The 283,821-nt window shown below is 48.4% G+C and overlaps 7 protein-coding genes across 9 annotated transcripts; 4 read left to right on the forward strand and 3 right to left on the reverse strand.

Annotated features, from left to right (window-relative positions):
* Nucleotides 1–6,497: 6,497 nt before the first annotated feature.
* On the forward strand, nt 6,498–39,787 carry Csnk2a2 (casein kinase 2 alpha 2). The gene is made up of 12 exons (XM_042054238.1): nt 6,498–6,632; nt 7,274–7,385; nt 16,091–16,232; nt 21,825–21,937; nt 22,525–22,656; nt 28,470–28,529; nt 33,367–33,450; nt 34,149–34,259; nt 34,778–34,879; nt 35,373–35,473; nt 35,950–36,098; nt 38,134–39,787. The coding sequence occupies exons 1-12, from the start codon at nt 6,529–6,531 to the stop codon at nt 38,208–38,210; spliced, it is 1,287 nt and encodes a 428-aa protein (XP_041910172.1). The 5' UTR covers nt 6,498–6,528; the 3' UTR covers nt 38,211–39,787.
* Nucleotides 39,788–51,404: 11,617 nt separating this feature from the next.
* On the forward strand, nt 51,405–64,624 carry Cfap20 (cilia and flagella associated protein 20). The gene is made up of 6 exons (XM_038313288.1): nt 51,405–51,762; nt 60,711–60,790; nt 62,055–62,166; nt 62,700–62,888; nt 63,702–63,812; nt 64,196–64,624. The coding sequence occupies exons 1-6, from the start codon at nt 51,679–51,681 to the stop codon at nt 64,199–64,201; spliced, it is 582 nt and encodes a 193-aa protein (XP_038169216.1). The 5' UTR covers nt 51,405–51,678; the 3' UTR covers nt 64,202–64,624.
* Nucleotides 64,625–102,312: 37,688 nt separating this feature from the next.
* On the reverse strand, nt 102,313–124,865 carry Mmp15 (matrix metallopeptidase 15). Its single transcript, XM_038312716.2, has 10 exons — nt 124,109–124,865; nt 111,615–111,763; nt 110,720–110,845; nt 108,416–108,723; nt 107,950–108,111; nt 106,945–107,198; nt 106,430–106,568; nt 105,238–105,388; nt 104,968–105,083; nt 102,313–103,880 (listed from the first exon to the last, which is right to left on the reverse strand). Exons 1-10 carry the CDS (start codon nt 124,256–124,258, stop codon nt 103,465–103,467), a joined length of 1,971 nt encoding a protein of 656 aa, XP_038168644.1. The 5' UTR covers nt 124,259–124,865; the 3' UTR covers nt 102,313–103,464.
* A 4,793-nt stretch (nt 124,866–129,658) lies between these two features.
* On the reverse strand, nt 129,659–141,195 carry Usb1 (U6 snRNA biogenesis phosphodiesterase 1). The gene is made up of 7 exons (XM_038312729.1): nt 141,025–141,195; nt 139,981–140,147; nt 137,456–137,639; nt 134,714–134,767; nt 133,063–133,168; nt 131,719–131,802; nt 129,659–130,460 (listed from the first exon to the last, which is right to left on the reverse strand). Exons 1-7 carry the CDS (start codon nt 141,141–141,143, stop codon nt 130,356–130,358), a joined length of 819 nt encoding a protein of 272 aa, XP_038168657.1. The 5' UTR covers nt 141,144–141,195; the 3' UTR covers nt 129,659–130,355.
* A 67-nt stretch (nt 141,196–141,262) lies between these two features.
* On the forward strand, nt 141,263–146,193 carry Znf319 (zinc finger protein 319). Of its 2 annotated transcripts, none has more exons than XM_038313330.1 (2): nt 141,263–141,320; nt 143,629–146,193. In XM_038313330.1, the coding sequence occupies exon 2, from the start codon at nt 143,882–143,884 to the stop codon at nt 145,625–145,627; it is 1,746 nt and encodes a 581-aa protein (XP_038169258.1). In that variant the 5' UTR covers nt 141,263–141,320; nt 143,629–143,881; the 3' UTR covers nt 145,628–146,193. The 2 variants fall into 2 exon arrangements, with proteins under 2 accessions (XP_038169258.1, XP_038169257.1); XM_038313329.1 differs by lacking the exon at nt 141,263–141,320 and adding an exon at nt 141,725–141,993.
* Nucleotides 146,194–152,345: 6,152 nt separating this feature from the next.
* Nucleotides 152,346–160,722, reverse strand: LOC119802337 (testis, prostate and placenta expressed). 2 transcript variants are annotated; one of them, XM_038313337.1, is made up of 7 exons: nt 160,500–160,722; nt 154,316–154,377; nt 153,895–154,069; nt 153,554–153,615; nt 153,383–153,447; nt 153,181–153,213; nt 152,346–152,376 (listed from the first exon to the last, which is right to left on the reverse strand). In XM_038313337.1, the coding sequence occupies exons 1-7, from the start codon at nt 160,720–160,722 to the stop codon at nt 152,346–152,348; spliced, it is 651 nt and encodes a 216-aa protein (XP_038169265.1). The 2 variants fall into 2 exon arrangements, with proteins under 2 accessions (XP_038169265.1, XP_038169264.1); XM_038313336.1 differs by having other exon boundaries at nt 153,383–153,482; nt 153,520–153,615.
* Nucleotides 160,723–169,833: 9,111 nt separating this feature from the next.
* Cngb1 (cyclic nucleotide gated channel subunit beta 1) lies at nt 169,834–227,736 on the forward strand. The gene is made up of 34 exons (XM_042054239.1): nt 169,834–170,034; nt 174,119–174,176; nt 174,437–174,503; nt 175,172–175,289; nt 175,395–175,437; nt 176,080–176,125; nt 177,796–177,871; nt 178,583–178,628; nt 179,021–179,168; nt 180,145–180,220; nt 181,543–181,579; nt 187,836–187,943; nt 188,385–188,436; nt 190,217–190,294; nt 195,359–195,547; nt 196,021–196,135; nt 196,484–196,556; nt 202,764–202,929; nt 205,243–205,350; nt 205,808–205,965; nt 207,729–207,884; nt 208,937–209,145; nt 211,207–211,257; nt 211,690–211,776; nt 212,741–212,805; nt 213,580–213,702; nt 217,453–217,594; nt 218,250–218,409; nt 219,244–219,341; nt 219,432–219,515; nt 222,452–222,570; nt 222,988–223,134; nt 224,474–224,693; nt 227,428–227,736. The coding sequence occupies exons 1-34, from the start codon at nt 169,834–169,836 to the stop codon at nt 227,734–227,736; spliced, it is 3,933 nt and encodes a 1,310-aa protein (XP_041910173.1).
* Nucleotides 227,737–283,821: the final 56,085 nt, after the last annotated feature.

A 283,821-nucleotide genomic window follows, 5' to 3' on the forward strand; every position in this document is an offset into this window, starting at 1 on the left:
ACACTAACATGTACATGCTTCACACATACGATAGATAGATAGATAGATAGATAGATAGATAAATAATAGATAGATAGATAGATAGATAATAGATAGATGGATGGATGGATGGATAGATAGATAGGGAGGGAGGGATAGATAGATGATAGATGGATAGAGGGACGGATAGATAGATAGATAGATAGATACATAGATACATAGATAGATACATAGATAGTTACATAGATAGATACATAGACAGACAGATAGAATCCAGATGGTAGTGGCCCAATTATAATCCTAGTCCTGAAGAGGCTAGGAGGATCCCTGGGGTCTGCTGGCCAATAAGCCTATCCAAATTGGTGTGCTCCAGATTCAGCGAGAGACTCTCAAAAAGCAAGGTGAGGAGTAACTGAGGAGCAACACCTGAATGTCAACCTCTAGTGTTTACATACACACGTGTCCACACACATGTACACATACACACACAAACATACATACACAAATACATGCACACACATATACACACAAAGATACACACATACATACACAAACATACACACAAACATACACACATACATACACACAAACATACACACACAAGCATACACACAGATTTTGGATTTTTGAAGAATTTAGGGTTTCAGATTTTAGATTAATGAATGTTCAGCATTTTATTTACAATTTTGGTCCAAACGATTTTATCCATGTTTCCTCGAGAGTATTAGAAGAGTTCAATTAACTTTGAGAGCTCCTACGCCCATCCAGCCAGATGGGCTGAACGAAAGGGGCCCTCATCAAGAGACTAACAGAAACTTTCTGTGTCTGAGTCTCATGTGGCTGTGCTGTGCGGCTCCATATTCTGCCCCTCCCGCAGGGCACTCTCTGAATGGAGGACACCCCAGCACTCTCTAAGGGTGATTAGGGCAACAAGAATCAGAAGGGGATGTCCCTAAAGAACGTGTTTGTAAAGGACCCAGGGCAGCAGTTGGTCCCTATTTCACATGCTTATCTACCTGTCTGGAGCCTCAGGGACACCCTTAGGTGAGAGCCCAACATTACTAGCAGGCTCCTTATATCAAATTGAGTACCCACAACCCCGTTTTCTTACCCTGTTCCTACTCTCAACTGATGAAAAGTCCCCATAACCTTCAAGTTTTCTGAGTGAGGGTGGGGACAGGTCCATATAGACCTTGAGGACATTTTCCTGATTATAAGCATGAACATTATCCTAAGCCCGAAAGGCACTGGCTGTATTTCCTTCTAGTCCATTTTTATGTATCTCTTACCTACCTGCAATCTCACCTACTAAACATAGGTGTGTATTTGGGCATCTTGCTTTGAAGTGAAGCCAAACAAAATAGGAGAGCATGGGTTGAATCGTTTATTTTTACTGTGGGAGAAAGTCCTGGAAGGATACACACCAAACTGTGAGATTATAGAAGGCATCGGAGAACAGCTTTTGCTTTTTACCTTACTGACTCCTGAATCCTTTGAAAAATGTCCATTCCTGTTAAAGGAAACATTAATTGTTTTTGCATTAGCATTTTAAAGAACAACTTATTCGTGTCATTTGTGGAGGATGGAGAAGCAGACTTTACTCAGTGAACTTTTTTCAGTGTGATAGGCATAGGAACCGTCGCATATCAGACTGTGCCAACCAGTGAGGGCTCCAGCTCAACTCAAGCAAGGACAAGCAGAGATTTGAAACCAATGTGTCGGGGGCAAGTGGGTACATGGAAGGACGGATCAAGAATGAGGAGTTTCTAGCCAAACAGACGAAGGATATAAGGTGTCAAGAACAGAAAGACACCAACCACACTGGGAACCTATGCGAGCCTGACTTGGCAGGACTCTTGTTCTTCGACAATTTCTTACACCGATAAGAGGTGTTTACGTCATTGTCACCCTCCACCCTCTTACCAGCTTTCTTCTCCTTCCCTCCTTTTTTACCCCCTTTTCCCAACAGTTCCTCCTCTTATTTTCACACCCGTCTTTGCTTGTTTTGATCTTTGTGACCAACACTGAGTTTAGCTCCAGTTGTTTGTACGAGCACGGGTGTGGGTTTATTTACTGGCCGCAGGCAGCTCACCAGAGTTACACCACCGGAGAAAATGACTCCTCCTGCCCAAGGCACCATCAGCTCGGTTGGAATTTTAGTTCAGCAAGGACAGGGGAGGAGAGCTCCTCACCAGGCTGCTCAGAAACAGATTCAAGCTTTGGTCAGAGAGTTTTCTTCTACTGCTTTGACAAATGACCACAGACATCATAACACGGCTTAATTTGAAATGGTCTTCTTGGTAACCAAGGTACTCTCACAGGGCTGCAATTGTACTTTGAAGGCTGTAGGGGAGAATTTGTTTCCTTGGTTTTTCCAGCTTCAGGAGGCCATACACCATGGGGGTGCGTATCTTCCAAGCCAGAATCCCATCATTCTGATCATGGCTTCTTCATCAACACATCTGTTCTCTGACGGCCCCTCCCTCCTTGACTTCTTTTTTTTGTTTTTGTTTTTCTTTTTCAACAAAACCTATCCTGAACTAGATCTTGTAGACCAGACTGGCCTCAGTCTCATAGAGATCCACCTGCCTCTGCCTCCCAAGTGCTGTGATTAAAGGCATGTGCCACCACCACCTGGCTCCCTCCTTCATTTCTAAGGAGCCTTGTGATCACCCTGAGCCCACCTGGATGACCTAGGACAGTCTCTCAGTCCCAAAGTCTGTAATACGTCCTTCCCATGTAAGTTGACATATTTACAGAAGGCGGAAAGCAGGAAACGGGTATGTCAAACTCACAGAGATTCGCCTGCCTCTGCCTCCCGAGTGCTGGGATTAAAGGTGTATGCCACCATCAATGCCCAGCCAATCTTCACATCTTTTAGGCTGGGTTTCTGTTGTCTAGTCTTGTTTTTGAGATGAGGTCTTCTCTATTATGTGGGCTGGTCTTGAGCTACTTGGCTCAAGGGTCTTGCCTTGGCCTCAAGACTCTAGAGACTCACAGGGACACTCCCATCCAACTTGTAGGGTAGCTTTTTAAGAGAAAACGATGGAAGGGAAAAGACTACAGACTTCTCAAATATCTTATCAAGACAGCTGAGTGGGGGGGCTGGAGAGATGGCTCAGCAGTTAAGAGCATTGCCTGCTCTTCCAAAGGTCCTGAGTTCAATTCCCAGCAACCACATGGTGGCTCACAACCATCTGTAACGAGGTCTGGTGCCCTCTTCTGGCCTTCAGGCATACATGCAGAGAGAATATTGTATACATAATAAATAAATAAATATTTAAAAAAAAGACAGCTGAGTGCGGGTCTAGGTTTGACCCCCACCACCGGAAAGAAATAGACAGAAAATGCTCTAAGATCTTCAAAATGTGTTTGTTTTTGTTTGGCGAAGCATTTAGTATTTGGATAGGATTGGGGTCTAGAGGAGGAGTTGGTGGGAACCTGCTGGATGAGCCGATGAAGGTATTGTCTTGCGTTGCCTCTTATAAGACTCTGATCGCTGTCACATGTAAAGTGGCACCCACAGTAAACAAGAAAAGTCAATACTGGACTCTCCCTGCCCTTCCACCTACTTGTGCAAAAGTACCTGCTTGGTTCTTCACAAACCCAAATCAGATTCCTTCAGCTTAGGCTTCCAGGGTACCACCTCAGGTCAACTCTTGCCAAGCTAGTCATAAAAAGGGAAACAAAACAAAACAAAACAAAACCAAGTGGGTCTTTGCCAATTCTATGGGGCACCCATCCTATCTTGCAACAAGCCATAAAGACACCTTCCACTGGACTGTGGGAGGGCTGGCTGCAGGTTTCAGGGTTGAGCCAATGAATTATCAGCCAAATCTAGAGTGTATTGCGCCAGAGCTGTCTGTGGGAGCAGCCACAGGTGTGGGATCAGGTTCTGAGACAAGGGTGTGGGCTAGGTGGCGAAGGATGAGAGGCAGGAATGAGGAGTGTGGGTGGGGTCAGAGGTGGGCAGGCGTGGAGGAGGCGAAGAATGGGGCCCTGGCTGGGTTTGGACATAGTCCTCAGATCAATAGTAGTAGTTTGGAATCCTCTACAGGCCATCGCCTCCTGTGAGAGTCTGATGCAAGCCGAGGAAAGAAAGAACGCATGCTCAAAGCAGCTACAGTTTCTGCAGCATATTGAGGGCTTTCTAAAACTAAGAAAGCCCACCCAAGGGTTAGGATTATGACTTGCTGACGTGGACAAGTTCATAGGGAATTTGGGGGGGGGGGGTGGGGGAATGAACAAATAAAACAACCTTAGAGCAACACTGAGAATGTACTAAATCAGACTGACAGGTCTGAAATCAAAGGTCAAAGACCACTTATTCTCTAAGTGCTTTATTTTCTTTCAGATTTTGTTTCTGAAAATGTCTGGATTTGTGCAAAGTTCCAAATGTATGGGCTTTTTTTGTTTGTTTGTTTTGTTTTCTTCGAGACAGGGTTTCTCTGTAGCTTTGAAGCCTGTCCTGGAACTAGCTCTTGTATACCAGGCTGGCCTCGAACTCACAGAGATCCGCCTGCCTCTGCCTCCCGAGTGCTGGGATTAAAGGCGTGCGCCACCGCCGCCCGGCTGCACTTGTTTTGTGATATGATCTTGCTATGAAACCTAGGTGAGCCTCAAACTCTTGATTTTCCTACTCTCCCACCTCCAGAGGGCTAGAATTACAAAGTTGGATGGTGGTGGCACTTGGGAGGCAGAGGCAGGTGAATTTCTGTGAGTTCAAAGCCAGCCTGGTCTACATAACAACTGCCGGGGCTTCAAAGTTACACAAAGAAACCCTGTCTCAAAAAACAAAACAAATAAAAGTAACTGACAGTTTATTATGTAATCTTTGTTGCTGGGTGGTGGTGGCACACGCTTTTAATCTTAGCACTCAGAAGGCAGAGACAGGCAGAAGTCTATGAGTTCAAGGCCAGCCTTAACTAAAAAGTGAGTCCCAGGTCAGTCAGAGCTACACAGAGAATTGAAAGCTGGACAAGTGCTGGACTCAGCAAAGGAAAAGTGATAGCGTTTAGTAACAGCGTGATGGTGCACGCCTTTAATCCTGGCACTTTAATCCTGACATCAGCCTGGTTTACAGAGTGCGTTCCAGGGCAGTCAGGGCTACACAAAGAACCTGTCTCAAAAAACAAAAACACAAAAACAGAGCAAAACAAAAAATAGTATGGGCACGTAGTGTTTTAATAACTATCTGCACAACTCTGTGAAGTAGGTGCTGGGTGTATACTACAAAATCTGAAGCAAAGAGATGTTGAGTCATTGACTCGAATCCACATCCATTGTGAGCTACAGAGCTTACTAGGTCTTGAACCTGGGTAGTTAGGTATATGAAGAGGGCGCATAGTCTCATCTAGAAAACTGTGGGAGAAAAAAAGTTTAGACTCAGAGAAGCCTAAGCTGTGTGAGGATATTCCTGTCGATAAAGAATATGGACAGGAAAGCAAGACGACCAGGGACCCCAGAAGACCCAAGAGAAGAGTGTTGGAGGCTTGAATGCCCACCTAGCCATGCCCAATCCCTCGCCCCTAGCCCCCTTCACTTCCCAGCTTTTCCTCCTCCCGAACAAAAACCGGATATTTACAGTCTGAAAGTATCTCCCACTAATTACCAGTTCAATGACAGGAAGAAAAGAATAACTTTACAAGGAAACCACCTGGCCGACTCTAGTTTAACCAAGTGCCCAAGAGATGACTCAGTGGGCTCTCAGGGAGGAATTTGGGTTGAAATCTAGAACTAGACAGGTTCTGCATAGAAAGAATGGGAAGTTTTGGAGCTGATGGGGGTCTGTGGATGGCAGGAGGAGTGAGGGAGGGGGACAGTTCGAGGTAAGGGTTCTTATAAGCAAGTCACTGAGAAGTGGAGACAGCTGGTATCAGGAAGGTCAGACCAGGGCCAGTGCTGGAGGTCATGGTGGCTGGATTGTGCGGCTGTGCTGAAAGGGGCTCCAGTCGAGGACGAAGGCTCCTAGGCGGTGGCCAGCAAGTGGACCGGCGGATGACCACACTGCTTGGCGGGTGGCGCTGTCGCTGCGGGGGCGGGAGCCGGTGACGGTCCCCCAGCGCTGCAGGGGGCGCTGTGGGCCGGGGCGGGCCGGGGCTGGGCGGCGGCCGCTCCTGGCGAGCACGGCCCCTTTTCCGGGTTTCCTCCGCCTCCTCCTCCTCCCTCTTCGCCGCCGTCGCCGCCGCTACCCCTCTCCCGGCCGGTGGCTGCCGCTGCCGCTGCCGCTGCCGCTGCCGCTGCCGCTGCCGCTGCCTCTAGGGGCCGCGAGCCGAGCGGAGGCCGCCGCGGAGCACGAGCCCCGCCGTCCCGCCGGCCGCCGCAGGCCCCGGGCCGGCTCGGCCGGCGCCCCCCGCGCCCCCCGGCCTGAGCGTCCGTCCTCCCCGCCCCCGCGGGCCCGGCCTGGCGCGGACGCCCGCCGCCGCCGCCGCCGCGCTCCTCCTTCTGCTCGGGCGGCCGGCGGCCCGCAGCCTCCCGTGCCTGTCGCCCCGCGCCCCGTGCCGCGCCGCCGCCCTCGGCGCCCCGCGGCGCCCCCCGGTCCCGCCCGCCATGCCCGGCCCGGCCGCGGGCAGTCGGGCCCGGGTCTACGCCGAGGTGAACAGCCTGAGGAGCCGCGAGTACTGGGACTACGAAGCCCACGTCCCGAGCTGGGGGTAAAGCCGTCGTCGGCCGCCCCCTCGCGCGAACCGCACCCGACCGGCCGCTCGGCCTCGGGGCTGGCAGGGAGGCCCGGCTCCGGCCGCACGTGTCCCCGGCCTCCCCTGCCCGCCCGGCCCCCGGCTCAGCAGCCGGTGGGGAGAAACGTGGGGTCAGGGGTGGGGGCGGTCCTTGCCCCTCACACTTTGGGGTTCCTGTGGAATGGGAAGTTCATGGCTGTCCTCTTGAGCTGTTAAGATCTGGGTGGGAGGAACATTTTTTTAAAAGATGTGCAGATTCTCTAAAACAGGCAGTGGCTCCCTGGAGGGTGTGAATTGAGAGGCAGGTGCTGTGGAACCGCGGGCAGGGGAACACCCCAGTACCCCCAGGGTGGATGATTTGCTCGGTCACTTAACGTGGACCTTAAGGCCCAGTAGCTGCTCTTTCTCCCCAGGTTAGAACTAGTCAGTTGGGCTAGCTCTGCAGAGTGAAGGGAACCAAGCTTCTGGGTGGCTTTCACTTAGGGAATGGGTTGATGTGTAACGTAGGGACACCTCCAAATGCTTGATGAATGGAAGTAACTGGACAGATGTATAGTGCACATAGGCTTGCCTAATCCCCAATCCTGGCATTTATGTGTATCTCTTGCCTTTCACAGTAATCAAGATGATTACCAACTGGTTCGAAAACTTGGCCGGGGCAAGTATAGTGAAGTATTTGAGGCCATTAACATCACCAACAATGAGAGGGGTGGTTGTAAAATTCTCAAGGTGAGTGTCCTATGAATGGCATATAACATTTCCCCCCACAGGGCAAGAGGACTAGAATGAGTAATTCAGACTCTCCTGTGTCTCCTGGAGGATGACCCTGCAGCACCACTACCAGTTTCTGCTAAACTTTTGTGGAAATGTGCCGGCTTGTCTGAACTCTTGAGTTTGCTAGGCCAGGGACATTTAAAGTGTAAACTGTGGGCTTCTCAAACAACTCGTAAGGAGGGCTGTGTTTGATACAGAATTAATAGGTATTCACAAAAAGAAGAAAAAAGGTTTTGTGTGGCGATTCTGCTAGTCCAGGGCTCCTTCATCATTGAACTTGTTATTCTCTGCTCTGAATTACTCCAGAAAGTTGTCCGAAGACTGGAGTCCTCTCCGAGATAAGTGTAAAGCCTAGAGTGCAGAGCAGCTCCCCCAGTGGATACTCCCCTTTCATTCAGTAATAAAATTTCAGGTGGGCTGGATAGAGCAAGCCAGCCAGTTAGAGAGAGATTTGGGACAAAAGAGTACATTCTAGCCACTGAAATAATAACTGGGACAAAGCTGTCTGGATGGCAGGACTGGCCCTCTCGGGTGATAACAATGGGGCTGTTATCATTCAAATGAAGACATGATCTTAATGAGCAGGAGGAGTCAGACACGTTTCTGTACAGGTGATTGAAGATGAAAATGATGTTTTATAGGTTATACGGAAGGTAATCCTTAGGACCTGGTCGGTCTTTATGTTGTCAGATCATTTACTGCACGAGCATGTCACCCTTAAGGATCTTGGCAGTTCTTCATGTCAGATCAGTTTGTGTGTCACTAGTGAGAGACTGAGAGCACTGGAGAGCGGTGTACTTCATGTGAGCCTGGTTTTCACAGTGGCCTGAGTGGAGGTTCTGTGGGACAAAATGTGGGTGTTTGAAAGTTTGTGCCTTGCCGTGGTCCCCATCTACTTGTAGTCGATCTTAGCACTCTGGACATCACCTTTCAGCAAACAGCTGCTGCTCTCGCTCCTGATCAGCCTAGCCTAGTGAGTGGTAAAGCGGCAGTTTTACTGTAAAGACAGGTGATGGTGTCTCTGCTGCTGAAACACTGGCTGAGAATCAAGTGGCAGTGTTGAAGGTCAGGAGCGTGGGCCCCACTAAATGGTGATTGGTACACAGAAGGGCTATAGTTATGGAGGGGGGTGTTAGCAGAGAAGTGTTTCCTTCGAGGAACTTGCTGAAAACGATATAGTTCATTACATACAAAAACATAAATGTTTTTAATAAAAGTTACTTCATACTCTTTTAGTTTTCAGGGTTTCTCTGTAGCTTTGGAGCCTGTTCTGGCACCAGCTCTATAGACCAGGCTGGCTTTGAACTCACAGAGATCTGCCTGCCTCTACCTCCCAAGCGCTGGGATTAAAGGCTTATGCCATCACCACCTGCCAGACATTTTAATTTTAAGGACTAAGCAAAACAAATTGTAGTTAAGAATATCTAAATATACACACATTTAGATGGTTGAATTGTCAAATCTAAAACAATTTCAGGGAAATGTCTAAATGTCTGTGCAAAAACATTTTTAAAGTAAGTGCAGTTTTGTGTGGTGTGTTTTAAAGGGAGCAGCGCTCAGGTATGTGTCTGAGTTCCAGTGTGTTTTTTAGGGAAGCATTGTAGTATTGCCCTTCAGTTGTAATTGTGAAGAGTTTCAGAGATTAGTTGCTTGAGAGTTTTCCTCTGCACTAAAGAGGCTTCATGTATTTATTGTATGGAAACTGCTTCAAATTATTTTTTTACAAATGGTAGACCTAGGCACAAAGAAATGTACCTGTCATCACTGTTGAGATGACCCTTTACCAGAGTTCTTTCCTATTTCTTCATGCTCTGACTGTTAATTTCAACATTGGATTATAGGATCTTAGCATTGAACAGAGTAAATTCCAGGGTTCGAGCATGAGATTTTGATGCCTTAGTTCATGAGGTGTTTGTTTTTTCTCAGAGGGCAGCCTGAATCACCTTTTACTTCTTTGTCAAGGTCACGCCTGCTGTATTTAATCTGCAGGAAGGAACTCGTGTGCACGTGGTGACGGAGACCCGAGGTGCATGAGTTCAGTGACATTATTTCAGTCTTTGTTATTTAGTCACAGCAGTTGGATGCAGAGTGAGCATGGAAGACTTTTATTTCATTTAATTGTTAGAATCTCTAAATATTTTATTGACCAAGGTATATTGAGGCAGTTCAAGGCTTTACAATATTGAAAAGCTGCCAGTGAAAGTTTTATAAGGTAATACTCTTAGCAAAGATTTTTTTTTTAATTAATTGTAGGAAAGTGAACTTATGCAAGTCTAATGATAGAGAAGCCATGTCTTCCCCCCACCCTACCCCTGAAAGAAGGTGGTGTTTTGTAGCCTGAAAATTAGCTCTGTAGACCAGGTTGGCCTCGAACTCAGAGATCCATATGCTTCTGCATCCCAAGTGCTGAGATTAAAGGATTATGCCACTACCGCCCCTTGAGAAGTAATGTCTTCTATTTTTCTTTTTTTTTTCTCAGGGTGGGAGTGTCAGAAATTGTATTAAGGAGAAAGGGGGAAACTTTTTTAAAAAAAAAAAAGTTTATGCAACAAAGCAGAAAGCTGCTTCAGTGTCAAAAGTTTCATCTTGATCATAAGCAGGTCAACTCTTCAGTTCTTTTATGGCACTTAGGTGTACACAGAAGTGAAATAAAAACATTAGTGTGTATGGATCGCAGTGCTTCCTGGGGTCCTTGAGAGCTTTCAATTAAACTACTGTTTCCCGAGTAGATGTCAAGAGCAATACAATTTTTAAAAACATCCAAAGCACTTTGAACCAGTGCTGCAGTGGCTTAGAAATCCTCATATAAGGCTTCCTGGTCACAGCATTATTTTGTATTATAAATATCTTGGCTACCCATTACCCTCCTCCGTCAAAATTAATTCTGGATTAAGGCAATGGTGGTATAAAATTTGTCTTAAACATGTTTAATATGTAGTGACCCCTTTAATACAGTTCTTCCTGTTTGTAGGCCCCCTTTAATATAGTTCCTTATGCTGTGGTGACCCCCAACCATAAAATTGTTTTGTTGCTACTTCATAACTCTTTTTGCTACTGTTCAGAATTGCCGTGTAAATGAACTGTAAATGTCTGGTGTGCAACCCCAAAGTGGTTGTGACCCACAGGCTGAGAAACACGCTTTAGACCTTTGTGACCCATTCAGTTCCTTTAAGTCTCATAGCAATTACTTCCCAGATCCGGGGTGCGTAGTTTTAATTCCTTTCATACATTAGAGGTAATCAGAGTGTGCTCTGTATGGGAAAAGTCTGCAGTGATCGAGTGCCCCTCCTATATGGCTCAAGGCTCCATGTGACATTTACCTAGTTTCTGGATCTCACTTCATAATCTAAGTGGTAGACTTAGCTATGTGAAAAATAGGGCGGAAGAGTTCTAGACTGCTCATTTATAATCTTTGACTCTGTTAAAGCAGGAATTCCATGAATCAAGATAGAAGGGTGTGTAGGTAATAGTATTGTCACAGCCCATAGTGGCCCAGGAAGTAGAGTGCCTGACTTTAGATGTCAGGGTCCAATACTTAGTTCTATGATATTGGATGGTTTTGATAAACTACAAGAAGAGAATTAATTCATCTCAGAAGATTAAATGTACCTAATAAGCTTGGTGCTGAAGAGCGATTTGAAATAGTAATAGTGTTACAGTTGGACTAACTGAACAATTTTAGAAGCAGAGTCAATAATCAAAGGGGTTGTAACCATTAACTTGGTGAGATTAAAAGGTTCATGCTCTGTTTTGCCCCTCCCCCTTCTGTATGACGCTTATAGCACTTATCATCCTAGCCATTGTTAAGCTTGCTGTTCATGGCATTAGTGCATTTATAATGCTGTTAGGGCCATTACAACCATCTATCTGTGTGGCTCTTTTCATCTTGTAAAACTAAAACTATACCCTTTAAATGATGGGTCTCCAGTCCTCTGTCGTCTCAGCTCCTAGCAACCACTGTTCGTTGTTTGGACTACTCGGGTGTCTCATAAGTAAAATCATAAAGCTCTGTCTCGTGATCGGCTTATTTGACTTACCATGCTGCCTACAAATGCATTTATACATATAATACAGTTTACTTTTCACTAGGCATGTTGTTTCATGCCTGGAATCCCAGCACTTGGGAAGCTGAGGTAGGGGGGATGTAAAACCCTGCTTCAAAGAAAACTAAAAATAGAAAAAAAATAATTTCCTTATTTTTAGAAGGTAGACTTTGTCTATCCATTTCCTCCATGACTGACACTAAGCTGCTGTCCATGTGTTCACTGTTGTGACCAGAGCTACTTGTTTGCTTTTTTCGTTGTTGTTTTGTTTTGTTTTGTTTTTGAGACAGGGTCTCTGTAGCTTTGGAGCCTGTCCTGGAGCTAGCTCCTGTAGACCAGGCTGGTCTCATCCACCTGTCTCTGCCTCCCAGTGCTGGGATTAAAGGCGTGCGCTACCACACCGCTGGTTACTTTGAACATGGGTGTGCAAATGCCTTTTTGAGCCTATACCTTGCTGCTTTTGGGTTGTATACTCAGAAGTGCAATTGGTGTTTTATCTAAGTTTCCCAGGCTGACATCGAACCAGTGATTTTTCTGCCTTAGCCTCCTGGATGCTAGAATTATATGCCTATTGCCACCATGCCTGACTAGTTTTCTTCTTTTGAGGAACTTTCCACAGTAGCTGGTTCATTTTATGATGCCAGCAACAGTATGTGAGAGTTCTTTGTCTACATCCTGATCTACACGTTTTCTCTTTTGTTTTTCCTTTTTTGAGACAAGGTCTCACCAGCTAGCCCAGGCTGCCCTTGAGCTTGTGATTTCCCATGCAACAGCCTCCCAAGTGCCAAGATTACAGGTATGTACCTCACACTGGCTTTTTCTCTTTCTCTCTTTGTTTTGTTTTTTAATGATATCTCGTCATTGGGATTTATACTGTGCCTGTAAACCTTATTTTTTCTTCTTAGTTCTGAGACTAATTCCCCTTGAGATAGTGGGCTTGGAATGGCATACTTGAAAGACTAGAGGAAGAGTTGTGAATAACATTGTTTAGCTAATTTTTTGTTTCGGTCAAATGCAAATGGTTTGCAAAGATGTCTGAAATTAAGGGAAAATACATGTCAGCCTAGCAAGCCTTTTCCTCTCCTTCATCATTCTTCATTCCTGGCACGCATTGTTGATTGTAATTCTTCATTGCAAGTGATGGATTAATATCTTAGTTTGGCTGTCGTTAGTTTGATAATGGGATGAAAGTTGGGTGCTATATTACTGTCTTAAAATGTGTCAATCTAGTTGAAACTTAGAAAGAAATTTAAAAGGGGCCTTTGCCTGTGATACTTGCTGAAATGGACTGAGGTCTTGATTCTCACACCTTGGTAAGCAAAGCTGACGAGCTGAATTGCAGTTAATAAATACTATTGCAGATGATACTGTCATTGTCCTCAGCGCTGGTTTCTGAAGGAGTGAAGATCTGGGTGAATAGGAAGGTCATAGGTTTCGTCAATTTCTCCTTTTCTGCAGTGTGTCACAAACTTCTATTTTATTATAGACTTTTTAAGATTTGGGTTAGTAGACAAGACATCCTTTACTCTAGGGCCACTTTGAACAAGGGTCTTCCAGATGGCCAGCACTGCCCTTCATGTGGGAAAACCTTCTGAACGGATATTTTAAATGTTAAATAAGTTTTTGTAGTTAAAACTTTGTAGTGTTATTCTTTCCTGTGAATCTTTTCTCAGCGTATAGTGGTAGTATATACCTGTGGTCCCAGTTCTCCAGGGTTTGCGACAGGAGGGTGGCAAGGGTATCTTTTTTGCTACTTTATCTACTTTGAGTAAGAAAAATATTCAGTTTGGAAAACAGCTAAACCAATGCCATTTGAATCTTTGAAACAGATCCTATCTGAATTGGATGAATGAGTGTAAGCCTTAGTAGCATGCCTGAGGCAATCTCTGCGTGCTGTGTAGTTGGTGGCCAGTGGGAACATACTCTGTACAAGTTTCAGACGCATCTGTTTTTCTAGAAAACTTTGCAAGCTTTGAAAGGTGTCAGTGGTTGTCCCTGAAAAAATGTTCTTTTCTTCATTTGTAGAATTAGAAAGTCTCCTTTGCTCTCCAAGCTCTTAATAGTTAGCTTCTGGAATCTTCTTTCCTCAGGCTCAGAGCAGTGCAGAGGCTGATGAACTGCTTGCTGCCTGTGCTTAGTGCTTTGGGAGGGGTGTGTCCCGGATTGTGGGTCACTTTCTTTTTGAGTCTTGTTGGTGTCCTGGCAGCATCTGAGGACTCCAGCTGCCATGGGCTCCACTGGGACTATTTCAGCGTTGTGCAGCTGTTCTCAGTCTCTGGTCTTTAAGTTCCCTTTAGACTGATGAAGAGGCAGCTAAGTGTTTTCTGGGGTTCCCAGAGCTGCGCTCTGGTGTGTTCTGGGGAGCTGAGGAGCAGTGATGTTGGAGAAAGTGGCAGTGGCATAAGAATAGCATGTGTACTGGCCGTCCCTGTGAGTGGGTGCTGTCAGGAGCAGAGGAAGCTGTACAGTATTCTGGTTGCAGGTTTTTAAACAGGAGTGGTATTACCTGAGTTTGGATAAATAGAAGATAGCTAGTCTTTAACATTATTTCAGAATTACAAAAGAGTTTTAAGAGTTATCATATAGCCTTAATTGCAGCACTGAGGAGCAGAGGCAGGTAGGGCTCTGTGGCTTAGAAGTGTGCCTGGTGTACATAGTGAATTCCAGGACAGCCAGGACTACAAAGAGACCTGTCTCCAAATTTATATATATTAAAACATAACAAAAACTCCAAACTACTTTCACACCCGATTCCTCAAATGCTGATGTTGGCTTTATACTTCACTCTTAACGCTGAATGACTGGTTGCTCACACCTCTCATGATGTTGGCATTTTTTAAGAACCCGGAGGCTACTTGTCATGTGTGTCTTCCCTGGCTGTTTTTAATTGTGTTGTATGGTGCTTGATTTCCCCCAAAACATTGAGGTCTGATACAGAGACCAAGGAAGTAAGTAAGGTTCCTAGAGGAGATGGGGAAGAGGCCCCCAACCATCTCTGACTGCAACATTCTGAACGAGGGAGAAGTGTGGTGGCAGCTGGCTTGCAAGCACACAGTTACATACTCTCCTCCAGCCTTTCTCCGCCTGCTGTGTATGCGGTGTGATTGTATCCTGGTGGACACAAGATGTAACAATGATTGTGTGTCCTATCGCTCTCCACCGTACTTTCTTAATGACAGGCTCTCTTTGAACCTAGAACTCACTGTTTATTCTGCCGGACTGACCACCCAACAAGCTACAGTCAAACCTGACTTTTACATAGGTATTGGGGATCCAAACCTAGGTCCTCATGCTTGTACAACTCTTGTCTGCTGAGCCATTTCTCTCGCCAGTCCATCTCCAGTAAACAAGGGGTTATTATCTCTGAGCTTTAAAAATTTACATATATATACTACGTGTGGATTCTCACATACACCATGTGATGGTCAGAGGACAGATAGTGAGAGTGGGTCTTGCCGACCTTGTGGGTTTCAGGGATTGAATTCAGGTCATCGGGTTGACAGCAAGCACTCTTACTCACTGAACCATCTCCAGAGCCTCTCCCAGGCCAAGGACTTTTTAGATCTTGTTTATCATTCATGAAAGGTCCATGGGCCCTCCTCTCTTTACTTGTACTATGTACAGTGTTTTAAACAATAAAGTAGTCTTTTTTCTTCGTACCATCTCTCCCTTGTAAAGCCCAGAGGTGAAGAGGGTGCTTGCCAGGCAGTCCAAATTGCCAGACTGGACTCTGTTTTTATGCTTCTGTTAGCTGTGACCTGCTGTGAATAACTCCCTGCTGCCACTAACCTTCCGCTTAGACCTTCGTGAGGGTGAATGGACTTGGGTCAGAGAGTTAACGTGTGTCTGCCGCTGTCCTGAGTGACTGCAAATGATTATGACACACTTGCCTTTTCAGAACTGCTTTTATTTATTGACTTCAGATCCTATTTCAGTCAGGAAATGATACATACAATGGGAGTATTTCTAAGAAGACCTTTAATTTCCCATCTTGTAGGTTGGTGGCTTTACAGTTAGTCACTGCTGATGAGATCAGCTTTCTCCTTTGCTGATCCAACAACTTTTTCTCTCTAGGAATGGGATCTGTTGGGAGAGGTACTGACTGAGCTGATTTGATTCTAAATATTAAGGAAGTGGGAGTGGCAACAGGAAATGGGAGCCAACAGCTTGGGAACAAGTTTGTAACTTGAAGTCAGGGAACCGGCTCTTGCGCTGAAGACACAGCTACCTGTGACTCACGGGAGAGCCGGCATCGGCGTTGTGTTTCGGTTTCCGTTGTCCGTGGGCTACGGCTGCTCAGAGCTAAACATTTGGCAGTAATCCAGTAAGCATGCGTTTATTTTTACAATACTACATAGATGTTCAAATGTGCTAGATACCCTACATGTAACTACTAAAGATCCTGCCACATAAGCTATGAACTATAAATTGTTTAACCTAAAAGATTACAGTAGGTAAGCCTTCTTTTTCTCTTCTAATTTAAGCATATTCTTTAACACAACATAAGCATGGTACACAGCAAATAATCCTTCCTGTTGCCTTAACGTTGTTTAAAGTTGTTTTTATCATGTTAACTTAAAAAGAAGTCTCACTTCTGATTACTCTTGTGTATTTAAGCCAGTGAAGAAAAAGAAGATAAAACGAGAGGTTAAGATTCTGGAGAACCTTCGTGGTGGAACAAATATCATTAAGCTGATTGACACTGTAAAGGACCCTGTGGTAGGTGCCTGGTGGCTGGGGAGTGTTTTAGTGGATTGGGGTGGGGTGTTGTTTAACACCCAGGGTCTTGTGTGGTACTGCACAAGGGACTGATAAATGGACCGATGACACTGGTATTTATTGGTAAATGGGCTTAAAAACCATACAACTGTCATGGCCCAGTGATGAGCTAGCTACCACCACTAAATGCAGCCTATGTACAGAGAAAAAACCTTGCACCCTATTTGTTACCTGTTATTTCCCGTTTCTTTGATTTAGCCCCCTGAAGCATCTACACTGCCGTTTGCATTATCTTTACCTCACTCTAGTAAGCCTGGTATTGGGGGATGTCTTTGTTGATTCTAGTGTAGGGAAACTAAACAGGTCCTAGACCACCAGTCCTTTGAGAGAGAAGCCTTGCTGTTTTCATATCTTGTCTTTAGTTCTGCATCCAACACAAGGACCTCACGGTGTATATGTACAACTAGGGAATGTGCATACTTTTACAACCTAAATGCTTTATTTGGGACAGGATGGCTCTAGTAGATACAGGCACTGCTTCACAGGCCTGGTGACTAGCGTTTGATCCCTAGAAACCACATTAGGGGTAGATAGACCACCTACTCCACAGAGTTGACCTCTGACTTCCATGTGGTGCCGTGGCACATGTACTGACATACACACATGCACATAACATATTCACAATAATAAAAAATTAAGAAACATATAGAATAACTTGCTTAATTTTGACCTATTCTCAGGGTGCTATTTTAACCTTTGTTTCTTTACCCTGGGGAAAAGTGACAGTATTTTTGATTGACTAAACTTCCATCCTTGCAGAACCCACTTTGGTGCCACTTGTGTTGTGTTTCTGTTGTCTACCTGCTTATGTGAAAGTATTTCCCTGCTCTCTGTGGCAGTTTTACATAAGCTTATTAAGAAGCAGGGCTTTGCTTCTGTATGCTGAGGACATCTCGTCATTTAATTGCTAGACTGAGTGACAGCTGTAGGCTAGACACTGTATCACACCTTTCAATCCCCACAGTGATTCAGGGGGACATTATACTGTAAGAAAACAAAAGTCTACAAAGGCTAAGTAATTTGCACTGCTGCACAGTAATATAGGATGAGAAAAGATTTTCCTTTTGGGCCCTGATCAAGACTGAGAAGGGGTGATTATACACTCACTAATTTACAATTGATTTCATAAATAATATATCCCATTCTGTTTAATTCAGATTAGCCCTGAAGTCATAATGTTGGAGGTTAGAATGAATATTGTCCACTTAAGAAAATACACAGACACACACACACACACTGTATAGTCTTAGTATTTGAGGTAAAAATGGGTATTGTCCATTTAAAGAACAGAGAGACTGTTAATTGGGGGTATAGCTGAGTTGTTATGTGCCTGTTAGCCTGAATGAGCCCTGGTTTGTTTCCCATAGAAATGCATAAATCAGGCAAGGTAATGTTGCCTATATCCAGCACACAGAAATAGAATCAGGTTGATCCGAAGTTCAGGTCATTCTCAACTACATAGGGATTTAAGGCCAACCTGAGCTAGAGACCCCTGGTGGTGCAACAAGAATTCAGAAGCTGTGCTAGGGACTAAACCTAAGGGACTTGCACATGGTAGACAAATTGTAATATATGTCCCCTCTTTTGCTCCCCCACCCCGCCGCTTCATCTTGCCTTCTCTGTTAGCCTGAAACTTACTGATACCTGAACTTAATGTTTGTAGTTTGTTAACATGTTGTATAATACATGAGTTAAGCAAAAAAAAAAAAAAAAAAAAAAAAAAAATGAAGCAGGGCTTGAGAGCTGTCTCAGTGGTTAAGAGTACATGTTATTTTTCCAGACAACCCGAGTTTTTATTCCCATCACCCATGTCAAGTGACTAAGAACAACCCTGTAACTCCAGTTCCAGAGGGATCAGACACTTAGCCTCTGAATGACTGCACTCACATGCACAGAGAGACAACATACTTTGCCTAATACGTCTGATTTTGAGTAGTGTAGGTGGAAGTAGAAAGGGAACCTTAGCCCCTGAATTTGAGAGGTCCGACTTACTTAAATCTGTGAAAGGTCAAATTCGTTGAGGACAGTGTTAGACACATTTGTTCTTGGTGCTACTTGACCCATTGCCCAGGTAAAGACGAGTGTGTGTGTGCGTGTGTGCGTGCGTGCACACACATACGTGCACGAGTTCTCGCACACATTCTCCACTCTGTCCCACTTCGTAAGAACCTATGATTTGTCCTTGAGCTAAAGTTCTAGCAGTAAAGATTTTTGAGATGAATTATTTCTATAAACCCTTAAAAAACCCATGCTTTCTCCCAATTCTGAACATCATTTCTGCGTATTAGCATGATTTTTTTTTTTCCTGATTAACCTGCCATTATGAAGCTTTAGATTATAAGGAAGTTACTGAACTAACATTTACTAACTGGAGTGCATGATATTTGGAGGCCAGGAGTCTCTCAGTTTGGCTGCTCATCAAGCTTCTGGAATCTTCTTGTCTCCATCTCCTGGGGATTATGTATCCAGCTTTGACATGGATGCTGAGGATTTGGACTCAGGGCCTCTTTGCCTTCGCAGCAAGTGCTCTTATCCACTGAGAAGTCTCTCCAACTATAGTGCTTTTAAAAGTTGGATTATTAAGAAAGAAAGAAGAAAAGAAAAAGTTGGATTATAGACATTTACCTCTGAACCCAGCCAGGTGATCTTTTAGAGAGCCTACAAAGGACTTAATAGAGTATGAAAACTGTGTCAGATGCAACTTGTTTGCTGAACCAAGATGAAAGTGTGCCAGCACCTGATACAGATGGCAGCTTAGGATATTTTTGACTGTAAGTCTTAATAAAATCACTAATGGGTTTCTCAGGGCTCTGCTGGGTCATTCTGGGAATATCTTGCTCTTTAAAACTTTACATAGAGCACAGATGTAAACAGTACATACTGAGCTTCCTGTGCACGACTAACCTTCGTGTTCATGCCAGCCTATAACACTCCTACCTCCCATTTTCCCTTTACGTTGCAGCAACCCAGACAATCATAATACTTCAAAATCAAACAACAATAACAACAAACAGGTTTTTGGGGAAAAATTGCTCAGCACTGAGGAGGGTGCCTGCTGCTCAGGCCGGAGGGCCTGAGTTCAGATTCCAGCACTCACTTCAGATCCTCACGACTTCCTAGTACTCCAGCTCCAAGGTGTTTAGGTACCACCCTCTTCTGGTCTTTTAGAGATGGCGCACGCAAGCACAAAAATAAATAACAAATCTAAAAACAAAAAAACACAGGCATGTTCCTAATGAGAGAATTCTTTTGTCTGTGAGGTTTTGAGGGTGGCCAATACAAACTGCATTTATTACTGTCTGAGTATCTAAAAAAAAATCACTGTTCTCTCTTTCAGTCAAGACACCAGCTTTGGTATTTGAAATATATCAATAATACAGATTTGTAAGGTGTGTATGCTTCTTTTTGGCATGGGGGTTCACAGGGGGTTGGAGGGGGTAGGGTGGGTACTGCTTGAACTTCAAAGCAGTCAGGGATGATGTTGGTGAATCAGATGGCAGCTTGGATCCCAAATATTGCAGATCTTTGGGGTTCTTGAATTTGGAGGAGGTTACTCATTCATTGCCTTTTGACGTGCGTCTCAAGAGTTAGCTGGCACTATGGGATCCCTCATCTGTAATAAAGATGTAATGCCTCATCTATTACACAATCTGTTTTATACAACACAGTTTTAGTGTACATTAATTTGATTTTCCTGAGATCTACCCTTGCTGATAGGGAAAAGATAATGGATACAGAGCTTCTGTGGAAGGAATCCTTAGATTGAAGCTGCTAAACTTGTGTTCATACACACTGTGTCCAAAGCAGTTGATAAAAACCTACTTCAGTCGCTGTTGTCAAGAACCCTGTTCTGGGGTATTTACACTTGGTATGTTTTTAGTGACAGGTTTTCTTTGTGTAGCCTGGCTGTCCTAGAACTCACTCTGTAAACCAGGCTGGCCTCAAACTCAGGCTGTCTCTGCCTCCCAAGTGCTGGGATTAAATGCATGCACCACCACTGCCTAGCTATATACTGAACTTTTTAAAGATAGGGTTTGATTTAACTCAGGGTTAGCCTCAGACTTTATCCTTCTACCTCAGGCTCTTGAGTACTGAGATTACAACTGCCTTTCATTTCCCAGCTGATAAATATTCTTTTTTAAAAAAAGGTTTTAAACACTGAGTTTGAACCATCCTATCCCAGGTTTTGCCTGGAATTTTATTATAGCCTTTCTGCCTTAATCTGCTGAGTGCTGGAATTAATAAGCAGCCATGTGCAGCTTGGTTCATGGATTTGTTTAATTGTAATAAAAAAATGAACCTACTAATGAGGTTTCTGGTATTAAGATATGCAAAGAGAAAACCTTGTTTTAGAACACAGTTTGATATAAGAAACAAAAAGCCGGGCGGTGGTGGCGCACGCCTTTAATCCCAGCACTCTGGAGGCAGATGCAGGCGGATCTCTGAGTTCGAGGCCAGCCTGGTCTACAAGAGCTAGTTCCAGGACAGGCTCTAGAAACTACCGGGAAACCCTGTCTCGAAAACCAAAAAAGAAACAAAATAGCGATGTTGGTTTCCTAGGGGTGTGAGAGGAACTTGAGGGTTGATTACAGCTCTCTGGCAAGGAGTCAGACACTTGTTGAATTTGTTGAGCTAGAAGCTAGAAATAAAACCCACCTGGTCAGGTTGAAGTTGCAGGTTTCCGGTTATCCCTGCTGCAGGCGAAATGAAGTAACCTTATTTGCACGTGTAATTTTCTTAGGTACTATCTCTAGGGTATCTAATGAAAAGTAAGGGGAGAAGAGTGCATTTACTTAAAATGAGTAGTAAGTTTTAAATATACCTACTGCAGCCTTTCTGTACGTAACAAATACTTTGTTTTTATAACTCCCTTGCAGGTAAAATCAGTGTGGCTTTAGCGTTTTGTGTTTCTCAGAGGTGGTATCTACCAGGTGTTGTATCAGTGTTCTTTGGGAGTTGACAGGAAATCTAACATCATAGGAAACCTGTTTCTCTGAGATCTGAATCCTTTAAAGGAGGTGTTCTGAAGACATGATGCTCTAATGGATGCTTTTAAAGAAATTGTGTAACTCGGTGGTTTTGAGACTTAGATATTTGAGAACACCTTTTATCCCCACTTATGTCTTCACTGGGGTATAATTCTACATTGAGATTCATGATTTCCTCAGTTTTGAAACGTTTGTTCCAGTGGTAGCACTAGAGCCCCTCCTGTTTGATCTTACAGATTTTTTTTTTTTTTTCCTGGAAGTGTTGAGGAATTTCTCTCCATTCTCAGTCTTCTGAATGTTCAGACATGTGCCTTCCTGTGGGCTTCTCTCATCCTTTGTTCTGCATCTTGCTGGGCCTTTTCCACCTGAAAGCCTTCCACAGTGTCAGTGTTCTTTGATTTCTCACCCTCTCTTGTTCTCGCTGTCTGGAATATAATTCAGATGTTAGGCTTTGTATTTTAGAAGTCCGTTTCAGTCTCTGAATTTTTAAAAATAGTGTCCTGTTCTCTGATGCTTTATGTAATGTCTGTTTTCTCATAGAGATGATTGCATTTCTCCCATGCCTTTCATCTTTTTCTTCACAGTTTTGTTGTTTGGCTCTGTTAAGTTGCCGCTCCTGTTTTGGAGTGATGCTCTGAAGGGCATCACTGTCTTGAGGACACACTTGGCAATTGGGGTCTTCAGTAGAGTGTTGTTGGTACGTTACCTCACAACTGCCCTGTTTCCAGCCTGCTGTTTGCTCTCTTTCAGAGATAGTGGCTCTGTTCATTTCTGGGCCTTTCTGTTCTTCTTAGTTTGAAGCTCGTGTGCTTATGGGTGCCTCACTGTTGCCAAATTTTCCAGCTTTTTAGTCTAAGTCCAAGAACACTGTTTCCTGGCTTCAAAATCGTTGTCCTTCTCAACGGCAGTTGGAGTTCATCCCTCCAGGGCCTGTGACTGCTTTACCTTAATAGGACCTTCAGGTGAAGCAGAGGGGTGAGAGTCCCTTTGAATACTGAGCCATGCTATTTTGTCATCCTGAAAACAACACTAAATATCAGGTAGCTGTGTGTTTTGGTAGAATGAATGATGCGCTTAGATAATTAGTTCTACTTCTAGATAGGGTTGACAGGTCCCAGATGGGCAAATCTGTTAGTGTTTATGTCCTTAAGGATTTTTATATTCTGTGCCTAAATGGGAAGGTTCGGTTTTCTTTTTCATCTTTTTCTCTTTTTGTTGTGAAGTGTATTAATAGCTGACTTTAAAGTACTATCCAAAGAGTGTTTGTTCCTCATTAAATGTCAGGGTGACGTGGCTTATGTTGTGGCTTGTGATGGGTGTTCACCTAGCATTGATGTCCCTCGCGTGCACAGGGCCTTAGATTCCATCACCATTGCTATCAACAAAACCAAAGCAGCAATGCAGTGGACACACTTGGTTGGTTTGGGGCCTTTTTGGGGATGGGGGGGATCAGTTTGCAATCAGTTTTAATCTGTAGATTTCCTTTCATTATGCAGACATCTTATTTTGGTATCTAGGTATATTACGTTTTGTAAATGAGTTTAGGAGCCAGGCAGTAGTGGCACATTGCCTTTAATCCCAGCACTTGAGAGGCAGAGGCAGGAGGATCTCTGTGAGTTTGAGGCCAGCCTGGTCTACAAGAGCTAGTTCCAGGGTTCCAGAACAGGCTCCAAAGCCACAGAGAAACCCTGTCTCGAAAAAAAACCAACAAACAACAACAAAAAAGAATTAGGCAGCTTTTCTTTCATTGTAGTCTCTGAAAGTGTAATACAGTGTATAAATCTAGGCAGCTGTCTTCCTGCCTAACTTCTTATTTGTTAATGTTAGGTGATAGGTTTTGAGTTAGAAATGCTGATTTTAAAATAGCGGTTAAGGGTTTCCTCCCAGACTTTCTGCACAGTGGCACCTATCAGCCTGTTGATTGGCCACTCAGTGTTTTTGATGCCCTGCTGTTGCTAAGATCTGCTTTCCCTCTCATGTTGCTAGGTTCTTTTGTTTCCTCTCTAAGTCATCTTTAGAGTTAGTTGGACATTACCATACCTGGTTCTTGAGTGTGCTGTTAATAGAACCTGAGTGTTCCTGTGTCCTCACAGTAGCCAAGAAGTTTAGGTAGTTATACTGTGATCCATCTACTGTCGCGGCCTTTTCTATTAGGACTTTCTCAGTTACTGTTGTCCCCATAATGTCTTTAGAGCTATATGCTTGTGAGTATATGGTTCAAGATCAACTGGGCTTTTCAAAAATTCTTATATTGACTTTTAATTTGATTGTATTTGTGTCCAGAAAACATGTTCTATCCAGGTTTTGCATCCCTAGTCTACAAGTCTTATCACCCCACAAAGTAGAGAAGGGGAAGCTTTGTTTCATGACCAGAACTATTTAAAATATTGAATGAACTGGATGTGGTGGTACATGCCTTTAATGTCAGCATTTGGGAGGTAGAGACAAGTGGAAGCTCTGAGTTTGAGGTCCATCCAGGGCTACATAATAAAACACTGTCTCCAAAAAGAAAAAAAAAAAAGGTTTGAACTTAACTTTGTTCTGTGTATATGAATATATGAAACACAGATAGGATTTTGGATTTTGTTCAGATGTGACTGGGGCATCTAATCCTATCTTTCTCAGAAGCCAGAAACCAAAAGGATTGGGAATTTGAGGTCGACTTGGGCTACATGATACCCTATTTCAAAAATAAAATACCCCCAAAACAAACCATAGATGTAATTTTATATTGGTCTCGTCACCAAAATAATTATTTTTATGCAAATATTCTAAGAAGTATAAAAATAGAAACAGGGTGGGTAGTTGTGCATGCTCTAATATCCCAGCACTCAGGAGACAGACGCAGGGAGATCTCTGAGTTCAAGGCATGCTTGATCTACAGAGCAAGTTCCACAACAGACAGGGATACATAAAGAAAATCCTGTCTTGAAACAAAGAACTTTGGTCACAAGCACCACAGATACCCAGCCTGTATAGTGCTGACTATTTGGAGCCTGTTGATGTTTGCTTTGTGATTCTAATGTGGGTCATGTTTTAAACCATGAAGGTTCCTTACTCATTTCCCCTAGTGTTTCATTTCATGATAGAGGTACTAGTTTGGTGTTCCCCCTTTTTAATTTTTTTTTTAGATTTATTATTAATTATGTATATAGCATTTTCCCTACATATATGCTACAGACAGAAGTGGGCACCAGATCTCATTACAGATGGTTGTGAGCCACCATGTGGTTACTGGGAATTGAACTCAGAACCTCTGGAAGAGCAGTCAGTGCTCTTAACCTCTGAGCCATCTCTCCAGCCCCCTGTTGTTCCCCTTTAAAAAAAACACCAGTTTTCTGTATGTCAAAGTTAAACAGTAAAAGAAACATAGTGTCCCTTCAAAAGACAAACTTTAAAAAGGGGGGGGATGAGGGGGGGAGGTTGTCTCTAAGAGTTAGAGTAACTACTTAACAGCACACTCCTCAACTTGAAAGTGTCAAGTAAGAGTTGGGTGTGGTGGCACACACTTGTATGCAATCCCAGTGCTTGGGAGACTGAAATAGGAGAATTCTAAATTCAAGGCCAACCTGAACTACTAGTGAGTTCCAGGTCAGCTTGAGCTGCATAAGAAGTCCATGTCTTAGAATAAGTCTAAAGGAAAAGGTATCAGTTGAGATGCCCAGTTATCTGTGGCATTAAGAATGTTATAAATTAAAATTTGTTCTAGTTCCGTAAATTTCCAAACAACACTGTTTTGTTTTTTCGGTCTTGAAGGTTACATGTTAGCAGTATCCTAAATTGGTGGCTACAACTTGAAATAATTGCTTGTCCTTTGGCTTTATATATCCCCTCCTTTTGATCTTCCTCCATTTGAAACCCTGAGATTTCTTGGTGTGTACTGAGCTGTGTATGCTCGCTCTGCGTCTCATACTTCTTATACCTGTTGCTCTTGTGTAGTGGGTCAGAGTCCATAGAAAATGAAGTCCTCTTGAATTGTAGCCATTAGGCAAGAACACAGTATAAACTGACTGTGCGGTTTCCCCGGTGTCTTTGAAGTTACGCATTCATGCATGCAGTAGGAGTAAGTGAGGCCCACTGTGGTGATTCCTTGGAAGTTTGTACTTGTGCATAGGAGACATCAAGCCTGATTATCAAGTTGCATTGTCTGCCATTCTCCTCTTCGCATGTTTGCAGGGTTTATTTTAGAAAAGTCAAAGACATATTCAACCAGGCCTCCTTAGATTACTCCTGTAGTAGAAACTGATTTTTAGGGAATCACCAGTGGTGTTTGAGGCTTTGCAGCTGACCTGAATAGGTAAGTGGTTTCTTCCTTACTACCTTTATAAACTTTGTGAGTGAGTGGAGTGAGGGGAGCGAGCCGAGTGTAAATCAGACTTGTGGGAATCAGTTCTTTTTTGTACCTTGTGGGTCCTAGGGATGTAACTCAGGTTGTTGGGTGTGATAGCAAGTGCCTTTACTTGTGAGCCCATAATCTTCCTGGGAAGGGAAATAACTTGGTTTGTTTTTGGTTAAGTCTCTTATGCAAATGTGAGCAAAAGCGTTTTTCCTGCCAACAGTCTGCAGTTGCTTGGTTAATAATATTTCTCTACATACCTGGAGGGAAGTGTGCTTCTTAGGAAGTTTCCCTTTGTAATTTCACATGAAACTCTGCTAGTTCTTGAAAGCTAGGTCTGTTTTAGTCACTAAACTGGTGAGCATTATAAGAGCGAGTGGAGGAGCTAGACATGCTGTCCTGCTGTGAGGGCTTGGCTTGAGAGTTTGGTGGAGTCAGTGGGATACAGTAGGATACAGCTTTGCAGTGTGCGTTCATAACACCTTGGGGGAAAGGTGGGGGAGACTTCAGAGATCCTGAATCACCACAGTAGTGACACATTCAGCTGGCAGCAGCTGCTTTCCTTATATGTACAATAGCTAGTTATTCGGGCAACATTAGCGTAGGCTCTAGGCAGGTAGCAGTTTGTGTTTACTACAGTGAGGATTTACCTTCAGAACTCAGCTCCCTGCCGGTATACCTCTGGTGCTAATTCTAGAGACCCTGAGAGTCTCACTTGCTGTGAAAACACCTTAGAAGCAGTGGTTCTCAACCTCTGTGGGGTCCCATATGGTTATTTACATTACCAATCATGATAACAGTAAGCAGAATTACTTATGAAGTAGTAAAGAAATAATTTTTATGATTGGGAGTCACCGCAACAGAATAAATGTATATATTAGCATAGGATGGTTGAGAGTCACTGCCCTAGAGGGAAAGCATGACCTAGGGTTTAAAGAAGGATGAGAACTGTTTCTGTGTAGAAAGCTGAGGTGGTGGTTTGGAGAGGATCTCTGAAAGGGGGCAGTGGAGGAGCAGATACCTGTGGTATCTTCAGAGAAGTGTGATTCCTGAAGTCTGCCAATGGAGATTGGCAGCAACAATTAGAGGAAACCAGGTTGGCCCTTGGAAAGGACTTAATCATAAGCACAGGTGGTTAACTGGTCCAGATGTAGTTTAATCTTAATCCCACCAGGAACCGTGAAGAAAGGTTAGACTGATGGCCAGCCATTAGGGCTTTGTAAGGAATAGGTTCCAAGCACTGTTGTGTGGGTAATGTCTTTTCATATTAGTAAAATTGGTACTGGCTGGGATAGTCAGAAATACTTGCTGACACCCTAAGGACATTTGGTTTTATACCTTAGGTCCTTTACATGATGATTTATATAGTATAGTGTGATCCAAGAGGAAAAGCTTTTAGAGATAAAGGTTCAAATAAGATATCCCATATTGGTTGTTTAGAAATATAAACATTAGTACTCGGGTTGAGAATTTGATCTTTTCTCTCCTCCTGGGCTGTTTCTGACCCTGTGTTTCAGTTCAGCACAGCCTCTGAGACGACTCTCACAACCCGGGTTGACCGTATCTTAGACCTTTTATATTCTGGTTGCCAGTTGTGACCAAGTACTAGCTAAGAAACCTGCCTTGAAGCACCGGGTTGATAAAACAGAGACCTGGGGTTTGGTCCTTAGGAGGCTGAAACAAGTTGGTGAGTAAGTACGCTTGATACAGCTCAGCCCACAGGTGAGCCCCAACCAGCACAGCATCTTATGGGCCCAAGCCAGCAGTTATCTGGGGCTGAGAGAGCTACATATTCTTACTAAGCTGGAAAGGCAAGTTACTCTTCCCTAAGGGAGAGGAGAGATGTGGCTTCTTCTCTACAACTGTGCTTTTTATTAGTTTCTTTGTCATATTTGCAGATACAGTTTCATTTTCCTGTGTAACCATTCTGTGCTCCTTGGAGATCCCTGTGATGTGGTGATTCTTTTCTCTAATAGAGGAAAAGTTTTAAGTGTTTCAATTAACTTTATTTATAGGAAACACTGCCTACATGATAGGGAAGAGATTTGCTTGGAATTGATGATTACCAAAGGCAATGCGTAGTGTCTGACTGACACTATGGTACTTTAATGATCCTGGGTACTCTGCTCCAAGAAATTCAAATTTATTTCAAACTCCATGAGGCAGATCTCTGGATTATCAGTAATGAAAGTTTTTTATTTTTAACACCTTATTACATTATTCCTTTTTTTTTTTTTTTTTTTTTTGGTTTTTTCGAGACAGGGTTTCTCTGCCGCTTTTGAGCCTGCTCCTGGAGCTAGCTCTTGTTAGACCAGGCTGGTCTCGAACTTCAGAGATCAGCCCTGTCCTCTGCCCTCCCGAGTGCCTGTAAATTATTCCTTTTTAAAAAATATATCAGTTACTGCCTGTGAAATCTTTTTTAGCCTGGAATTGTTTGGTGGGGATCAGAGGGCATAGATTTTTGAGAAGACTCATGGCATCTTTCAGATGTCTACCACTTTCCCTGTTTCTTTTACAAGTCATTTCATTCCCCTAACACTAGTCGGCAGCAACTGGGGAAGGTCTCCATGTGTGCTATGCGCTGGGTGGGCTCAGCTTGATGTGGACAGCTAGACAACTTGACTTCACAACAGTGTGGCTGTAGTTATTAGAATTCTAGAAGGTTAAGTAGCAAAGATCAAATTGGCTATAGTGTTTCCCTCTCCCAGAACTCCTTCCTTTTCCCCTTCTCTGCTGAAGGTGGAATGTTGAGCTCCCTCATCTATGCCATTCCAGGTCAGGCAGTGAAGTTGTGGGTGGCCATTGTAACTAAATTTGCGGAGGAAGGCCAGCATTTAGAATAACAAATACGATCAGACTAAATTAACTTTATGTTTTCTGAAATCTGTTTCAGCAACTCTACCAGATCCTGACTGACTTTGATATCCGGTTTTATATGTATGAACTACTTAAAGTAAGTAGCATTTGTAGACAGTACTTTAAAAAAAAAAAAATCAGGCATATTCCTTTAAGAAGTGTTTTGAAAAGAAAAATTCAAGCAGAATATTTTCTGCTACCCAGAGAATCTAGAGAGGCCTAAATTCTGATGAGAATTCTGTTGTGAGGACCTCTTAGATTTTCTTTTCTTTTTTTTCTTCTTCTTTTTTTTTAATTTAACTTTAGTTTATGTGCATCGGTGTGAAGGTGTCAGATCCTCTGGAATGGTAGGTTACAGACAGTAGTCAACTGTCATGCGATGAGCTGGGAATTGAACCTGGGGCGCCGCTAAAAGGAACAGTCATGTGGCTTTAACCCACTGAGTCACCTATCCAGCCCTCCTCACGGGTGGTGTTTCAGTAAAACTTAGAAGACTGGTCAAAACGGACAGGGCTGTTATACAGAGCTCACAACCCCCCTGCACCTCTTGTTGGCTGTTGAAGTTTTCTTTGCCAGTAATTAATCCTAGTCTTCTATGTAGAAAAGTCACTCAGATATAAAGTCTTTAAAGATGGCTTTTTATTGCTCGTAATCCTCAGAGTTGGCCTGGTTTAAGTCTTTTTTAGATTCAAGTCTGCCTGACTGAGACGAAGGTGGTCTGGGTTGGCCCCCCATCATGTATCTTGTGATACAGGCTGGCGTTGCTGGAATAGTTTGATCCGTCTTTGAAATAGCAGTAAGAATGGAGACCCTCAATGTGTAAACACTTCAAACCTGGCACGTGCTGGTTTGCCAGCACCTTGTAACCAAAGTCAACCCTGTGGCCAAGCCCTTGATTTCAAAGGGTTGCAAAATGGTTATTATTCTCTTGGTGGGAAAGTCATAAAGAGGGATGGGTACAGAATTGGCAGCCGGTTTTTGTTTGTTTGTTTATCAAACTGTCTTTTAGCATCCTTTCTTTATATGAGAAGATCTACCCCTCACCCCCCAAGTGCTAATGCTCAATCTAGGGAGAAGTGATGGGTGGCCTCCTTCTGAGTGACTTAAAAATACCAAGTACTATAAAAAAAGAAAGCATTATCAATTGGCAAAAGAATATTTTCATTTGTCTAGGTGAATACTTGAGTAAAGCATTCTGAAAATGCTACATGTACCTTTTAAGGTAATGAATCACTAATAACTTCACTAAGAACTATGAGCTCACAGAAGTGCTTATAAATAACAGAATGGCCAGGCATGGTGGTGTATGACTAACTCCTGCACTGAGGGAGATAGAGGCCAGTAGGTCTCTTAAGTTCACTATAAGCCTAGTCCTACATAGTGTATTCAGGCCAGCTACAAAATGAGAACTCTCTCAAAATAATAATATAAATTATAGAGCATTACAAAAAACGGGGGGGAGGGGAATAGTGGTTGTAGATCTCAATTAAGAAAATTCCCAAGATGGGGTTATGTGGGGAACTGTGGAATATTGCTTGAAACCAGGTTAGAGAGCAAGGCTGGACTTAGGGAGTGGGGAAGTTTAAAGACCTGACCTCCATGAAATGAATGCTGGAATGATCTGCCTGTTTATCCGGAGCACAAGTAGTGTGGGGCTTGGGGAAGTCACTCCCATATCTATTGAGCTCCCTTTTTGTTGGGAAGGGTAAACTAGAGCTTGACCTGGTCTTGCCGTTTCTGTGTCTTCTCCAGAGTAGAAGTCTAAGTAGTAGGAAGAGGTTTGCAGTCCTCCCAGGAAAGAAACCCCACACATGCACCCTGGAGGAACCACGTGCCCCATTCTCTCCAAGTGTTCATTTAAGTCAGTATTTAGGTTTTTTTTAAATATTATTTATTTATTATGTATACAATATCTTTCTGACAAGACCTCATAACAGATGGTTGTGAGCCACCATGTGGTTTGCTGGAATTGAACTCAGGACCTTTGGAAGAGCAGGCAATGCCCTTAACCACTAAGCCATCTCTCCAGCCCCCAGTATTTAGGTTTTGTAGATTTTAGCGAGCACCAGCTGGACAAAGAAACTAGCACAGCTGTCCTCAGTGCTGGGGCCCTGCTACTGTCTAGTGGTAGCAGTATTCTATCTGTTCCTGCTGATGAATGATCAGAAGAAATTTAAAGGCATTTTAGGATCCCCACAGGGTGTTTGGCCAGTGAGTACTGCCAAGAACTAATCACTGCTGCTTTTTCCCTCAGCCTTTGCTTCCATGTGTCTTTCCCATCTCAGGTATTGTCTGGATTCTGTCTTGACAAGGCTGAGTAAAATGGCGGGAAACTGAGCTGGAGGCTGTGTGTGACTGCTCAGTGACTGACCCCACCTCCAGTTTTCCTGTGATCTGGTTCAGATCCAGGGGCATGTGCCCACATGGAGCCTAGTTTTATAGGAAAACTGCCAAGATGGGACTTGAGTGAGAACTATGAAATGCTGACTAAGCAAAATGTCAGTTTCAAGAAGGCACAGCAGCACATTAGAATCTTGCTACAGCTGTTGTAAAGTAAATCTTGAGTTTCTGTGATAGTAGACTTGGTATGTATAAACCTTCAGCCAAGTGTCCTTAGATCTATGGTAGCCGCTTAAGCAAAACCTAAGAGCTCTGTTCTCTGCTCATGTGATACTGATCACTTGCCAAGTGCTTAGTGGTCTTGCATAGCTGGTGGCTACTCTACTACACAAAAAACTATGGACAAGGCTGGCAGAAAAATTACGGACATCCAGAAAGTGCTCTTAGGCTCCTTCTGTCTTTGGAGATTATATGTCACCTCTATCCCCAAGTTTTTATATTGTCCACTCTCCAAATTCAAATTAAAAGTGTCAAAGCTTGTCTGTTACTGTTGCTGTTTTTTGGCATGCTGCTTGCTTGTCCTCTGTTTAAAAACCCTCCAGCATGAAGATGCCTGGTGTGGTATATCCTTAGTCTACCACTGCAGGAGGTACTTGGTATCTAGAGTTACTTTTGTTGTCACAGCCTGAGTGACACAACTGGCACCTAGACCGTAAGTAGATGCCGTGTATCGTGCTGAATAGTCTTTAATACAGGATAGACCCACACGAAGAGTTTTCTGGCCTCCTGAAATTTTCCTGTGCTTCTTAAGCCAAATGGTCTAACTTTGGTGTTCACAAAGATGACCCATGGTGTGTGTGTGTGGGAAAGAAGACTTAAAGAGCTGTGAGTGGGTAGGTGGGAGATATATTAGGGGCAAAAAAAAAAAAAAGCTGGATGTGGTAATCCCAACACTCAGGAGTCTGAGGCAGGAGAATATCGACTCTGAAGTCAGTCTGGGTGCAGAGAGTAGAGGGCAGCCTGATTGAACTGTGTAACAATACAAAGGAAAAAGGCTTGTTAATCCAAGCTTAAAATTTTAAATCAGTGTTTCTTTAAAGACACTATAAATATATTTTGATATAATATAAATATAGATTATTTATAGTCTACATTTAAATATATATATAGAGAGAGAGTGATCAGTGAACACGTGGCAGATAATGTTTCATCACTAGTAAGAAAACACAAATCAGAAATACATTGAGCTACCTGAATAGCTGTAATTTAAGAAGGAACAGGCGGTGGTGTCACACGCCTTTAATCCCAGCACTTGGGAGGGAGAGGCCTGCAAAAACAACAAAAAACAGTGACAGCTGTCGGTGAGAATGTGGAAAGACTGGAGCCATCTTGTGCTGGACTTGAGAAAACAGGCAGTTTCTTAAAAATTGTAGTTACCTTGCAACAAGGCGCTTCTGCCCCTAAAAAATTTACCCAAGATAAATGGATACATAACCTCCAGAATAGCTTAAATATGATTGTTCGTTGCAGCATTTGCTCTCAACAGCCAAAAGTAGAAACAACCCTAGTAAATTCATAAATGATTCAGTGTCAGAAATAAATAAGCTCAGTGAGAACATTAGACAAAGTACTGTACTATTAGTAGTAATATCCAGCAGTAAGAATTCTCTAGATAACAGATCCATGGTAGCCAGGAGTAGCTTGGCATGGGCATTAACTGAAAACGAGCTCCAGGGAACTATGGGGGTGCTGAAAAGCTCTACAGCGACATGGTGACATTGCTTACACAGCTGTCGGTTTACTAAGGATCATTGGCTTTCAATACTTTAAAAGCCTTTTATACTGATTATATTACAGGAAGTGATTTTCTCTCTTAGAATAGTAATAATTCTTAAATACTGGCTCAGGTTTTATGTTTAAGAAAAATGTAAATGTAAACTCACATAGTTCACATAACTTAAGTCTGCCTGGTTAAAAGATATCTATCTTCAGGCCAGGCGGTGGTGGCGCACGCCTCCAGTCCCAGCACTCGGGAGGCAGAGGCAGGCGGATCTCTGTGAGTTCGAGGCCAGCCTGGTCTACAAGAGCCAGTTCCAGGACAGGCACCAAAGCTACAGAGAAATCTTGTCTCGTGGGGGAAAAAATAAATATCTTCAAATGTCATTCATTTTTCATGTCCATGTAGATTCTGAGGTCCCACACTCTGGCCTCATTCTCTCTTTTTTTTTGGTTTTTCGAGACAGAGTTTCTCTGTGGCTTTGGAGCCTGTCCTGGAACTAGCTCTTGTAGACCAGGATGGCCTCGAACTCACAGAGATCCGTCTGCCTCTGCCTCCTGAGTGCTGGGATTAAAGGCGTGCGCCACCACCGCCCGGCCTCATTCTCTCTTTTTAAAGCAACCTTCATCATGATCATCAACAGCCCCCTTTCTACTGGCTACCAGCTGTAGTGTCCCTGGAGAGCATCTTAGTTTCTTAAAGACAGTAAGCTGTCCTTTTTGAGATAATTCAAGGTAAAGTATCACAAATAATAAATGGGTTTGCCTTGGGGATGGTAGAGAGTTTGCTTACTTTTCTCTGCTTTCTTACCTTCTAGGCTCTGGATTACTGCCACAGCAAGGGAATCATGCACAGGGATGTGAAACCTCACAATGTCATGATAGATCACCAACAAAAAAAGGTACCAGTCCAGCCAGGTAGCACCATATCTTTGCTGAAGGCTTGGGGAAACCTCAGCATTGTCCAGTAGCACTGTGGTGTCTGTAGAGCGTAGATTTCTTCAGTAGACTGAAGTTGCTGTGACTTCTCTAGTCTCCACGAAGTTACATGTGACCTTGGCTGTGGTCACTGGTTTTATTTTGGTTTTTGTGTTCGGAGGACCTTAGGAAGAAGCTATAGTAGTAGTTTCTGCTTTGCTTTTTAGTGACCATTAGACCAATCCTACTATCCCTAAAAAGTACACTTGGGTCTCTCCAACTCTGGTTGTTTTAGCCAGTGTTAGCTTAATGACCAAATAGAGCAGTTCCGGAGTGGGGTATGCACTTGAGTCCTTCAGTAGTGCCTGAGGCTTTAGAGCTGTGAATGATGGAATGTGTGTTCCACAGGAAAGGAGCATGGAGACAGAAAAAAGGCTGTGTGCTTTTGATTTGTAGAGTAAAAAACCAGGATAACTTTAAAAGGGGAAAAACTCAGTACTTAGAATAGTCTAAGTACTCTGCTCCAGAAATGACCTCATCTACAGTTTCTGAAGTAGACTTTTCATGGGTACACTACGTGTGGCCGAATACCTGTAGGAGAGATGTGGTGTGGCATCCTCAGAGGTATGGGTGAGTAAGTATCTCGAAGTGCACCTCTTGCATTGTTTGGTCTTTATCATAGCTCCGACTGATTGACTGGGGTCTGGCGGAATTCTATCATCCTGCTCAGGAGTACAATGTTCGTGTCGCCTCAAGGTACTTCAAGGGACCAGAGCTCCTTGTGGACTATCAGGTGAATGTGTCAGTGAAGCTGCTCTGAACTATTTTTATATTCTCTTAAGGATTTTCCTGATTTCTGTGTAGTCAGTTTATTCTTATTATTATTATTTTACTCTAAAGGTTTTTCTCAGCTACATTAACAAAGAATTCATTTTTTTTTAATGTGTGTATGTGTATGTATGAGCATACTTGTGCTATAGCCTTCGTGGGAGAGTCAGAAGACAACTTGCAGGAGTTTGTGATCTTCACCATGTTGGTTCTTAGAACCAAACTTAGGTTAGAGGCTTAACAGCCTTTTACTACCTAAGTCTCTTGCTGGCTTTTTTCTTCTTAATCTTAAGGGAAAGGAGTGACTTTTAGTTCTAAAGTAACTGCAGAAAGGCTGAGGATGGAGCTTAGTAGTAAATACTTACCTTGTATGAATAAGGCTGGAGTGCCTCAAAAGCAAGGGCTGATCTTTAGAAGTCAGATGAGTATGAGAAACGCAGGTTGATACATTGTTGACTTAATGACCATTCCTCCTGCCTTCAGATGTATGATTACAGCTTGGACATGTGGAGCTTGGGCTGTATGTTAGCAAGCATGATATTCCGAAAGGAGCCATTCTTCCATGGGCAGGACAACTACGACCAGGTGAGCAGCTTCAGCCTTTGCCGGCTTGTCACAAATGCTAGGGAAATAGCCTCTGGGGCAGGAATAAGGTGTGGAGTGTTGCTCAGTGCACATGGGCTCTGTAAGCTAACAAATTGTTCAGAATTGTGTGTGGGCATGAGGGCCCCAACCATGCAAAGACAGCCAATGCTGTCTCTTGGAAGTTCAAGATGACTCTAAGAAGTAACGCAGCTCTTTGTCTGACAAAATCAGATTCTATAGTCATTTGATCAGTGTCCCCAAAGATATTAGCATCTAAATTATGTTAACCCTTTAAAAGTAGTTTAGAAACTTGCATTCATGTGAGCTTTGTGTCCTTAAGTCTCTTTGTTTATTCTAGGCTGGGGTCTCTGTTAGGTCCAAAGAGATTTGGGTGGTGTGGAATTTCCTGATTCCCAGACCCGGCACAGTGTCCTGGCAAGCTCATGGGAAGCTTTGTGCTTGGTGGTTTGGTTCAGTGTGTTCTGTGTTTCAGCTTGTTCGAATTGCCAAAGTTCTGGGGACAGATGAACTGTATGGATATCTGAAGAAGTACCACATAGACCTAGATCCACACTTCAATGATATCTTGGGACAGTAAGTTAAAAGGGGGAGAGAGAGGGTAAGGGAGGAGCAAGCATTTTGCCCTATTTCTGAAGTGGGAATATTACACAAAATCCAATTTCTCATTTGTCCAATTTATTTATTGAGGTTGAGTCTCACTTCTGTGTAGACCCAAACTAATGTTGAACTCACAGGAATCTACCGACCATTGCTTCACTTTGTCACCACCAGGCCTTACCCACGGTTGATGGAAAAAAAAGGCAGAAGAATAATGCTTACTCAGATGCAGATGTTTTAAATAGACTGAGCAGTTTCATGTCAGCATGCCGTGGTTCTAGCAGGGGCACTGGGCTGAACAGGCAGGGGCCTGTTCTGAAGTAGGTCCTGAGAAGAATGGGCTTCAGCTGCTTCACACAGTGCATCATTCTAAGGGTTGGTTTGTGTTGGGTCTATTAGAGGAGCTTTTTCTTGTATTTAGTCTCAGAATACTAATGATGTACTTTTTGTAGGCATTCACGGAAGCGTTGGGAAAACTTTATCCATAGTGAGAACAGACACCTTGTCAGCCCCGAGGCCCTAGATCTTCTTGACAAGCTCCTGCGGTACGACCATCAACAGAGACTGACTGCCAAAGAGGCCATGGAGCACCCATACTTCTGTGAGTGTCTCCCTTTATCTTTGGTGTCAGTCAGAAAAGTAGGGATTTGGATTAGATCAACCTAGGAATTTGGCTTCAAATCATTATTCTAGATCACTGAGACCATTTACAGGTGATTTTATTAGTTCCTGGAGGTGTTTGCTTAATTCACTGCTAGTAATACCTCGGAGGCAGTGCTGTCTACCCATTCCCGTCATTCTGGACTTATATACTTAGGGTATCTAAGATTCTTGTTTGGTTTTTCGAGACAGGGCTTCTCTCTGTAACTTTGGGACCTGTCCTGGAGTTCACTTTGTAGACCATGCTGTCCTCGAACTCAGTGAGATCTGTTTCTACCTTCTGAGTGCTGGGATTAAAGGTGTGTGCCAGCAGTGCCTGGCAAGATTTTTTTTTTCCAAGTGTGAAATTATAATCAAAGATTATTTTTTTCCCTTTAAGGAAGTAAGTTAAAAGTAGGAAGATCAGCTGGGTGGTGGTGATGCACACCTTTAATCCCAGCACTCAGGCAGAGGCGGGTCAGTCTCTGAGTTGGAGATCAGCCTGGTTTACAGAGCAAGTTCCAAGACATCCAAGGCTACACAGTGAAACCCTGTCTCAAACCAAGCAGACAGACAGAAAGGTCGTGAGACGGCTCTAATGGCTCTAATGGCTCTAAAGGAAGCAGTGTGTGAGTCAGAGCAGCCTGAGGTGAGCCGGCAGTTCCCACAGCATGTCTGTGTGCCTCTTGTACTTGCTTGTGGTTTGAGTACATCTTTCCATTGAACCCGTGTGGAGGCAGAGGTGGCACAGTCTAGTCATGGAAGGGGCTGGGAAAGGAAGAAGCTGAGGAGTGACTTGACTCTGATTTCACTCTGTTCTTTGACCCCTTTGTGCACTTTTCCTTTCCTTTTTTCCTTTGGAGTTTTGCTAATTCCTAGTAATTGTAATGAATATGAAGGACTTACTATGGTCTTAAACCTAGGACAGAAATTTAAAGCAACAAGAAGTTGAAAGGTCTTCTCTTTCAGCCTCCTGAGCTCTGGACTGCTGACATTCCATTGTCTACTTTCTCATTTCAGTCACAAAGCTGTTTTTACTCTTAAGTTAGGCCACTTTCAGGATACTAGTGTTGCCCAGCGTAGTGGCACACACCTTTAAACCAAGCACTCAGAGGCAGTCAGTGGGATACATAATAAAACTCTGTCTTAAAACAACAACAAATAGCCAGGTGTGGTAATACACACCTAAGGATTGGGAAGGCAGAGGCAGGTGGATCCCTGAGTTCGAGTCCAGCCTGGACTACAAAGTTAGTTCCATGAGAGAGCTTGGGCTACCCTGTCTGAAAAAACAAGCAAGCAAGCAAAGCAAACAAACACAATAAAATAAAAAGCAGTACTGGTATAAACTCATGAGACAAATGCATACGAATTGCAAATTTGAGGCAATCTAGGATATATAGTTAGACCCTGTCTCAGAAATAATAACAAAAACAACCTGATATTTCAGATAATTGTTTGATTGTTTTTCTAAATAAATTGCGTATTTCACTCTGCTTAAAATTTATAGACTGCCACTGGCTCTCTTACTCACCCTTTTTATAATGTGCTCATTGTACATGCTTTAAAGAATTTAAAGGCTAGGTATTATGTTGGTATGTAAAGAAATCACAAGAAATTGGTGGTTAAGTTGGGGTTGCTGTGCCTTTCAGCAGCCAGTTCTGTATTCTAAGGAAGTAGAACTACCTCCAAATAATTCTCCACTGGGCATGACCACTACCCTGACTGAGCTGCAGCCTAAGGCTGAGTTCAGTGTTAGTTTGAGCAACAAATAAAATTTTCAGAAGTAGTTGAGGCTATGACTTAGTAGAAGATTGATTGCCTAGCATGCATGAGACTGGGTGCTATTCCTTGCCTTGAGGACAAAAAGAAAAGGAGTCCATTCCTGATCCTGGTGCCTGGTTCTTGTGTGACCTGAGTTTCTCATAAATGTCTGTCTTGGTGCATATAGAAGAGGAAAAGTGGGTGCTGACGTGTGGACCCGTGCTCCTCTCTTGCAGACCCTGTGGTGAAGGAGCAGTCCCAGCCTTGCCCAGAGAATGCCGTGCTTCCCAGTGGCCTCACCGCAGCACGATGAAGCCTGGAGAACCGACGGTAATGCGGCACTGATGCTTGCCAGTAAAACCAACCACCAAACAAAACCTGAAGGAAACTACAGTGTGATAAAAAGAAATTCTAATCATTCCTTCTAAAGGCAAAGAAGAGTAAAGACCTAAAGCCTGTCAAAAGCAAGAAACTCCCCAGTTCTAGTCTGCAGGGAGCTGCGTTGTGCAGTGTGGCAGCGCATAGTGCAGGATCTGAGGGACTCTCCCTTTGGAATGCATGGGAGATGAGACGCTCGGAGTTGTTGTGCACGTACCTGCGTTTAACAGGATACCACTGTTGAATTAACCCGTTCGGTCAACAAGCTCTGAATATCTGACTTCCTATCTATTCCATTGTGGTCTGGTTTTCTTTTGTGAGAATTCAGGCTCAGTTTTAGCAAAAGTCAGCAGTCTGTTCTGACACACCAGCCTCATTTACAAAAGAAAAAAAAAGAAAGAAAAGAAAAAGAAAAAAAGATTAAAACAGTGACAGTATTTTTTTTAAGCTCTTTTACAAATTCATGTGTTATGTATTTTTTTATGACATGAGCTCTCCAGGAAATGTACCTCATTCCTGCAGTTTTCTTCTAAGTATATCCATTTGGAGGCAAACTGCGGTCACTCTCACCATGTCCTCTATAGTGTCAGAAGATGGCACTATAGATCTTGAGATGCCATGAACAGGTCCCAGGTGCATTAGAAGTTCCATGCTGTGTGCATAACTTGGGGCTCACCTTTATTGATTTGCCTAACTGTTGAATCTTGTTTCTTTTTTGAGTCCCGTCCCGTCCCCCCTCCCCCCCCCCCCCCCCCCCCCCCAGCCGCCTTGTAAGGAAACCCTCACCATTTCTCAGCACAGCTTTGTATGGGCACCTCCTTTAATGTACCACTCTAAAACAAAGACTACTTTTGTTCACAACCGTAGCTGCAGCTGCAAAGTTAGTCTTCAGGCAGTTCAAAGAGGGAGGGAAATTTTCTATTAGGATTCATTCAGGAAAGATGTCACGTGTACAAAAGGCATACCCGCCACCTTCCCTCTTTTTAATCCTGTGACAAACAGGTCTGGTTGCAATCAGGGTGATGGCATTTACAGCTCTGATAGGTCATACATGAATGTGATGGCAAAGAAGTCTGGCATGCAGGCGCTTGCTTGTGGGCAAGGTTGTCCCATGACTCCTGCAGCTGGCTGGAGCAGGATGACCAGGGCTGGGGGAGGAAGTGGGGCTCCTGGAGCAAGTGTCAAAGCTTTATAGATCCACTGTGCTAACTTCGTGTTAGCTGAAAGAGATAGATTTTGTTTGTTTGTTTTTTGTTTTGTTTTGTTTTTTATAGGGCTAATTTCATTTGGGGGACTGGTCATTGACGTGGTTTGTCACCTAGTCCCCTTTCCTTGGCTGCAGAGCCATGCCTCAGCTCTGGAGACCTAACATGTTTGGGGTATAAACCACATCACACTTAGGGTTTCTTCATTAACTATTTAATAATGCCATACATTTTTATAAGGTTAGATTGTTTGTTTGAAACATCTGTTTACATTCCAAATTCCAATAAACTTGTATTGGTATTGGTAGCAGGTCCATCTCTAAATGCAGATTCTATTTTGTCGTTTGGTCTGTGGGAACTTAAAAGGCAAATTAACACTTTCCTTGGTAGTATGGAGTTGAGTTTACAGGTTAAAAAGTAAGATTCTGGGCCAGTGACATGGCAGGTAAAGGCATCTGCTGCAAAGACTGGTGCCCGAGTTCAGTCCCCAAAGTGCATGGTGAGGGGAGCCTCCTCCCACCTCCTCCCACAAGCTGTCTTCTTCCCACACCTGCGCTGTGGCATGTAAACACACAATAAATAAAGTTTTAAAATCTTCTTTAAGATCCTTTATGAAGCCAAAGCATTGCCGTGCAGTTAAGGCTTTCATGCAGATCTGCCTCCTTGCCTCAGCTTCTGTGTACCAATGTGCTATACATTTGTTCTTCCTGACTCAGAAACATGACATGGATGCCACTGAGCCTGGGTTGACATGTCAAGTAGCAAACCTCAAGTGTTGGGGATACTATGGGCTTTCTCATGTGCCCTTTGGCTGTCCAGGGAATGTGTTGCCGTATGTTTTTTCCTGTTTTCTAACTTCATCGCCTTGATTACCCATGCTTCTCTTCTCTCTTTAAGTTGTTCAAGAGCCTGTTGGGGGGGTCTCAATTGAGCAGTAACCCCACCTCTTTTCCTGGGTCTTCCAGAGACAGTGAAAACTTCTGTGAGAAGAGTTGGCCATGTTCCCCTGACCCTCCTCTTTGGCATGCTCTAGGAGAGGGGTCCTTGAGTGACAGCTCAGCGGGGCGTGTCCTTTGTATGCAGCAGTGCCTGTACTTTACCTCTCTTCCCCCTTACTGTGGAACATCCTTGGGCTTAATGCTTGCTCCCTCTGGGTCTGCACTCTGCCTAGGCTAATCTTTCCCAAGTTGCAGTGAATCTGGTAGCCCTCTCACCTGTCTTCAAACCTATCTTGATCCAGGTGTACCTGGGTCCAGCCCCTAGAGTTTGGAGAGTTTTAAAGCGTGTGTGTGCGCGCGCGGGCAGGAGAAAGAGAGAGAGAGAGAGAGAGAGAGAGAGAGAGAGAGAGAGAGAAATACTAAACTGGTAAATTTACCCACTCAGTATCTCTCACATGAATACATCTTAAACTCATCTCAGTGATTTTCTTTTGTTTGTTTCATTACTTTTAACAAGTTAAAAGTGCCTATGACAAGGACTTAATTATTTCCTAATGAAAAGCAAAAACACAACAAACCGTGGGGAACAGGGTAGTGTTGCACTGTCATCTCAGGTACTGCCTGTGTTCAAGACTGGCACCTGGTGCGCTGAGAAGAGGCTCCGGCCCCAGGGCTGACTCCAGCTCACTGTCTCCTTGGTATCCACAAGGAGCGTGACCTCAAGGTTGCCTGGGCTGAGAAAGCCATGCTGAGAATGCTACTAAGAAGTGTGTTGGTAGCAGTTTGTTCTTTTCGGCCGCCACTCAGTTGAACCTGGCTCCTGTCCCTGTTGTGGGTGGCTGGGTAGAAGCCATTGCCTGTGTAAAGAGAGCATGTTTTGCTGAGGCCTCGTATGGAGCAGAGTGCCCTGCCAGGCCTCCTCGTGAACCTTCCCTTAATGTCCATGCCCACCTGGCTTAGGGCACATGGGTCCTCTCGCGGAAAGGAAAGCAATCTCAGGCTGACTGCTGAGAGAAAGGAGCTGGGGGTCCCGGAGGCTTAGGGAGGTGGCTGGGTGGTGGGGTGCAGGTGAAAGAAAAGGATCCAGTAAGAAAAATATAAAGGTAGGCTTTGAACAGCTCATACTTCCTGAGAATGAAACTAGGGGGTCACTAAGCTCCTGTCACAAATGTGCTGGGAGAGGATGCTGCCCCTGGCTTGGGTCCAGTGGCCCTTGAGAGGTAGTTGCCAAGGGCCTTGGTCTGTACCTACTCAGGGAAACAACCTAGGTTCTCCAGGATCATGGCTGCCATGTCAGCACAGCTTCGGGACAGGAACAATGGGAAGGATTTATATGTGTGTTGGGGTCAGTGTAGGAGCCAGTTAAGTGTTTGCTTTAATGTCAGTTCAGATTCCCAGACACTCAAAAGGAAGGGCAGTCTCCCTCGTGTGCATGAGTGAGTGGCTAAGAGCTGTGGGGAGAGAGGTCTTGCAGAGTGCCATCCCTTCTGAAAGCAAAAGCAAGCAGATCTTGTGAGTTTGCCGGGGAGTTTAAAAAATTAAAACTGCTGTGTCCTGCCTTCAAAACAAATTCCAGTGTATGGATGATGAGAAGGGAGGTGGCTAGGAGCGCTTGCTTTTGCCCTGGAGGGTGGCGATCTTTGTCATAGAAGCTGGCAAGATTGGATTATGCAACTGATGCATACTTTTGTGTCAATACTCAACAATGTGCTACAAATGTGACACTTAACCCTGAACTGCATGTATTGGGGATTTTAAAAAGAAAAACAAAAAAACTTTGAATCAATAAATTTAAGTTTTTCACTTGCTGGCTCTTCTTGCTGTAAATGGTGACTAAGAGTGGGGCAGAAATCTTGCTATCCAGAGGCAAGCTTGGATGATCTTGAAGAACCAAGGAGCCTTCTGTTTGCAGGAAGACAGCGCTGCCTGTGTTGTTGGTGACACTTCCACATGAACACTGCAGCCCCAGTTCCACGGTGTAGCCCTAGATGACTGACATGGGCTGCCATGTCAACAATGCCTGATCTTCCCAACTAGGAGACAAACAGTTGCTGGGACCTTAGCTTGCCTTCCCTGTCTTGGGGGAGGGGGAAGCACCAGCATACACTTGGAGCTTCGAAGACATACGTGGTGGCTGAGGCCATCAGTTGGCTGTGAACACTTTAGGAATGGGACTGGAGTGTTGTGGTAGGTTTGTCCTCTAGTTTCTCAGTGCCATCACTCGAGGCCCCTGCTTCTCAGGAATGACTGGTTTTGTTACATGACTTTAACCTTGGGACCCAAGTTTGGGTATTTGTGAAAATCTCTCCCTACCACTCCTTGCAACATACACGTGATTGTGGGCCTGTACCATCATTTGGCTGGTGGCAGAGGTCTTCCATGGTCGTGCTTTTATCCCTGACTGATCGCTCTGGATTGGAACCTTGGACAAAAGCTCAAGAGCTTGGGTGGAATGTAATTTCTTAACATGCATGGGCAGCTTTTCTCACCTATTGAGCAGGAGAAAGAAACTTTCCCCCAAGGGAAATTTCCACAGAGTGACAGAGCTTACTGGATGCTTCATTGTGGTCTCTAGAATCTAGTCACTGGCTTTACCATGATGGGTATGAAAGGCCATCCCAGACAGCTAGCTGCTTGCAGAGGCAGGTTGACAATCATTTGAGTCCGCCTGCTGCCCTTCAATGAGTGGATTCAGCCCTTTCCCGGAATAAATACCAAGTCTTCGGCTTCCTAGACTTGGTACCCTCAGTAAGTGTGTCAGGTCTGAGACCCTGGAGCTGGACCTCCTGTCTGGCTTGTGGGACAGTCACTAGGCATTTGCATCAGCACCTGAACTTGAAGGATAGGGCAAGAGAAATGACTGTGACATAATGTGGCCAGAGTTCCTCTCCAGAAGGCAGGTCAGTGACTGCCTCTAGAGTGTCACAGAGCAGGAAGAGGACACTCCAAGGCCTGTGCTCATGGAGCTGGTGTCCCATCGAGTGGAGAACACAAGCTTGTGCCCTGTCCCAGGTGGCCTGCCTCTCACTCTGGCTCTGATTGATTAATGCCCTCTTTCCCCTCCTCCCATCTCTCCCCAGGTCTGTTGCGGTTCCTCATACTTTTCCATAAGCAGAACGAGCAAAATCAAACGTCTTAACGCGTGTAGCGAGATCACGTCCCGAGAGCAGACACACAATGGTGGCAGGCTTGGCGAGCACGAACTAAGACCACCTGAAGGGCAGCCCACCACCGTAAATCAGACCTCACTTCCGAATGTAAAAGGTTCACATGCCTTTGGCTTCCTGTTGACTTCCTCCCGACCCAGAAAGCATGGGAAATGTGAAGGGTATGCAAAAATGGTTGTTGGTTACTGTTGCTCCCCATGCCCTTGGCCCGTCCCATGGCTGCCTGTTGCTCCAGCAGATCCCAAGGACTAGCTGACCACAGACTCCACAGACGGGATGGGGGCAGTGTATGGCATGATGGGCAGTTACATATTATTATTTTAAAAGTATATATTATTGAATAAAATGTTTTAAAAGAAGTGGATGTAGAGTTTTCAGTATGGAAGGGGCCATTGACCAAGACCAGAGAGGACAATGACCAGGCTCTAACTAGAGGGAAGCAGGGCGGGTAGGGCCTGTGTCAGGCAGAGTGGTGTGAGCAACCTGGGTTGCTGCAGAGTCGGGGAGAGCTGGGCCTTGCCTTGATGCATTCCCCACCGTTCACCCTCACCTCTTCCACAGGAGTGGCTCTGCATGGCCCCCATGGTGACTTCAGGAAGAGACTGTAAGTCATCCTTTGCTGTTTCTTTAGAGCTCATGCCTAAACAGTTTTTTTCCTGAGACAGGGTTCCTCTGTGTAACAGCCCTGGCTGTCCTGGAACCAGCTCTTGTAGACCAGGCTGGCCTCGAACTCACAGAGATCCCCCTGCCTCTGCCTCCCGAGTGCTGGGATTAAAGGCGTGCACCACCACCACCACCGCCTGCTATGCCTCAACATTTTATTCTGTCACTCAGTCACACCCACTTCAAGTCTTAGAGGCAGTTGAATCTGCTATCCAATGGGAGGGAGGGGATCAAGGCCAAAGATGCTTTTCATCCTGTCCTGGGACATCCCCCCCCCCCCCCAGGAAAGGTAGGGAAATGTGTGCACACGCACACACAGAGGCTTCACACACACACACATGAGGCTTCAGTGGAAGCAGCCATTATTAACAGGAAACACAGTCAGTTTAGAGTGCTCTTTCCACTGATCCTAGAACAGCTGTGCAGGGGAAGTAAGCACAAGTGAAGGCAGCTGGGGCTTGTGACCAACCTCTGGCCACTAATTCTCACACTGCCTGTAGAGCTCGGAGACATGGGCAGTTTGAAGCAGGCATTAGGTTGGGATGCAGGCTTGCTCTTCACAAGGGCCACTTTATCTGCACCCTTCTGCCGCTTGTTTTGAGTGGCTGTGTGAATCCAAGTGTGAACACTCACAGTATTCAAGTGGTTATGTGGGAAGAATATGCCAGCTCCTACAGGGCCATGGTGCACCCACTTATGTCAGATCCGGTCAGTTCTCCAGGTGTGAGAGCTTGACACTCCCCATCCCACCCCACCCCACCACTGGACACCACTGACCAGTGGCACTGACCAGTGGACTCAAGCACCTTGCCTTGGTTTCTCCTCCCACCACTGTCTCCTAAAGTGCTTTTCAAGCAAGGCTCCAGAAGTTCCACTGGTATCCCAGCATCAGTGACACACTCAGGAATCCCACTGGTATCCCAGCATCAGTGACACACTCAGGAATCCCACTGGTATCCCAGCATCAGTGACACACTCAGGAATCCCACTGGTATCCCAGCATCAGTGACACACACAGGAATCCCACTGGTATCCCAGCATCAGTGACACACTCAGGAATCCCACTGGTATCCCAGCCTCAATAACTCGTTCACTTGCCTTTTTTTTAAAATTTTTTTAAATGATTTATTTAACTTTATGTACATTGGTGTGAAGGTGTCAGATCCCGTGGAACTGCATTTTCAGACAGTTGTGAGCTGCCATGTGGGTGCTGGGAATTGAACCCGGGTCCTCTGGAAGAGCATTCAGTGCTCTTAACCGCTGAGCCATCTCTCCAGCCCTCGTTCACTTGCTTTTGTGATGCTCACAGTGGGTATGTGCTGTCCCCACAGGCCTGTCTACAGTTAAGGCTCTGTGCAGATGTGGAGGGTTTCTGCTGGACAGATTCACAGGTAGGGACGTGGAGATCTCTTAATGCTCATGAAGAGCTGGGAAGGCTAGCTTGGTTTCTCCTCTTTTTTAGCCCCAGCTCTCCTTCCCTTCCCAGCATAGAAGTCTTGCTTTTCAGAAACGCCTGACCTATCAGATACTCTTGGGTTTGGGGGGTGACTGGAGAGAAAAGGGAAGGAGGAGTCTTCACTTTGGTTTTGCCTTTGAGAAAAGGACGTGGCGCCTGCTAACCTGAGAACCCGTGGAGCCCCTCCACCGCACGCACGGGCCGTCAGAGGGCCTTACATCATCAGTAGTCCTGTGTGTCTTTCCTGACAGGTTAGCATGCTTGTAGTAAACAAATGTCATCCAAGTTAATACTTAAAGCCCCTTTAAACCATATTAACCATTATTCAGTTTGATCTGTTCTTTTTTTTATGTTCCTATACACCCTTACTATCTTCTAAAACTTACAGCGATTTTCAATCATGCAAATGTAAGAAAATGTTATATTCTTTTTCTAAAACATTTCCAGTTGAGAGCGAGACTCTGAGTCAGCATTATACATCTGCCTCACCTCTCTTCAGGGCTTCAGGATGTTCCACTGTGTGATATGCCACAGTTAAAACAGTTCCTTCAGGAACTAGGGACTGTTTCTAGTTTTTCAGAATTGCTGAGTAGGCAAATCTGCTACACATTTGTAGATGGGCCATACGTAGGATAAAAATTACTTTTTAAAGGGGTATAGTTCAACTTTCCATTTCAAAAATTTTATTATGTGTGTCTGTGTGTGCATGGTGGGATGGGGGTGGGGCTTGGCAGAGCAGGGGGGCAGTGGCCAGAGGGCCAGGAGGTGAAGAAGATGGACTATCCTTCCCAGAATGAAATTTGTTTTTTCGGGCTCTTAACACAGGGTTCCTCTCGGATGCACTGTGCTGAGAAGCCAGACTCAAAAGGCTGCATTCCAAATGATACCATTTAAGGAGGGATGGAGAGGAGATCACAGTTGTCAGAGTGAAGTATGGCCTCTGGGGGTTAGCATCATTTCCTTTTGGGGTGCTGTAGCATAGATGTGATGTTACACAAGCCACCTTTGTCAAAAGTTACCCACCGTAAAGGGTTCATCCTTCTGCTGATAAACTTGGAAGTATTTTTAAAAATCATCACACACAGGGACCCAACAGAGCCCCACGAGGTCTTCCGGCTCAGGTTGGCAGGAACTTCTGCAGTAGCCCAGGTCCCTGTCCTTCATCTGCCCCCTTAGGCTCTCAGAGTTCAGGGCGCTCCCCTGCTTCCGCTCTGACTAAAGTGCACGTAGCTGCTCATCTCACTACTGAGCCAGATCATCACCCCAGCGGGGCAGAAAGAGGTGGAGAGGAAGCTTCCGCATGCCACTGTAGTGCCTCCCCACGTGTCCCAGGGACAGGTGCCCTGGGAGAATTTCTAGACGAGGCTGACCTGGATACCTGCTGCTGCCTGAGTGTGAGCTGCTGACCCGAACCTTGTGCACGGAAAGGGATGTATACAGCCCCTGGTGCTTGAAATGATACCTTGGTTATTAAGTCTGTACATTTAAAATCCAGTTTGTGTCGTGTGTGTATAGGTATGCACACACAAGTAGGGGTGTGTGTGTGTGTGTGTGTGTGTGTGTGTGTGTGGTGTGTGTGCATATTTGGAGGTCAAGATACAGTGTCTTCCTCGGGCACTCTCCATCTTAATTTTTGGCACAGATCCTCTCATGGAAGCTAGAGCTCTCTTATTTGGTTAGACTGGCTCACCAGCAAGCTCCGGGGACTCGCTCTCCTATCTCCACCACCCTGCTGGAATTACATGTGTGATTTAAACGTGGGTTCTGGAGGATCAGACTCGGCCCTAATGCGTACGTGGAAAGCACTGTACCAACTGAGTTACCTCCCCGGCCCTCTGAATTGTGTACTTACGACCGCTTGTCATTCTTGTTTCATAGCTTGTTTCTTGACAAACAAGCTGAAACTGACACCTTGTTTAAACTTCCATGGGTCGATACATTAAAAACTTAATGGGTGTTAGATATGGTGGTGCACGTCTTTAATCCCAGCACTTGGGCCAGAGGCAGGTGGATCTCAGTGAGTTTGAGGCCAGCCTGGTCTACATAGCGAGCTCCAGGGTAAGTTTCAGGCAGCCAGGGCTATGTAGAGAGACCCTGTCTTTTATTATCATCATCATTATTATCATTATTATTATTATTATTGGTTTTTCAAGACAGGGTTTCTCTGTGTAACAGCCCTGGCTGTCCTGAAACTCACTCTGTACACCAGTCTGTCCTGGAACTCACAGAGATCTGCCTGCCTCTGCCTCCTGAGTGCTGGGATGAAAGGTGTGTGACCCCATGACCAACCTGAGAGACACTGTCTTTAAAAAAGCCTTCAAGAGCTAGTTCCAGGACAGTCAGGATTATTACTTACTGCAATTCAACACAGCACTGCAGGTGGTGGAGAACAGCCCCAAGATCTCAGGGTAGTGGACTTTTAAAGGGAAAAACTGCAAGCAGGTAGCACAAGCCTTAGCGTGTTGGGATTGGGTAAAAGTATACAACTTTGAATTCGTTGTTTGGGGTCACTTTGACCAAGACGGCACAGTTTTGGGGAAGGTTTATGACTTTGCTGGGCTGTATTCACACCCCCCCCCAGTTAGGTCCTGTCTAAAATGGAATTCTTTTTCAAAATGGAGTTTGTTCTGCTCCTTCAGTTTGTTTGCAGGTTTTTTGTTTGTTTGTTTGTTTTCTGTGCTTTAAAGCTCACCCTGAGAAAGAAAGACTCGGAGTTACACTGTGATTCTGAACACCCAGTGTATTCACCAGCTGCCTAATAAAGACTCTTTGTATTGGCTTGAACCCTCGCCTGAGCAGTCTTCTCTGGTGAATACCCGGCAACAGTGTGGTCATGTTGGAGGATGCATATCACTGGGGGTGAGCTTGAGGTTTCAAAAGCCTGTGTCAGGCTCTGTCTCATTCTCTCTCTGCCTGCTGCCTTGTGGATGAGGATGTAAGTTTAAGTTCTTTTTCTTCATTTTCTTTTCTTTTTTTTTATTTTGGTTTTTTTGAGACAAGTTTTCTCTGTGTAATAGCTCTAACTGTCCTAGAAATCATTTTGTAGACCAAGCTGGCCTCGAACTCACAGAGAGAGAGATCCACCTGCCTCTGCCTTCCGAATGCTGGGATTAAAGGTGTGCGCCACCACCACCTGGCTAGGATGTAAGTTCTTAGCTGCTTCTCCAGTGCCATGTCTGCTGTCACACTCACCAATAGGATGGATGTGGACTAACCCTTAGAAACTGTAAGCAAGTCCCCCAATTAAATGCTTTCTTTTCTAAGTTACCTCAGTCATGGTGGTCTCCTCACAGCAATAGAACAGTGACCAAGACAGGATCTCAAAATGATATACTAGATTCAAGGTGGGCCTTGACTCTGATGACAGGTGTCCTTATTAGAGGGGCCGAGGACACAAAGGCAGAGAAGGCAGCCATATGAAAATAGATATAGAGTTTATACTCCTGCTGCCACCAGCCAAGAAAATCCTCAGGCCAGGAAGGAATTTTCTTTTTTCTAACACCTTCAAAGGGAGGTAGCTGTGAAAAACTCCGATTTTGGACATCTCACCTCCAGAACCGTGAAAGAAGAGAGTTCTATTGTTTTGAGGCACCAAGGTTTTGAGCCTCTTAAAGGTGTGGTGTGTTCATAGGAAGCACTTGCAGGAGCATTGAGAGTGAATTTTTTTCCTTCTTCCAAGATAACCCTGGCTGTCCTGGAACTTGTTCTGTAGACCAGACTGGCCTCCAGCTCAGCAAACTACCCGCCACTGCCTCCGAGTGCTGGGATTAAAAAGGTGGGCTTCACCACCACCCTGCTGAAAGTGACATTCTAAGTGGAGGAAGGACCAGTCAGCCAGCCCAGCTGGAGTAGCTAGACTACGTGGACTCAAAGGGATGCAAGATGACCAAGGTGCTAGGGGACACCAGCAGAGGGTTCATGAGGAATGACTGACAGGCTGGACCAGGATGGTACGCATAGCTCAGAGTTTCAATTAAACCGGGGATATATTCGGCAAGAAGACCTGCAGTGAGAGAGAGGGAATTGAGACTGACCTCACTGGGGTTCTCTGCACAAGGAATCAAGTTGGTAACTCCTAAAACAGACAAGCCTACAGGGAGCAGATGTCCGCAGAAAAAAAAGATGCAGTTTTATGCATATGGTGCGATTATCTATATAGAAATCTCAACATAAGCAATAATTTTTCAAAATTCAACATTATAGCTCAAAAGACTTCATACATTGTTTTTTTGGCTTTTTTGTTTTATTTTGTTTTTGTTTGTCTGTGCAACAGCCTTGGCTGTCCTGGAACTCACTATGTAGACAAGGCTGACCTTGAACTCACAGAGATCCACCTGCCCCTGCCTCTTGAGTGCTGGGATTAAGGGTGTGCACCTGGCATTTTGTATAAGAACTTTAAACAGACCAGGCAGATATCCAGATATCATGTGAAAATAAATGACATATAACAAGTTTTATTTTTATACAGTAATTTATATACTGTATTTTTTCTTTATTTTTAATTAACCATTTATCTTTATTTTATGTATATTGGTGTTTTGCCTGCATGTGTGTCTGTATGAGGGCACTGGAGACCCTGGAACAAGGGTTTCAGACAGTTATAAGCTGTCATGTGGGTGCTGGGAATTGAACCCAAGTTCTCTGGAAGAGCAGCTGGTCCTCTTAACCACTGAGCCATCTCTTCAGCTCCCACTTACTGTATTTTATACAATAAAATTTATATATATATATATATACATATATATGTATATATATATGTATATATATATATTTACTGTTAGAAATTCTGCCTGGAGCGCTCAAAGCTTTGATGTGAGGACTGAGAAAGTTAATACAGGGTAAGTCATTTCGTACACCTGTCACACAGTGGTTTGTAACTATAGTGATCAAAATTGTTAAAATGTTTGCATTTGCACAAACTCTGTTGTGTGCCAGAACACACAACAGAAGCCTTGAATGCACAACGTACCACCGAGGAAGACGCTCAGAGGCAGGGGAAGTCTCCCACATTTGAGAGTTCCTTCTACTTGAAATACCACAGTTTATGTTTTTCCTAAAATGTCCCAGGACTTGACGCATTTTTTTTTAAAAAATCAGCTGTTGGTTCAACTCAACCAATCTAATTTTGTTTTTTATTAATTTCTGCTCTTATCTCAATGTTTAGACTTTCTTGCTTTCTATCCAATGCATTTAAGGCGATACGTTTCGCCCAGAATATTGCTTTGCCAGAATCTTTTTCACCGTGACCTGATAATTAAAGGTGATGATGTAAATAAGGCGTTCAGTACTCTCTGTGAGTCCTGGATGTCCTGGAGCTCGTTATGTAGACCAGGCTGGCCTCGAATTCAGAGCTCCTTCTGCCTTGCTGGGATTAAATAATGGCGCCATCACGCCAAGAAACATACGTCTGTCATTCACAGAAAGCCGCTTTCCTAACTCGGCCCGCCCTTCAGGGGCGGGACCTGTCGTGACCCCGCCCCCGACACGCCAGCCCGGTTCCCATGACGCTACGCTTCACTGTCAACACGTGCGGAGAACTCGTTGTCTCCTTCCGCTGTGAGGAACCAAGTCTGGACAGCGGCGGGGAGAGGAGGGAATAGTCCCTTGGCAACCAAGTTCCGCTCCCGCGGAGGCAGGAAGAGGCGGGCTTAAGGGCCGAAGAAACCGGAAGCCGCTCTTCCTGCGGCGGGACTGGGCGATGCGCCTCAGGGAGGCGGGCTCAGGAGTGCGGAGGGATCCGCGGCGGGCCACGGCAGGCTTGCGGCGCGGGCGGCAGTTGCTGTGGTTTCGGTGCTGAGGTGGCTCTGTGCGCGCTCAGGCTTGCGGATCCGCGTCGCGCCGCCGCTGCTTCCCGCCGTCAGTGGCTGCAGCTCAGCGTCCTTCTTTCGGACCGGCGGCCCCCCTCTCTCCTTCGCCGCTCGGTGCCGACTTCCAGTCCCGGGCCTAGGGCGGCTGCGGGGCCGCGGCTGGCGAGATGTTCAAGAACACGTTCCAGAGCGGCTTCCTCTCCATCCTCTACAGCATCGGCAGCAAGCCCCTGCAGATCTGGGACAAAAAGGTGAGCGGCCGGGCGGGGCGGAGCGTGGGCGGGACCGGCCCCGCAGCCCTCGCCGCCCCCGCGAGGGTGTGGCTGCCGAGCCTCGGCTTCCCGGTCGGTAGAATGGGTGCAGAGTGCCCACCGCCTAGCTGGAAAGGTGATGAAAAGGCATGCACGTGTTCGCCGGTGCCAGGCACCGTTTTGCTCTGTAGACGGAGGGCCCTTGTCCCAGACGTCCTGAGCAGAGGCGCAGCCACAACCGCCCGGGCCAAGCCAGACGTGTTCAGGTCTCATCCATTAGCTCCCTCCGTTTCGCTGAATGCTGACAGGCTAACCTTTGGAACCTGCCGCAAGCCCTCTGTGACTTGGAGTCTGTACTGTTCCTCCCCTACCGGCTTTCTCCATTGAGAAAACTGCACAATGATGATTGTCAGAGGCTTCTCAGGAGCCGTAAATTCGGACCCAGTGTCAAGCCTCCGTATTTTTTCCCAGGCCGCCTATAGAATGGATGGTATTTTCGCGTACCACATGAGTTGGTGGTCCTTCCTGGCCACTTTTGGAGATGTTAAGATCTAGCTGGATGTGAGTTGGTCTGCCTTATTATCTTGGCGTTTCATTTCTCGTGAAGATTCCCGGGGCAGTCAACTGTTTTGTTTTGTTTTGTTAATATATAAAGTGGGCACTCCGATGCAGAAGCAGGCGATTTAGGGAATATCTTTAGTTCTGCCCTCTTGGGGAGGGGGATGGAAGGAGGCGATGTACCTGGTAGATGTTCATAGAGATGGTATGTAGAATGGGCGAAGTAAGCCAAGTCTGTTGGTAGTGGAACTAGAACAATACAGTGCCTTTCCTTATTTGCAAAGGAGGACTTTGGGCCACACACACAGCGGTTGAGAGAGCACCTGCCTTGCCTTCCGCTTGTCACTGCCAGGCAGTTGTGTTCTGAGGACAGCTTTGAGGGAAGCATGTTTGGATTATCATGTCATTTGGTTAAGACAGTTGAGAGCTCCACAAGATCCTACCTGTGATCAGTGAACAGTGTAACCAAGTTTTCTCTTTCAGTTGATTCTGCCCATAGCTAGAGGTACATCAGGAGAACTGCATAGGAAGCAGACCCTTAACCCCCACCCCCATGCTCTTGAGCGTTGTTCACTTTGAAATTAAGCATCAGGAGTTCTTAAGTTAGACCTCTGCAAAGAAGCCAGAGTGGGTCCCCCTGGGAGGAGGGTGGATCACCAGCCTTGGTATCTTGACAGTTATGGCCAGAGGGTATGGAGAGAGCCGGCATGTGTGCTGCTTGAACTTGGGAACAGAGCTGTGTGAACTGTTGGTGTAAAGCAGTCAGAGCAGGTCCAGAGAATGGTGGGAGGGGAGTGGCAAAGCTTTTACCAGCTTTCATCCATTTAACACCCCCCTGACTTTGATCTGCGATGTGTTTTTTTTTTCCCCAACCATGGCTTTTTGACTAGTCAACATGTTTACACATGGCGTATGAAAGCAGAGTAACCATGGTGCGCTGTGTCCCTTAACAATGCCACTAGAGGTCCGATGGTACCCTGATGACATAAACACATATGAAGCATCGTTACAGCAGGATTGCACGGAGCAAATTAAACAGACGTCTGGGCGAAGAAAACTTCAGAGCATTCATTTTGAGCCAAATCGTTATAATATAAAATAAATGAATTACATGTTTTCAGCGCTTTATTTGGACTAAACACAAATATATACTATTTTGACTTTGGAGTCTCTGCACAGGGAGAATGCCTACTGGGTTTCTATCAAGAACAATCCTGAAAGATTAGGTGTAGCCTCTGCTTAGGCTTCTGAAATTAAAATAATGCAGTCATGGTCCTTTGCCTTTTCCACTCCCAAACTCTAGTGTGTCTCTGAGGAACCGAGGCCCAGGAGGCCGTCTGCCACCTGCTTACCTAGTTCTCCAGGCTTTCTCACCAGGCTCCCCTCTCCTCCTCAGTGGGGCTCCTGCTGCACCAAGTCCACTCTCTGCAACTAAAATTCTCTGCACTTGTTGCTGTCTGACCTTCACCCCAGGTCCACCCACATCGCCCCCAGTCTCTGGGTCACAGGTCAGAAAAGGTGGTGCCTCTGATGCTTGCCTTGACCCTGCAGCCTGAGTTAGTTTATTATCAATACAGAACCTCGGCTTCTTTCCTCTCACACTTGAATTTGGTTAAGATTTGGCTATACTAAGTTTCCTGAAAGAGATGCTTGTAGTACAGTTTTTAGACCAAGAGCATAGAAAAAAAATCAGCAGGTTGTTTAATGTTAAGTTCTGGAACCAACAAATCTTACATTAATTATCAAGGTTAAAGCTTGCTGGGCACAACTTTAATCAGGAGGCAGAAGCAGATGAATCTCTGTAAGTTCCCAGCCAGCCAGGGTGACACAATGAGATCTTGTCTCAAAAAACAAAAATATGTTAAAGAAGAAGAAGTGTTCCTCATCATACACATTGCCGCGTGCCTTTCCGTCCTCTTGGCTGCAGCACCGGAATCCCATGGGATGGTTTCTGGGTCCTGCTCTCGTCCTTCCTCCCTCTCACCTGCTCCTCTCAGCTGCTGCTCTTTCTGTTTCCATAGGCACTGTGACTTAGCAGAGTCTGTTGATGTTGAATAGTCATGATGACTGGGTCCCCTTCCTCTTCTTAAGGGTGAAGAAAAATCCCTCTCCAGAATTTAAATAAATTATTATGTGTGTTTGTGCGCGTGCACACGTGTGTGTGATCATGTCTGTGCCCATGGAGGTCAAAGGACAACTTTTAGGGGTCAGTTTTTTTTTCTTTCACCACAGGGGTCCAAGAACTGAACTCAGGACATCAGGCACGGCTGCAAGGGTGTTCTGCTGCCACTGTGCTGGCCCTAGACCCTAACTTTTAATTTGGCAAACCTTGCTGGTGAATGTTAAATCATCCCATGAATGGAACTGAGTGCCTTTAAATAGAGTAGAATAATCTTCCCTTTCCCAAGGTCAGTCTTTATTTTAACGATTGCTGGCTTTCACTGTAACTGGCTGAAAACACAGTGAGTTCTGGTTAGTTTCAAGAAGCGGCGCCCTTTCAAGAAACACTCTAAGCTAGGAGGTGGTTGTGTACACCTTCAATCCCAGACTCAGAAGGCAGAGGCCAGCCTGCTCTACAGAGTGAGTTCCGACTGCCTGCCTGCTGTGTAAGTAATCCTAAAAAGATCTGCAGGTGGAGAATAGCCCAAGAGCCTGAGCTATGACCACAGTTTCCCACAGAGGGCTCCCTCCGCCTGTTTTTTGACTTGGAGTCAGACCCTGGCCTTAGGCAGACACTTTCCTGCTGCAGTGGCCTGCTCTCTGGGCTTAATGTAAATTGGGACATGTGTCATGAAGAGGACATGCCAGATGGCTGAGGGTTCAGCTGCCTGCCGGGAGGAGTGAGTGGAGCCAGAAAATGAAAGTGGGGGGAGGGAGTGGGAATGGTACAGCTAATATGTTATTTTTGAATCATGCAGCAGAGTTGTGGACATTGGCCAGCTTCCTCCTATCCCTTTAGTATTATTTTTCCCTCATCTTGACCCTCCTCCCTGGGGCTTACACTGAGAAGGGGAGAGAAAAATCAGTGTTCTTTATTTGTTGCCCAGCAACCATGAAAAGCCTGGGAGAAGAACTGGGAGATGAGCTTAAAGTTTGTTCCCTTGGTGTCTGTAGTACTGAAGATCATTCTCTTTTATAATTGCCAGTAACTTGGATTCAAAAGCCCCACATACTCCATGTGTAGGATGACAGGGCTGAGGTGGGGTCAGGGTTCACAGGAATGATTAAGAATAAAATGAAATCATGTTTACATATATCATTATGAAATCCATTTTTTTTTCCTTTTTGAGTGTTTATGGGTACTATATGTACATGCATGTGTTCTGGAGTTTATGTGCTGATGTGTTTGCTTGTGGAGGCTAGAGGTGGACATTGGATGTCTGCTAAGCTGGCTAACCAGGAAACCCAGGGATCTGCCTGTCTGCCCACCCCAACCCCCTCCACTGGGATTATAAGCAGTGCATTGCCACGGCCAGCTTGTTTTTTTTTCCCTGTTTTTTTTTTTTTTTTCAAGACAGAGTTTTTCTCTGTAGCCTTAGCGTCCTGGAGCTTGCTCTGTAGACCAGGCTGGTCTCAAACTCATAGAGATCCACTCCTCTGCCTCCCAAGTGCTGAGATTAAAGGTATTCATCACCAAGACGGGCCACGCCCCGCTTTTATGTGGGTACTGGGAATCCAAACTCAGGTCTTCATACAAGGTAAGGTTTTCACAGTGTAGCCCAGGCTACCCTAGAATTACAAAGCCTGAGGTAGCCACAAATGTGTAATAATCTCCCTGCCTCAGTCTGCTGAGTGCTAAGATTACAGGCATTAGCCACTGTGCCTGGTTAAACCTGTTGCTTTGCATGCTGATGTTAGTTTTTTTATTGCTATGACAACTAAAGGTAAGAAATTTATCTATCTATCTATTTATTTATTTATTTTGGCTCTTTATTTATTTATTTATTTATTTATTTATTATGTATACAATATTCTCTCTGTGTGTATGCCTGCAGGCCAGAAGAGGGCACCAGACCCCATTACAGATGGTTGTGAGCCACCATGTGGTTGCTGGGAATTGAACTCAGTAGGCAATGCTCTTAACCTCTGAGCCATCTCTCCAGCCCCCTTGGCTCTTTATTTAAGAAGGAGTTAGTTCATAGTGAGGAGAGAGGAGGCATGGTCAAGTTCATGGTAGCAGGAACATGCAACTAGGACTTCTCCACATTTGTGACGAGCAGGAATCAGAGCTTAGGGAATTTTGACACTAATCTTAAATTCATTTTTTCCCTTTTTATTCAATGATGGAGTCAGAGTAGAAGATGGATTGGTGCCACCCACTTTCAGAGTGGGTCTTCACTCCTCATTTAAACTTCTCTGGAAGCTCCGGGGTGGGCATCCAGAGGTGCATCTCCATCAGTGTCTTTAAAGATTGAAGGGTGTGGGCTGGAGAGATGGCTCAGTGGTTAAGAGCACCGCCTGCTCTTCCAAAGGTCCTGAGTTCAATTCCCAGCAACCACATGGTGGCTCACAACCATCTGTAATGAGATCTGGCGGGCGGGCATACATGGAGGCAGAACGTTGTATACATAATAAATAAATAAATCTTTAAAAAAAAAAAAAAAAAAAGATTGAAGGGTGTGTGTGTGTCCATGTGCACTTGCCAGATTGTGTTTATGTTTACCAAGTGAGTGCAGGTACCTTGAGAGGCTGGAAGAGCAGATCTGATCCCCTAGAACTAAGTAACCCATGAGTGACGTATGAATGCTGGGCACAAAACCTGGGTACTCTGCTAGAGCAGCTGGTGGTCTTAACCGCTAAGTCATCTCTTTGGCTCATATTTTTAAGTCTTAGTAAAAGATAATAAAGCGAAAAAATACTCATAGGCCACAGGGATTGTGAGAGCATATCATGGATGACAGGATTGACGAAGCAGTCGCACTAATTAGAGGAAGAATGAAGTGACATCTGCTTCCACGTGTCAGCAAATGCATTTATGTTCATCCGAAGGCCAGGCCTGCCCAGTGAACCCTGAGCTAAGGAAAGGAAGTTGACACTTGGTGGGGGGAGCGACAAGCATCCTACCTCTTGTGTTTATGAGAAGCTGCTCAGAGGGTGGGCTTACTTCCTGGAAGGCCTGGACAATCAAAGGCGGTGACAGCTTGTCTTTGTTTTGCTTTGTTTTTGTTGGAGACAGGGTCTTACTGTATATAGCCCTGGCTAGCCTGAAATTTGCTGTGTACACCAGGCTAGCTTCAAAACTTAACTGAGCTCCTCCTAGTTTCCAAGTGCCAGGTTTACAGGCATGCACTACCACACCCCAGCTTAGTCTGTATAATTTAATGTAGTCATTTCCAGAGGGGAGAGGTTGGAAACCTTGCCCCAAGAACCACTCCCTTGTTTCAGAGCCTTAGAGAAGAGACTTGGGGAGTCTCCTGTCCTTGAGTGCTCATATCCCCGAATCATCATCTGCACATCACTCCTTTTTCCCAGGGAGTTTGGATTTGCAGACCTTTGAAAGGGACCTTAAAAGGGGGAGATTGTAACTCACTAACAAATCGGGTTGGCTTGCCTCTAGCTGAAGAGGGCCTAGGGATACAGTCTAGCTCCCTCTGTCCCTCTGCATGCTTTGGGAGGCATTGTTCCCTTTGTAAGGACTTGAGTGGGTCAGATTTGCAAGCTGTAAACTTAGAGAAGGGCATAAGGCCAATTTCCTTCTAGTTCTTCCCTATGAGATCTGGCTCATTTTCTGAGCAGGGGAGACCTCTTGTTGACTCTGGACAGAAAGCTTTTTGGAAATGTTAAGATTGACTCCATGATTTGAAACAGTGTTAGATAAATAGCAACATGTTGCCTTTTAGCAATAGTAGACTTGAGGCCCTAATTACTTATTAGTTCCTTGGATTCCTCTGCCCTTAAGAAGAAATGTTTATGTTGTTCCTTGAATTCCCGTCCCCTTAAGAAGAAATGTTTATGTTGTTGAGAATAACTAGTGATATGTTGTAAAATTAATATTCCATCTTGTTGGAGTGCTACCAGCTCTTATCACCGCATTATTTGGAAATAATTTCCTGATAGATTCCTCCTTCAAGAAGTTGCCTGGTTTTCCACAGAAAATAAAGGAGAAAAATTGCTGCTTTGGTAGGGAGCGCTGGAGAAGGAGGTGGGCAGTGCTGGCATGTTCTGCACAGACTTGAGCCTTTGTGCTCTTAATCTCTGTTGGAAAGTGTCCCAGAATTCAAAGCAGGAGGGCATTGACTGTGGCCAGCTTTGTTTGAGAAGCTTTTCAATGTGACATTTGTGTCTTGACAACCCAAGAACTGCTCCGTTGGCAGAGATGAGAGGCCCAGCTAGCCCAACGTTCTGTGCCTGGAAATGGCACCAAAGGGTGTCTTATTAGAAACGTTTTCACGCCACTAGCTTCACGTCCTTTGTGACGCTCCCGTGATCCTCCAGCTTCCTATAATAGTCCATGGTCGATATGTTATCCAGGAATGTTCAGAGCCCTCCTTGAACCTATTCAGATGCCAGCTCTTAGGGTGACAGATTCCAGAGTCAGCACATATTTGAACGCTTAGCTTATGCCTCCCAGACCTGAGCACCGAAGAAGATCTGAAGGCTGTGTGGGATTTGATCCTGCTCTTGGCTGCTTCACAGACAAGACCACGACAGTTGTAGAACAAGGTGGGCAGTGGTTCCAGGTGTTGCCTGGGGAACACCACACACAGTCAGGGCTGTTCGGACTCAGTGACAACACACAGAAGCTGATGGGAAAGCACAGAGCTGTGTTGAAAAGTATGGTGGATTAAGCCTTGTCATTGGCTGCCAGCTCACAAAGACTTAATTATGAAAGCTCAGCCTTAGCTTGGGCTTGCCCCACTAGCTCTCTAACTTAAATTAACTGATTTATATTAATCTACATTTGGCTTTGTGGCTTTTTACCTTTCTTTCATTCTGTATGTCCCCATCCCCTCCTTGGCACCTCCTTTGTGCCTCCCTTATCTTCTACTTCCTTTCTCTGCCTGAAAGTCCCACTATACCTCCTGCCTAATTGTTGGCTGTTCAGCTCTTTATTAAGCCCGTCACAGCAGTAGATCGCCACACATGTACAAATATCCCACAGCAGTATTGTCAGACCCATGATGCTCTCTCCCTATATGTAAATGTAGTGAAAAATAAAATTGTAATCAGCAGGCTGATTAATGAACAAGGAGCTTTAGTCAGTGAGGTTTAGTCATTCATTATGAAGCCAGCACTCACTTTTGTCATACCCAGAAGACACGTTTTTCTTTTTCCTGTAGCCTCTTCCACACCTGTTGATCGTTTCCACGTTAGAACATCCAGCTCTGTGTCTCCTGTGCATATTAGCTGCTTCCAGGTTTAGTGCTCAGAGATGCTTGTTCCTAATTATTTTGAGAAAGGGAATTAATATTTAATGTGGGTTTCTCACATCTGTGTTATATGTAGTCTGTATGTCTGTATATATATGAAGTGCTAAATTATGCCATTTAGACAACATGAGCCAGGAAAGTGAAGCAGAAAAGAAAGAGATCGCTTGACTGAAAATGGAGATGCCTGTCCGTGGTATGGAAAGGACCTGACCTCATACTTGAGAAAAGCGTAAAAGTATATAAAAGAAGATAAAGGATAAATAGGAGTAAACTCAAGGGACACACACATATACACACATTTCCTTTGAGACAAGGTCTCGATGTAGCCCAGGCTGGCCTGTAATTCAGAGCAATCTCCTGCCTTAGCTTTCTAGTAGTTAGATTTAAGGTGTGTGCCCACAGGCAAGGCTGGGGTATTGCTTTCCTCTTCACCTGCTACCTTCCTTCTTAGAGACCTTTTGTTGTTTTTTAGTTTCGAGGCAGAGTTTCTTTACATAGCCCTGGCTGTCTTGGAATTCACTATATAGACCAGGCTGGCCTCAGACTCACAGAGATCCACCTGCCTCTGCCTCTGAAGCACTGGGATTAAAGGTGTGCGTCCCCATGCCCAGCTGACAGTAATTTATCAGTCTTTGTGGACAGAGAAGCTGTGGTTGGTGGAAGGTCTAGGCAGCCCAGGCTCCTACTTAGGACCTCCCAGCCACACAGTCCTTGGTGCCACATTCATAGCTGAGAATGGCACTCTTACTACTTTGCCTGAGTTTACATTGCTTCTGGGGGAGCTGGATAAGAATAGATGGACTTTGTTGTTATAGAGAGTGTTAGCCGAGTCTGAATCAGGAAGGAATTTATTCCAAATGGCAAGTAGAGGGATCCATACTCCCTTATGCATAGGCTTTGACATGCTGTTGCCAACTGTGCCTTGGGCCACTCTTCCTCTAATGGGCTCATTCAACCCTCAGAGTTTGTATAAGGCTGTTGTCAAATACTGTTAACACTTGACTATTTTCTTCCTTATAGGTACGGAATGGCCACATCAAAAGAATCACGGACAATGACATCCAGTCCCTGGTGCTAGAGATTGAAGGAACAAATGTCAGGTAGATCACCAGCTCTGTTCTGTAGACTGCTGCAACGGGAGGGCAGTGTGCTGCAGTGTTAGCAGAATCAGGCTGTCTGTGGATCCCCTCACCACTGACAGCTGATCTCAGGCAGCTTACCTGATCTCCGGCTTTAGCTTCCTTATCCTGCAAAATGTGGTTGTTTTCCTGTAGGTTCGTGTGAAGAGTAAATATGGCACTTAGACCCGTGTCCCGCATAGAGAGCAGCTAGCTGTGTCACTCCTGTTCACCCAGAGTATAGGAGCGTGCTCTGATCACCCAGTTGTGGCCGTTACGGTTTTTAAAACCCCAGAGTTTTTCTGTTCTTTCTATCATCATATTTACCTTAAAATTAAAGTCTTCTTTTACCGGTAGAACTTCCCAGACCTCTGTGTTTTTCAAGACAAGGTTTCTCTGTGTAACAGTTCTAGATGACCTAGAACTAGCTCTTATAGACCAGGCGGGCCTAACTCACAGACATCGGCCGCCTCTGCCTCCCAAGTGCTGGGATTAAAGGTGTGTGCCTCCACCACCCAGCCATAATAATTTTTTTTTTTTTTTTTGGTTTTTCGAGACAGGGTTTCTCTGTAGCTTTGGAGTGTCAGTCCAAGGCTTTGGTTTTTAGATACTTTATTGTTAGTCTCAACTTTTGTTTGGGTGGGTTTGCGTTTTTTGTTTGTTTGCTTTGTTTTGATCTTTTGGTGGAGGGGGTTCAAGACAGGTTCTCATTATGTAGCCCTGGCTATCCTAGAACTCATTATGTAGACCAGGCTGGCCTCAAACTCACAAAGCTCTGCCTCCCACAAGCTGGGATTTAAAAGTGTGCACCCACCACCGCCTGGCTGGATTTGTTTTTTTTAAAGACATGATCTTTTTATGTTACCCAAGCTGGCCTTGCTCTCCTGGCCGCTTAACAGTCTGGCGGATTTACTACAATTGACATAACTTTTATTTTGTTTATTTTGTATGTGTATATGGGGAAGGAGGGATCATGCTCATGCCATGGTGTGCATTTGGAGGTCATGTGGGTCCCAGGGAGCAAACTGGTCCTAAGGTTTGACATCAAGTACCTTTACTCACTGATGCGTCTTGCCAGCCCTGGCATTTTTTAAAGCGTTCACTAACTGAACTTTTGAGGGGGTCACTAGATGACAGAGCTGAGACCTTTAGGTTGCTTTTGAGTTTTTACTCTTGGATCATGTGTTATTGTACACACTGCAAAGGAAGAAAGACAAGTGACCATCCCTGGTGTTTCTGCTGACAGCACCACATACATCACATGCCCTGCAGACCCCAAGAAGACACTGGGGATTAAACTGCCTTTCCTCGTCATGATCATCAAAAACCTGAAGAAGTATTTTACGTTTGAAGTCCAGGTGAGTGTGTTGGAGAACCAGGCGGTAAGAATGCACGTTAACCTTTGGTGTGTGCTCTTTCCTGCCTCTGCTAAAGCCAGTGCAGCTCTCTCTCATGAGGGTATAAATTTGGTGTTCAAAACCAAAGATTTAATGTGAGAATTCTAAAGAAACAGCACCCAGAAAATCTAATCAATGGCTACAAGAGTTCAAAGCTTAAAGATTCACATGTACATTCGGGGAATAACTATTTAATATTGAGTTATTGCTTCTGTTTTAGTATTTTTGAGCTTTTAGAGGGAAGAAATATGAAGTCATTCTATGGTCTGAAAGCCTGCTGGCTGTGTCATATGTCATTGCAGCTGCTGTTGTCTTGACAACAGATAAGATAAACTTCCGGGCCATCTGTGAACAGCTATGACCTGTCTCTGGCCTGTTTATTGTCCCTGGGGTTTGGCCTTGGGAACAGGCTGTGGAGGCTCAGATTCTTGTCTTAAGGACTTTTCTGAGCCTGAGAACATGGAGACAGTGTGGCCCTCCTCTGCGTGCTGCAGGTATTAGATGATAAAAACGTCCGCCGGCGGTTTCGAGCGAGCAACTACCAGAGCACCACCCGCGTCAAGCCTTTCATCTGTACCATGCCCATGCGGCTGGATGACGGCTGGAACCAGATTCAGTTCAACTTGTCGGATTTCACCCGGCGGGCGTACGGCACGAACTACATCGAGACCCTGAGAGTGCAGGTACTTCGCCTTGCACACATGGAGTTCCACCAGGGGCTTTAGGACACACTCTGGCTGGCTGGCTGATGGCACATGTGGCAGGGTCATGTGGGGCTTCTAGCCAAAGTTCCTGTTGAGGGTTTTGGCCTTCAGAAGGGCCAGAAAACATTTTTGAGGTCTACTCAAACAAGGTAAATTCAGCAATCAATCATCTTTTTTTTTCCCCTAAATTTTTTTTTTTTTTTTAGATTTATTTTATGTGTGTGCGTGTTTTGCCTGTAAGTTACGTCTGTGTACCATGTTCATGCTTTGTGCCCTAGAAGGCCAGAAAAGGCTCTTGGATTCCAGAAATTGGAGTTAGGGATGGTTGTGAGCTACCTATTGTATGGGGGTACTAGGAACTGAACCTGGGCTCTTTGCAAGAGCAACAAGTGTTCTTACCACTGAGCCAACTCTCCAGCCCCCTTGAATATTTTTAGATTATTTTGTGTATATGAATATTTGTCCTGCATGTATATATGTGCACCACATGTATACCTGGTATCTGATGAGGTCATCAGATCCCCTAGAACTGGAGTTAACAGATGGATGTGAGCCGTGGTGTGGGTGCTGGGAACTGAACCCAGGTCTTCTCTTTTCAGGAACAGTAAGTCATCTTAACCAGTGATCATCTCTCAGCCCCTCAGTCCCTCGCTTATTAGCATCTACCCCGAAGCAAAGCCAATTTCCTAACGAAGATGTAGTTTTGGGAGTGCCATGAGAGGGTTTTTGGGAGAATCAGGCAAAGAGGAAACAGTTGTATTTAGCCTGTCAAAATGAGTCTTGCCTCCACAGATCCATGCAAACTGTCGTATCCGAAGGGTTTACTTCTCAGACAGACTCTACTCAGAAGACGAGCTGCCAGCAGAGTTCAAACTGTATCTCCCAGTTCAGAACAAGGCCAAAGTAAGACATCCTTCCTTAAGGAAGCCAAGGGTGGGGAGCCATGACCTGGGAGATCCCCTTGGCTGAGCTCTCCCTCCAGCATAGCAGCACCAAGCTAGGATGAACTGAGGCCTGTTCTGTGGCTGCTGCTTCCCCATTGCAGTGTCCGCCCCCCTCAGGCCTTCCTGTTTCCTGCTCACGGGTCTTCTTGGAAGAATGCCCTCCATCTGATTCTTTGTCAGCCTCAAAGGCTAACAAGCAGGCAGTGTACAATTGTGGACACTTCCCATGCATGCCTGTTCAGCCACGCTTGCATCCACTCGGGCATCAGAGACAGGGCCTGGTGGTATTGCGCTTCAGTTTCCTAGTAACTGACACTGCTCTTTTCTGCTTTTCTCCTTCAGCAATAACTGAACGGCAGCTAAGGGGGACAGACTCTGGACGTGACTCTTAGTTAAGAAAAAAACTACATGGAGACAGTGTAGAAACATTTCAATAATCCACTGTGCTGTGGCTCATTTACGACTTCACGTCTTTGTCATGGACACCAGTGACCATGCCACAGTTCTGTTACTTGCATTCTAAGTTCAGTGGGGGAAGGCAGAGCTTTGAGTGACACACCACTGCTGGGGTTTCCTGTGCTGCCTGCCCTGGCCTGGGAGAGACACACTCACAACAGAAGCACGGAGTTAAAGACGTCCTACAAGGCAGACTCAGACCAATATTTCTTCCTACAGTTTATTCTTTCTTTTATATATTATCTAAATATATGTATATGTTGTGTAATGTGCATAATCTGGAAACGAATAAAATGCTATATTCTTGGTTTGTAAGTTTGTTTCTACTTTACTTTTTGGTGGTTATGTTTTCTTTTTTGCTAATGACAGAAGAGCCATTTGCATGCAGTATAAGACAGGCCTGTATATGTACTGACTGAAGCAATAACTCTAGATGAGCTAATAACAAAGACTACAGCCAGGATGTCGCCAACAGAGTCCTCTTAGTAGGGGAGGCGGGGTGGATTGTAAATTGAGTTTAATACAAAATGGCATCTAATGTAAGTTGCTCTTACACACCCTTGAAGGCTTCCTTAGAACCAGCCCTTCATGATTCTCAGTTGGGTCCTCCTGCACTGGAGCAGATAAGGACTTGCCAGATCCCTTTAGCATTTCTATAACCAGTGGAGGTGGCCCTGAGGTCACATCTTTGTTTGTTTGTTTGCAAAAGATTTTTTTTTTTTTTTTTTTTTTTAAGAAAAGATCTCCCTGCATAGCCCTGCTTGCCGAGAAACTCAGAGATTCTCCTGAATCTGCCTTCCCAGTGCTGGGGTTAGAGGGAGTGGTGACTCCCTGAAAAATAACTTTTAAAAATTACATTTATTATTTATGAGAGGGGTGGAGTGTGGAGGCCAGAGGACAGCTTTCAGGTGTCAGTTCTCTCCTTCCTCCGTGAGGGTCTTGGGGATTTAATTCAAGTAGTCAGACCTAGCAGCAAGTGTCTAGTGTTAAACCATCTCCCAAAACCTGAACTTAAAAAAAATTAATATTGCATGTGCTATGTGTGCGGCATAGCATGCGTGCGGACCTCAGAGACCCCTGGATGGTTTTGCTCCCACCGTGAGCTCTGGGACTGGAACTCAGGTGGTCAGGCTTGTGTTAAGCTGTCAGCTGCTGAGCCATCTCACTGGCTCCTGACTCGCTCCACTCTGTGACGTGTGCGACATGAGCATGTGCGGACGTGTCGTGTCGGTGACCTCCTGGAGGGTGAGGCAGAGTCACCTGCCTCTCAGAAGAACAGAAAGCCACCCCAGACACTGCTCTTGAGCCCTGTGGACTTGGTTTCATCCCGAGTCGTTCTGATTTTGATTGAAGAGGAACACAGATTCAGAGATAATCTCATTACAGTTTCTACTTTCTGAGAACTTAAAGGGCAGGAAGCGCACTTCTCCAACATCCTTGACCTCCAACATGCTCTGAGCGAGCACTGCCACGTCTCTGCTGCCTCGCATGATCGTCACGTTCCCATTCTCCTCGCAGCTGTCAGGCACTACAGGTACACTCACCTGATTTCCGACAACCCTCTGGGTCACCAAGCCAACCAGTGCCACCTTCCACAGCTGTCACCCTGTCCTGAGAATCCCTGGCAGTTAAGCATCTTGAGCAACCCTCAGCCCAGGTGACAGCTGAGTTAGCTGGCGTTCACGTTTTTTTGGATTTTTTTTTTTCTTTGGGTAGCTATGTGCCTGCCCCTCCACAAAAGGAATCCCTGAAATAAGATGGGAGTGGAGTGGTCAGTGACCTCAACAGGGCTTCCTGCTGCCCTGTGCTGAGGTCTTCGCTGCGGTCTGTGTCTGCTGTGGAGAATGACGCCTTTGTGGAGGCAAGGACGTCCGGGGTAGCTTTTCTTCTGCTCTCGGTGCCAGGATACCAGCGAAGCGCTCCTGGAGACTGAGAGACACAGTAAGACTCTCTCCTCCACACAGAGCCCTTTCACCCTGAGGCTCTCGTCAGCCAGCCTCTGGGATTACCTCACCAGCCTCTAAAGGGTGGCTGGCGGCAGCTGCTGACTTCTCTGATGCTGTCCATATCCATCTGAGAGGAAGTGAGGGGGTGCCGAGGAAGACAGATATTATCTAGGCTGGAGCCAGGCCAGTGAAACAGTGGCATCAGCCACAAAGTGGCTCTTGGCTTTGGTTTTCAAACGCAGAAGGAAGATGACAGGCAATTACTAGTGGAGAGGCTGGGGGAAGGGCAGACCTTGGGGGTAGAGGCCTGGTCTGGGGTCACGGAGCAGGCAGGGTTGCATCGTGCAGTTTCCTAGGAAGTCATGTTTTAATAGAAGCTGCCTTCTAAATAGCAGTTGGTTTATTGGCATGCAGCTGTCCCAGTGCCCATTCTGGGCACTGGAGATCAATCATGGCCCACATTAGCCACTAGCTCAATGACTGCTTCATTTGTAGCCACCCAACGAGCTGGCGGGCACCAGCCCAGACTTCCTGAAGCACTTCAGGGATTCCAGCAAGATCCCTCGGTATTAGTGGCTTTAGCCAGAAACTCTCGGCATCACAGAAAAAAGCTCTACACCCGTTTTACTGATGAAAATACTGGAGCCACGCTGATAGGGACAGTGAGGTGTGGGGACCCAGTTCACCTCATAGAAGTCCTATGCCACGCTCGGTCTTGTCTTGCCATCCCCCTAGTCTTGGCTTGGCCTTGGCAGTGAAGGCTGTTGGTCAGTTACCCTATGGCCACATTGTTACCTGAACTCACTAAGACTGAAGGCGGACAGCTGAGGCATAGAGGTCTGTGCTCCACAGATGGTTCATAAAGGGAGTGTCTGCCATGAAAACTCAAACAAGAAGTATGAGGCACACTTGGTCCCGATTCTTGTATCCAGACACATGAGGTAAACTCCCACTCGACACCTGGCCTGACAGCGGCCCGGGCCTGCTCAGATTCCCATTGCCTTTCCTTCTCCCTGGAGCTGGGGCATTTCTAAGAACAGGGGCTGGGAATATATAGTTCAATTGGTAGAGTCTGGCTAGCTCGCATGAAGCCTTGAGTGTGACCCACAGCACCACATAAAACCCAGCCACATAATGCCTAATAAACCCAGCCCTCTAGAGGTGGAGGCCCCAGGATGAGACACCCCAGGTCACACTCAGCTGTTAGGATAAACCCCCACCCCAAAGTAGCACATATAGCACAGTACATTGGGCACAGCCTTCTACCCCAACATACTTTTTAAAAAAAGAAAAAAAGTTATGTAGCTATCTCTCTACCCTGTAACATGTTTTCATAGCTCTTTGTGAGGCACCTTCAGGAGACAAAGGTTGGGGCTACCCCAGTCCACAGACCTATATAGAAGTCAAAAGGCTCACTAAGGCTGTGTGGCTCTCCTGGCCAGGGCAGGAGGGATGTGGGATTCCCCTCTGGGTGCTATGAATATATATGTTTTATTACCATTGGTTAATAACAAAGCTGCTTCAGCATATAACAGGGCAGAATATAGCCAGGCTGGAAGAGATATATATAGAGAGAGAGTAGGCGGAATCAGGGAGAGGCCATGTAGCTGCCGAAGGAGACAGATGCCAGAACCTTGCTGGAAACTTACTGGTAGGCCACAGCCTCATGGCGATACATAGATTAATAGAAAATGAGTTAATTTGAGATGTAAGAGTTAGTTAATAAGAAGCGTGAGCTAATGGGCTGAACAGTGTTATAGTTAATACAGTTTCTGTGTGATGATTTGGGTCTGAGTGGTCAGGAAATTAAATGCAGCATTTGTCTACACAGGAGTAAAGCCTTAGGCTTCCCACTTTAGGCGTCTGTTCACAGAGCATCTGGAATAGACACGGGACCACAGAGGACACTGCCTGTTTCTTTCCTCGAGGAACAAGAATGGACTATAGGTCCTCGTCACATTCCATGCCTGACCACTTAGTAGCGTGTATTGCTGTGTGGCATAAGCCACTGACAACAGCCTGAAGAAATGATTATTCCCCGAAGTCTGGCTTGGCAAGCCACTGGGTTCCTTAGAGGGGTGAGGGTGTGCAGGAGCAGAGATGGCTCAGAGGCAGCCTGTAGCACTGCGAGGCTCAGCCGGCATGACGACACCCCGCAGACACTGCATTGGAGTTGGCTTCGCTCCACAAAGGCCCCTCTCCATTGGTGTCTGTTTGCTATTTATATAATCTTGGAAAAGGGTCTTTTGAACCTTTTGACTTGGGTGGGCTTCCTGTACCTGCTGTTTTGTTAACTTCCTGAGTCTTACAAGCCTCCCTCAGAGTGTGTTTCTGTACTACAGAGGTAGCCATACAACACTTGCCCCCCATCTCTGGCTCCTCTGTTCTTTACATCCCATCTTCCAGTGTTCCCTGGCCTTGGAGGGGATGATGCTGATGGTTTTTTTTTTTTTCCTATTTATGACTCAACATTGGTTCACTATCCCATAGCAAGAATAATTTTTGTAGGCTGGCCAGAGAGACCTAGGGATGTGCCTGTCTCCACCCACCTCTCCTGGTGCTGGGATTACAATTGCATGCCACCACACCCAGCCTTTTATATCTGAATTCTGGGGCTCAAACTCAGGCCCCCGTGTTTGCAAGGCAGACATTTCACCGAACCGTCTTCCTAGTCCCAGTATATATCCTTCCCCCCAACTATTTTTCTTTTTATCTTTTTTTGAGACAAGGTTCTCTGTGTAACAGAGCCTTGGCTGTCCTAGAATTAGAACTCACTTTGTAGACCAGGCTGGCCTCAAACTCAGAAATCCACCTGCCTCTGCGTCCTGAATGCTGGGATTAAATGAGTGTACCACTACATCCAGCCTCCAGTATACAATCTTTTAAATATTTTCACCATTTTTCTGTTCTTTCTGGTTTTTCTTTCAATCTGTGAGACATCCAAGGTTTACTGTTATACTATCCATATAATGGAATCTTTCAGTGGAAAGTGAGCAGGACCTCTGAAGGCCCCACCGACCAATGCAAGCCCGTTGTTCTTTGGGTTCAGCAGAGAAGAAGATAAACAAAACCTCAGCAGGGGCAAGTCTGGTGGCTCACACCTTTAAATCCTAGCACTTGGGAAGTAGAGGCAGGTGGATCTCTTCACGTTCAAGATTACTCTGGTCTTCATAGTGGATTCCAGGCCAGCCAGGGCTACATAGTGAGATTCTGTCTCAAAAATAAACAAATAATAGATAAAGATACCAACAGGGTCCAATTTGGCAGGGAGAGATTCCATTGCTGTAACAATTGTTTGTCAGAACAGTGTTAGATATGGCAGCATTGCTGGGAGCACTGGCCCACGGGGATCCACAGCTATTCCCCATAACCCATCCAGCTTCCTCATCCTGGGCCACTGTCACTCTCTCTTGTTCCCAGTGAGCTCTCTGGGGTCAGTTGGCACTGCCCAGCCTAGCCTTGAACCAAGGGAGACTCCCATCTCAGGTCCCCAGGTCTGACAGGCTCTGAGCTGGCATTGTGGTCTCTCCACTGGGCACATCTGGCTGTTGAAAGGGCACTAGCCTGGGTGAACAATCTCCATTCCTGTATGGGAGGAGCCTTGTGAACTGTCTGAACTTCCTAGGTCTTGTAAGCCGTTCCTTGCCTTTCCAAGTCTTTGTTGGTAGCCACATTGTCAAGCTCAGAAAGGAACAGGAATCTGGTGAGTCCAGCCATTTTGGGATATCTCAGGCTATAGGACCTAAAGCCCGCCCAATCAGATTTCCACACAACCTGCTTTCTCCCTGGGATCCTGGACACCCATAGCCTAGAGTTGCTATAAAGCACAGAAGCACCCCACGAGTAAGCCAAGGGGAGCTGTTAGGGGCTTTGGTGGCAGAGCTGTTCTGCACATCCACCAGGGAATTTCTACTGTGGTCTCAGCTTTGCTCCCAGTGTAGTCTGGCGCCTGTCAGTTTCCGAGGAAGCACTCCAACTCTCCCATGCTCAGAGGCTCAGGGGGGCTTCTAACTGTAAGAAGAAATGGCCCTGGCTCAAAGGATGCTTTGGGGTTCAAGTGAACATAGGTCAGCCTTAGAGGACAAGAGGAGGCTGTGGAGCAAGCCTTGAGACCTGAAAGCTATTGTGTTTATAGTCTGTCTTCAGTCTCTTGAGACCAGGTCTTGCTGTGTAGCCCAGGCTGGTCCTATAGCCCAACTCACAATCCTCCTTTACAGCTTCTTGAACACTGGGCTCACACCCTCTTGGGGTGATTCTACAGCTTCTCTTTGTGGAAGCAAGAGTGGGGAGTCCATGAAGGCATTTGCTAACATACATAGTCTCATGCAGTGAAACACCATGACATAAGGGATTGATTGGTGTCTGTTCCATATCCTACGCCTTGCACTGTTTTGCTTAGCTTCAGACACCATGGATACCAACAGGCATGGATTTTCCAAGGCTCATACTCCATCCAGATGTCAGCGCCTCATGCACTTATAATTCTGAGCCTCCATCACAGCTCAGAGGCACAAGCTGGCTGCTTCCCAATGCCCTGTGCCTCCAGGTCATAGAAGAGGCTTGGGAAGTAAGCTAGATGTGAAGGAAACCTACTGGGTAGGTCCCCCGGAGCAGGCGCTTTGTGCTCCTCTGCTTTCTGAGTGGCCTCAGCTTCTTCTCTACATCCCCAAGAACCATATCAACCGGCTCCTTCCAGACAGGATCAGTCATAGGACAGAACCCCAGATACCAGGAATGTGGCAGAGAAGGGAGTGGAGGAGAGAGGGACAAAGAGTGGAGGGACTGGGAGGGAGGGAGGGAAGGAGGGAGGGAGGGAGGGAGGGAGGGAGAGAAGGAGGGAGGGAGAGAGAAAGAAAAAGATAATTTAAATATGCCTCTCTCTCTCTCTCTCTCTCTCTCCCTCTTTTGGTTTTTCTCAAGACAGGGTTTCTCTGTAACTTTGGAGCCTGTCCTGGAACTAGCTTTTGTAGACCAGGTTGGCCTCAAACTCACAAAGATCCACCTGTCTCTGTCTCCCAAGTTCTGGGATTAAAGGCATGTGCCACCACCTCCCGGCTAAATATGCATCTCTTAAGATAGGCCGGTTAATCTTCATTTGAACAAGCTGTGCCACAGAAATGTATATTTTAATAAGCCAGGGCCAATGGGGCTGGAGAGATGGCTCAGTGGTTAAGAGCACTGGCTGCTCTTTCAGAGGTCCTGAGTTCAATTCCCAGCAATCACATGGTGGCTCACAACCATCTGTAATGAGATCTGGCACCCTCTTCTGGCGTGTGGGCATACATGGAGGCAGAATGTTGTATACATAATAAATAGATAAATCTTTTTAAAAAATGCAGGGCCGAGAAATTTGATATATTTGTGTGTGTGCATGCGCGTGCTCGTGTGCATGTGGGCACGTGTGTGTGCAGGTGTCTGGAAACACATAGGTCAGAGGATGTTAAGCATATTGCTCTATTATTCTCAGTCTTACTCCTTTGAGATAGGGTCTATCACTGAACCTGGAGTCAGGCTGGTGGCCAGAAGCCCCAGGAACCCACTCTCTCTACAACGACTGGCTTATAGGCTTATAGGATTATAGTGCATGACCAGGCCCAATTGTTAAGCTTGGAGACTGGGGATTCGAACTCATGTCTCATGCTTGTGCAGCAAGCACTCTTTAATTGATTGATTAATTGATTTTTCAAAACAGCATTTCTCTGTGTAACAGTGCTCTGGCTGTCCTGGAACTTACTTCATAGACCAGGCTGTCTCAGACTCACAGAGATCCACCTGCCTCTGCCTCTGCCTCTGCCTCCCCAGTCGCTGGGCTTAAAGGTGTGCACGATAGAAGTGTCTTCAAAGAGAAGAGGAGGGCGGGGAAAGGCTAAAGAAAGGCGGGAAGGCCAGGTCTCCCCGCCACCCCAGCTGTGTGGTTCTGTGTAGACATGCTGCTTGCCTCAAATCAGCTTGAGTTCTTGCGGTGTGGAAGGAGAAGGCAGGGATGGAGCCGAGAGACAGCGGTGTCATTTGATCCCTCACAAACTATGGCTAGAGATGGCGTGTGTTGGGTCAAAGGTGACAGGAAGGAGGAAGGCTTTGTGAAGGAGGCCTTTGAGGACCTCGGCGATGCAAACCCAGGCTGTGGAGAATGGTGGACGGGGCAGCAAGAACAGAGAGGCCAAGAGTGCAGAGACATCTTTGTTTGGCAAAACAGACTGTCCCTTGACATTGCATTTCCGGGCTGCAGCCCCAGGCAGGAAGCAGCCACAGGTGGACAGGCTTGGGTGCTGGGTGGGAGGCCAGCCTTCATAGTCTCCTTCCGTCTTCTCTACCCCAATGGGAGAAGGCCTTGTTTGAGGAACAACGTTGTTCTGGATGGGCTCAGAGCTAGGGCAGCCTCCTTACCACAGGCCCCTGCCACCTGCTGCAGCTCTGTGGGGGTGGGGCTGTGGGTGGGGGTTTTCTTGTTCTGGTCCCTACTCTAATTCCTTGCAGCTGTTCTGGGCTCCAGGGAAAGGGACTGGCTATTTTGAGTGGGCCACTGGCTTTCAACCAGGAAATATGACTGGCTGAGTCAAGGACTGGCAATGGGGTAGGCAAACAGGACCAGAGCCAGGTCCAGCAGAAGGTGGCCCAGGCTGTGGAGGAAAGAGTTGGGCCGTGGAGGAAGCAGGCCAGAAGAGAGGCTGGAGCCCTGAGTGCAGTCTGAAATGACTGCAGGGTTGGTGGGAGGAACAGGACAAGACATGGCTTGGTTAAGATGGACCATCTTGGTCCCTGTGACCCTGGCAAAAGTAGAAAAGGAAAGGACGTTCCAGTGGCCAAGACTAGTGCTTCTGGGGAAGGGATGGGGCCTCTCCTGTAGGGGACTGGGCTGTCTGGACCACAGGAGAAGCAATCCCTTACTTCTAGGCAAGCCCTCCCGATGCTGCCTATCAGGTCCTCTGTGGAGACCTCACACCTTCATGGCTGTCTGACATCCCTGCTTGTTGGACGATGGACATGAACCTCAGGGCCTGGAAAAGTAAGGCCATCACTTAGGATAAGTTAGCCTGGGCTTGAATCCCAACTCCTCATGCTCACAGCTGCGTTCCCTCAAGACCCACGGGCTTCCTCACTGAGCCTTCCCTTGCGGGAACAGGGGTCCTAAGAGAGCAAGATGCACCTCGTGGGAGTGGGTGGACTTAGATCTGTTCATGATGTGTTGTCATGGTAACCACAGCTGTCAAGGGACACTGTAGTGGTTGGTGTAGCTCGTGGGCCTTGCCTGTTCTCATAGAGCTACCTGGAGGGGTTTGTGGTAAGGGGAATGATGATATTCTTGCAAGGTAGGAGTCTGGGGACCCAAGAAAGGCATTAGGGACCAAGAGGAACACATTGGACCATGGATCCTGAGGAGGCAGGGCCAGCTCCTGAACTGCCTGGCTCAGAGTGAATTTGATGAACTAGCCGGATGAGCGAATGAATGAATGAATGAATGAGTGGATAAACAGATGATGGCTCCTCAGAACGTGGACTTGCCATAGGCCCAGGTGAAGTCCCAGACTAGGCAGTGAGCAGGATGCAGCCACCTGGCACCTCTCTGGAGTTTGAAAAAGGAAGTAGAGGGAAACTGGGGAGCAGGACCTCTCGAAACACAGACCCAGAGAGTTGAGGCTCATCAGCCCTTCCAAAAGAGAAGCCTCCACTGGCCCATTCTCTGGCTGCCTTCCATCCTCCCAGCTGCCTAGAGTGGCCAGAGGCGGGAAGTGGGAGAAGAAGGAAGGCGTGTTCTCCCATGCGTCTGTGAGGAACTCATCCTGTCCAAGGGCCTCTACCTCAGCAGCCAGAGAGCCTCGGTTGGACCAGCCATGGCTCTCCAGAGTAGCCTCCATAACAGGAAGAATCCAGAGAGGCGGGCAGTGGGTGGGCAGGAAGAGGAAGTGCTCTTTGGGAGTGGCCTCTGTGCTGTCTGCATTGAGAACTGAGGGGCAATGAAAGTTGACCTGGGAAAGGAGGGGAGAGGGGAGGGGAGGGGAGGGGAGGGAAGGAGAGGAAAGGAATTCTAGGCAAGAGGAACTGTATTCACAAGGCCTGGAGGCTAGCAAGGGCACCTAGAGAGTGGGGATGGTGGGAGAACGGGCCTGAGGCTCCAGCCAGCACGGCAGACTGCAGCTGCACCCGAAGGTCCATCTTCAGATCAGGTACAGGCCCTGGGCACCGTGTTTCCTCCCCGGCTCTGCCTCTGCCAATGAGTGGCCCTGGTGCTCCATGGTCCCACCTGCACGGTGACGGGCCAGCTTGCTGTAATAAACGACCCTGTCCAGTCACCAGGAAGGGTGGCAGAATGGATGGGGCAAGGCAAGGAAGTGTCAGGACTAAGGGAGATGGCATTTGTTTTTTTATAGGAACACCTCTTTTCTACTCTCTAGCACCATGGAAGCTGCTGTCAGACAAATCCTTTTAGCCTCAGAAAAGATGGATTCTACTTGGTTCCTGGTTGGATGATGGCTTCCTCTGAAGAGACCCTTCTCCCAGGAAGGAGGACGCCCCAGGGAAGATGGTCCCCTCTGGCAACACCTTCTCTCAGTCTCTTTCCTCCAGCTGGGGAGAAGAAAGTGGAAGTGGGAGGACTAAGTCAGACTCTGTGGTCCTGTCCTCTTTCAGAGGGCTAAGGGTCTTGATGCCTGTGGTTTTGTGGGTCAGGTCCCAGGATCCCTTTCCTGTGCACGACCTCACATGCACCTGCTGGGTGGTAGTGACTGCCCTGCATTACTAATCGGGTGCTGAGGTTGGGGTATTAAGAAAACTTGCCTGACAAGGCTCAGTGGTGTCAGTCTTGTAGGAGAGGTTGAGGGGGTGACAGGGCACAAGGACTCAGCATGGGGGTTCATCCAGGGTGCAAGGGATGGATCCGTCAAGCTGAACTTAAGATCCAGCCATGTGAGACATCTTCAAACACATGTCCAAAGGGCCAGCCAGGTGCACGCTGGAGAAGGCTATGGGTCTGAATACACAGCCCTAACCTCTCCTTTCCACATAGCTAGGGAAACATCTCCCCACCCCCACCAGGCTCCCAGAGCCTTCATCTGTAAATGGGCTCACTCTGCCCACCTCTCAGGATGGGAGAAAGACTAAACAACAACCATCTGTTTGTTCACACAAATAGTCACCGTGAAGCTGCTGGGTGTTAGGAACAGGCCACGGAGTAAGTGAACGTTAATTCCCTTGCAGAATTCCTATCCCAGCTGGGAAGACCAATAAACAAACACATAGAGACAGAGATATCGTGGTGTGAGGTCCCTGTAGACCCCTCCTCCACAGCAGTGACATGTAGCTTAGGTGTCTCAGGAACCAGCATCCTGAGCGGAGGGAACAGCTCTTGCGTATCCTTGAGGTGGTATGTGCTGGGCAGGGGAGGGGAATGAAGAGAAGGCAGGGCAGTAGTGCCATCTCTCTGGGAGTGGGCTTGGCCTCCTCAGGGATAGTTCTGTTAGGAAGGGTCTCCAGCAAGTGTGGGAACACAGGCTGTGTGGACACGGAACATAGGACCCCATCCCAATCCCTACGGCTGCCTTTTGTGTCTTTACATATTTCCAGACTCTTCCTAGAGTTCTTAGGTCCAAGGCTTTCTTCCCTGACTGTGACCTGTGACCATCTCCAGACCCCAGGGCAGGGCCCCTCATCTGATGACCGCGGGTCTCCTAAATGGGGAGGGTGCTAAGTCTGTCCTGGCCAATCACAAAAGGCCCTTTCACCAGAGCGCATTGTGTGGGAACTGACAGGGGACAAAGTGCCCTCTTGCCTGTGGGCATAAAGACCTTCTTTCTCTTCCACCACGCCAGCTTCTAGGCTGGCGGGGGCAGCAGCTGGGGGTAGCAAGAGTCTGTCCTTCCTTTTCAAAGTGTGGGCAGATGGGGCCAAGCCAGACAGCAGTGATTTATGGCCTGTAGTTCGGGGTGGTTGCGCACTGGCAGCGGCAGCAGCCAGGGAACCCCACAGGCAAAGATCCTTGCACCAATCCGGGTGTGGGGTGCCTATCTAGTGCGCACCCCTAAGTGGGAACTGGAATCCTCCATATTGGGGGAAAGGGGTCAGGTCCGTAGCGTCAGAGGCCTCCTCAGTGTTGTCCTATGGCCACGTGGGCTGTGGGCTGGCCTCTTACAGAGCGTTAGCTGTTCTGTCTAAATAGCTGGCCGGGACGTCTCACCTCAGCCAAGGCCAAATCCCTCATGGTAGCTGCTCCCTTCTAGGCTGGGCAGACCTGCTTTTAGAGGAGGTGGGCAGGAGGCAGGGAGCCTAGAGGGGTCCTCCCAGTGGCTGGTGGGGGGATCCGGTCATAAAGGGATGTTTTCACATCCCTTTTTGGGAAGGCCCAGTGGGCAAGGTAGCGTGATGACTGAATGTGAGACTCTCTTCCTGCTAACCGGCCCTGGAAACATTTCATCATAGGTGAGGGAGGGGCTCATGAGACCCCCACCCCTTCCTGAGGAACTATTGGCAGTTAGTGGTGACTGGGGGAGGGGTGTCATTTTTCTTTAGTGATGTAGCCACTGATAAGTAGCCTATTCTCCCTTAAATACCCCCATGGGTGTTCATACAGGCAACTCCAGTTAAATCCAGTGGCTGTCGACACACACAAATAGCCATCAGAGTAGGAGGGGACTGGGAAGAAGGGTTCAGTAGGAGAGGGAGAAAGGTGAGCCAGGGTAATGGGTAAAAATGGCCAAAATTCATTGCATACATATATGGAGATTGTCAAATAATAATAATAGTAATGATAAAGAGAAAGAAGGGCTGTGAGGCTGTAACCTTCAGGGAGCGTGAGTGGGGCCGGCTGATAGTCTCCTAGGTAGGGGGAGCGGCACCAGCAAAGGCTGGGGTTGGGGTGGAGTGGAGGGAGGAACCTGCAGCTGAGCCTTTAAAAGGCAAGAGGGGGTAGGTTGAGAGGGTATCCCAGAGCAGGGCCTACATCTGGAGCCATTAGCGCTCCCCAAGTGGAGGGACAGTAACTGGGAGCCAGGAGGGGCTGAAGGAGCAGGGTGGTGGGAGCAAGGGGGACCACCTCAGGACACAGCCCCTGGTGGGAGCTGTGGAGCCATCGCTGGGGGAGAAGGGTGGCTGAGCCGATGGCTTGGGAGCTCGGGAGGGAGGAGGAGGAGAGAGGCTGAAAGCAATGGGAACAGGAAAGGAAAGAGAAAGCCCAGGAGGTCTGGTTGGGGACAGAGGGAGGGTGAGGGGATGGGAATGGGATGGAGAAATGGAGAGGGAGGGGAGAGGGAGGAAATGAGAGACAAGGTGGGGTGGGGGCAGGAAGTCCGAGCAGGAGCCGCAGAGGGAAATGGGCCCTGTGCAGGGGTCACTTCTTCCCAGCCCTCCTGCTGTGACCCAGCTCTGTTGGCCAGAGCAGACACAAAGTAAGGCTTTGGAGGACAAGGGTAGGAACCACACAAGGGAGGTAGGTCAGTTAGACACTGGAAGGCCTGCAGGGAAGGTCCCCTCCTCCCAGGGGAACAGCCTATCCCTCTTCCAGGCAGGAGACTAGCCACCGTGGCCCTCTGAAGGGCGCTTCTGTGGGTTGGCAGCATACAGCTCAGCAAACTCTCGCTTCAGGTCAGAGCTGTGCAGGGGTGCAGAGTGAGCGTGGCAGGCAGGGTAGGGGCTCTTTGGCCCAAGCTGAATGGTGAGGCCAGTGTGTGCCCAGGTGGACCCTTTACCAATCCTTTGTTCCAGGAACATCAGGAAAAGGCCACTGGAGAAGAGGGGTGGAGGGTAGGAGTTGCCTGGGTGTTTCCAGGGAAAATCTGATCCTTTCATGGAACAGGCAGCTAGCTGCTGACCCTCCCCACCCCTCCCCACCCCTCCCTGCCCCTCCCTGCCCCTCCCCCTCCTCACCACCTCATCTCCACCTCTTCCTTTTCTTCTTCCCTTTCTTCTTCCCTCCCCTGCCAGCATCAGGACGAACCCAGGTCTCTTTGTAGCAACTACCCCAGCGCTGGGCCCTGGATGCCAGCAGGTGGGGCAGGCATGCCAGTGTATCCAGGAGTGTGCAGAAGTATCGCGCGTATTCAAACATAAAACTGTGTATACATTTGCATGTATATGAGCGTGTCACACACAAATGTGATAGAGACGTGAGTGTGCAAGCATAGGTATGTGTGTATACAAGTGAATGCTGGCGTGAGTGTGCTTGTGAACTCACAGACTCATGTACACACACACATACACACACACACACACACACACACACACACACACACAGACAGAGTGCCGTAGCTGTGAGAAATGGAGACAACCTGGCCATGGTCATCAATGCCATGGTTGAGACAGAAACAGGTTTTTGGGGGGTAGGGGTGGGGACAGGACTAAATTGACTACTTGAGGCTCTGGGTTTGTTATTTGGGGCCAGGAATGTTTTTGTTTTCCAAGACAGGGTTTCTCTGTAGCTTTGGAACCTATCCTGGAATTCGCTCTGTAGACCAAGCTGGCCTCGAACTCACAAAGATCCTCCTGCCTCTTCCTCCCAAGTGCTGGGATTAAAGGTGTGCGCCACCACCTGCTTTAGGCATTTTTTTTTTTAGAGTTATTGGGATTTTGAGAGAGGGTCACGTTACATTGTTCGGGCTGCTTTTCAGCCCGAAGCTTCAGCCACCTTCCTTCCTCGAGCTCCCGAGTGGCTGGGACAGTAACTCTGCACTGCCCAAGCTTAGAGCCGGGTTTTCATCTGAACTAAGGAGGACAGCACTTGCCTGCTTCCTGAAGACTAAAGTCAATGTCACAGAGAAGAAAGGTCTGGCACATGTCTCTGGGTCCCTGGAGACCTGCTGCAATCTTTTGCCCCAGGAGGAGACAGAGGCTCCAGAATGCCAGCTGCTCCACATCTGGCCAGTGGCTAACCTGAGGTTAGGCCCCAGGTCTAATTGATTTATGACAGAGCCTCAGGCATATTCTCTAATTCAAAGTCACACAGGGTAACAGGGAGACAGAGCCTTAGATCCTGCTCCTTCCAGGGCTCTGAGCTCAGCTCCTGGCCCTTGGGGAGTTGGCCCCTGAACCTATGAGAGCTATGCTCCTTTCTTAATTGGCCATGTTCTGCAGTTTGTGCCAATCCAAAGCATCCCCCATAGACCTCTGGCCAGACCTTTGTCATTTGTTTGGAGAAGCCCTTAAGCACATGGCTTAAGGTTGCAAGATATATATCCTTAAGATTGGGTTTCTGTCTTCTGCCTGTGGGTCCAGATGGTAGGTGTCGTTAGCCAGACACCCTCCCTTCCTCTCTCTTTTCCACCACAGCTCAGCTGCATGGGGACACCGTGACTTCTGGACATTTCTCCTCTCCCTACCCCATCTCTAGGCATAATCAGCTCCATCTTAAGTTTCGTCAAAGGGATGTGGCCCTTTTCTGATGGAGGAGTGTCTATGTGTTACTTTCATTATTAATAAAGATACTGCCTTGGCCCTTTAAGAGAACAGAAAATTAGGTAGGCAGAGTAGACAGAACAGAATTCTGGGAAAGAGGGGGAGACGCTTCAGGCAGTCGCCATGATTCTCCTCTCCGAGATGGACGCAGGTTAAGATCTCTCCTGGTAAGCCACAACTCGTGGTGCTACACGGATTACTAAATATGGGTTAAAGGAAGATGTGAGAATTAGCCAATAAGAGGCTGAAACTATGGGCCAGGCAGTGATTTAAAAGAATACAGTTTCCGTGTAATTATTTCGGGTGTAAAGCTAGCCGGCGGCCGGGTGGCGGGACGCAGCCCCGCCGCTTCCTTCTACACTTTTCCAGCCAGTCTCTACTCTGCCTGCTTCCTCCCCTGTATGAACACTTGCCTGCCTGGTGTCTGGATGGTCTAGGCCTTTGTTGGTCAAGCTGAAGACTACCCTAGGGCCACCAGCAGGGACTATGAAGCAGCAAGAGCAGGCCCCCTTTTCCAAGGTCAGCTTTTCTCTGAGTTCATTCCACTCCACACTCCATATCCAGAGGATTTCCCCTACCCTCTCCTTATGGGAATCTACCTACCCACCTACCTATCATCCATCCACCCATTCAGGATTTCTCTTGAGGGATATTCATAGAAACAAGGTAGGGCCTGACTCTATTGATTCTTGATTATTCATTTTTCAACTCTGTGGTAAAAATTGTTCTGTCATTTTTTTTAACTTCAAGCACAACTTCCCTGTGACCTCTGCCTCTTGGATCTCCAGTTTTTTAAAGTATAAAACATGCACCATCTCTTCCTAGCACCCACATGGCAGCTCACAACTGTCTGTAACTCCAGTGCCAGGGGATCCGACATTCTCACACAAACATACATACCATACATGCAGGCAAAACACCAATGCCCCCAAAATAAAAATAAATAAAGAAAGAAATAAATAAAGAAATAAAGAAATAAAAATTTAAAATGCACTTAAAGCCTGGCATGGTGGCGCACACCTTTAATCCAAGCACTTGTGTTGTCTGAGGTTTCTGTCCTGGCAGGCTCCCACAGTCATTATGTCCCAAAGAATCACACAGAGGTCTACAATGGTTATAAACTGATTGGCCCTTTAAGTTATACATGTATTAAATATTATAGGTTAATAGTTGTTCATGTTTGTTATACATATAGTCAAATTGATTAGGTTCTTTAGATACATTTAGAGATTGTATTCTGCCTAGATAGGTCATCTTTAACCACTTCAAGGATCTGTAGAACATGACATTTAAATAACTTAGGGTTCTCTTGACATGAGACATGATTGCTCCTGACAACACCAACCTACTCCCAAGAGAATGTTGAGCACAAAAGACATTCCACTCGGAGTTTGTTTTCTTCTTGCCATAATTGGCCTTCAGGCAAGGAACTACTCGAGCCTCAACCATTGATAAGGTACATGTATCTGGAAATGGTTAAGCAAGACACAAGGAAAAAAACTGTCAAATCTTGCCAAGACAGGGTAAGATGGTTCTGAAAAATTTCCTGCCTCTGAAAATGGTCTGTCAGTTATGCTAGGCCTTAGCCAACGTTGGTTGCTTCAGTGTTGCAAATGAGACTTTGAGTAATTGCTCAGGTAGCTAATTGTCTCTGTCATATATTGCTCACTTTGGAAGCCGCTCGATTGCACTTCCTGCCTGCTAAAGTAATGTTACCTCCCTCTCAGGCCTTTAATGGGGTTGAAGATTAGATAATCGTAGCTACATTCCTCTTATGATTTAGCCAAGCTTGTTTCCGATACAAGATTTATACTCATTGGAATAGAATGTTTATTAACACATTTGTCATGTGTTCCTTGCTTAATATTGTTCATGTTGTTTGCAATTTTATACTGGATTATCTGTTCCTGTTGTATATAGTTTTGTATTGGGTTTGGATTGTATAGTTTTGTATTAGATTTGGTGGCTTCTCCCACAGTTGAGCAGAGACCTGGATTTTTCCATTCCTTTGGTGTGAGTTTTCCCCTTATAATAAATAAAAATATAATTGTTTATCTTTAAGCTAGCTTGGTTATTTCACGAATCAAGCTAACAGCTACACGCTTGGGAGGCAGTGGCAGGTGGATCTCTGTGAGTTCAAGGTCAGCCTGGTCTACAGAGTAAATTCTAGGACAGCCAAGGTTACACAGAAAAACCTTGTCTCAAAAAAATAATAAAACAAAACAATAAAACATGTACTTTTATGCATTTCCTTACATCCATTCATTCATTCATCCATGTAGCTACTTACTAGCCCTTCAGCCTTCCTGTTTACCCATCCTTCAATTCATCTATCTACCCTTGATCCAGTCCCTACTGTATCCACCTACCCACTGATCTACCCATCATCATCCGTCCATCCACCTGTCATTTATCCAGCCCCCACCCATCTATCTATCCATGATTTGATATGTCCGTCGACCTATTTGCCGCTTATCCACCACCTACTTATCCCCTATTCATCTACCCATTCGCCTACCCACCATCCATCCACTGATTTGTACTAAGCGCCAAGCCCTGGAAAAGATGCTCAGGCCTCTTCATAGTTCACAAAGAGCAGATCTGTTATTTTGTCCCTCTTTGTGGCTATTCACATTTCTGAACCTTAGAGCCCTTGACTTCAAGTGAGCGGAGGAAGCAATGCTTTGGCCAATAGTTTGCCTAATTGCGTGCAGCTTCTCACCAGTCATTACCCCTCCAACTCCTAGCAAGCAACCCACACTATGCAGAGTGTACCAGGGGACTGAGGGACCTTCCTGCTGCTACCTGATGATGTAATCCATAATGAGCTAGCGTGGCTACCACAACCTGGTGCCTGGGTGGCTGTTCCTGTCCCAAGTATTTTGGCAGGATTTGGACTCCTCGTGGAAAATTCTGTTCCTGTCTCCCCAAGTTCCCAAGATGGCTAGCAGCCCTCCCTCAGCTGCTACTGTTGTTTACAGAGGATACCCTGGCCCAGTAAAGCCACGTTCCCTGATAACGTCTGGGAGATCCTGGGGGAAGCTGAAGGATTGGACAGCTTCCCTGCTCCCTGGTCTCCGCATACTGCAACTTTACTGGTGCCACCTGTGCTCTGGAGCCCAAGACCAGGTCCGAGAAGATTTCCGTAGAAGCTGTGGGTTTGCTTAGCCCTTTTCTGGCCCCATCAGACTCCTTTGCTTTCTTCCCGGCATCCCGAGACTCTCACCTAATCCAGGAGTTCCCATTCCAGGCTCTGCTTCTAAGGAACTTAACCTAAAATACCCACATCATTGGCTTGATATTCCCTCGATGGTATCAGAACTGGGTTGGGTGTGGACCAGGATCCAGACACAGGAAGGCTCCCAGGAGAAATGACATAAGAATTGTTCCACTATGACTGTGTCTCGGCATTGAATAAGTCTTGCTAGATTTAATTACTGAGGGTAGCAGAAGGACACGTTCTTAGAATGTCACAAGCTTACGTCCTGGGGCAGGAAAAGACAGGCCTATCCCAAGAAGTGAATGGGTCTTCAGCTGGGGATCAGGGGTGGGTAAGGGAGGTAGGAAATGAGAAGAGAAAAGAGGTTGATGTCAAAGCAGAGGGCCTGTCGTGATGCCTTGAGCCAAGGGCCGGGCATCCGTGAGTCTGTCTTGCACACATTGTGATGGACTGCTGTATTCGGACAGAATATCAGAGTCGGCAACCCTATACCCTGGCTGGCTCTATAATATAGCATGTAAAATGATACCCACTTATTGTCCCTTCCCTTGGCCAAGCCCAGGCTGGACCTGTCCAGAGACTCCATCAATTGGGCCCAGTACAGTAGAGTTCCCTCGGGAAGGAACTATTGTGGCCCATAAATAGGTTAGGCGGTCAGGAAACAGGAAATCCTGAAACACAATGAAGCCCAGTGCACAGAGGCTTCCTCTAGCCACAGGATTGGTCTAAGGATGTAACTGGGGCCAAGAGCCTCTCTCCCTGAACTAAGACTCCCTGATTGCTGCTCACATATACATGCTCTTACTACAGCCTTCAGGGACACTCGAGTCTCGACCTCACCCTGAGGGCAGCTCAGGACAGGCCTTGAGAAGCTAGGGCAGGCAGTGGAACAGCAAGGGGACAGTGGGCACCTCCCAGCTGAGCCCTGGCACCAGGCCAGTAGGGGCTAACGGGGCAGCCAGGCAGGGCTATGGCCCTCTGTATGTTCCCTGGGTAATTCTGCCAGACCCTCAAGCCACACTAACCTGTACACCTTCAACGTTATCATCCTAGGTTTCCCAAAGGATGCAGGAAGACCAGGCTGTCCCTGGCCCACAACAGTAGACACAGGATGTGTCCCCTTATTAGAGAATCAGGCAATCTGGAAATGGATGTCTCGGAAAAATCATAAAGCAGACAGAAAACTCAGTGTCCTATAGGACCTCAGTTTCACACACAGGGCAGGTGAGATGGCTCAGCTGATAAAAATGTCTATGGTGAAGCCCAATGGACTGAGTTTGAGCTCTAGGAACCACAGAGAAAAAAGAGAGAACCAACTCTCACAAACTGTCCACTGACCTCCCTATGCATGCTGTGGTATTGTGTGTGTGTGTATGTGTGTGTGTGCATGCACGCATGCGCACAGAAAGTCAGATGGGGCCACAAAACATCAGGATGTCAGGGCTGCTGGGGACTTTTCTTTGTACTTCTCTGTGCTTTTTATATTTTTTTCTACAGTAAATTTGCAGTCATTAAAAAACAAACACCTGAATCCCCACGTTCTATAATATCTCCAGCATGGGCTTTTAAATGAACGGGGAGATGTGGATGGAAGGCTGTTGGAAAAACAGGATACAAGGCCGTATACATCGCATGTGAAGGATGAGATTGTGAGACAGGGATCGGAAGGAAATGCTGATGTCATAAAGGCCCTGTCACCTACAGGATAGTCCACCTTCCGGGTAAACCAGGCAGCCCCAGCAGTCCTGGCAATTCCGTGCACACCAGAGAGAATTTTATTGTCATTGCCACACCCTTGACTGAGCCTTCTTACAGCACCCAGTCATGTAGAAAGGATGGGTGCAAACACCGTCTGATGGATGTGAACGCCATCCGGCTTACGGGTTTCCCGAGAGTTCCTTTAGTGTGAGCATCTGTTACTGCTCGGAACGCATTCCTTTCAAAGCGAGTTACAGCCACCAGCAAACTTTACCTTTAAACCTAGCACAGCATTAACCTGAGTCCAATCCTGCTTTTTAAAGTAAAGTTTACCTATGGCAATGTTGTGGTCTTAAGTGTATCACTTGATAGATTATAACAAATGTCGCTATGACACAGAGTGGGGGACTTCAGAAAGTTACCACCTGCCCCAGAGGCAATCACCCTCCCATCTGCACCATGAATTCACTTTGACTTTGTGGGGACATCTTACAAGGGAGACTCTATAGTGTGCATGTGTCTGTGCTTGGCTCATCCATTCGCCACATGTCCGTGCCACTATTTACCTACGTGGTTGCCTAGTCTCTGATTTTCTTTCTTTCTTTTCTTTTATTTGGTTTTTCCAGACAGGGTTCCTCCGTGTAGCCCAAGCTGTCCTGGTACTCATTTTGTAGACCAGGCTGGCCTTGAACTCAGAGATCCTCCTGTCTCTGCCTCCTAAATGCTGGGGTTAAAGGCGTGCACCACCACCGCCTGGCTACTCTGCGGTTTTCATTGTTGACTATTTGCCTAGTATCCTGATGCACAGGCTGTTCATCTGCCCCCTTGTTGATGAGCACCCAGGCTGCCTACCGCTTTGTTAAGCATGAAGCTTCAGGGCAGGTCTCCCTGAGAATGGAGCCAGGCTCTCTTCATATCTGCTAAACACTTGTGTTTCTCTTGGCTCACCTAATTTGTTTTTTGTTTTCCTGTTAATTTTGTAGAAGCTCTTTGATTAATAAAGTTGGATGCTTATCACACACACATACACACACAGAGACAGACAGACACAGACAGACACACACACACATTGGTGCTGGTTTAGGACACACAGACACAGACAGACACACACACACATTGGTGCTGGTTTAGGACACACAGACACAGACAGACACGCACAGAGACAGACAGACAGACACACACACACACACACACACACACACATTGGTGCTGGTTTAGGACACATAGACACAGACAGACACACACAAATATAGAGAGACAGACAGACAGACACACACACACATTGGTGCTGGTTTAAGACACACAGACACACAGAGAGAGACAGACAGACAGACACACACACACACGTTGGTGCTGGTTTAGGAGGGAGGTAGAAGATTGACAGGATGGTGGCTTCAGGCTTTGCTTACTGAGGCCGGGCGTCTGATCTGTACACCTTTCCCCTCCAGCCCCCTCCAGCCCCCTCCAGCCCCCTCCAGCCCCCTTCAGTCCTGTTTCAGGCTCTGCCTCTCTCATTCAGGGCTTCTCCCCCGTCTACCATTTTCCCGCTGCTCTGGCCCCTGCTACCGTACACTCTGAGTCTTTGTCTTTTAGAGTTGTCTTTTCTGGAGCATTATCCAGAGTTCACCCAATTTTTCTTCTTACGTTGGTTTCCTAGGCTATTATAACAAATGATACCAGACACTCAGAGTCTTAAACATAGGACATCTGTTCTCTTGTGGTTCTAGGACCAGAAGTCCCAAGTCCAGCATGTAGGGGGCCACCATCCAACGGCTCTGAGAGAAACTCCAGTGTTTTCCAGTCTGGTGGCTCCAGGTGTTATTTCTTTTCTCATGGCTGCCTCTGTCCTCACATAACTTTCTCCCCATTTTGTACTTGCCTCCATCCCTCTCTTTCCTTGAATGTGCGAGGCACATGCTTTACCTGCCCCTGGGTCACATCCCCTGCTCTCCTTTGTATTCTTATAAAGACATTTGCTGTATCTGGGACCCACCTGGATAATCAAAGATGACCCCATCTCAGATATTTAATGACATCTTTAAGAACCTTTTCCCCATCTAAGACTGCATACACAGGCTCTAGGGGCAGATGTGAGAGGGAGAGTGGCAGGTGGATCCCTGAGTTCAAGGCCAGCCTGGTCTATAGAGTGAATTCCAGGACAGCCAGAGCTACACAGAGAAACCCTGTCTCACAAACAAACAAACAAACAATCCACCAGAATGAAATACACGCATCCCATGCACTTTTCCTCCCAAATCTTAATCCATTACAGCATCAAACCAAACTCAGATTTTCATTTAAAGATATTCTCAAAACTAGGCATGATGATGCATGCCTGTAAACCCAGTACTCAGGAGACTGAGGCAGGAGGACCATCACTGGTCCAAGGCCACCCTAGGCTACACAGTGAGCTCCAAGACAGCCTGAGCTACCAGATGAGACTTCACTCCAAAAATCAAAACCACAAAAACAAAACCAACCAACCACAGAAGAAATTGTTCTCTCAGAAAAGGTTCAAATGTCATTATCCACCCAAGACATAGACGAGACTCTTGGTATAGTCCATCTTGAGGCAAATTCCTCTCTACACAAGTACCCAGAAACCTAGAAGATGTGTTTCCTTCTTCTAAAATACCATGCTGGGAAGTCACATGACAGATGCTTCCATTCCAAAGGAAAAACAGAAGAAACGAGGAGACACTAGCTGTAAAGATTTGAATATGGACTTTCCCCCAGCAGCATATGTTTTGAGCACTTAGTCCCCAACTTATGGTATTCTTTTGGGATATTTTAATTTTATTTATGGTGTGTGTGTGTCTACATGTGTATATGTGCTGTGGAATAATCCTGTAACTATGTGGAACACATTGTAGATATGTATTATTCTCATTGGTTAGTAAAGAAGCTGATAGGCAGGACAAGGAAACTAAGGATACTGGTATAAAAAAGGATGGAGTCAGGGAGGTGCCAGTCAGCTACCAAGGAAGCAGGACATGTAGAAAAATGAGGTAACAAGCCATGAGCCACATGCAAGGCCTAGATAAGAAGCATGGTTAATTTAAATGTAAGAGTTAGGTAGTAATAAGCCTGAGCTATTGGATAAGCATTTGTAAGTAATATTAAGCCTCTGTGTTGGTTACTTGGGGACATGCAGTTAGCACAGAAAAACTCTGTCTACATATAGCATCCAATGTGGTGCCAGAATTTCTGTGGAAAATCTGACAAAAGTTTAAAAAGAGATTCTAGACACACAAGAATTGAGTCAAGCATGACTTCTTGGTAGCTGCATTTTCTCTGGTGGGCTCTGTTTGCTGGCGGTGAGCAGGGCACCACTCCTTTAAGAGAGAGCTTCCTGTCTTGATGTTAGTGGCAAAAATGGGTGGTTCTTTTAAGAGGCCCTACTACCAAACACTTACATGGTGTTTGTGAGCAGCAGGCAGTACTACTTGGTGGTGGCATGGACCCAGAAACTTTCTAGAACTGGGGCAGTAAACATGGCTTTCAGAGCTAGCAGTAAACGTGCTTGCTGCTCCAGGTGGTGGTGTTTCTGGTGATACAACAACCTCAAGACCTTGTGGGTCTCCCTATGTGGTAGGGATCGGTGCCATTAAGCAAAGGCTTCGCCCCAGGTGGCTCCTGCCCAAGTCTATCTCTCTTTCTCTCTTTCATCTTTGGCATGGTTGAGTAGACTTGAGTCCTATCCTAATCTCTTCAGCACTGGGGTTCCCAACAGGCAATTTCTTCCTCTACAAGACAGACATGCCGCGACTTTCCCCTGGTCCCCACTCACTTCTCAGGCCCTTCCTCAGTTTACATTTTACTCTATGCAGTGAGGGGAGTCGGGCCAGGCAGATCACACTGTGCTGGGAACACCCTGTGAGGCAGGCAAGCATACGGAACAGTTTGGTAACCTAAGATCTGGTTGCTTTGGGCTGGACACACCCCTTTTCTAATACTAGTGACTGGAAGCCTTGCCTGTTCATACTGTACACAGACCCTTCCCGGAACAAAGCACCTGGCAACCTGAGAGCAACCCAGGACCCACACCTGCATTGAGCAGTACACACCCCTCTCTCTCTTTGAACAACGGAGGAAGTTTCGTTTCCCCTTAACGACCATCAAACATAGATTATCTGTTCATTCACAGCCTCTTTCTGTACGCTAGGAGACCAGAAAGGCCAATAAAGACCCAGCATCTCATCACTCTGGGTGTTTCTCATGAAAACACTTGTCATCAGATCTGGGGCAACTTGCACGAGCCAGGACATTTTCCCTCTGAGATGCTATGCCTGCCAAGCCCTTTTCCAAATAATGTTTGGGGCATCAGGAATTGAATACATATTTCTGGGGACATCATCCAATCCTCCATATTCCCTAATGTCCTTCAGACCTTCCCTCAAATGTTCCCTGGTCTCATCTTGTAAAGTGCACACATGCACACAACCACCCGAACTCTCAGGTGCACATCTGTGGTTGGCTGATTTATGGATATTTATTGGTCTTTCTATCAGAACATAAGCTTCATGAAGACAACATTTTATTTTAATTTTTTACATTTTATTTTATTTTAGGTTTTTCCATGTAGTCCCAGCTGTCCTGAAACTTGTTCTGTAGACCAGGCTGGCCTTGAACTCAGGGATCTACCCATTTCTGCCCCACTGAACGCTGGGATTAAAGGCTTGTACCATCATCCCTGGCATGAAGACAGATTTTTTTTAAACCATGTTGGAGTCCCCATGCACAAAACAGTGCTAGATACATGGGAGACCTGAGGAGATATTCTACAGCAGAGAAAGATGAGGGAGCATGTGGTCCTGCATGCCACACTCAGCACTCTGCGGGAGGCTGTGTATGTAGGCAGTATAGGAGCCCAGAGGAAGGGGATGAGATGCTCTGTTCAGGACCTTGTCCCTGGGAACCCCCACAAAGCGGCTATTTGAGCTGGGCCAGGTGTGGAGGAGAAGTGTGGGATTCCCAGAGCAGGACCAGAAAGGGAGGGGTGGCTGTTGGGAAGGACAGAGACTGGAAGGTGGGGAGAAGGGAGAGTATGAAGCAGAGGAACAAGCGCTTCCTTAACTTGTGGGCGGGCCATTGTCCAGCTTGTGCGGGGCCACTCCTGCTCTCACCATACTATGGAGGAAAACATCCTGTCTGAGCTTCTCCTACTAGGATCCAGTTTGATGACGCCCTCCAAAAACTGTGAGGCGAGGGGGTCCCCTACTCACTCTCAGTGGCTATGTCTGCCAACGGGCCTTAGTGGACTGGTCCTGGATCTATTGGTTGCAAGCACCAAAGGTTCAGCCCAAACTAGCTTAAACTAGAAGGGCACGTTGCTGTCCTGGGCTGTCAGATCCCACCTCATGGAGCGTGCATCCAGGACTTCGAGACATCAGTAATTGGGTTATGCCTCTGCTGATCTTTCCCCGCAGTGACTCTTGTGGGGTCCCCACACAAAGACAACTCCCAGAATGACGACATGGCAACCAGCAGTTAGCTCAAGACTCGCAAGCCCACCAGAAAGGGAGCCATGCTCACCCAGTAGCAGCAGCTGTGTTCTGAGATTCAAGCTTGGATCAAGCGCTGATCTGTGAACCAATCACACTGGTCCTGTCCCCCAGCCCTGATCCTGAGCCATCCACACATCAGTGGAGATACTGAGAGTCCAGCAGCGCCTGTGGTATCAGGGCCAGGAGAGAAAAGACAGAACCAGGCGAGAGGACGCAGCGAGAGTCCACCACTCAAGTCACCTGTCCTGAGGCTAACGTGAGGTGAGCTGATGGGACCGGTCTCCTCAGCAATTTTATTCATTCTGGAAGACAGGGTCACTGGGTGTTGCAGAGATGGCCAGGCTTCTCACCTGCCTGTCAAACATTCTGTCCAGCTTCCTATAGCCTCAAGAGAGATTCTGTTCATGTCATAGCTAGGAGAAGCAGACATAATCCCCAGAACAGCTTTCAGTCAGAGACTACCAAGTTTGGTAATAGGTAGGATGACTGGAAGTGGTGGTCCCCGTCAGGTCATCTCCCAGGGTGCATCAGTGGCATGAATCTCCCTTTACTGCCAGTAGTAAATAGCCAGGTAATAGGCCATTCATCATCTGCCCACTCTTCTCTTCCCACTCCCAACTCCTGTCTCGGATTATCAGCAATGACCTATGGCAGCTTCGTTGGAATTCTCACCTCAGGCTTCCCTCTGGGGATGGCCAAACTGCACTGTGGGAGGGACCTGCAGCTGCTTTATGGATTCCTCAAAGGTGACTCACTGCGTGACCCATGTTGAGATACAGAGCAGCTGTATGAGCCAGAAACATTCCAAACCTGAGGACAGCTGTGGAGGAAAAGTTGAGGAAGCTTTTGCAGATCTGCATGGGGGTTGGTAGGATGGAGATGTGTCGCAAGGAGGATCTCAGGGGCATCTTTATCAGGGTTTTGCTGAGGGGTGGCGTGGCTCAGAACTAAGCAGAGGTTGCCTTTCCTTCCCGACTCACGGAGAACAGGAGGGTTGGTTAGCCTATGACAGCATTTGATCGCACATAGAAACAGGATCTGTGCCCCATAGTAGGTGGCAGTGAGAAGTAGCCTCCTGTGCTGGGGATAGCTGGTCACGTTGGAGCGCACACACTCTGTATGTATTCATCCCATAGAGTTGTCCATGGAGGCCAGGAAGTACCATATTTTCAGAATATACGACATCCTCCTAGTCTCAGAGATCTCAAGCATCCTGTCCAGTGGGATGTCCACTATCCAGATGAAAAGAAAATACCAGTCGCCGGAGAGGAGGCAGAAAACTAGAACCCTGTTGGTACGGATGCAAACAATACAGCCAGGATGGCGAGAAGACGGTGTTTTCTCAGAAATTTAACACAGAATCCCAAATGATCCAGCAATTTCATTTCTGGATATATCCCACAAGAATGGAAAGCTGGGGTTCAAGGGCTCTGGTACACCAATGCTAAGAAGCAGTGCTGCTTGCAACAGCCAAAGGGTGGGAGCAAATACGTCCATTGATGAATGGACAAACAAAATGTGGTATATCCACACGATGGAGTATTATTCAGCATGGGAAGGAGGGAAACCCTCACATACGCGAGAGCATTCTGTTAAGTGAAATAATCCAGCCACAAAAGAAAAAGATTGTATGATTCTGCTCATATGATATGCCCAGAATAGTCATATTCATGGAGAATGGTGGTGGGATGACTGGAAGCTGCCGGGGGTTGGATGACGGGGAGTGGGAGGCGCAAGGGTCGAACTTCCATTTGCAGATGATGAGGATAGTGAGCACAGATGGACTCACGTTGTATTCTCGCGATGCTAAGTGAGTGCTCTACCACTGCGAGCTGTGTTCCTAGCCTCACACTGGATTCTCAAGAGTTGAGATCAGCCGTTCTCAACCTATGGGTTTTATGGCCCTTTCATGGGGGTCACCTTAGACCACAGATGATAACATAACAATTCATAACAGCAGCAAAATGACAACAAAAAGGAGCAACAAAATAATCTTATGGTTGTGGGTCACCACAACATGAGGAACTGTATTAAAGGGTCGCAGTGTTAGGGAGGTTGAGAGCCAGTGCATGGCGGTTGGGAGTTTGCAGCTCAGTGGTAGAGTGTTCCTTAGCATGCACATGGCCCTGAATGCAATCTCCACAGTCAGAATGAGACACGTATTAGGTCTGTATGCATGTTTAAAATATCACACACGCGCTGGATACAGTAGCACACACCTTTGATCCCAGCACTCAGGAGGCAGAGGCAGGAGGATTTCTGAGTTCAAGGTCAGCCTGGTCTACAGACTGAGTTCCAGGACAGTTAGGGCTACATCCAGAGATCCTATCTCAAAACAAAACAAACAAAACACCACACATTAGGTAAAACATGACTTTAGAGATGTACTTTTGGGGGCTGGAGGGATGCTAAGCAGTTAACATTGCTGCTCTTACAAAGGACCATAATTGGGTTCCCAGTATCCATATCAAGTGGCTCATAGCCACTTGTACCCTCTTCTGGCCTCCATGGACACCTGTGCACATGTTCACATATACACATACACATAAATAAAAATAAAATAGATTCCTAATTTTTTTTGAGATAAAGTCTCATTATTATTTCAGTCTGGCCTTGAACTTGCAATCCTCCTGCCTCAGATTCCCCCACACTGGGCTTATAAATGTGTGTCACCATATCCTGCTCTTATTAACTTTCTTTTTGTTGTTGTTGCTTTGTTTTGAGACAAAGTTTCTCTGTGTAGCCCAGGCTGTCCTGGAACTTGCTCTAGAGACCAGGCTGGCCTCAAACTCACAGAGATCCACCTGCCTCTGTCTCCTGAATGCTGAGATTAAAGGTGTGTGCCACCACTGCCCAGTTTCATATTAACTTTAAATCCACTCTTTTTTTTTTTAGGTTTTTTGAGACAGGGTTTCTCTGCAGCTTTAGAGCCTGTCCTGGAGCTAGCTCTTGTAGACCAGGCTGGTCTCAAACTCACAGAGATCCGCCTGCCTCTGCCTCCCGAGTGCTGGGATTAAAGGTGTGCGCCACCACCGCCCGGCTTTAAATCCACTCTTTGAATTTGCTTATTCTAAAGAATTCATGCAATTCTGCCCTTCCACATGTGACTCACTGCTATGAAATAATCCTTATGTTCACTGTGTAAATTATAAATAAAGAAGCTGGTTGACCAATAGCTGGACAGGATAAGGCTAGGCAGGAAAACCAGGCTAAAGACTCTGGGAAGAAGGGCAGAGTAAGAGAAGTCACCAGAGAGACATGAGGAAGAAATAGGATTTACAAGATGAAAGAGAGGTAACACCACATGGCAGAATGTAGATTAGTAGAAATGCGTTAATCTGAGCTGTAAGAGTTAGCTAGTAATAAGCCTGAGCTATTGGCTGAGCATTTATAATTAGTATCAAGTCTCCCTGTTGGTTTTTTGGGAACTGGTAGGAGGTAAAGAAAAGATCAGCCGTTCTCAACCTGTGGGTCATGGCCTTTTCACAGGGGTCGCCTTAGACCACAGATAACATAACAATTCATAACAGCAGCAAAATGACAACAAAAAGGAGCAACAAAATAATCTTATGAATCATTTCATTTAGCATGATGTTTTCAAGGTTCACTCGTATTGGAGCATGGCAAAATTGTAACACTGTTCCCTGGTAGGATAGATCCCATTGTGTTTAACCCTTTGCTTGTTGACAGACATATGGGTGGTCTCCATCATCTGGCTGCTTCTGGCCTGTGCTTTTGAATCTTAGCTACAGCCAGAAGAGCTCAGCCCAGTGTGGGGTGCAATTGGCTATAGAACCTTTAGGAGGTCACCTTCATCCCTTCTTTTTTGGCTTGCTGCCTGCCATGAACACATTTCCACCAGAATAGAGTAGCATAGAGGGCTTCATGGTTAAAACCTGGAGCCTCAGTGACAATCTTGCCTACTGTGTAGTCCAAGTAGGGGGTTGTGGATGTTCCCTGGCTGCCTCACAATTCAGTGGTGCCCCTGGCTTCTAATCTAGGGCCATGAGTCCCGTTCTCCTTCCTCTGGTTCCCCATGCTTGGAAGTCATTCAGGGGCTGCGTCTGTGGCCCGAAGAACAGTTGGACTAGCTTTATGGATAGCAGAGTTTTGGATCCCTTTCCCTCCTGTTTCCTTTGTTCATGTGTTTGAGAGTCCTCTGGCTCTCAAGTTTGTTCATTTTCAGTACTTTAAAGTATGCCTTTGTATATATAAATGCCATTGTGTATTAGTTCCCTAATTGATGGACAGTTGGTTTGTTTGCAATATTTAATTTTCCCAGTCAGTACTGTTATGAAAATCCAGGACCTGGCTTTTCATGCATATATGCATGTATTTTGTTGAATAAAGCTTCTGGGCATGTGGTATCTCATACATTTAGTTTGGACAAATGATACCAAATGTTTTTATGATGTTATAAAGTTTCTTTTTGGTTTATATTGGTTTATTTTGTTCTGTTTCCATGCTGAAGATAGAAAGAGGGACCTTATATGTGTTAGGTGAGTGCTCTACCACTGAGCGATGGTCCCAGCTTTTCAAAGTCATGCTGTCTTGGTCTTCACCACCACTGTATGAGAGTTCAGGTTGCTCTGCACCCATGTCAACATTTATTACTGTCATCATTTGCACTTTAGCCAAACTGGTAGATTGAGTGCTATGGTACTGGTCGTCTTAATTTCTCTTTGCCTGACAGCTAGTCTTTGAAGTTGGATGTGTTTTCATCTTTTTATTGGTTGCTATTGTTTTCAAGTAAAGTAATTGCCAAGTCATCTGTGAATGTTTTCCTGAGGGTCTTTGTTTGTTTGTTCTGCAGAATTATGTATGCAGATATAAGGGTTTTGCTAGACTAGCATTTTCTCCAGGAGCCTTGCCCTTCCTTGGTGCAGGTGTCCCTGATGAGTGGATGTGATCACGAGTAGGTACTTTCTAAAGTAGTCTTTGAAAGTTTGCTCACTTGATAAATCACAGCCCCGGGGAAAAATGACTAAATCTGAATTACATATCTTCACCTCCTTTCTTCCCCCTACGGAGTTCTGCTGGGTGACTGCCACCAGCACTCAAATTAGAAATTGCTGAGGTCATTTCAGGCTATTGTGCCTTCTTCAAATAGTTATTTCCTTGTTTAAAATAAGGAACTAGGAAACATCAGGTAAAGGCAGTGCTCGCATGAGAACTTGGGCAGACAGGGACTCCCTCTTCTCTGAGGACTTGTTTGGGAAAGGAAAAAGAATAAAAACTTGCCTAATATTCCAGCATGGGTGGGGGAGGAGCAGAGAGACTAGAAACACCTAAATACCAAATGCTGTAATTATATACTCTAAGGTGGTCACGTCCATCCAATAGATGACCGAAGAATCATCTAAAAAACAAGACACAGGGTTGGAGAGATGGTTCAGTAGAGCACTGGCTGCTCTAATAGAGGACCCAGGTTCAGTTCCCAGCACATGATCGTTTACAAGAATCCAGAACTCCGGTTCCAGAGGCTCTGCTTGCCGTCTGCTGACTTCGGCCGGCACCAGGGCACATGCAAGCAAGACACTCATCACACATACAAATCTAAATAAAGACGTAAAATGGTTTTGAAAAAATAAGACAAGGTGAACTTATGCAGGAGAATACAGACTGAAGAGGGAGAAAGAAAAATCCCCAAACAGGGATGCGGCAAATCAGAATGCCACGTGGTGGATATGTCTTTTTCTCGTAATACACATGCTCTATTTGAATCGGTCATAGCCAGAAGTGAGAAGGAGGTGGGGCATACAGGAGAGGACAGTGTAGTTCCTTTGCAAACTATCTACATCATTTGGATCACTTAAAAACCCACATGAATTTATTATTCTAAAAACAAATTAAAAGTGGAAAATGTTGAAATAGAGAAATAGAAAAGAAAGCGATCATCCCGAGAAACAAACATGTGCAGTCATTTCCTCCGAGTACTTCACTGTCCCCTCCAAAACCACCCCAACTTCTGAGCCAGGCACGCTCAGGAGGCCGAGGCAGGAGGAGCCTGTGTTTGAAGCCAGCATGGGCTACACTGTAAGATCTTCTCTTAAAAGAACCCCGAAGCAGACCAAACAAGAAATCTACTCCTCCCTGCCTCCCTACAGTTGGGGTGTCCCAAAGTGAAAAGCTAGTCATGGGGGCAGGGGTGTCTCCTTCAGGGCACCCTCTCTCACTGTAAGGACATACATACGGCAAACCCTAGGCCGACCTTTCTGTGGGGCACAGCAAGCCTGGAAGGGTCATAACATTTTCAGAAGACCTCAGAACATTTGAAAGCCTGCTCTCCCCTTTCATTTATTGCATGGGGTGTTGGAGTGCAGACCAGAGGACAATCTGCAGAAGTTGGCCCTCCGCTTCCTCCAGGTAGTTCCAAGAATAAAACTAGGATCTTCAGGCTTAGTGGCAAGTGCATATATCTGATGAGCCATTTTACCAGCCCCTAAAACATGCCTTTTTTCTCCTTTTTTTATATTTATTTATTGTGTATACAATATTCTGTCTGTGTGTGTGTCTGCAGGTCAGAAGAGGGCACCATACCTCATTACAGATGGTTGTGAGCCACCATGTGGTTGCTGGGAATTGAACTCAGGACCTTTGGAAGAGCAGGCAATGCTCTTAACCACGGAGCCATCTCTCCAGCCCAATGCCTTTTTTTTTTTTTTATAGTTTCTTTGAGTAGCATTGGCTGTCCTAGAACTAGCTCTGTAGCCTCAAATTTAAGAGCTCTGCCTGCCTCTGTCTCCCATGTGCTGGGATTAAAGATGTGCACCACCATCTCTAGGCTACAACACATTTTTTATTTTGGTTTTTCGAGACAGGGTTTCACTGTAGTTTTAGAGCCTGTCCTGGAATTAGCTCTTGTAGACCAGGCTGGCCTCGAACTCGCAGAGATCCGCCTGCCTCTGCCTCCCGAGTGCTGGGATTAAAGGCGTGCGCCACCACCGCCCGGCCTACAACACATTTTTGTAGTCAGTAGAGAAACAAGAATGCAGTCCAAACTGGGTTCTATTTCTTTTCACATCGACATAGTTGTAAGATTAAATTTTGTGCGTGTAGTAGTTTGAATAAGAATGGCCCACACAGGCTCATATATTTAAATGCTTGGTCATTAGGGAGTGACACTACTTGAGAGGGATCAGGAGGTGTGGCCTTATTGAAGGAAGTGTCACTGTGAGTGGGCTTTGGGGGTTTCAAATGCTCAAGCCAGGCCCAGTGTCTTTGTCTTCCTCCTGCCTGCAGATTCGGATCTAGAACTCTCAGCTACTTTTCTGGTACCATGTCTGCTTGCCTGCTGCCAGACTCCCCACCAAGATGCTGGACTCACCTCTGAAACCACAAGCTCCAATGAACTATTTTCCTGTTGCCATGGTCATGGTGTTTCTTCACAGCAATAGAACACTGCCTAAGACAGTGTGTGTGTGTGTCTGTGTGTGTGTCTGCCTGTCTCTGTGTTAAACGTTTATAGTTTTTAAATTGTGTACATTATCCTTTCTAATGAAAAGGCTTGGGAATGCAGGTGTCTAGGGTGTCTTCTTGTGCGTCCTGGGCAAGCTGCTTGAAAGAAAATGACAGCATGCATTTCAGACCAGGGCCCACATGGTCACTAGACCTTGTCGTTACTAGACCTTCTGCAGAGACAGAGCAACAGACAATATGGAGGGGTGTGACCAAGCTGCAACAGACACTGCTGAAGCAGATAGGAACCGGGTTAGGTTGGAAGTCCTTAGCCTGCAGGTCCTGCGGTCCGTTCTCAGCGGACGCCAGTGTTTGCTAAGTGGACAAATGCACTGAAGAGTAGGCTGTTAGAAGGGCCTGATCCCCATCCGGTGGGGACAAAGATGTTTACTGAGTGGAGGTCAGTTTTTAATGTCACTTAAGCCCTCACTTGCTGTGTGACACTGGGCAAACTGTTGCCCTTTGCTGAGCCTCAACTGCCCGTCAGTAAAGGGAGGCAACCCTCCCCTTTGCCAGACTGCACGGGGCAGATGAAATGTTCCAAAGGTCATGAACAGAAGATTTTCACAGGCAGCTCGGGGACGGAACTGCCACTTCTTAGAGGTTCAGGGAATGTCAGCTTGGCACAGGAAAAGAGGGGGGTGGGGCCAGCCAATAACATGACCCGAAACACAAACAGTCCCCGGAGAGGGGCCGAAACTCTCAGGTTGGTGAAAACACGCTTGTCAGGTTTCTGCGCTGCCTGAGCAAGACCTGGGAAGGTGGCCCCGTCTGGTCTCAGTTGGCAGTGCTGACAGGGGCTGGCAGTAGTTTGGCTGCTAGAGTAGCCTTGAGAGCCCCAGACTGCTGATTGGCCAGGTCATTTCCACAGAACCAGAGGTGGCATATCAGGGCCAGATCATGTCCTGTGGAGGAGCCCAAAGCTCCCATCTCACTGGGGACCACCCAAGACCCATGATCCCTCTCTGGGGTGGCCCGCAAGGGCAATCTGGGGGGGGGGTGAGAAAACAGACAACAGAGTGTAGTGTCGGGGCTCTGGGAAGCTCAGGCTCTTTGCAACTGTGTCAAGACTGAGACTCTAGACATTTGGAACCAAAGACAACTTTCAAGACCTAGAAAAGTGTGGCCAGGGCCTTAGGGCTTTAAAGGGACAGCAAGGGGTTAGGCCAGCAGAACTGGGCACCTCTGCCTGGAGAGGGAGGGAGGGGTCGTTCTCCTACACAGTGGGAGCTATTGGCAGAGGCAGGGACTGCTGGTGAGTTTCTGTCCCCTGGCCTAGGAGCTGTGTTCGTTCCCCTAGGCACAGAAGTGTCTTTCTGCTAGATTCCCAGTGCACGAACTTCGGTTCTTCAAGGAAACCCTGCGTGGGGAGAGTCCTGTCTAGAGAGCAGAAGATCCTGTTCAAAGATCAGCAAAGGGTCTGGGGAGACGACTCAGTAGGTAAGAGTGGTTGCCGTCCAAGCACAAGGACCAGAGTTCAAATCCACAGCACCCGCAAGAAAACCCAGTTGTGGCTGTGCGTGCCCATAGCTCCAGTGTGTGCACAGGGAGCGGAAAAGCAGAGGCAGATACCTGGGATCTCACAGGCCAGCCAGCCTAGCGGTAACACCTTCCAGTTCAGCAAGACCAAGGACTAAGGTGAAGGGTAGGGAAAGATGCTCAAAATCCTCCTCTGGCCCCCCACACATGTGGAGGCCTCAGGCATACACATGCACATCCAAAATAAAAATAAAAAAATAATTTAAAAGATCAGCAAGGGGTTAGGACCTGGAGACCTGCCATTCCGGCACTTGGGTAGGGGGTGGAACTAAGAGGATGACAAGTTTGAGACAAGACTGGGTTATCAGGCAAGACTACCTCAAACACAACACAAACCAAACCTGTGGTCCGGAGGTCCAAAGCAGCCAAGTAGCTGGGGACCATAGGTTTTAGGACTGTGCTGGGTGGGTTTTGGATCACAGTGGGGGTACAGCTTCCCCTCTCAGTCTGGGGTCTAGGAATAATTCCTCGGTGGATCCAGCCTGTTGCTGTGGTATGCTGGGTGTGGAAGACACTGGATGTCCAGGAGCAGCCTGGGTGCTGGCTTAAAAGGTGGGGGGATGGGGGAGTAATAGAGGCTATTTCTGGAAGCCTGAACCGGGCAGACACGTGGGTGTGGGAGGTGTTGGGCACTCAGGGAAGAAACCTGAGCTGAGGCTGGCACTAGAGCTGCACTAGAGCTGGGGTGGGGCAAGAGAAGGGCCTGGCAGCTGGGAGGGAGCGGGGAGCAGAATGTCCCTCCTCCCAGGCACCTGTCCTCAGGCTCCTTTGACCTTTGGCCTCACCCATTAAGCACTTTTGGAGAGGCAGCAGAGAAGCCATGGTGTCCAGTGCCTACCCTAACTCCACACCAGTAGGGGGCTCATCACAAACCACCCAGAGCCTCCTCAGCTTAGCCAGTAGCATCTTCCAAGTCTCAGGATGGCTCGAGTTAGACGTGGCTGTTAGTGCCATTCTACAGATTAGGACTTTGGGCTCAGAGATGCCAAGTGTCCCGCCAAAGTGACCACACAGCTTATAAGCTGGAGCCATGGTCAGCATCTAGGGCAGGCCGTGTATGAGTAAGAAGTCTAAGTGCTCGGTTAACAGAGGTGGGAGGACACTCAGCTGCCTTAAGGGTGGAGGGTAGGAATCCAGGCAAGAAACATAATCTCGGTCTTGAAAATGTACAATTAAGACTGGATGAAATGGAGAGGGGTCTTTTCAGGGAGGGAACAGCTTGGGCAAACCCTCAGACGGTTTGAATGAGTAGCCCACCTGGGGTCACTGTTATTTTATGGGACAGGAGGGATGGGCTGAGGCAACTGGACCCTGACAGTGTCATGATGCCTGGAGCATCCCGAGCTGGAGAACTGCTCTCCACTACCCTCTGTGGCTTCTTGGGTTGAGTTAGATGGGGACACAAAGCCTGTGGTCCAGGGCTCCAGAGGCTGAACTGGAGGATGCTTGGCAGAAAGCCCTGCTTCTCTCAGACGCACACAGAGGGTCCTGCGAGCTTTGGGTGGACAGGAAGCCTGCCATTCCTTCTGCGCTGGAGAATGGCTTCTGTGTGCAGCACAACAGAAAGGCTTTTCTGCCAAGCGGAGGGGAGGAAGCAGCCAGGCTTGCTCCGGCCAACCCCAGCCTGAAAGGAGGCTCTGTCCTAGGCCCTGGAATATGGGATGCATAGGATGAAGAAGGCTGGGGGGTGGGTGGGTGTCTGGTCCCTGTCTCATTCCTCATCAGCATCAGGTGGGAAAGGCGGGGCAGGAGTTTGCCAAACTGGTCCTAGCACGGTGACTTCCCAACTGTTTGGCCTTGGCCAGGTCACTTCCCCTCCAAGATCCCTTTTCCTTCATAATAATTTGTGAGAGGCAGCATGTTGGTTGGTCAGGGTCATAATCACACACAGACATGACCAGTCTCTGTGGAGCCTGAGTCATGATATGTTCCTCCTCTGCAGCCTCTTCTTCAGAGCAGGGGGAGCTCTGAGCACCCAGGGCTGCAACTCCAAGTGTCATAGACAGGTAAAGATTAGAAACACCCAGCCCAGGATTACAGTGACTCATGCATCTTCTTGAAGGTCTTATTTAAACACAAAGGGGAGGCTCATCAAGCAGTTTCTTGAGGAGCCAAAGCCTTTGTCAAGTCTTTGCTCTGGCTTTGGCTTTAAGGAAAAGCAAAGAGGGCTACAGAGTAGGGACCTGCTCATCTCTGGACTCATTCCCACACTGCCTTCCACCTGGCCTCTGGCTTCTGATAACCCCAAGAGCACCAGCAGAGGCAGTTTAGGCTTGGCTTTTCGATATAGGAAAGCCAAGATGGCTCCTCCCTGGTCCCTCCCACTGCTGCTGTGTGAGTCCCTGGTGCAGAGCTCAGTGCTGCTTCCTGAATGAGCCAGCTCTGGGCTTTGAGAGCTAGCCCCTTCAACTCTCTTCAGCCCGTTCCTATACAAAGAGAGGAAGGGGTGGGGCAGGGGTGGGGGTGGAGGGTCGGGAGAGGGAGTGTTGCTGAGGGACCTTGCTGTGGCAGCCCAGCCTGCCGGGTGATGGAAGTGGGGCTCTGACTTGGTCTAGGGTCAAGCATGGACACAGGATTTCAGGTGGACCCCAGTTCACCAATCACACCCAGACCCACTGCACCCCAGTTCCTTTTTGTAATCTTGGGGCCTGTGGTGGGGCTTTCTGCCCCTGCAAAGACAGGGCAACAGGTGTAGCATGCTTCTTTGAACATTTAAAGCTTTTGGAGGCAAAGTGGCCACATTACCCAGCTCTCCCCAGGCCCATCCCCGAGCTCTTGATCAAGACACCTCCTAGCTGCCTAAAACCCAGTGGAGGTGAGTGACTGGGTGGCCTTGCCTGGCTTTCCACCCCCCTCTGGGTGTGGAGTGATAGGGGAAATGGCTGTCCTCTTACCTCCACCAAATACCAAATAAACCCAGTTCTCAGCCTCAGTCTCCTGCAGTGTTCCCCACCCACCCACCCACCCACCCACCCCTGAACTCCATCCCAAAGGTCCTACCAAACTAGAAGTGGGGTCTTCTTCAGCATCCCAACTTGGCCCCGACCCTGCCAAGCAGGTCTTCCTTGCTGCATGCTCCAGCCCGAGGCTTACAAACACAGCCACGCTCGCCGGCTGTCCATTTAATCAGTGCAAGATTATTTACAGAACTAAACAATGGGGGTGGATGCCATCCCCACCCCTTGCTGGCTCTCGGGTTCTGCAGAAGTGACGTCCAGAAAGTGCCGCTGGAGCCCCTCTCCCCCGCCCCCAGTCCCCGCCCCCAGTGCCAGGTTGTGAGAATCCACCACTGGGAGAGAGGTGGTGACCCAGAGGTGGTGGCAGCCCTTCACTGCTCAAGGCTTTCGGGAAGCAGAGGGGACCAGAGCCAGCTGTACAGTACCATTTCCCACAGAAGCCTCCTGCTGATTCCGGAATGAAAAGAGGAAGGGGGGGCTCCTTTCACCCTTAGGACAGACTTCCCAGGCCACAGTGGATTCCTTTGGGGGTTCTACAGTCTCTGTGTGGGGGTGAGCTGCTGGCCGGTGCCTAGTAGTGTCATGTGGGGAGAGAGATCCGGAGGGAAGGTCCACAGCCTGGTCTATGACATCGTGGGCATCCATACCATCAGGCACTGTCTGGGGACCTTTGGTACCCTAGCCTGTGTGCCTGCCAACACCATCTCTCCAAGGGTGGGGATGAGGACAGCAGAAGCCAGAGGGTAAGGGAGTGCCCAGCATCCTGGGACCTGGGGGGTGATAAAGAGGACGTGGACAGTCTAGGGAAGGAGAGGCTAGTCCCTAGCATTGGGAGGGGAGCTAGGCAGACTCCCTTTGGTCCTTGGTGAGACAGGTCCAGGGCCCTTCCCAGAGGAAAGGAGCTGCAGGCCCAGGGGTGTGTGGGAGCTGCTGATGGCCAGGATGGGGGAGGGCTTCAGGCTTCTGGGCTCTCAGAAGTAGCCTAAGAAGGAGCCAAGCCGCAAGGCAATCAGGATGGCCCCTGGGCCAGATGCTCTTCCTAAGGCAAAATCAGGAGGGTAGAACCCTAGCTGGGCTCCTTCAAGGCAAACACAGCTCTTGTCATGGGAGGAGAGGTGCAGGCTGAGGAAAGCCAGAGCTGAAGAAGCTTCCCAACCTTCTGCCACCTTCCAGAGGTAAGCCTCTGTCCCTTAGTCCCTGTCTGGAGCGGTACACCTAGAGAACTCCAGGCATCACCTGGCCCCAGTCAGGAAAGCAGAAACAATTGCTGAGAGAAGGTGCCAAAGAAATAAAAGACACCTGGGCATAAATAAAGGAGGGCGGGGGCAGGACTGGCAGGGGATGTGTGTGTGGCTAGGAGGGGACGCCACTGGGCTCGGGAAGCTTCTCGGAGCCACACGCCTGCCCCTGCGGACCTGAGCACCGGGTGCTGCGGGTGGCGGCCGGGCGACTACACCCACTCCTGCAGCGAGCGCTTGCAGTAGAGCAGCATGCGGGGCGCGCCCTTGCGCTGCATCTGCACCAGGGCAAAGGCCAGGCCCAGGATGCAGAGCAGCAGCAGCAAGGGGACCAGCACCATCACCACGTTCACCGTCCGAACCACCTCCTCCATCTGCACCACCACGCGGCTGCCCTCGTCCTTGTCACCGGCATCCTCTTCCTTGCCGTCGTCATCGGCCTCAGGCTCGGCGCCCCCGTTGGGGTTGAAGGGTGGACGAGCCACGTCGGGCCATCGTGGTCGGGGCTCCACGTGCTCCTGGCAGCCCATGAAGTCCCGCAGGATTGATTTGGGGTGGCCGGGTTCCATCCGCAGACGCTCATTGTTGAATTTCCAGTATTTGGTGCCCTTGTAGAAGTAGGTGTAGGCTATAGGAACAGACAGGCCAGGTTGGCTTCAGGCTGGGGACGGTATGTAACTTGTAGAGCATGCTAAGTGGTCTCCCAGCACCAAAACCAAACCAGAAAACAAACAGAAGAATACTTTCCCCTCATTTTTCCTCTTCTGCTGTGGCCTGGGGTGGGTGGGGGGAGTGTTGGGTCCCCAGCTTCCTGGCCAGGGTAACAGGGCAAAGAAGGGACCCCCCACAGCCTGTCAGGGTCTAGGTATCAAAGAGCCCTGCTGTTATTCCCAGGATGGGCTTTATTCCCAGTTACAGGAGCCAGCAGGACCATGTTGGCCCTGGGCCTTCATGGACCGGGTGAAACCCAGAGCTGCTCTAGACTAGCTCCTGGCCTTGGGCACCTTGTCTGCATCCCACGGACAGCAGGAAGGGCCAGGCTTGAAGCAAGGGGTGCATCTGGGCTTTACTGAGCACGGTGAGCTCAGAACAGCTGCAGTGGCCTGCCCGGACACAGCATCTGGTGATCAGGCTTGAGCACTGGTAGAGCCTGTCCTGAACATGAGCGTCCCAGATAAAGAATCAGACACACAGGGACCCTGCTGGAGAACTAACAGACTCACAACCCCTGTCACTCAGTTATAGTAACGGATACTAGGCTCCTGGTGCAGATCTGTAAGCACTACCCGGTTGGTTTAATTCAGAAGACTTTTCTGTTATCCAAAGTCTCTCTGCTGCTGTTGTCCCTTTCTCATTAGCATTAAGAAAATTCAAGATTAATAAAGCATTATGTAATCTATTTCCGGGGGGCATTTTCTACCCCTTTTGGTCCTTCCATCCCTGCTCAACACTGAACCAGGTCCACTGCCCTGAGGCTTCAAGTTCCTGAGCTCCAGCTCTGGGCCCAGACAGGCCTGGGAGGCACCTCGATGGCGGCCTCTCCAGTGTGGGGGGTCCATTGAAAGAGGACAGGACCGATGCAGGGAAGGCAGGATGTCACGCTGGAGAAGAACCCAGGCTGCAGCATGGCACAGCTGGGTCCCCCTTCCACGTCATAACAGTGCAGCGGGACCTTGGGCAAGTGCGGAGTCCTCTGGGAGGGGCGGGTCCGGTACCTGCATCATTGCTGAGGAAGGCCCCTTTGGGAGAGTTGGGGATGCCCTGCCAGACACTGATGGGCTTGGGGTAGCCAGGGTCTCCATGCTGCGTCTCCTCATTGAAGCGCCAGTACCTGTGACAGTGACCAGAAGTTTCAGGCTACGAACCCAGAGCCCTACTTGGGCCTCCGTCCTTTTCCCCAATGGCTCTCTTTGGGCAGATCTGAGGATGAGGGGGCCTGGTTAGAGCCTTCTCCTTCAGGGAAAAGGGCGTAAGGAGACGCTTACCTGTCTGCTTGGAAGAAGAAGGTGTGGCCCGTGGGTTCCCACCAGATGGCTGTGTCGATGCGGTCATAGGGGATGTCTGTACCATAGCTGCTCAGTGGCTGTGGGTAGCCAGGCTCTAGGTTGGCCTCCCGGAAAAGCCAGTAGCGATTACCTGGGAGGGGAGCAGTAGGTTGTATAAGGATGGGACTGGGTTGGGGATGGAGATGGTAGAAGCCAAGCTTTTCCGGGTCCACAGTTCATTCAGACCATCACTGCCTATCCCAGCACACATATACACAGAAACACACACACTCAGCATGGCATTCACAGAGGTGTCTATGCTCATGGAAACCTGTGATAAACTCACTTCTCTGTGTACAAGTTAGCTGCTCCCACCCAGCCCACCCACACACTATACATGGCCCTTCATTCCACAGGACACCTCTGCTAGGCCTGGGAGCCCTTTGGTGCCCGGCCTGGAACCCTCCCCCCCACTTCAATAGGAGTCCAGTCCTCTATTCAGAGGGTTCCTGCCTGTGGGGCCAGAGATACAGCCAGAGATATCAAGGGGTACTGCCTCCCACAAGAACTTTTTTCTGCAAACAGACTGCAGAGATCCATGCCAAGTGGGTTTGAGGACAGCTCTGGCTGTCCTGGAACTCGCTCTGTAGACCAGGCTGGCCTCAAACTCACAAAAATCCATTGCCTCTGCTTCCCAAGTGCTGGGATTAAAGGTGTGCACCACCATCCCTTGGCAATAATTTATAATAATTTGGTGTTCTCCCTACATGTGTGAGGGTGCAGGATCTCCTGGAACTGGAGATTTAGACAGTTATGACCAACCATGTGGGTGCTGGGAATTGAACCTGGGTCCTCTGGAAGAGTAGCCTGTGCTCTTAACCTCTGAACTGTCTCTTGAGTCACCACCCATGGGTAGCTGTTCTTAAAGAAGACCACCTGTTCTTATGGGGACCCCTTCGCAGGGGTGGGGCAGTGAGGTGGGGTTCCTAGGCTGCAGGAGATGGCAGAGATACAGCTCTCATCCAGGCAGCTCTGGCCTCCAGGGTCCAGGCCTGCCTAAGCCCGCAGCCTCTGTCTGCCTCTCCACTCCCACCTTGCTGCCCCCAGGGGCTGCCGGACTCTCTCCTTCCCTGGATCCAGCTGAGCTACAATAGAGTGGGGATGGCTGGGCCATCACACCATCCTGGCTTACCTTTGAAAAAGACAAAGTGTCCGTCCTGGCGCTCGTAGGCAGCACTGATGTTCCCCGGCAGACCACGCCAGAAGTGGCCAATCGGCATAGGATAGTTGTCCAGAACACGGTTGTGCCGGACTCGCCAGAACCAACGGCCCTGTGGAAGGGGGTGGGTATTGATGGGCAGCACGTGCAAGATGCTTTGGCTAAGGGTGGGAGCTGTGCTCACACTGCTCCTCACAGATCAGGGACAACCTATTAGAGAGGCCATTGGGCCCTGAGGAGCCAGGCAGTACCTGGAGGGCCAAAAGCAGCTCCAAGGAGAGAGCTCTGGGCTGAGGAGCAGGCACCTGACTGCCGTGTAACCCTGGACAAGTCCCTTGTTTTCTTGGGCTGGTTTCTTCCTGGTCTGGGGTTTGTCAGGGACCCAGAAGATGTTAGCAAGGGAGGAGCTAGGCAAGGCTCTGGTGGGTTCAGAGAGGTAACGTGAGGGTGGGGTGGCTGGAGGAGGTACCGGAAGGACGGGACCAGACCTTAAACACAAACATCTCTCCACGAAGCACGGCCACTGTGTCGAAGTTGCCATCGCAGATGTTGGGGCCGTGCTGGTCAGGCCTCTCTGTGGCTCGGGGCTGGGGTGGGGGCCCTGGCTTGGGGGGCCTCTCTGGCTTCCCACCTGGATGTGGTGGCTGGGGAGGCCGAGGAGGCTGGTGGTCTGGCCGTCCTGGCCGTCGGGGCCTCACAGTGGGGAGAGGCTGGGTGGGCTGTGGCTTACCATCTGGGGAGCCTACAGAGAGGTAAGGATTAAGAAGTGAGAGGGCAGACCTGGAAGCCAGGTTCTCCTACACACAGTGCTAAAGTACTGCGTGCATCCCCTCCAGGTACAAGGTCCTGTCTACCCACAGCAGACTTCTTCCTCCGCTACCCCATCACCATCCTTGGATGTGGTGGGGGCGGGGGAAGGCGTGAGGGCAGCTTTCTCCACATGATCCTTTTCTTGACCTCTCTGGTGGGTGAGAGGCTACCTGCCTCTGCTTTCCCTGAGGCCATTCCCCTTACAGTGCTGGCCTCCTCAGTGGGGCCCTCGGAAGGGAGGCACCTGCAAAGTCAGGAGCATGGCTCTGGCCCAGGCTGTAGCAACTTGAACTCTACCTGATGCATACTTCATTACTGAAGTGGCTGGGCATGCAGGAACCACATGGAGAAACAGGGACTGACCAGAAGAGCTGGCCTTGGGGAGACCTGGCTACTGAAGATTTGCTGAGTGGAAGTCTGGGCAGGGTAGGCAGCTGTCTCAAATCCCCTGGGAAGTCTGGAGAGTGCTGGGGACAGATTCAGACTATGGGTCCTGGGGACCCTGGAACACCCTTCGACTAGTAGGAATACTGCCAAGGATAGGAGCGAGATAGGGTGGACCATCTGCATCCCCTTGCAGCTCTGGTCTGGAGCCACACAGTGTGGGCTCTGGCTAAGTAACTGGGCCTCAGTTTTCTTGTCTATAGAATGGGCCAGTGTGCAGCTGGTTAGAGCCAACTCACCATACAGCTGCTGGATGCCCCGAAGGTCATCCTCGGGCAGCTGGAAGTTGTCAGTGTCCATCCATTGGTAGAAAGGTGCCATGATGGCATTGGGGTTGCTCGAGTGCTCCAGTCCTAGTGCATGGCCCAGCTCGTGCACTGCCACCAGAAAGAGGCTGATTCCTGTAGCGGGGGTACGTACGGTCACTCTGGTTCATCCTAGGCCCTCTGGCTGCCATGGATCCCTACCCTTGCTTCTCTTTTGGATGGGGCTGAGCTGCTCTAATTTTCCCATCTGAAAAATGGGCCCAACATATCCTCTTCCCGCCTTCCCTTGGTGGGACAATAGATTGGGACTAAGTGCAAGGCTCCAGAGACATGAATAGGGGATGGTCTCCCCTCCTGAGCCTGAAGCCGCTGGGCTGGAGAGAGGCAGCCTAGCTTGGTCACGGCCTGGCCTGTTCCCACCCTGGCCAGCTGTCCTCACCATGCAGGTCAGTGCTGGAGAAGGTCCAAGGCTCGTCTGCGTCGAAATGGGTGTCCCCACCCAGGCCAGGGCCAGGGAAATAAGCGTGGGCCAGAAAGCCACCCACGCCATCAAACGGTGAGCTGTCGCCATGGAAGCCAGAGGCAAAGAGTACCATGATGTCAGCCTCCTCACGCCTTCGCAGCCGAATATCATCGTAGGATACTTCCTGGAAGACCAGGGGTGTGACCTGCTCCCACACGTGGAAAGCCCTGCGCACTGCCTCCATGGAGTTGTACCAGCCCAGCTTCTCCGTGTAGTTCTGGATGCTGCAGGTGGGCGGGAGGACAGGGTCAGGCACCAGAATGGACGGGGCCCTGTGGGATCCTGTCCATCGCTGCCACCTCCCCAAAAGCACACGAAGCTGCTACACTACTCACTGTGAGTTTATTCGGATATGAATTAGAACTTGTCACACCCAGTAATTCATTAAAATATGACCCTATGTTTTCATGGTAGAAGATAAACAGATTTAAATTAAGAAAGTGAGGTAGCGGTGGTGCACGCTAATCCCAGCACATGGGAGACGGGGCAAGTGAGTCTCTGAGTTTAAAAAGGCCAGTCTGGTCTACAGAGTGAGTTCCAGGACAGTCAGGGTTACATAGTGAGACCCTGTCTCAAAAAAGCCAAAAGGTAGCCGGGCGGTGGTGGCGCAAGCCTTTAATCCCAGCACTCGGGAGGCAGAGGCAGGCGGATCTCTGAGTTCGAGGCCAGCCTGGTCTACAAGAGCTAGTTCCAGGACAGGCTCTAGAAACTACAGGGAAACCCTGTCTCGAAAAACCAAAACAAACAAACAAAAAAAGCCAAAAGGAAAACAAAACAAAATAAAAAAAAAAAGAATAAGAAGAAGAAGAAGAAGAAAAAAAGGAAGAACCTGGCATGGTAGCGCATGTCTACAATCCCACCATTGTAAATGCATGTCTACAATCCCACCATGTAAAAGCATGTCTGCAATCCCACCATGTAAAAGCATGTCTGCAATCCCACCATGTAAAAGCATGTCTGCAATCCCACCATGTAGTAGTATGTGTGCAATCACACCATGTAGGAGGATGTCTACAGTCACACCATGTAGGAGCATGTCTACAGTCACACAATGTAGTAGCATGTCTGCAATCACACCATGTAGGACATGTCTGCAATCCCACCATGTAGTAGCATGTCTGCAATCACACCATGTAGGAGCATGTCTGCAATCACACCACTTGAGAAATGGGGATAGGAGGACTGGGAGTTCAAGGTTAGCTTCAGCTATACAGCAAGCTTAATGGAATCTTAGGTATAACATGAGATCTTTACTTTGTCTTAATAAATAACGCCCCCAACTCCAAATCCCAAACCAAAAGGTAGTAAAAATAGTAAGTAAATAAAAGTACAGGTGCTTTGTGGCCATGGGATGGGGTAGATGAGGTCTGGAAAACTGGCCAAGCCACTCTGCCACTCTGAATGCTGACCCCAGGGACAGGAGGACCCTAACTTTAGCTGTGTGACCTTGGACATTTGACTAGACAGTTTCAGTTTCTTCCTGTGAAAGATAGAAAAAGGGGAGGGAGTAATACTTCCTTTCTGGGGTCCTTGAGAGGATTAAGTAAACACCACATGAAGGATATACAGCTTCGGTCAGTGGTTCTCAACCTTCCTACTTCTGTGACCCTTTAATACAGTTCCTCATGGTATAGTGACACCCAACCATAAAAGTATTTCATTGCTACTTCATAACCGTACCAACTTTGCTGCTGTTATGAATCATGATGCAAATATCTGATATGTAGGATATCTGATCTGCAACTCCTGTGCAAAGGTTATTCAATCCCCAAAGGGGCTGCGACCCACATGCTGAGAGCCACTGGCCCCAGGGCCTGCACATGAAGAAGCACAAAGTCCACGTTCTCCCTATGGCTTAGACTAAGCTCCTGGCGCAGACAGAAGACAATCAACTGCAAAAGGGCATTTGACTGGGTGGACCAAATTCATTCTACGATCTGAGGCCTGTGTGAAAGTTACACCTGACCCCACCCCACACCTACTGACCACACTGACTCAAAAGTCCATAAGGCCACATCAGGCTAGTCTAGCCTGCAGCTAGCTGGGGCCAGGAAAGGATCCAGCAGGAGATGCTTGAAAGTGACCTGGCTTTCCCTGGAGAGAGGCTTCCTAGACTGTGAGCTGGGACCATCAGCACGGCTAGCCAGACCCCTTCTGGGAAAGGCATTCTGAGTCTTCCAGAGAAGGGCAGGGTAGCTCTCTTCCCAGCTGGACCCATACCTGAAGGTTAGGTGGTGACTGTTCCACGTCTTTCCCGTCAGGGTATAACGCTTCCTCCGACGCAGGTTGGCTTTCACGCGTACCCCAAACTGATCAGGCACCCCACAGCGGGGCCGCTTCATCCACCTGGACCAAAGAAATATAGAGGGGTCAGCTATGGGTCATCTCTTCCAGGCAGCCCACCTCCTTCCAACTCCCTCTTGCTTCCCCAGTCCCCCCACCACAGGGATGTACTGGGGGTGGGAGACTCTCTGTTTGACTCCCAGAAGAGTGGGCAAAGAGATTCCGTTTTAAGAAGACTGAGCTCTCGGCAGTGACTAAGGAGGTGTGCTCCCTCTGAGTATAATGCCCTTGAGGGTTCCAGGTATGTCAAGCTCTGTGCTTCTCAGTGTCTCTGTAGGTCCTATCACTTCTAAGAGAGCAGAACAAGGCCTAGCTAGGTAGTCCCATCCAGGGCTTTCGTACTGTTATCTTTCCATTCCCATGGCTGTAGCAGACATCATTAATCGAACATTATGCCTTTCCTGCCAAAGCTGGGTTACATCTACTTCATCTCTCTTTATGTGTATGTATGTGTGCCTGAATGAATTTATGTGCACCGTGTGAATCCAGGCCCTCTCAGATCTCCTGTCTTATGTGGGCGCTGGGAGCCAAATCTGGGTCATCTGCGTGAGCAGTCGGGGATCTCAACTCTCCAGCTTCTGTCTTATCATTCCTAACAACAGGCTTCAGGCAGTCGTTCTAAACAATAAGCTTTAGCATGAAGGTCGAATCATTCGCCACTCCTTATCCAGGCTATGCTCCCCTGGAAACTCCATACACCAAAGACTCCTCAGAGCAGGCTGGAGGGCAGGAGGCCTGTGGGGTCTGGGAGGGGTCACAAGGAGGGACTCACGCCTTTGTCTCTTCATCAAGCACACCCGTGACAGGGATCCCATAGAAATTCTGCATCTCTGCAAGGGCGGAAGCCAGGATCTGGGCAGAGCGCATGGTGGACATGTGGCGGCTAGGCTGGGGTAGGTAGCCGTAGAGCCTCAGCCAGTTCTGCAAAGAAACCAAACAAGGTCTCCTCAGTCACTGCTCAGAATCTTCCAGGATCTCCCAATTCAAAGGAAAACCCAGTTCTTCCAGGGCCTATAAACCGTTTACCACCAAGCCCAAGCCCTCAGGCCTCACTCCTATAACCCTCTAGCCTCAGGGTCATTGCACTTGCTGGGCTTGCTGCCTGTCTTTTGTGCCTGCTGCCTGGCACAGTCTTCCCTACCCCTCCAGGGTGGGACCTTCTGCTCCAGGAAGACTGCTGGGGACCCTCAAGTGCTGCAGAGTATTTTTTTAACTATGCAAAGATGTATTGCATTTGTTTAATTATGTAAAGATGTATTGCTGTTTTACTTCGCCTACCTAAGGCACCTGATTGATCTAATAACAAGCTGAATGGCTAACAAGGGAGGAGGTATAAATGTGACTTTAGGGCAGGGAGTGTAAGTAGGAGGAGGAATTTAGGCTGGTGAAGAAAGAGACGCAGGGGGCCAGCCAGACAGACATGGAGGAAGCAGAAAAGGAGGACATACAGAATGAAAAGGGAAAAAAAAAAACAAGGCAAAACAGCAATGAATAGAAACAGTTAATTTAAGTTAAAAGAGCTAGTGGGACAAGCCTAAGCTAAGGTCGAGCATTCATAATAATAAGTCTCCGGGTCTTTATTTGAGAGCTGGTTGAAGGTCCAAAGGAAATGCCAACTACACTCAAGTATTCAGAATCTCTTTGTCAAGATTTTATTCTCATTTCTTTCTCTCTCTCCCTTGCTGTGTATATGTGTGTACGTGTGTGTGTGTGTGTGTGTGTGTGTGTGTGTGTGTGTGTGTGTGTCTGTGTCTGTACATGTGTACACCAGTGCCTGGATATACCAGAAGATGGCACTGGATCCCTCGGAACTGTAATTACAGACAGCTGTAAGCCACTGGATACAGGTGCTGAGGACCAAATTCTGGTTCTCTGCAAGAGCAGCAAATGCTCTTAACTGCTGAGTCATCTCTCCAGACCCTCTTTTTAGTTAAAAATTTTTTAGTAATGTGTATGTGCATGCTGGTGCCCATGGAGTCCAGAAGAGGGTGTTGGATCCCCTGAAGCTGGAGCCATCTGACATGGGTGCTGGGAACTGAGCTTGGGTCCTCTGCATGAGTAGTACATGCTGGGCTGGAGAGATGGCTCAGAAGGTTAAGAGCATTGCCTGATCTTCCAAAGGTTCAATTCCTAGCGACCACATGGTGGCTCACAACCGTCTGTAATGAAGTCTGGTGCCCTCTTCTGGCCTTCAGGCATACACAGACAGAATACTGTATACATAATAAATAAATATTTTTTTTTAAAAAAAGAGTAGTACATGCTCTTAACTGCCGAGCTATTTCCCTGGCACCATTTAAAAAGTGTTTTTTTTTTAAAAATTTATTCTTTGAAAATTCTTACATTTATCCAATGCATTTTGGATATATCCCCATTCATGTTGGAATTTTGACTGGCTTGATCTTCAACAGACATATCATGTCTGAAAGCCAGCTTTTCATAACTCTTCCCCCATCCACCAGCTCCTAATTCTTCCTGCACACTCTCCCACTGACCCCTGATCTGTTAACAGAGATGATTCATCCACAACTGAACACCCACAGTTACTTACACTTGGCACTTTGACCAGTTCTGAGTCTCTGCCTTGACCACTGCCCACTGTGCAAAGAGACTTCTCTGACCCAAGTTAAGAGCAACACAAATCTATGGGTTTGAATATAAATATTTAGAAGGCAGTCCAACAGCATGATTGTTTAACATAGCAGCGGTAGGTTTAGCCCTCGTGCCTATGATTTTCCCAGTCATGAACCTTTTCCCTGCTCGGCTGTGAACTGTTTTGTTTATTTTGAAACAGAGTCTCTAATCAGGCTCTGTAACCAAGGATAACCCTGAACCCCGTATCTTCCTGCCTTCACTTCCCCAGATTACAGGTGTGCACTACCAGTGCCTGGTTTTAGGCAGTGCTGGGGGCGGGCGCAAACTCAGGGCTTCACGCACACTAGGCAACCATTCTCCTAACAGATCTACATCTCTGGCTCCTCCTGTCTGGGTTGGATCTGTTTCTTCATCTGCAAAATGAAACCCTATGTGCTGTCATGGGCTGATTCAGCGACTGACGATGGCTGAGATGAAGCACCATGACCTAAGCAACTTGGGGAAGGAAGGGTTTACAGGACAGGAACTCAAACAGAGCAGGAACCCGGAGGCAGGACCTGATGCAGAGGCCATGGAAGGGTGCTGCTTACTGGCTTGTTCCCTTGCTCAGCCTGCTTTCTTACCAAAAGGATGGCACCACCCACAGTGGGTTGGCCCCTCCCCATTAATCACTAATTAAGAAAATACCCTACAGGCACATCTTACGGAGGTATTTTCTCAACTGATGTTCCCTCCTTTCAGATAACAATAGCTTGTGTTAAGTCGACATAAACTAGGGTAAGATTTGAGGGGCGGGGGGAAAAGCACCCAGTGCACAATGAGCGTGTTTGGTTCCCTTCTAGAACTAACCAGGCAAATCCCATCCACGCATCCATCCATCTGACCATCTATCCACCCGTCACTCACCCATCACCCACTCTGCCAGATGTTCCTGTGCTCTCCGACGGTACCAGATAGCATGCCAGCTGGGGGCTATGGGAGACATCTTGAGCTTATAGGCTCCCAGGAGACTGTGTACTTGGAGAGGAGGGCTTCAAGTCCATGAGTGAACTGGAAACCTGATTACAGCTCTGATGAAGGATTCTGAGACATGCTAGGAAAGACCAGCCTGCCTCATGCCTTCCAGGTGGTGAAGAGATGGGACCTAGGGAGAAGGAAGGAGGCAGACATCTTCCTTGTCCTTCCCACATGTACTTGGCCACGTGGAAGACCCACTTTTTTTTTTTTTTTTTTTTTTTTGGTTTTTCGAGACAGGGTTTCCCTGTAGTTTCTAGAGCCTGTCCTGGAACTAGCTCTTGTAGACCAGGCTGGCCTCGAACTCAGAGATCCGCCTGCCTCTGCTTCCCGAGTGCTGGGATTAAAGGCGTGCGCCACCACCGCCCAGCTTGGAAGACCCACTTTCTACCTTGTTCTAGAAGGGGAAAGCTATATGCTGAGGGACCCCAAGGCAAGACAGAGCAGTTGGACATAGTAGATGCTTTAGGCTGACATCCACATACTGGCTCACTTGGCCCAGGACAGCGGTGCCCAAGTTTGATGGACAGAGAGCTGCTGAGCAAAGTCCCAGTCTAGCTGGCTGTGCAGCTCCACTCAGAGGCCCCAGGGCCTTGGAGGGTGGCAGAGCAGTGAGCAGAAACCCGGAGCTGAGAAACAAGTGTCAGCTCTGTATAGACAGAGCAGGGCCAAGCGTATTCTCAATAAAAAGGGGCTGGATGGGAGTCTGTTTCATCTGTGAGGTTCTGCAAGAATCGAGCAGTAAAGTGCCCTGTGGTGTTGTGGATAAAGAGACCAGGGGCTCTGGCTGGCAATCTTTTTTTCTGCCAACAGGGCTGAGGAGTCCAGGCTTCTGGTGAGACTGGCCTGGCACCAGCAGGCCCAGGGCACGGGGCAGTTGGGGGAAGAGGGAGCAAACCCATGGTGTCCCTCTCCACTAACTCTCTTCAGGATTCTGAGCCACATGGTAGTAAGGCTGCAGCAATGGCTCAGCTCTTACCAGGCACTGACACTGCCCCCAAAGCTCCTGAGGCAGCCCGACTTCCCTTTTCCACAGCTCTCCTGAAGCCTCATGAAAGACCCAAAGGGCAAGGCCACCAGGTTAATGGCAAAGACACAGAGCTGGGGTGTGCGTGCGTGCGTGTGTGTGTGTGTGTGTGTGTGTGTGTGTGTTTATTGTGCGGCGGGAGTGGCTGCTAACAGGTGAGGGCACCTTCATAAAACCTATTTGCATAAGGTAAAAATATCTCTAGTGCAAGCAATCAGAGTCACAGAGGGGCTGATTAGGCTGTCTGCAGAGGAACAGGCTAGGGACAGAGGCTCAGGAGAGGCCCTGAGCATGGAGGGGAGGGGAGCCAGCCTGCTGGCAGCAAAGAGCTCCAGAGATCTGCAGAGGTCTGGCAGAAGACCTGCTTCATCCCAGAGCCAGCTTAGGAGCTGCCAGGCAGGTCCCAAGGGAGCCTGGTGGCCCTCCTTCACATAGTTAAATGTCTTTAAGTCCCCAGGCAGCAGAGTTCCCATCTCTTTATCAGCTGAGCCTCAGCATCCACTGCTGGGGTAAAGATAACGGATGACAGCTCTGGACAGAGCCTGGTGGGCAGAGCTGCAGTCTCCCATTAGGAAGTGAAGCTGATGGCTGGCCTGCCTCTGGCAAACGCATGCTCAGGGTGGCTGAACACCAAGTGTCCACAAAACTGCCAAGTGGCTTGTGTCCTCCGTAGTGGAGGGAGTAAGTGTGCCATCACGCCAGCACAGTAGTGACTATGACAAGTTCTAGCCACACGGGTGGGAAGACAGCAGCCACCACCACCTTAGAGTGACAGGCAGTTCAGGCCACTGAGCCTCGAGTAGCTAAGGTGATTTGCCACTTTCAGACAAATGGTAGAAATAGTGCCCAAGGTCCCAAAGTGAGAGACGTCTCTGGTCAAGCCCTCACTGTTCTGTTCTTATTGATGGTGTCTGTCCCTTGTACACGGTACCTCCTAATCTTCTTTGTCACCTAGAGTTTCATAGGTGAACCAAGCAGGTGAAGCTGTGCTTCTCTGATGGGGAAACTGAGGCACAAAAGTCAGTACTGGGTATAGTAAAGGAAGGATCCTAACCCAGGGCTTGTTACCCTTTCCATGAAGGCTCTCCAATGATGGCCACTGGGCCAAAGGAGGCCTCTCCCATCTTTAGACTGGAGTGCGTCTGTGGGGTGTCCCTGAGCATTAAGGGAGGTTGGGAACTCACTGTCACAGCTGTCCTTGTCCTTGTTTTGAGCTTCGGCCTCCATCCTCTTAAGTATTTACTGATGTGGCAGGTGAGTGACTTGATCTCAGACAAGAAGACAAGGGACCAGTCATAATGGGAATTCCTGATCCTCAGGAGAGATGGGTAAACACTTGAGAACCTGCTGTGGGCCATTTAATGTTCACGACCACTCCTGAAAGATAAATATCTATCCTCATTGTGCCCTGTGAGTCTCCTGGCTCAAGGTGACACAGCTGATCTGTGATAGGCCTGGGTACAGGAGGCTTCTGTAGCGGTGTTCCCAGTTCCTTAGCCTAGTATGCTGAGCTTTGGCCCTTCTCAGGATCAGCACAGCACAGCTCTGGGGCAGGGCACCTGATCCTCTTCACACCCAACATCTCTAGCTGGGTCTGGGCACTGAGCCACTTGCTCTCCCCCAGACCTGCTGAAGCAATATGGAAGGACGCAAGCCTGCAGGGAGCGAGGGCTTGTCTGATAGGGAGCCCCCAGATTCCAGATCCACGCTGTGCCTAGAACAGCTATTGGAGAGGGGGCTGGGGCCAGAGCCATTGCTGTCACCATAGCCTGCTCCTGGGGTTTACACCAGCAGATTGACTGGAGCGGGAGCTCAGCAGCCCCTCCCTCCCCAGGGCCCTTATCAGGTCCCAGGTGATAAAGGCAATCTCAAGGGTTCTGCTTTGACTCTCAGCTCAGCCTCCTCTGTAATCTGAGCAGTCCCAGGCTGTTTCTGCCCGGCCAGGTACAAAGGGAAGCTTGTCAGGACCATCAAAGATGGTTCAGCCCCCAGACCTTCCCAGATCTGGTGAGGTTCCCTCTCTTCCACACTCCCGCCTCTGAGGATTCTAGGGAACAAACCAGGGCTCTGTCTGTCTCTGTCATACCAGAAGGAACAGGCACTGAGTAATTAGGTCTGGGATGGAGACCTTGCAAAGGCTAGGGCGCGCTCTCTACTAGCTCACTGGGAGTGGTGGAATGGTAGGGATGCTTTCCAAAGCCACCAAAAGCTCAGCCACCTCTCTGAGGCAGGGCAGCAGATTGATCTAGCGGGCAGGGAACTCAGAGCTGCCCTAGGCAGCTCATTCCATTTGTGCTAGCAAGGAGCCTTGGATAGCTCCCTCAAGGCTGATTAGAAACTTAGCCTTCTTATGGTGACATCTCTGCTCAGGACCTGGTTGCTTGTCCATACTAAAGGCCTGGGAGAACCTGACTGTGGCTAACATAACTCTGAACCTCAGTTCCTGCTTCTGCAAAATGCAGAACAGGGCTAGGAGCGTGAATGATTAGATACCAAACCAGCAAAGAAAGAGAAAACTAGCTGGCCATGGTGGCACATGCCTTTACTCCTGGCACTTGGGAGGCCGAGTTCAAGACCAGCCTGGATGACAGTGTAAATTCTAGGCTAGTCAGGCCTACACAGAGAGTGGAGGACTCTCCCAGGCCTGATCATGGCAAACAAGTCACCTTAGAGGTTTCGCCTTTTTTTTTTTTTTTTTTTTTTTTTTTTGCCTTCTCCCCAGTCCCTCTATATTGCTAAATCACTAGATTGCATTCCTAAAGCTGACCACCAAGGTCCAGTCCCTTATTTGGCTACTTCCTCCTCCTGAGGCTGACTGCAAAGGTCCAGCTAGTAAAATGTTTAAGTCCAGCAATCAAAAGCCCCAATCAAACGTGCCTCATTAAAATTAACCAACATATCCTAACGTAGGTGCATCTGTCTCCTCTATCCAGAGGCATCCCTTTGTCGCTCTGGAGCAAATACCCTCCACACACTTCTTCCTTCTCCTTCATCCTCCATCTCCTGTCTCTGTCTCTTATTCCCTGCCCTTCGTCCCTCTGGGGCAAACAAATCCTTGTGCTGAGAACTTGGTCTTGGTGGGGGGTGGGGTCCTGTGCTGACTTTGAGGGTCCTTTAAGAGAGACCCTGTCATAAACAAACAAGGGACTGACTAGACTGTCCAATTCTTGTTGCTTGATACTCCCAAGGTCCACTTAAATAGTAATAGGACACGTGCATCAAGGGAGCCTAATGTACTTCTCACTATGAATTTGAGATCCCTCTGTTTCAGCCTCCCAAATCCTAGGACTACAAACATGTACCATCATGCCTGGGCCACCACGAGTCTTTTTAAAAAAAATGTATACACACACACACACACCCCACACGTATGTGTTCGTGTACATGTGAACATGAGTTCAGGTGCTTTTGGAGGCCAGAGGCCTTAGAGGTAGTTGTGAGCAGCCTGATGTGGATTTTGGGAACTGGACTCTGGGTGTTCTGCGTTTGCACACTTATCCATCCACTCACTGAGACTTCATCTCTGTCTTTCCTGGCCCTTGAGGCTCCCCGCCCCCAGCACTTGGGATTAATTGACTGCACCGCCTAGAACATGCTAGGCAAGTGCTCTACCTCTGAGCTCTACCTATCCCAGGCACTTTTTACTTTTTATTTTGAAACAGGGTCTCCTTAAGTTGCCAAGGCTGGCCTTGGATTCACTCTATAGCCCAGGCAGGCAGCCTTTAAACTTGGAATCCTCCTGCTTCAGTTTTCCAGGGAGCTGAGACTTCAGGTCAGTACCACCGGGCCCCCACTCCACTCTGGGTCTTAAAGAAAGCGGTAGGGTGATAAGTCTGGGGACTTCCAAGCCAGGGAAGCAGGAAGGAGGCAGCCGCCCAACCCCGCCCCGCCCCCACAAGCCTTAACCTGAAGGAAAAACAAACGGGTCCTTTGGCCTGTGGGCAGGGAGGGGTGGGGCGGAAGGGGCCTTTGTTTGCCAGGAGTGTTCGAGGTTGGCTAGAGACCAGGCCTTGAGTATCACCTGGACCTTCCATTGCAAGGGATGGCTTCTAGATGGGTCTGCCCAGGGAAGGGTCCGGATGGGAGTGGGTAGGGAACCAGGCAGCTTTGGCAGAACCCCTGAAAAGGCCTTCCCGTCTGGGTCAGTCTCAGCAAGTTCTGCTAGCAGAAAGTGGAAACTCACAGGGTTCCACCTTGGGATTTGACCTTTAACCCAACCTGAGGCTCTGAAAGAGAAGGTTCTGGGTTCAAACCTCAGTTCTTCAGTGCCTGGCTGTATAACCGGAAGGTTCTCTCACCTGAAGGTATTAATTTCCTCCTCCACACACCAAGAGTTAAATGAAACATGAAATGCAAAAATGCTTCCAGAATGTTCCTGGACAGAATTAGTCTGATAAAGGTACTGAAATAACCCCTGAACCTCTTGGGCGGGCTGTACATATAGCATTCACAGCATTGCCTATAAACTGAATAAATTTCCCCATGATTCCATCAAGCAGATACTCCCATAGTATTTTACAGGCAGGCAAAACTGAAGTTCAGACAGGTTCAATAACTTGCCAACAACCAACGCCACTTGCTTCTCAATGTAAAGTGCTAGACATGGAGCTTGGTGTCCTCACTTCTCTGAGGTGGACCCAAGTCTAGGGGTCATCTAGAGTTGTTAGAGAGTTGCTCCAAGCTGCACAGCTTTGGGGGTTCAGTCATCAGTGGCTGTGGAACATGGGACACCCAGAGCTGGCTGATGGCTGTGACCTGGCTCCTCACCTGTCTATCCCACCCTCTCCTGACAGCAGAGATCAAGTCCGGTCTTCCTTTGATTTCCTCCTGCCCCTCTGAGATGACGGAATTCAGGGGGAGATACCCCTTCTTTCCCAGGGCAGACCCACGGCTGCCACACTTGCCTGGAGCTAGACAACCTATTACTTCCCTCAGAGGGCCTAGCCCTGTAACTGCTAGTCTCCAGGTATTCTCAGAACACGTATCCTCAGGAGCCCTAATTCTCAAGCCCTCCAAAGGGGCTTTTCCAGCAGATGTGCCATTGTGCTGAGGTCTGGGGATGCTCAGCTATGCTCAGGGTCTCAGGGCCTCACATTCATCTGTGGATTTTCCCAGGATCCTCTTTGCAATGAAGACGTGTCCAAGCAGAGTGTCCCCAACCCCTCTTTGTTTCTGTTGACTCATAGAACATTGTACTCAAGTAAAACCAGTCAAGGGGTTCTTTTCCTGCCTCAGCATCCACCTAAGCTTTGGGGTGACACTGAGGATGCCACCTTTGAACTAGGGGTCTAGGGAACAGTAATTATCATGGCCACCCTCAGGGTAACAATGGCATCCAGCCACAAAAGGGGCACAAAGGGACAGTCAGAACTAAACAGGAGGTAGGACGGGGCTTTCCATGCCTACAGCATGCCATTCTGAGCTGGCATGAGTGATCTGGGTGGCGAGTTACTGGAGTTCTGAAGAGAAATTTTAGGGGTGAGGGTATGGGCATGTTTCTGTGAGGTTTCCTGTCCACATTCAGAAGTGTCTTTTAGAGGTCTCCTTCCTCCTTGGGGTGGGGCAATGGAAAGTGTGTGTGTCCAGGGGTTACGGTGGCAGGCCAGACATATGCTATTCCAGCGAAGACACACAAGAAGGTCATTGACAGGTGGGCCCAAGGACATCCTAAACATAGTGACATGCTAAGGGCTGAAGATGGTCCACATCCAAGTTCATCACACCCGTTCTCCCGGCTTGAGAATGTGTAGAGACAGTCTCCTAGTCATCCATACTATGAGCCTAACATGAACACCTTGCTCTTTAAGGAAGACATGGGGCCTCTACAGTTTCTGCCCATAGTTAATATGGGGAGGGGGACCTAGAGGGACCATCATTGATATGTAAGAGGAGATAATCTCACAGACAGTGACTCCAGTCAGACCTGAAGATCAAAAGGAGAATTCTAAGGCCTGGTGGTGGTGGTAAGTGACTTTAATTGCAGCACTAGGGAGGCAGAGGCAGGCAGTTCTCTGAATTTGAGGCCAGCTTGGTCTACACAGAGGAACCTTGCCTTAAGAAACCCAAAACTACAACAACAACAAAAACAAAACAAAACAAGAGGGGGGGGGCTGGAGAGATGGCTCAGCAGTTAAGAGCACTGACTATTCTTCCAGGGGTCCTGAATTCAATTCCCAGCAACCACATGGTGGTTCACAACCATCTATAATGAGATCTGGTGCCCTCTTCTGAGGTGTAGATATGCAGGCAGAACACTGTACATAATAAATAAATAAATCGAGAGAGAGAGAGAGAGAGAGAGAGAGAGAGAGAGAGAGAGAGAGGGAGGAAGGGAGGGAGAGAGAGAAGGTGACTCCAGCCTCCTTTGCACATCTTCCCCTGTGGTCAGATGGGGGCAGGAAGACTTGTGGCACTATTCAGGGAAGGTGGGAATTCCAGTTTTGGTGTCAGTGGAACCACACCTGTGAACTCTGGCAGCCTGAGTCATTTCCATGGGACAGGCTGAGGGTGTTAACCTTTGAGAAAGAGCAGGAGGAAGAGTTTCTCTAGTAAGGAGCAGAGGTACTCAGGTTGCCAGGTATTGTAGCCACAGAGCAGGACGGGATCCTAACGGGCAAAGCTGGCAACTCATCCAGGTGGGGATCTAGAGCCGGGACAAGATGGGAAAGCTAGGGCGGGGCAGATCAGGAGGAGCTTTTCCAAGGAAAGCAGGCTACTGGGAACTCACTGCAGGTATGTGGCAGCTCCCAGAACAGGGCAGTTTCTGGTTCCTTAGTTCAGTGAATTCCTGTGGCTGCTACCTGGGAGAGTGCGAGAGGGGGGAGGGGGGTGTTGGCCTTGGCTCAGTTACCAAGGTACTCAGAGCCATAAGGTGGCCAGCGACCTGAAGCTGTGGACTCCCTTAGGTGAGAGCTAGAACCGTTCTCAAAGGAAGGGGTATGTGGACACTATGTAGGCAGACCAAAGGACTCTTTGAACCCAATTATGGCCGGTCCTGAGGGGGTCTCCCAGAGCAGCCTGTACTCCAAAGCCAACTCTAGGGGTTAAGACATCTGTCTGCAGCCTTCCATCCACTGTGGATCCCAACATGCAACACTTCAGCGTCCCTTCCAGTCAAAGCCCAAATTGTATCTTGAGTCAATAATCCTAGCCAGGGTCACCAGGGCCCTCTTTTGTGGAGGTGGAGGACTGTGGGCACACTTAGCTGGTGGAGGAGATGGGATGGGAGAACTGCACACCAGAGGAAATGGCATGAAGTCCCCCAAACTTCAGTCCCAGCACCCAGATCCTGGCCATCAGGAAGGCCCATTCACAATGCACAATCACCAAATTCCAGCTTGGTCTGGGTAGGCCACAAACTCTCCAAGGCGAATCTGTGACTTGAAATTCTTTGGCATCTGCTCCGCGGCAGTACCTTGGATACAGGCAAACACAATTCCTACATGCAGGAGCCCACTGTAAGCCTCTGCCCCTAGACCTTGTGAATCGGGTTGGGCCAGGCTCCCTGAAACTCTTCGACCTGATAGGGGAAGAAGGCTGTGAGGCTGAACCGGTCTTTGCAGTAGGGTGGGGAGGGGTTAGACTTCCATTGGAAAAGTCTCTAGGGCAGGCCAGAAAAGTGGGGGAAGCCTCCAGGGCTGGAATGGCAGACTGAACTGTTTGCAAACACAAACAGCACTCCTTAAGGCCACCGCTCCGGGAAGCCCAAGGGCACCAAAACCCCAAGCCTACAAGGATGCAGTCCCGGGCTCTTGTCCTCTCTCCAGACTCCACACCTAGTCTCCCTTTCTCCCAGGGCTGGAAAGAATGATCTTTAAAAGTTCGATGACATCCTGGGGTGACCAAGCTAGCGCTGAAGGAATACGCTGGAGCGGGAGGTACTGGTTGGGACTCTGCGGGGAGACCGCGTATGGTCACTCGCCGCCGGACCAATCCAGAGAGCCGCCAGCATATGGACGTCAGCCCGGCTTCCAAAGAAGAGGCGTGGAGTCTACCCTGTGTCACAACCAGGCCTGGGCATAGGGGCACTGGTGGGAAAAGTGTTTCGGGAGGTAGGGTCTGTTCCTCAGACCCCACCCTGGCGTGGGAACGCTTCATCGCAAGAAAGTCGCTGAAGCACTTCTGCAGTCCGGTCATTTGCCTGGGTGGTTCTTACCCATCCCCCAACCATCCTGGCCCACCGGGCAACGCACGATGTCACCCAAGGGAGTGTCAGTCAAAGTGCGAGCTGCGGGGCTCCTGCTCCGCCTGAGCTCTTTCCACCCGCAGCAACGCCCTCCCCACTCGCAAAGCCCACAGTGCGTGGATTTGGCTCTCGAGGAATCGGTGCGGGCAAAGACTAGAGGCGAGGGCTGGGGGCTGCGGAAGAGTACTTGGGACTCAAGCTCTGGCGGTTCAGTGCCCCGAGCGGCTTCAGGATGCCGAGCAGTTGTCAGCCCTGTGCGCGCACAGGGCTTTGGGAAGAGGCGCGCTGCAGAGCTCCAGCCAGGGAGTGGCAGCCTGCCAGCCCCGCTTTCTGCCCAAGCTCTCCAGTCGGGATCAGTCCTCACCCCCAAGGCGGGGTGCGTCTCCCCCCACCTGCAGGCTCCCGTTGCGAGAGTGGTTCGCACCACGTCCCTCCGGGTTCTTACCTCAGCGGCGTATACTTCGGCGTCCTCAGACGTTGTACCGCGGCCCAGGCAATCCAGAAGCACCAGTAGCAGCGGGAGCAGCCGAGCTCGATCGCCGAGGCAGCTGCCAGTGCAGCCCGGCCGTCTAGACGCGCTCCGGTCGCTGCCCATGCTCGTCGCCCGCCAGCCGGGTCCTGAGCGCTCCACGCCGGGCTGGCTCTCTGACCAGCGCCGGGTCCTCGCACGAGGCTGGGAAACTTGCGACACTCCCTGGCTCCCGGCGCCGCGGGCGCGCGGCGGATCTCCGGCTCCCACTGCGTGCGGGAGTCACTCAGGTCCCTTCTGCAAATTCCCAAACCCGAGGAGAAGAGGGCAGGGCAGGTCGGGGCACGCGGGGGACCCGCCCGCAGAAGAGGGGGACCGGCCGAGCTGCACGCCGCAGAGTCTCGCAGGCTTGGTGCGGTGCGCTCTGGCCCCGGCCCCCGGGAGCAAGCACAACTCCAGAGCCTTTGTCTGGCTCAGCGCTCCGGCCGCCCGGTCCCGCGGCGCCCCCTGCGCGCCCTACTCTCTCTGTCCATGCCCAGGGCCCCGGCGCTGCCCAGAGCGCGCGCCTCCCGCCGGTGACTCCTCTGGCCGCCGCGCCCAACGCGGCCTGGATCTCTAAGCAGTCCCCCGAGGTACGCAGGGAACCGGCCAGAGGGAGCGACGAGCCCGCCAGCCGGCTAGCCAGCGCCCCGCGTCCCCCGCGAGTTTGGCTCCGCAGCCCTACTCCCAGTGCGCGGCGGGAGCCGCCGCTCTTAAAGGGCCAGTGCGCTCCCTGTGCGCAAACCTAGGCGGAGGCTGGGGGCGGTTCCTAACCCGAGGCTTCTCAGTAGCAGGTGCGGGCTGTGTTGCCCAGCAAGTGGGTAACCCTTCTCATCTTTCCTAATGGCAGCAAACCTCCCCTAGCCTTCTTTGCTCCCATCTCTGCTTCTGGTGAGCAGGAGTGATCCCCATTACTTGACTCCATTCTGAGTCAGGGCGAAAGGAAGGCGTGGTCTCCCTTCGAGGGCAGCACGTAGATTCCTCAAGCCCCTTGGAGGAAGGCTTAAGGACATTCAGATAGAGGTAGGCCAGAACAGGACTGGGGTAAGGACCTAAAGTCCTGTTTTAAACTATAAGAGATAACAATAAAACTCCAAAACAAAGAAGTTGGAGGGATAGGTAAGATGGCTTAGTGGGTAAAGGCTCTGGCCACCACCAAGTTTGTCAAATGTGGCAACAAGAGTTCGATCCCCAGGACCCGCTTGGTGGATCTATAGAACCCATGTCACTGTGATGCACGTGCGAACACACACGCACACACAAATGTAGTTTTAGAAACAAGCCCAGAGTGTCTTAGGCTCTTTAGTAAATTTTCTAAGTCGCGAAGTCTTGGGTTAGGGCGTAACTGAGAGGAATCTGCAAGCTCATTCCCTTGCTGCGGTGAGTATGAACAAATTACTAGTTCTTTCTGAGTCTCCACGGTGGGGTGAGGGTTAGGGTTCCTAGGTTGCACGTTTTGTTTCCCGGCTCTACTTGGTCTCTATTATGTGAAAGTCAGTGTATGGATGAGGTACACCAGAACGCTGGGTAGAAGAGCAAACCTTCCAGTGACATTTGAGCTAGACTTTAACTTTTACTCCGGCATGAATGCTAAGGGGGGTCCAAGGTCCATGAAAACATCGCGCAGCCCAAGGTCAGCCCTAGTGTAGTGAGCTGGAGCAAGTGGGATGCCTCTTCAGCACCACAGAGACCAGGGCCCAGGGCGCAAACATCCACCACCTCCCTCCAGACAAATGGGAGCTTACCTTACCCGAGGGTGGGTCTTTCCTAGAATAGGCTTTCTGGGTGCCTCTGCCTCTCCCATCTCCCTGGCAAAGAACCTTAGAAATAGCTGGTTTGAACCCACCCACTAGGTGAAGGAAGACAAAACATGCCGGTGCCTGGCCTAACATCTCATGGAAAGGGAATTGGAGTTTGGAGAAAAGGTAGAGGTAGTATTTCCCCCTTTCCTTCCATTGATAAACTTTTCTGTGGGGTCCCTCACCTGGCAAACTGGCTTCCGAATTCTCTAATTTGGAATTCGATTTTGAGAAAAGCCCAGTGTCCAGCACACAGCATCCCATTTAAGTCAGGGATACTGCAATTGTTTGCAAAATTTATTCCTGACCATTTTTTAAACTGAGTTTATGGGGTTACCTAGTGATAAATAAAATCTCAGGTATGCAGGCAAGGTTTGAGAGACCATGGTCAATCAGGTATGGTGTTTTCTTCTACTGTCTGTTGTTATGGTGGGAACTTCTGGCTCAAGGAAATGGCTTCTTATGTGAGGAATTCTACAGAAAACTCTGGATTCGAAGCCAGGTCTCTGGGTTCCTTCCCGGTCTACTTTACTGGAATTTGGAAGATCTATCTCCTATTTAGGTTTACCTTCTTATTTGTAAGAGGGGGAGAGATTCAGATCCAGCCAACAGTTGAATAAGCAGGTTCTCTTATTATTGCTGTGGGCTAGAACTGGGCCTGGATTGCAAGGTCCTGGCTACCCAGTTATAGGGGTTCCTCAGGCAGCGTCCTCACAAAGGTGAGGCTGAAGCTGAGGGAAGCCTGACCAGCTCTGCTGTTCCGCTTGCATTTATTGCCTGATTTTTCAGTTTAGAAGTTTTAGAAGTACGTGTCTATGAGCTACACTCCCAATAGCTTTGCTGTCAGTAACCCCTCTGATGAGAGGGTCATGGGAGAATAGGTTGCCGGCTTTTTAGTGCTTGGGGGCCGCTCAGAAGGGCCAGAATGGGCAGGAGAGATGACTCAGTAGTTAAGAACATTTGCCTACCTCTCCAAAGATACGTTAGGTTCCCAGTACCTACACCAGATAGGTCAGAACTGCCTGTGACTCCAGCTCTGAAGGGGACCTGGCCCCTTTTCTGGTCTCAGTAGGCGCCCACACATACATGTGTATATACACACACCAGCCCACCTCTGGTGGGGCTCGAAAGTGCAGAACATGTTCTGTCTCTTTTCCTGACCTCCAATCACCTTCTCCACGCCCCAGACCACCCCGTCTCTTTACCCCACAAACACCTCTAAAGCCTGCAGCTGGTAAGGCTTTAGATAAAGCTCTCACCGCCTCACACTTGGCCACTGTCACTTCAAGACTGTTACTGTTCCAGGCTGGCAAAACAGGACCCTTTTGGCAACAGGACAGTCTTTTAGATTCTGGGTGCCAAGCGAAGGAATAAACACACACACAAAGTACTTTCCCCCTCTCTTGGAACTAGAGCTGGGGAGGTCTAAAGAGGCAATGGAAGAGGTCTTGTTACTAGGTGGAAATCAGCAGTGAAGCCTTGAGATGAGCATTTCCCTGCCCTATGGGGGGAACATCTGAGGATGCTAGAGCCAGATGTGCTGATTCTGTACTCTCCCAAGCATGATGAAGTAGTCACCGAGAGCAGTTCCTCCCCGCACACTGCGCACCTAGCGGTGGACAGGCTTGCCCTGGCCTTCCATCTCCAGCTGTCTCCTGGGTTTCTGGAACACGTCTCCTCTTTTGGAAGGAAGCTCCCCAGCTGCTTCTGCACTGTCAGCGGAGTGCTTGCTGAAGGCACTCCACTCTGGAAGCACACTGCCTGTCTGGGTGCCCGCCAAGCAAAGGCTGCCAGCCTCCCCAGGCACGGCTTACGTGCCCATCCCCCTCAGCAAAGCTCAGGCTTCCTTCCTCCATTGCCACCTCCACTCTCTGTTGAAGAGCTGCTTATTGATCTTGGCCCATTTCTCAAAGTGGCTGCACGCGTAACTCCACTCTCAGCACAGCTGACCTGCAGAGCCACATCCTCTCCCAGGGCTAGAGTGGGGGGAGGCAGGCCCTCAGTGCTTTGGACAAGTACGAGGTTAGGGACGGGCATTCGAATCAGCACACCTTGCCAGTTTTCCCTTGGCACCACAGGGCCAGTCCGGATTGGTCCATCCAAGGGTGCAATCACACGGAGCAGGTGTCAGGAATGTGACCTGTGAAGCTAGGGTTACCATGTTGCCTGCAGGCCAGAAAACATGCCTAGCTTCTTCTTCATTATGGCTTCGGATGCCACTAACAGCAAGCAGCAGGTCAGTTGAAGCCAGGAGACAGTGGCACAGTGGCACTGGGGGAACAAGGCATGATTGTGTTCTCTAAGTTGGGGAAAGACAGGACTGTGAGGGCATGAATCACGAAGTTGGGTGCAGAGCCTGAGCAGGGGGCAAGTGTAGGGATGGCCTAGGCTGTGTCATGGCAGAAGCTGAGGCCAGGGTTGAGTCAGGCCCTGACAAGTTCTCCCATCCCCAGGCAAGTCATGTAACTGTTCTTCCTCTACCCAGTTTGCATTCCTTAGCTTGGCTGTAGGGAGAAATGGCCGAGAAGGCCCTAGAAAAACCTTAATATCTGTGTTTGAGGGACGGGGATGGCAATTTCTTGGGACACGGCAACCCCTGGTTTCCAGCTGTTTCACTTCATTAAGTCCTGGGGGACAAGGTAACTGCATCTCCTTTTCTTTTTCATGTGCAGGGGGATGTGTGTGTATGTGTGCACAGAGGTAGACAAGCATGCGTGTATGGGTGTGCACACAGGCATAAGCCAGAGATCAATCCTGGGTGCTTACTGTTCCTCAGAAGCTAGCCACTTGTTTTCTGAGAGTCTCGCGTTGGCTTAGAACTTGACAACTAAGTGAGGCTGGCTGGTGAGTGAGCTCAGGGATCCTTTAGTCTCTGCTTCCCTGGTGCAGAGGTTACAAGTACCGCAACAGCTTTTTAAAGGTGGGGTTCTGAGGACTGAACTCGGGTCCTTATGCCTGCAAAACAAGAGTATTACTGACTGAGCTAGCTCTCCAGTTCCCATTTTCCTTTTCCTTAATTAAAATTTTATGGGTATGGGTGTTCTGCCTGCATGTATGTGCGCCACGTACATTCCTGGTGCCTTCGGAGCCAAGAGGACTGGAGTCACGAATGGTTATGAGCTGCCACATGGGTGTGGCATCAAATCTATGCCCTCTGAAAGAGCAGCTACCTCTCCAGCATTCCCAAGCCCAACATTTTTTTTTCCTTGGGTCACAGTTACCACAGAGGAACAGCGAGATGGCTCACTGGCTAGAAGTACATTTTCAGAACAACCACGGAGCCTACAAAGTGGCAGGAAAGAATTGACTCCCAAGAGCTGTTCGTGGAACTCATGTGCCTGCACACACACATGCGTACGCTAAGACAAATAAATACATAAAAATCTCTAATAATAACAGAGCTTCGCAAGAGCCCCCTGGACCGTGAAGCACAGCTGGAGGGGAGGCAGCGGCACGGCTCACCTCTAAAGTGGGAGTAGTTTAAAAGAAGACACCACATTAAAAAGGCAGATTTTATTTGTTGAACATAATTTAAAACTGTAAAAAAATATTTCATCATCCATTACTAGAAATCCCCATGACAACTGGAGAGGATTGGTTCTTTGCCCCAGAAGAGCTTGGTGGAAAATAAAATCCCCTGTGCCTCCCTGGCCCTCTCCACCTCCCACCCCACCCCCACCCCCGAAGAATGCTCAGCCCCAAGGGCAGGAGTATTTTGCCAGGAGGGAAGGTGTCTCTGTGCTTCTTTGGGAAAGAGGATGGGGGAGTCCAGGGGTCATAGGTGTTGGAGGCCTGGCCGGCAGCTATAGCCAGCCAAGAAGAAACATCTGCTGGGCTCTCCCCAGGCACCTGGCTGGGTAAGTGGGAGGAAGGAATGAAGAAAATTGCTGCTGACCACAAATTAGCACCCCGTGCCCTGGCCCTGAAATGACCTCTCCTGGCATAGGATGGGATGAAGGGGAAAAGTGATAAATAAAGGAGATTAAAGGGGGGATGACAGACTCACTGAAGCCCCCAGTTTGACAGAGGGCAGTCCGGGCACACTGAGTTTAAAAATTGTGTGTTGGCCAATGGCATTGATACAGATTACTGCAGGGGAGAGACCTCAGTGGGGACTCCCCTGGGGTGGGCTCCCCAGCAGGGCTCATTTTCTTTTCCTAGACTGACAGAAGAATTAGAGGTCCGGGCTGCCCTCTACTGGTGATTTCTGGAAATGGCCGCACCACAGCAGCAACCTACCCACCTACCAAAAATAAAGGACCAGGAGAGAGGAGCCCACTACAACAGTGCTAAGTGTGTGATTAGGGCTTATTGCTGCGGGTATACCACAGATGGCAGCAAGCTCCTCCATCTCAGATGGCCTAGAGAGAGGCATGGGGCAAGGTTCACTTCAAAGGCATTGAGAAGAATTTGTTCCCGGACTTGCAGCGGACCTGCTCAGCCAGCACACGCAGCAGCATCTCAGAGTCTTCAAACTCATCCACGATTTCCTTCAGCCAGCAGAGGGAGATGACAGCCACGTTAAGAGGAATCGGACCCCGAGGCACGACAAACAACGCCAGTCCGATAGGCTGGGCAATACCAATCACCTTACAATCCTATGAGCTAGGGCCCGTCACCTCCACTGACAGATGAAGACGGAGCCCTCTGGTTTAGTTTGGGGCTGGGCTCTTCTGGAGCTCTTGCTGCCTTCCACATGACCAGCACAGAGATCATGGCCCAAGGCCTGTACAGATTTAGACTTGCAAAGTGCTTTTTAAAAATCCTAACCAGGCATTCGAGGACAGTCTGGTCTACAAAAAGAGAACATGTCTTGAAAACCCAAACCAAAACATAGAATAGAATAGAATGGAATAGGGGCAGGAGAGATGGCTCAGCGGTTAAGAGCACTGCCTGCTCTTCCAAAGGTCCTGAGTTCAATTCCCAGCAACCACATGGTGGCTCACAACCATCTGTAATGGGGTCTGGTGCCCTCTTCTGGCCTGTAGGCATACACACAGACAGAATACTGTGTACATAATAAATAAAAAAATATTTTAAAAAAAGAATAGAATGGAATAGATTAAAAAATAAGATCCAAATCAGTTCCAACACCAGAAAATCAGAAGACTGCACATAAAAATCTGGATTTCTGGCTTCTCTTGAGGAAAACAGGAGAGCTACCGACTTGCACACCGCCAGGCACTGTGCATGGGCACTGCTAGTTCTTCCAGGCACTGACGGCACTGACGGGAAGGTCAGCTGTTTCACCTGCTATCAAAATGTAGCCAGACCTGGTGGCACAGGCCTGCAATCTCAGAATCTGAGGTAGGAGGAACATGGAAAGTTTGAGGCTTGTCTGCTCTACAGTGAGCTCCAGGTCCAGCAAGGAGACCTTGTGAGACCTGACTCAAAAGTAAAACCCGTGATGTAACAGGCACTGAGGGCTGGAGGTTCCTGGTACCTGGCATTTTTCCTCTATTTACAACAGCCAGACCCAAACCTCTGACCTCAGATAAATGGCTGGGCCAGGGTGGGGAAGGTCACCCTCATCCCGTGTCAGGTATAAGGTGGGGAACACAAAGTCCTAGAGGTTTTGTTACATTGCAGTTCTGTTGCCCCAAGTGCCACTTAGATCCCAGCTACTGGCTCAGGGTGACACTCTGAGCAGGAAGGAGGGGTTAAGGGTCTCTTCTATGCCACTCAGATTCCACAGACTTAGGTTCCAGTGTCCAGTCCTTCCCTTTCTGTCACTGGTTGTGTCCTCACCTGTAGTTCCCGCAGGCACTGTCCCTCCAGCTGGAGCCGTGCGTCACCCACACACCAGGCCAGGCTGACGTGAAATGAAGGGTCCTAGGGAAGAGAAGCAGGGACTCAGGCTACCATGGGATGCCATGGCAGGCCCATCCATCACAGCAGGTCTATGACAGTCCCGTCAAGTCTCCCTGTAGGATCCCTGGCCAGTGCCAAGGGCTGAAGTCCTGTCCCGTCCCCTGCCCACACAGACAAAGTGGCTTATGCTGGTCCCCACTACAGATTGAATTGTACTCCTCCCCAACTGCAAACAGTGAAAGCCTAATCCCAGTGTGATGTGTCTGGAGGTGATCAGGATTAGATGAGGGCACAGGATGGAGACCTCAGAAAAAGATGTGCAAGGGCAACGGCTCAGTGGTTAAAAACACTGGCAGCTTTTCCAGAGGACAAAGGTTTCATCCTCAGTGCCCACTTGATGGTTAACCAGACTCTATAAGGAATGTCTGGAATGCTAGTCCCAGGGGATCTGATGCCCTCTTATGGCCTTCAAGGGCACTGCACACACAAGGTGCGAAACCGGAAAGGAAAGCAAAGCATCCATAGCACAAAAATAATTAAAAACTAAGGGGGCGGTGTAGAGAGCTATGTGCTCCTTTTCCTCCATGAGGAAAGGGCACAGTGAGGGATGCCTCTTACAAGCCACAGCCCACATCAGAAACCAGTCATATAGGTGCTTTAATCTTGGACTTCCAGCTTCAGGGTTAAAAGCATGCACTATCATGCATGGCTCTGACTCTATTTTCTGATCCAGAACCTTCCAGCAGAGGCCATACTTTTCAAATTAAAAGAACAAAACTCAAAAATGTCAACAATTTTGGACAAACAATAATTATCTCTATTCAAAAAAATCTGCACACCTGGCATGGTTTTGAAAACACAAAGAATAAAACCAATGGCCTTTTGAAGCTGTGCCACTCAAGCTGGACTCCGAGTCCCCACAGGATAGAGGGAGGGACAGTGAGGATGTGAAACTACAACTCTTCCAGAAGGGCCACTTTACTAAGTGCTGGAGATGCCTACGAACAAGGCAAAGCCGGACACCTCACAGAGCTGAAAGCACAAATCTCAAGATGCACAGTGTTCTGATGTTCGACTTTGGGCAGACTACAACTTGTGACACCCCAGATGCCAATCCCGTGCACTGGCTCAGGGTTCCACATGGGGAAGTTCTGAAGGCCTCTTTAGTTTGCCTCTGATGGGGCTTCTCTGAGGATGCTGTGTTCTAGACGGGCCAGCAGGCAGCAGCCCCATGGCAGACAGTAATCATCTCTGTTCATTTTCCTCAACCGTGTGCATTACCTGGTAGAAGGTGGTGAGGTCAAATTCCTCCATGACTCTGTCTACCTCTGAAACCAGGTCCAGGAACTGGGCATGCCCTGAACTGACCTCGAGCCCAATGAAGGTCCTAAGAAGAGGCAGTGGAGTCAACAGGGGAACAAATGCAGCCTGCGAGAGCACAACCTCACAAGCAGGAACAGGAGGCACCCAATGGGAAGCCAGGGATCTGGCCCATGGCTTAGCCATCTTCCAGTGCATGCAGTGCTGCTCTGTGGACCACCTTCCACCCCCTTCCTCCCTCACTTAGAAACCTGCCCTTACTGGACGGCTCCTCTCCTGTCTAAGGAGCCCTGCAGGGCAGCCTTCATCTACCACTGCACACCTTGCCCCTTGCCCGCTCCACTCTCTGGCGGACTCCTGGGCTCATCACCCTCTCCAGGTTCTGCTCTCTGGTACCCGCTTTCCCCTGCAGGTGAGAACCGCTGTCCTCAGCAATTAAATCCTCCCCTGAACCTGCATCTTCAGCCAGCCCTCATCCCATTCTCAACGAAACACCGTAAAACATCATCATCAACAACAACAACAAAATGGTGGCCTGCTGTCTTCCTCTGTACTAGCTGGTGTTCCACTTTTAATCATCCCTTAGAAATGCTCTTGTCAAAGCGGCCAATGAGTATAGTGATCTCTATGTTATCAGAGTCACGGATTCTGTCCTCACTTGCTTGGTAGTATCTGACACAGTTGGCTTCCCACTCCCGGAAACCCTTCAGCTTATATTATAAAGTTCTGTAGCCTAGACTGAAGGGAGAATTGAGCCTCTCAGAGTGGCTAGGAGGGGTGGATCGGTGAATGAACCGGATAGGAGGCCCTGCACATAAAAATGCCCTCTTTTGGGTGGGGGGGAGGAAGGGGAGGGGTAAATTTGAGACAGGGTGATGGGGAATCTTTGTCAACCAATTATCTTTAAGAGGTGGGACCAAGTAAGGGTGTGGCTTTCTGAGAGCCAGAGAAAAATGTGGCTTGTGTGCTCTCTCTGTGGTTCCCTGGCAGCACAGCTGAGCTTGGACTTCTCGTTCCTGTTTCATGAGTTTGCCCCTTATAATTAATAAAAATGTAATTGTTTTATCTTTTAGCTAGCCTGGTTATTTCTCGACCTGAGGTAATTCAACAACAGGATTTCTCTGTATAGTCCTAGCTGTCCTGGAACTCGCTCTATACCAGGCTGGCCTTGAACCCACAGAGAATCCAAGTGCTGGGATTAAAGGTGTGTGCCACCACCGCTAGGCTAAAAATGCCTGCTTATTATGTTCACTTAATGCTTTAGGACTCTATGTTTTCAAACCTCATTGGATCCTTTGGCAATGGGCGAGAAAGGGGAAGTGAGAAATGGTGCAGAAGGGAAGGTAATGAGAGCTCATCACAGTGGCAGGGAGGGGCTCGACAGAAACAGGCTCCACCTTCTCAGGCTGCTCTATACTGAGATGGCTCTCCTGCACCTGTACTGCTCCCCAAACTCCCTCAGTGTTTCTGAATAAGCTCGAGTTTTGTTTATTTTTAATATTTATTTAATAAAATATTTATTAATTATTTTATTTTGGAGAACAGATGTCCCATAATATATGTGAAAGCAAAATGTATCCCATCTATCTTTGCAATACAGTCAGGGACCCACCTGGTTTTCTCTTGGTTGGTATAAATCTTTACCTGGTTGGCAGTAAAGAAGAACCTGAAATTTAAAAGAAGAAAGATATTTCAAGAAAAAAAAAGAAAGATGTAAGCAATAGTTCATATTTAAAAACAAAAAAATCCCCAGCCTTTTCAGCAGGGGATGGTGATGGGTGTCTACAGTCTGTGCTCTGGAGACCAAGGCAGAAGATCTCAGTTTACAGTAGGAGTCTGTCTCAACAAACAAACAAACAAGCAACATCAGTCCCTCTAAATACCTCCCCCAAACAGCAACTTAATATATAATTAACTCATTTTTACAAGCAATATTGTTATTCCATGATTGAACTAAAAATATAGTTAGACAAGACCCTAAATTGCCCTTGTAGAAGCAAAAAGTTTGCTTTGCAAAGAACAGTCCATCCCAATAGACAACTTGAAACCACCTATGTACTGAGAAAATCATTCATTGTGTGGGTGGAAACAGTTGATAACTGGACCCGTGAGGCTGACTTTGGTGGGGCAGGAGATGAGGCCCTTGGTCTCACCTAAAAAGTGAGTCTCTGTTGAAGTGGGTCTGGCAGTGGAAAGTAGGGCAGAAACCCCACTCACTCACTCAGCACCTGTATTAGCTACTCAGGGGCCGGCATCGGGGCTGAACTGCCCAGGTTTGGTCATCTCAACTCAATGCACTGAGGGTTTGAGCTGCTCTAGCTTCACTGAGGACACAGGGCAGCAAAGCAAAAACAACACCAAGTCCATTTCCTCAAAGACACAAACCAGCGCTCCAGGGAACGCTCTCTGGTCCTCAGGTGAGCAGGGCAACAAGTGACACACATGTCCCACAGAGAATGATATTCTCGAATGACTCGGGTCGTCTCCAGAGGTCCCAGCTTGCTCTGTTAAAGAACTGGTGCCCGCTAGGATGCCGGGGAGTGGCTTCCCACCAGACCTTGTGCATGGACTCTCATGCACTGGCTTCTCACCTTCATGCAGCATGCAGTGCACCTGTCAGTCTTGTTACCATGACAATGTTGCTGATCACCCAGCCTGAATGCTAGTTTGTCCAGGAAGAAAAGGGCAGCATCCTTTAGAATAAGGGAAAGGATATTTCCACTCTTTACTTAAGGGGAGAATATGAGCAGAGTCGGACTAACCAAAGTCATTCCCATGACATCTGCTGAAATCACATGGAAATATATGAAAGACTGGAATTTTGATACCAGGACCCATCTAACAAGCTGGGCATCCTGTATACACCTGTAACCCCAGCTATAAGCTGGACAGAGATGATTGTTGGGGCTTGTAGGTTCCAAGCCTAGCCAAGAAAACACAAGCTCCAGGTTTGAGAAAGGCCCTGTCTCAAAGGAACAGGCAGAGAATGACAAGGACAGCTGATGTCTGCTTTTGGCCTCCACACACGTATACATGGACACGCCATGCCTACACCCATAAACACTTTAAATTTTCCTTTTCTTTTTTGAGTGTTTTGTCTGCATGTAGTCTGTGCACATGTACGAACTATGGTGGCTAGAAGAAGCCATCAGAGCCTCTGGAGCTAGAGTTACAGACAGCTTGAGCTGCCAGTTGGAGCTGGGAACTGAATCTAGGTCCTCTGCAAGAACAGCCAGTTCTCTTACAGCCGAAGCACCATCCCTCAAGCCTAATAAACACATTTTAAAAGGAGCCTGCAGGGTAGGGGAGATAGCACAGTGGGTAAAAGTTGTAGCCGGACAAATGTGAGGATGTGAGTTCAAAACTCTGGATCCCGTGTAAAAGCTGGACACAGAAGTGTGAGCATCTGCACTCTCAGTGCTCCCATCAGGAGATGTGAGAGAGGTGGGAGGATTCTGGACACTCGGGGGCTATGCAGTCTGAGACCCCCGGCAGAAAAACAATGAAGAGATCCTATCTCAAGCAACGTGGAAGGTAAGGACCAACGCTTGACTTCTACATGCATGTACCTGTACTCACAAGAAGACACACACATACATACTGGTGAGTTCCCTTGTCAATGAGAGAAGGAAGTCAACCTCACAGGGCAGAGCTGAGACAACACAGCTCAGGTAATATCTCTGGCTACGTCCATCTCCTCATGCATGAAATTATGGCCGTCTCTGATCCATCTGTAATTCCAGTTGGGTGAAGTCAATTTAGGTTGGGTTCTGGCACCTGGGACAGACCTGATAGTATACAGCTGGCTTACTAAATCTAGTCGTGGCGATCACAGTGGACGAGACTGAGCAGTGCTGGTTTTCTCACCAACTGACTGCAATGGAGCAAATTCCTTCCTCAGGCCCCCTGAGCACTGGGGTGGGATCTTAGAGAGCTCTGACCCATAACAAAATCAGAATTCTTGGCTGACCTAGGGACCTAACGTGAGCTGGCATCTACTGTAGGGGGTAGCTGGTGGGACGAAGCCCTTGGGCTGTGAGGTTGCCCTCCGGGACCCTGGTGTCAGAACTGAACTAAACTGTAGGATACTCGGTCAGTCTCTGGAGAGTTGCAGACTCCGTATGAGAAGCTCTTACATGGGAAGAGACGTGCTGGAAGCCCTTGGTGCAAGCACAGAGACAGACAGCAGGGTTTCTGCATACAACAGAGGGAGAACAGCTGAGTAGTTCATGTGAGGGGACACAGCAGCCTCAGGTCTGGTCTGCTTGCCTGGCACCATTCCTATCTCCAAACACAAGACGGGGTGGGGGGAGAAGACACATATGACGGACAGGACAAAGAGAAAAGTGCCCACCTTTGGAAAGAGGCCATGTGATCTTTGAGCACCTGCACGAAGGGAAGGATCCAGTGGTGCCGGAGAACCACGCTCTGAGACAGGCTGAGGTGGAACTCCTCCATCCGCACCAGGCGGGGCACGAACGTCTGAGCTCGGTGCAGCAGCAAGTCGAGCAGATCCAGGAACTCTTCCTTCGCTTCGTCTAGAGAAGAGTGAGGAGAGTAGACTGGCCTCAGCCAAGCTGTCCTGGAGGAGCCGGGCGGTGGTGGCGCACGTCTTTAATCCCAGCACTTGGGAGGCAGAGGCAGGCGGATTCTGTGATTTCAAGGCCAGCCTGGTGTACAAGAGCTAGTTCCAGGACAGGCTCCAAAGCTACAGAGAACCCTGTCTCAAAAAAAAAAAAAAAAAAGCCCGGAGAGCAGAGAAGCCCTTATTAGCCTAGTTTCAGGTGAGCCTGTGTCTGACAACCTGCCAATATTTTAATGAGAATGTCTTAAATGTATTATGATATGTGTAGTATGTATGTATGATACGTATGGGCACACACAATAGTACTTTCCAGTCCCTCTAAGGGCCACATTCAGACCTCTGTATTGTTCATTAGCTATCAGGATCAATAAGATCAACTTCATTAGACTTAAAAATGTCTGCTCTGGCCCGGCCATGGTGGCGCACGCCTTTAATCCCAGCACTCGGGAGGCAGAGGCAGGTGAATCCCTGTGAGTTCGAGGCCAGCCTGGTCTACAAGAGCTAGTTCCAGGACGGCTAGGACTGTTACACAGGGAAACCCTGTCTCGAAAAACCAAAAAAAAAAAAAAAAAAAAAAAAAAAGTCTGTTCTGAAAAGACACTGCCAAGGGGTGGGGGACAGACAGAAATACCTAATAAGGAGCACAGAAACACAGAACCTCTAGGTAAGAAAGCTAGATTAAGGGAGGTCTTCATCGTCCCAGCACTTGGGAGCTCGGGCAGGTGAATTTTAATGAGCTCCATGGCAGCCACGGATACACAGGGAGACCCTATCTCAAAAAAAGAAAAAGAAAGAAAGAAAAGTTCATTGAAATATAGGACCACTATTCTAATATACAACTTGCCAAGGAAGATTGGAAGATAGCAAGAGGCACACGAAGGATGCCTCACATGGGTCAACAATGAGAAAGACCACCCTGCACTGCAGAGCGATGGCTGTGCCAAGTGCCAGCAAGGATACTCTTATTCACTGCTGTTGGAAATGTAAAATGGGGTAGCCATTGTGGGGGACAATTTGGTGGTTTCTTGAAAATTTAAACATACGGTTCCCAAACAATCATGAAATCCATCAGTCACATCCCTTATCATTTACACAAAGGAGCTACTGAAACATGTCCACACAAAAGCCTATAGCACACATGTACTTTTGTTGAGACAGCGTTTACCTGTGTAGCTCTGGGTGTCCTGGAATTAGCTCTGTAGACCAGGCTGGCCTTGAACTCACAGAGCTCCTCAGAGATCTACTTGCCTCTGCTTCCCGAGTGCTGAGATTAAAGGCGTGAGCCACCACCATCCAGCACGTATTTTATTTTACTTTATTTTTTGAGAGAGGGTCTTACTATGTAGCTCTGGCCAGCCTAGAACTCAAAGAGATACACTTGTTTCTACCCTGAGTGCTGAGATTAAAGTCATGCCCACCTAAAGCATCCTTATGCATATCTGCTCAAAGTTAGGAACAACCAAAATGTCCTTTAGTAGGTGAACATGCAGCCAGACAGCGGAATATTAACACTAAGAAGAAATGAACTATCAAGTGTGCCGAGGCACAGAGGAACCTTAAATATACACTACTAAGCCAAAGCAGCCGATCTGAAAGGGTAAATACAAGATGATCCCAATTCTGTGGCAGTTTGGAGAAGGCAAATTTGTGGAGACATGTTGCTGGAAGGCAGGGATGGCTAAGTTGAGCATGAAGATTCATATCGCAGTGGCATTACTCTCCACAATAGTGTAGATGCACATCTTTTCAGGTTTGTCTAAACTCATAGAATGTACAACACCAAGGTTTACCCATTATACAAACTGTGAAGTCTGATGATTATAATATGGCCTCAAGCCGGGTGACAGTGGCACACACTTTTAACTCCAGCCCTGGGGAGACAGAGGCAGGCAGATCTCGGAGTCCTAGGGCAGATAGGACTACACAGAGAGATCTTGTCTCAAAAAGCCAAAAATAAGAGGGTTCATCTGTTATGAGAAACGCAGCACTCTGACGGTGGAGCTGATAATGGGAGACTCTACACTAGGTTAGAGCTGCCACCTTGTGTGCTGTGCTAAGAAGCTGACATAGATTATCCGACTTAACCTTCCGAAGAGATAGATATTATCACCCCGCTTTAGGGAAACAGAGACCCTAAGAAGCACGTAACTTCCAGAACACCCAGGTCTGATCAGCCTGTCAGCTCCTCAGGGCTGGGGTGGGATGAGTCCAGCACACAGGGCCCTGGTTTCGTCCTCCTAGCCACAGCTAAGAGGTACCTATTTCTGGCCATTTGCCATTAGTAAGGGACTCACACGGTATGTAGATGTGGGTGGCCCAGTTGCCGCGCTCATGGGGAAAGGAGCGAATGCGCCCCCCGTGTTTTGTACTGTCATCCTCGGGCCCCTCCTCCACGTCAGAGAACATGCTCAGCACACTGTCAGGTACTGGGAACCTCTGAGTGGGAAGGGGGTTCTGGCCACTGCAAAAGAAGAAAGAACAAGCATGGTCTCCCTTTGTACACACAACAAAAGTTCCAAGCCCTTATGCACAGTGATTCTACAGCAGTCTTGACGTGTAGTATAGGCTGGCATCAAATCTGATCCCCCTTCCTCAGCCAAGCGGCTGAGTGTGGATCTCCAGACAGGTGTTTGAACGTCTAGAGAGCCACAGCGCTCTAGAATTACGGAAGCCTCCCAGTTAGTTATTCTGGGAGGCAGATCTCAGCGGGGCTCTTGGTCCCCATGGGAAACACTAGAGCAGGTAGCAGTGTAGCTTGGAGGTCCTAGCTGAACAGGCCTGAACTGAAGTAGCTCTGTGATCTTGTACACTCATTTCCTCGTGTGTAAAGCCTATTTCTATTTGCTAGAGCTCTTGTGCAATGAACTGACGACATACTGCGCTCAGTAAAGACCGGTATTTAAGGACCTAAGGTCCTTGAAGTATAAGATCCCCATGGATTTTGCATCAGTCTGGAGAGTCCAGTCTCCAGTGTGGCTCCCAGTGGCTGTTCACTGAGCGTTTACTAGACGAGTGAAAAGCTTTGATTGTTGCACTGTGTTCAAATGAAGAAACAGATCTTGGAAGGAACATGCTTGCACACCAAGGGAGAAAAATGCACTGGTTAGAGCTGGCGTGGAACCCATGTCCTCACTCCCAACTCTGCCTTAGCCAAGGCGGTGGTGGTGCCATTTGGGGGCTTTGTCCAGGGTGTGCTCTGAATTCTTCTTTCCCTCGTCGTCCCTTTTTTTTTCTTCCCGGGGCACCGACCCACCCTCCCGGGTATCCCGGAGGCTCGGATCCCACCAGGGTTTTCCAAAGAATCGCGCCCTCGCGATAGAAACTTCCTCACTCCTCACCAGCGGCGGCCCCCCGACCCGGGTTTGCTCCGCCCCGCGGCGGCGGCGGCGGCGGCGGCGGCCTCGGCTTCATCCTCCGAACCGCTGCTGCTGTAGCCCACCAGGGGCGCCTCGCTCATGGGGCCTTGACCACAGGCGGAATCCGCGGGCACCTTAAGCCGGCGCCCCGAGTTCCGCTGAGCCGGAAGTGCTCTCTGGAGGGCGGGACCTAGAGTAGCCCCACCCCGGGGCGGGGCTTTGCGACGGAGGGGGCGGAGCCCAGAGGACTACCGCAAACTGCGCCCGCCGGCTACGCGGTAAGTGCTGCGGGCGGCCTTCTAGGCGCGTTCAGCCGCTCTAGTGCCCCAGTGCGGCTCCGCTCGTCAGACCTGCACAAAGTCAGAGCCCCAGGGTCCCTCTTGAGAGCGAGCCGAGCGGCACGTCCGCTGCAGAAGACCGGAGAGGCGGTGGGACGGGCTGTGGCCAGCGGGGACAGGGCTGGGGCTGGACCCCCGGCGCCTCCGTTCTGTAGGCTTCGGGGGAGCGGACCCCGAGGCTCCGGCCCCGCCCCTCCGTACCTACAGGCGCTGGCCGGCCGGGCAGCGGGTTCCCGGTAGGGGGCGGCCTCTCACCGTGTCTCTAGTTCCTCGGCAGCCGCCGCCCGGGCCGCGGCTCCTCCCCCGACCCCGCCTCCCCGGCCTCGCGCCGCCCGCCCGTCCGCCGGTCTCTGCAAGACCGTCTGTCTGTCCGCTCGCTCGTCCGTCCGCTGCCCGGGTCCCGCTAGCCCGAGTGCGCGAGTCGATTTGTCGGTTCCGGCCGCCACAAACCCGTCTCCCGCCCCCGAGCGGTCCGCCTCTGCTACGCGAGGCCGGGGATTGGCAGGGCGCGTAGGCCGCGCCGCGGCGGATGGAGCCGGAATAAAGAGGCAGCCGAGAAAGCAGCTGGTCTCCGCTCGCCCCGCGCCTGACCCCCGCGGGCGGCCTGGAGCAGGTGAGCGCCAGGGCACCCGGGGCTGCATCGGCGGATCACTCCAGTGCCCACCGCACCTCGGGAGAGCCCCCTGAGCTCTCGGACGGCCCAGGCCAGGCCTGGAAGCACAGACGCTTCCCGGGCACGGTTTGAGGCTCTGGGCCTTCTTCGGCCCGAGCCACCCTTTCTCGGGACGCAGTGGCTGGGCCATCCGGAGCAAGAGCTGACAGGAGGTAGCCCAGCTGGGCCTGATTGGAGGTGACCAGCTTTCATTCAGTTACCCAGAGAGGAAAAAGGGCCGGGGTGGGGCGCAGGTGGGGGCTTCTCCTTGCTTTTCCAATCCCTCTCCTACTCTCTCCTGCCCTTTGCGGAGTGATCTGAGAGTGTTCCTGGCTTCACCTTTCTGGAGAAGGGTCGGGGTAGGTAGTGGGGTTGCTCGTGAAGGTGGAGAGTGGGGGTGGCCGCTGGAATTGACAGCCATTCATACCAGGAAAAATAACACACAGTTGGATTGGTACAGCTAGACTGGACAGCGTTTAGAGCAATCCCCCCTCCTCTCTCTACCTTAGGAACGCTGTGGGGGCTTGTCCATACTCCTTGGTACATACTCCTTGAAATAAAGGCGCAGCAGCATCTTTATTCCCTCCTTTCCCAGAAGATGCTGAGGATGACAACTTTCAGCTTGATTCTTAGGTTTCTCTAGCAGAACAGTTAGAAGCTGGACTGCCTTGTGAGGTCATTCTCTACCTTCCTTTCTCTCAGAGAATACTTAACACATTTTTAAATTTAAGCGGCAGATGAGCCGAGAACCTGGAAAGGAGTTGCCTTTGGTTCCAAAAGTTCCTCCCTCTCTGGGATTGCTTTGGGCTTCCTCAAAGAGGGGAAGTAGAAATTTGGGGTTGGGTGGGCTTTATCTTGCATTGATTATTATGAATGTTTCGAGCCTGGAAGAAAAGCACCCTGTGGCATTCTTTATTCTGTCTAACTCGGCATTCTCTGGGAAATGGTTAGAGTACAGAAGTTCAGCTTGGGTGGGTCTACGAACCTGTCATTTAACCCTCCTGCAAGGCCTTTCATCCTATTGTAACTAAAGATGCATGTGCCCTGGGAAAGGCCTGGGGTGCAGGTGAAGAAGAGCGTGGACCAGTCCCATGAAGAAGAGGGTTTTGAGACGGTCCTTAATACCCTTGTGTTAATATTAGCTTCCAGAGTCCATTTGCCTTAGGACTGGTGCCTTGTGGGTGTGGTTTCCTTCTGCCAGCAGACTTCTCTATTCTTTAAAACAGCGGTGTCCTCATGTTAATGTGAGAGGGGCTGGCAGGCCTTAGGGACAGGTCACCCCAGACCCTGTGAGGCACCTGACTGAATAAGGCCATATGGAAACTAGAGGGGATTTGTGGGGGCTGAGATGCCCTGCCCAAGGATGGGGAGTTGAAGAAAATGGGCACGGACATGGCTCCCTTCACCTTTGCATGGAGGGAGTGGAGCCGCCATCAGACTTCCTTGATAGCATGAGGGGAGCAGCTTTCCAGCCCTGAGCATCTCCCTCTCCTGAGGTGGTTTGTATCTGTGCCGTGAATGTGGGCAGCATAGGAAAAGATTAGGGGAAGGCCACTTGTTCCTTCCTCAAGTTCACTGTGTCTCTCTTCCCTACAGAACCGATTACTGGGGAAGGCAAAGCCTTCTCGGCATTGCTGGGACCCTGTCCCGAAGAGCTCCCTGCCCTGTAAGCACTGCCTTGTAGGCTATCTTCTTGGCTCATGACAAGGGCTATCTGACCAGTCCTCCTCTGTGCCTTGTGTGAGGTTCTTGTCCTGCCCTGAGATCCAGTAGCTTCTCTCAGGTTGGGTTCACCTTAAGCGGGAAACTGAAGCCATTACTGTCCAAACCCAGTTTCATCTTCCCAAGCATGTCGGAAAGTTGGCAGCAGCCACCACAGACGCAGCCACAACAGCCACAGCCACCACAGCCTCAGCACCATGCAGAGCCACCCCCAGCCCTGGCTGAACACACGCTGCCCCCGGGCACGGCTGAGAACCCGCTAGGCTGTGCTGTCTATGGCATACTGCTGCAACCTGACCCAGGCCTGCAGCCCCCACAGCATGCACCTCTGCAAGCAGGGGAGCCCAGCCCCAAATGTGGTGTGTGTGGCCATGACCTTGCACACCTCTCCAGCCCTCACGAGCACCAGTGCCTGGCAGGCCATGACCGCTCCTTCCAGTGCACACAGTGTCTCAAGATATTTCATCAAGCCACTGATCTGCTGGAACACCAATGTGTGCAGGCCGAGCAGAAGCCTTTTGTCTGCGGTGTCTGCAAAATGGGCTTCTCACTGCTCACCTCCCTGGCCCAGCACCACAGCTCCCACACTGGCATGGTGAAGTGCTCCATCTGTGATAAGACCTACAAGCCAGCGGAGGCTGCCGAACCAGCCACCACTACTGCCCCATCGCTGCCCTCGGCACCTCCACCAGCTAATGTCGCCCCTGTGGAACAGCCTGAGAAGCCCTACAGCTGCCCTATCTGCCAGAAACCTTTCAAGCACCTGTCGGAGCTCTCCCGGCACGAGCGGATCCACACTGGAGAGAAGCCGTACAAGTGCACGCTGTGTGACAAGAGCTTCAGCCAATCCTCCCACCTGGTGCACCACAAGCGCACGCACAGCTCCGAGCGGCCGTACAAGTGCGCGGTCTGCGAGAAGACCTTCAAGCACCGCTCCCACCTGGTGCGCCACATGTACGCGCACTCGGGAGAGCACCACCTGTTCCGCTGCAACGTGTGCGAGCTGCACTTCAAAGAGTCGTCAGAGTTGCTGCAGCACCCTTGCACCCCAAGCGGTGAGCGGCCCTTTCGCTGCGGCGAGTGCCAGAAGGCCTTCAAGAGGCCTTCAGACCTGCGGCAGCATGAGCGCACTCACAGTGCCGAGCGGCCCTTCAAGTGTGACCTGTGCCCCATGGGCTTTAAGCAGCAGTATGCGCTGATGCGGCACCGGCGCACACACAAGACGGAGGAGCCCTTCAAGTGCGGCCTGTGTGAGAAGGGCTTCGGGCAGCCGAGCCACCTGCTCTACCACCAGCACGTGCACACCCTGGAGACTCTCTTCAAGTGCCCCGTGTGCCAGAAGGGCTTCGACCAGTCTGCTGAGCTGCTGCGGCACAAGTGCTTGCCGACCTCCACAGAGCGGCCCTTCAAGTGCCCGGTGTGCAACAAGGCCTACAAGCGGGCCTCTGCCCTGCAGAAGCACCAGCTGTCGCACTGCGCAGCTGCAGAGAAGCCTCTGCGCTGCACCCTGTGTGAGCGCCGCTTTTTCTCTTCCTCGGAGTTCGTGCAGCACCGCTGTGACCCGGCCCGGGAGAAACCGCTCAAATGCCCGGACTGTGAGAAGCGCTTCAAGTACGCTTCAGACCTGCAGCGTCACCGGCGGGTGCACACGGGTGAGAAGCCCTACAAGTGCCCCAACTGCGATAAAGCCTTCAAGCAGCGCGAGCATCTCAACAAGCACCAGGGCGTGCACGCCCGCGAGCAGCAGTTCAAGTGTGTGTGGTGTGGCGAACGCTTCCTGGATGTGGCGCTGCTCCAGGAGCACAGTGCCCAGCACAGCGCTGCCGCTGCCGCTGCGGAGGGCGCCTACCAGGTGGCGGCCTGCCTGCCCTGAGGCCTCGGGGCCACCACCTGCCCTGTCCAGTCTCGCTTGCTTGCGGCTGCATGGCAGCAAGCCTGTCAACCAGCTCCCTCCTCAGGAGTGAGGACCAAAGGGTTCTGGGCAGGTGGAGGATGTGCATGTTCAGTTCTCCTAGCACCAGACCAGCCATGGGAGGAGCCAAACTGCTGGGGCCAGACCAGATTCCATTAACCTCTACCCCACGACAGAACTTGCTGAGATCCTGCTGCCCTCCTCCCCCCATCTATAGAGAACTTGAATCCCACCTGTAGTCAGGTGCCTCTGCCCCAGGTGTGAGGGATGTCAACCCAGCCTTCCCAAATCGTTCAGCCTAGTTAGAAGTCAGGTGACTCGGGAAGACGGAAGTAGGGTTTCTCCTCAAATTGATTTTTTGGGGGGGAGAAGGCCAGCTTTGTGACAGTTCTGGAGACTTAGAGTATGGACCATGAGCTACAGTCTCAGATTGCCCAGCTAGGATGAATGTGCCAGAACCCCAAGTTTCTGATAGTTGAGATAGGTAGGATAGGAGTCTTTGGGCAGGGGGTGCCTGAAGCCAGGGGCCAGGGACATCCATGACACTCTCGGGTCAGCCAGTGCTGTCCACAGGGAAAGGGACACAAGCCTGTGTGCCAAGGGCGGTCCTGAGTCTGTGGAAGCCCCTCCTGCCTGAGAGTGGTTCTGAGCGTCAGGGCAGGGAGTGTGCCCTTGGCAGAGCTGCAGCTGTAGAAGGGGGAGGCTGTTAGTCCCTCCACCCCAACCTCATTCCTGGGGTGGGGAGGAAGGAGGACCAAGCCCATGATTTCCCCAGCAGTTATAACCAGGCCCCTTCTTCCCAAACTGTGCGAACCAAAGTGTCTGGGGCTCAGAGTCATGACTTCAGCTTGTCCCAGCCCTTCCAAATGAAGTTCTGGGCACCCAGGGTGGGGAATGGCTTCTCACCCCACGGAGCCCTTCTAACCCGGGGATACCATGAGTCAGCAGTCTGGTCATGGGCTTGGGCGCTGTTGCCAAAACAACCTACTCTCTGTTGAGTCCTAGCGTCCCCTTAGGTCTTTGGCTACTCACAGCCTGCCTCCTATAGCAAACTTGGGGACACAAGGATAAAGGAGCATTCTTAGCAGGTACATGGTCGGCCACCATCACTGGATGGCCAGAGCCACCTCAAAAACCTAGGGGATCTTTGTTGTCAAAGTCATCATTCTAAACCCGGCTCTGCCCATGCCCTCCTCAGTCCTCCCCGTCCGTGAGTCTTGAAAGAGGACTCTGACACCAAGCCAAGGGCCAGACGGAAGGAGGACACCACCACACCTCTCATCTCCAAAAGCCCAGCTGGCCGCATGCACCCGCTCTGTCTGTCCAGGCTCTGGCCTGCAGCCGCAGAGACATATTAACACTCCTCTTGACTTTTGTCACAAAGCCTCAACAGACTGGAACTCAGGCTACAACAGTCCAGTCCTACCTGCTCATTTCTCCTTTGATTTTGCATTCTAAAAGCAGTTTGTTATACTATTCATAACATTGTATAGCTTACTTTCATGTCATTTTGGATCATATATAAATATGAGAGTTTGGAATTTTTAAAAGAATGACTCCATTTTAGGCAGCCACTTTTGATGTTAATATCCAGTGAGTGTGACGTATGCTCTAGAAGTAAAGACATTGACCGGTGCGGCCCACAGCTCTTCCACTGTTCTTTCCGAAGGGAATGATGGGAGGTGCAGAGGCTGAAAGCCGCACAGACCAGAGAGGCAGGTTGGGGCTAGGCTTCAATCCTGAGCTTTGAGGCTTCCAGCTGTGTGACCTTGGACTGGTTATTTAACCTCTTTGACACAGTTGCCTCATCTGGCCACCAAAAACCAAACTGGAAGGCTAACTTGCCTCTGTTGTGAGAATTGCATGAAGTCATTGTTGAGACTGAGGGGAAGCTATGGACAAGCTGACAGGTACCGAGTGCAGTGTTCCACACCCCACCTGACTAAGGTTTAACCATAGCCTTTGAGGAGGGAGCTGGACTGTGAGAAACCAGCAGCTCATGAAAAGTCAGAAGCTGGAGATGGCAAAAAAAAAAAAAATGTATTCAGGTGCTCCCTGGAACAGCGGTGGATCCACCGAGCCCGGCCAGCCCACTCTCACCGTTTGGTCTGCCCTACAGTGATCCCTTGGTGGGCCGAGCCAAGTGCCTTTACCTCCGTCCTTACACACATTTCTCCTGTGTTCCATCCTTGCCTACTGCAGTCTGTCTGCAACTCACATAGGCCAGAGTGGAACTGGAGAGAGGGAGAGATAGCCGTCAGCCTGGCATCTGAGAGCCAAGGGCGCCCTGTCCTAGGTAAAAGGTAGAAAGTTAAAGGGCACGGAGCTACCCATACCACACGTGTTCCTAAGAGTGACCCATTCCTCGTGTGGCCCTGAGAAGCCGGGAGGTTCCGTCCTGTCTGCTTCTGGCCCTTGGCAGCTCTGTGTCTGTGCCAGGCTCCAGGCCCTGATTATTTTCTAGTTGTGTGACCCAGATGTCACTGCTGGGTGGGTAGGACAGGCCTGAACACTCCTTTGTCCAGACCATGTGGAGGCTCGGGGATTGTTCGATCACACAGTGGTGAGTGCCCTGGAGCTCCACCTGCACACATGTGGAAGACAGGCAATGTGGCCAGGACATCCCTGGCATTCTGGCTCCAGGTCACTTTTCTGGCCACGACTGTCCCTGACACCCAGTCTGGCACGGGGATCAAGGCAACAAAATGTTCCTCCTGCCCCAGTTGGTGCTCAGCTCCCGGACAGATCCAAACTACTGTTGTCTGTCTTCCCGTGCAGGCAGAGAGAGGGGTAAATCCTTAAAGGGCTTGCCCTCGTGGTACTGCCACAGAAGGTCACCTCCTTCCTGGCCCATAACACTGCTCTCCTCCAGAGCTGACTGACGACGTCCCACCCAGCACTGCTCACCCTGTGACAGTCCAGAAGGCCCCCAGCCACCCTCAACCAAGCATTTCAGTCCCTAGAGGTCACAACCCCAGGAAGAGCCTTGACTGCTGTCAGTCTGCATCTCCAGAGGCTTCTGCTGCTGTATCCTGTATAAACGGCAGTCTGTGGGGACAGGGTTGTGGGGTCTCCCCTTCCCTATGTCCCCGCCCAACCCTGGCTCTGCATTCCTGCCTTTGTTACCTCCATGACCATAACTGAGCACCGCTGTTTGCCAGGCACAAGACAAGAGCTTCAGACAAGAGTTTAAATGAGTCAGAAGTAGAGTGGGGTGAGAAGGTCCAGTTAGCGCAGTACCTGCTGCTCAAGCATGGGGACCTGAGTTTGAATACCCAACACCTACATGGTTGTATCCGTAGGCTGGGAGTACAGGTAGGGGAATGATGGGACATATGGGCATTCCTGGAGCTCCTACCACTCAGTCTAGCCATTTGGTGAACACTGGATTCAGTGAGAAACCCTGTTTCAAAAGTGAGGTGTGGAGTGATTGAGGACACCATGTGACCGCTAGCCTCCACATGTATGTGCAGCCACAGGCGAACACAGTAAAAATGGCCACTGCCATCTGGGACTGTCCCACATCTTCACCGTGCCCCATCTCAGCTTGAGCATTATTTCTGAGCCCACCCGAGCCCCTGGGCTAGGATGCATTTCCCCATGCTGCTCTGTAATAAACACTGTTTCTTTCTTTCTTTCTTTTTTTTTTTTTTTTTTTTGGTTTTTCGAGACAGGGTTTCTCTGCAGCTTTTTTAGAGCCTGTCCTGGACCTAGCTCTTGTAGAACAGGCTGGCCTCGAACTCACAGAGATCCGCCTGCCTCTGCCTCCCGAGTGCTGGGATTAAAGGCGTGCGCCACCACCGCCCGGCAACACTGTTTCCTTATAATAGGAATTTCACTGAGTTCAAATTTGCATTGATTCTGGAGACCCCAGACCCCATTCCTGAACCTCATAAAGGAGGTAAAAGGAGCTGGCAACTAAGACTGCTGGCCAGATATGTGCGTCCCCCTGAAACAGCCAAGGCCCCTGTGCTGTGGTCTTCGGAAAGAATGAGAGAAGGGAGCATGTGAAGCTCTTTAAGGCTGGGTTGGAAGGGGTGGGGAAAGCACTTCTAGTGGAAGGATGACTTTGAACAAAGTTTGGAACACTAGATTCTTAGAGTAGGACAGAGCAGGGAGGAAGCACGGTGGAGTCTGGAAACGCCAGGGAACTGATTGTGTTCAGGTCCAAAGGGCCTAGAGATGAGGTCATGCTGGCTGCACTATCCCCAAGGTTACAACTGCAATAAAGATTTCCCATGGGATCTGTTTATATAGCGAGCCATGAACCCCTGAAGGTAAAGAGGTGGTCAAGGCAGTGAGGTAGCGACCATCACTAGTACTTCTGAGAGCATTCCTATGTCTGTTTCTCAGGCTAGTCCCAAACTACTGGGCTGTCTGTCAAGCCTCAGCCTCCAGATTGTCTGGACTATATACCACCAACCTTGGCTTCTTAGTTTTTTAACGGGACATCCCTTCTAAGCCCATCTTTAGTCCCCAGTTCCAGGAAGCACCCCTGCTTTCGTCCCCACTCTTGGCTTGTTTCTCAGAGCAGGAAAGAAGCAGAATGAAGTGGTCACCATTCCTCTGTTTTCAATTCCCAGCTTCGCTAGTCACCGGCTGTGTGGTCTTGGGCCAATCACAGCTTTCTCAAGCCCATTTATTTAGACTTCTGTGAATGAGTGCTTTACCTGTGTGCTTGTATGTGCACCACCTGTGTGCCTGGTGCCCCTTGGAGGTCAGAAGAGGGTTATATCCCCAGGAATTAGAGTTAAGATGGTTCTGAGCCTCCATGTGGGAGCTGAGACCTGAACCTGGGTTCTCTAGAACAGCAGCCAGCACTCAACCCCTGAGCCATCTCTTCAGCTCCAAGTCCATTTAATTAACCAGCTGGTAAATGGATTTAAAACGACTTACCTCATGGGGCCTGGGAAGCACTTAAAAACTTAATAAAAAGTATATGCTCAATTGTTTTTGCTTATGCTTTCTACTCCCTTTATTGTTAGGCATCGTTTCTATTTCTTGTATTTGTGAAGTTGGTATTAAACGTACAGCCAGTGGACAAGAGCCTTACTTACTGCTATGGGTTGTCCCTTGCGGAATCCTGGACTAGGGGAATGTGGTTTGGGGTTTAAAGTGGCTTGGCCTGCAACTGTTTTTCTCATTGGGCTCAAAGCACCAATTAAGCAGGGTCTGTGTCACCTGAGTGCTCAGTAGAGCACTGGCCCAGGCAAAGGCCCCAAAGCTGGGCCACATTATGTGGTGAACCTTCTTAGTCATTCTGGGTCAAGGAAGCAGGCCCAGAAAAAAAAAATCCCAGTCACTCAGTTCTTGCTCCATCAGAGCTCCAAGTGTTCCTTCCAAATGACAGAGAAGAAATGGGCCAGCCGGAGATTCCCAGCAGGGATGCTGAAGTCCTGCCTTGGGTGACCATTGCTCTGACACCTCAGGGGCTCTGCCATTGGCTTCCCAATGCTGTTCACTGAATTTGCATGAAGGAGGCAAATCCTTCCCAGGTTCCTGCCCGGTTGTCTGCAGGACAGCAGATACTAGATGATAATGTATTCTGACCAGTGAGGCCATTTTCCTCTCAATTCCTTCCTACGGAAGGCATTAGCCTTGGCATGCAAGAGCTGTGCAATGGATTCAGGAAGGAAGGAGTGAGTGATGAATTCCTAACGCCTACGGATGCCAACTTTGCTGAGGATAAGAAGAAAACAAGGGGTCTATCCTTGGAATACACGACAGCGTGTGGACATGTGACTTGGCATGTGATTTCAGGTTTGCAGGTACCTGAGGCTCCAGGGGAACTTCAGGAACAGGAATCCTGTACTGAGTTCTTGAGCTTAGTGGCTATTTGTCCCAGCTGGGACTCTCCCTGCAGTCTGCCCTCTGGTAGGGTGAGATACAGAAGACCCAGGAGTATGTACAGATGTCAGCTGCCCTAACATAGCACCGGGCTGTGAGACCCTCTTCCCTGAGGGTCCCCCGCACCTAGGTCATCATGTTCATGATTACAGAATGGGTTTAGGACGAGGGTGTATGTTGAGGGACAGATGAGGGCCAGTCGCACTGCTGAAGAGGAAAGCAGATTGCCTTCTATTTCGGTGATAAATTCCTTAGTGCCTTGAAGAGTCCAGAATGCTCTCACCTCATCCAGGTTTATATTTGAAACTTGCTGCTTCATAGGGAATAGATGGCACAAGCCTAACCTGCCCACTCCCTTTCAGGGAAGCTCTGGGTACCAGGAAACCCATTCCAGAGAGGTGTCACAGATCCCTCTCTCAGCCCCTTCTTTCCACTTAGTGCTCAAACTCAGGTGGAGGTTGCAAATTCAGGATCTTGGTTAGGGGTTGCAGGTAAGGGAAAGAAGCACAAGGGAGAGAGCCAGATCCCAGCCCGCCCAAGTGCCTCAGCCCCAACTAGACTTGAGCCTCAGGCCTGATATTCTACGCAAGGCCACAGAACATCTATCACTAGCCCCTACACACCCTCTTCCCATTCCCTAGGTGTTGGCAAAGAGCAGACAAGGGTAATGATAGACGATCAATATACACACACAGAGCCTAGGGCCTCTCTAAAGAAGCAATAAGTTTATTTCTTGAACTGAACTCCCGGGGAGATGGATGACGCCACCATATGCCCTCTGTCCCGCTAGGGGACCTGGAGGTGGCGCAGTCCAGCCTTCCCCACCCACAGATTAATGCCAGGGAGTCAGGTAGTTGACACGACTGTAGAGAGAAAGAGGAGTGGCATGGGAAACCCAGGGTGCTCTCAAGAAAAAGCAAGCTTTTCTTCCCACGCTCCACCACCACCCCAAAGCCCACCTCTCTGCCCTCAGGGATCTAAAAATAGTTTCCATCCCGGCTATGTGCCCAAGAGCCTTCAATAGCCCCCTATTTCCTTTCGTATCTTTTTGACTATTTTCTTCCTCTCTAATGTACCTCATACTATTCCCCAATGATTCCCCCACGTCAACTGCTTCATAGGTTTTCAGTCATGTATGAGCCTACTCTAGCATCACACAGTAACAATACGCAAAGTTTTCCTCCGTGTGAGCTGGGGAAGGCAGCTTTCGGGAACAGGAAAGGGCACTCCGGAAATTACAAGCTACAAGAGGTGAAGCGGAGTGTGTGCTGTAGGGAGAGACAGAGTGCATGGTTGTGCCTGTGTGTGTGTGTGTGTGTGTGTGTGTGTGTGTGTGTGTGTGTAGGGTATGGGGTCGCATCGTGGAGTCTGCCGCACAGGGCATGGCTGGAGAGATGAGTTTCTCAGCACTTCCACTTTGTACCTAGCCTTTAACTAAAGGTGACCCTGCTGGGGATGCTATCACGCAGCAGGAAGCAGATGGCAGTTCCTTCCTTCTCCATCCTCCCAGGCCCCCTCCTTCTGGCCTCCACTGGGCCAATCCTGGTGAGAAATGCACCCCTAGCCTGGGCCCACTAAGTAGTAGGTTGATACTTGGCTGAGCATCTTCAAGTCCCCCCTTCCCAGGGGGCGTGGCCGGCTGTGGCCAGGGCGGGGCCATTCTCTACCTGTAGTGGGAGCCAAAGCGTCGGAATGCGTTCCTGAGAAAGAACGAAGAAAAACTCTGCTGAACTCGGCTCCCAGAGCTTGGAAGTGCCAGGCGACAGGCGCCGGTTCGGTAGGAATTCAGTATCTGTCCTACAGTTACAATCCCCCCCTTCCCTGCTCGGGGATCGGGGTCCCGTAGGGGTCCCGCGTGGTGTCACTTACAGCGAGTCGAAAGGCAGGGGCTTCTGTCCGTAGCGGTCCAGGCTGGGGTTCTGGTTGAGGCAGTACTGGGGCAGGCCACAGGAATGGGGACCTGTAAGCCCTCAGGGCGCGGACCCCAGCAGCCGCTCCCTCCCAACCACCCAGGTCGGGTCTACGTGCATTTTTCCCTACCCGCCAGTTCTGGGTCACGTCAGGCTTCAAGTACCGCACCGCATAGCCACTGAAACTCTCCACTGTGAAGAGAACCCACCTTGGGGACCTAGATCCGAAGAAAACCTGGCCTGCCCTCATTTAAGCTCCGCCCCGCTGGAGCCCTGCTTGGCTCTCAGGCCCAGCCCCAGTGGCTTCCCTGACCTGGAGTTCTCCAACCCCAACCTGGTCCCTGTGCTTGCGTTGCTGGTCCTTGGGCCCATGTCCCTTATTCCTTCATTCCTTGCTTTAGAATGTCATCAACCTGCGGGAGATCTCCCCCCCTCTCTAGGGCACCCTTTGTGATTAGTAGACTGACTGACCCCTCTTGTTGACGCAAGGTAACTTGAACTCTCCGGACCTGGACACGAATTTAGACCAGTCTTCGATGGCACGCGTGTAGCAGGGCCAGTCGACCCGGTTGATGCCTGGTGCGATGGGTACCATTTTTCCTTCGCGGTACTTATGACAGAGCTTCTGGCCGGTTCCTGTGAAGTCCTATGGAACGATGGATCATAATGGTAGATGCAAGATCCTGGGGGCTTCCTGAGCTGACACTAGGCCCATTGGACTGGGGGAGGGGAGATACAGTAAACCAGGGCCTGGATTGCATGGGGAGGTGAAGTCCCTGGTAGGCGGCTAGGCATATGCTCAGGAAGTAGAGCCCTGGACCAGAAGTGCCTAGGCATCAGTACAGACTGGTGCCCCTGAGCCCATCCACGGCTGAGGACAAAGTACACTCACCAGGCATTGCAGGGGTTTGTTGGGGACTCCCAGGAGCGTGAAGTGGGCCTTGTTAAAGTCATCTGTTGAAAGATGATAAAGGTGTCCCTTTCAGGAGCTCTTACAGGCCCACCCTAGAGGCTTGACCCACACTGTGCACCTTACAAGAGGAAAAAAATGTTTTGCCGGGTGTGGTGGCTTGTGACTTTACTCCCAGCTATCAGGAGGCAAAGACAGACAGATCTCTGGGTGTTCAAGGTCAACCTGATCTACATCTCAAGTTCCAGGCCAACTAAGATTACACAGTGAGATTCTGTCTCAAAGAAAAAAAAGTTAGGGTTTCTTTTTTTTGGGGGGGGGGGTGGGTTCGAGACAGGGTTTCTCTGTAGCTTTGGAGCCTGTCTGGAACTAGCTCTTGTAGTGGTCTCGAACTTAGAAAGATCCGCCTGCCTCTGCCTCCCAAGTGCTGGGATTAAAGGTGTGCGCCACCACCGCCCAGTTAGTTTTTAAATATTTAAGATAAAACAACATCAATATCTCTTACAAATAAAATGCAATAGAAAAAAAAATAAAATGCAATAGAGACCAATATGAAGACTTAAAAGTACTAGAAGAAAATGTGGACAAACTCCTCTATAAACCTGGGACAGAAGGACTTAATTCCCTTAAAAAGCCAGAAGTTGAAATAAAAGACCAATAACTTTGAGCACACAAAAATAAACACAAACCTAGCAAAAAGATCAGAGGGTAAAAGGCACTTGACTGATGGCCTCATGGCCTTCTACCCACAGGAGGGAAGAAGAGAACTGGCCCCTAAGAGTTATCCTCTGACCTCCAAGAATGAACCGTGGCCTATCAGCACGTGTATGTGTGTTAATAATAAGATCAAAAATAAGCACAAGAGGAGTCAAAAGACAAAGGAGCCAGGCGGTGGTGGCACATGCCTTTAATCCCAGCACTTGGGAGGCAGAGGCAGTGGATCTCTGTGAGTTCAAGGCCAGCCTTGTCTACAAAAGCTAGTTCCAGGACAGGCACCAAAGCTACAGAGAAACCTTGTCTCAAAAAAACAAAACAACAACAACAAAAAAACAAAGGAAAAATATACCGATTTTACAGAAGAGATAATTTCCTTAATGTTAGAGGGGCTCCTAGGAATCAGGACAATACAAAACAAAACAAAAACCAGGAAGGAAACATGGATAAATGGCTTAGTTAAGTAGTTCATACACAAATACTAGAAATACATTTGACTTCATGGTCCCTAAACACATAAAAAGACACCCTGTTTCATTTACAAGATGAATGTACATTTAAGTTACATTAATATTTCAATTTCCTCCACTTATTAGACCAGACTGGGAACAATGCAAACATTAGTATAGCTTTAAGAAATAGGCCCCTCAGGGGCTGGAAAGATGGCTCAGTGGTTAAGAGCACTGACTGCTCTTCTAGAGGACCAGGGTTCAATTCCCAGCACCCATATGGCAGCTTACAACTGTCTGTAATGCCAGGATCCAGCACCCTCACACAGATATATACAGGCTAAAACACCAATAAAATAATTTTAAAAAAAGAAAAGAAATAGGCCCCTCAGCATACATTACTGGAGGCTGTGTGAATTGATTAGAGCCTACAGACAGCAGTCCAGGAAACATTAAAATAAAAAGAATTGCAAATATGCACACGTCCTTTGACTCCACAAATGATGTCAAAAGAAGGGGACCCATTTTCATGTTTGTAACAGCAAAAGAACGTAAGCATTGGTCATTAAACCAAATAAACCCAATCATACCTGCGCTAGGGAACTGTGGAGAGTAGCACTTGAAGAAGGATTGTGAGTCTGAGAGCGGTGTGGGCTATCTCATGAGACTTGGTTTCAAAAATCTAAGGGCTAGGGTATACCTCAATGGTAAAGAAATTGCCTAGTTTGTGTAGACCCTGTCTTCAATCCCCAGAAGAACAACAAAAAGTATTCATTTGAGTTGACATAGGTCTAGGATCTTTAAGTCTTGAGACTGTAATGGTCTGTCCTGTCCCTTTAAGAGACAAGCTCCACCCACTCCCCCTTCCACCACTGAGGCAGGCAGATCTTCCTTCTTTCCTACAGCCCAAGCTCTCTTCTTTTCCATCTCTCTCCCAAAGAGGTAGCTGCTGCTGTGGCTCCTCTCCTCCCCCCACCTCTTTTTCTCCCCTTCCCCCTTTCCCCTCCATAGGCTACTAAATAAATATCCAACCTCACTTTGCATGGTGTACCTATCAGTCTCTGTCCCTCACCTGCCACTCTGGGGCTCCCTATTGCCCACTGCAGCCGCTCGGGGACCTGCAACATTTTACTTTTACCATTACAGAGGCTATTGGAGACCAAGAAGAGTTGACACTCAGGTCACCACTTTAACCAAATCGCCAAAGGTAGCACCATAAACAATGAAGAATTTAGTGGCCGTCTTACATTGTCAGGTCACCTATGAAATGCTCAAGGTGGATAATCAATCCTTTAGATCCAGCTTTCATGTAACGAATTAAAGAATACCCTGGAAACAATTGCTGAAACTCACCATAGAGGATTGTCTACAATGCTGCTGTTTTGACTCCCTTAAAAAGTCAATAATAGTCCGGCAGTGGTGGCGCACATCTTTAATCTCAGCACATCAGAAGCAGAAGCAGAAGCAGGCGGATCTTTGTGAGTTCAAGGCCAGCCTGGTCTGCAGAGTGAGTTTCAGGACAGCCAGGGCTGCACAGAGAAACCATGTCTTGAAGAACAAAATGAAACAAAACAAAATAGGACATCCTTCTCCAGGGCCTGGTTGGAGAGACAGTTAAGAACTAGAAAAGATCATGTTGAATAAAGTAACCAAGACCCAGAAAGATAAAGGTCATAATTCTCTCTCATCTGAGATTTCTAGTCCGAAGCCTTTGGATGTGAGTGCACAACCTGGAGTTACTGCAGTACCAGGAAAATGAAAAGAGAACACAGGTGGGAGGCAACAGAGAAGAAAATATCAGAGTACAAATGATATGAAGGAGGAAGTGGGGAAAATGGAGGGACATTAGTTAGGGAAGAGAGACAAATAGGGAAAGAGAAGGGAAGGAATAAAATAACAATAAGGATATCATACTATTATTTAACTACAAAAAATACCTATAATACAACACACACATATTTCCATCTGGGCTGACAATGCCCCCTCCAAGTGCCATAGACCAACCTTAAAAAGCAAAACAAATAAGCAAACAAAACTAACACCGGGCATGAGAAGCTCTCTTCTGAATTCCTGGTCAAGGTTGTCCAAGAGACTCCCAAAACATTATAGATTATTGGTGTTCCACTTGGTTGCCTCCCAGCGGTGGCTATGGCTAAAGGACTCTATGCACTTTGACCAGGATCCAGAGCACCCAAGTTGGATCTGCCCCAAAAGCCTCTTATCTGAGGACTAGCTTTCATGGGCCCTTCTTGTAAACTTTCCAAAGGAGGAAAGCAACTAACAGTCCTACCCAGCTATGATACTATGAACCACAACAATGGCCACCATGCCATGATAACCCTGAGGGTGCAAGAGTAGCAATAGTAGCAAGCATAACTTGGCAGTGACCAACAGCTCTCTAATTAGGCTTAATACCTACTCAACAGGAGGGAAGCCATGCCTGGGTGGAAAGCTAACCAACTATTTGGGGTTAGAGAAGTCATTGATCTTGGAGAACCCACAACTGCCACTTTGCTAAACCAGCATTACCCCTTACTACTTTCTAAATATTTATCCTTATATGTAAGGTAAATGCAATTTTCCTCCTCTCATCAAGGAAACTTCTCTTTGTAGTAGATGGAGATTCTTGCTAGAGGCTGCTCATTTCATTCCTGGACGCCCAGGCCAGAAATAATCACTCAGAAACTATATTAATTAAATCATGGTTTGGCCAATCACTTAAGCATATTCCTAGCTAGTTCTTATATCTTAAATCAACCCATTTCCATCATTTTATATTTTACCACAAGGTTCGTGGTTTACCAGCAAGGTTCCAGTGTGTCTGTCTCCTGTGGTGGCTACACGACGTCCCCTTGACTCCACCTACTTTCTCCCAGCATTCAATTTAGTTTTCCCTGCCCATCTCTATTCTGTCCTATCACAGGCCAGAGTAGCTTCTTTATTCATTAACCAATAAAAGCATCACATATACAGAAGGACTTCCCACACCAGGAGGCCATTACAGAAAACCACAGTTGATCAAAATGGGGACTTGCAGTGTCTTATTCCAAGTGATACATCTTTAATGCAACTCTTGCAAGGCTCAGGAATCATCGTGGAAGAGGGAGCAGAACGAGCCAGAGGAGCAGAAATTTTGCTGTGAGATTGTGTCTCCTAGGAATTGTCAGTGAAGCTAGACCTGTGAAATCTCACTAACATAGCTGCACATATATGACCTGATCAAGGATGGCACCAATCGACATCTAACATGGAAGCAGGGAAGGTCACAAAGTCTCAAGCATAGACAAAGAACTACAGTATCTAAGGAAGGCAGAGAGTGGGAGAAATAGTCTTTCCCAGGGAAGAGTGGCTCTCTGATACCAAGTAGTCAGGCCCGAAAACACACATACATTATACAGACTGAGCATATTATATTTGATTATATTTGGGAGTATGTATGTATGTGACGGCAAGTAAAGAAAAAAAGGCATGATTTTGAGGGAGAGCCCGGGGAAGTATATAGGAGGTTTTGGAGAGCGGAAAGTGAAGGGGGGACATGATGTAATCTTAATCTTAAATACAAAAAATTATAATAAAAAGCCAATAGTCCAAGGAAAAAATAGAAACGATGGAAAATCATTTTAGGCTAATATACCTGATGCATAACCCTCAATTCAACCCCATTCCCATTTTAAACTATAAAATACATATTTGTAGACTCCAGGGGAGATTTTAAGGGTGCTGGTTTAGAGTTATTGTGGAATTATTGTTAACTTTCCTAGGTATGATAATGGTATCATGTCACAAAGGGGGCTGGAAACTAACTCCCTGGCATGCACATGTGTGTGTGTGTGTGTGTGTGAATGTGAGAGAAACAGGGAGAAAAGAGAGAGAAAGGAAAAGAGGAGGCAGGAGAAAAAAGGAGGATACAGGAGAGAGAGCAGAGAGAGGGAGAGAGAGAAATGGAGAAAAGAAAGAAAGCAAGAGATAGCATGTGAATAATACAAACTACAACCGACCTCCGGCGGGCAGAAGGAAAGGAGCTCAGAACACTGCCGTTTCAACATTTTTCTGTTTGAAAAATCTTAGAAAGTCAGGGAACAAAAGACTGTGTTTCTGTATCAAGTGTAGTGGTGTGGACCGCCAATCCCTGCTGAAACGGAGGTTGAACAAAAGGACAGCTTGAGTTCAGGAGTTCAAGGTCAGCCAGGACAGCATAGCAAGTCACAGTCTCAAAGACTGGTGGCGCAGGGGTGATAGTTCAGTTAGTAAGGTGCTTGCTATACAAACATGAGGACATAAGGTCTGGTCCCGGCACACTCATGAAAAGCTGAGTGTGGTGGGAGACACTTGTCATCCTAGTGTGCAGAGAGGACAGGAGGATCCCAGCATTTGCTGGGCAGCCAGTCCAGCCTAGCTGATGAACCCGTCTCAAACCCACGGTGAACAGCAACCAAAGAACGACACCTGAGTTTTTTCCCCTGAACTGTACGTGCGCGCAGCTTAAGCCCTCCTCCTCCACATGACAGGCCAATCAGGAATGAGGCTACATATCTGAGACAGGAGGAGCAGAGTTTAAGGCCAGCCTGGGCTACGTGTTGCGATGCAGTGGGTACGTTGTTTTCAGAATTCCAAGCCGAAGAAACCTTATTTTGTTAAAACCTAAAGGAAGTAAAAGAACTCTGCCCCCCCACTACAGCAGCAGCAGCAGCAGCAGGGTTCTCTGCCCATCAGTCGCGCAGTAGCAGGGTAACCTGCCCTTCACCCTTAGTTCACGCTGCCTCACATAGCCCTGGGAGTGGGGAGGCAGGCTCTGTACTGGTCCCCATTTTTCTGCTCAGGAAGCAGTGGGCAGATCTTGGAGGAACCTTCTGGAAGGGAGTAAAGAGCTGGGCTGGCCTCCATCATTTCTTCATCTGCCTCTTGCCCCCAGCCTTTTCCTCCAATATCTCCGGCTTGCGAGCCACCCTTGCTCCAAAGGCAAACAGGAGACCCTTGAGCTGCTGGTGGCGATGTGGCCTGACCTTTGGAGCAATAGGTGGAAGATTGGGAATGCTCATCCGATAGGCAGCCCTTGACACTGTCCATGTCCATGCGCCGCAACGTGGGCAGGGCTGGGTGGTAGAGCTGGTGCTTCACACCGGCGAGTGGGTTGCGCACGCGCTCCAGCGGGAGGAGGATGGCTGGGGAAGCATACACATGGGCGGAGCCATCTTCCCAGGGCACCACGTCGATGATTCGGGCCATTGCTGGGGAGCAGAGGGGTTGAGTTAGACGTCCTTACATATAGGCACACGTTCTTGGTCTACAGGTTGATTTAACTTTCTGTCAAGCATTTATTGTGTATCTTCTGTAGGCCCAGTGATTTTTCAGGAACTCCACTTGGGTAGCAGGGATATACAAAAAAACAGATGTGTGTGTGTGTGTGTGTGGGGGGGTCTAAGAGGCCTGAAGTTGGGGCACTCCAGGAACTGTCTGAGATTTAAATATTGAACAGGAAAAGGCCACAGTAAAGCCACTTAGAATGTAGTTTAGACTGTGGTATGTCTTGTGACACTACGTAGCCAATTCTGGATTTGCCTTGGTTATATCTAGCATTTGCCCCAAATGGTAGAGATAGATGACAAGACTGGTTTTTTTGGTTTTGTTTTGTTTTGCTTTGTTTTTTATTTTTTTTATTTTTTGAGACAGAGTTTCTCTGTGGCTTTGAAAACTGTCCTGGAACTAGCTCTGTAGATCAGGCTGGCCTCGAACTCACAGAGATCTACCTGCCTCTGCTTCCCAAGTGCCGGGATTAAAGGCGTGCGCCACCACAGCCCAGCTGAGACTGTTTTTAAAAGGGGAGAAATATGACAGATCTGAATTAGAAAAAGATGGATGGTTACCTAGTGCCTCTCTTTTAAAAAGCAGACATGCCCTGGAGGCCCCCTTTTTAGTCTTTTGTACCTTAGTGAGATTTTGTTGACTCTACTTCCTGACCCCCAAGTTAGAGGTGAAAAAATGGAGATAGGGTTAGGTAGGAAGGAGGGGAGAGGAACTTGACCATGGAGGACCAGGAAGGGGCATGGCGAGAAAGTATGGGAAGCTGTCTCAGAGACGCCAGCACACGAGGACCGACAGGATGGTAGAACAGAGAGAAAGGAAGAGAGCTCCCTGCTGCCGTCGACCCACACCCACTACCTCGTCTGCAGGGCACGGGCCAGATGCACAGGCAGAAGAACCTTCTCTTCTGCTGCTCAGGGAGCAGAGGAAGGGAGGCGGGTGGGCCTTGTGGACAGCTTCAGAGACAAAGCCTACCGCAGCCTGATTGTGAGGGCGCAGCTCCCAGGTAACCCTGGCAACACAGGCTGCCAGAGATCCCTTTCCCTGAAAGCTTTGGGGGGGGGTCTCCATGGTTGCTACACAAGCCAAGCACCTTGGGATGCCAGAACTGGGGCTCTATGAAGGTGACCTGGCCACACAAGGGCAAGCATAGCTGCTGGGCCCACTCAATGCTGAGCCACTGTGCTTGCTCTTTGAACTTGTCACAGCTATTGTCATCTGAGAGGAGGGAACCCTAACTGAGAAAATGCCTTTATAAGATTGGGCTGTAGAACATTTTCTCAATTAGTGATTGATGGGGGAGGGCCCAGCCCATGGTGGGTGGTGCTGTCCCTGGGTTGGTGGTCCTGGGTTCGATAAGGAAGGAGGCTGAGCAAGCCATGAAGAGCAAGCCAGTAAGCAGAACACCTCCGTGGCCTCTGCATCAGCTCCTGCCTCCAGGTTCCTGCCCTGTTTGCATTCCTATCCTGGCTTCCTTCAATGATGAACGGGGATTTGGAAATATAAGCCAAGTAAACACTTTACAAGTTGCTGTGGTCTCGGTGTTTTATCACAGTAATAGTAGCCCTAACCAGGACAGGGACACTAGTCTAGTTACTACTGCCTCTCTCTGGCCCCATGAGCACTATTTGTTTTAGGCAAGGACCCTAGAGCAACGGGGCTGCTTGGGAGCCTGGAGGGCCCCCTGTCCCCATGAATCTCAGGGAAGCTGTCTTTGGTCTTTGGGGGGTGGAGATTAGCTAGCCTCCAGGGTCAGGGCAGGGATCAGGAAGAGTGGTGGCCTCAGCAGGCTAGGGATTAGCAGATGATACTTCACCCCACCCCCCTCCCACTCCACCTCACTACCTGGGGAGCTGCAGCCTCCTTTCCCCCCAGGAAAGCCAGGCTGTGGGTATCCTAGCCCACAGCTTGACGCTCTGGGTTGAGAACAAGCCATCCCAAGGTTTGCAATCCTGGGGCTGCCTATTCTTTTGCATATATTAGCATTTGATCTGCATACACTTACAGGAGCGCTAAACCTGCCGTTCAGTATTTCCTGCTGTTTCACTGCCGTAGGATTGGGGGCTGCTCCTCTGTAGGGACCCAGAACCTAAGCAAGGCCTTCTCGTACAGAAACTTGCCCAGCGCTGACTCTGATTAGCACCCCCAACCTAAAGCACGACTCTTTGTCGTTTTGTTTTATTTCAAGATGGGATTTCTCTGTGTGGCCCTGGCTGTCCTGGAACTCGCTCTGTAGACCAGGCTGGCCTCAAACTCAGAGATTCGCCTACTTCTCTGCCTCTGGGATTAAAGGCATGCACCACTAATGCCCTGAAAGGTCCAACTCTTTTAATGTTAGAAAATAACTGGGCATAGTGGCACCCACCTTTAATCCCATTACTCAGGAGGCAGAGGCAAACCTATCTCTGTGAGTTCAGGAGCAGCCTGATCTACATAGTGAGTTCCAGGCCAACCAGGGCTACATAGAGTTATCCTGTTTCAAAAAGACCAAATTAAAAAAAAAAATACAGAAAGCATATAAATATACAATTTATAAATTTTATAAATTGAGACATATCCTCCACCCCTGACACCAGTAACTGCTACTCAGGTCCAGACACAGGGTACTAACTTTACAAAAGAGTTTAATGGTAAATTAAAAAGTGGAATATGAACTAAGCATGCTGGCATACAGCTATAATCGCAGCACCCCAGAGGTTGCGTTCAAACCGAACCATGGCCACAGGGTGTGTGGCCCTGTGTTGTACAGGACTACCCTCCCAGCTAAACAGCTGCCATCTCAGGGAGTTCTGCTGTGCCAATTTGCAAGAGATTATCTCCGCTGGGCTTGCTGACAATTGACATCCCCAGGGGGTAGGGCAGAGAATCACAGTTCTCACCTGTGTGTACCATGCTGCTCCCGACCACCTGTCACCGGAGACTCTGGCCTAACTGCTCCTGGCCTCAGAGGGGCTAGAGTATTTAGGTGAGGGAAGACCCTCCCAGGGCAGAGCAGCAAAGGCGCTCATCTATGCAGCTGTAAGAAAGTCTTCAGGCTGGACATTGGTGGCAGACGCCTTTAATCCCAGCGCTCCGAAGGCTGAGGGCAGGTGGAGCTCTGTGAGTTCGAGGTCAGCATGGTCTACAGAGTGAGTTCCAGCTGCAGAGAGAAACCCTGTCTCAAAACAAACAAACAACCGGGCGGTGGTGGCGCACGCCTTTAATCCCAGCACTCGGGAGGCAGAGGCAGGAGGATCTCTGAGTTCGAGGCCAGCCTGGTCTACAAGAGCTAGTTCCAGGACAGGCTCTAGAAACTACAGGGAAACCCTGCCTCGAAAAAAAAAGAAAAAGAAAAAGAAACAAACAAACAAACAAAAGTCTTCAACCCTGCTGGGAAAAGACTTTCTGGTGTGGACTCTTGGGGGGAGGAGCACCCACACTCCAGAAGTAACCTGTGGCCCACACTCTCTAAGGAAGTCTGATAAATGCTTTGGCTCCCCATAGTGAACTCTGGCGGAACTGTGCTGGGTTCGTCATTGGGACCGTGGGAGAGAAGATGTAGAAATTGCTTGTGTTTCCTCCAGGGAAGGAATTTTAGCAACATCCTGTCTCTGAAACACCCAAACAACAAGTTTACAGTATGATTGCTTCGTCTGGAAGAGCCCACCCTAGAAACGGTCTGAGAGAAGGGAACCAGTGCTGTTGAAGACTTGCGGACAGAGCTTGGTGCCCATGGTCGGAGTCAGAAACAAACATCACGTGCGCTTCCTAGATTCCACCTCTTCTATTGCTTTGATCTTCTGTGGCTGCAGTGAACAGTACCCTTGTTCCTTGTAAATGACTTGGTTTAAAGTGTTGTGTTACAGTAACAGAGGTGACAGGGCAATGGACTTCAGAGGAAATCCTAAACCAGTCTCATTCAGCAGGCTTATGGCTGACTCACAGGCACACAGCATCCTCAGGTTAAGTGACCCTAGAATCAGCTCGGTGCTACCACCTCACAGAGCCCCTCTCCCCTGGACCACTGCCCTTTGCACCCCCTCCTCCTGGATCTGTATTTCTTCTGAGAGTCCAGCCTCAGTTTCCCAATTTGGTCAGTTATCAGTCAGGCCTTGGAACCTGCGATGATCAAGACTGTTACTTTTGGGTTTTAACTTGGCTGATTAGGAATGCCCAGAGATTGGTAAAGCATGACTTCTGGGTGTGCCTGGGATGGTGCTTCCAGGCAAGCCTGGCATGCAGGTCAGAAAACTGAGGTCACCCCCTTATGTGTTTGGAATTAATCTGTTTGTTTAGTGTCTGGGAGGGAGCAGGATACAGGAGAGGAAAGAGGAGAAACTGTCTCTGATTCTTCTTCCTTAGTTGGGTATGGTTCTTCCTGCTGCTACTGGCCTTGGAACTCAAGACTCTGGGTCCTTTGGTCACCTTGGATGCTGTGTCTTGAACTCTCTACTCTTCAGGGACTCTGAGGCTAGAGATGTCTAACTGGGACATATCCTAGGCCTTCTGGTCCCGAGACTTCATACTGCCTTGGTTCTGTTTCTCTGGAAATGCTGCTAAGTACAGATTTTGGCTAAAGGTCTTGTCCTGGTTCTTGTAGTAAAGCTCGAGCTATTAAAGACTCTGCCGCAGAGAGCCTGCTCAGTTCCAACGTTGGTGCTGGAGAGTGAGGACACACTCCTGTCCCCCTGGCTGAGCCGATGGGCTCCTGTCACCTTGAGGGGTCCCCCAGAACCACACAGACATCCAGACCATTCCTGGTTTCACAGCCTCTCTCTGGCTATGTCAGTGTGTGGGAAGTCTGGCCCCGGCACTAGGGGCAGGTGCCCTAGCAATTTATAGAGCCCTAAACCCTGTTGGACACACTTGGGGGTTGTTACTGGCTCCCCTGGCATGAGCCCTGCCCCCCTTTCTGCACATGCTAATCCTTTGCACTCGGCCCATCTAGCGCCAATTAATCCTGGCTGTGTCTGAGGGGCCAGCTTCAAGAGCACTGAGACTGCAATACCTGCCAGCAGCTGACGTCTGAACAGGTAACTCAGAATGAAGTGGGGGCTCAGTAGGACTCCTTGGTGTGTGTGGGGGGGTCCCCATGCTCAGCTTCTAGCAGGGCATTGAGGAGATGAAGTAGACCTGACGGCTGAGCTGTAGTGCCACCTCCCGTGACTTAGACTTTGGTAGCTTCAGGGCAGCCTGAGAAATGTAGACTTAATGCCCCACTAGGGTTTGGGGGAACCTAGGGAATCTGTGTTTTCTCGAGCTCCTCAGAAGATTCTCAGAATGCTGGCGGTTCGACAGGACAGTTTCCTGGGTGGCTAGCCCTAGGTCACCTTCCTGCCTCAGCCTCTCTCTTTAAAGCAGCAAGACGGGCCTCCAAATCTCCATCCAGAAAACTGGCCTAGGAGGCCTCTTCCCGAGTAATTTCCAGACAGTTCAGAAATGCAAGCCAGGATTGTTGCCCTCTGGTCCTCCAGCAGAGGACAAAAGAAGGCAGTCAGGGTCCAAGCAGATTTGAGAGTAAACGTGTCTTGACCAGAGTCAACCTTAGACAATTTTATTGGTCTGAGGATGGCTATGCCCCTTACAGGGAGTGGGGGGGGGGGCAAGATGGTCGGAAGAATGAGTGTTGTCAGAGAGGCGTGGGAGCCAGGCTTTAAGGAGGGCTTTCCTCAGGTCTGGTTCCCCGGGCTGCTGGTAGTTGACTGGGGTCTGTGCATTCTGCCATCCCAAACATGGGAGGAAGTCGCTGTGTCCATACCCTCGAGCCAGCAGAGATCTAGAACCCAGGGGTTGTATCTGGACCCCTATCAGTTTACCATAGGCTGAGCTGATTCTGCAGTTTAAGCTCTGTCCCATAGAGGCTGCCCTAGGAGAAGCTGAGCCAGAGCTGGGACAGAGGGCAAGGAGCCTGGCAATGAACTCTGGGAAGCTGGTACTGGGGCAGGGATCCCTGGCCACGGGGCTACTTTTTTCAAGGGAGGTAAAACCTTGGGTAGGCCTGTGTCCTGGGTGGCCTTTCACGGGCCTGTCTGTCTACACATCAGCCTGGATGGTGCCACTGAGCCGTCCTGTGAGAATTCGGTGTCACAGAACTTGGCTCTCCATTTGCTTAATATTAATGAGATTGAAACTGGTTGGAATGTCATTTATTAACCGTGACAAGAGGTCCAACTGGCATTTTATCTTCAAAGTTAAAAAAGTGATAAGTGTTGGGTTTTTGTTGTTGTTGTTGTTGTTTTGGTTTTTCGAGGCAGGGTTTCTCTGTAGCTTTGGAGCCTGTCCTGGAACTAGCTCTGTATAGATCAGGCTAGTCTTGAATCCACAGAGATCCGCCTGCCTCTGCCTCCCGAGTGCTAGGATTAAAGGCGTATGCCACTACCGTCTGACAATTTTCAATTTTTTTGTTTGTTTTCGTTTTTCAAGACAGGGTTTTTCTGTGTAGCCTTGGCTGTCCTGGCACTCACTCTGTAGACCAGGCTGGCCTTGAACTCACAGAGATCTGTCTGCCTCTGCCTCCTGAGTGCTGGGATTAAAGGCATGCACCACTACGGTGACAAGTATTGTTATTTTTATAACTTATCTAACTTCATTTTATGTGCATTGGTGTGAAGAAACCAGATTGCCTGAAACTAGAGTTACAGACAGTTGTGAGCTGTCAATGTGGGGTGCTGGGAATTGAACCCCAGTCCTCTGGAAGAACAGTTAACCACTGAGCCATCTCCCCAGTCCCTTGTTTATTTATTTTTGAGCCAGGGTCTCACTGTGTAGCTCTGGCTGGCCTGTAACTTGCTATGTAGCTCAAACTGGCTTTAAATTCACAGGAGTCCGTCTGCCTCGGCCTCTTGAGTGCTGGGATTAAAGCACGTGGCTAATGTTATCTTCGACAGCACAGACTTTGTGTGCCTAAGCTCCCAGTGCTTCTTTTCAGTCATGGGCTTCTGCAGCACATGCTATTCCAGTCTGTGCTTGTGCTCAGCATCTGTGTGACCAACCTTTGTGAGGCCTTGGCGTGGGCCAGGCACTGGCTAGCAGCTGACATCTGAGTAAATAACTCATAATTAAGGGGGCTCAGTCACTGGTCTGAGAATGTTGCTTTTATCAATTTGCTTTATTACTCTTTACTTTTCTAGTTCTTTGGCTTTTTTTTGGGGGGGGGGCAGCCACCCAGATCCCAAATAAGTGACACAGAGACTTAGTATTACTTATAAAGCCAAGCCTTAGCTTGGCTTGTTTCTTGCCAGCTTTTCTTGTATTAAATTATCCCATCTTTTGCCTCTGGGCTTTTATCTTTCTCTATTTCTGTATACGTCACTTCTTTCTTTGCAGCTTGCTGTGTAGTTGGGTGGCTGGCCCCTGATGTCCTCTCATTGTTCTACCTTGCTCCTTCCATAGTTCTCCTATTTATTCTCTCTGCCTGCCAGCCTTGCCTATCCTTTCTCCTGCCTTGCTATTGGCTGTTCAGCTCTTGATTAGCTCATCAGGTGTTTTAGACAAGCAAAGAATCACAACGTCACAGAGTTAAACAAAAGCAACATGAAAGAATGCAACACATCTTTGCATCATTAAAACAAATGTCCCACAGCATAAACAAAAGTAACACAGCTTAAAATAATTTTTCACATCAATTTGTTAGTGTTTCAAGATAGGGTTTCTTTATGTAGTCTTGGCTGTCCTGGAACTCACTCTTAGACCAGGCTGGCCTTGAACTCACAGATTTGCCTTCTGAGTGCTGGGATTAAAGACATGCACCACCGTGCCTGGTTTAATGGATTTTTCTGCTCACAAAGTAGGAACTATCAAGGTCACTTGCTTTTTGTTCAGGCTGACCTTGAAGTGGATACCACCATGCCTGGCTGCAGTGCCCCCACTACACACAGGCACACAGAGGCGAAGGGAGTCGAACTGATCTGTTCATGACAGTGTTAGAGCACGTACATCTTCTGTTCAAACGAATGTGCTTCTTCCTTTCCAACGTTTCCACATCCCCATTATCGGTGGCATTACTACTTAATGCAGGCCTCACCCATGATGAGCGGTCAGATTCTTTCTAATAGCTAGCCTCTGATAACATTGCAGAAATATTTTTAATTTTTGAATGTTTTATTTGAACCATTATTCCCGCAGCTTGGAAAAGGATAAGCAAAGTGTGCAAAATCCATACCATAGAATACTACTCCATAATAGAAATAAATAAATTAGTGACAGTAATACTTACACAGAAGAATATCAGATGTGGATGTTAAATGAAAGAAATCATGCTCAAAGGCCACATACAATATAGAAATTTTGGGATTTCTATATCTGGAATTCTATATTCTGGAATTCAGACACCAGGGGCAAGAAGCAGATAAGCATTTCTGGGGCTGGGGTGGAAAGGGGGCTGCTCATAAATGCAGAAACTCTTTTGAAGATTTATTTTTAATGTGTATGTGCACATATTTCATGTATGCGTGGATGCTCACAGAGGCCAGAATTAAATATTGGATCTCCTGTAACTGGGGTTACAGGTATCTGTGAGCTGCCTGCTATGGATGCTGGGAACTAAATGTGGGTCCTCTGGAAGAGCAGAAAGTGCTCTTAACCATGACATCATCTCTTCAGCCCTACTGCAGAAATATTTTTAAAAATAAGGTGTGGTAAAGGGCATATGCAACCCACAAAGTGACCATGGATGAGGAGCATTCGGTGCAGTTAAAGACTCTGCTGTAGGAAGTCTTAAAGCCAGTGGTTACTCATCCACTGGGGCGTGGTCTCTTATACTATATAAACTGATGTAGAGCATTCATCCGCTCTGTTTCCGGTTGCTGGATTCAATTTCTGTTCTCCGTTCAAGCAGAGGATTCTGATTTGTGAGTTTACTCCTAAATAAATAGCCCATCTATTTCTCAATTCTGAGCTAGTGTGGGATTTCTTTTAAGAGTCCTTTCACATTTGGCGCCGAACAAGGATTCATACTTTATACCTACTGGGTGGACGCCAAGGCCCAGACAGTCTCCCCACCTTGCCCGCTTGGCTTGCTTTTACCTAAGCAGTTTTTTGTCCATTACAGGCATCAGGATGTTGGGCTGGATCCAGAAGGTGCTGCCTCAGCCTCCAGAGACCCCTCAGAAGACTGAGGAGGAAGCAGAACCAGAGCCAGAACCAGAGCTGGAGCCTGAGGCAAAACCAGAACCGGAACCAGAGCCTCAGCTGGAGCCAGAACCAGAGCCAGAACCTGAAACAGCCCTGGAAGAGGATGTGCCAGAGACCCTGACCCTGGTGAGGGGAGAGAGGGGAAGGGCAGGCTGGTCTTGCTGCTCAGGGACTCACAGCTTGGGCCACCTGATCCCCGTGGGCTGCTCAAGAAAGAAAGCAGGAGCCAGCAGGACATGTGGTCACTGGCTCAGTGCACATCTCAATGAGGCTACTCAGGCCCAGAGAGTGGATAAGTTTGCTTACGGCTGTTTCTGTGAAAGGTGAAACAGGCTGTGTGGGCCATGCTGTGTCTTAGTTGCTCAGCCCTGCCAGCTACAGTATGAGCACAGCTGTGCAGAACGGGTAACGAGTTGTGAGCTGCCAATGTGGGTGCTGGGAATTGAACCCGGGTCCTCTAGAAGAGCAGTCAGTGCTCTTAGTTAGTCAGTAAGTTAGTTTTTGGTTTTTGAGACAAGGATTCTCTGTGTAGCCCTGGTTATCCTGGAACTCACTTTATTGACACGCGCATGGCTGTATGCTGACACACTTTACTTGTGAGACTGGAGAAATAGCTCAGAGGGTAAAAGCATTTACCATGCCAGCATGAGGACCTGAGTTCAAATCCCCAGAACCTAGGTGAAAACTGGGTGCAGCTGAATGAACATATGTTGTCCCAGCGCTTCCCCAGAGAGCTAGGAGCAGAGAGGAGAATCCCTGGAGGCCCGTGTCCCAGCTAACCTGGCTAACACATCAAAAAGGCCATGAAGAGACCCTGTCTCAAACAAGGCGGAAGGCAAGGACTGATACCCAAAGTTGTCCTCCAAAGATGTACATAGTACATGCATCATATACACATACACTCTCTATTTACAAAAACAAGCAATAGCTATAAATGTCCTGTGGATGTGTTTGTCAGTCTCTGGAGTTTAGAGCAGAGAGAGACACTCTAGACTCTGATCTTTTTATTACCAGTTCCTAAGGAGATCCAGAAATAGCTCCAGAATAGAATCACATCACTTCCTACAGCTGGTATTTATTTTGTAGGAAGACTTTCTCAGTTTAGGAAGTAGGAAATTAATATAGGTTTTTAAAAACAGCATTTTAAAGATTTGTTTTAAATATTATATATATACATACACACACACATATATATATATATATATATATCTGTGTATGAGTGTGTGTGTGTGTCTGTGTGTATGTGTGTGTCTGCTCTCATGAGTGCAGTGACCACAGAGGCCAGAAGAGGGCATCAGATTCCTTGAGGATAGTAGTGACTGCCTAACAAGGTTCTGGGAACATGAGTCCTCTGCAAGCAGCAAGTATTCTTAACCACTGAGCTGTCTCTCTGGCCTCTTAAACAGTATTTTATTTTCCAAGTATCTTTTAACATTAGTGTTCCAAGGATAACAGCAATGGATAGGCTAAAGTAGGCAGGGGTGGGGAGGCTTTAATCCAACACAAGAACTACAGGTAACGAAAGCAGGAGAAATAGTCTCCCCCAGGGAAGAACATCAATTGGATATCCAATACCAAATGGCCAGCCCTGAAAACATACATACAAGTAATATTTACAGACTGAGCAGGTTGCATTTATGTATTTAGAAATATGTATGTATACATAATATGTATATAACAACAATTAACGAATAAAGAGGCCATGGATTTGAAAAAGAGAAAGGAGGGGTTTATGGGAGAATTTAAAGGGAGGAAAAAGAAGGGAGAAGTGTAGTAATAATATTATCTTTAAAAATAAATGATTAAAAAAATAGCTGAGCAGTGGTGGCACATGCCATTAATCCCAGCACTTGGGAGGCAGAGTGAGGCAGTTCTCTGAGTTCTAGGCCAGCCTGGTCTACACAGAGAAACCTTGTCTTGAAAAACCAATAACTAATGAACAAACCAACCAACTCACTAACTAACTAACTAATTTTAAACAAGATTAGTGTTCCATTGAGTACATACACTTTGGGACTTGACACAGATTTTCAAAAAAAATTTTTTTTTTCAAGACAGGGTTTCTCTGTGTAGCCCAGGCTATCCTGGAACTAGCTCTTGTAGACCAGGCTGGCCTCAAGTTCACAGAGATCCACCTGCCTCTGCCTCCTGAATGCTGGGATTAAAGGTGTGTGCCACTACTGCCCGGCCGATTTTTAAAAATTTATTCCATTTATGTGCAGAGTCAGAGGACAAGTCTTGTGTGGACATGTCCTCAGGGCAGACAGCAAGCACCCTTACCCATAAAAGCATCTCAACCAGCCCTTAATTTTTAATTCCAACTGTTCAACCACCATGGACCAGTTAGTAGTTTGCACCGGCACTGGTCCATATACCACATATTGAGGAACATTTTTCTAGCATGTTCCTTCAAGCATATCAAAAACTTGCCAGTTCAGCTTCTCATCCCTTCAGGGGCCTGATGACAATTAATTCAGCAACTTAATTAAGCAGATTTCATTTAGCTTCTAATTGATGTGAGATCCTGTGCTTAGAGCAAAAGGCATAAAGAATCAATCAAGCACTGTCCCTGGGAGTCTGAAGACAAGTGCCCATCAGCTCCTTCTACCGGGAGGAAGGACTAGTAAGGAGCAAGCTCCAGCAGTGCTCTTAGAGGTTACGGGAACTCATAGACAACGGTCATTTAACCTCCAAAATTGGAGGCTGGTGGGGCGTGTTTAGGCACAGAGACTGGTGGGGGAGTTTTAACTGGGGAGATGCTGAGGCAAGGTATTTCTGGAAGAAGAAGGATTGCCCGTGGGCGAGTGCGGAGTGTGTTTAGGAGCCGGCTATAGAATGTGTATGTGTATACGTGTGTGTGTGTGTGCTTATGCTATGTTATTGATGGTATACTGTGAGCACACTTGGGTATTTCAGATTTGGGTCTGCATGCCTAATGTGTATATAATGTATATTTGTATGAATATTCATACATGTTTATTGTGTGCACATGATTCCATCTGTATGTGCATATTTCTGAGTATGAGCTTATGTGTTTGTGCATATACGTGTCTGTGTCTGTTCTTCGTTTTTGTTTTTTCTTTCTTTTTTTTTTTTGAGATAGAGTTTCTCTGTAGCTTTGAAGCCTGACCTGGAACTTCCTCTCTAGACCAGGCTGGACTTGAACTCACAGAGATCCACTTGTCTCTGCCTCCTGAGTGCTGGAATTAAAGGCGTGCACCACCACCACCTGGCATATGTCTGTTCTTACATTTGCATATCCCTGTATACAAACATATTTTAGATGCCACATGTACTTGTATATATTTTAGATGTGTGTATATTTGTGTATATACACATGCTTTCATAATTGTACAAATGCCTATTTATGTGATTGAGCATATGCATGTATGTGTATATGCAAATTTCTGTATTTATACACATGCAAATGTATCTTTGTGTGCATGTGTTTATGTGTATGTACTCTGACATGTCTATGTACAAGTAAGTGTGTATGCATATGCATATGTGTATATGAATATAGTTGTATTGCTGACATGTCTATATGTAGGTAGGTACAAGTGAATTTGTATGGATACACTTGTTTTGTATATGTATGCATGCGTACATATCACTGTTACATGCACAACGGTGTGATGTGCATGATCATGTCTATGTGTGCATAGACATAAATGTGACTTTAGGGAGGAATGGGCCTCTTGGGAGACCAGATATGAAGTATGGGACTCTTTTCCAGAGGCCCAGAAGTGTGTCTCTTTTCTCCCCACTGTCCTCCAGGCTCAGGTATGGGTATACAGCTGTGGCTGTCTGCATGGATGCCCATGCATGGCTGTCTATAGCTACACATGGTGTGCAGGAGTAGAGGAGGCTGCAGGAACAGGAGGGAGGCGAATAGCAGAGGCAAGAAGGAAAGTTTGGGCACTGGGAGGAAGAGGCCTGACTGGGGAGCACATCTGACCCCTGTCCTATGGCTCCTCCCTCTTCTCAGGCCACTGAGTGGGGGATATGAGGCTGGGAGATGAGGCCCCAGCCTGGGTGCTGAGCCCCTGGGTATGAGGAAGGAAGGGTCCTGGGTGGGGAGTGAGGCCAGCAGGACCTATAGAGATGATCCTGAAATGAGTCACTCAACTTTGGGGGCTGCAGGTCCCTGGGGTGAATCAGAGGCTGTGCTTTCTGCACTAGGCTTACAGGTCCTGTTTGAACCCCACAGCCGCCTGAGGAGCCAATGGAAGGGGAAGGTGTGGCTGAGGCTGGCCCTAGCCTTCAAGGTGAGTGCTGGGACCCAGGCTAGCTGGGCAGGGGGTTGGGGTTTCCTCTCGGAGCCTAGTAGCAGCTCACTTCACCTATGATGGAGTGAAGGCTCGGGAAACCTTGGAGTGGGCTCCTGGGGGCTTTTCAGCTCTAACCCCTTGGTGGCCTTCTTCTGCCCTGCCTCTAACTTGATCTCCCCAGCAAGGAAGAAATGGGCCTCTCTTGGGTCCACATTTAAAATATGAGACATTCTTGTTTTTTTTTTTTTTTTTGCTAGAGGCCCAGGAAACTAACCCTCCTCAGTCTACCCATCAGACCCAGGTCGCTGTTGCCAAGGTGAACAGGTACCATATCACCCTCTCCCCTCCCAACTGCCCCTGCAGGGAGCCACTGGTGTGCAAGGGTCCCTGGCCATTCAATAGAGGCCCAGAGCATCAGGGAATGATTAGGGGAGCGTTCATGGAAGCTGGGGGTACTCTGAGTACAATAGGGATGGTGAGCAAGAGAGGGAAGGCCACAGTAATATTGGGGGGCTAGAATGGTTTCAGTGCTGGGGTGACTTCAGGCAACTGGAGCTGTTGATTTCCCAGTGAAGCCCACGTTCCTGACGCTTAGCCATTTTAGTTCAGAGAGTTTGTCCAGCAAATTATGTATTGGGCTGGGGCTAACGAAAGGCAGTGAGTTGGGATCCTCACATGATCAGATTAGCCTCAGCCTCTGCCTCCAGAGAGAGGACCAGATGTGAGGATGCTGGCAGCAGCAAGCTAATTGGGGTATAGAGAGAGGCTGGGCTGTTTGGAGCAACTGGAGGGCAGGTTCCGAAATTCTCCCTCACCTGCTTGGCTAGGGACTGGAGGGTACCCTGTGCTTTCCAGAGAGGAAGTGATGTTTGAAAGACTCACCATGTGGGGATAGTAGCTTGATTCATGTCAAGTCCTTTGGGATATATGGACTGCCACTCGGATGGTGTGGGAATTGATACTGGACTGGTGGTGTCTCTATCCCTTGGCAGCCCCAGCTCCTGGGTGTTGACCTGGTTCTGGAAGGGCATGGAGAAGGTCGTTCCACAGCCTGTCTGCAGCAGCAAGGGGGGGCAGAACCTGGTAGCTGGAGTGGAAGACCCAGATGAGGTACAAGGGCCGGTGACCTGCAGGTGGAGGAAGGGTCAGCAGAGGGTTGTGGGGCCCGGGGAGGCTGTTCCTTGTACTCCCTGTAATGTCTGTCTGTCTCAGCAGGCTGGAGTACAGATTCTGGGGCCCTGTGGCACCGGGGAAACAGGTGAGACCAAAAGGTAGGGTGCCTTTCCAAAGGTGGGAGCCCTGAGAGGATAGAAAGTGGGAGAATCTCATGGTCCATGGGAGTAGCCCATCCACTGGCCTTGAGTGGCCTGATTTGAGCAGTTTCAGTGCTGCTTCGGGCTGACGTGGGGTTTCAGGCAGTGTTTGCTCTTGATGATATTATGGTTGCTCTCTCTTTTCCCCTCTTCCCCTCCCCCTTCATCTTTTCTTCGTCTTCTCTCGCTCTCTTCTCTTCTGTTTCCCTCTCTCTCCTCTCCCTTTTTTTCCTTCCTTCCTTCTTTCTCCATTGACTTCATGGGTGTTTCCAATTTGTTAATTTATTGTTTTAACTGATACATAAAACACAACCTCGTGCATTTTAATGGCTGCTGGCGATGTTTGGTTCCCTACGTGCTTTTGTAATCAGGTTAAACCTGCCTCTGTCCTCAGAAAATTCTCATTTATTTCCGGTGAAAACATTCAATCCCTTCTGTAGATTTTGAGATACGCGGTGTTCAGTTGTTATCTGTATTGGCCCCCTGTGCAGCCAGGACTCCTGACGATGCTGTCTAGTGCAGCATTTTACCCACTGAGCAATCTTTCCTCATCCTGCCCCCCTGTCCTTTACTTCCTGACTCTGTAGGGTCTGCAGATGGCTCAGACGAAGCTTCCAGGGCTCAAGATACTGAGTAAGTCATTGTTAGCAAGTGTCACTGTTGTCTATAGTGGACCAAGCAGTGTGCACAGCGCTGAGAGCCTTGGGGTCAGAAGCAGGGTCTATTGCTACCTCCTGTGTGACCCGAAGCATGTTTCTTTCCTCTCTTCTTCTTCTTCTTCTTCTTCTTCTTCTTCTTCTTCTTCTTCTTCTTCTTCTGCTTCTGCTTCTGCTTCTGCTTCTGCTTCTGCTTCTGCTTCTGCTTCTGCTTCTGCTTCTGCTTCTGCTTCTGCTTCTGCTGCTTCTTCTTCTTCTTCTTCTTCTTCTTCTTCTTCTTCTTCTTCTTCTTCTTCTTCTTCTTCTTCTTCTTCTTCTCCTTCTCCTTCTCCTTCTCCTTCTCCTTCTTCTCCTTCTTCCTCCTCCTCCTCCTCCTCCCCCCCCTTCTTCTTCAGGGAGGAGGGTTGGAACAGGGTTTCTCTGTAACCTTGGCTGTCCTGGAACTAGCTTTGTAGACCAGGCTGGCCTCAAACTCACAGAGATCTGCCTGCCTCTGCCTCCCGAGAGCTGGGACACCTTTAATCCCAGTATTCAGGAGGCAGAGGAAGGTGGGTCTCTGTGAGTTTGAAGCCAGCCTGGTCTACAGAGTGAGTTCCAGGACAGCCACAGGAGTTACACAGACAGACCCTGTCTCGAGAAACTTAAAAAAAAAAAGTGTGTGCCACCACGCCCAGCCTCTTTCCTCTTTTCAATCCCTCTTCTGTCTGTAGCACGGGGTGGTGTAAACACCACGCTGCCTGTGCTTTCTGTTGCTTGCTGGAGACCCTGTGCTGGGCCACCTCTGAGAAGGAAACAGGCATGGATAAGCTCTGTGCACACAGCCTTCTGGGAGTGTGGAGTGTAGGTTTATGTGGCGTCTAGAAACAGGGCTTGGACCACAGTGCAGAATATACTACTTGGTTGTCTCAGCCTCGTAGTTTAGGACCTCTCAAAAGAAGCTAGCTGCCTTATCAGTGAGGGTGTCAGGTTAGATGGGGACAATGACATATTGGGGAGCCTTGTCCACTTTAGCCACCTCTGACTGGTATAACTGCAGAGCCTCCTGTGTTTAAAGTCACAGATGGGTGGTGGTGGTTCATGCCTTTAATCCCTGCACTCCGGAGGCCAAGGCAGGTGAATCTGAGTTCAAGGCCAGCCTGATCTACAGAGTGAGTTCCAGGACAGCCAAGAATATACAGAGAAACCCTGACTCAAAAAAAAACAAAAATAATAATAAAATGAAAAGTCACAAACCAATCCGGACACTAGGGCTGAGATTGGGGAATCATAAATTTGAGCCTAGTTGGGGCTTTGTAATTGGACTCTGTCTCAAAAGCAAACCAAATAAAAAATTAAAAAAAATAAATAAAGCCCAAGGCTAGAAACCTGGGACTTTATATAAAGTCCTTAATTAGTACCTGTTGCTAGTCACTAAGTTTTCAGGTTGTCCTGTCTCCAGTGTCAGCCTGAAGAACCGCTTTGTGATTTCCGCAAGAAACTCATGTCTTCGGTCCCAACCACCTCCTTCCACTGACCCCTTCACTCACTCATTCCTAAACTGCTGGCTCTTGGCTCCAGCTGTAGAAGACTGGCCAGGCCTAGGCCCAGGGGGCAGTAAGGTAGCTCATTTCAGGCTACCCCATTTTCTGACCTCTGACCCTTCTACAGACCCAGCCTGTGGCTGCTCAGGTGGCTTGAACAGAACCTGGAGAAAGTGCTGCCTCAGCCCCCTAAACCCTCTGAGGTAAGTGATGAGTTGGGGGTGGGCATCTGACCAGTAGGGAGGGTTGGGGCCCGGGGAGCTGCCCACTCCAATAGGCTATGGCAACCCCCAACATCCACTGGAGCATGGGTCTTCTCCTTGGAGTGTCGTTCATGGGAGGAGTGACCGGCTAGGGCCTGGGGATATTTGGGAGCAAGAGAGAGCCACTGTATTCATTTCTTTTCTTCGTGATGAGGCAAAGCTCCTGACAAAAGATGCTTAAAGAGTTTATGTTAGCTCATGGTTTAAAGGGGCTACCATCTGCCATGGTGGGGAAGCACCTGGCTGGTCGTATTACATCTGCAGTCAGGCAGTAGACAGAAGTGAATGCTAGGGGATCTGTCTGTCTCTGTCTGTCTGTCTGTCTGTCTCTCTATCTCTCTCTCTTAAACCTTTTTTGTTGAGTCTGGCACCCCAACCCATGGCATGGCGCCACCCACATTCAGAGTGGGTCTTCTCTGTTCACTTAAGCCTCTTTGGAAACTCCCTAAGAGGCCTGCCCAGAGGTGTGTCTCCTAGATCCTGATCAAGTTAACGAAGGAGATCAGCTGTCATAGTCCCACCACCAGCACCGGGCACATGTGTATGCACACATGCATATGCGTGCGAGCTCATGGGGGCCAGAGCACAGCTGGTCAAGGTGGGGTATATGCAAGGATGGCTTCAATCGTGACCCACCTCTCTGTCCTCCAGGCCTGGAGAGTTGAGCCTGAACCTGAGGCTGCTGTCTTGGACCCAGGTACAGAGAAGGAACTGGGAGGGGCTTCCTAAGTGGTCACAGGCTAGGTTCCAAGGGAACCTGAGACTGAGCTGAGACTGTGTGTGTGTGTGTGTGTGTGTGTGTGTGTGTGTGTGTGGTCTCAGGGGAACCTTAGTGCTCAGCAAAGGGACAGTTCAGTCCTTGCTAATACTAGAATCCCACCTTAGATCTGGGACTTAAGCAGCTACGGTCAGCTGAACTTCACAAGCTCAGCTATGCTCCTTTCCCTTCCTGTACTGTTTGGTGTTAGGGTGGTCCCCAAGGGGCTCTTCACCCAGCCATGGCAAGTTTCCAAATCTGGCCTTTATACCCAGGAGGGACTGGGTGAAATCCTGCTATGGGGTCTTAGTGCTGGTTCTGTTACCACTCAGATCCGCCAGAACTCCCGATGGAGACAGAGCCCACAGAGAGTCCCTCCCAGCCCAATCCTGGAACCCTGGAGCCTGAGGAGGAGCCAGCTGCAGAACCCCAGCCTAGTTTCCAGGCCTCTTCCCTTCCACCACCTGGGGACCCTGTCAGGTGAGCTCCCTGAAGACCACACCTCCCACAGGGAGCAGGCTCAGTGCTTTGCTTTAGCTCAGTACTAGTTTGCTAAATTAGAAAGTTAGAACATCCGCTTGGGCATCAGCATCTTCCTCCATCAGCCAGGCTGGGGAGTGTACTGTTCCTTTAAACATATACCAAGTGCCCACCTGCAATCTCAAGAAGCTGAGGCAGGAGGATCATACGTTTAAGGCCAACTTGAACTCCATAGCCAGTTTTTGTCTCAAAACAAGCAAAACACACACACACACACACACACACACACACACACACACACACACACACACATCAAAATCAAATTGCATGTATTCTTTTACAGCTTCCTTTTTGTCCCACTTAAAACAAATAAGTCCCCAAGAGTCTGGAGAACTGGCTCAGTGATTAAGAGTTGTTCTTCTGCAAGCTTGAGGGCCAGAATTTGGATCCCAGTACCCATGTAAAAAGCAGCATAGCCGGGCGGTGGTGACGTATGCCTTTAATCCCAGCACTTGGGAGGCAGAGGCAGGTGGATCTCTGTGAGTTCGAGGCCAGCCTGGTCTACAAGAGCTAGTTCCAGGACAGGCTCCAAAGCTACAGAGAAACCATGTTTCGAAAAACAAACAAACAAAAAACAAAACAAAACAAACCTTGTTTTCAGTTGTATTTAGTTGCCAGGAGTAAATGTATGGACTAAAGGCCACATACATTTAAAATCTGGGTGGGTGCTGCCTAATGCCCATCCCCTGGCTTTTTGTGAGAGACTGGAAACGCATATGTGACCTGAGGTGAGGATGAGAGCTGAGCTGAGCTCCCTACCAGGGCTGTCTGGGAAGGATGGGGAGGAGAAAGGGGCCTTCAGGGTTAGAGACCTGGGGCTGGTTTCCAACAGGACCTGCCTCCTGGCAGGCTTGCTCTGCCCTAATCCCCCGCCATGAGAATTCTCCTCTGGATTCAGTGCGTTTCCCCACTACAGGCTGATGGAGTGGCTCTTACACAGGCTGGAGATGGCCCTGCCGCAGCCTGTGCTGCACGGGAAGGCTGCAGAGCAGGTGAGTGGGCAGTCAGGCAGAAGAGACCCTGGCTGGGTGGTGGTGAGGAAGGGGGTCTTGGAAGCTCAGAAAAGGGTCGGATGGTTGGCTCTGGAGATGGGGACACAGCAAGAAGGGAGCCATCAACGGCGACTCAGACTTGAAGCCTGCCTGTGTGCACACATTTGCTCAGGGACTGTAGCAACAGGACTGGTCTACCTGTCAGGAGCCTACAGTCTAGGGTCTTCTATGGGGGTAGAGGAGCTCAGAGATCATCTCCTGGAGCATCAAGGAAGGCTGGCTAGTGGAAGTGACCCCCCCCCCCCCAAATATACAAAGATTCAGAGACCTGGAATGACCCAGGAAGAGGTGATGTGCCCAGGAAGACCACAGCCTCCATGAGTATTCTTGGCAACTTAGGGCCCAACATGGATGGTGGGGAAGTGGGGCCTTGGTCACCTCTTCCTTTTCTTTATCAAAAGACTAGGGCCTGATTTTCCTTTCTGGGGGATGACTCACCTCTCCACAGAAGCACCTAGAACTGGGAAGTGGCCATGTGACATTGGTCCTAGTTACTCTGGGAACCTTACTTTATCCCCGAGAAGTGGGTGAACAATTCTGTTACCACCCAACCTTGTGGAGGGAAAAAAGGGAAAGAGCTTTGAAAGTAAGTCAGAGCGCGGAGACTGGGCCTGGACGGGTCCTAGCCCAGCACCTCTGAGAGGCACCTTGGTGCGGTTGTTTCTGGGCACCCTCCCTGTGTCACAGAGCCAGGGTACCGTGTTCTTCCCTTGTTGGCTCTAGGCCTAGCAGGGATTTTCTTCTCTTTTTAATGGGAGGTGCACAAGAGCCAGACACCCTGGGTCCACACCCAGTTCTGTGTACTCCTTCTCTCCCAGATGGCTCAGTGCTGAGGGAGGCCGAGCAGAAGGTACTGAAAAGCAGCCTTGTGCTCATGCCCGTCATCATGCTGTCTCCAAAGGGGCAGAGAGCACTGGCTCCGGAGATTTCCAAGCTCAAAAGGGGCTGGGGGGGGCGGGAACCATTAGCTAATGAAGATGCTGCAGTGACAAAGGACTCTGGGGACCATGGCAACAGGGGACACAGGTACAATAGGGAGAAGATTTCCAGGTGCTGGAAGGAAAGGATGGCCTTCTCATAGAGTGAGCAGAGGAGAGGGTGTTCAAGCCTGAGCAAAAGCTGGGAGCAGGCTGCGGTTCTGGAGGGAGAAGGAACCCCATCAGCAGGCAGCCAGGAGTGGGGATCTGACTCATGCCTTGGTGACAGGAGCTCCAGAGGCAGGTGAGGCAGTCATTGCAGTCTTCCCTTTTCTCCCCATGTAGGAACCTGGCTGCCCTGAGACATGTGATGTGCAGACCAGTAAGTATCCCACTCAAGGGCCCCATGTTCACTTCCGGGAGAGCCTCCTGATATACTCAGGTCTGAGTGTGAGGCACAATTAGGGTCTCCTAACCTGGAGTTGAGAAAGTCCCCTCCCACTCAGCGTCTCTGGAGAGCAGTGATGGAGTTGGGAGGCTACAGCGTTTCCTCTTTGGCTTCCGGCCTCCGTCAGGAAAATAACTGCGAAGCCAAGTCCACACCCTTTCCTGCTGGCAATCACCCAGAATGGAGACCAGACTCGGGAAGCTGGGCACGTGGGTTTGGCTGAGCAGAGTTGGGAAAGTGGGGAGGGATGGGATGTTATTGGGAAACAGATTCTAGGGACTCCATAGCCTTTGAATCAGGATTCCCTCTCCTGTGATGAGGAGTTGGAAGGTATGTGGTAGCATTACTGGAAGGCAGAAGATTGAGGTTAGGCAGGGACAGAAAGGGGCAGCACTACTTAAAGTAGATAATATACTGCAGATTGCAGATAGGCATTCATGCATGCATGCATCCATCCATCCATCCATCCTCTGCTTGACCACTCCCCAGATACCCATCCATCCATCCATCCATCCATCCATCCATCCATCCATCCATCCATCTTCTGCTTGACCACACCTCGGATACCCATCCATCCTTCATCCATCCATCTACCCATCCAACCGTGATGGGTGTCTTGCTGCAGCCTGCTTCAACACGCTTCAGCCACCTGTGGTGGGCTTCAGGTGAGCAAAGCAGCATTCAGGTCTATGAACAGTGTAGCCCCTGTACCATCCTAGACAAGTTCCCCCTGACTCTGGCTCAGAGCCTCCCAAGGTGGGAAGAAAAACTGTGTTCAATCCCAGACCCACTGGGCCATGGTCTCCAAGAGCCTTCTGAAATCAAGTGATCACTGTGACCAGGAACACAGACAAACAGCCAGGCCAGGGAGGTAAGAGAGTTCACAGTAATTAGAACAATACTCAGTGGGGGGAAGAAAGCTGCCCCAGCTTCAAGATGGAACAAGCTCACTTTTTTTCTTTCTTTCTTTTTTTAATATTTATTTATTTAGTATACAATATTCTGTCAGTGTGTGGGCACCAGACCTCATTACAGATGGTTTTGAGCCACCATGTGGTTGCCGGGAATTGAACTCAGGACCTTTGGAAAAGCAGGCAATGCTCTTAACCACTGAGCCATCTCTCCAGCCCCTCACTTTTTTTCTATGACTCCTGGCCTCTCTAGAGTGTTCATGAACCCTATGGCTGTTAGAGCAGGAAAAGCACAAACCTTGGAGAGCCAAAGGGACCCACTTATTCAGAGTAAGTCATAGGTAGCAGCAACTAGTCTCCATCTGGCTAGGCAAGTGATTATTACTCAGTCTCAAGTTCAAGGACCAAAATTTCCCAGGGCAGGGACTGTCTATACACCGCAAAAGGCACAGATGGGTGCTGGATCCTCCTGTCTTCCTATTAGCTCCCTGGAAGGATGCAGAATTCTCAGTTGGTTGCAATTAGGCTACCCTAAAGTTCCTGGAGCAGGCAGGCCTCTGGTGAACAAGAAGCAAGAGCGAACACAGGCTTAGCACAGACCAGGAGCTTAGGTAGATTTGTCCCCTGCGGCTCCCATGACAAATGTGCATATGTCCATAATGGAGGTGCTGGAAAAGGCCAATCATTTTGAGACCCTAGGAGCAGGGCTGTCCTTGTATCTCTCCTGACCACCTTGGGCCTCCTTGGCTTGCAGCTGCTCTTCCAGCTGCTCCCTGTCCCCTCTGTTCACCTCCTCCTTGGAAGGGCATCTATTGCTAGGTAGAAAGCCTGCACTAAACTCAGAAGGCTCTTGCTTTGAGATCCTGAAGCCAATCATGTTCTCAAGAACCCTTTTTTGACATAAAGTTACATTTACATAGAATAGGATGGAACCTGGACATGTCTTTTCAGGGACACTGTTCAACCCACTACATGGGGTGACTGGGGGTCTGGAGATACACGGTCACTTTCTTCCTCTGCTCTGCCCCCTAGGTTCCCCATCTATCCATCCTCTGCTTGGTCACTCATATTCCTCTCCCTCCCTCCCTCCCTCCCTACCTCCCTCCCTCTCTCCCTCTCTCCCTCCCTCCACCCATCCACCCACCCACTCACTCATCCATCCACCCACCCTTCCACCCATCCATTCTCTGTTTGACCTCTCATATCCCCATCCACACATCCATCCACCCATCCATCCACACATCCATCCACCCATCCACCCATCCACACATCCATCCACCCATCCACCCATCCATCCACACATCCATCCATGCCTTCATCCACCCACTCATCCATCCACCCACCCTTCTACCCATCCATCCTCTGCTTGGTCACTCATATTCCTCTCCCTCCCTCCCTCCCTACCTCCCTCCTTCCCTCCCTCTCTCCCTCCCTCCACCCATCTACCCACCCACTCATCCATCCACCCACCCTTCCACCCATCCATTCTCTGCTTGACCTCTCATATCCCCATCCATCCATCCATCCATCCATCCATCCATCCATCCATCCATGCCTTCATCCATCCACCCATCCATCCACCCATCCACCCATCCATCCACACATCCATCCACCCATCCACCCATCCATCCACACATCCATCCATGCCTTCATCCACCCACTCATCCATCCACCCACCCTTCTACCCATCCATCCTCTGCTTGGCCACCCATCCACACTCTGTCTGTTCACTCAGGTGCCCACATTTCTGTCACCTCCTTTGTTTCAGGGGTGACAGCAGCTGGAGGCCTCTGAAACAAGGGAAAAGGGGACCTGGGGAGCCCATGGACAAACGGATGGATGGATGGATGAAGGACAGAAGGATGCCTCAAGAGAAGACCTTTTAGGGGGCAGTGACTGCTAATCTTCGCTCTTCTTGATTAATGAACCCCAGGCAGGACCGAGGAAAGCAGAGCCATTATGTGAAACCCTAGAGCTTTCTTTTGGGGACTCTTGGCCAGGAGGCAGCACCCTGACCAGAGCAAGGGCGAGGAGGACTTCCTGGTGGGAGTCTATACTGGGCCCCATTACGGTCTCAATGTTCAATGTCTAGGCATGCTCACACCGGGGTACCTGGTACCATCCACACTGCTGCAGGACCTAGTTTCCCTACAAGTGGTTCTCCTAAGGTCTGCCCTAGTTCAGGGACCACCCCCGACGGTGATATTGTAATTGACATTAAAGAGCGTGACTTTGCACCTCAAATCTGTGACTGCATGACATTCTTAGGACAAGTCTGAAAGAAGCCTTTGGGTATTTCTTTATTGCATGAAGGTGCCAGGTCTCCTGTAACTTAAGTTACAGATAGTTGTGAGTTGTCATGTGGGTGCTGGGAATTGAACCCAGATCCTCTGGAAGAGCAGTTAGTGCTCTTAACCGCTGAACCATCTCTCCAACCCAGGGTTTTATTTTTTTTAAGACAGGTTCTTGATGTACACATTCCAGGCTGGCCGTCAACTCTCTATTCTCCTGCCTCAGCCTTCCGATGGAACTGCAAATATACCCCACAACCCTATAGTACTTAGTTATCACAGAGAGGTAAGTTGAGTAGACATTGCCTGGGGTTATAGGATAGAGGAACTGGCCAGGGACTCTGAGGTCCCAGTGGCCATTAGATGTCTTTATTTAGATTGATTTTGAAACGGAATTGTCAACCTTTAAAAAAAAATCAGTTTTCATGCTGGGCAGTGGTGGCAAACACCTTTAATTTCAGCACTTGGGAAGCAGAGGCAGGCAGATCTCTAAATTAGAGGCCAGTCTGGTCTACAAAGAGAGTTCCAGGACACCTAGGGCTATACAGAGAAACCCTGCCTCAGTAGATAGATAGATAGATAGATAGATAGATAGATAGATAGATAGATAGATAGATAGATAGATAGATAAGAAAGATTTAAAAATCAGCTTCCACAGCAGGGCCTGGCTTTTGTCAGAAGTGGGGCAGTCTGGCTGTGATGGCCTACATCGTGTTCATGAGAAAGGTCTGAACAAAAGCTGTCACCTGCAGGCAGCTGGCATTTGTCCCTTCATTCATGTCCATGATCTGATTTGAGTTTGAGACCCCCAATGCCTTGGGGTGGCACTGAGGAAGGGAAGTCTTGCTGAGAGAGGAAAGTGGGAAATGCCTGGAGACGAAGGTAAGGGCTAGAGAACTTTGGGCATGTCAGCCAACTGAAATCCCAAGCCCTTGGTGATGAGGTCCAAACTCGAAGTTTAACTAACCTGCAGGGACTGGGCTCTAGGCAATGCGGAGCCACTGGGGGTGGTTGAGCAGGCACTGACCTCACAAAGATTATCCTGGGAATGAACAAATATTGTAGGCAGGAGATATACTCAAAACAGTACTATACCTCGCATGACCAGGCTCAATTATGAAGGCTGTCCAGCCTCCAGACCACATCATTGGGGGAGGGGAATCCTGGGAATTTGCCTTTTCAAGGGGCTCCTGCCTCCCCATGTGGCTTTGGTGATGGCATTGCCTGGGACCATACCCTCAGAGATATGTGTGATGAGGGACGGTTTATGCTTCAGAGCAGAGTAGGTGGGAGAAATAGCCTGGACTAGAGGAAAGGGGCATCCTGAGCTACGCCTGCTAGAGAAGATAAACTGAAGCACAGGCCCTGGCTTCCGGGAGCCCTGAGGCCAGACTCTCTGGCCTGCTGCGAACCTATGTCCCCAGACTCCCTGGAAGCAGGAGCTCCTATCTCAGTGGAGCAACTGGCTGCCACTGACTGAGGTAAGAATCTCACGCAGTGGCCCCAGGGCCAGACAGGTTGCAGACTTGCAGGTAGCCTGTCCAGGAGAGACTCCAGGGGTAAAAGTTAAATGGGGCTGGGCCAGCACTGGGCTCCTGGGTGGACTGTGGGGAGCAAAGGGCAAACTACTTCCTGATACAGAGAGGAGCCACAGCGCTGCAGGCAGCCGCTTCTCCCAGAGGCCAGCCAGCCAGCCTCCCACTCCGCCCCCATATGTGCCCACTATACCTCGTCCTGCCTTTCTTGGTTGGCTGTGGCATATTTGGCTGCAAACAGGCGCATTCTAAGGCCCCTTGTAGGCCGGCTGTGGAGATGAAGAGAGGAAATGCTCACGAGGGGCCAGCACCCTTTGACTATGCTCCCAGCATCTAAAAAGAGTTCATAAGAAAGGAAACATGGATGTTGACATTGGGAACAGTGCCCAGTGGGGGCCCAGAACCGGGGACGTGCTCACAGGGGCCTCTACTGCCTGGGATGAGTGGCAAATTTTCAAAAGTTTGAGGTCAGCCCGAGCTGCATAGCAAGATCCTATGTCCAAAACCAAGACAGTCACCATTACTGATTCACGCTTGACTTGAGGGCCACCGACCCCTGGAACTTTTGAGAAAAAGCTGGTGTGCCGGAAGTGTCCCCTTTCCTCCTCGACTAGGATGTCTCAGGTTTCCTGTGAGATGTCCTTTGCCCACTTCTTTGTTTTGTGGAATGGAGTCTCCCTGTACAGCCCAGGGTGGTCTAGAACTCACCATCCTCAATCCTCCCTATAGAAATCCTCTTGCCTCTGTCTCTCAAGTGCTGGGATTACAGGTGTGAACCACCACACTCAGCTGTCTGAGCCTACCGCCTAACAGGCTCACATCCTTTTCAAGACAGGGATCTGAATCCATGGAGAAGTTAAAGTTACAGGCATCCGTAATTGCTTTTCATGTCTCCATGAAAACGTCACGTTGCCTCAGAGAGTGGAGATTCTAAGCCTAGATGGAGGGATAAGGTTCCCGGAAGCAGGTGCTGAGCTCACAGACATGCTGTCACCAAGAGACGCCACCCAGGAAATAGGCAAGGAGAAGACTTTGTCTGCAGCCCTTGGGGCAATCCAGAGTACCCTTCCCCTGCAGGTGTTGAAGTGTCTGGCTCCATTGAAATCAGCTGTGATGTTGTGACTAAAACATTCTTTCTGTTCTGGTCAACCCTCTAAGAAGGAAAGTCCTGATAGGAAAAAAGCATGGTCAGCTGTACCCAGAGCTTAGTTCCTAGAGGGAAAAGGCAGGGAGTCATGGGAAAAGGCAGGGAGTCATGGGAAGAAGTTGGATGAGTGGCTGTGTTGTCTGAGGCTGCCCCTGGGGCATTGAGCTGGGTGCTTATGGTCCTGTTGATAACACAGCCAGCTAGGGAGCCAAGGCCACTGGGGTAGGGCTCCAGGGTGGACCCCAGGACTCAGTGGCAGAAGCTACCCTCCTTAGCCCACAAATGGCTCCTCTTTATCCCCTGCAGTCAGCATCCTTCCAGAGGAACAGGTGGAGCATGATCTTATCCTGGAGGAGGTGGATCCCTGCTGGGAGGACATCCAGCAGGAGGACAGTGCCAGCCAGCAGGAGGACAGTGCCAGCCAGCAGGAGGACAGTGCCTGTCAGCAGGAAGACAGTGCCAGCCAACAGGAAGACAGTGCCTGTCAGCAGGAGGATGGTGTCAGCCAGCAGGAAGAGAGTGTCAGCCAGAAGGAAGACAGTGTCAGCCAGCAGGAAGACAGTACCAGCCAACAGGAAGACAGTGCCAGCCAACAGGAAGACAGTGCCTGTCAGCAGGAAGACAGTACCAGCCAGCAGGAAGACAGTGCCTGTCAGCAGGAAGACAGTACCAGCCAGCAGGAAGACAGTGCCTGTCAGCAGGAAGACAGTACCAGCCAGCAGGAAGACAGTGCCTGTCAGCAGGAAGACAGTGCCTGTCAGCAGGAAGACAGTACCAGCCAACAGGAAGACAGTGCCAGCCAACAGGAAGACAGTGCCAGCCAGCAGGAAGACAGTGCCAGCCAGCAGGAGACAGGGGCAGCTCCGGCTTATGAAGAAGAAAGCGAGGCCATGGTAGAGATGCCCAGGTGGGAAAACAGAAGTCCTGGAAAAGCACCCAGTACTTGAAAATCCAGGCATACAGTGTGGAATCCTAAAGGCCTAAAGGGCCTGGGGCAGGACCATACCTACCTCCCCACTCTCAGCACCTGCCCCCAGTCCCTGGTACAGGGCTCCCAGACCCCATTTCAGAGGTAGATTGCTGACAGATACTCATGGCACCCCTGTTCTAGTTTGACGCTGTTGCTATGATGAAACACTCTGCTCAGAAGCAGCATAGGAGAGGAGAGGGTTTATTTCTGCTTGTACTTTTTTTGTCCATCATTGAGGGAAGTCAGGCAGGAACTTGAAGCAGAAGTCGCAGAGGAGTGTTGTTTGCGGGGCTTATGTTCAGCTAGCTTTTTACAAAGCTCGGGGCCACTTGCCGAGGGAATGGGACTACCCACAGTGGGCTGAACCTGCCTATGTAGATCAATGATAAGACAGTCTCCCACAGACATACCCAAAGACCACTCTGATCAAGGCAGTTCTTCAGTTGAGTTCTCCAATTCAGTCATTCTGTCTGATGACTCCAGGCTGTGTCAAGTTGACAATTAAGACCAATCAAGACAATCCCCCCCCCCTCTCTCTTTTTTTTTCCAACAAAAAATGGCATATCATTGCATACTTACCTGCCTCTTGTTATGTTTGGGCAGTGATATAATTGATGTTTCCCATAACTCATTAGATGGAAATCATCCTCTGTTTTCATAGTTGTATTGTATTCCATTCTATGGCTAGACCATAATTCTTGTTTGTTCGCTTGATTTTAGACAAGGTCTCACTGTGTAATCTTGGCTAGCCTGGAGCTCACTATGTAGATCAGACTGGCCTTAAATTCACAGAGATCTGTCTGCCTCTGCTTCCCAAGTGCTGGATTAAAAGTGTGCACCCCTACCCTAAGCCCAGCTTCCACTGGTGACCGCTCTAGTTGAAGGCATGAACCTCGGAGAGCAGAGCCTAAAAATGAGGCAGACCAAAGTCTCATGCAATAGCCAACTTTATTCAGCGCATCAGATGACTGATACTCTGAGAATGAAGAAGAATCACATGAGCAAAGTGTGCAATCACAAGGGTCAGCTGAACGTGGCAAAACCACGGTTTCTATAGAGACCGGAACAAGACAAAACATAGCCAGCAGTGACGAATGAGCTAGTGTGAACTCGCTCCTGATTGCCCCACCTGGGAGGCCCATCCCAAAACCGATTTCATGTTTTTCAAGAAACTGAGATCACAAGACTCTTGTCTTGTTTTCCTGGGGTTTTCTCACAAGCACCCACAATTCCTCTCACACGACTCCATTCTTGGACTGTGTCCTGACACTCCACTGGTGACATTTAGGTTCTGTGTTGATCATATTACTGTTTTAACCAGATACTCAAGGTCACCAACTTACACAGAAAGAAGGCCCATTTTAGCTCATAGCTTCGGAAGTTCAGTTTGGAAGGCAGTGGCCCTATGACTTTTGATCCCATGTTGAGGCATTGGTAGGAAGGCAAAATGACGGATTTCACGTCAGGGAAGAATTTGAAAAAGAAGGGGCTGTTACGATGAGCAATTCAAGCTGAGCAATACGTAAGGGGGAAACTGAGGTCACTGAATCTCAGAGCTGCCCTCAAGTCGCCATCAGGACAGTGTAGACAAGTTGGGACTACTGGCGAGGAGTCTCAGGTGGAACTGTGGGAAGTCCCAGAACACACAGCAGAGATGGGGTGAGGTGGACTGGAGAGGCCCTGGAGGAATCATCTCTTGCCTCTGGCCCTGACCTAGGGAGTTGCCTCAGATTCAAGAGGAAAGAGAAGAGGAGGAGGAAGAAGAGGAGGAGGACGGGGAGGAAGAGGAGCCTGTGTGAGTAACTTGTCCCGGGCTGGCGGTGGGATTAGGGGATTCTGGGGTGGGATGCTTTCTGCCTTTGTTCTGTGCTAAGCATTGTTGGGCGTTAGCCAGAGGACTGGGAAAGCCAAGGTCTCCACTGTGCTCAAAATGAGACCTCAGCCCAGTATCGCCCCCTCCAACTCACACAGGTGCATCCCTGTGAAATCTGAAACTTGAGCTGGTTGTTTTCACTACCGTATCCCAGATGCCTGGTACACAGTAGGCATGAAATAAATGTAGAATTAATGCATGTATAGATGCATGACTGAACACACATACTTCTCTTTAACAGCAAAGCCAAGGTTGTCTCCCCATGTATGCATGTATACACACACACACACACACACACACACACACACACACACTCATGCCAGTGATTCTGAGATCTGATAGTATCTACAGCTACCTTAGATTCTACTCTGCTGCCCTGTAATGCTTGATTCCCACATCCACGCTGAGGTGGCATTGAAGTCTACACAGTGGATTTTGAATAAAGATTAAAAAGTTTAAGGCAGATCCCTGACCTATTCGGAGCTAGAGAGAGACTGAGCGTAAGAGTTGGCAGAGCTGTGGGCTGGGGCAAAGCAGGGAATGGGTGAGGAGATAGTCCCGGCCAAGCACAGGACCAGAGAGGGTCAATGCGAAGGGTCTGAAGGACTCCCCCAGTGAAGGGATGTGGGGTGAGAAGAGCACACAGTCAGTGTTCAAAGCGGGTCGCCTCTGAAGCAGGATATGACAGCCTTGGATCCGGTTTCCCAAATGTCACAGGGAGCACTGAAGATTTGTGAGCAGGACAGAGGGACAGGCAGGGAAGCAAGGAAGCAGTTGCCGTGGACTGAGGAAGCCTTATTTGTCCCTGACTCTAATCCCTTGCCTTGTTCCTCTATTTGTCATGCTACCTACAGTCCCAATGCTGTCCCAGACCTGTAATCCCTGGCTTGTCTGCTCTGGCCAGAGCTTGCGGCCCAGCAACACCATAAGTGTTCAGAGAGTAGCTCTGCTCCAGAAACGGTACCATGCCTGTCAGCAAGGCTACCTGGCAAGTGACTTCCCTCTCCAGTGCCCACCCCCACAACTGTAGAGGGCTGACAGTAGCCCTGCAGAGGGGCCACAGAGATGGTAGCCAGTGGGTGAAGAGGGGTCTATCTGGAGCAAGGGCCCATTGGTGGCTAACATTCTTGTCCCCAGTAAGGGCTATTTCATCCACAGTTAAGAAACAGCTAACCACAAAAACCACATAAGATGTATGTAGAACCCTATGAGCTAGCATCGGCTCTCAAGTCAATCTCCCTCAGGTTACATTTTGTCTTCCCAACCGTGACGGGGAGCCACAATTTCCTCTTGCCTACCTCCAGTGATGAGGGAGCTCATCGCCTCTCAAAAGCTACCTAGAGACTGTGGAGACAGCTCAGCTCTATCTCCAGAACCCACAGAAATGCCAAGTGATATGGTGGCCTGCCTGTAATTTATCCCTTGAAAGGTGGAAGTGAGATTCCCAGAGCTAGCTGGTTAGCCAGACTAGTTAGCTAAAGTTCTGGATCAGTTGAGAGTCTCAATGAGTATGGAAAGTGATGGGGGAAGACCTCAGGCCTCCACATCCCACAAGCCCGTGTGTACACATATATGAACATGCTTAGATATGTGCACAAACACCATATATGTGCACATGTGAACAACTTTTTTAAGAGTAAAACTTTCCGAGCCAGGTGTGGCTGCACGCTCCTTTAATCCCAGCATTCAAGAGGCAGAGGCAGGCAGATCTCTGTGAGTGCGAGGCCAGCCTGGTCTACAAAGCAAGTTCCAGGACAGCTGGGGCTGCTACACAGAGGAACCCTGTGTTGAAAACAAACAAGCAAACAAACACACACAAACAGAAAGAAAGAAAGAAAGAAAGAAAGAAAGAAAGAAAGAAAGAAAGAAAGAAAGAAAGAAAGGAAGGAAGGAAGGAAGGAAGGAAGGAAGGCAGGCAGGCAGGCAGGCAGGCAGGCAGACAGACAGACAGATAGATAGATAAGTTTTCCATCCTGTCCCTAGCATTATGAAAGTCTTTCTTTTGGGAAAACAGCCCTCTACCTCTTCCCTTCACACCATAGCCAGGTGTGAGGGCCAGATGTTGCCTCTACCTTAGTGCATACTGGTGTGTGCTCTGCATTCCACACACCTATATATATATAGTGCTGGCTCTGGATTACTCCCCCACTGACCCTGTGTGTCTGAAAATTCTGGCACGTACCCCTGTTCTTGAACTGAACACCTTCAAAGGCCAGTGGCCGCATAGGCCCACACCAATGTATACGTGTGTCTTCAGGCATAGTGACATGAGCATGCATGTATATGTGTATGACACCCACTGGCTACACACACGCACATATGCATTTACACACATGCATCATCACACCGGCTCTCATGTGTGCATAAAGGTACTTGTGTACATGTTTGCGTGTGTCTACTCAGCGCAGATACCCCAGGCACGCATACATACACACAAGTGATCACCCACAATTTTAAACTCAGAGAGCTTTTGGGCTCTGTGATGACAGTCAGTGATCCTAGGTACACACATAGGAGGTGTGAATCTGGGGACAGGCTGACCTGAGTTGTTACTGTCTGGGGAAGGATGCCCTTGGCCAGCTTCGCAGAGACACAGGTTACTGATGACGTGAAGGCCTTGGTAACGCAGATGGTCACCTAGCAACCCTGTCTCTGCAGGCAATAGCTCTGCTTTTCCTAGCAACCTTGGCCCATGGTCCCCACCTGCCCTCTCTGGAGCGTTCCTGCAGTTCCCTGCCAGCCCATTGGTGTGGCTAGAAGCAGGAAGGACCAGTGGCTCCATGCTGAATCAGTCACAGCATCATAGAAGCTGTTGTCCCGGCTGACCCAGGGCTCTTTGCAGCTCCCCTCATATGCTGCAGTGCCATTGTCACAGCCCCAGGCTGACTCACTGCAGCATGGGCCCCCCTACCAGCAGAACCCGAGAGAACCAAGTAGGTGGCTGCTCCTATCTTTGGGCTCTTGTCCTCTCCTCCTACTGAGCTGGGATTTCAGAGGAGGAACATGTCGAAGGTGATCTACAGACCTGAACTGGGGGAGGGGGCATGGCCTGTGGAGGGTGGGGGAGGAGTAGGCTGCTAAACGTAGATGCTGACATGGTTACTGTGTCTTATTACTTAATCCAGGGGCCTGCTGGAGGCCTACCTCTGCTCTTCTGGGCAGAGATCCCTGGGACTTGGGAACTTTCTAGACGTTGAGGGGCTACCGCTTCCAGGCTGAACAAGAGGGAACCCTGGCAAGTACTGAGCACAGGGTTGTGTAGAGCAGTATGGCCTTGGTACGCGGACCCCTCTGCAGCCCCTTGGTAATGCGGACAGGGCCACTGTTGTGCTAGTACACTGCTTTGCTGGCTGAGGTTGTTTATCAGACCGTGTGTGCGATGTCCTAGCCTGCTGCCCAGGCTGCCCCTGGGATTAGCTGTAAGGATCCAAACAGATAATGAGAGATGCTAGATCGTGTGGAGACAGGGGAAAAGGCAGGTCCGTTACTGAGCCCACTTCACAGACAGGAACATTGAGCTTCGGAGCTGTGTTCTTGGCTGCCCTGCCAGGAAGCGTAAGGTTGAGCCTGACTTTTCCAAAGTGAACCGCAGACAAAGGCAGCATCTCACTGTGTTTGGAGAGAAGAATCCAGAAGAATCCTGAGACAGCACCTAGTATTCTTATGGCTTATTCTTATCAGGCTCCCTGATCCTCTGACTTCAGACAGTTCACACAGGGCCCTGTCTTTTTGACATAGGAATAGAGGAGGAAGCTTGGGGTTCCAGGCAGGGTGGCTCGCCCTAGGCCACAGACACCTGACACTGGGAGGATCTGGACAAGGAGGCCTCTGCTGCTGAGTGCTGTAGACAAGCCCAGCGACTGTTCTAGAAGGCCCATCTGCATGAGGCCAGTTTCTGCTTGTGGTGGGAGGCATAACACCACAATCTGTTAGGAGACCAAGAGAATATTAGAATAGTACTTTGACGGAACCTAAGGCCTCGCGGATGTTAGGCAAGCTCTCTATCCTAAGAAACTTCCAATTTCTTTTTTAAAAAAACAGATCCAAAGAAGAACTTGCAAGATATAAATTGACATTGTTCTTCACACAATGCCACCAGGAAGTAATTTTAACCTATTTTTAGGGGTGAAGAGATGTGTGAAGGCTAATGTACCAGGACATGGTCAATAAGGCAGTGTGGACATTCAGGGTGGCAGCAGGCAGCGGAGCAAGTATCTGTACCTGGACTCACCCTGCAAAGACTGTGTGACCACAGGCTGTCTGTAGACCTCTCTGAACCTGGGCTTTCTAAGATGGAATAATCTCACCACAACCCTGGCAGGGTTATTTGGATAAAGGAGCAGGGAGATGACAATGTTGCAAACAGCTTGGCACATGCCTGGCACACAGCTCATGGAAGCTGCCATGGCCATGTGAGCACATGCTCATTCAAAATCCTTGGCAGGAGACTTCATATAGACTTCACTATATCCTGTCTCAGCCCCAGCTTACCCACCTTGGGAGAACTGAGAAGTGGCCCTTTGGACAGATATGACACCTTGGAACATCTGCTATAAACCCCTGGGGGCAGGGCTCTGATGGGAGGCAGGACTTAGTTCTAACTACAAAAGTCACATAAGAATCTGGGCTTGGAAGTACATGCGTGGAATCCCAATACCAGGAAAATCACAAGTTGTAGACCAGCCTGTAATACGTGGCAAATTCTAGGCTAGCCTGAGCAGCGCAGACTGCATTTTCAAACATACGTGTGTGTGTGTGTGTGTGTGTGTGTGTGTGTGTGTTGGGGTGTTTGAGATTGATTTCTATGTAGCTCAGCCTCAAACCTGCTATATAACCAAAGCTGGTTTTGAACTTCTTATCCTCCTGCCTCAACCTCTTGAGCACTGGGCAGACACATGCTAATGTAGCATCCCATGTCAAGACATTCTACCTGAAAAACCTGGTTCAGATTCCTCTGGAGAATGAGATCTGACCCCCTCATTCCAGAGTGGGAGCCCCATCCACACAGATGAGAGCCCTTCTGTTTGCCACAGTCTCCTCCCTGCCCCTCCCAGGGCCTCCACCACCCCCCACCCTGTCACTTGTATATACTTGCCAGCTGATGTCAGGGAGCCTCCAGCATTGCGCGGTTGACGCAGAACTCACAGGGAAGAAACAACAGGGCCTTGGGTTAAGGTTTGTGATACTGGTTAGCGGCCACTTTACTTCTGTTCACCCACCCCATACTGGGGATGGAACCCAGGGTTTTTCACAGATTGGGCAAATGCTCTACCACTGAGCTACACACCAGCCCTTGTTTTTCTTACATAGGTTTCCTTGCCAGCAGCCACCAAGGTTTTCTTCAGGCTTGGGGAAACCCGGAGGTTCACCCCAGAGATGCCTCCTTGAACGTCCCCTGTGGTGTCCTCTTTCTGGACCGATCTTCTCCCCAGTCATCCTTGAGACGCAGTGAATAAGCTACTTCCTTGGGGAAAGTCCTCTTTCCTTGTGTGACTGTGGCCTTTACTGCAGTCCCTTGTCTCAGAGAGTAGTCTATCCGTGTGGATGTGATCTAGTTTCTGCCGTCTCTATGTCCCCTGTTTCTGGTTGGCTTTGGAAATGACAACCTTCACTAACACTGTCTCTTTCCTCTGTCTCTTGGGTCACAGTGTCCTGCTGGATAGCTGTTTGGTGGTACAGGCTGATGTGGATCAGTACCAGCTAGGCAGGACACAGCCACAGATAACATCGCTGCAGGTAGAGAGCCCCAGGGAACCTGAGGCCGTTAATGATGGGGTTTGCTGGTGAGCTGTCCACAGGACAGAGAAGGCTAAGATTGGAGGGACTGATGTATGGGGTGGAGGAGGTGTGGTCCTGGAGTAAAGATTCTGGGTGGGGGGGGTTGCTTGGGTAGCTTTGTCCCCTTGAGCAGGGCCTCATGTGGGTCTTCTCAGCATATGAGATAATTCCAGGGTTTAGGGTCTTGAACTTCAATGCATACTTCCCTCTATGGGTGGTAAGCTACCTTCTTGGATGGCCCAGGAGATGAGCTGCCCCCATTGGTACGGGGTGGGGTAGGAGTTGGGAGGAGTCCAATGAGGCACCCGCTCTCCTCCCTATGTGTCTCTGAAGGAGTTGCCAGAGGAGGAGGAGGTGGAGGAAGTGGAAGAGGAAGCAAAGGAGGAGGAGGCCACAAGCTCAACAGGTAGGAGTGACTTTGTACAAGGATGCCCCAGGGACTTTCTGGCTGGTGGCAGCCTAGGGTGGGGCCCTCTTCCATACCCTTCATCTCCTTCCTGCCTGGGGTGCCTCCATTCTGTCTTAGGCAAAAACCCTCCTCTGTGTCTTGGGGCCATATTGTTTCAACTAGATGATGTCTTTCAAAGGTACCGGGGAAATGATGCCCAGAGCATTGGGGAGTCTTGCCCTGCCAGCCCCTCATGCAACCTCCTCCCAGGAAAAATTGTACCATAACCTGTGCAGGGAGCCTGGGGGGTCGAGGGGTCTGTGGCTACACCCCATCCTTCTGAGTATGTCCTGGGTGGGGGGCTCCATCTATACCCAGCTCTGTACTGTGGTCTTCGCCATCACAATCCCAGGCCTGGTGTCCTCGTCAGTGGTCCTATTGTCCTGAAGAGACACCATGACCACAGCAACTCTTATAAAGGAAAGCATTTAATTGGGGCTGGTTTACAGATTCAGAAATTTGGTCCATTATTGTCATGGGGCTGGCGGGGGCAGGGGGAGGAGCTTGGCTGAATACAGGCAGACACACTGTTGGAAAGGTAGCTGTGAGTTCTACATCTGCATTGGCAGACAGTAGGAAAGAAGAGAGACCCTGGACCTGGCTTGAGCATTTGAAAACTCAAAGCCCCCCCCCCCCCCGTGGTACCCTTCCTTCAACAAGGCCACACCTAATAGTGCCACTCCCTATGTGCTATGGGGAACTATTTTTATTCAGACCATTATACCTGGTATCTCCAGGGACTGGGTGCTAAGGAGGAGGCTGAACCATTGTCCCTGGGAAGATGACATTGAGAGGTCTGTGGGGCTGCATTCCTTAAGCACCCCCACATTCTGTCCTTCAAGCTTCTGGTCCTTGAGTTGCCTGGTGAGGCTGGTAGATTATTTTACTGATGGCAAAACAAAGGCGTGGTGTGTCCCAGTGTAGGAAAGTGAAGGCACAGACTACTTTGGCTTCTGGCTCCTCCTTGCTGTGGAACCCAGATAGCTCTGTCAGAGTGGAGCAGGGCTAGGACCTCCCACATAGGCTGAATGGCAGCGCAGCCTGCCACTCAAAGTCTTCTCATGGACATCAACTCATCTCTAGGAACCTATGATGTTCAGGCTAGACCCTAGACATCTACAGAGATGCAAAGGCTAGAACAAACGGCATGTTGGCTCCATCCTCTTCCCCAGTCAGTCTGGGAAAGTAGTGCTCACCCCTACTCAAAAGCTGACACCTCAGTGTCCCCTAGAAACTGCTTAGAAATACAGAATCCAGGTCCTACCAAGCCCCGCAGAGCCAGGATCTGCCTGCTGTCTGCCTCACTGTCTGGTGACTGTCTTCATGTTAGCATTTGAGGCAGTAGCTTTGAATCCCACTTCTCGGATAGCTGGAGCAAGGCTGGATGGATATCAGGACCACGTAAGCCTCTTCTAGGGATTCTAGCCCCAGGGTCCTAGCACTGTGTCTGTTTCTGGCGGGAAGAAAGATGAATTGGTTGCAGGGTTTCTTTGAAGAGGAAAATTGTCCTGAGCTCAGCACATTGGAGCCTGGTTTCTGAAGTTCCAAGTCTTTCTGCTCCAGATTCTGAGTCTGGTATCTTTTGAATCTGACACGGGGGAATACTATTATGGTTGATAAGCAGACTCATGGCTCCAGGAAGAGCCTTGGAGCTACTGGGTGGACCATCTGTGTCCCTTGGTGATGCTTTTAAGGTTGAGCGTTGGGAAAAAGAGTGATGTTTCAGACCTGAACAGGGCTGATGCAGCGGGCAGGTGGTAGGTAGGTCTATGTAAGTACTTGGGAGGAGCCCTCACTATCTTCCTCAGCTCAGCTCCTGATTACAGTCCCCAGGGTCACGCCTCTGCCTGCCACCTTCTGGACCCAGTACCATGGCTAAACCAGGCCTGAATATGGAACTGAATCACTTGGTCCAGGACCAGCCACCTGGCCAGGAGGGACCCAGGCCTGGCCCCCCAAACCCGGCCGAGCATCTCCCCAATGTGCCCAGCTATCGTCCCACAATCACCCGCATTCCTGTCCTCGTTTCCCGGAGGACAACCTTGTCCAACTCCAACTTCGCCAAGGAGACCAGGAGTTCCATCCGTCGCCTGGGTAGTGTGACCTTGCCCCAGCATGCTTGGGATGTGGCACAGTAGAGTTTCTGCATGGCTTGGGCTGTCTTTCCACCTCTGTGGCATGCTGTGGGGAACTTGCTTTGAGCTCATGGAGTTCTCTTTCTTCTAAATACGTCCCACCTACTTTGCCATGCCTTAAGGGGGTTAGTCCTTTTCTTTCCATATGCCTACAGCGTAACAGTTAGTGATTTAGTTCTTTGACTATATATGCTTTCTGCACATCATCATTTTATACAGGCAGTTATCCCCACTCTAGTTTATTTTTTTAATAAGTCATCCCTAGCTGGGTGGTGGTGACATATGCCTTTAATCCCAGCACTTGGGAGGCAGAGGTAGGCAGATCTCAGTGAGTTCAAGGCCAGCCTAGTCTATAACAAACCCTGTCTTGAACTTACCTCCCCCCCCCCCGAAAAAAAAAGGTCAGATCCTTAGATCATGAAGCTTGGGAGGAATGCTGGTAGAAGGGGTAGGGGGTCACTCCATCCCTAACTGAATTTCTGTGGACAGTCAATAGCGTCTGCAGGCGTGGGAGTCAGTTTTCTTTAAGGATATGGCTTCTGGTAGGTCAACCATGCCCCCATGGATGGCCTCCTGCCCAGAAGGTTACATGAGGAGCACAAATTGGAGTTGATAGGTTATTATAAAAAATACAAAGGACATGAAGGTAGGGGGAGCAGGAAGGTGGGTGGGCCTGGGAGGAGTTGGGAGTGAATATAATCAAAATACATTGTATGAAATCCTCAGGAATTATAAATAAAAATGTTTTTAAAGGAGGGATCAGGGGCTATGTATGGAAGGAGGGAAATCAGATGGTGGGGTGATGTGAGGTCCATTGTAGGTAGACTTGCCTGACTGAGAGTCTGCTGGGCTTTCTGAGGGTCATCGGTATCTACTATTTCAGGAATGGTGGAAGCAGGCAGGTGCAGGCAGGAGAAGCAGGCAGGTGCAGGCAGGTGCAGGCAGGTGCAGGCAGGCTGGGAGAAGGGGTTCTCAGGATTCAGTGCAGATTGAGGGCCTGTCCGAACTAGTCCCTGGGCTGCTACTGCTAACTGACTAATGAATGATAAGGTAGTTGGGGACTACAGGTGCCCTGAGGTAACCTCTGTCCCCTTCTGCCTGGTGTAAGCCAGTCTGCCCACTCTCCCTTTGATGTGACAGACATTTGTGCTGACACTGGGCCAGGCTGTCTCCAAGATCAGAGCAGGTAGCAGGAACAGGATACTCCATACAAAAGGACCTGGTTGTCCTTGTCTGTTCTTCCTGAATCATGTGGGCACAGAAAGGGGCAAGGACACTCTGATCCTCCCTACAATGAAGGGTGACAACCAGGCTCTGTCTGCTGCTCCACAGAACCCCTAATTTCTGTCCCTTTTCTGGACCTTCTTATTGTTTTTATCTAATTATATGTAAACAGGAAAACTTTCGATGGTTAGTCAAATGGACAACTGGCGTGGCTTGCCCTAGACAGAAGGTGTCAACAGTTTGCTTCTGTGTTGCAGTGATAAAATGTTGAACAAAAGCAACTAGGGTTTATTTCAGTTTATACTTCTGGGTTCATCACTGAAAGAAACCAACACAGGCTCTTGAGGCAGGAACCTAGAGCAGGAAAGGCATGCTGCTTTATCCCATTTCAATTAGCAATTAAGGAAATACTTTCTAGACATGCCACAGGCTAATCTGATGGGGGCAACTCCGGATTGGAAACTCTCTCAGATTAAGTCTGGGCTCTGTCCAGTTGATAGGTAAAGCCAAATAGGAGGCTAGGTCTAGCCCAGCCCTCAGGAAGACTGAAGCAAGAAACCAAGACTCTACCTCAGAACAAACAACAAATAACCCACACACACATACACCAAAAAAACCCACAACAACCCAGAAACAGAAACAGAAAGCATCAGTAGGAATAACAACAGATACATGGAAGAAAATGGACCTGCGAACTTCTCATGAGACACAGGGCCTGCTGAAGGCTTGGGAGGGGAGGAGAGAGGAAGGGGGGGGGGAGGGGAGGAAAGGGAAGGAAGGGAAAAGAAGGGAAGGAAGGGAAAGGAAAGGAAGGGAGGGAAAGGAAAGGAAGGAAGGGAAAGGAGGGACAGAGGGAGGAGAAGGGAATGAAGGCATGCTGGCCTGCAAGATGATTCAGTAGGTCAGGTGCTTGCTGCCAAGCCTGGTGATCAATCCCCAGAATGGAAGGGGAGAATCATTTCCTACAAGTTGTCCTGTGACCTGCACACCACACACACACACGCACACACACACACACTGGCATGTGCTTACACACCACATGTAATAAATAAATGTAATTATTTTTTCAAGACAGGATTTCTCTGTATAGCCCTGACTGTTCTAGAACTCTATGATCCAGGCTGGCCTTGAACTCAGAGATCCACCTGCCTCTGCCTCCCAAAGGCTGGGATGAAAGGTGTGTGCGGCCAACCCCAGCTCAGTAAATGAAATTTTTAAAAACTTCCCAAGACAAAGGGAAAGGGAGGGAATGCATTGTAAGTGCTCAACAGTAAACATTCTCTCACTATTCTGGTGGTCTTTCTCTTTCTAATATTCTTAGTGTAGGTCAATCTAATATAAACCTGTCTCATCTGAACTGCCCTCTACAGCTGATTGCTTCTCCCCCCGTTGGGAGTGCGGCAGTGGTGGAGTCCTGCCTAGGGTAGGCAGAAGGCATTCCTTGTCTGGCTCCCTGAGTCATACTTTCTGAGAATGGAGCAGACTGTATGTACATGCTGGGCCTGGAGCTGAGGCCATGGGGGCAGCATCGGGACCCTGAGGTCTAAGTTTTGCTGTCCTTCCTCTTCTGCTCCCATGGTGACTAGTGGGCAGTGGATGAGGCCTCTCCTCTTCTCCTGAGCCTGGAAAACCTCTTGTCAATCTAGCACAGTGGTTCTCAACCTTCCTAATGCGACCCTTTAGCACAGTTCCCCAACCATAAAATTATTTTACTGTGCTACTTCATAACTGTAATTTTATTATTGGTAGGGATCCTTTTTTTCCCATGGTTTTTCAAGACAGGGTTGCTCTGTAGCTTTGGGGGCCTATCCTGGAACTAGCTCTTGTAGACCAGGCTGACCTCGAACTCACAGAGATCTACCAGCCTCTGCCTCCCAAGTGCTGGGATTAGAGGCGTGTGCCACCACGGCCCGGTTTAGGAATCTTAATTTAAATATCTAATAAGTAACTCCTGTAGGAGTCGAGCCCACAGGTTGAGAACTGATGATTTCTAGCAATTGACATGATCTGCCTCAGTGTTTAAAACAGTTTCCCATTCTTGCTTGTCCTCCTCCAGGGGATGGGGAACATATGACTTTAGTAAAACAGACACTTAGGTCTGAGGCCCCCTTTCCTTCCCATCGGATGCTATAAGCTACACCCTGGACTTTCCATGGTGGCCGTGAGCAGAAGCATCCCAGGGACAGTGATTTTAGAGTGCCTTTCCTGCCTTGCTGGGGAGCAGGCTGCCGCTAAGGCTCCCTACTGGGTGTAGTCAGCCCTCCAGTGTCCTCTAGGTCCCCAAGGTGCCACATGCAGACTCCCCAGGAAGTACCTGATCCTGAGAAAGAAGGCCCCTGGCTTTTTAGAGGTCCAAGTAGACAACAGGTGACTTCTGGGGGCCTCTGGTATAGGCGTTAATACCCTCCAAAGCAGATTCCTGGATAAACACGTGACTAAGACAGCAAAACATCTGAACTGGAGCCCCTTCAAGAATCCAAGGCCTTGGTTCCTGCCCTCCCTACAGGCATGGAAGATGTAGTTTCTCCTACCTTGAGAAAGGAACAGATGGGCCTGTCTGTGTGATACTTAGTCCCAGTCTCCCCAGGTCGCTGCTGCTTTCTAGACTGGGAAGTTAAGAGAGAGCATTGAGGCGCATTTCCAGCTCCTGCGTTTGGGGCTGGGGTGGTAATAATAAGCAAGGGTCTCAGGCCGCATGGAGCTTGGCTGGGAACTTCAGCAGGGAGGCAAAGCCACCAGAGACCCTTGAAATACAGCCGCAGGACCTGACTTCTCTCTCTGACTATCCCTTCCTTCCTCTTCCCAGTACCAGGCACAAAGGAGCACCCAGAGCTCCAGGTAGAGGACACGGATGTTGATACTGACAGTCTCCCCCTCATCCCAGAGGAGAAGGTCCCTTCACCGGAGAGACCACCCTCTCCCACCAAATCTGATACCCTCAGGGTCCCGGGCTCCGCTGCAGCAGTCCACAGGTTAGTCGTGATGATTTGTTTGGGCTTTTGTCCTCGTGGTGCCACTAACCCATCTGGGAAACAGCAGGGCTGAGATCTCCTTTGCTGGTGGTCCTGAGAAGTTCTCAGAGTCCTAGTCCAGACACCCTCAGCTGCGGGACAGGGAGATGCTGCCACAGAAAGGCAAACCTTTTCATATACACTGAATGTGACAGCTAACTCCTACCCCTTTTTATTTTGTTCTATTCTACATTCAGAGTATTGCTTCCTAAAGAACACATATGATTATAATTGACAGAGTGCTAGGCCTTGTTTGTTTTTCCTCTTAATTTTTTTCTTTTCCAAGCTCAGAAAGAACCCTGCACGCTAGTCAAGAGCTCACACTCGCAGCATCTCTGAACAATTTAAAAAACTTGTGTATTTATTTAGTGTGTGCAGGTGCCATGGCGTGCGTGCAGGGTTCAGAAGACAACTCTGTGGCATCGATTCTCTCTCTCGACCTTTGCGAGATCCTGGGGGTTGACCTTTGGTCTCCAGTTTTGTGCAGCAAGCACCTTGTCCCATGGAACTGCCTCATCCACCAGCGCCCAGGGCCTCCTTTTTGAACTGAACCACTTGACTGTGTTAGCACAGTGTCGTGGCTAAAGCACCCAGCCAGACCATCCTGTGGGCCCCTAGCTGATCCTAGTGCCACTGAGTTCAGCACACGGACCCCCATTCTCACAGCTGGGCAAACTCTGTATTCGCATTCTGTCCCACGAGCCCAGGCATGCTTGAATTCACAAGCTTCCTGCCTCTGCTCCCCCAGGGTGTGACTGTGGAGGTGTGCCATCACACCTATCCTAACCTCTTTTATTTTTTGTGTGCCAAAGGACCTTTCTATGCAGGCCCATCCACATGCATTGCCGTGTTATTCTCATGGGGAAACACTCACGTTTAGGTCCTAAGCCCTCATCTCGTTCCCTGCTGTTCCGACCCCTCCCTTGACAAGTTAATGCATTGCCTTCGTGCGCTAACATGCCTATCTATGTTCGTGCGCTAGCATGCCTATCATCTATGTCCCCAGACTCTGGGTTCCATGCGTTCACACTGGGCGTTTTGTGTTTATATGCTAATATGTGTTTTTGGGAAATGGCCGTTTTTCTCTTCTATGTTTATTACCTCATGTTTGCTTCTAAGCCATGTGCTGATAGCATGAGCGTCTAATCTCAGCACTCAGGAGGCTGAGGCAGGAGGATCACAAGTTCGAGAACAGCTCAGGACACATGACAGGATCCTGTTTTAAAAAAATGGGAAAGAAACCAAGAGAAACACACACACACACACACACACACACACACACCAGACAGGCACACACAGAGATACATAGACACACAGAAATCATTCCTGTTGACCTGACCTGCATCTTCCAGGTACCATCTATGTGTTTCTGTATTAACTTACTCTACTCCATCCTAAGCAGATCTTTCTCTGAGGCTGGGGACGGTTTTTGTTGGGTTTTTTTTGTAATGTTAATAAATTTCCATCTTTCTCAGGTTTTTTAGTTCCTCCATAAAGCAACTCATCCCCACTCCTGAGGGTGGAAAAGTCTAGAGAATTAATCCTAAGATGCCAGTGTCAAATATTCCAAGGGCCCCGCTGCCCACAGCAGATTTAATCAGACAAGATACTAGTGGCTCCAAATGCAACCGTCTGTGGTCTTCCTGAATGAAAGGGCCTCCCCCAGATACCTTAGCTTCATTCTTTAGTTAGGAGCCTAGCAATAAGGAGGGGACTTGTTCAAGGTCACACCGTGGTCTGGAGAATGAACTCCATGGCTTTGTCTCACAGCTGAAGGGTGGTATGACATGAGGGTGAAGTTGGGAAAACTTCAGATCAGAAACAGGAGGCGGAAGGACAGACGGACACTCAAGGTCACACCATGGTCTGGAGAATGAACTCCATGGCTTTGTCTCACAGCTGAAGGGTGGTATGACATGAGGGTGAAGTTGGGAAAACTTCAGATCAGAAACAGGAGGCAGAAGGACAGACGGACACTTAGGCAGAGACTTAGCTAAGGGACAGCACCTCTTCATGTCACTGGGTAGATTCAGTGCCGCTTATGGAAGAAGAGTTGGAGGCTCTTTAGCATTTAAGTTCTGTGTCAAGGTCGGACTCTAAGTTTACCTGATACTAAGTCCATGCTGTTCACTTTGGGCCAGGCCACTGAGAGGTGTGCAGACCGAGGTCCCAAGATCAGGCCCTCTCTCCTCCCAAGAACCAGCTTGAAGCCCGTCATTTACTTCCATTGGCCGGCCTTCTCTGAAGGGCACATACCTGTCTGGGTCCCTACAGGAAGAAGCTACCTTCTCAGGACGATGAAGCCGAAGAGCTCAAGGCATTGTCACCGGCTGAGTCCCCAGTGGTTGCCTGGTCAGACCCCACCACCCCACAGGAGGCTGAGTAAGTGGGGGGTCAATATGGAGATCCACGCATTAGCTATGTAGACTACACTGTTGGAATAAACAGGTCCCGATGGTCCAGCGGCTAAAAAGACAGAATTCCTCATATGTTATAGCCACAGATCTATGTGTTTTTCAGATCAGTGGAAGGCTCTGTTGCATGCAGTCATTTAGGGACCCAAGTGTCAGTGACTCTGCTATCTTTGTGCCGTTTATAAGAAGTTCTGGTCATGACTAGAGAGAGAAAACTTCAGCCACACATGGTGGCACAGGCCTATAATCTCAGCGACTGCAGAAGCTAAGGGAGTGAAATGTGTCTGATATTGTCAGGAAAAAAATGGCTGGAGTGGCCTCCCTTGGGCTCTGCTAGAAGTGGAGGTGTAGACATTACTCAGCTTAGGCCTGGGGTCCTGGACGCCCTTCCTGTTTGGTGTTTATCCTTGGCCGTACTCCCACAGTGGTCAGGACCGTGCGGCCTCCACAGCCAGCCAGAACAGTGCCATCATCAACGACCGGCTCCAGGAGTTGGTGAAGCTGTTCAAGGAGCGCACCGAGAAGGTGAAGGAGAAGCTCATTGACCCCGACGTCACCTCCGATGAGGAGAGCCCCAAGCCCTGTGAGTGGGGGTGGAGGTGGCCATGGGCCAAGGAGGGTAGGGTACCCGAAGAACCCCATCACCTACTCATGGGGAGAGTGGCATAAGCAAACGGTTGGGGTGTGTGAGAAAAGCTCAGACCCCCAAACTTTGGAGTTGGGGCTTAGATATGTACTCAGGAGAGAAAGAAAGTCAAAAATGAGCTTGGTCTTCCCACAGCCAGTGGCTTATAGACTCTTCTGCCTCCTTCTCCCATAGTGGAGGAGGCTGGGATGTCTATCTTAGGCTGGCTCTCAGCCATAGCACAACTGCTCTGGGAACTCTCTCTCTCTCTCTCTCTCTCTCTCTCTCTCTCTCTCTCTCTCTCCCTCTCCCTCTCCCTCTCCCTCTCCCTCTCCCTCTCCCTCTCCCTCTCTCTCTCTCTCTCTCTCTCTCTCTCTCTCTCTCTCTCTCTCTCTCTCTCTCTCTCTCTCTCTCTCTCTCTCGGCCTGGCTGTCCTGGAAGTCATGCTGTAGACCAGGCTGGTCTCAAACTCAGAGATCCTACTGCCTCTGCCTCCTAAGTGCAGGGACCAAAGGTATGTGCCGCCGCTGCCCAGCGGCAGGCTGTCTCTATGTTCAGAGGCACAGACGCCTTGCTGGGGCCAACTGAATAGTTCTTTATTTCTTTTTTGAGACCAGATCTCATTCTATATCCCCAGCTGGCCTGGAACTCACCCAGTAGTCCCAGGTTGACTGGGAACTCACGGCAACCCTCCTACATGCTGGAATTACAGGTGTGAGCCAGCGTGCTGGTCTAACATCTCCTTCCTTTAAGGAGTTGTCCAACAAGGTGATGAATGTCTGGAATCCCTAGCACTTGGGAGTCTGAGGCTGGAGGATCACAAGTTTGGGGCTAGCCTGAACTATATAGTGAGATACTATCAGAAACAGAAACAAAGACAGAGAAAGAAAATTTACAAGGATGAACTCAAACATGTTTTTCTTTTTCTTTTTTAAATAGAATCTCGCTGTGTAGCCCTGGCTGGCCTCTAACTCACTTTGTAGACCAGGCTGGTCTTGAACTCACTGAGATCCACCTGCATCTGCCTCCCAAGCATTGGGATTAAAAGTGTGTACCCCTATGCTACAAGCTTTTTGTCAGGGATATTTTCTAGGTTTTTCTGACAAGGGTTGTACACTGGGACTCAAATGCCCATGCCAGATTATCAGAGACCGACTTCGTACTCCTAACACTAGAAACACAGCCGTGTTGGACCCCTAAGAGCCAAGGTGCAGCATCACAGACCCACGTGAGGCTGAATCTCAGGCAGATAATGGAGCTGAGTCCTACTCTGAGAAGTCTGAATTCACAGGTCCCCGAGTTGGTTGAACCCTTCAGCATTTTGAGTAAGGAAGATGGGAGCATTGGCACAAAATGTCCTGCCCATCAAAGGAGCAAGGAGCCCACTGACATACAGACATAGACAGACACACACACACATACACGCACACCCACACACACACACACACACACACACACTGAGATGAAGTGTGCTCTCGAGGAGCACCTCCTGGCTGGGGTGTAGGAAGAGCTGCCAGGGACTCCCGGCTGCTGTGCAAGAGGGAGCCTTGGAGTTCGCCCCTAAAGAACGTATCGGCTTCTGCACTCAGAGTTTGTGAGCGAGTTGTGTGCTCGGACGTGTGGAGGCCCTGCAGTCCCAGCTCTGTGGGTGGCACCCTTTCCCTCAAGTCCCCCACAAAGCCTCAGGGCTGGGTCAGATGGTCACTAGTGTCATCCCATAGCCCCAGCCAAGAAGGCCCCAGAGCCGGCCCCGGCGCAGAAGCCCGCGGACGCGGAGGCAGCAGAGGAGGAACACTACTGCGACATGCTCTGCTGCAAGTTCAAGCGCAGGCCCTGGAAGATGTACCGGTTTCCCCAGAGCATCGACCCGCTGACCAGTGAGTCCCCTCGGAGGGGGGGGGGGGTCACAATTCCTCACACTTTCCAAAATGATTCCATATCCTTGCCCGATTCTTTAACACAAGTCCCTGGGCTAGGGACATAGATCACACCCATTTTACAGACGAAGAAGCTGAGGCACAAAGGAATGAACTACCTCAGAAGCAGCCAATTAGACTCCTCACCTTGACCTTGCCAAGTCTTCTTTCTAAGTTGGCCACGCGGGCTCAGAGCAGGGGCAAGGTGGACTTCATCCTAGTCTGGAGCGGATTCCCATGATCCTCTGTAGTCCAGACCATAGTCCTCCAGCCCAGCACCCACCCCGTGTGCACCACACTTTACAGTCCACACTGGAGCCCCTTGCCTTCTCAGATGGTGATTTTTTGTGACTTTGAACAGACCAAAGCAGGTGCCAGAGAGGAATATCTTAGTTAAACAACCAGTCACCCAGGGGTAGGACCCCAACCCTTGGTGTCTACTGGGTTTCTAAGATACCACGTCATCTCTAGTCCACCCAGGTATCAGCCCACATCTGTGTCCATCTGTCTGTCTGTTCTCTGTGTGTCATTTACTGCTCTGGAATTCCTAAGACAGAAAATTTATTGTCAAAAACTGTCCATGGGCTGGTGAGGTACCTCGGTGGGTAAATATGCCAGCCAGGACTTACAACGTAAGTTCATCCCCAGGACACACACAGTGGAAGGAAAGAACCAACTCCCGAGAGTTGACCTCCGACCTCCAAAATGCTCTGTGGTACCCTTATGCCCCTTCATAAATAAATGAACATAATAAAAAATTTTGAAAGAGGGAAAGCCAAAGGGGTTTCCACTTAGCTATCTGTTATCCAATAATGCCACCATGCCCCCTCATCAGAAGACTGTGACCTTTCAGGGCCCATCAGGGACCTCCATGCCCACCTATCCCCTCATCCACTCATCTACCCGTCTGCCCATCTGTCTGTCTATCTTCCACGGAGTGAAAGCCACACGCAGGAGCCCAGGGGAAGCATCCTGTCTTGCTGGCCCTCAAGCCCGTCCCTGTCGCCCCTCAGACCTCATGTACATCTTGTGGCTGTTCTTCGTGGTGCTGGCCTGGAACTGGAACTGCTGGCTGATCCCCGTGCGGTGGGCCTTCCCGTACCAGCGGCCGGACAACATCCACTTCTGGCTGCTGATGGATTACCTGTGTGATCTCATCTACCTCCTGGACATCACCGTGTTCCAGATGCGCCTGCAGTTTGTCAAAGGCGGGGACATCATAGTGAGTCACAGGCCGGGGGGAGGGAGTGGCAGGGGCCTTGGGGGACTGACCTTTGATGCTGTGACAGGCAACAAGGAAACCCTGAAGCAGCTGTTCATGGCTGTGTGTGTTTGTTGGTTCTGGAACACTTGCACATGTTCACATTATATGCATTAGATGCCATCCAGGGATGAACTGCTTTCTGGACCACCTGACAGAGTTAAAGAAGTGGTCTGGAGAACAGCATCTGGGGCTGGGGCACCTGCTCCATAGTCTAGCTGAAGCCCTATCTGAGCTTCAGCGTCCTCATCCATGAACGGGTTGGTAACAGCTCCCCGATGATACAAGTATTGCTACAAAACTAGATGTCGCATGCAGAGTGCGGGGCTCAGGGAGCTGAGTGCCTCCTGACCAAGGGCACGGAGATGAGCCGCTATATGGAACAACCTGAACTGGCCCCTTACTGAGAGGAAACCAAAGCCCTCACTGTGACCCTGCTGGTGTGACCCATGCCTAGGACTCAGGAGGCTGAGGCCGGTAGAGCTGAATTCGAAGCTACACCAGGCTGTGTAGTCAAAATCTGTCTTTTCTTGTTTGTTTTTTTTTTTTTTTTTTTTTTTTTTTTTTTTTTTTTTTTTTTGAGACAGGGTTTCTCTGTGTAGCTCTGGTTGTTCTAGAACTCACTCTGTAGACCAGGCTGGCCTTGAGCTCAGAGATCCATCTGCCTTGACCTCCCAAGTGCTGGAATTAAAGGCTTGTGCCACCACTGCCTGGCAAAACCCTGTCTTAAAAACACAGTGGCTTGGGGTGGGGGGAAGGGATAGGAGAAAGGAAAGGAGAAGAGAGGCAGGCATCCCAATTCCCGTTTCTGTGAGCAAGTCGTTTCCTAAAACTCCACACGGAGGGCTGGGTGTGTAGCTCAGCGGTACTTGCCTAGCTCCCGAGGCCCCGGGGGTCCATTTTCACCATGGCAAAGTTTAAAAAACGTCCACAGTACAGCAAAACTAGGGCTTTCTTTTCAAACAGCTTCCAAGTGGCCTCTTCTTCTGAATTAGAGTTTCCTTTGATAAGGAATAGTGACTGGTTATACGTATCAATGGAAGAGGTCAGGCCATTAACATATAGAAGGGGGCTGACAGGAAAGCAAAAACATATTAGGGAAAGGTTTTGGCCGCTTTCATTATATTGATAAGAATTAAGAGGGAGCCAGGTACGGTGGCATACACCTATAATCTTGGCACCCAGGAGACAGAGGCAAGGAGGATCTTTGTAAATCTGAGGCCAGCTTGGTCTATAGAGGGAGACCCTGTCTCAAAACCAAATGAGTCAAGGTCTCTGGAGAGATGGCTCAGCAGTCAGGAACACTTGCTGGCCTTCCAGAGGACCCAAGTTCAGTTCCAGCACACACATCAGGTAGCTACAGGGGATCTAATGCACACACCTGCACACACACACACACACACACACACACACACACATACAAAGAAAAATAGATCTTTTAGTAAAAAGAATCATTTGATAAAGAAAAAAGAAAAATCAATAGTGTCATAAAGCTAATTATTAAGCTGTATGGGGTTTTTGAGTGCCATGTAACAGTTAAGGTCTTGGACATTGTACCATATGTGTTGGGTGCCATATCAAGGGATGCTAGGCCCACAGCTGCTTCACAGGCCACAAACACTATTGTTAACAATAGGCAGCATGAATTAAAGTGTAATATGAATCCAGAATCTAGGAGCCTGTGATACCCGGAGACAGCATATGCCAGAAATGAAAGTGTTGGTAACAACTGGGGAGTCGTTGGCCAGATTCTGCCCTAGCCCCATCAGAGAGTTGCCGGCTCCCCACAAATCAAGTGGTTAGTTGTCCTGGGAGGAGCTGAGAGTCTCCACCTTCCTCCATCCATGAGATCGGAGGCTGGCTGGTGACTCCAACACAGCTTGTTCCTATGGTAGCCACCCACCTGCAACCACAAGTCCTTCCCGGCAGCGTGGTTGCGTGTGGCTAGGGTGGCATCCTGATTCTCTCTGGTCAGAACGTAATCTAACCCTGTTTCTCCATCACTGTGCCTCCTTCTTCTAGACAGACAAAAAGGAGATGCGTAATAACTATCTGAAGTCTCGCCGGTTTAAGGTGTGTACCTGGAGGGTGGGGGGGATGAGCGATAGTTGCTGGGTCTCTGAGGACCTGGGTATTTGGGGGTCTGTGCCATGTAGTTCCTGGCACATAAAGGGAGGCTAGTCCCATCTCCCATGGGAATGTCCACTATGCCATAAGCCTTCAGACTGGGTGGCCCTCACTAAACACCTTTCCATGTCTGTGTTTCCACTTCCAATTTAGCAGCACAGGGTCCCTTACCTTGGTCAGTAACATAGCTGCACTGGAGATGGACACCATAGTCTATGAAGCCACACGGGCGTGGATTGGTGGGAGGCCTTGTGCCCTCTCATCTGAGGCTGTCCTGAGCATTCTGACCCTTCTCTGGCAGATAGAGACATGTCCCTCAGCCCTCCTCCCCCTGAGGTTCTGTGCCTTATTCCCTGCGGTGCCCCATTGGGATTTCAGATGGACCTGCTCTGCCTCCTGCCCTTGGACTTCCTCTACTTGAAACTCGGAGTGAACCCCCTCCTTCGCCTGCCCCGCTGCTTGAAGGTAAGACTGGCAGGTCCCCGAGGCCTTTGGTTTCTCTGTGCTTGGCATGGGCACTGCCACTTGGGGAAAGGAAGGTGTCCCCAAGAGGAGACACTGGGGAGGTGAATGCCCTCCGAGCATGCCTTAGTAAGAATACGAAGCTTGTTATAATTGCTGGTGACTCTGGGAAACTCTTGTTCATCTCTGACCCCAAGACTTTACTAATTCTAGTTCTTCAGTTTCATGACTTGAATACTGATCTTACCATCTTTTATTTATTATTTATTTTTTTTGGGGGGGGGGTTCAGACAGGATTTCTCTGTATAGCTTTGAAGCCTATTGTGGAACTCGCTCTGTAGACCAGGCTGATCTCAAACTCACAGAGATCCACCTGCCTCTACCTCCCAGTGCTGGGATTAAAGGTGTGTGCCACCACCACCTGGCTGTTCTTACCATCTTAAGGGGCACAGAGAAGCTAAGGAACTTGCCCAATGTCACACAGCTAGGCAGGAGTGGAGTCTGGATTTGAATGTAGGCAATCTAGCTCTAGCTCCATCCCTACAGAGCTTCTCAAAGAAGGGTCTTCTGCTTTATAATGGACTCCATCCAGAGGATGGAGAAATTGGCCCTTGGTACGGATGGGTTCCAAGGTAACAGGAGTAAGGGTGTGCCAAGGAGGGATTTGAATGTAAGGCACCCATTTTTATCAGCACTCAGCGTCATTCAGTGACACTCACTGGCTGGACCCAGGATCCTAGGAGGATTTGCCATGTGAATGTGGTCAGGATAGATGGCCACTCAGGGCAATCGGGATCCCCTAAACGGACTTTTATAGCCACCCAATTAAACTTATGATTCCCCTTACATGATACTGGTGCTCTTTCCCAAAGACAGTAAGTGGGGAGAATTACTAACAGGGGGACCATGACAATATCGGTTACCCAGCAGGCACAGGGCTACCCTGACACCTCCCTCTCCCTTCTAGTACATGGCCTTCTTCGAGTTTAATAACCGCTTGGAAGCCATCCTCAGCAAAGCCTACGTTTACAGGTGAGAGTTCTCCGTGTGTGCATATGCATGTCAGCGCGTGTGCACACCTACACACACACACACACACACACCCAAGCCCCCACCCAGGCCTCATGGCCTCTTCTTGGCCCAACTTCTCTGGAAGAATATTTGTTTCGTTTGTTTGATAAGATCCAGGAATGTCTTATTTGCCCCATCCACTGTGACAAGGCCACTCACAGGTTGGCTCAAGTCACAAGTCAGCATTTCTGTGTCAGTCCAAGGACCTGAAGCTCCACCCTAGCTATAACAGAAGGGACCATTGTAAGAACACAGTGAGCACAACATAGGTGTTCAAGGTAGGGCCCGGGACCAGCTAGGCCATACTTGGGGTCAAGGCTCTTTGTTCCTATTTCAAGAACTTCATAGCTCATTGCCATTTCTCTGTACACACCGGTCTCCTCCCTGCTCCTCCTCAGGTCATATTTCCCCTTTGACCCCTCAGTTTTTCCAGCCCCGCATTCGGACAAGGCTCCAATCAAATGCCCTGGGTTCAATTCCAACCCTGTCCACAAAGAAAAACCCGAATTGACTCAGTGGTGGGTTGACTCAGTTAGCTCCACCTTAGAATTAAAGGGATGCAGCAGAGGAGAGAGAGGGTGTCGGCCTGAGTGACTGGCAGGGTTGTGTGGCTCCAGCAGGGAAACCTAGGAGGTAGGCTGTGGGGAAACCGAGCTCCAGTTCATTTCCTAAAGCGCTGTCCCCGGGGGGCAAGCTGTCACCTCCCTGGCTGTGTCACACTCTCTCCCTCTGCAGGGTCATCAGGACCACTGCCTACCTGTTGTACAGCTTACACCTGAACTCGTGTCTTTACTACTGGGCATCGGCCTTCCAGGGCATCGGTTCCACTCACTGGGTTTATGACGGCGTGGGGAACAGGTGAGCCAGGCTTCCTCCAGGGCATTGTATGGGCCTCTACAGTCACAGGCATTGCGTTGGCAAGACAACCTTGTGCCCAAGGAGCCACTCATGGCCAAGGTTGTAGGGCCAAGTTCTCCTTTTCCATCATCTCCCTAAGCAAAGGTCTCCTGGGAACTGTGCCAGGAGAGGGTCTAGGAATGAGGTGTGCTAGAGAGACCTCAGCATCCCCAAGTCCGGTAGGGTTGGCAAGTACACCACACAGGCTTTAGTGTGAGGAAATATTCAGGGGAGGGGACAAGGACTCACATCACAGATAAAGATATACCCCATAATGTCATTTGTCATACTGAAAAACACGAAAACACCCATTGGGACCCATGAAAGAGGACTGTTGGCAGAAGCAGCATGGCTCCAGAGGATCTATGTGATATTGTGTTATTTTACCTCCCCGTGGGCGACCTACTTTTTCAGACTTGAGCATTTCTAAATGTGAGGTATATGGATAATCCATGCATATGTTTAACATGATATTTATTTTTGTACAAAATGCTGAATTTGGGTTGAGGATGCTGCTCAGTGGGAGAGTTCTCAGGCACAGGGCCCTAGACTCAAACTCCAGTATCTCAAAGGAAAAAAAACTGAATTAACTCACTGGTGTGCTATGCAATTGCTGCATCTTCGAACTGAAGAACTGTAACAAGAGCATGTAGTCCCGGGTTTCCTCTCAGAGTCAGCATCAGCAAAGTGTTGCATGTGGCACTGTGCATACATATGTGTCCAGTACAATGGTCTGCAAACAGCAAACCTCAGCTGGTTCCCTACTGCCTAAAGCAAGGCTCTGTAATTCATACAGTATTACAGTATGATGTGACTCATACATGCAACTTGAAATGTTCTAGTAGCCACATTCTAAACATAAAAGGAGGTGAAATTAATTTTAGGAATGTGTTTGGTTAACCCCAATGACAAAATTATCACTTCTGCGTGTAATTGCTGGGTTAAGCGTGAGTGACAGCTTGTTGACTGGACCATGGCATACTGGCCTGCTTCCTCTGCACCTTCTGAACCCTGCGCGCATCCCACACCCACAGCACGGCATTGTCTGTGCATCTCTGGCCCTTGGCTTCATGGCTTCCTTATGATATATAGATGTTTTAAGTTCTGGGGATAGAGCCCAAGGCCTTCTGTGTGGAAAATAACCTAGATGTTTTTAAGAGTCTCTCTAAGTTGCCCAGGTTGGCCTTGAGTTCATTTTGTAGCCCAAGTTGCAGGGCTACCAATGAGACCCTGTCTTAAAAACAAAAACAAAAAAATGAAAAAGAAAAAAACAGACTGTTGTCAAAATGACCGAAATGGGTCTCAGGACGTTCTGTTGACTGGCTTCCTGAGTGCTAGGGTGCTACCCAGGAAGGAGTCTTGTGAAGACCAACAAAACACAAAACAAACCAGTGAGTGTGAGCGTCTGGCTGAGGCCGGAATGCCAGGGCTGCGCCTGCCCCTGCTGTAAAAGCCAGCAGGCCAGGAAACGGGTCAGAAATTCTAACAGCCCCAGCCTGGAAACGGAAGTGAAATTCCCTGACTATGTCTGCTGTTCTAGGTCGTTTTCTGGCTTTCCTTCAGCTCTCAAAGGAGTCTGTGCGCGAAATCTAAGAAGCCCCTTTCTCAGTGGCAGCCAGACTGGCAGCCCTAGAAGGGACGAGCAGGAAGGAGAGGTCAGGGAATCTCTGGAACCTTCTTCCTAAGGACCCCGGGGAATCTAGTTGTGATTGCTGACATGCTTTTTTTTCCCAGGGGAGTCCTCCAGGGACCCTGGATAGGGGAACAAAGCGCAGCAACAGAAAATTCTTCAAAAAGTTCAACAGCACAAACAATAACCGTTAGGACTATTTCCTAACCGCGCCTCTCCACCGACGCAAAATAATCCCAGTCAGACCAAATTAAAAGATATCCAGGTTTAATTAGAAGCCTGAGCTCTCAGGTGGTGGGAAACAGAAAGCTGCCGACACATGACCACCGGGGAGGAAGAGGGAAAACCACGTTTATTTTCTGGGGAGCAGTTTAAATAGCCTGTGGGAGTGGTCTTGACCTTTCCTCGGGAGAGATCAAGGTTTGGGGGGGCTACCTTGACCCTCCCCGGGGTGGGGGTCAAGGTTCAACGGGTACGGTGGGGAAGGGCCTCCAAAGATGGAGGCCGGAGACTGGGATTTCAATACCTATAAAATTTGCCACTACTTCCTGGGGGGGCTTCTGGAGGCTGGAGCAAGGAACCTTGGCAAACCGGTGCCTGCCTATGGCAGTCCACTGTGTTCTGTCTCAGCATGTGCCATGTCTGTGGGAGATTGCTCCAACTAGAAACATTTAGGGGACTTTGAGGGCTTTGAGGTCACCACTTTTACACCTTCTGTGGTTCACTACCTAGGTGCATGAACGCTCAATTTCCCCCACAGTTGGGTCATCTAGATGGCTGATCGGGAGGTGGTGGGGGTGGGAACAGGACACCGGACTGCTCATGCGCCCTCTGGTGACTGGTACTGGTATGGTATGTATTGTCAGGGACAATTGTTCTCAGAAGTCCAGGCAACTGGTGACAAGCAGCCCCACCTAAGACCTCCCAGGAAGCCTGAGGCAGAATGGGTGTGCGTGCACACGCACGTACGCGCAAACACACACACAGCCTGCCACAGCTCCAGCCGCCTGGGCTCCCTCTCAGCATGAGTGCGCGTTGGATGTTTGTCCCCACTAAGGAGGAAATGTCTGGAAGACGTGGGTCCGTCTGCTCTGTTCCTCATGACAGGTGCTGGCAGGCACAGGCACTGTGTGGGTCTTGATGGCTGACTTAGGGCCTGGTCACCGCTCTAGCAGTTCACGTCATCCTCACAGTTGCCTGGGAAGAATGTTCCCCTCCTGTGTCCATTTTGTGGAAGATGAAGCCAGCTGGAGGGAGTGAAAATCGGTCCACCCTGGAAGGTGGCTCTAGGGCAAGTGGTTCTCAGCCTGTGGGTCGCGATCCCTTTGGGGGGTTGAATGACCCTTTCACAGGGGTCACGTATCAGATATCCTGCATATTATTTATATTATGATTCATAAGTAGCAAAATTACAATGATGATATATCGAGGTAAATAATTTTACAGTTGGGAGTCACTATAACATGAGGAGCTGTATTAAATGGTCACAGCATTAGGAAGGTTGAGAACCACTGCTCTAGGCCTGGGCTGTGTGTGTGTGTGTGTGTTAGTGGGCTTTGAACCCAGCTAGACACATTTTTTCCTTCAAATGTTTCCCACTTGCAGCTGATTGGGTCTGCAGGCGCTAGCCCTTCAGATGTGAGGACCCCAGTATCTCCTTGTTTTGTTTTCCTTCTTACTTTCTGTGAGCCAACACCACAGGGGAGATCAAGGAAAAAGACAGGAAACTGATGAAACCCAGTCACCAGGGCCAGTCTGTCACCCTGCCAGCTCTTCCTTGCTGTCTCCTGGAACCTCCTTGGCCCTGCTGGCTTTCCCTTTGCTGGCTTCAGGGAGCAGTCGGCCTGGAGCTGTGTCCAGGTGTCTGCTGGAACCTCAGTTCCAAATCCACGTTTCAGGGTGACATGTTCTCGCTGACATGTTCTCGCATGGCTGGGACAGAGCCTCAGCCACACGTGATAGCGTTTGAGGGCGCTGCTGGAGGTGGGGCCATTTTCTTGCACCTGTGGCTGTATAGGATGGCAAGGGCAGCTGGGCAGTTCCTGTGCTGCCCAAGGTCCCCTTTTCTCATCTCTTACTAGTTACATCCGATGCTACTACTGGGCTGTGAAAACTCTCATCACCATTGGAGGACTGCCCGACCCCCAGACGCTCTTTGAAATTGTCTTCCAGCTGCTGAATTATTTCACAGGTGTCTTCGCTTTCTCTGTAATGATTGGACAGGTAACTGGGGTCGCACATCCACCCACCTGTGGCTCCCCTCCTCCAAGCTGGAAACCTCCCTGTGTGTTGTGGTTTGGGGATTGAGCACTGGGAAGACTCGGGCTGAGCCAGAAGCCCACAGAATTTGAGACAGGAGGATGTCTGTGTCCCAGGATTGCCCAAAACGTCTTCCTGTTTGAATGCTGGTCCCTTTGGGGAATATGGTGAGCCAGGTGGCTACGTGACTTTCTCAAGGGCTGGGGACCTGGGCTGTGCCCTGTGAGAAAACCCCTTGGAGTCTCTGATGTAATGGGTGACTTGTGTTCTAGTCAGGGCAGGGGCAACAAATCGAGTCCTCAAAGCAAACTTGGAAGGGTCCTGCTCTGAGAAACAATATTCGAGGCTCAGTGTTCCTCCCTGAGGAGAGTGTCTGTATAATCCCATCAGCCTATCCCGGTGGGACATCCCAACCCAGTATTGTGCTGGGGACCCAGAGATGATCAGAGATGTCTGCAGCCTAGCTCCCCACTTCCAGGGTCCCTGCTTTATGTGTGGCCATCCCTGATGCAGTCACGAGCATAGGTACCCGATCTACCGTTACATATCCCAACCTGTGTCCTGCGCAGCTTGGGCCCAGCACGTCCTTAGCCTCCCCTCACTGCTGTCTTTGCTATAGATGAGAGACGTGGTGGGAGCCGCCACAGCAGGCCAGACCTACTACCGCAGCTGCATGGACAGTACGGTGAAGTACATGAACTTCTACAAGATCCCCAGGTCTGTGCAGAACCGCGTCAAGACCTGGTATGAGTATACCTGGCATTCACAAGGCATGCTGGGTAAGCCTGGCCAAGCCCCCATACCCCCTACCTCCCCTCACCAACCTTCACCTGATTCCCAGATTGGCCAACTCTTCCATTGTCCTCTGTGTCCTGAGAGATCTCTCTTGGTTGCACCCCCAGCACCGATATTGGAGGGACCTCTCGAGGCCAGTGAAGACCCTGAAAGACTTACAGGGCTCGTCCTCTGGACGGCTACTCTCCTCTTGCTTCATCCGCCTTGAGATGCAGCTCCATCTAAGGTGGAAGCGATCGCAATCAAGGATAGAGCCAGGCATGGCAGCACGGGGCCTAGGATCCCGGCACTTAGTAGAGCATCTTAAGTTTGCGTCAAGGGTGGACAGCATAGCTAGACATTGTCTCCAAGGGAATAAAAGTGATAGGTGGGCCGATGAGATGGCTCAGCCAGTGGAGGGGCTTGCTGCCAAGTACGATGGCTCAGCTCAGTCCCTAGGACCTCCACAAGTTGTCCTCTGACATCTACGGGTGTGCTATGGCGCGCGCGCGCGCGCGCGCGCACACACACACACACACACACACACGATGTAAAAAAATTAAAGTGGGGTTGACAAGCGCTACAGAATAGGGAATACTGATACAAAATCTGAGTGGGCACTTCAAAGTCAGGAGGAAGTGGCATTAGTCCTTAGTTTTGAAGGATGGGTGGGAGTTTGGAAAGGAAGGAATGCTATACCTGATGGGAACGCTCAGAACCCGAAGAGGCTCCCTGTGACGGGAGTTGGGCTGAGCCAGAGCAGGGCCTCATGTGGTTGTGTGTGGTGTGAGGGGCCAGGCCTGGCCTGAACTCTGACCCCGACCGGGTCTCCTTCCCAGATGAGTCAGAGCTGATGGTGCAGCTTCCAGACAAGATGAGACTGGACCTGGCCATCGACGTGAACTACGACATTGTCAGCAAAGTGGCGCTCTTCCAGGTACCCCCACAGGTGCCCTCTGGCCCGCGGGGGGACCGAGGACAAAGCCCCCCCTTCCTCTAACGGACTCCTTCCCCTTGGTCTGGGCAGGGCTGTGACCGGCAGATGATCTTCGACATGCTCAAGCGCCTTCGCTCGGTTGTCTACCTGCCCAATGACTATGTGTGCAAGAAGGTGAGCTGCGCATGCGTGTGTGCGTGCGTGCAGGGGGGGGGCGGGGGTGCTGTTTACGTGTGTGTGTGGGGGAACGTCTGCAGGGCCTTTGAGTGGGTCGGCTCGCCCAGCGGTAACCCTACTACAGAGGAAGTTGAGGGCACTGGCAGGCTGAACGGAGAGCACCTGCTGCAGAGGGTGCCCAGGCTCTGCCAAGCGCTTCCAATGCTCGCTTCACACAGAGGAGCCCGCCTTGCAGAAAATGGGTGGAGGGGCTCTGACCCACAAAACTGCCGCCAGGGTCTCCATTTTCCCATCAGGAAAGCGGGTAGTTTACAGCCCTGCCTGCGGTGTTTTATGAATTTATTTAAGTGGAATTATTCCTAACCTTTAAACGCTGGGGGATTCCACATCAAATTCCAAATGTCTGGATGAAGCAGAACATTGGCTAGCTCTGGGTCTTGCTTCCCGCAGCAGCGAGAGTCAGCCTGAGAATAGGTGCTGTCTCTAAAGGGACAGGTGATGCCCTGTCTGATGCCATGGGCCCCACCACTCTGTACCACTCCACACCAGGTTCCCTTCACCTAGGAGACACCTACGTTAGAATCTGGCCCTTGACAGTGTAAAGCCCTTTGTGCTCCTTGCCAAGGGCACTAAGATGTCAGCAAGGTCACCAGGGGCAGGGGTGGGCAAGTTTCGGGTCTTTTGTACGGAGATGTCAGTAAGTCTGGGTGAGTGTATGGGGTGAAAATAAGTAAGACTTGGGAGCCTCTAGCCCCTGTCAGGTGTGTTAAAATTATTATTTATTATTTTTGAGACTGGGTCTTTCTCTATAACCCTAGCGGTCCTGGAACTCACTATGTAGACCAGGCTGGTCTTGAATCATAGAAATCCTCCTGTGTCTGTCTCCTGAGTGCTAGAATTAAAAGTGTGTGCTGCCATTGACTGGCTTTTTTTCAATCTTGTAAGGATGTTATTTTTATTTATTTGTGCGGTCCCCTGGAAGAGTAGCAAGTGCGCCTAACTCCTGCGCTCTCTCTCCAGCCCCTCCTTTAAAATTACTTATCTGCTGGGGGGCGTGGGTATGCAATGGCGAGCATGTGGAAGGCAGAGGACAACTTGAGGGGCTTACTTCTCTCTTTCCACCATGCGGGCTCTGGGGATCAAACTGCTCATCAAGACTGACAGCAAACGCCTTTACCTGCTGAGCCGTCCCTGAGTTCAGTTTATATTCATAGCTATCCCTGGCCAAGTGTGGCTTGGAGAGCTGCAGGTTGAACATGTCTGCTGAGCAGTGTGCGAGGCAGCGGCGAAGTTTCTGGAATTGCAGAGCCAAGGAGAGAGGACGAATTTCAGAAGGTTGAGCATTTAAAGCCTTAGGGGCAGGGAGGAGTTTGGGAATAATGGAGTGGTTGACGCGGTGTTGGAGCCGCTTTCTGGCGGTGCGGCATTGGGCAGGCGGCCTGCCCTCTCTGAGTCCTGTTCTTATGGATGAAGTATAGATACTGTTAGTGCCTTTTTTCATGAGGTGGCTGGGAAGACTGGGTTAAGATGTGCCTATAGGCACAATGGCTGCCACTGTGGCAGGCGAGAGGCGGCTCAGGTGTTGGGGAGCACGTGTGAGCAGCGCCCTCTGCTGTTGCTTCCTCTGTGACTCTCTGAGCCACTGGGGCTTGAACCCCCACACTTTGATCCCTTGTAAGGCTGAAAAGAGCATTTGTGGGGTAAATTGACCTGCAGCTGGGTTACCGTCATCCTTTAATCATGCCAGCTGTGATTGACAGGGGGCCGCCCAGGCAGGGTCTGGGAAGGCACTAGGGTTGGAAGACATGCGGCAGGTTACTGTTTCTGATTGACTCCAGAGGAAGCCATCCGTTCATCCGTTCCTTTAGTCATTCATCTGTTCCGTCATTCATTCATTCATTCCTCCGATTTAGTTTGGGACTCAGGTTACCGTGTGTTAGGGCCAGCAGAACAAATGAATGATCCATTTCCTCAGGTAGCAAGATGCTCATCTTCTCTTTGGCTCTCTAGTCACCTATACGTGCTTTCTGTGAGAATGTCAGTTCGATCGGATGAGGGCTAGCCTACTCAAGTAGGCCATCTTAATTGCTTTACACCTGCAACAGCCTTATTGCCAAATAAAGACCTATTGGGACGTGCTGGGAATTTCAGCAGACAGAGCCTGGGTCTGGGGACAGAGTAACCATAGCAACTGTGCACCCTGGGTCAGTCTGTCTGGATTCAAATCCCACCACTGGTTCGACCTTACATTACAATCTTGGTAGAGCATAATCTTACAATAGCAGGTCCACTTGTGTGGAAAATGCCCACCAGCATTAACTTAGAAGATACCCTGGGATCTGTGGGCCTCCTGACCGCTATTATCATCCCTCCCCAACTGACCAAGCTCCTGGGCCACTGGCCATAGGTTCTCACTGGGTTGTGGGTCATGGGGTCGTACAAGTGGGAGCTGCAGGATAGCATCATACCCAACATTCAAAAGAAAGGATGGGGGCCAAGAGCGAAGCGACCCCCTCCTCCACACCACACCATGCGGTGTCTCATGCCTATAATCCCAAAGACAGAGGCAGGAGGATTGCTGCAAGTTCAAGACCAATCAGGTCTGTGCTTCAAGTTCTATGCCAGCCAGAGATTTATTGTAAAACCCTTTCTCAAAATGATGAAGTAAAAATAAAATCGAAAGAAGATCTGAACCTGAAGGGTACTCGTTGCTATGGAGAGCTACTTGGCTTCCTCGTGAACCCCCACACCTGTGCTCATCAATATGAATATTTCCACACATGTTTGCACATACACGGCACATTGATTTTTTTTTTTTAGCTAGTGATGAATTGGTACATCTATGAAACAATTTCAGATCATCCCCTCAGTTCGTTGGTGGTGCAGGGCTGGGACAGTCATGCGGTGTGGGACTCCACTCTCTTCTGTTCCAGGGGGAGATTGGCCGTGAGATGTACATCATCCAGGCGGGGCAGGTGCAGGTGCTGGGCGGTCCAGATGGGAAAGCCGTGCTGGTGACACTCAAAGCCGGATCGGTGTTTGGAGAGATCAGGTCAGTGGTGGGGGGGGTCACATGCACCCTGGGCAAAGGTTGGGGGGGAATCCCCCACCATGGCAGACCCTGAAGGAGGTGGGGCAATGCAAAGCTGAATAAATGTGAGCAAAACCCAAGCCACTGGGTGGCATACGCCTGTAGTCCCATATACTGGGGCGGCTGAGAGCAAATCAGCCTGCAGAACAGAAAGATTCTACTTCAAAACCTAAACGATGCCAGATGTGATGACACACCCCTTTAGTCCCAGCACTGAGGAGGCAGAGGCGTGAGGATCTCTGTGAGTTCAAGGGCAGCCTGATGATCTACATAGTGAGATCTTGCCTCAAAACAAAACAACATCAACAGAAACCTAAGGCAATCTCTCTAAAACCACGGCCTACAAATGGTCTCATTCCCCTCCCTTTTCTATTCCAGCTTGCTGGCTGTGGGGGGCGGGAACCGGCGCACGGCCAACGTGGTGGCCCATGGGTTCACCAACCTCTTCATTCTGGACAAGAAGGACTTGAATGAAATTTTGGTGCATTACCCTGAATCTCAGAAGTTGCTCCGGAAGAAGGCCAGGTACAGAATCCCTCTTTCTTTTTTCTTTCTGGGTTTTGAGTAATGATTGGGAGAAGTGGCTTCTCTCATACTTCTGTAATACCATTATGAGCATCAGAGCATTTGTGTGGAAACCATACTGTTCGCTCACCTCTGATCCATGTTGAGGTTGTCTGCTGGCTTTCTCCTTCCTGCATCAAGTCCCTGCCTCATTGCCCTTTCCAGGGCAGAGGCCTGGACTGTAGAGAGAACTCCATTCACGTGGGCACGCCTATCTGCACTGACTCAAAACAGAGCCACTATCCTCCCTCTCCACTGCCCTTTGTCATCTCAGCACTCCAACCGAGCCTTCCTGCCGCCTGTCACGTATGAATTATGGACTCACGTGACCTAAGTGACAGCGCCCGGGCTGCTAGCGAGCCTGCTTCCAAGGCCTCTGATGGATGATCATGCTTGCGTCTCCTGGGGAAACCCAGAGAGAAATGCAAATCTCGGTCGATTAATAACACCGCACACACTTCAAGCCCGCTGGCTCTTGATTAGCTAAGCAGCCGGCAGCGGCCTCATCTAAAAACAAACAGACAAACAGAAAACAAACAAGATGCGCTGGAACCCTGATGAATGAATTTTCCGATTAGCCGTCTCGCCCACTAGATTGCAATGCAAAATGCATGTGTTCTTGAGCCAAGCTGTTAATCACATATTCATAGCTTGAAAACTTCCTAGTAAAAGGCACAGGCTCTGTTTGATGGAAAATTCTACCCTCTGCCACTTCCTGGCTACCTAGAGCAGGTGGCTCCCTGCCCCTATTCCCAGCCTCAGTTTCCTCAGTTTTCAGGGGTGCAGTAACCCCAACCTTTTCCAGATAAAATCAAGAGGGGGCCAGGGTGGGTTTCATAACAATCCCTTTTGTGAGAACTAGCCAGGGTCCCAGGAGAACTAGATCACTAAAGACAACAGGCCCTGACTCCGGAAGGTTCCATGCTCCCCCCTTCCAATATCACCATATGCCTACGAACCCTTCGAGATGCCCTCAAATCATATCTGAACTACAGCTGCGTCCTTCAGTCTATCCAGTGTGACCTCAAGCAAGGTAATCAACCTCTCTGGGTTCCAGTGTTCCCTTCCCTATGGCACAGACAGTAAGCCCCACCTCATTATGGCAGCTCTAATCCATCTGTGCGTAAGCACTCAGCACTGTGCTTGCCCCAGCAAAGTACCCTGAAACCACCAGCCAATGGCAGCACCAACACTACGACCACCACCACCACCATGTAGGGGCATGTAGGGTTCTACACAGGCATGGATGGGGCTCCTCCCCACTGTGCTTTGGATGGAAGTGGGTGTGTCTCTCTTTCAGGCGCATGTTAAGAAACAACAATAAGCCCAAGGAGGAGAAGAGTGTACTCATCCTGCCCCCACGCGCAGGCACCCCGAAACTCTTCAATGCCGCCCTCGCTGCAGCAGGAAAGATGGGTGGCAGGGGCGCCAAGGGTGGCAAGCTTGCTCACCTGAGAGCCAGGCTCAAGGAACTGGCAGCATTGGAGGCAGCCGCGCGGCAGCAGCAGCTGCTGGAACAGGTAACATGGTTGGGACCTGGCTCTTCCCACTTAGCAGGCTTGTTTCGGGGAGAAGGTCGGGGACCTCCAAGAGTTGACCACACATCCAGTGTTGGGACTTTCTGTCTCCTTTACAGCAGCAGACTTTGTCTGGTTGCTGGTGACAGAAGCAGGTTCAAGCCAGGTTGAGAGACCTGGGTCGCAGCTCACCAGGGTGAGAAGCTGATGGCAGCGGGATTGCTATGAATTCTAGGCCAGCCTGGGCTACATAATTTCAAGGCAGCCTGAGCTACATTATGAAGCCTTGCCTCAAACAACCCATAAGTAAGACATTATGCTGACAGGATAGGAAAGTAAGAGAGGGCTTGATACTTGGCAAGTTCGAATATAGCTGAATCTCAAGTTGCAAGACTAGTCTTTCTGTCGGCCCTCTCTCTTTCCTTATCGGAAGACTCCACATCCTTTCATGTAGCAACCCTGCCAGGAAGTACATCTTCCCCCAAGAGCAAAGCCAAAGTCCCCAGGACTCATTATCACTGGTCAGTGCTGGGACACATGCCAATTTCTGAACCATTGCCAGTGGGGCCAGGACAGTGTGTGTCCCACACCTGCCCACTCCTGGATGGGAAGTTGTGAGAGGCTTCTTTGGGGGAAGGTATTGGGGTTCGCCGGAGGAGTGCATATAGGCTGGGAACATCTCTCCCCAGGGGACAGTGATGTTCTATTTAATACAGTGTCTGTGACCATTGAAATGATTTGGAAAGAAAAAAATTCCATAGTTATGCACAGTGACAATGGCTTCTACTCCTGTGACCCTAAAGGGATATTAAAATTAGCTCACAGGTCTTTTTTTTTGTAACTGAAGCCAAGAAGACCTCTTAGAATAATGGTACTAATTTGGCCAGCTCATAACAGCCTAGAAGTGGGCAGGAGTCTGTGTGGCTAACAGAGAAGCCCAGTGAACTCAGCTTCAATCCAGGGGTGTGAGTCAGGGGACACATTCAGGGTTCATTTGACAATAGAAGTTGGGCAAGTGACATCAAAGCCACCTGGGATTCCAGACCATTGCCCACCAATAGCCCCAGACAGAGGAAAAATGTGATTGTTGTGTTAGTCAAGGTTGAATTTGCACAATGGGGTCTTTTGTGCTGGCTGCTGTTTCGGGGTTGAGTGGACGTGAACTCAAAGACTCTCTCAGAGCAGCAAAAGACTTCAGCTAAGATGGGTTTCTGCTCCTATTGCACGAGTGTTCTAATAAAAGCGTCCTGTGAGATTTAGAAAGCCAGCGCAGAACGGCAGGGAAGGAGCTCTTTACTAAACAAGTCCAGAGGCTCTGTCACTCCAGGAGACTCCGAGGACTCATGGTGGCCACATGGTTCCTTTTGCCAAACATTTGAACACCACAGAGCCTTCCCATGATCCTCCCCTTCCTGTTTGTATCTCTCGGCTTCAGAAGTTGCATCTGAACACCCTGCCCAGGGTGGGGTGTCTTGAGAACTTAGGGTGCACACGTAGGGTAGAACATGTGCAGCGGGTAACAAGGAAGCATGGAAGAAGCAGCAGCAGACCTCCAGAGCTGCTTCTGATTCTAGAAGCATCCTGATGCCCCCTCCCCCGCTCCTTTAACACCTATGATCTGTGCAAACTTCAAGGATCTCTGTTCCGCACAAGCATACCAACTACCCTCCCTTGAGTCTTAGTCAGTTGAGGATCTTCTAGATTGTTCATCTTCCATTGCCTTCCTTGCAGAACTAGGGTGAAAGAGCAAGCAGATAAGAACACAGGGATTAAAAAAAAAAGCCCCCATCCCCATTATTTATTGATGGCCAACAACACCCATGGAGGAAGCACAGGTTAGGGTCTACAGCTGCCAACCAAGCCTCTGAACACAGGGTCACCTCAGCCTAATTTTTCTGATACCCCACTCCATTCTTCCTATAAGGGTTGCAACCTTTGGAACCTTCCAGAAAGATGGCCAGGCCACAGGTTCTCCTGCTTACTCAGCTTTACCTATGTACTCTAAGTTTTTCTCACTCACCATCCATTACTAAGAAAAATTGTGTGTGTGTAGCCAGGCAGTGGTGGCACATGCCCTTAATCCCAGTGTTCAGGAGGCAGAGGCAGGGAGATCTCTGAGTTGGATGCCAGCCTGGTCTACAGAGTGAGATCCAGGACAGCCAGGGTCACACAGACAAACCCTGTCTTGAAAAACCAGAAGAGGAGGGGGAGTGGGTGTCAGGATGGCTCAGCTTTTGACAAGGCTTATCATGGTTATCAACTCCCCAAATAACTTGGGGGGATGGATCTGTACTTGACTGCACAACTTAATACAGGGTTCCAGCCCATAATAGTCTAAATTACCCTAAGAGCTGGGCATGGTAGCTCAAACCTGTAGTCTCAGCATTCCGAAATAGGCTGAAGAAGAAGGACCCTGAGTTCGAGACCAACTTGTGCTCCACACCAATATTAAGGTCAGCCAGGGCTACATATGGAACACTGTCTCAAAATTAAACAAATCCCCAAGACTTATCCCCAAAACATGCTGGCCTCTCATCCTCAAACTTCAATCTGCCAATACTACATTGTTTCTTTTACACTACCCTGTGCCTGCTCTGCTAGGCCACTAGCTTTCACCTCCTGTGTGCCATTGTCCCCTGGAAGTCCCAGAAGGTGGGGGCCAGTTGGCTTGTAAGATCCCTTTACGCTCCGTGGAGGAGAAGGCTTCACCTCACGTGTCACGCTCTCTGGGTTTCAGGCCAAGAGCTCGCAGGAAGCTGGGGGAGAGGAGGGCTCCGGAGCTGTGGACCAACCTGTGCCCCAGGAACCGCCAGAACCCAAGAAGCCCCAGGAGCCCCCAGAGCCTCAGGAGCCCCCAGAGCCTCCGGCCCCATGCTCTCCACCGCCTGCCCAGGGGAAGCCAGAGGGTGGCACCGAGGAGGTGGCGGCTGGGCCCTCAGAGCCCCCAGGGCCCTCAGTGAGGATCCGAGTGAGCCCAGGCCCAGATCCTGAGGAGCAGACGCTGTCGGTGGAGATGCTGGAGGAGAAGAAGGAGGAAGCAGAGTGAGGCACATGCAGTGCTCCATGATCCATGATCCCCATCCCCGGGTGCACGCCTGGAGGTAGAACTGCCTGCCTGGACAGTCTTGTGGAAACCCTCAAACGGTGGTGATGTTCTTGCACTCCTGGGTGGAGCACCCTGCCCCCTCTCACAGTTGTTATTTTCAAGAAGAAACCTGCCTTGCACTTTTAAAAGTTTTTAGGAGGGAATAGAAGAGGGCCCCGACATTATGGAGCGCTCTACTAGAAAAATCAAGGGTTGGTGATACGGCAGGGTCCCCACCAGAACCCACCCTTGGTTTAAGTGATGGGGAAGAGCTAGAGTGGGAACCTAGAACTGGGGAAGCTGAGGCAGGAGGATCCTTGGATCAAAGTCAACCAGGGTTACATAGTGAGAATCTGCCTCAAAACAAACCAGTAGCAAAACAGCTTAGGAGTTCCAAGTTCCTGCAAACACAGGAGTCTCGGTGATGGCAGAGCAGGCAAGCCAGGCACTTTATACACTGCAGGTAACGACTGGCATTCTTCTCTCACCCCTTTAAAGTTTTGCTTATTTCAGTAGGCGATGACATTAAAAGTTCTCTGTGCTATTCCTGGCACCCATCCTCCTTGACCACTCTCGAGCACCAATTAACAACTGTGAAAAAAAAAAACTAGTGGTTCTCTGTCAGCACATAGAGAGCATGCTTGTAGCTGGGCATCATGGAGCACTAGATGCTGAGACAGGAGAATCACAAGTTTGAAGTCAGCTGGGGCTACATGACAATACCCTATACCAAGAAGGGAAGAAGGGAAATGCACTGGTCCATTGGTGACAGCAGCGTAGTCCCTTGTTCAGGTGTGTGGTGACGTTTTGGCCGCTGTTCATCAGCGAGCATTTGGGTTGTTTCCAATCTCACACTGTTAAGAGTAACATCGCAGGACATTGGGAGGGCTCAGTGAATAAAGGCCCTTGCCACACCACCGTGCATGCTTGACGACCCGAGTCTCTGAAACCCATGCGATGGTGAAAAGAATCAGCCCCACAAAGTTGTCTTCTGACCTTCACATATCACTGTGGCACATACACGCACACACACGCATGTGCATACACACAAGAGCTAACAATAATAAAACCGTCTTGTACAGAATGGGGTTGTCCTTACTGTAGAGCACTTGTCTGGCCTGTGTGAGTCCCTGGGTTTGATCCTCAAAACCAAAAGAAAGATTCCTACACAGATCTAATCTCACGGGTACACCTTATTTCTTTTAAGCGGGGTGAGCTTGGAGTCTAGCCATATTTTTTTAGCCCTACATTCCTCATGTATCAGTCCCATATTTGCCCCCTAGAACCTAAAACCCAGTCATAGTAATGCTTCCACCCACGGCAAGAATTTCAGATGTTCCTCTAAGGTAAACATGCGGCCCTTCAGTAGACAGCAAATTGTTTCCTGACCCTGCCACAGTGAGATCCTGCTTCATAAGGAATCTGTTTTCTGTTGCTGCACCTACTCTTTTAGATGCTGGTCCCTGAAAATAGTCTGCTTATTATAGAAAGCAAGAGGTTCTTGGGGTTCCTGGAAAGAACACTAATTCTGAAATGAGATTGGCAGTGTCTTAATTTCACCGAGCTATCTCATTCTGGATAACGTTCTCACAGAACCTAGATATTAGATAAACTGAGTTGGAGACAGGCATTAATCTCCAAATTAAATTGGGCTGGCTGGCCTCTGAGGCATGAATGGCACAGCTCAGAGATCACCGTAATCCCGAAGTCAGAACGGAGCAAGTATGAGTAACTGTTGAATCTCTCCTCTTCTAATCTCCTCAGTGTGTCTTGTGTTTTGGTAGATAATGAATCGCACACCATCTTTTATTTTTAACTACACAAATATTTTAAATAGAATTAAAATGAAGAAGCTGTTTAAAATTTCGTTATCAAACTGTGCCCAGCTACCGGAACTAGTCTAAGCTGTTTTCTCAGCAAACAAGAATACTTTCTGTACATGCCGGCTTTTGTAGTGCCGTGAATTTTAATTAAAGTGTTTAGACAGATGTTCCTGGGTTGTGGATTCATTTTCAAAACTAGAAGTCAGGACCAGGTATGATGGTGACCACCTATAACCCCACCCAGCACTTAGGAGGTGGAAGAGAAGCATCAGGAGTTCAAGGCCAGCCTCAGCTACTGTTGAGGCCAGCTGGGTTTGTAATACCTTGTCTCAAAACAAGCAACAAACTCCAAACAAATGAAAAGCCGCAAGTCTGGCTTGGTGGCATATACCTGTACACCTAGTATTTAAGAGATTGAAACGGGAAGATTGAGAGTTCAGGGTCAACCTGGTCTACCCAAAGAGACCTTGTCAAAAGACAAACCAAGCAAAAGGGAGCCAGTGAGAGGAACTAGCAGCAAGGGACTGTGGAGCAGAAACAAGCCTCCTCCTAAAGGTAAGCCAGATGACCGTGGAGAAAGACAACTGGCAGACCTATCTATAGGACAAGCTCAGCATCGGTGAAAGCTTCAAATACCAGTCAGGAGTTCTGGTGAGATACCACTCCTGAGGGAGGGCTCAGCAATGAATGCCAGCTCTGGTTTACTATTTCCAAGTCTCGGAGAGTTGTGGCTGGCCTCTGAGAGGGAGCCTATTGTTTAAACCAAAATTCCCTACAAGCCTGATAAAGGGAGCAGTTACAAGGTATGAAGCTTGTGATCAAACCACATCCCTCCCCCTCATTGGACTCCTGAAGCCACAGGAGGCTGTCACAGAGAGGAGGAGGGCCAGTTGTTGACAAGCTGGACAGCTCAGGTGGCAGGAGGTTTGGCTTTGGTGTGACTAAGAGCTGAGCCCATCTCCTGACTATAACGGAGAGTGAGTTTGGTGGTTTGGATGAGTTTGGCCTCCACAGGTTCACGTATTTGTGTGTTAATCCCCATTTGGTGAACTGTCTGAGAAGGATTAGAAGGATTAGAAGAGGTGGCCTTGTTGGAGGAGGTGTGTCACTAATGACTCACTTTGAGGTTTTCAAAGTCGGTGCCAGACCCAGTGTCTCGGTCCCTCTATCTGCTGCCGGCATATCAGGATGGAAACTCTCAGCTTCTGCTCCAGCGCTATGCCTGTTTACTTCCTGCCGTGATCATCATGGACTAACGCTATAAACCTGTAAGCAAGCTCCCAGTTAAATGCTTTTGTTTGTAAGAGTTGCCTTGGTCGTGCTGTCTCTTCACAGCCACAGAACAGGACAAGTGAGATAGCTGGGAGCTGGAGGATCAGCCCCTAGAGCCAGACCAGCTCTGAGGTTCGCTGCCTGGGGATCTCCGATGCTCCGGTAGACGACATAGCTTTATCCGTCCAGTGGTGGGTTTAACGCTGAGTGGGCTCTGAAGGTACAGAGACTGGCTCCCCACGCAGATCTCGACTGTGTTTCCACTCCTCTTGGGAGGCACCCCTGGCCAAGCATCTTAGCCACCCTATAGGGAAAGGGGGAGATGGGGACCTCGAAAGGGTGAGAGAACCTGCCCGGCCCATAGACTGCAACACTAAGTGTGGCCAGCAGAGGCCGCTAAAGAAGGGAACGGGAAACGGCTAAAGCGAAAACAGCTGTGTTAAACGCCTGTCGCTATCCTGGCTCCACACCTGCCTCTTTCCGTCTCCACGTCTACTGGGCAGATTCCAATTTTAGACGACCCAGGAGGAAGCCGCTCAAGTGCTTTATTCTGCCCCCTCCTTGTTAAAAAAAAAAAAGTTTTCTTAGTGAGCACACTCTGCACACTCAGCCTTTCACATCACAGTACAGTTTTCACAGCAAAAACCGTTTCGCTATGATTTTACATTTATTTTACTTTCCTTTTTTTTAAAAAAAAGAATTTCGTGTTAGTAAGCCTATATTCCCTTTCTTACATTTATCTTGGTTATCTTCCTCACTCAGTTAAAGTTGCGCCAGTGAGCCTGGCAGCCTCCGTATGCACTTCCAGGCTCCTGTCCACTGTGTACCGGGCACCTCTCTGACGAGCCTTGGTCCCGTGGTACAGCCTTGGATTGAGACTCCACCCTATGGCACTGAGCTCTTGCATGTCACCCTCCCTGGGTCTCCGTTTCTGTGCTGCTGGGATCCTCCTTCCGGCAGGACTCTTTTTGACGGCCCCTAAGACCTGGACTTGAAAAGGAAAAACCCTTTTCCGAGTCTCTCCCACCTCCTCTTTGCGCTGCTTCTGGGAACTCTTGACTGCCATTTTTTCTTCAATGGAGTCTCCTTTTCTCCCTCTAGCTGACCCACCGGCTCCTCCCATTTGAAAGTAGACTCCTTTCATCTGCCCTCCCAAATCTCTTGCCCTCCTCGGACTCAGGTACCATCAACCTTGACACCTTGTTTTTTCTTTTATACTGCAGTATAGCTTGGTCTCAATACGAGCTCGATAATCAGCCTCAATGGCCAGAAAACGGAGCATTAGACTTTCAAATTCTCACTGCTCTTGACAAATTCTGCCGTCGCTTCAGCAAGGGGCCCAAGACTCTCTATGTCCAAGCTGTCTTTGCTCTCTGCTCTTGTCCCTCTCTGTGGGTCTCCTGTTACAGCCACCAAATTCTCCTGGCAAAGACCAGACCTCCTCCCAAAGCTGACCAGGACCTCAGCTCCCACTCCTTTCAGCTCCGACAGAAGGCATTCCCTGTGGGTGCCGCCTCAGCCGGACCCTCCATGGGCTTCACCCTCCGTGGGCATCACCCACTGGTGCCCTTACAGCCTGCTCCACCTTGCTTTCTGCATCATCCCTGGCTAGTCAAACTCCCATATAGTCTTTATTCCCTCAGGGAAATGACAGGCCCTAGCAGCATACTCCATGTTCCTTTTTCTATGGCTGATCTCACTCAGGGAGAAAAGCATCTTGGTGACCTAGCGACCCTTCTGACTCCATCAAAGCATTCAGGTTCCTCACCCAGATCTATAGCCTCACCTGGCGTGACCTCTATGTTATTTTTTCCTCTACTCTCATCGCTGAGGGAAAGGAAAGGGTCTGGATGGCTGTCTGGGCCTGCGGTAGTTTGAAGGAAACTGGACACCATAGGGAGAGGCACTATTAGGAGGTGTGGCCTTGTTGGAGTGGGTGTGGCCTTGTTGGAGTGGGTGTGGCCTTGTTGGAGAGATGGTTTACTGCATCAGCAGAGAAACGTAATGTCGGGGGACAGAAACCTATCAATTATTAATTATGAAAGCCTAGAATATGGTTTTTTGTACATTAAAGCTCACCCTGAGAAAGCCTCAGGGCTACACCGAGATCCTGAACACCCAGGGTAGTTGCCAGTCAGTTATTAAAGACTTTCTATTGGCTTAAAGCTGTGTCCACGGTCTTCACGGGTGAACACCCCACGACAGACCTTCAGGATGCTATCCTCACTGTTCTTTTACACCCAGATTCATGTGACCTCTTTGCCGTCACCTGGGAGCACCCTAACACTGGAACCGCATCCCAGCTTGTTTGAACTGTCCCTCCCAGCTCTGAATGGATTCTGAAATAGGCCCCATTTCTTTGGCCCTGGCTACTGATCTCTTTTCTCTTGACCTGTCTCCTGGTCTCTGACGCCAATATGTAGAAGACCTTCTGCTACGCAGTCCCTTGGCCTCCTTGTCACGACAACATATTGCTCCACTTCTTAACTTTCTAGGTAGCAAAAGATACAGTGACTCCTTCCAAAGCTCAGCTTCCTGTCCTTCATGCCAAGTGTCTAGGTCTCTGTTATCCTCTAACGGCCTCAAGCTCACTATTGATCGCAGAGCATCTGTGGCCCCTGACAGCTCCAACCAGCAAAGGGTTCTCTTCTGCCTTGGGCAACCTGATGGGCAACCTGAATTGCCAACTTCGCTCTTCTTACCCACCTCCTCTATGAAGCGGCTAAGGGCCACCCAACGGAGCCCTGAGACCCTACTAAGCCTGTTCTGCCTACCTTCTCTTGCCTTCAGGGCATACTCACACAGACCCCTGCTCTGGCTTTCCCAGACATTGACCAACCCTTCATCCTGTATACTACTGAAAAAAATGGGGGAATTGCCCTGGGAGTTTGAGGACAAATGAGAGGACCCCCTTTGTCCCTGTTGCCTACCTTTCCAAACAGCTAGACAGAACAGTTAGGGGGTGGCAGCCTTGCCTATGGTGCTAGCAGCAGCCTTCCTACTGGCCCAGGAGGCCTCAAAGCTCCCTTTGTCACTGTTTCTCTGTCCCCCACCACGTCTGCTCAAGGATCTCCTGTCACACAAGAGCCTTTCTGCTTTGTCCTCTTCTAAACTTCAACTTGTGTGAAACTTCCTAGAAAAGCCTGATGTCCTTTGATCCCTTGCCTCCTCTCAACCCTTCTACACTCCTTCCCCAAGGCCACTACCTTACCTTACCCACTCCTGCCCAGAGTCACGCGAAACCCTTAACTGCAAAAATCCATAATTTTCCATTTCCCTCTGTCACGTCCTGAATATATTTGGTTCATAGATGGAAGCTCATCTCTTAGCTCCCCTGGCTCCTCTGAGCAGGTTGAAGAGTCTGCCCCTTTACCACCAGGCATTGCTTCTCAGAAGGCAGAGCTCATAGCCCTCACAAGAGCCTTCACCTTAACATTTGACAAAACTGTCAACATTGTGACTGTTGCTCTTGGTTCTCAACTTGACTATTTCTGGAATTAACCAAGGCCCAAATGACTGGACACATCTGTGACAGATGTTTTCTTAAGTAAAGCATTTGAAGTGAGAAGACCCACTTTTAATCTGGATCTTTGAGGTGGGAAGATCCGCCTTTAATCCAGATCTTTTGAGGTGGGGAGATCCACCATTAATCTGGACCATACCTTCTTCTGGCAGCCTAATTCAGGACGTGGAAGAAGGAGGCGCTCTCTTTTTTGTCTGCTTGCTCTCTCCCTCACTAGCAGGTCCATTCCTCTGCTGACACTGGAGCCAGCTTCGTCAGGATTTTGGCATACACTGAAGACCAGCTGAATCATCCAGCCTCGACTGGATTCTTGCACCTTCCATTTGTGGGCAGCCATTGTTGGATAAGCTGAACCACAGCCTATAAGGCATTCTGATAAATCCGCCCTCCCCCCCTCTAAGTTCTGTTATTCTACAGAACTCTGATTAATATAAACTTATGCACAGATTCTAAATATGCATCCCTCATCCTACACCACCGTGCCTCCATTTGACAAGACAGGGGCTTCCTCACCACCCCGGGCACATCTATTGCCAATGAGCCTCTAATCCTAGAGCTGTTAGAAGCCTCTTATCTTCCTAAGCAGGCAGCGGTTATTAACTGTCAGGGTCATCAGGCCCCTGCTAGTGATACAGCTTTGGAAAAGATGGCTGCTGGTAATCAAGCTTTGGGACGTGCTTCGGCTGACAAGACTGCCAAGGAGGCCAGCACACATCCCTACCTCTTTCTAGTCTCTTTTTGGCCCCTACAAGCCTAATTCCTATCCCTTCCAGGTTATGGGAGCCATTACAGGTCCTCAGGGCTGGATCCTTCTACAGGACAGGTACTGTCTCCGTGGATGCTCAGGCAAAGCCCTTCCTGACAACATTCACAGATCCTTTCCCACTGGGTCTTGACCTTTCTACTGCTTCCTCCAGCCTCTCTGTTTCAACCCAGCCTTTTATCCTTCGTTAGACTATCAATCAGGGATGTTCCATCTACAACCAAACCCACATTCTCGCCAGGCGGTGGTGATGCACGCTTTTAATCCCAGCACTTGGGAAGCAGAGGCGGGTGGATCTCTGTGAGTTCGAGATCCCCATTCTGTATTCCCTCCACCCTCAGCAAGTACCACCTCGGGTCTTAGTTCTTTTCCCAGAGGAGTGACCCGTATCTTCACTCGCGAAGGGAGTGCGCCCTTTGTCATTGACTGTATTGGACTGTAGTAGTTCTACTGTTGGCTTTAAGCACAGGACATGACAACACCTAGAGATTCCCTGATGTATCTCCTGCACTCCAGACATAATCTTCCTTAGCTCCACTGCGGAGGATTAGGTTTTACACAGCATCCCCACTCAAGCTCTGTGATTTCCCTGAGCCGTCAAACCCCTTCATCAACACTAAGCCAAAGGATATCAGGCATTGCCAGCTTCTTCTCAGTAGGTCATCTTTTGACAAGTGCTTCACTAACTAATCAGACAAACTTTTAACACCGTGTTCCAGTTTCCAGATTCCACCTAGAATCTGCACTCAGTGGGCCCATATCAAGAAACTGCCTGACCTAGTTTTCAGTTCCTTCCACTATTATCCCATATGTGTAAAATCCACCCTCACATATACTCTCCAGACTTCTGCTTGAACGAACCACAGATTCATTAAACTCTTTAGTGGTGTAGCATGCCTCTTCGTGGACTGAGCTCTAGGGGTCTGTTTAACCTTAAGTCTAGTTGAATATTCTCAGACTGACAATCAAGAATATCTACCACAGCTGCAGAGGTCCTGGGAGCCCCTAAAACAATGAAGGCTACTGCCAGCATTCTTTTTTTTCTTATTGTTTATTTACTTTATTTTATGTGCATTGGTGTGAAGGTGTCAGATCCCCTGGAACTGGATCTTCAGACAGTTGTGAGCTGCCATGTGGGTGCTGGGAACTGAACCCGGGTCCTCTGGAAGAGCAGTCAGTGCTCTTAACCGCTGAGCCATCTCTCCAGCCCCTACTGCCAGCATTCTTGGCTGCCTCCCAGAACTACACGGTAGACCCTATTGCTGAAGAGGTTGCATTATTTGGTTGCAGAACTTGAAGGAACAAAGCCAGAACGTGGCCTAAAGAGAGTACCCTCCCTGTGAGCCAGCTGCTAGAGCGTCAGAAGGTGCTACCGAGGGTTCTGGGAAGAATGAAAACCTCAAGTTCTACTCAGCTTCATGATGAAAATGGCAGGTAAGATGTGGCAGCCTGTGAAACAGCAGCTGGAGTGGTTACGGATAGAACCAGTTCTCTGATTGGATGAGGTACAAGGCCTGCTTCACGCCTGATCCTGAGAACTTAGACACCAGCCTGTGACCAGGAAAGCCACGGGCTCCAATGGGGGAATGGCTACCATCACTCGATTAAAGGACACACTAGTTAACGCGTCTCCCCACGTTTGTGTTTACAAGTATAGATTATTACCGCATCTCCCCAAGACTCTTGGAGAGTTCATCTGCTTCTTGTTGTAAAAGAATCATCTTAGTTGGGCTTCCTAGGTATTTACATCCCCTCGTGGTGGGGTTTCCCAGAGTGAACTTCGGTGGAAACTTGCCTCTGTTTGCCCCGGAGACCTTAGGAGGAGGAGCAGGCATTGTTTATGTCTCCCTCAGGAAAGACTCTTTGCAACAACTTCCATACATAAATGGCCTTACAGACATTGATAAAGAATATTCCAGGGCAGGAGAGATAGCTTTGGAGAGGACCTGGGTTCAATTCTCGGCACTCACATGGTGGCTCACAACCATCTGGTGCCCTTGGAAACCTGGCACAGCCACCCCTCTGCCTATGGCAAGCAGTTCCTTGACTGTACACAGGTGCAAAGGTCCCTTTAAGAGTCAAGCTCCACTCAGTTCCAATCTCTATCTCTCTTCCCACAGAGGCAAGCAAGTCTCTGCCTCTCTCCCTCTCTCCCTCTCAATTCCCCTTCCCCCCCTCTCTCTCTGTCTTTCTCCTCCCTCCCTTCTCCCTCCCTTCCTCTCCTCTCAATAAACTACACTCAGACTATGTCTGCATGGTGTATTCGGTCACTCGCTGCGGTTATCACCCACAGTGGGACCTGAGAGTGTCCCACACACGGCGTATCATAGCAGCAATGCCAGACCCCGGGGATCTGGCATTTTTATGATTTCTTTTTTTTTTTTTTAAAAAAAGATTTATTTATTCTATTTACAGTGTTCTGCCTGCATGCCAGAAGAGAATACCAGATTTCATTATAGATAGTTGTGAGTCATCATGTGGTTGCTGGGAATTGAACTCAGGACCCCTGGAGGAGCAGCCAGTGCTCGTAAACTCTGAGCCATCTCGCCAGCCCATGTTTACAATTTCTATGGGCATCAGGCACATACCGTGTGCACAGTCACAGATATTGAGAAAACATAAAATTAAAAAAAAAATAAGACTATTCCATCCATACTGTTGTGCCCAGAGTCTAACCCCCTCCCAAACCACCAAGAGATAAGATCCGATGCAAAAGCAAAGAGTCTTTTTAATTACAAGTTAATTTGGGTTCTCTATCCCTCCAACACAGTAGGTGGAATAGGAGAGACCCCAAGCTGCAGTGGAGCAGAGGTGTTTTTTTTTTTTTTTTTTTTTTTTTTTTTTTTTTTTTTTTAATCACAGTAGAAGTTGGGGTGAGGGAACTTCCAGGGTTCAGGACCCTGACTGGCTGACATTTGTCTAGGGGTCTTGGCAGAAGGGAAAAAGGTGAGTCCTGGGCTCAGGGACTTCTGGTGACCTTATCTAATCTCATCTAATGATTGGACTGTCGGGTACTTCCTTTTGGATGCTGGCCCTCTCTGGGTGGTGTCAGCTTTTGGCTTTCTGTGGAACCCAGTGTTGCCTGCCAGTAAGCTGAAACTCAGGCCTACTTTTTAGCTGGATTTTTATTAAGTGTCAGGGCAGCAGTGTGGCCAAGCTGTTCTGGGCCCCACAGGTGCCTACTCTTCTCATCAACCCAGGGAACTTTCTCCAAAACAGATTCCACTTTAGACCACAAAAGGAATCTCCGCAAATACAAAATATCTAAATAACTTGCATGTATCTTATATTGTTTTAAGATAAAGCTAAAAATCAATTATCAAAAACTACAAAGACTGTACCAATACATAAAAATGGAACACTTGATATTCAGTGGTCCTGTTATTGGTAGTTTTAGGGTTAAAATCTGGTCCCTGGGAGCATGAGATTCAACTAGCCATCCTCAGTAGACCAGTTATGGAGACAGAGAATAGTTGAAAGCAGCGAGATATCTAGGTGGTCACACTGGACAGAAGAACAAATGCAGTGGTCCAGGGGCCCCTCTCCTTGGATGATATTGAGATACCGACATAGGTTCAGGTTTAAATGGAAGGCAAGAGCTTTGCAGTCCCGTCAAAGTGTGGTCCCGCCCATTCTTGACCCTCAATCTCTACAGGCAGTTTGTCCTGCAAGGCTGGACAGCTTGTTGTCAGAGCTGTGTGAAGTCTCTTCCTGGGAGACAGATTCCTCTTCCATCTGGCACCAGGCTTCAGCCTTTTCCTGCCCCAGCATGAGATTCCTGAGGAAATTCCTGTTCTTTGGGGGTCTGTTGTCTCAACAGTCTGGTAATTGAAGTATGGGACCTGTCCTTTTTTTAGAATTGCTTTGCCAGGAAAAATTACAATCCTTTCTATTTTCAGACCTAGATCTTGAGGGATTTGGTGTGAGAATTCCTGAGATATGCCGGTGTCGGAATCAAACAGTGTAAACAGACGTAAGGAGGAGCCATAGCTGGGGACATTCCATTAATGGCAGGTAGCCATGCAGGAGAACTGTTTTTCCATGACCTCTTGACTTCAGTTCTTTGTTGCTATTGTTGTTGGGTTTGGTTTTGGTTTTTGGAAACAGGATGTAATTAAGAATCCCTGGCTGACCTGTAACTCACTTTGTAGACCAGGCTGACTTTGAACTCAGAGATCCTCCTGCCTGTACCTTTCAAGTACTGGGATTAAAGGTGTGAGCCACCAGGTCTCGCGTTAGCACAATTGACTCCATTTTTGTTGACTTTGAGGCAGGGTCTCCCTATGAAACCGAGGCTGGACCCAAGCTTTTCTGTTCTTCCTTCGTTAGCCTCCTAAGTGCTAGAATGAAAGCAAGTACCATGTGCCAGAGGGACTCGGTGTTTATTCTAAAAATACCATCTCTTTTCCTGAACAAATTTCTCTGAAGACAGGTAGTCCAGTTTTGACTATTAATTGTCACTGGGGAATGAAATCTGATCCAATGCTAGAAGGGTGATAAATGTCAAGAAGTTAGAGTAACGAGGTGGTGTTGGCACACGCCTGCCTTTAATCCCAGCACTCAGGAGGCAGAGGCAGGTGGATCTCTGTGAGTTCAAGGCCAGTTTGGACTACGGAATGAGTTCTGGGACAGGCTCCAAAGCTACAGAGAAACCCTGTCTTGGAAAAAAGAGAAAGCAAAACAAAACAATCCCCCCCTCAAAAAAAAAAAAACAAAAACAAAAAGTTATTGCAAATAAAATCCTTCATGGCCAATTTTAATTAATTTAAGAGGTTTAGTGAAATTACCTGGCATGAGTGAGAAGGAAATGATGAACAGGCAACAAACCCACTTAAAAGTTTAATGGGAGGGGTGTACAGGCCTGGTGAGGTCGGTGTGCAGAGAGAGAGAGAGAGAGAGAGAGAGAGAGAGAGAGAGAGAGAGAGAGAGAGAGCTGAAGATGGCATGTCCAGGCTTTAAGGGCTGCCTAGCACATGCACACAGGGGGATGGCATGGTTACATCATATACAGATGACGGTGCCCACGCATGTGCACAAGGGCTCACGTAGCTGCAGCATACATAGGTGATGCCCATGCCACAGGTGGGTCACGCCTGAGGGCTTGTCCGCACATGCGTGGTCCTGGAACACGAAAATGTCAGCCATGTTGTGGTTGAATCATAACATTCCACCCTTTTGTTTATTATAAAAATTTGGGGAGTTTGGGGTCTTTAATGGGTGGGAATGGGGTGTTGTGAGGTCTCTCGTGTTTCCTGCTGATTTTGTAGGCGTCATCAGGTGTCTCAAGACTGCTTTTTGCTAATCTTGTGGGCATTGGAGAGTTGAGATGCTTGACCATGTCTGATTACTTTTGTGTTTTTTTCCGGGCTCTGGAACTGGCTGGCTGGCAGCTTGAACCTTGCAAGATGCTGGAAAGGCAGAAAATTATGTCTGGAAAAAAAAATTAGATCCTGGTGATTAAGGAAGGAGAATCCCAAGATGTAAGATAGAGGGTTTTTTGTGTGGGGGGTGTAAGAGGGAATTTTCCAGGGGTTCCCGAGACCAGGAATAATAAGGGAAGAATTAAATGGTATTTATTCTGGGTGAGTCTGGTCCATGTAGATAGGCTTCCTGGGGCTTATGAAAAAAATGTTTGAAAAGAAATAAATTTTAGACATATTAAAAGCTTATGATTACAATGGTATGGTGTTTGAATAGAAGACAGTGGGGAGGAGGGAGGAAAAGAAGGGGGAATTATTAGAACGGGAAATTACTAGACCCCTCAATGTTTTACCTGAAGCAAATCTTAAGGTACTTGTTCTCTTTAGCATCATGGTATTACCTTAACATCCAGGAGACACTGCTGCAGTCAGTGATAAACCTGTTATGTTAAAGTCTATTTTGTGAGTTTTTGGAGTCTGTGGCTGTGAATGTCCCCAAGCTCGTTATTGTTTCTTACCACCTGGGCTCTTGGCAATCCTTGTACCTCCGGTTCCATGTTTAATGACGGTCCCTGTGATAACAGCTGAGTGGCTAACTGGAAATTTAAGTTTCACATTGGAGATATAGAGAAGTTGGTAAAGGAGATAGGAGAAAGAGGAAGAGGGAGAGTATATGGAGTTTTTGTCACAGGAGAGTTGAGTACAATGATGAAACTTTTATTTTTCTGGAACTGGAGAAAAAGAGGCTGATCTTGGTGTCCTCTGGAACTTAAGGGAGCAGGGCCCTGTTTGAGTTACTGTATAGGAGGGGGCATCTTGAGCTGGAAGAGTAAAAGGTTTAAGGTGAGACAGGTGAATCCAATGAGAGTCCCTTGAGCTTGGCAGCTGTGGGAGTTACAAGAATTACTTTAAAGGGGCCCTGCCATTTAGGGGAAAGGGGTCCGGGCATTGGTCTGGGGGAGAGAATAGTACCTGATCTCCTATTTTAATTGGTGGTGGGCATGAACTGGCACATGGTTGAGGTAACGAGTAGTCAGTAAAATCCCATAATAGGGAGCAAAGATGGGATAACAGCAGAGTAAGCGGGTGATCAGGAAGGGGAGAGGTTTTAGGTGAGAGGCCAGGAGTTAAAACTGGCCACCCATACATGAGTTCAAAGGGCAAGGTGGAAAGGGGGCTTTTGGGGAGAATCCTAAGCCTAAGAAGGGCCAGAGGCAAAAGCTCTACCCAAAAGGTGAAGTTCCTTGTGACATCTTAACAAGAACATTTTTAAAAAATATTTATTTATTTATTTATTTATTTATTTATTTATTTATTTATTATGTATACAACATTCTGTCTGTGTGTATGCCTGCAGGCCAGAAGAGGGCACCAGACCCCATTACAGATGGTTGTGAGCCACCATGTGGTTGCTGGGAATTGAACTCAGGACCTTTGGAAGAGCAGGCAATGCTCTTAACCTCTGAGCCATCTCTCCAGCCCAACAAGGACATTTTTTTTAAGGAATGGTTAGTTCATTCTACCTTCCCTGAAGACTGAGGATGTATGGAATATGAAAATGCCAGGGAATGTTAAGAGCCTTAGATAAAGTCTGAGAGATCTGGGAGGTAAACTCTGAGCCTTTATCTGACTGAAGATAGGTTGGGATTCCAAACCAGGGGATAATTTCTCAGAGAAGAACATCGAAAACTGGGTCCTCTTGTTAGTGGTGGGAAATGCTTCAATCCACCCAGACATGTTGTCTACCAAAACCAGGAGATATTTAACTCATCTGAATGTGGGTATATGAGTAAAATCAAGCTGCCAGTCAATTCCTGGAAGGGAGCCCCTGGCTTTTAACAAGTCCTGAGTTGGTTATGGTTCCTCCTTTCATCGTAAGAAGCCCACGCTCCTTCCAGATAGCTATGATATGAAAGGCAGGAAGGATATGAAAGGCATATTTGGAGTCTGTGTAAACATTTAAAGAGTGTACCTTTGCTACCTGCAAGGCACGGGTAAGGGCTATTAATTCAGCCTGCTGATTAGTGGTATGGGCAGGAAGTGCCTGTGCCTCCACCACCCTAGTATCTGACACTATGGCATAGCCTGCTCTATGGGTCCCTTCTCATAAAAAAGAGCTTCCATCTGTGTACCAGGTCTAAGTGGCCTGGGACAGTTTGCCCTCCTGTATATGTGAGGGGTGGGTCAGTAGATCCTCTAAAGTTTCTATGCAGAAATGAGATGGGGGGAATAATTAATGTTAGGTTGAGGTAGGAGATTTGAGATATTAAGGGGTGGGCAGCATTGGAAAGTGAGTGTGGCATCTTTTACTAGTGCCACCTGGAGGGAAAGAACTCAGGAAGGGGGTAAGGTTTGTAAGCCTTTGTAAGTTAAGAGATGGGACCGATTGTGGTGGGAGAAGACAGTGGTGGGTGACCCAAAGGTTAGTTTCTTAGACTCATGAATGATAAGCTCAGCAGCTACTAAAGTGCGTATGCAGGGTGCTCAGCCCTGAGTGGTGAGATCCAGCTTCTCTGACAGGTATGCTACAGGTGCAAAGGAAGGTCCCAGCTGATGTCCTAGGACCCCAAGGGCATATCCTTCCTTCTCTGTTACATAGAGGGAGAAGGGACGAGTTAAATCTTGGAGATTAAGAGCTGGGGCCTTTCTCCAAATGTCTAAGTTTAGCCTTAATGTCAGGGTAGCACTGAGAAAAAAATGAGTCATGAGTAACTGTCTACCTTCCGTGGTTTCTGGATCTAAGTTAGTATATTGTAACAGGGCTTTAGTGAGGCATTCCAAAAATCCAGAAGGATTATCCTTTGTATCTTAAATGACCTCTGAGAGCTTATTATAGTTTACTGGCTTGAGGGCAGCCTTATGGAGACCTGCCAGGAGGCAACTCAAAAACTGGTCCCTAGCTAAAATTCCACTTGGGGTTTTATAATCCCAGTGTAGTTCCTGCTTGGGGACTGCCTCTTCCCCTGGGTGTGTGTTGCATATGTTTGGTGAACCTCATCTGTATGTAGTCTGGCCTGCTCCCAAACTTGCCTGCGCTCTTCAGGAAGTAGGTTATTAGATAGGATCATATAGATATCATGAAAGGTGGGTGGGAGTTCATTAGCTGGGTCCAGAGCAAAAGTGGAGTGTTCTTCCAGCTCAGATGGCATAGCCAGGAACATATGAGCAGGTAAACAACTTGCAAAGACAGAGGGCTCAGTCTTAAATCTTAGATAGTAAATGGCTTGGATATAAGGAAATTCCTTCCATTTGCCTGTTTGCACTGACAGTAAATATCAGGATCAAAAGTGTCATTAGGCAGTCACTTTAAATTGCTATCTAAATTGTAACAAGGCCATTTTTTGAACAAAGACAGACAAGTGTGGGAATCTGTAAGTAGAGAATTAAGGCCTGGGGTTTTAGGGCCTCTAAAATGCATCCCAGTGGGGAGGCTGGATTGATGGGCTTGGATGGCTTGCCACCCATAGCTGAAACTGTGAAAACCCACAAAAACAGTGATACCACAAGATTTATAGGGGGATTTCTCCCCTCTATAGGTGGGGTTTGAAATGATAGCGAGCACCTCAGGGCTTGTAGAAGAGCATCCTCCATCTATAGGTGGGAGGCTAAAGCCTGACTGGCTCCAGTGTGGGCGACTGGGAAGCCAGAGAGGCTGGAGACTGAGTGGTCCCTCACAGTAGGAACCACTGATGAGTGGTCCAAAAGAAAAGAAAAGAAAAGAAAAGAAAAGAAAAGAAGAAGAAGAAGAAGAAGAAGAAGAAAAATCTGAGGCAGGTGGGCAACCTTGGGTTGTCCAGTCACAATTTTAGCTAAGGGAAGCAATCCGGAGATGAATGTCAGCGAAGGGCTCAACCATAGGTGTGAAGGCAGTGGTTGGGGGGTGTCCCCCATTTCTAGGAACACCAGAAGATTTCCGGGAGCTCAACGGTCAATTCCTCAGGTCCGGAGAAACGGTTAAGCTGACCAGAATGGGGAAACTCACCAATTGAAACCAGTGGTGTGCACAGAGGTCACACTCAGGCAGATGGAACACATGGTTGTTGTGGAAAAAAATACCCAGTTCTGGATCCTGACCCTGGGAGAGGAGTGGGAGAGCCTCCCGAGTCTCGTGGAACCAATGAAATTACCTGGCGCAAGTGAGAAAGAAACACATAACACGCAACAAACCTGCTTAGGAGTTTATTGGGGGTGTGTGTGAAGGTCTGGTGAAGTCAGTGTGGAGAGAGAGAGAGAGAGAGAGAGCTGAAGATGGCATGTCCAGGCTTTAAGGGCTGCCTAGCACATGCACACAGGGGGATGACATGGTTACATCATATGCAGATGAGGGAGCTCATGCATGTGCACAAGGGCTCATGTAGTTGCGTCATACATCATATGTAGGTGATACAACCATGCCACACATGGGTCATGCCTGAGGGCTAGTCCACACATGTGTGGCCTTTGAACCTGGAAGTGTCAGCCATATTATGGCTAAATCATAACCTATAGGAGCGACTCTAAGGCCAGGCATATGAGGAATACATTCTTGAACTTGATTCTTCTGTCTGTCCTGAGGACTGGAGAGGTGGCTTAGTTGGAAAGAGCTCTGGCTTCTCTTCCAGAGGACCCAAGTTCAGTTCCCAGCTCCCCTCCCCAGCCCTGACACTATCAGATAGTGACTAGCTGAAGGGTTAGTGACCTAAAATTTTCAAGGGAGTTGAGAAAGAGGAACACTGATAAACTGACCTTTTGTTAGGTTGTGCTGGCCTGTCTGGCAGGGTACGTGACCACCTCAGGTGGGGGGGGGCTATGGCTTTAGAGGACCATCTTTGTAATGTTTTCTCCTAAGATTTGCATCTTAGAAATCCTGTTGTTTAGTTTTTGTCCACTTGACACAACCCCAGGTCATCGAGGAAGAGGGAACCTCAATTGCAAAAATGGCCTCAGCTGGGAAGATGGCTCACCTTTAAAGGCTAGGCTAAGAACCAAAAATACAAGGAAAAATGGTCTCCATCAGATTGGCCTGTAGTCAAGTCTGTGGGACATTTCCTTGACTAATGATTGATGTGGGAGGACCCAGCCCACTGCGGACAGTACCATCCTTGGGCAGGTGATCCTGGGATTTACAAAAAAGCAGGATAAGTAAGCCATGGGGAGTAAGCCAACAGGCAGTGGTCCTCTGTGATCTCTGCTTCAGTTCCTGCCTCCAGGCTCCTGTCTTGAGTTCCTGCCTGACCGTGTGACTCTATGATGGACTGTGATTGGGAAGTGTAAGGTAAATCGACCTCTTTGCCCCAAGTTGGTTGTGGTTAGTGTTTTATCACGGTGTCTTAAGGTTTCTATTGCTATAAAGAGACACCACCATTACCACGGCAACTCTTATAAAGGAAAACATTTCATTGTAGTGGTTTCCCTACAGTTCAGAGGTTTAGTCCATTATCGTCGTGGCAGAAAGCAAAGCAGCATGCAGGCAGACACGGTGCTAGAGAAGGAGCTGAGAGTTCTTACATCTTCACCCATAGGCAACAGGAAGTGGTCTGTCTCACTGGGGGTAGCTTGAACATATATGAGACTTCAAAGCCCACCCCCACAGTGACACACTTCCTCCAACAAGGCCACACCTCCTAATAGTGCCACTCCCTTTGGGAGCCATTTTCTTTCAAACCACCACACACAGCAACAGAAACCAAATTACAACAGCCAGTTTTTATTTATCAGGTCTCTCAACACATAAGTTAAGTCTAAACTCTACTCCTGACACATAAGTATCACCTGCTTGTATTTTAAACTTTCTTTGTAAATTGTGTTGTTACTGCTCCCGTAAATCCTGCACCAAGATTTTTTTTTCTCAGCTTTTATCTAGAATTAACATTTGAAAGTGCCAGACTCAAAGTCATTCTACCAGGAAAGAAGTTAAAAATTAACTTTTTAATATCTTTAGTCCCAAATCCTACAGTTAATGCCTCTATTTTTAGCTAACTTTATTGTCAAAGGATGAGAGGGGAAAAAAAGGCCACAGCTCCTGTACATTAATGTACTTTAAAAATTTTTCCTTGAAACACATACACATGCACGCACACACGCACACACACACATGCACACACACACGCACACACACACACATGCACACATACATGCTCACACAAACACACACACTTTAAATTAGGCATGCCAAGAATAGCAATTTAAAATTCAGCAAGTTTTTAAAAAATTAAGTGACCAGAAATTTGTCATGCAGTTTTCAGGGATGTTAGAGGTAGATAATTTTGTTCCATGTTGTTTTAGATACACTCAGGAAGCAGAGGCAGGCAGATCTCCATGAGTTTCAGGCCAGCCTCCTGTATAAAGCAAATTCCAGGACAGTCATGGCTGTTACACAGAGAAACCCTGTCAAAAAAAAAACCCACAAAGAAATTGTTAATGGAAATTTTGGGGGATTGGGAAGAGTCCCTTCATGATCACCACATGTTATTGGGCAAATCAGGGTTCCCTCTTAGGGTTCTTAGAATTTGGGCTACATGTGGTGGTGTGGTGGTACACACTTATAACCCCAGCACTTGGGGGATAGGGAGGTGCAAAGGTAGATGGATCTCTATGAGTCCCAGTATCCTGGGAGGATTGCCTTTCCATCTTGAATAGTGTTGTGCACTATCCTCAGAGCCAAGGAGGCACCATTTTCAGGGGGTCAGCTGCTCACCGAAGATCATCACAGCTGAGCTTGCTAACTGTTGACCTCCTGGACCCTCACCTGAGTATCCGGCCTCCCTTCCCAGCCAGTTATATGCAGTTCTGTTCTAATTGCATGTGGTCTCAAGGTCTCTGGGAAAGACTAGAGGATGAGGTTGGGGAAGGAGGAGGAGAGGAGGAGTCCACCTGCCTAGAGGGAGTCAACATCCATGCTGCGTACAGACCTTCCAGTGTGGCTGCATGGATGTTGCCTGCTCCTGTCTGTAACCCCACCCCTATAGTCTTTTGTTTGTTTTTTTGGGGGGGGGGGATTTGAGACAGGGTTTCTCTGTAGCTTTGGAGCCTGTCCTGGAACTAGCTATTGTAGACCTGGCTAGCCTCGAACTCAGAGATCCACCTGCCTCTACCTCCTGAGTGCTGGGATAAAGGTGTGTACCACCACCGCCCGGCTTTGCCCCTATAGTCTTTTTTTTTTTTTTTTTTACATTTTATTTATTTATTATGTATATAGTGTTCTGTCTGCATGTATGCTTTGCTGGCCAGAAGAGGGCACCAGATCTCATTACAGATGGCTGTGAGCCACCATGTGGTTGCTGGGAATTGAACTCAGGTCCTCTGGAAGAGCAATCAGTGCTCTTAACCTCTGAGCCATCTCTCCAGCCCCTTGTCCCTATAGTCTTAAGTAAATTTGGTGGACTCACACCTTGGTTTGTTTTGGGGATCATAGGAGGGAGGAGGTAGACCTTGTTCACATCTCCCCAAGGAAGGACTTTCAGCAACTTATGGTCACTCAGAGTATGGGCCTACTCGGAGAGGCCCCTGGGAAGCTGGGTTTTGAGAACAATTTGCTCTTCTTCCTTACACTAAGTTAGTTATGGGCCAGGCATGGCAGTCCAGGAGATGGAGCCCTGGTCTAAGAGATCCCTGCCTGCTCTTTTCTTGCCCAACACTTGCCTGACAGCCTTCCCCGGTGTAGGGGTGAGCGTTTGACCCAGTTCTGCCCAGTGAACTGGGAAAGGAAGGATGATGGGGGTTAGTAAAGGAGATACTCCATCCTTGCTGGATGTCTTTTGTTGTATGATGGGAGGATGTATTGGGAGCTAAAGCAGCCAAAAAATCAGGACTGACGGATAAAGCTGAAACTGTATCTGCCTAGGTATGTGTGAGGTCCTGAGTTTGATCCCCAAGACACACAAATAGGTGGGCAAGATGAGAGCTGCAGATGATTAAATATTTACCAAGTCAACCCCGAGACCGCTCCACTTCACATCCATCATATGAGATAATTACACATTGATATTTAGACTGCTCTCTGACCCTGACTTCAGCCGTGAATGGATGCAGCACAAGGAAAATGGGATCAGCTGTTCTCAGCTATTGGGCTCTCTGAGCAGGTGAGAAATGAGTTCCCATTCAATTTCCCATGGGTCCCCACATTCCCGCCTTCCTCTGGCCGCTCTTCAGCTCTTCCCTAAATCACACAAACCACCTTGTATCTTTTGAGTCTCTGCATCAATGGGTCAGACTGGATTTCTGTTGGTCATGATAGAAGAGCCGTAAGCAGAGTAGGCGAGGCACTTCCTGGAATCTCCTGACAGCTTACGTCTCAAGAGCTTGGCCACCCACTCTGGGTGTGACTTCCAGCATAGCACAGGCCTTGGTTTCTGTTCAAAAGCTGTTTATAAACAGGTATTGGTTTCTAAATGTAAATATCAGGAAAAGCTCAGAGACGCCGGGGCGAGAACAGGTTGTGTGGACTGAGACAATGTCAAATGCCTTCAGGATAGTCTATTGGAAGGGTGGGCTTTGTCTAGGGAGGTAAACTTGAGTATCAAAGCTCTATGACCCCAGGCCTTTCCCAGATCCCTCCAGTACTAAAGGGGTACGTCTCAGCCAAAGGCCGCTCATGAATAATGATTGGTCTGGTCCCACCTCTGTGTTGTAAGAATGAACTGTGATCGGGCAGTGGTGGCGCACACCTTTAATCCCAGCACTCGGGAGGCAGAGGCAGGTGGATCTGTGTCCTGCTGCATCAGAGATCTCGGCCACTCTGTCAGATTGAATGCTATGTCCTGCAAGTTGAGCAGGAAGGAAATAGTCAGACTCAAATTATAGAGAAAATTTGAATTTAAGATAGAAAGGAAGCCAAGAGAGAAACACATCTGTAATCCCAGCACTTGGGAGGCTGAGGCAGGAGGATTATACAAGACCCTGTCTGAAAAATAAAACTAGAGCATTTGTAACGGTGCCTGCCTATAATCCCAGCACTTGGGAAGGAGAAACAAGATCAATAATCCAAAGCAAATTTCACCACTTAGCAATTGTGGTCCAGTCTGGGCTACCTGAGATCCTATCTAATAAAAACACAAAATAAGCAGACAGCTAAATCTAAACAGAAGGAAGGGGATTTATTCTGCCCTTGGATAAAGACAGAAACACCAGAGGGTAAAGCACCCGGGAAGACAGGAGGCTACTGGACCATTTAGGTTGCTAGTTTACCTTATTTTCTATTGGCAACTTTCGTTTGCCTGGTACTTTTTAGCTGGGTATAACAGTGCACACCTATCTGGTACTTTTTAGCTGAGTATAACAGTGCACACCCGTATCCCAGCTCTTGTAAGCCTGGAGCAAGAGGCTCTTCATTCTGAGATCAGTCTAGGCTACACTGTGAGATGCTAACTCTTTTTTAAAGATTTATTTATTATGTATGCAGTGTTCTGTCTTCATGTATGCCTGCAGGCTAGAAGAGGGCACCAAATCTCATTACGGATGGTTGTGAGCCACCATGTGGTTGCTGGGAATTGAACTCAGGACCTCTGGAAGGGCAGCCGGTGCTCTTAACCGCTGAGCCATCACTCCAGCCCCGAGATGCTAACTTTTAAATGGAGAATGGGCTGGAGAGCTAGCTCATTTGTTAGAAGTGTGTATTGTTCTTGCAGAGGAGCTGAGTTCAGTTCTCAGCACCTACTTGGGCAGTTTACAAACACTCATAACTTCAGGGAGAAAAAGGTGAGAGAAAGGAAAAAGGAAAGAAAAAATGTACTGTTTTAATTGACTTCTGGGCCCTAGAAGTTTTGTGAGGCAGGGAGATGTTCACATCCATTCATTAGGTCCCTATTAGTTTATCAAATGTCTGTTTAATGTACCTAACCTTTTAAGATGTATTTTTCATGTATACAAATGCTTTGCCCGCATATATGTATGTGAACCACATGCATGCCTGGTGTCCGCAGAGCTCAGAAGATGGTGCTGTCTCCCCTGGAGTTACCAATGGTTGTAAACTGCCACGTGGGTTCTGGGAAGTGAGCCCTGGTCCCCTGCAAGAACAACCAGTGATCTTAACTGCTCAGCCATCTCTCCAGCCCCCAGCATTCTTACAAGAGCCTGCATAGACAAAACTTCTTTCTCTCCCCTTGTCTCACTTTTAAAAAGTAGTTTATTATTTTAAATTATGTATTTATGATGTGGGTATGTGACCAAGAGTGAGGTGTCCTCAGACTCTACAGATGCTGGGTCCCACAGGAACTGAAGTTATGAGTGTTTGTAAACTGCCCAAGTAGGTGCTGAGAACTGGACTCAGCTCCTCTGCAAGAACAATACACACTTCTAACAAATGAGCTAGCTCTCCATCCCATTCTCCATTTAAAAGTTAGCATCTCGGGGCTGGAGAGATGGCTCAGCGGTTAAGAGCACCGGCTGCCCTTCCAGAGGTCCTGAGTTCAGTTCCGCTACCATCTCCTCTAATCATCCCAAAACGAAGGAAAGAAGGCCAATGCACCTTCGTATCTCACTCTCTCGGTGGGCCCAAGGTGCTGAGGGCATGTCTTTCCTGATTATCAATGTCAGATTCAGGAAATCAAATTGTAGGATGGCCAGCTCACTGAGATTCCCAACAAGCAAGGAGTGTTTTCTGAAATACTCATAGGTGAAGTGTTTGTTACATACCTGAAACTGAAATCCAGTGGGGTGTATTTTACTTCCCATCTCTATGCAGAGACCAGTAGCTCCTGTTCTGCAGAATTAGGGTGCAACCTTGGCACCCCATGGCTTAGAGAGGCGGGCCTGGGCTTTTGAATGGATGCCTCAGCTTCTCCAGTCAGTACTGATTGCCAGAGGAGGGTGACAGGGCTCAGCCACCCACCCCGAACACCAGTTAAAGAGACAAGGTAAAAAGCAGAGGCACAGGGGGAGAGGAACAGATCAAGGGGCCAGAGACCTCACGTCCGTCTTTGTGGTACTGACATGAGCTTTAGGTTTAAATTGAGGAAGAACTGGGGCAGGGAGGAGAGCTCGCTATAATTAAGCAGCTGGCCACAGCCGTGGTCTGGTTGATGACATTCCCAAGTCTGGTTCTACACGGTGGTCTCCAGAAGTCCTTCCAGGGTGAAGGAACCAGCTGGCTCCCAGGAGATGATTGGCCCTGGCCCAGGATTTGGCTTCATCGTCACAGATGGTTGTCTTTCCTGTGGTCACCTGCGATCCAAGGCAACTGCAGGTTTAGGACATGGAGTAGAGAACTTTAGGCTCCTTTTGAGAGTCTGGGTCGGGGCGTTGTAAAAGTTGATAGTAACCTCTGCTACTCTCGTCTGTGTGCTTGCCTTAAAGGAGAATGAAATAGCTTAGATTGCATCCATTTGTTCTGACCTTGAACTGTGTAGCTCAGGCTTGCCTCAAACTCGTGATCCCCCTACCTCAGCCACTTGAGTCCTGGTATTACGTGTATTCCCTAACAATCATACACAGGTCTGGCACTGTGCTTCCTGTTTCCAGGGAAAACACTCTCGTGAGGGAAGATGGAGCTAGTTATCTCTTTCCTTTTTGTTTTGTTGTTATATTTTAAATGTCATCATGTCTGTGTGTGCTCATGCACATGGGTGTGTGTATGTCATGCATACAAGTGGTCGTCAGAGGACAATTGAAGAAGTCAGCTCTCTCCTTTCCCTGGGAAGGTCCCATGAATCAAACTCAGGGTGTCAGTTTTGGAAGGAAGTCCGAGCCATCTCTCTGGCCCTCTCTTTTATTGGTAGAGAAGTGAACTTCCTTATCTTTTACCTATGGTGTGTTGCATGGCTTGTGGAAGGCCATAAAAAGGCCTGTGGGAGGATCAGGAGATGGCAATGCATTTATATTTATTACTTAACATCCTGACAAAATTAACTAAGATACATGTTAAGGAGCACACGCCTTTAATGCCAGCACTCAGGAGGCAGAGGCAGGTGGATCTGAGTTCAAGGCCAGTCTGGTCTACAGAGAGAGTTCCAGGACAGCCAGGACTACACAGAAAAACCCTGTCTTGAAAAAACCAAAAACAGCAACAACAAAAAAAACCTCAGAGGTCTTTAAAGTCTGGGGCCTTGTGCCGTTTGGCATGTAAATGCCTAAAGAGGCTGCTCACAAATGCCCTTGGGGAATGACCTAAGGACATCCGCTCAGACTCAGTCACCCGTCCCTGTAGAAGTAAAGGGATTTGCCACCCTTTTCAGTGAAAGTGATTGCCTAGACACACGTCTGAAGAACTAATTACTAGGTATGTATAGAGTCCCAGGGCACCATGGGCTCCTGCTTTCATACTTCCTAATTCCTAAAACCCAAAGTGCTGATCCATAAAGAAAGATGGAGGTTGCACAAAACCTAAAGCACTGCAGGCAGATTCAAACCATTCAGCTAATAGCCACACATGCTGGTTCATACCTATCTCCTCAGCATTGCTGCATGCCTGTCACCCAGTACTGCTGCATGCCTGTCACCCAGTACTGCTGCATGCCTGTCAGTCACCCAGTACTGCTACATGCCTGTCACCCTAGCATTGCATGCCTATCACTCCAGTGACGCTACATGCCTATTACCCCCGCGACACTGCATGCCTATTACCCCAGCACTGCTGCATGTCTGTCACCCCAGCACTGCTGCATGCCTGTCACCCCAGCACTGCTGCACGCTTATCAGTCCAGCGCTGTTGCATGTCTATCACCCCAGTGCTGATGCAAGTCTATCACCCCAGTGTTGCTGCATGCCTGTCACACCAGCACTTTGAAGACTGAGGCAGAAGGAGCATAAGTTCAAGGCCCACTCAGGTTACTTATCAAGACCCTGTCTCAAAAGGTAAAAAGGAGCCACAATCACTTACACAAAAGAGAACCCTTGAAAATGGGTTGAAATGGATGATGGGGGTTCACTCCTGAGTGAGGAGTTGTGGCAGTTGATGAGGAAGTCTGTTTTGTTTGTTTTGGTTTCTTATGTATATAAATATTTTGCCTACATGTACGTATGCGCACCACGTGTGTGCCTAGTGTCCACATAAGCCACACATCTGATCACTTGTAAGTGGAGTTTGTTACAGACGGTTGTGAGCCACTATGTGGGTACTGGGAGTCAAACCCAGGCCCTCTGCAAAAGCAGCCAGTGCTCTTAAACCCTGAACCATCTCTCCAGCTGTTTGGACACTGGGCCTCGATGTGTAGCTCTATAGACCAGGTTGGCCTTGAACTAAAGGCATGCATCACCATGCCTCAGCTTCTATTTCTATTCTTAACCATGTCTTCCTCAAGCAATTCTTTGTTGTGGGACTCAAGAGCCTAGAATTTCATTCTCTGAACACAGATCCACGACTAGACACCCCTCAACGTGCCTTCCCCTTGCTTTAGAAGTATGACCTTTCTCCCACCTTCCCTCAGTTTTCTCTTCTGTTGTTTGTCTCTCAAATTGTGAGTGCTTAGCTCTAAAATCAGCTAAAATTTAGCTCAGCTAAAGTCCAGTGGATGATATATAATAATACATTGCACTGCCTTGGGCGGATCCATGGGGAGTGCCTGTCAGGAGAGAAGTTTGCCAAGAAGAGATGGCTGAGCTGCTGAGGCTGGCCCCAGAGAGGGTCCTTTGCTTTGCCGTCATCAGCCTGTGGCATTAACAGGAGAAGGTGGGCGTGGAGGAGGCAGAAATAGAGGGGGCGGATCGCTTGTTTCTCATTACTCGTGACATCGCATGACGACGGCAGGGAAGGCTGGGAACTGGGTTTGAAATGTCCACTGCAGTCAGCAGTCATTGCCCAGAAATGACTAACTTCTCCGCAGACAATAAACTAAGCAGAATAAGGACACTGAATCACGGATTCCCAGCTCGGGGGGTAGGGGAGGAACCACAGGGCACCCACCCAGTTCTAATAAGCCAGCTCTAAAAATACCTGCACGGCATGGCTGATGGGAAAACAGCTCAACGGCCCTAGTAAATCTGTCAGCAGGTGACAGGCAGCTGCATGGTGCAATTAGCAGCACCCAGTCAGTCCTCTCTTTACACCAGGACGTTGGGGATAACATAGCAGGCATTTTTCCCATGGAGCCATCTCACCAGTCCTGCTTTGGCTCTTATTTGGGCCCCAGCACACACCCTTTATCCACGCTATGGAGTACAATTCCAGGGCAGATCATTGACAGCTCTGGGATCACTAGTTTTGAAATTATTTTGCCTGACTGCCTGTCATTTCCCAAGCTGCCTGTGCAGCCATGCGGAGTAGCCCCTAATTCCACTCCTTTGCAGTCAGAGAGTTCCATTTCTGCCACTGAATAGTCTCAGCAACTACACACAAACACAAAGCCAACTATGAAAGCACACGCCCTTGGTTTTTGCTATAGATTCCACGGCTTTGACTCTGAACTGTGAGGAGCTGGATTCTAGGCGTCCCATGTGCTAGGTAAGCAGTCCATCGCAGAGTGAGCCCACCAGAGCTTGGTTAGAGCTCCGTGGTTTTATTATCGTCATTCATTTATTCTGTGTCTGTGTGGGGTGTATGTTGTACGTGTGTGTGACCCCGTGCAAGGAGGCTGCGGGTCACTTCTTCCCTCCCACCATGTGGATCCTGGGGAAATAACTCAGGCTTTGTAGCATAAGCCTTTGCCTACTGAGTATCTTACCAGCCCCGAAGATATTTTTTTCTTCTCAAGGAACTCTATTATTGAAAGTTGTGCTGGCTTGTTTTATGTCAACTTGATACAAGCTAGAGTCATTTGGAAAGAAAGAACCTCATTTGGAAAATAAATGCCCCTATCAAATTGGTCTATGGAGAATTTTCTTGATTGGTGACTGATGGGTGAGGGCCCAGCTCACCATGGGTGTTGTCTCCCCTGAGCTGTGGTCCTGAGTACCCTAAGAAACCAGGCTGATCAAACCATGAGGAACAAGCCAGTAAGCAGCACCCTTCCATGGCCTCTGCATCAGCTCCTGCATTCAGGTTCCTGCCCTGACTTTGTGGGATGATGGACTCCACGCTATAAAATGAAATAAACCCTTTCTTTCTCAAGATTATTTTGGTCACAGTGTTTTATCACATAACTAAGACACAAGCCTTCACCTCCAGGCAGAACCTAGGAAAAGAATAGTAGTGTTGAGGGCTGGCAAGATGGTTCAGTGGGTGTTCCCAGCAAGTTGGAGGACCTGAGTTCCATCCCGGGACACACACGGTGGGAGAAGAGCTTCCTTCAGGCTCTGACCTCCATTCTCACGTGTTCCCGCAGCTACACACAATAAATAAACCTTAATGGATAAAGGAGGAGGGGCTGGAGAGAGGGCTCTGTGGTTGAGAGCACTTGCTGCTCTTGCAGAAGGCCCAGGCTGTGTCCCCAGGAACCACACCATGGCTCAAAACTGCTGTAACCCCAGTTCCAAGGAATCCAATGTCCTCTTCTGACCTCCCAAGGGCAACAAGCACATGTGTGGTGCACATATGGGCAAGCAAACACTCATAGAATAAACATAAATCATCAAAATAATAGGTTGCTGAGAGCGATGGATCATGCGGATTTAAATGGTTGTGGTACGGTGTAACTGTTGGGAGTGAAAAATCAAAAAGGGAAAATGGGGACGGGATTATGCTTACCACGTGAAGTACATTGTCTGACAAAAGAAATTATTTCTATTGAATTAAATAGTTCAATGATCTACTTCAATTTGTTACTTGTAAGGGGACCCTTGCTGCTAACAAAACCCCACATGAAATACTGGGTGTCCCTGGAGGCTCACCAAGCTCACAAAAGAGAAGGGCTTGGACAACGGGGATAAGAAATGATTTTTTTTTTTCAGGCTGAGCCTTTGCGGGTGTGATATCAGCTCTTGGAACTGGCAGGTCCATTAATCAGGGGACACTTACATCCAGCAGGCTGGAAAGACAAGCTTGAGCCACTGAGTGTTCATTACAAAAAAAAAAAAAAAAAGAAAGAAAGAAAGAACTCTTGCAAAAAGCCTTAGGCAGAGAATTCTTATCAACAAGACGAGAGGTAATGAGCATGACATCTATGGGGAGACAGAATTCCAAATGGAATTTCAGGACCAAGCAGCGGAGTTCGGAGAATAGGGCCACATTTACAATTCAATGGCGTGAACACGGAGGGTAATTTTTCATGTGTACTTAATGTATTTTAAACTGCAAGCCCTGAGAGTCACTGTGGGTGTATCCCTGTCTGGGTTTTCTTACCAAGCTGATGACTTTGTAGTGGGCTATAGTGCTCTTTTAAGCCCCAATGAGGCGTGCATTTATTTATTTAAAATTTGTTTCTCAGTGGAACTATAATCCCAGCACGGTGGAGACTGAGGCAGGAGAATTTCCTGTTTGACACTGCTTGGGCCACATGGTGAAATCTCTCAAAAGTACAGTAGATACAGCCAGCAGGGTGGCTCAGCAGGTAAATGTGCTTGGTGTCAAGTCTGAGGACCTGTGTTCAATCCCTAGGGCCCACATGGAAGAAGACTCCCACTCTCTGCACACATGCCATGACACACGCATCCTGCCCCACATAAATAAATAAATGCACTTTAAAAATTTTAATATACGTGATGAATTAGAGGTGAGAGAGAGGGTAATGGGGGGATACGATCAAAGTACTATATATATATGTACATATATGAAATATACATATGAAATTGTAAAATAATAAGCAAAAATCAGGCATGTTGTCAGATGGTAAGAGGTAGGAGGACTGGGAATTTAAGGTTAACCTCTGCTACATACTGAGTTTGAGGTCTTATGACCATAAACTCGGGCTATCCCAGCCCTTGTCACAAACAAATAGATAAACGTTGTCTATCTGCCCTGTATGTTTGAGGAGATGGAGGTGTAAATCTAATGGCGAAGTCTCTACCTGGTGTATGAGGCCCCAAGTTTGACCTAGCATCACGAAAACCAAACAAAACACTGTAGGTTTCAAACTCTTTCTGTACTCATCAGATACAATGGAGCTGATCTAAATGGAACATATTATCCTTTATGTAACTGTAAGAGCCACAGGAGAAGCCCAGCTGCCGAGCTTACAGGTCGGGGCACATGTTGAAGCGCAGGTAAAATACAAAACTCAGGTACGGGCCTGCCTCAGAAGTCCGTGGCCCATAACTCAAAGTGTTCTGTCGTCAGCGCCCGACACACCTGCGCCAAGAGAGCCAGCCTCTTTCTTCAAAAACCGTCTCCAAACTCACATCGGCAGCAAGGCTGACCGTTTTCCTCGTGCAGTTGGTTGGTTCAGTCGCATTCAAGCTGGTTGTACACGGGCCAAGGAGGGGGCATCTGGAGACGCCGCTTAGTGGCAGACTGTTCTTGTGCGCACGCTCGTCGGTACAAAGTTGTGCTATTTGGGGTTTGGCGAGTCCCGCACCTCCGAAGTGGTCTCACTTCAATACAATGCCGCGTGTATCTGGGGTCACGTGATAGTAATTGCCACTCAATTCTCACTGAGGTTCCATCGGCTCCCGATGAGGTAGGATGGAAAACAATAGCCCTATAAATCGGCATAAAAATGAGCGTCAGCCGTCATTATCTGCAGGAAGCTAAGGCAAGAGGATGACGACTTCGAGGCCTGTCTGGCCAGCTTTCTGAGATCCTGTCTCAAAAACATACAAAAAAGCCGGAGACTGAGCCTGGTGGTGCAGACCTGTGATCCCAGCACTAGGGAGGTTGAGGGCAAAGATCAGAAATTTAGGGTCATCCTGAGCTACATAGAAGGACCCTGAAGGGAGCAAGAAAGACAGAGAGGCTGACCATGGTGAACAGGAATTGCCTTGTTGCCTGCTTCACGTTCAACTTCACCTTCGCAGCAGGTTTGGCCTAATTTCTGGTTCCCCTACTCATGGTCAGTGGGTTCCCTCTCCTGCTCCTCGACCACTTCCGCCAAAGTCCCACTAGGTGGCGCTACGATCCCGGTTATCACTCTCAGAGACCCTAGGAGTTTGCCGGAGTCCAACAGGCGGGAGACATCTGGACCCTGTCAAGGCTGCGGCGACTTTGTTTTACAAACTAGTAAATGGAAAATCAAGGAGCATAAGTAATTCAGAGCCTCAAAAAGATCTCTCCCCTTCTGCCTCTTCCCCATAATCTGTTCCAAGCTTCGTCACACCACCCGGGAGGAGCAGAGCCATGGGTATTCAGAGAAGCACTGTGGTAGCTTTGGACCTCCCCATCCCGGCCTCCTTACAGAAGAATTGTTTTAAAAAGACGGGAAGAAAAGAACTGGAAAACAAAATTTTAAAAATAGCCTAGTGTGGTGATTTAGATCTTTAATTCCAGCCAGAACTCAGGAGTCTGAGGCAAAAGGATTACAGTGGGTTGGTGGCCAGCCTGGGCTACATAGTTCTAGTCCAGTCTGAGCTGCAATCTGAGACACTGTCTCATTCATCCAAAATAACAAATATAGACGATTTTAAAAGAAGCAGTGATCGGGTATCTTTGGCTTTGCCTGGTGCTGGAGAGAATGAAGAAGACGAGATGAGGGTGGTAGCAGCTCACCGAGTAAAGCAACGGAGAAGACAGAAGCACAGTCTGGAAGCGCTCTTACGACAGAGGTGACAGAGGTGATTGCAATCAGTTCTCGAAGAATTGGGGTCTTGTTTCTGTGGTTCCTAGGATGGAGTCCAGGGCCTCACCTACACCAGGCGGGTCCTCTGCCTCTGAACCACGCCCCAGTCTTCGTGGCAGGATTTTAAGGGAAGGGTTTTGTTTCTGCTCTTGTGTGACAAGATCTTACTCTCAAGCTGGTCTTGGGCTGTGGATTCAGGTCCTGCCCTTGGCCCCTGATAACAAGATTAAGAAGATTCTGGTAGATAACACAGGGACTCCTGCAGGCCTGAAACAACGCTTTTTTTTTTTTCTTTTTTTTTTTTTTTTTTTTTTTTTTTTTTTTTTTTTTTTTTTTTGCGGGAGGTTGCTCTTTGAAGGCTTGGCTGGAGGGCAGCTGACTGTGATGGTAACTAAAGGACACAGGGCAGCAGGGCAGCAGCCAGCTGGGAAGGAGTGACTGCCTAGCCTTCAGGGAGGTGTTCTGCTGAGGAATTTGTACTTTAGCCCCGAAGGCTGTGTGGGACAGTTGGGAAGGCAGAGAGCTCAGGGAATGTCCTGCACAGAGCTGTTTTATGGAAAGGGGCCCCTGGCAGCCTCCTGGAGGTCCAGAAATGAGGACAGGTTGGAAGTGGAGACAGGGGACACACAGCAGAATGAGGTGAGGACCAAATGGGTGTGGGACAGTGGGGAGGAGGGGAGACAGAACTAAGACAGGTTTCTCTGGCAGGGACTAGAGGATTGCTAGACCTCTGGGATTTGTGCTGCTCAGAAAGAGCTGAAAAAAAATTGATTTTAATTAAATGTACATCTTTTGGGGGCTAAGATTTCAGAAATTTATTCTTTTATTTATTTATATGTATGTATGAATGAATGAATGTATGCATGTATGTATTTGTGCATCTGCATGTTCATGCAAAAGCACAAGCGCACACATACCACAGCACACATGTGGAGGTCAGAGGACAACCCGTAGGAGGCAGTTCCCTCTCCTTCCACTCTACTGGCTTTGAGGACAGAACTCATGTCTTAGGCAGACAGGTGTCTTGCTGATCCATTTCACAGGCCCCTGGAACTGCTCTCTAGTTTGATAGTGTTCCAGATAGACACACACAAAGTGCCCATAGGTAGGGCTATTAATCATTTCTCAACTAAAAGGGGGTCATGCTGGAATACTCCCCAGCCCTGCTCTGCCCGCAGCATTGATTAGTTATAAATAGACCTCCCAGGCTGGGAACATAACTTAATGGTAGAGTTTGCCCAGCATACATACACAAGGCCTGAATTCCACCGCAGCCCTGTGACTCCCCAAGGCCTGTGTCCACCCCAGCCCCATGACTCCCCAAAGCCTGTATTCCACCCCAGCCCCGTGACTCCCCAAAACCTGTATTCCACCCCAGCCCCGTGACTCCCCAAAGCCTGTATTCCACCCCAGCCCCGTGACTCCCCAAAGCCTGTATTCCACCCCAGCCCCGTGACTCCCCAAAGCCTGTATTCCACCCCAGCCCCGTGACTTCCCAAAGCCTGTATTCCACCCCAGCCCCGTGACTTCCCAAACTTGATAGATGGCGCCCCCTTGCCACCTTCATGGTCTCCCTCTTCTAGGATATGGCACTAATGCGTTCCTTTCTTTTTTGGAGTGCTGGGGATGGAACCCTTGTGCATCCTAGGCAGGTACTGTCACTGGGCTATAACCCCCAGACCCTTGACTTTTTGTTTCTTTTTATATTTTCTCTCCCTCTCTCTCTCTCTCTCTCTCTCTCTCTCTCTCTCTCTCTCTCTCTCTCTCTCAGACAGTCTCACTATGTGGCCCTAGGTAGCCTAGGCTCACTAACTTTGTATACCAGACTGGCCTAGAACTCACAGATATCCGCCTGTCCCTTGAGAATTAGAATTAAAGACATTTGCCACCACAGCCTGTCCCATTGTCTTTATCCAAATTCTGCTGTCCTTGGAGCCTGGGCTCTGATGAGGCTAAGGACGTTTCTCTCTCCTGAGCTCCTTGTCACGGGATCAGCCTAGAGTGGCCTTCATGGTAGGCAGCTGGGCTGGCCTTGTGCTGGATGGACAGGGGTTCTGGGATTTGGATAGAGGGGACTGTTCAGCGATGGCCCTGAGTGTCTAGAAGCATTTCCCAATGTCAAATCCCCTGTTGTGGAATATTAATTTAACTATGGAGAGATGTGTTACATTTGTTTATGCTGTGGAATATTACTTTAAATGTGTAAAAGTGTGTTATATTTGTTTCTGCTGCCTTTGTTAATGATATAAAGATGTGTTACATTTGTTTATGCTGGTTTCTTAATTATAGAAAGATGGGTTGCATTTGTTTCACCTTGCCTGCCTAAGGTATCTGATTGGTCTAATAAAAAGATGAACAGCCAATAGCTAGGCAGGAGAGGGATAGGCTGTGGAACACGAATAATAAAAACCCAGAAACAGAAATTGGGGTTCAAGCTGAAGATCAGAAAAGCAAAACAGCCAAGCCACTAGAAAAGTCTTACCTCTACCAAGGCTGGGCTGCTGAAAGCTGAAGTCTGTGCCTCTGTCTCCTCTCCTCCTGTCTTATATTCTCCTCTAGTGCTGGGATTAAAGACCTGTGGCTCCCTAGGACTGAGGTTAAAGGTGTGAGCCACTACCGCGTGGATCTGTGGAACCGCTTCTGCATTGATCTTATTGCCTTGAACTCACAGAAATCCATCTGCTTTTGTCTCCCAAATCTTGAGAGTAAAGGTATGTGCCACCACTGCCTGGCCTCTAGTGGCTTAGGTTTTGACCTCTGATTTTCAGTCAAGTTTTATCTATTAAAACATAAATAAAATATCACTATATTTCCCCTTTTTGTCTAAAATAAAAAGAAGGCTACAACTAATATAAGAAAAACTAAATACAATAAATATAATAACTATATATAATATATACAGGCAATAAATATGTCAACAATGTCTAGTCCATTTGCATTTGACAAATTCAGAGAAAATACTCCTTACCTATCCTAGCTTGTGAGTCCAAAGTCTTGTACCTAATTTACTTTCTATCATAACTTGCTTTCTGGTAAACTATAACTATCTAATCTTTAACTTCCTCAGAGATCCAAGAAGGAAATAATATTAACTGAATAAGCAGGAAGTATGAGCAAGCGACTTCCAAAAACTGTGAGAAATGACAGAAACAGCTGAATGTCTGGTCAGTCACCCAAAGTTCCTCAGCAATGTTGGAGCATCTATCTTCGGCCTACAGGCCTAGAATATCTGACAAACTTTTCTTTGAAGCAGAGTTTTTGAAGAGCTGTCCCACCTTGTCTGGGCAAGATTTGGTAGTCACTCTTTTTTGTGTCCTGCTTGTCCCGTTAAGAAAGCATACTGTCAGCAGTTGAGGCAAGGGCACTTTCTTGCCCAGTGATTTACTTTTGCCCCCAAAAAGTAAACTCCATGTGAAGTTTCTTCAATGACCATCATATTCTCCGAAGTAGATTTGTGCTGCCAGGAGCAGACATGTCTCATTGTCATAAAAACAAAGAACAAAAGAACCTGATATTAACACATCTTAAATATCATTTTTTGTAGGTCTCTGAAGTGTTTGAAGATGACCTAGTTATTTAAAATATAACTGTTTGACCTTGAAAACATACCTAATGTAACTACAAGTTTGATTGTAATAGGTGACTAATTACTAACCTGCATTTCCTTATTATCCAGTTTAAACAGTTTGTAATAATAACTTTGAAGGACTAGAAATTTGTATTACATTGTTAAATGATCTGTATAGGTACAAAGCCTTGAACATGATTAGAAAAATATGAACAGTCTTTTAAAAAAATTAATCTCAAATTTGTATCATTATACAAAATGTATATACAATATGCAAAAGTGCAACTCAATATAAAACATTTAAAACTAGTAGTTGCTTTTTAAAAAGTAGATTCAACAATCTACCTTTTTATCTTATTATATCTATATCCTCCCTTTTTCTTTTCAAGTGCAGAGCTTGTGGGCATAGAGAATAAATAGGAAGATAAATCTAGGCTCAAGAGAGATGAAGAAAGGAGAAAGAGACAGAGATGCCAGGGGCTGGACAGTCAGACACAGAGTAGGACATACAGAAGGAAATAAAGATTTTAAAAAAAAACCCGGAGGCAGAACATAGATAAAGAGAAACAAGACAGATTCTAAGAGCTGTGGAGAAAGGAGCATAAGACAAGGCTGAGCTTTCATGACTAATATTAAGTCTCCATGTCGTGATTTGGGAGCTGGTTGGTGACCCAAAAGAAAAAGCCTGGGACAATCCCCTGCTTCCTTTGGACTCCAGCCAATGCTGATTTAACCCCGTTGTTACTCAGGATGTCACCTGGCATCTCAAACTACGAGTTCTACAAACTGAATCAGAGTGCAATGTGTCATGGAAGCTGGAGCAAACGAACCTTTAAATGTTTGAAGCCCCTGATGAGCTTGTTTGGCTTGTACAGGTTTCTGAACCTGTTGGATGTTTTCTGGACGAGTTAGTGATCACGCCTGCTTCTTTGTTTTGCTGGGGTTTTTTTTTGTTTGTTTGTTTTGTTTTTGTTGTTTTAAGACAGAGTTTCTCTGTAGCTTTAGAGCCTGTCCTGGAACTAGCTCTTGTAGACCAGACTGGCCTTGAACTCACAGAGATCCTCTGCCTCCCTAGTGCTGGGATTAAAAGTGTGCGCCACCACCGCCCGGCTGTTTTTTGTTGTTTTGTCTCACTCTTTGGCTCTTTGTTAATGTGCCCAGGCTGACCTTGAACTCATCACAGAGCCTATTTTCATCATCTCTTCTCAGCCTCCCGAGTACAGGGAGGAAGGGTGTGTGACAGCATGCCTAGCTGGTCACTTCCATTTGTTCCGTGGCTTCCAATATGCCAGGACAGTTGACCTGGGCTCCGTGGAGCCTCCACAGCTGTAACAGGACAGGAGCTCAGATGATAAGACAGGGCCTCAGGGCAGGCTCTTCCTTCGGAACAGAGAGAGCCACTTCTGAATTCATTCATAAACCTAATAACACTTAGTAGCTAGGGATGGTGAGAGAGGCCTTACCGGGTATGTGTGTGTTGGGGGTGGGGGTTACCTCTGCTTTTTGTTTGTTTGTTTGTTTGTTTTTTGAGACAGAGTTTCTCTGTGTAGCACTGGCTGTCCTGGAACCTATTCTGTAAACCAGGCTGGCCTTGAACTCAGATCTGCCTGCCTCTGTCTCCCAGGTACTGGGATTAAAGGTGTGTGCCATTACAATCTGGCAAGGGGATGTCCCTTGTGTTGAGATCTGAAGGATGGAAAGAGCTGATGTATATATACGCAGCACCTAGACACAGGCAGGATGAGGAACCCACCGCCTGTCAGATCTGCTCCAGAAGCCCATTTTCCTTTCCTTCCTGATGACACACCCTGCCCACCAACACTTCGGCTTCCTGGACCTGGAACTGTTTCTGCTTTAGGGAAGTTATTTCCTATCCATGGGACCCTGTGGTCCTCCTGGCCCTGGCCAACTGTGTTTGACTGACAGACTGAGAAACTGCTTTGCGCGGTGCTGTGGTTCCTGGGAGACGTGTTGAGTCTTGGTGATAAAGGAGACTATGTAAGCTCATTTCATTCAAGTTAGTTCTGTTTTTCTAAGCTTTCCATGCCTTTCCGTGATTTCCAAGAAAGGACTAGGAGAGTCTGAGCAGATCTGCGTGTGTGCTGCCCTGTAACTGTGGGTGGTGACATTGTATGTGAGCACAGGGTTCCTCAGAGGCCAGAGGTGTTGGATCCCCTGGAGCTCTGGGGTTACCGGCTGCTCTGAGAAGCTCCGTGTGGGTGTGGGAAGCAGACTTGTGTCCTGCAGAAGAGCAGCTGTTGTTCTTGACCTCTACACTGCCTTCCAGTCCCTTGTTTTGTCTGACAAGGTCACAGGTTACCTAGACAGACTTTCCTTGAATTTACTAAATCACCGAGGGTGACCTTGAACTCCTGATCCTCCTGTCCCCCACCTTCCAAATTCTGGGATTACGAGTTTGTAACCACACTTGACTGGTGATGTTTTTTAAAAAATGAAAACAGTCCTTTAATTATTTCAGTTACCTACAGCTGTTCACTCATTGTGACTATGGCCTGACTTCAGGGTGTCAGAGAATTGTGTGAGAGGCATTTCTAAGGTCAGTTCTGAGGACATGATCATAGGGTCTATGGCAGCTCAGCAGGAGAGGGTGGGACCCCTGGGGGGTTCTGAGAGCTGAATGGAAGCAAGTATAATTAGTATTTCATTAGGCGGCTCTTTACTTTGTGTGTATGGAGGCTGGAGCTGGAGTGTATGAATATAGAGGACAGGGCCTCAGTGGGCTGGAAAATGCTCTGGTTTGCATCTCAATTCTCCTCTGTTTTTAAATTCTGAGTTAAAATTCATCCATGCCATTTTAATAGCTTCAGCCATGTCTTTGGAAGAGGGAGGGAGGGAACAGACACGGCTTGAATCTGGACCCGGAAGCAGGAGAGGGCACTCAAGCAGAGAAGATACGGTCCAGTGTTTATTTGGGGTCTGAGGAAAACAGGGTTTTTCTGGTGACATCTCTGGAAAAGCTTGTCTCTCTACAGGATGAGTTCCAAGCCAGCCAGAGCTACATGGTGAGATCCGGTCATAAACTATTAATTGATTCGTTAATTTAAAAAAATAAAATCAGGACTGAAGAGATGGCTCAGCGGTTAAGAGCACCGGCTGCCTTCCAGACGACCTGGGGTTCAATTCCCAGCACCCACATGGCAGCTCACAGCTGTCTGTAGTTCCAGTTCCGGTGGATCTGATGCCCTTATACAGACATACATGCAGGTAAAACACCAATGTACATAGATAGGGTATCTCTACCTGGTGTTAGCTGGTGTGAAGCTCACAATGTAGACCAGGCTGGCCTGGAACTCATAGGGATCCACCTGCCTCTGCTTTCTGAGTGCTGGGATTAACAAGCGTGTGCCATCATGCCCCAGCCTCCTCCATGTTTCTGTCAGTGTGGAGAACTGATTTTAATGTCTTCTTTAAATAGCTGGTAGAATTCTAGGGTTAGAATCTTTCTGAGTAGGGGTAGGTTTTAACTAGACATTCAGTTTCTTCTAGCAGGTATAGGACAATTTAGTTTTTCTGTTTCCTCGCAGAGGAGTTTTAGCAGGTTGAGGCTTTAACAAATTGGTCCATTTTCTTCTGAACTATCAGACTTCTGTGCATATCTCTTTATCAGTCTTGTCGATGAATCTGCTTTCTGTTTTTTATTTTCTGATCTTCATTTTGTTGGGGTTTTGAGATATAGTTTCACTATGTGGTACAGGTTAGTCTTAAACTTGTAGCAGTTCTTCTGCCTCCCAGTGTTCAGGTTATAAGCATGTGCCTAGGTACCTCTACATCCAGCGTGTGCGTGCGCGCGCTCGCATGCGTGTGTGTGTGTGTGTGTGTGTGTGTGTGTGTGTGTGTGTGTGTGTGTGTGTTTTCCCTTGCTGCTTAGGTCTGCATAGAACTTTTTAAAAATGTCTTTTGGAGACATGGTTTATCTATGTAGCCATGGCTATTCTGGAACACAGATCAGGCTGGCCTTGAACTTGTGATGGTCCTTCTGTCTCTGCCTCCTAAATGCTGGGAGTATAGGCGTGAACCACAGTGCCCAATCTAGATTAGCTTTTGAACTGTGGCTCTTACTCTTTGAAGATAAATGTTTAATGCTATAAATTTTCCTTAAGCAGTATTTACTTATATCCCACAAATTTTCTTCTTTTTTCCTCTTTCTTTCTTTCTTTCTTTCTTTCTTTCTTTCTTTCTTTCTTTCCTTCCTTCCTTCCTTCCTTCCTTCCTTCCTTCCTTCCTTTTGTTTTGAGACAGGGTTTCTCTGTAGTTTTGGAGCCTGTCCTGGAACTCATGCTGTAGACCAGTAGACCAGGCTGGCCTCAAACTCACAGAGATCCACCTGCCTCTGCCTCCCCAGTGCTGGGATTAAAGGTGTGTGCCACCACCGGTCCCACAAATTTTCACATGCTGTATTTTCATTTTTGTTTGGTTTGAATGGTTTTCTTTTGAGACTAAGACTCCCACTTTAGAAAGGTGCTGCTGCTGGAAGAGCAGCCGCAGGCTAAAATCCTAGCACTCAGGAAGCAGAGGCAGGAGGATTGCCACAAGTTTGAAAAGCCAGTCTACACAGTTCTAGGCTATAAAGTAAGACCTTGCCTCAAGCAAAGCGAAGCACAAAGACAAACCAAACAAAAGAAGAAACATGCTGTTCGGTTTTTAAGTACTTTTGCAGGTATTTTTTTTCTATTCACTTCAAATTTAATTCCATTTTGGAAAATACTTCTTTTTATCATTTTTAAGTCTTTTTAAGTAGGTGGGAGAGATGGCCTAACCATTAAAGGCACAACTCACAATCAAAAAGGTTTACTCCTTCTAAGTATGTCGGGATTTGTTTTACGCCGTACAGTGTGGTCTAAGGGTGCTCTATGTGCACCTGAGATGATGGTGTGCTCTGCTCTTACTAGATGGAAGATTCCAGAAAAGCCAATGGGGTCCATTCAGTTGATGGGATGACTCAGTTATTGATCTACGGACTTATAACATCGATTATGGAGAGAGGTGTATTGAAGTCTTTAATTGTAATTGTATATTTTCCCATTTCTTCTACTCTATTTGAAGCCATGTTGTTAGGCACACGTGTTTAGGGTGGTTCTGCCTTCTTGGTGAAGCAGTTACTAGATCTAGACTCAGGTGTTCATCACATGGAAAGACCAGTGCTCGAGAGATGGATGCTGGGATGATGAAGGTGTAGCAGAAGGGGTGAAGGCTTTATTCGGTGAGCAAAGAATGGAGAAGAGAGACTTTTGCTCCTGAATCAGTTTCTCCAGCTGGACATGGTTACAAATGCCTACAAACCCATTAGCCAAGACCCTGAGGCAGGGAATCACAAGTTCAAGACCAGCTTACACTACACATAAGTTCTAGGTCAGCCTGATCTACACAGCAGGACCCTGTCTCGAAAGCACAAAACAAAACAATAAATAAATGAATAAACTTGGCTCTCTCACCATATATTCAGGTAGAAATAATGAGGAAGAGATGGCCAGGAAATGGGAGGACTATCCATGGCACTTCTGGGACTAGGTGGGCTTTTCTAAGAGCTGATGAACCGCCTCTTTTCATGGCTTTCTTGGTCTGGTGTTTCCAGTCATGGTGGCTGTAGGTGTCACTAGCCTCGAAGGCTGGGTGAGAGACAGACTAGGCAAGTCTAGCTCAAGTTAACCCTGTTTTATGGTTTTGGGCAACACATTTCTCAAATGTTTCAGATGCCTACATGTAGAGCCCAGTCCTGTTTGACCTGAAGGTTAAGGCAGGAGATGAGACAGACAGCAGGCAAGGCTGACTTTCCATCCATCCTAATTACCTACCTGTCACCTGCAGGCCCAAGCAAAACGCCGGTGTTTTCAGGCTCCTGAAGAGCCACGCTGGCAATCACAGCCACAACCCATGCAAACACGAAGGCAGTGGGGGCTAGCAATGAGCTACCTCATGAAGGCAGTGGGGGCTAGCAATGAGCTACCTCATGAAGGCAGTGGGGGCTAGCAATGAGCTGCCTCATGAAGGCAGTGGGGGCTAGCGATGAACTGCCTAGCTATCTGACCTCCCAAGTCAGTGGTTTCTAACGTAACTGAGAGCTAGTCAGGATGGGGTTTATTTATGTTTCCCTGCGCCACACAAGAGGGGCCACTCTTTCTCTGTTAAGGCTGCTCTGACAGGCAGCTTGGCCTCTGAGTTGATTTTGAAGTCTTGCAGAGGGCATTTCATGGGGCAAGATTTTCCTTTTGGTGACAAACTGACCCTTTTATCATTATATAAAGTCTCTCTTTATTCCTGGTCATTTTTCTTGCTCTAGTATTTATTTACTTTATCTGATATTAATATAGGCACTTTGGCCTTATAGCTGTATATATATATATAGCTTTATATATGATATACCTTTTTATTTTCCCTTTATATATAATATTATTTTTGTTTGTTTTGTTTTTTGAGACAAGGTTTCTCCAAACCCTGCCTGTCCTGGAATAGTATAGCCCTGGCTGTCCTGGAACTCAGAGATCCACCTGTCTCTTCCTCCCGAGTGCTGGGATTAAAGGCATATGTCACCATGTCCAGCTCCTTCATCGTTATGTGTGAAGAACGTCTTAGGGGCCTCTTCTTAGAAGTCAGAATTTAAAAGATGGGTGTAACAGTTAATGACTCTGATCCCAGTACTTGAGAGGTTTAAGTAGGAGTGTAGAGCTAGCCTGGGCTACAGAATAAAACCATCTCAAAACGGCAAGAGCTGAATACTGGCCTACGCCTGCAACCCTAATACTTGGGTGGCTGAGGATTGGCATGAGGATGAGCCTGGCCTTAGTTACAGCAGAAAACTCTGCCTTGTTTGAAAAAAAAATCACACTAAACAAAAGCCCAATTTAAAGTTGGGCATGGTAGGTACAGCCCATAATCTCAGTACCTTGGAGGCTGAGGCAGGAGAATTACTACAAATTCAAGGCTAGCCAGGTCTACACAGTGAGACCCTATCTCAGAAACCATGCCAAACAAAACAATTTAATAGTTTTTGCATTTTAGTTTGTGGGTTCAGACAATTTACATTTAATATAATTATAGTTTTTGAATATAATTGACCATTTGGTTGTTTTCTGTTTATTTTTGTTTCTCCCTTTGCCCCTTCATATTGTCTTCTAGATTATTTTAAAATTTTTAAAATTAATTATTATTGCATATGTGTGTATAATTTGTGGTGTGTGTATGTGGTGTGTGTGTATGTTTTTATGTGGTGTGTATATATGTATATGTATGTGGTGTATGTTTGTGTATGTGGTGTATGTATGTGTATGTGGTGTGTGTACGCCTGTATGGTATGTGTGTGACTATATGTCTGTGTGGTGCGTATGTGTGGTGTGTGCATATACATGTATGTATGTGTGCATGGTGTGTATGTAGTGTGTGTGTGTGTAGTGTGTGTGTATATGTGTGCGATGTATGTATGTAGTGTGTGTGGTGTGTATATGTGTGTGTGGTTTGTGTATATGTGTATGTTGTGGTGTGTGTGGGTATATGCGTATGCATGTGGTGTGTATGTATATGCATTTGTGCATGTGTGCATGTGTGTGTGTGTGTGTGTGGTGTGCCAGAGTGTGAATGTGGAGCTCAGATGACAACTCTGTGGAGCTAGTTCTCTTTCCACCTATTCATGGGTCCCAGGGGTGGAACTCGGGTGACCTGGCTTCTGTGGCAAGCACCTTCTGGCTAAGCCACCTCACAGGCCCTATTTAAATATTTAAGTGTACTATGTTAGCTCATCTATTGTGTAGAGTTTTTGTTTTGTTTTTCTTGTATAGCTGGGTCCCAGAACCCTTATTAGGGACACTAAGAAAATAAAGAAATGGCAGGGACATGTACAGAGAAAAGCTGATACCAGGCTACCTTGGAACTCATTTTGTAACCTGGGCTAGTCTCAAACTCGTAATAATCCCTTTTATTTTTTAGGTGTTGATTAAATCCAGGGCTTTGTGCATGCTAGATAAGTTCTGTATTACTGAGCTATATTCCAGCCCCAAATACGTTTATTCATTACTTTTAGATCAAATTTTACTTTGATAATCTAAGTTCACTTTGAATTCCCCCCCCCCCCCCCCCCGCCTCAGTATTGGGATTGCAGGCATTTAGTACAACAGCTGGCTAATCTCTCTCTCTCTCTCTCTCTCTCTCTCTCTCTCTCTCTCTCTCTCTCTCTCTCTCTCTCTCTCTCTCTCTCTCTCTCTCTCCATCCTCCCTCCTTCCTCTTCCCTACCTCCTCTCTCTTTTCCTTCCTTCCTCTCTCCCTGCCCCCCTTTCTTTCTCTTGAGATAAGGCCTCTCTACATAGGCCTGGCTGCCCTGGAATTCACTCTGTAGATCAGGCTGACCTCAAGCACTCAGAGATCCACCTGCCTTTGCCTCCCTTGTACTGGAATTAAAGCCTTGCATATTTTAAAAGAAAGATAGCAGCTGGGAGGGGTTGGTGCATGCCTTTAATCCCAGCACTTGGGAGACAGAGACAGGAGGATCTCTCTTGAATTTGAGGTCAGCCTGGTCTACAAGAGCTAGTTCCAGGACAGGCACCAAAGCTACAGAGAAACCCTGTCTCGAAAAAACAAAAAAGAAAAAGAAAAACAAACAAACAAAAAAACCTGGCACGACAGACAAATCAGGCCTTCATCCCCAGGCTCAGGGGCAAGTGCAGGGTGTCTCTGTGAGCTGGAGGCCAGCCTGGCCTATATAGTAATACCTGTCAATCTGTCAGTCAGCCAATAAAAATAAACTGGTCTATAGAAATAAATTGATGAGAAAAGTGGAATTTGAAATCTGAATTTGATTATTTTACATTTTTAAAAAAATATTTTTATGGTTTATTTAACTTTATTTTATGTGCATTGGTATGAAGGTATCAGATCCCCTGCAACTGGATCTTCAGACAGTTATGAGCTGCCATGTGGGTGCTGGGAATTGAACCCGGATCCTCTGGAAGAGCAGTCAGTACTCTTAACCACTGAGCCATCTCTCCAGCCCCCTATTTTACATTTTTTTTTTTTTTTTGGTTTTTCGAGACAGGGTTTCTCTGCAGCTTTTTTATAAAAAGAAATCTTTATTTTATGTGTATGTTTTGCCTGTCTACATGTCTGTAGAGTACGGTGCATTCCTGGTGCCCTCAGAGGCCAGAAGAGGACATTGGATCCCCTAGAACTAGAGTTACAGACAGTTGTGAACCGCCAAAGGGTGCTGGGAATCAAACCCAGGCCCTCTAGAAGAGTGGTCAGTGCTCTTAACCTCTGGTCTATCCCTCCAGTATCCACTCACACCTTTTGTTTTTAAAATGTTTTAACTCGGGGCATTACTCGGCAGTCCTGGCTGGCCAAAAGCGAGCTATGTAGCCTGGGTGGCCCCAAACTCACAACAGCCTCTTTCTGACTCTTAGATCCTGGGGTAAGAGGTGAGCAGCCCACACCCAGCTGCACTGCTTCTTTATAACTCACCCTTTGGACTGAGGTGCCCATTTGTCTCAAACTCTTACAGCAGGTTCCTAGAATTGGTAGATAGACACACCAGTCTCCTTATTCATCGCTATAACGAAACACCCAACGCGAAGGCAAATGAAAAGGGGAAGGGTTTTGGCTTACAGTTTGAGGGTACAGCCTATCACGGCAGGGAAAGCATCAGGAAGCTGCTTGCTCACGCCTGGGCAGATGTGTGCCGGTCCTCACCCCTGGGTAGATGCATAGTGGTGCTCACCCCTGGGCAGGTGCACAGTGGTGCTCGCCCCTGGGCAGGTGCATAGTGGTGCTCACACCTGGGCAGGTGCACAGTGATGCTCACGCCTAGGTAGGTGCACGGTGGTGCTCGCACCTGGGCAGGTGCATGGAGGTGCTCATAGCTGGGCAGGTGCATGGAGGTGCTCACACATGGACAGGTGCATGGTGATGTTCAGCTTGCTTCCTCATTCCCCCTTTTATATATCTGAGGACGTCTACCCACTGGATGGTGTCCCCACAATCAGGGTAGGTCTTCTTTCCTCAGTTAAACTTCTCTGGAAGTGCCCCTTGCCCACACATAGCCAGAGCAGTGCCTCCCTGGAGCCCTGGTGTTTTTCATTCAATCAAGATGCCAGTTGAAATGACTGACCTGGAAAGGCCGGTGAAACCTAAGGTCACATGTGGAGCGGCCGGTGTAAACTCTAGCGCTCACTGCTAGCAGCGCTGTTAACCCCGGGTCCTCTGATCACAGCGCAGCTATTGTCCTCTACTTGTTAGAGAACCCCGACAGAGTACCTTCTTCATGGTGGCGAAGGGAGAACCTTCTTACATTCTAGCATTCATGTTTAAGGGGGAAGGGAGAAGGGAAATTAAATCACCACACAAGTTTCCTCTCAAAGTTTCATTTTGGTTTTTCTTTTCTCTTTTTGGTTTTTGCTTTGATACATGGTGACCACGTGCAGCCCAGGCTGTCCTTGAACTCTCAGTTCTTCTGCCTCGGCCTTCTGAGTGCTGGGATTGCAAGCAGATGATGTCATCACACCCAGCTATGTCTGGCACTCTATGTGGCTTAGGAAGATTCCTCAGCCCTTGGTTGTAGCCATGTCCTAAGCCTGGGCTATCTGAGATCCTTGGTTCTAAAGGCCTCATAGTTCTTCACAATTTTTTTTGTTTGTTTGTTTGATTGGTTTTTCAAGACAGGGTTTCTCTGTGTAGCCCTGGCTGTCCTGGAACTTACTGTGTAGACCAGGCTGGCCTCAAACTCAGAAATCTTCCTGCCTTTGCCTCTCAAGTGCTGGTAAAAGTGTGTGTCACCACTGCCTGGCTTCTTCAAAATTCTGATAGCAACCAAGGCCTGCAGCTTCTCTTCTCTGGCCCCTTATGTTCTTCAGCCTCAGCTCTCTGGTGTCTGTTTCTGCCACTCCGCTGCTCCTGCCTTGGGCACTCCCTTGAACTGTTCAACCTCTTCAGCGCTCAGGCAGCTGGCTGCCTTGCTGCGTTTGTGTTGAGTGACAGTTCAACTGGCTGCTGTCACGCTGCTCTCTCTGCGGCTGCTGCCACTCAGCCCACACTACTTAAACAAGACAAGAAAAGACTGACGGGAAGACTTTCATTGGGCCTGATGTTGCAACACCAGAGGAGACAGCACAGGATGGGATCTGTTTCCCAGGCGACTCCCCAAGTGAGCCTGAACAACCTGCTGAATGCCATAGATGGGGTGATTGCACTAATAGCAATACACTTTGCCTGCAGACGAAGGTCAGTGACATCACTAATCACTGTATTGTTCCTCTGGGCTAGGTAAAGATGCTCATAGGACCATCTAGAGTTTTCTAAGGCTCCAATAGCAAAATGTCTGCATCGTAGTGTCCTGGCTGCGGCTGCGCCTTCAGGGGAGCGGCAATCAGCTGGGCCTGAGTAGTTTTTCTCAGAGATCCTAAGGAACCTACGCTGACAAGAGAGTAATAGCTGGATTCTGAAGCATACAGTTATGGAATCAGGTTGCCCCAACTCCCAAATGTTTTGATGCTTACAGCTGGAACTTAAGGAACTTAATACACTAATCGTGATTTTAACAGTGATTTACCAGCATCTGACACCTGCCCCAGGAGGAAGTGGGTCCCCCCCATCCCATCTGTCTCTCGTGCCCATACACTCACCCAGCCCCCCAACCCTCCACACCCAGACATCTTGAAGGCTGGTCCTGCGCTTCAGCTCTCTGTGTGGTCTTTCCCTCAAGTAAACCAGGCCCCGTTCCCAGCTTCATACTAAAGAAAGCCGTGATTAAACGAGGGCACTACCAGTGCATTCTCATGCTGGCAAAAGGAGCTTGAAGTTTTAACAGACCCCTCAGATGTATGGGAATTTCCAGGACTTACACAGAAAAATCAGGACTTATAAGTGAAGCTTGGGCTTCCGGTTTTCAGTTAATGGTGACAATTACAGCATTGGCATCTCTCAGAGCAAATTTTAAGTTGTTTTGTAGAGGGCTCTTCTAGACTTGACCTAAAAGTATGTGTGCTCTTGGGGCCACGGGTTGTTAACCCCACAGATTTGAGGAGGAAGACCACTGACCCAAATCCTGTCCAAATTCATTAAAGGAAGCTTTTCATTAAAAGCTTTTTTTTTTTTTTAAATTAAACTATAGCTGGAGGTCTCTCTCCTGCCTGCTAGTTCCCAAATAACCACTCTGAGGCTTAATATTCATTGCAAACTGTTTGACCGATTGCTCAGGCTTCTTACCGGCTAGCTCTAACATATAAACTCACCCATTTCAAATAATCTGTGTATCACCACATGCCCCGTGGCTTACCAGGAATGCTCTGGCATCTCGCTCCTCCAGTGGCTGCTGGCGTCTGACTTTGCTTTCTTTTTCTCTTTATGTTTGCTTGGATTTCCTGCCTGGCTCTCTTCTGCCTGGCTATCAATAAAGCCAGCTTCTTTACTAACTACTAATAATAAAACATGTTTCTATCATGAGGAGGGGTTACCCCATATAGAAGACAATCACGGTGACGTACCTTCACACAGGGTAGCAAATATTCCACAGCCAGGAACCACGTTAAGTACCTCCCTCATTAAAAGTGAGGGAGGGAAATCCCACAGATGTTTCATTTACTAGGATTTTATTTCCTTATTTTTCTAGGGGGGCAGGTATAGAACTCACTATGTAGACCTGGTTGGTCTTGAACGCACAAAGATCTGCCTGCCTCTACCTCCCAAGTCCTGAGACTATAAAAGCATGCATCACCACACCTGTCTAATAATCAATCTTTAAAAACAAAACAATAAAACTCTCCAACTCTGTTTTGATAAACTGGTTAGCCCTGAATTTCTCAGTGTTGAAGTCAGACTCTGATGAGGTCCTTAAAAGATCCCCAGGATGTGAGGATGGCGGTGTGGAACTGTGTCTGTCCTGTCACTGCTGACAGCCTGAGTCCCTGGGTTTGAACATATGGAGAGTTTTCCTTCATCATCTCATAGATATTTATGTCACATGTAAATTCACTTGTGACTCACCTTGCCAAGGGTGACAGGAAATTGGGCAGTGCCCCCTGTGTGTGTTTGACACACACAGACTCATTTGGGAACCTCTGGTTCTACGTGTAAAACATTACTGATGTGTAAGAGAGACCATTTAAATTATGGCCCTTAGTAACCAAGGCCTTCTCCTTTTTAACTCCATAAAAGGAAGCCTCAAACAGAAATCCAGAATCCTTATGTGCCCTCTCTCATGAGGCCTGCTGTCACTCTGGACAGTGTATCCCTCTGGAATCTGTTGCTCCAAAGTTGTCTTGTTATTTTTGCAAATCTGGGTGAGCCCTTCTTTTCAGTTCTTTGAGTAAGAGGCCAGGGACCTGGAAACATGAGGCCGCATCCCTCCCAACCTGTAACTGGTTAAGACTGTATCCGCCTCTGATGTTGGTAGCGAGCCCCCAACTGCCAAGATCTATGATTGGCAGGCTGTACATTCAAGGGATGCCACATCCTCTCCTCAGGTGGGCTGACTTGCCGAAAGCTCCCAGCATGCAGGAACTTAACTGGGATTAAACTGACTGGCTTATTGCTAAAAGATGAGCTGAGAGAGGAGAGGGAGCTGGACTGCCCTGAGCAGTTGCCTCCACCCCTGCAACCCAGGGAGCCAGAACACATGGCTGCACTCACCAACTCGTGAAAGGCTCCAGCAAATCTCTTTTCTTTTTCCCTACTGCTTGCTGCCGGGAGGTTAAAGGGCACCAACCCCCTAAGCATCCTCCTTTCAGGTGACCAACCCCATCCTGAGGCCACCTAATAGCTGTGCCTGAGGCCGACGGATGCATAGGCTCAGATGGACTGAGAGTGGCTTCACATTTCTTTATTCCAGACAGGATCTCCCTTCATAGCCCAGGCTGACCTTGAACTCCTGATGCTCAGGAGAAAGGGTGCGTTTTTGGTTTTTGGTTTCTCTGAGTCTTCTAGACTCCTACCAGTCTAGAAGTTCCTAGGCTTCAGGAGCTATGCAGAGAACCTAGGACCACCACTAGCTATATTTTCTATATACATCTACAGCAGAATCGTAAATGAATGTGAAGTCCTTCCGTGGGTCACCATTCTGTTCTGTTCATAAAAGAGCTTGCTCTGTCAAAGTCAAGCTTGGGAGGTTTCTTGAAACTCAATAACTGAGCATTTGGGGAGGAAACTCAACCTATGGGAAAGAGATGAATGTGGGCGAGCTGGTGGGGCAGCCTTGACCTAACCTCGTGGGAGACATTTTTAATCTCCTTTCCTCCTGTGGTAACTAGATGGAATGGGAAAGAGGGAGGGAGGATAGGCCATAGGAGTCTGGCTTAAGAACGGAAAATTTGCACCTGTTTGGGCAGTGCCACCATCCTGGCCCAGGTGACCAGGTTTCCCAGTTGCACCTCGCTTTAGAGCCCACGGCTACAGCTTGCCATCTTCGGTGTTGTAGTTCAGGGCATGTGGCTGGGGCGGAGGTGGGGGAAGGCCAAAGGCAGCGATCTTGTATCTCCACTTTCCCTAGCCGAGCTTCAGGTCTGGGACCAGGAAGCCAAGAGAGGCCCCGAGACCTTGAACTTGGGTGTCTTGCCTACTCTAGAATGGATGGAACCCTCCCTCACCTTCCTGTAGGTGCCTCCAGAGTTTGCTTTGGTGGGATGAGGTAGAGTCAGATGCTTACATGATCTTTCACCCATCCATCTCCCCAAGGGACCGGAAAGTCGGAAGCATCCTCTGTTCTTTTTCTTGTTCCAACAGCTACTCCATGTTCTTCACTCACAAACCTGTGCAACAGCTATTGCGAGCCCTTCGTTCACAAGCCTTTGCAGGACCCTTGCTCCACACCAGGCTGGGGACTGGCTGCCCAGGAGCCCTTGGCACACACTGTGGACAAAGACCCCAATGTGTAGAGCTTGCCATCCTTCACAGAGGGACACTGGAGGCAATGCACAGGCCAACAGATGCCTTGCACTGTATATATTAAGACAGCACAACTGTGACAAACGCAGGGCAGCAGAGGTGGCCATGGCGGTGCACACCTACAATCCTAGTAGAAGGAAGAAGGCTGAAGCAGCAGGACAGTTAAGGGGTTCGAGGCCAACCTGTGCTACAGTGTGAGGCCCTGTCTCAAAAACAAAGGCTATTGTGGGACATTTGTACACTGTGGGAAGATAGATCTCTGTGATTGGCTTAATAACAAGCTGACTGGTCAATAACTAGGCAGGAGAGGGCTAGGTGGAGGTGACAGGCAGAGAGAATAAGTGGGAGGAGGAATCTAGGCTGGGGAAGAGAGAGAATGAGAGAGAGAAAAAGGGAGATGCCTGGTGCCAGGCAGCCAGGCAGCCAGGCAGCCACCAGCCAGTCAATGTGGAGGAGGACATATGGAATGAAAAAAAAAACCCCAAAAAAACAACAAAAAAAAAAAAATCAAGGCAAAATGTAGACGAAGAGAAGCAGGTTAAGTTCTAAGAGTTAGTTAGAAACAAGCCCAAGCTGTTGCCTGAGCTTTCATAATAAGAAGGCTTCATGTCATTATTTGGGAACTAGCTGGCAGGACAGAGAAAGACTTGGTCCGTATGGCATACACATGGGGACACATATTTCCACATGGGACCTGAGAGAGTTTGAAAAAGTTCCAAAAATGCAAATATGGAGCCAGATATGGCTTTCTAGTCCCACAGTCTCTCAGACAGGCGGCAGTGCACAGAGACGCAGGGCCCAGCTGTTGCCTGTAGGCTTGAACCAGGCAGCACCATGTGCAGAGCCACGGGACAGATTTAAGGCTTGGCTCCTGAGTCAGAGAAGGCTGCAGGCACACGGTAAAGCAGTCCAGACTGAGAAAACCTCTAAACAGATATGGTGAAAAAAATGGGTATAGACAGTCATAGAAAAAATAAATAGTTTAAAAATAATAAAGTCTTTAAAGAGAGTAGAGCATGGGTCAGAGAAGGCTGCAGGCACACGGTAAAGCAGTCCAGACTGAGAAACCGTTTAAACAGATATGGTTAAAAAAAAAAGGGTATAGACAGTCATAGAAAAATAAATAGTTTAAAAATAATAAAGTCTTTAAAGATATAGTAGAGCAGTATAAAAGAATATAGAAGCCCACGTAAAGATGGGAAATACACAGGGGGCCTGGATTCTGTGTGGTGCTTTGCTGACTTTGAAATTTTTAAAGCTAATGTACAAAAAACAATAATGCTGAGAGACATTAGATTATGAAAACTGGTAATTAAGCCAATCTATATATTTTTAAAATATCTTAACTTCAAAATGGAAGTCAGAAATGCATTGTAGTGGGGGGAGAGGTTATGCCTTTGTTTCCACAGGAAACAAATGTTATGGTTCTCTTCAAAATTAATGAAGATCAGGTTTGATTAGAGAAGTGAAAAATCTTGGCTATGGACATAAAAAAGAAACCAAGAAAGACTACAAGACAGGTGGCATATATACTTGATCCCTCTACATGGGAACAGCTCTGTGACTGGATGAGACTTGATAAATCTTGTTGGCTACAGATTCCTCATGACTTATTATTGCATGTCATCCTTTCATATGGATGGAGATTTATATTATAGTTTGTTTATGTAGTCCAAATGGTCTTATAAAGTTGACCTTTATAAAGTGAGCCTTTTACCTGCTCAGACACAGAACAACAACAAAAAAAAATCATCTTTAGCTGACTTGTGCACACTGCACATTCCGTACTGTGTTAATGCAGATATGTATGTTACCTTTAAAAGTTTATATGTTTTATGAAAAAAAAAAGGACCAGACACCAGTATAGACAAGTAGCCCAGGTGACCCAGCCTCTCAGAATGCCTCTGTCTGAGTTTCCTCAAATTCTTTATTCAGAACAACTTCAAAGCTGCTAGCTGAGATGACCCAGTTTCACAGACTCTCCAGCCAGGACTTCAGAGGAGCCCTGCACTTGCCCATCACAGAGACTGGACAACAGCTGGGTCTCCCAGAACTAGACCATTATCCCAACTTTCTCAGGGTACCCTAAAGACGTCGTTGCCCCCAAACAGCAGGAAGGAATCTAGAGAACACAATGCCCACATTCTTAAGAGGTAGGGTGGGTGCTTTTTGGTCATTTGGTGGGTTATGAATGTTTGTTACTATTTAGGGGGGGTTGGTTACAAGTTGTTATTGGTCATGATCCAGAAAAAAAGCTGAACAAAGGATATTAGATTCAGGGATCTCTTTCTGAAAGGAAAAAGGAGGGATAAAGCATAGAAATGATGGGGTAAAAGGGTGGATTGTTGAGTCTGCTTTTGAACAATTACTAGTTTCAAATATTTTACATCAGTATAGAGTTTTGTATATTGAGACAAATTTAAGGTTATTTTTGTTATACTGTTTATATGTTTATACTCTTGTTTAAGGTATGGTATCTAAGCAGCTCATTTTAAAGTGTAATGTAAAGCCCTTGAAAGCTATTTATGATAAGAAAGACAGAAGAGTAGTTAATCATCTATAGCAATCAAACTCATAGTCATGTTAGGTGTGTTTTCAAGATCAAACAGATTTATTTTAAATATAGAGTGTCTTCAAACACTTCAAAGACCTATAGACTATAGAATTTTAAATGTTTTAATAACATAAGCCTTTTCATGACAATGATATTTGTCTGCTCCTGGCAGCACCAATTAACTTAAAAAAAAAGATAATGGGCATCGAAGACCCTCCATTTGAGTTTGCTTTTATTGTGACAAAGTTATCCTCTGGGCAAGAAACTGCCCTTGCCACAACTGCTGACAGTATGCTGTCCAAATTGATCAAACAGGACACAAAAGAAGGCAACTGACAAACTTTGCCAAGACAAGGTAGGGAAGTCCTTCAAAATTCCTGCTTCACAAGAAAGACTGTCAGGTATTCTATGCCTGTAGGCTAAGGATGGATGCTCCAATGTTGCACTGTGTGACTACCAGCTGTTTCTGTAATTACTATAGCTTTGGAAGTTGCTTGCTCTGAATTTCCTGTTTATTCAAATAATATTATATCCTTCTTGGGTCTTTGATGGGGTTGAAAACTAGATAGTTATAGTTACAGTTTTCCTTGTTACCAAATTTAGAAAAGAAACTCATCAAAGACATGTAAAGTATGTAAGGTTGAGAGACATAAAAACTTAAATTGTTTATCCAAGAAAATATTTTGAGGTCTAAAAAGATAATTTTAGAATGGTAATACAAGTTATGATAGAAAACAGTTTAGATATAAAACTTTGAACTCATCAATATAAGGTAGATAATAGAGTAATTTCTCCAAATTTGCCAAATAAAAATGGACTGGACATTGTGAATGTAATTCTTTTTTTTTTTTTTTTTTGCTTTTTGAGACAGGGTTTCTCTGTAGCTTTGGAGCCTGTCCTGGAACTAGCTCTTGTAGACCAGGCTGGCCTTGAACTCACAAAGATCCACCTGCCTCTGCCTCCTGAGTGCTGGGATTAAAGGCGTGCGCCACCACCACCCGGCCGTGAATGTAATTCTTATATGATAATTGTCTTTATTGTATATAGTTTTACTATGTTAGAATTAAAACCTTTGTATTTAGACAAAAAGGGAGAAATGTGGGATATTTTTACACTGTGTGAAAATGTATTTCTGTGATTGTTGTAATAAAGAGCTGAAAGGCCAATAGCTAGGCAGGAGGTATAGGTGGGATGTCTGGGGAGAGAAAAGGAAAAGGAGAAGGAATCAAGGAGGAGGAGAAGCCAGGAGACATGGAGATGAAACAGAAGGTGCAAGATGGAAGAGAGGTAATGCCATCTGATAGAATGTAGACTAATATAAATGGGTTATTTCAGTTATAAGAGTTAGTTAGGAACAAGCCTAAGCTATAGGCTGAGTTTTCATAATTAATAAAAAGTCTCCATGTCATTATTTGGGAGCTGGCTGGTGGGACAGTGTATATATATATATATATATATATATGTGTGTGTGTGTGTGTGTGTGTGTGTGTGTGTGTGTGTGTGTATACTTGGGTGCCTTTTCCTCAAGGAGGCCCCATGTGACTTCCTTTTTTTTTTCCAAGACAGGGTTTCTCTGTAGTTTTAGAGCCTGTCCTGGAACTAGCTCTTGTAGACCAGGCTGGCCTCGAACTCACAGAGATCCTCCTGCACCAAGGATTGACTTCTCCCAGGCTGCTCTTTGGAACAAGTCTTTCTCTGTCCACCTTGGCATGGGGTGATGGTGGTGGTGGTGGTGGTGGTGGTGGTGGTGGTGGTGGTGGTGGTAGCTGGCTCAGCAGGGAGGAGCATTTGTCCCACATTCCCCATTGACCTGAGTTCCAGGAACCCAAACGTGCTGTTAGTGCCTTCCTGAGATCTGGGACCTGGATCTACCCCAGGATTCACAGGGGAAGAACCAACTCCTCAAAACTGTGCTCTGACCTCCACATGTGTGCTGTGGCTATGCACACACTAACAATAACATAAAACCACAAATATCAGAAATGCCTGTGAACTCTCCACCCGAGTCACTCAAGGAGGAGGATGTTGCTGCCGGCTGGGCACGAAGGCAGAGGGTGAGACAGGATTGGGGAGGCTGAAAATCAAACTCAGCTGTGGATAACTTTCCAGGCCTCAGGAGGTGGCGTCCGTCCTGAAGATCATGATTTTCAGGGCCAATCCTAGCTACCCAGAGAGTTTGGTCAGCCTCAGCTGCGTGAGATCCTATCTTTAAAACAAACAAAAACAAGCCAGGTGGTGGTGGCTCAGGCCTTTAATCCCAACACTCAGGAGGCAGAGGTGGGTGGATCTCTGAGTTCAATGCCAGCCTGGTCTACAAGAGCTAGTTCCAGGACAGGCTCCAAAGCTACAGAGAAACCCTGTCTCGAAAAAACAAAAACAGCCTGGACATTTTGAGTTTCCAGTTGGAAGCTAGAAGCTGCGGAAGCTAGAAGCTGCGGCTGTTATAATTCTTAGGACCATGTAGAGCGGACTGCAGAGAAGTTCTTCATAAACGGCTTGTGACCCAGGTGATTGCCTGGAATGTCGAAGCAGATGCTGCCTTCAGACATTTCAATGGCTGTAAAGCCTGAAGGCCTTCTTGCTCACAGCTGAGCCACTCCTGGTGGAATTGGTGAGCCAATCAGAAACCCCCAGGGCATGGGCTGCTTCAGGTTCTAGCTGGGCAGAGCGCTGTCAGGACAAGCCTCGCAGTGGGTGCCATGTTTGTAGGGCCAGCCCTGGTCTGGTTGAGCTGGAACAGCTGGGCCCAGAAGCAAAGAGAAAAGTGGGAAAAAGACTTCAACAAAGATTTGGAGAAGACTGTGGCCTGGTGGGCAGAACTCCACACCTCCCAAGATGCTTCTGCAGGACCCCAAACTCGCTCTCCAGCAACCATCACAGCCTCAGAGGGCTGGGGCCCTGAACTCCAGGTAAGGAGCAGAGACCTACCTAAGCTTTGGGATGAAGGTTTGCCTTGAGGCCCTGGAAGCATGCCTGAAGTATACTATGTTTACTTCTTCCTACTATTTTCTGTATGTCAAAAGTGTCTGCCAGTTGCACGGATCTAACTGGAAGAGGTGGACCGGGTGTTTTTTTTGTTTTTGGAGACAGGTTTGCTCTGTGCAGTCCTGGCTAGCCTGGAACTTGCTCTGTAGACCAGGCTAGCCTGGAACTCGGAGACCTGCCCGTCTCTGCCTCTTCCCTAGTACTGGGATTAAAGGCGTGGGCCGCCACCGCCTGCATGGACCAGGTGTTTCTAATGATGAGTCTCAGTCCAGTCAACTAAATTCATAACTGGTTCCTTTGCTTTGTTAATGAACCAAGCCTGGTTTTCACCACCTAGTGTGCCAATGGCTAAAACGAGGCATTTTGCAGAAGAGGAAGTGCTTATTCAGGAAGAATAAGCGGCGGCAAAGCTCTCCTCAGATCTGAGGCTGAAGGTAGCGGAACTGATGGGGTTAAAAATCAGGGTGGTCTGAGGCATGGGGAAGGAAAAGCAAAGGGATTGCTGCCCTGCACACGTGTAATCAGACACCATGGGGCTTCGGGGACATGTGTTTAGAAATGATGGTACTACCAAGATTTGGGGTTGTAGTTTTGTGTTTGACACCAACAGGTCACCCTCTGGACACGTGTGTAGGCCCCATGCAAAGGATTTTGAACAGTGTGAGATAGGCAAATGGCAGCCTGTAAAGTCACCTAGGTGCCTGTAGTCACTGAGTCCCATACGTCAAAGGTGTCGACAAAGATGATAGCCAAGCCCTGTGTTAGT

Source organism: Arvicola amphibius, chromosome 15, assembly GCF_903992535.2.
Source record: "Arvicola amphibius chromosome 15, mArvAmp1.2, whole genome shotgun sequence".
NCBI classification, from domain to species: Eukaryota; Metazoa; Chordata; class Mammalia; order Rodentia; family Cricetidae; genus Arvicola; species Arvicola amphibius.

Excerpts from the sequence above, each read along its gene's own strand:
- LOC119802337 (XM_038313336.1), bottom strand. The coding sequence starts at position 160,722 with ATGGCCCGAATCATCGACGTGGTGCCCTGGGAAGATGGCTCCGCCCAT. Across the intron at positions 154,070-154,315 it reads ACAAACCCCTGCAATGCCTG|GACTTCACAGGAACCGGCCA; the intron begins GTGAGTGTACTT and ends ATCGTTCCATAG. Across the intron at positions 153,483-153,519 it reads ACGTAGACCCGACCTGGGTG|GGCTTACAGGTCCCCATTCC; the intron begins GTTGGGAGGGAG and ends CCGCGCCCTGAG.
- Usb1 (XM_038312729.1), bottom strand. The coding sequence starts at position 141,143 with ATGAGCGAGGCGCCCCTGGTGGGCTACAGCAGCAGCGGTTCGGAGGAT. Across the intron at positions 140,148-141,024 it reads GGGTCGGGGGGCCGCCGCTG|TGGCCAGAACCCCCTTCCCA; the intron begins GTGAGGAGTGAG and ends CTTCTTTTGCAG. Across the intron at positions 133,169-134,713 it reads ACCAACCAAGAGAAAACCAG|GACCTTCATTGGGCTCGAGG; the intron begins GTGGGTCCCTGA and ends GCCTCTTCTTAG.
- Cfap20 (XM_038313288.1), top strand. The coding sequence starts at position 51,679 with ATGTTCAAGAACACGTTCCAGAGCGGCTTCCTCTCCATCCTCTACAGC. Across the intron at positions 62,167-62,699 it reads ATTTTACGTTTGAAGTCCAG|GTATTAGATGATAAAAACGT; the intron begins GTGAGTGTGTTG and ends TGCGTGCTGCAG. Across the intron at positions 62,889-63,701 it reads TCGAGACCCTGAGAGTGCAG|ATCCATGCAAACTGTCGTAT; the intron begins GTACTTCGCCTT and ends TTGCCTCCACAG.
- Mmp15 (XM_038312716.2), bottom strand. The coding sequence starts at position 124,258 with ATGGGCAGCGACCGGAGCGCGTCTAGACGGCCGGGCTGCACTGGCAGC. Across the intron at positions 111,764-124,108 it reads CCGAAGTATACGCCGCTGAG|AACTGGCTGAGGCTCTACGG; the intron begins GTAAGAACCCGG and ends GTTTCTTTGCAG. Across the intron at positions 103,881-104,967 it reads CTTCCTCAGCAATGATGCAG|CCTACACCTACTTCTACAAG; the intron begins GTACCGGACCCG and ends CTGTTCCTATAG.
- Cngb1 (XM_042054239.1), top strand. The coding sequence starts at position 169,834 with ATGTTGGGCTGGATCCAGAAGGTGCTGCCTCAGCCTCCAGAGACCCCT. Across the intron at positions 209,146-211,206 it reads TCAAAGGCGGGGACATCATA|ACAGACAAAAAGGAGATGCG; the intron begins GTGAGTCACAGG and ends TCCTTCTTCTAG. Across the intron at positions 223,135-224,473 it reads TTGCTCCGGAAGAAGGCCAG|GCGCATGTTAAGAAACAACA; the intron begins GTACAGAATCCC and ends TCTCTCTTTCAG.
- Csnk2a2 (XM_042054238.1), top strand. The coding sequence starts at position 6,529 with ATGCCCGGCCCGGCCGCGGGCAGTCGGGCCCGGGTCTACGCCGAGGTG. Across the intron at positions 28,530-33,366 it reads ATATGTATGAACTACTTAAA|GCTCTGGATTACTGCCACAG; the intron begins GTAAGTAGCATT and ends CTTACCTTCTAG. Across the intron at positions 36,099-38,133 it reads CATGGAGCACCCATACTTCT|ACCCTGTGGTGAAGGAGCAG; the intron begins GTGAGTGTCTCC and ends CCTCTCTTGCAG.
- Znf319 (XM_038313330.1), top strand. The coding sequence starts at position 143,882 with ATGTCGGAAAGTTGGCAGCAGCCACCACAGACGCAGCCACAACAGCCA.